Source organism: Lipophrys pholis (genome assembly GCF_963383615.2).
Source record: "Lipophrys pholis genome assembly, chromosome: 1".
NCBI lineage: Eukaryota > Metazoa > Chordata > Actinopteri > Blenniiformes > Blenniidae > Lipophrys > Lipophrys pholis.
The window spans coordinates 18,400,693-18,662,499 of record NC_137635.1 but is presented as its reverse complement, the minus strand read 5'-3'; the positions used below and the strand labels follow the sequence as shown (position 1 = coordinate 18,662,499).

At 42.0% G+C, this 261,807-nt stretch overlaps 20 protein-coding genes across 35 annotated transcripts; 8 read left to right on the top strand and 12 right to left on the bottom strand.

Moving 5' to 3' along the window:
• The first annotated feature begins 965 nt into the window (after window positions 1-965).
• On the top strand, window positions 966-8,005 carry plbd1b (phospholipase B domain containing 1b). The gene is made up of 10 exons (XM_080466119.1): window positions 966-1,180; window positions 1,520-1,603; window positions 2,074-2,215; window positions 2,428-2,574; window positions 3,424-3,568; window positions 4,758-4,958; window positions 6,247-6,387; window positions 6,790-6,975; window positions 7,078-7,184; window positions 7,342-8,005. The coding sequence occupies exons 1-10, from the start codon at window positions 1,023-1,025 to the stop codon at window positions 7,555-7,557; spliced, it is 1,527 nt and encodes a 508-aa protein (XP_080322245.1). The 5' UTR covers window positions 966-1,022; the 3' UTR covers window positions 7,558-8,005.
• Window positions 8,006-16,696: 8,691 nt separating this feature from the next.
• Window positions 16,697-34,456, top strand: kctd17 (potassium channel tetramerization domain containing 17). Of its 2 annotated transcripts, none has more exons than XM_080472403.1 (7): window positions 16,697-17,568; window positions 28,024-28,132; window positions 29,497-29,588; window positions 30,113-30,259; window positions 31,824-31,949; window positions 32,468-32,600; window positions 33,716-34,456. In XM_080472403.1, exons 1-6 carry the CDS (start codon window positions 17,215-17,217, stop codon window positions 32,558-32,560), a joined length of 921 nt encoding a protein of 306 aa, XP_080328529.1. In that variant the 5' UTR covers window positions 16,697-17,214; the 3' UTR covers window positions 32,561-32,600; window positions 33,716-34,456. The 2 variants fall into 2 exon arrangements, with proteins under 2 accessions (XP_080328529.1, XP_080328530.1); XM_080472404.1 differs by having other exon boundaries at window positions 30,113-30,211; window positions 33,716-33,887.
• A 2,641-nt stretch (window positions 34,457-37,097) lies between these two features.
• On the bottom strand, window positions 37,098-48,554 carry gucy2cb (guanylate cyclase 2Cb). The gene is made up of 27 exons (XM_080472393.1): window positions 48,139-48,554; window positions 47,431-47,537; window positions 46,946-47,013; window positions 46,635-46,850; window positions 46,392-46,504; window positions 45,517-45,619; window positions 45,176-45,278; window positions 44,909-45,050; window positions 43,978-44,060; window positions 43,771-43,879; window positions 43,437-43,518; window positions 42,200-42,302; window positions 42,051-42,110; window positions 41,889-41,960; window positions 41,692-41,796; window positions 41,290-41,376; window positions 40,817-40,949; window positions 40,587-40,724; window positions 40,395-40,471; window positions 40,228-40,319; window positions 39,978-40,136; window positions 39,396-39,588; window positions 39,143-39,317; window positions 38,927-39,025; window positions 38,636-38,730; window positions 38,291-38,367; window positions 37,098-37,825 (listed from the first exon to the last, which is right to left on the bottom strand). Exons 1-27 carry the CDS (start codon window positions 48,344-48,346, stop codon window positions 37,612-37,614), a joined length of 3,213 nt encoding a protein of 1,070 aa, XP_080328519.1. The 5' UTR covers window positions 48,347-48,554; the 3' UTR covers window positions 37,098-37,611.
• Window positions 48,555-51,676: 3,122 nt separating this feature from the next.
• Window positions 51,677-60,761, bottom strand: csdc2a (cold shock domain containing C2, RNA binding a). Its single transcript, XM_080477103.1, has 4 exons — window positions 60,620-60,761; window positions 55,552-55,924; window positions 55,323-55,445; window positions 51,677-53,923 (listed from the first exon to the last, which is right to left on the bottom strand). Exons 2-4 carry the CDS (start codon window positions 55,737-55,739, stop codon window positions 53,761-53,763), a joined length of 474 nt encoding a protein of 157 aa, XP_080333229.1. The 5' UTR covers window positions 55,740-55,924; window positions 60,620-60,761; the 3' UTR covers window positions 51,677-53,760.
• A 1,641-nt stretch (window positions 60,762-62,402) lies between these two features.
• Window positions 62,403-71,260, bottom strand: aco2 (aconitase 2, mitochondrial). 2 transcript variants are annotated; one of them, XM_080484507.1, is made up of 17 exons: window positions 71,193-71,260; window positions 68,945-69,087; window positions 68,464-68,722; window positions 68,286-68,378; window positions 68,029-68,187; window positions 67,786-67,936; window positions 67,579-67,683; window positions 67,244-67,335; window positions 66,551-66,656; window positions 66,272-66,429; window positions 66,102-66,175; window positions 65,900-66,011; window positions 65,541-65,819; window positions 65,255-65,446; window positions 65,035-65,167; window positions 64,140-64,261; window positions 62,403-64,035 (listed from the first exon to the last, which is right to left on the bottom strand). In XM_080484507.1, exons 1-17 carry the CDS (start codon window positions 71,226-71,228, stop codon window positions 63,901-63,903), a joined length of 2,349 nt encoding a protein of 782 aa, XP_080340633.1. In that variant the 5' UTR covers window positions 71,229-71,260; the 3' UTR covers window positions 62,403-63,900. The 2 variants fall into 2 exon arrangements, with proteins under 2 accessions (XP_080340633.1, XP_080340634.1); XM_080484508.1 differs by having other exon boundaries at window positions 70,509-71,247.
• Window positions 71,261-72,536: 1,276 nt separating this feature from the next.
• Window positions 72,537-74,284, top strand: phf5a (PHD finger protein 5A). Its single transcript, XM_080467333.1, has 4 exons — window positions 72,537-72,649; window positions 72,923-72,946; window positions 73,729-73,895; window positions 74,092-74,284. Exons 1-4 carry the CDS (start codon window positions 72,598-72,600, stop codon window positions 74,179-74,181), a joined length of 333 nt encoding a protein of 110 aa, XP_080323459.1. The 5' UTR covers window positions 72,537-72,597; the 3' UTR covers window positions 74,182-74,284.
• A 3,385-nt stretch (window positions 74,285-77,669) lies between these two features.
• tefa (TEF transcription factor, PAR bZIP family member a) lies at window positions 77,670-87,470 on the bottom strand. Of its 4 annotated transcripts, none has more exons than XM_080466553.1 (6): window positions 86,656-86,974; window positions 83,073-83,369; window positions 81,776-82,162; window positions 80,603-80,823; window positions 79,725-79,936; window positions 77,670-79,433 (listed from the first exon to the last, which is right to left on the bottom strand). In XM_080466553.1, the coding sequence occupies exons 2-6, from the start codon at window positions 83,191-83,193 to the stop codon at window positions 79,412-79,414; spliced, it is 963 nt and encodes a 320-aa protein (XP_080322679.1). In that variant the 5' UTR covers window positions 83,194-83,369; window positions 86,656-86,974; the 3' UTR covers window positions 77,670-79,411. The 4 variants fall into 4 exon arrangements, with proteins under 4 accessions (XP_080322679.1, XP_080322680.1, XP_080322681.1 ...); XM_080466554.1 differs by having other exon boundaries at window positions 83,073-83,294; window positions 86,656-86,940; XM_080466555.1 differs by lacking the exon at window positions 83,073-83,369 and having other exon boundaries at window positions 86,656-87,470.
• A 3,304-nt stretch (window positions 87,471-90,774) lies between these two features.
• Window positions 90,775-103,879, bottom strand: zc3h7bb (zinc finger CCCH-type containing 7Bb). Of its 2 annotated transcripts, none has more exons than XM_080488493.1 (21): window positions 103,656-103,879; window positions 102,825-102,886; window positions 102,691-102,727; window positions 102,403-102,600; window positions 101,444-101,602; window positions 101,044-101,184; window positions 100,922-100,964; window positions 100,582-100,823; window positions 99,563-99,842; window positions 98,190-98,248; window positions 97,938-98,037; window positions 96,630-96,791; window positions 96,349-96,554; window positions 95,696-95,796; window positions 95,429-95,610; window positions 94,694-94,773; window positions 93,513-93,760; window positions 93,334-93,439; window positions 92,930-93,038; window positions 92,407-92,540; window positions 90,775-91,773 (listed from the first exon to the last, which is right to left on the bottom strand). In XM_080488493.1, exons 2-21 carry the CDS (start codon window positions 102,881-102,883, stop codon window positions 91,738-91,740), a joined length of 2,682 nt encoding a protein of 893 aa, XP_080344619.1. In that variant the 5' UTR covers window positions 102,884-102,886; window positions 103,656-103,879; the 3' UTR covers window positions 90,775-91,737. The 2 variants fall into 2 exon arrangements, with proteins under 2 accessions (XP_080344619.1, XP_080344618.1); XM_080488492.1 differs by lacking the exon at window positions 103,656-103,879 and adding an exon at window positions 103,048-103,052.
• A 1,203-nt stretch (window positions 103,880-105,082) lies between these two features.
• On the top strand, window positions 105,083-111,723 carry rangap1b (Ran GTPase activating protein 1b). 2 transcript variants are annotated; one of them, XM_080474858.1, is made up of 16 exons: window positions 105,083-105,134; window positions 105,762-105,875; window positions 105,965-106,092; window positions 106,218-106,277; window positions 107,086-107,265; window positions 107,340-107,474; window positions 107,627-107,785; window positions 107,874-107,987; window positions 108,081-108,180; window positions 108,501-108,585; window positions 108,700-108,919; window positions 109,037-109,120; window positions 109,213-109,315; window positions 109,442-109,530; window positions 110,307-110,428; window positions 110,575-111,723. In XM_080474858.1, the coding sequence occupies exons 2-16, from the start codon at window positions 105,767-105,769 to the stop codon at window positions 110,657-110,659; spliced, it is 1,773 nt and encodes a 590-aa protein (XP_080330984.1). In that variant the 5' UTR covers window positions 105,083-105,134; window positions 105,762-105,766; the 3' UTR covers window positions 110,660-111,723. The 2 variants fall into 2 exon arrangements, with proteins under 2 accessions (XP_080330984.1, XP_080330985.1); XM_080474859.1 differs by lacking the exon at window positions 105,083-105,134 and adding an exon at window positions 105,371-105,418.
• Window positions 111,724-112,714: 991 nt separating this feature from the next.
• chadlb (chondroadherin-like b) lies at window positions 112,715-122,721 on the top strand. The gene is made up of 11 exons (XM_080470934.1): window positions 112,715-112,875; window positions 115,615-115,779; window positions 115,860-116,054; window positions 116,391-116,546; window positions 116,636-116,781; window positions 117,510-117,791; window positions 117,878-118,097; window positions 118,716-118,989; window positions 119,066-119,478; window positions 119,754-119,920; window positions 120,997-122,721. The coding sequence occupies exons 2-11, from the start codon at window positions 115,615-115,617 to the stop codon at window positions 121,304-121,306; spliced, it is 2,328 nt and encodes a 775-aa protein (XP_080327060.1). The 5' UTR covers window positions 112,715-112,875; the 3' UTR covers window positions 121,307-122,721.
• Window positions 121,665-124,717, bottom strand: LOC308114236 (uncharacterized protein). 2 transcript variants are annotated; one of them, XM_080470944.1, is made up of 5 exons: window positions 124,311-124,706; window positions 124,072-124,233; window positions 123,769-123,992; window positions 123,373-123,457; window positions 121,665-123,284 (listed from the first exon to the last, which is right to left on the bottom strand). In XM_080470944.1, exons 1-5 carry the CDS (start codon window positions 124,672-124,674, stop codon window positions 122,998-123,000), a joined length of 1,122 nt encoding a protein of 373 aa, XP_080327070.1. In that variant the 5' UTR covers window positions 124,675-124,706; the 3' UTR covers window positions 121,665-122,997. The 2 variants fall into 2 exon arrangements, with proteins under 2 accessions (XP_080327070.1, XP_080327071.1); XM_080470945.1 differs by having other exon boundaries at window positions 121,667-123,284; window positions 123,373-123,454; window positions 124,311-124,717.
• A 709-nt stretch (window positions 124,718-125,426) lies between these two features.
• On the bottom strand, window positions 125,427-139,963 carry l3mbtl2 (L3MBTL histone methyl-lysine binding protein 2). Of its 3 annotated transcripts, XM_080470905.1 has the most exons (19): window positions 135,255-135,535; window positions 134,509-134,609; window positions 134,356-134,408; window positions 134,180-134,251; window positions 133,622-133,686; window positions 132,399-132,471; window positions 131,535-131,611; window positions 131,296-131,413; window positions 131,037-131,171; window positions 130,545-130,633; window positions 130,189-130,435; window positions 129,449-129,516; window positions 128,416-128,520; window positions 128,121-128,265; window positions 127,916-127,998; window positions 127,596-127,830; window positions 126,402-126,464; window positions 126,154-126,303; window positions 125,427-126,058 (listed from the first exon to the last, which is right to left on the bottom strand). In XM_080470905.1, exons 1-19 carry the CDS (start codon window positions 135,453-135,455, stop codon window positions 125,757-125,759), a joined length of 2,382 nt encoding a protein of 793 aa, XP_080327031.1. In that variant the 5' UTR covers window positions 135,456-135,535; the 3' UTR covers window positions 125,427-125,756. The 3 variants fall into 3 exon arrangements, with proteins under 3 accessions (XP_080327031.1, XP_080327030.1, XP_080327032.1); XM_080470904.1 differs by lacking the exons at window positions 133,622-133,686; window positions 134,180-134,251; window positions 134,356-134,408; window positions 134,509-134,609; window positions 135,255-135,535 and adding exons at window positions 137,613-137,746; window positions 137,891-137,987; window positions 138,100-138,613; window positions 139,827-139,963; XM_080470906.1 differs by lacking the exon at window positions 133,622-133,686 and having other exon boundaries at window positions 135,255-135,529.
• Window positions 139,964-146,676: 6,713 nt separating this feature from the next.
• On the top strand, window positions 146,677-170,889 carry ep300a (EP300 lysine acetyltransferase a). 2 transcript variants are annotated; one of them, XM_080478228.1, is made up of 32 exons: window positions 146,677-146,986; window positions 148,938-149,638; window positions 150,720-150,899; window positions 151,402-151,732; window positions 152,134-152,253; window positions 153,508-153,747; window positions 153,958-154,063; window positions 154,222-154,347; window positions 154,498-154,615; window positions 154,825-154,966; window positions 155,303-155,377; window positions 155,524-155,609; window positions 155,710-155,862; window positions 156,358-156,849; window positions 159,429-159,837; window positions 159,930-160,048; window positions 160,217-160,280; window positions 160,519-160,694; window positions 161,898-161,986; window positions 162,950-163,030; window positions 163,992-164,057; window positions 164,403-164,459; window positions 164,560-164,637; window positions 164,721-164,788; window positions 164,926-165,076; window positions 165,282-165,428; window positions 165,556-165,669; window positions 165,993-166,158; window positions 166,467-166,634; window positions 166,796-166,957; window positions 167,135-167,416; window positions 167,525-170,889. In XM_080478228.1, the coding sequence occupies exons 1-32, from the start codon at window positions 146,893-146,895 to the stop codon at window positions 170,678-170,680; spliced, it is 8,517 nt and encodes a 2,838-aa protein (XP_080334354.1). In that variant the 5' UTR covers window positions 146,677-146,892; the 3' UTR covers window positions 170,681-170,889. The 2 variants fall into 2 exon arrangements, with proteins under 2 accessions (XP_080334354.1, XP_080334355.1); XM_080478229.1 differs by lacking the exon at window positions 163,992-164,057.
• Window positions 170,890-184,882: 13,993 nt separating this feature from the next.
• Window positions 184,883-186,774, top strand: LOC308108008 (histone acetyltransferase p300-like). 2 transcript variants are annotated; one of them, XR_013935259.1, is made up of 2 exons: window positions 184,883-184,937; window positions 185,521-186,774. XR_013935259.1 is itself a non-coding variant. In XM_080460654.1 (2 exons), the coding sequence occupies exons 1-2, from the start codon at window positions 184,902-184,904 to the stop codon at window positions 185,960-185,962; spliced, it is 483 nt and encodes a 160-aa protein (XP_080316780.1). In that variant the 5' UTR covers window positions 184,889-184,901; the 3' UTR covers window positions 185,963-186,774. The 2 variants fall into 2 exon arrangements, 1 of the variants encoding a protein (XP_080316780.1); XM_080460654.1 differs by having other exon boundaries at window positions 184,889-184,942.
• Window positions 186,775-188,354: 1,580 nt separating this feature from the next.
• On the bottom strand, window positions 188,355-193,047 carry cbx7b (chromobox homolog 7b; the record flags this gene model as incomplete). The annotated part of the gene is made up of 6 exons (XM_080460941.1): window positions 188,355-189,773; window positions 190,017-190,335; window positions 190,673-190,736; window positions 191,070-191,135; window positions 191,389-191,432; window positions 192,979-193,047. 6 exons carry the CDS (start codon window positions 193,045-193,047, stop codon window positions 189,580-189,582), a joined length of 756 nt encoding a protein of 251 aa, XP_080317067.1. The 3' UTR covers window positions 188,355-189,579.
• A 1,630-nt stretch (window positions 193,048-194,677) lies between these two features.
• josd1 (Josephin domain containing 1) lies at window positions 194,678-202,531 on the bottom strand. Its single transcript, XM_080485388.1, has 5 exons — window positions 202,395-202,531; window positions 200,944-201,784; window positions 199,702-199,830; window positions 198,466-198,660; window positions 194,678-197,203 (listed from the first exon to the last, which is right to left on the bottom strand). Exons 2-5 carry the CDS (start codon window positions 201,303-201,305, stop codon window positions 197,104-197,106), a joined length of 786 nt encoding a protein of 261 aa, XP_080341514.1. The 5' UTR covers window positions 201,306-201,784; window positions 202,395-202,531; the 3' UTR covers window positions 194,678-197,103.
• Window positions 202,532-203,926: 1,395 nt separating this feature from the next.
• LOC308114489 (uncharacterized protein) lies at window positions 203,927-209,000 on the bottom strand. 4 transcript variants are annotated; one of them, XM_080471400.1, is made up of 8 exons: window positions 208,772-209,000; window positions 208,535-208,637; window positions 207,452-207,529; window positions 206,882-206,932; window positions 206,714-206,764; window positions 206,569-206,619; window positions 206,414-206,464; window positions 203,927-205,902 (listed from the first exon to the last, which is right to left on the bottom strand). In XM_080471400.1, exons 2-8 carry the CDS (start codon window positions 208,578-208,580, stop codon window positions 205,190-205,192), a joined length of 1,041 nt encoding a protein of 346 aa, XP_080327526.1. In that variant the 5' UTR covers window positions 208,581-208,637; window positions 208,772-209,000; the 3' UTR covers window positions 203,927-205,189. The 4 variants fall into 4 exon arrangements, with proteins under 4 accessions (XP_080327526.1, XP_080327527.1, XP_080327528.1 ...); XM_080471401.1 differs by having other exon boundaries at window positions 204,366-205,902; window positions 208,846-209,000; XM_080471402.1 differs by having other exon boundaries at window positions 204,372-205,902; window positions 206,882-206,923; window positions 208,772-208,968.
• On the bottom strand, window positions 208,982-214,494 carry xrcc6 (X-ray repair complementing defective repair in Chinese hamster cells 6). Its single transcript, XM_080470157.1, has 13 exons — window positions 214,428-214,494; window positions 214,033-214,110; window positions 213,477-213,589; window positions 213,136-213,277; window positions 212,761-213,012; window positions 212,426-212,612; window positions 212,077-212,263; window positions 211,843-212,011; window positions 211,584-211,745; window positions 211,196-211,325; window positions 210,046-210,146; window positions 209,847-209,963; window positions 208,982-209,672 (listed from the first exon to the last, which is right to left on the bottom strand). The coding sequence occupies exons 2-13, from the start codon at window positions 214,103-214,105 to the stop codon at window positions 209,473-209,475; spliced, it is 1,833 nt and encodes a 610-aa protein (XP_080326283.1). The 5' UTR covers window positions 214,106-214,110; window positions 214,428-214,494; the 3' UTR covers window positions 208,982-209,472.
• A 146-nt stretch (window positions 214,495-214,640) lies between these two features.
• Window positions 214,641-217,219, top strand: LOC308124762 (desumoylating isopeptidase 1-like). The gene is made up of 6 exons (XM_080488022.1): window positions 214,641-214,750; window positions 214,844-214,865; window positions 215,004-215,073; window positions 215,190-215,299; window positions 215,646-215,768; window positions 216,451-217,219. Exons 1-6 carry the CDS (start codon window positions 214,663-214,665, stop codon window positions 216,530-216,532), a joined length of 495 nt encoding a protein of 164 aa, XP_080344148.1. The 5' UTR covers window positions 214,641-214,662; the 3' UTR covers window positions 216,533-217,219.
• Window positions 217,220-221,958: 4,739 nt separating this feature from the next.
• shisa8b (shisa family member 8b) lies at window positions 221,959-261,127 on the bottom strand. The gene is made up of 5 exons (XM_080460023.1): window positions 260,653-261,127; window positions 259,478-260,161; window positions 245,599-245,723; window positions 229,222-229,335; window positions 221,959-223,941 (listed from the first exon to the last, which is right to left on the bottom strand). Exons 2-5 carry the CDS (start codon window positions 260,116-260,118, stop codon window positions 223,403-223,405), a joined length of 1,419 nt encoding a protein of 472 aa, XP_080316149.1. The 5' UTR covers window positions 260,119-260,161; window positions 260,653-261,127; the 3' UTR covers window positions 221,959-223,402.
• Between the last annotated feature and the right edge of the window lie 680 nt (window positions 261,128-261,807).

Sequence of the window (261,807 nt, the reverse complement as noted above, 5' to 3'; positions counted from 1 at the left end):
GCAAATGAACAACTCAATATTTCGTTTTGGTGGCAGTCTGTTTTATTATATATAAAAAGCACGTGACCCCGCCCACCATGGCGTACAGCCCCAGTGGCCTAATGGATAAGGCACTGGCCTCCTAAGCCAGGGATTGTGGGTTCGAGTCCCATCTGGGGTGGCTACTTTTCTTTTTTTTATTCGTATGACAGAAGTTCACGCGAATTTATTTTGATTATGAGAAACGTCTGCAGAAAGGAGTTAGCTCACAATTAAATATAAACAAATGCACTTTTCCTTGTGTACATTGAAGGTAAATAACCATCGCGTAATGGAGAAACCGCGCTTCAGCCTGTACGAACTGCTGAGCATTTTGGCTGTATCAGTCCAATCTGTGGAGATACAAAGGAGGACGAGTGATAAAGCGCACACTTGCCGTGAGTAATGTCATATTACATAAGTTTTAACAAATTTTTGATTAGATTCTGCCGTGCTGGTTAAATCATTATCATCAAAATGATTGTATGACACACAACCATGAATGGACGATACACATGTATTCCTGCTAAAGTTGTAGTAAAATTGTCTCTATTTATTTTTGTCAAGCATGACATTCAATAATTACATGTTTCATTTTGAAGACTAGGTCACATTAAGCATTTCAAAAATATAATCTTAATTTTTATGTTAAACCTTCCTTGACAACCATTCAATCTTGTTTCTGCCTCTATATATTTCTGTATATAAGTAAAAGCAACACATTAGAAAACACACCTGTTCAAATCCAAGTAGCTATAACCAGAGTCCCCTTTGTTACTCTTTCCAACATAACGTTGCTTTGACTGAAACAAGTTGAGTTTGTAAAATGTGTAAAAATGCTGTGTTTTCTGTATCATTTATTCTGCTAGTGTCATGACATTATCTTATATAATGTGTGTTATCTAACCTCAACCCTGTAACCCGGTCCTGTCTCCTTAGAGCTCCGAGAGGCCACCGTGCACTGGGATGCTGCCCAGAAAAGTGTGATCCTGAAGGAGGGGGTGATGGAGAGAGATGGAGGAGCCTATGCATACTTCAATGACACTCTGCTCCTCTCTGGATGGGGTGTATTGGAGATCAGCGCAGGCTATGGAGGAATCACCCAGGAAGATGAGACCACCTTCTTCTTGGCTGGTTATCTGGAAGGTTACCTCACTGCAGGGTGAGTGTCGCTACATCTGATTTCATGTAGTACAAAATGCAAAAAAAAAAATTTTGTATGACATTTCTCAATGTTGAGAGACTCCACTTAACCTCACATGTTTTTGCACTGTGGGAGGAAACCCAAGCACACACAGGGAGAACATGCAAACTCCACACAGAAAGGCTGACTGATCAGATCTCATTGGAGCAATACAAGACAAATATGGAGAAACTGTTTGATATTCACTGGGCCATATCTGATTAAATGTGTTTTCTGGAATATGCAGGCCGTTTGTGTATGGCGAAAGAAAAACCTGAAGTCATGAAATCTTCTACTCTTCTCATTTTTCTAATGCAGACAGATGTTCAGTCATTACTCCAACATGTACCCTCAGCTGATCAAGGATGAGAAGGTTTTGAATCCATTGAAAGCATTTCTGAGGTACTATGTTAACTGTACAAGAGTACATTTGCATATGTTGGTAGAAATGGATGTGATGCTTATTTAGAATAGAATAGAATAGAATAGAATAGAATAGAATAGAATGTATTAATCCCTGGGGGAAATTCTTGCAACACAGCTCCATGCAAGAAAAATCACAGAATAAATGGCACCAAAGTTAAAATGTCAATATGACTGGATAAGCAGTGACTAGTATTAACATAAAAGAATGAAATTACCAGAAAAACACAATAAACACTATTTACAGAGAGAAATAGAGGCTATGAAGGATCTCCTGTGGGTGCTCTGTTGTGCACTCTATATATGTTTTTTGAAATTGTAGGTGTAATTTTCTTGATTTAGGACTCAGCATAGTCAATGGTACATAGTATAATCACACAGTACAATTTACATGCAAATGAACTACAACAGTCTGATGGTGTCCCCTCCGCCCTTTGAATGAACCACAGTAAACAAGACCAGTGGACCAGAGAGCAGGTGAAACTGCGGGACAACAGCGACCCCATGTGGAAGCATCTGGGACTGATCCTGGCCCAGCTGGATGGACTCCATGCTGGAGCAGCACAGTGGGCGAAAAGCAAACACATAGAGGTGTGTGTGTGTGTGTGTGTGTGTGTGTGTGTGTGTGTGTGTGTGTGTGTGTGTGTGTGTGTGTGTGTGTGTGTGTGTGTGTGTGTGTGTGTGTGTGTGTGTGTGTGTGTTCATGGTAAAAGGAAAGAGAATGCATCTTTGAACGGTGTTGAAGGAGCTGTCACAGTTTCATCTCTCCTATCTCCATGACTTGCTCTTTCCATCCTGTGCAGCCCTTATCAGCGTTTGCGGTGCAGTTCCTGAATGGCGTTGGTGACCTCCTGGACCTCGTCCCAACTCTGACACCTCGCTCCAACTCCTCTGTGAGGCCAGGCGGTCTCAGGATGCCAGGAATGGGTCACTGCACAGCTCTCATTAAGGTCAGGCCAAGTTCATTTGGCTCAATTTGTGAGGGAGCTGTTTGGAAACCTCAACATTGGTCGAATGGCTGCTATTGTTGGGTTGCTGTATGGGCTCTCTACTTTTAAATGAGTCAGCGAGTTTAAAGAGCTCTTAAGAAAGAGCTCCTCTACTTACAACCATTCAAAAACACAAAGATGAAGTGTAAATGGACACCGAGTGATGCAGTGGAAAGTAAACACAACATTTGATCAATGTTTCATTAGTTTCATTATATACTTTTTAATTTGAAAATTTGAAAATCAAAGAATTGTTTATATTTAAATAAGAAAACACTTTTTTTTTTTAAATGTTTGGCACTTAAACCATCCTTTTAATTTATCTTCTGTCTTAAACCAGCCATTTTACATTGAGCCTCTTTAAGGACACCCCACCTGAAAGGCAATTCCAGCAAAAAACTCTTCAAGCATCACTGAGCCTGCACAGTAATAAGACCTGGGCTGCATCAACTCAGATTGATTTCATTTGAAAAATGTATATTTATTTTGTGAAGGTGTTCTTCTTCTTTTTTTTTTTTTTTGCAATGACATGCAGCATCAAGTGTCTGTAATTTGACTCCGGTCTCATTGATGGCTGGAATGACAGGAAAATGATCACATTAAGATTTTCATGAGAAACTAACATCAGCTTGTGGTTTTTAAATGTGGCCTTTACCAATAATGAACAGGAGCCTGTACGTTCTCCTCCAAGTAGTTAAAACAACTTTCCAAACTGCCATCATTTGACTCCATTCCCTAAACGCCTAAATTTATCGATTTGATGAAGGATCACAGATGCATCATTTGTTCTATTTTCTCTGTGTCTCTCAGGTGCTGCCAGGCTTTGAGAACCTGCTCTTTGGCCACTCTAGCTGGTATACCTATGCAGCCACCATGCGGATCTATAAACATTTGGACTTCAGAGTGTCTGACACACGGGTCGCCACAGGAAAAATGTCATTCAGCAGCTACCCTGGTGAATAAACTCAAAATGTTCACAGTTCATACTTTCAAAGACGCGCACACAGGCTACATGACATCGATGAAGTTGGCAGTGAACATTATTTTTACATGTTTTTCTTATTCGGAGAGACAAAGTGTATTAACCCACAGCGCAACAACTCATTGCATTCTTGTGAGAACTCCTGAGCCGAGGTGAACTGGTTGTCCTCAATCCTCACGGTTTCATTTTCATCTGGGAAAAATATAAACTCTGAAATCCAGGACTTAACCCAAATCCTCAATGAACAGTCGCTGTGCACCGTAATTCTGCAGCTAAGCATGCAGCTTAGTCATTAATAAGAAAACGTTTGACTCAGTGTGTCTGCGCCCGAACGCAACAGCGATGAAATACATTCCCTCAATGTCAGAGCAGAGGAGGATGAGTAATTTTGTGGCCAAAGATTTGTCAAGTGGTGCGGGCCATAAAAATCCTCTTAAAGGCTCCATTGCTATCAGAACACAAGTGGTTTTAAGGCTCTATTTTTAGAGACCAGCGGGCCAGGAAAACCACTTGGCTTCATTAAAACTAAGAGATGATAGACGCTGGTGTCAGTAGAGGTGACGTGAAACTCCTGCGTTGTTGTTAAGCTGCTGCCTCGGTCGGCCACAACACAAGAAACGATGCACAATGTGCAAATACAAGTGGATGAAATATTAAAGGTTCCACTAAAATAGAGTGATATAGTAATTATTGCTGTGGCATTAATACTTTCACACCTACAGGCCTTAATTCAGCTTAAATCTGGTCTTGCGTTGCCAACTGATGCATACTCACATACCAAAAGGATCTTCCCTGAAGCACTGTGTAATCTTTGTGCAGTCTAATGTCGCTACTTTGCATCGTACCGAAATGCGAGGTTAATGTCTCCAGGAGAACCGAACAGGAAGGTGGAAAGTAGAGCTTTGTGTCATCTGCCTAGCAATAAAAAAGGAACATTGTGGTGCTGGATACACCGGGAGGTGTATGTAGATTAAAAATAAAACGGAACTAAAACTGAACCTTGTGGAACACCAAGGGAGGAGAACTTGCTGATGATGAGTGACAACCGATGGTGACCACAAACGTTCTTTGAAGGATGATATTAAAAAACCCAAAAAGTCCTCAATGCTCTTCCATAAAAGTAGACAATGAATTGAAATGTGGCCACCATGTCTTCCCCCAGGCTTCCTCATGTCACTTGATGACTTCTACCTGCTGGGGAGCGGCCTGCTGATGACTCAGACTTCTATCGGGGTCTTCAATGCCTCCCTGTTTTCTCAGCTCAGCCCTCACAGCCTGCTGGCCTGGCAAAGGGTCCGGCTCGCCAACAGTCTGGCACACAGCGGCGAGGAGTGGGCACAGGTATTCTCCAAACACAACTCAGGTGAGAACTCCATGATCGAAAGAGAGACTTTTCACTCACACGTTGTTATTGAGACGCTTCCTGCCTGATTAATCCAGCTGGCGCCGTAACAACTCACGGGCCATATTTCCATGGAGGTTTTTTTCAGATTCAAGTACAACGTGTGTGTGTGTGTGTGTGCGTGCGTGCGTGCGTGCGTGCGTGCGTGTCTGTGTGTTTAATTGGGAAACTGCTTTGACGGTTGGCATCATGTTGCTATGCGAGTGCAGAGGAGAACAGGACAGGGTGTTCCTGAGACTGACAGACCTCTCAGCAGACTCTCAGACTCACCGTCCTGCCAATTTGCTGTAGTTAACACCACAGCTTTCACCTTCACCTGATTTTGCATCTTGTTTAGATGGAGTTAACGCCACACAGTTATTGTTTGAACAAGTACAAGTCATTTTCAAGTGCCAGAAGTTTACTGTGTTCCTTCCACAAGATCCAAATCCCTCAGGCATGTGCAAGACTGTGCATGTTCTCTTTCCAGCTCAGATCATGTACTAGAGCCAATGAGAGTTATGCTAAACGACGGACTCCTGTTGTTAGTCTTCTTGGAGCTAAAGCTTCGTCTGCAATAGATCTACAAGGAGACATACACAAAGGATACCTGGCAACTGATGCTCTGGACTTCTATCATCACAATACCTGCAAACTTAAAAGAATGAGGTCATAATGCTATCAGCAGACATTTAGAGGCTGGCATTGTTGTCAGAGCATTTTATACTTTAGTTTGTTTATCTCACTCTAGATTTTTACTAACATCAGGCATTTTGCTTAAGATTTTGATAATGCACAGTTCAATAATTTTCCTTTATCGGTAAAGATCCTATGAGCCAATCATAATCGTAACTTCAATTTAACTGTGAATAGACTTTTGTATCTCCATATTGCCTCCATTGTAATTAGTTAGGCCACTATTTGAGGATATCAATAATTCTTGTTTTATTTCTCTAATTGGCCCAGTTAAGTTGTACTATGTAATCTCTATAGAACTGATTAAACATCATAGTTGTTCAATATGCAATATCTGAATCTGTGTTGTATCAGTGTCTTTCTAGAAATTCATTCATCAACAAAAATTAGGTCAACGATTACTGGTGAAGTATTTCAATGAATACTCGATAGGTTCATAACTTTTAGTTTGTTTTATGAGCAAACAATGATCACATGTCCAAATTCTCTTGAATTTGCAAACATTTGGCAATGATCCCTGCTGACAATGTAACCTATACAGAAAGCACAACGTATATCCTGCTTTGTCTTACAGGAACATATAACAGCCAGTACATGGTGGTGGACCTGAGCAGGATCACTCTGGGTCACAGCATCAGAAACGGAGCTCTGACAGTTGTAGAGCAGATTCCTGGAAAGGTTGTGCACTCCGATCAGACTCAAGCTTTACGCAGAGGTAAGAAACAATTGTGTCTGTGTCAGTGTTTCTGTACATGAAGACACTCATTGTTCGGGAGACCAAAAGCAATTTCAAAAGGATGTCATCAGTCGATTAATTTGATCAATGGCATGAGGTTTGGTCATCAATTAGAGCTTCTGTTTCGCTTTATCCTCCTTCTCATCCCAGCTGACTACACCCTTTATAGGTCATGAGTACAAAGAGCAAACAAAGAGACACAATTTACAATCTACATCACTATCATTATATAGTTTCTCCAAATGTCAACTTGGAGGGGGCAATTATTGGTTTTTCAGAGTAAAATAATGTTGTGTATTATGGAAAAACAATGATTACTATATTGTAGGATTTTCTCTACAATCCAGATACCCTCCATCTTTGTTGTGCTGCATTTGACAGGTTATTGGCCATCCTACAACATACCATTTCACGCTGAAATCTACAACCTGAGCGGGTACAGCGCGATGTGGAGGAGATATGGAGAAGATTTTTCCTATGACCTTTGTCCCAGGGCTAAAATCCTTCGCAGGGATCAGGCCAAGGTGTCCGACCTCAGCTCCCTCAAACACATGATGAGATACAACAGTAGGTTTAAAAAGTCAATCATTTCCTATGTTTTTCTGTCTTATGTGAAAGGACTTCAAAGATGTGAAAAAAAACCCCACAAACATACACATTATGTTTCAGACTATAGGAGGGATCCTTACTCGAAGGGTCATCCTTGTAAAACCATCTGTTGCCGTAATGACCTCAGACCAAGGAGACCACTCCCAGGGGGCTGCTATGACACTAAGGTCAGAGCATGTCAGCAGATTAGGGCCAAAATCCACCTTAAATTGCTAAGTGCATCACACCATGAGTGTCTTGATGAAGTTTCACTTGTGATTTGCCACTTTGTCAACGGTTGCACTTTATTCCATCGATGCTCACAATACTTGTTTTATTCTAAAGGTGACAGACTACCAGATGGCTCTCCAGCTGGTCGCTGAGGCAATAAATGGTCCCACAACCCAGGGGGGTCTACGTCCGTTCTCATGGCACTCTTTCAACCTCACAACTCATCATGGACTCCCACCCACCTACAGCTTTCCTTTTGTCATCATGAAGCCCACACTGTGTCAGCCATGTCGAGTGAAGAGAGATGAAAAAGCCACTCTATCTGTATGAAGCTGCCATCATTTCCTGTTTAGATCAATAGTTCTTAATGTTTTGTCACAACACTGAACATCCTGCTGGGACATTGGAAAACTAGGTGCAAATTTTCCATCAATTAGGTGCAATATATTATAAAGATATATGTTATAACCTGTTTTTCAAGTCATTTCCTATCACTGACCTTCATTATAAGGCCAATGTCAATAGAAAGATATCAGGTAGAATATTTGTCATTAAAGAATTTATCTATTGATTCGTGCATCATCTCAAATCAATTTTTCTCATTTGTATCAAACACAGGTCATTAGACATGACTGGGATATCAGTGTTGTTCATTACTATGACATTATATTGGTGTTGCCATGGCAATTAAGGGTTTGTTTTCAGCTTGTTTGAAATTTTCAAAGGTTTGTATTTTATCCCTCAGGGAATTACAATATTTTTGTCTTCATGTCCAACCAATGGCTTTGTTTGTTTGCTTGATTGTTTGTTCATTAGTTAGTATAACAACAAAGTTAAATAATATAGTGTATCATAACAAAAACATTTGATATCTTATTAAATGTGGCACATTTGTTGCACTTAAACTCCAGAATTTTTCTAACAAATACTACGAAGACACATGCGGCATGTATGTCATTTGAAAGTGCATCCACAAGAAATGGATACAACCATGAAATAAGACTGATTTCACAAAAAATTCCTAAAAAATTACGTTTTAGGGAAGATGTTGGGATGGCCAACCAGTTTCATGCAGAACAAATAAATGAGTCAATGAATGAAATGAAACAGAAAAAGCTTTCACTTTTTTTGTTTATGATTTGTACACTAATTAACCAGTTGGATGACTTACCGGCTTGCATTGTAGACAATAAAAAAAAAATTTAATCTCAGAAATATGAAAAAGAAGAAGCTTACAGAACTAATGAAAAACCTCTAGATGAACAACCATACAGAAAGGATATGTGCAAAGAATGTTGGACCTATGGATACTTTAAAACCCACAATCAATACTAACTAGAAGCATTTAGTAGCACAGTGATCTAACACTCAGAGCCTCCAACTGCTATCACAATTGAAGATCAATGAAATACAACAATGCCATGACAAAGGAGAGCAAGGATTCCAGGTCAGCGGTGGATGTCACCACCAAAATTCCAGATTGGTCACCAAACCCCAGTAGACGTGAACAGCCTGAGGAAACTACAAATGCGGAGCCTCAGATGAATACTGAAGATGTTGTCAAGTATCTTCATATGATCTTCTAGAAGATTTAATGCTGCCCTAAATGCGATACCTACGACAACCAACACTCAAACCAACAAGTTGATACTCAGTACTAAGTCAAAGTATTTCAAAGCTGATTGCCCAAGTTAATATCAAGTGTAGCTGTTCTGCATATACCCAAACCCTCTCAGTCAAAGCATCACAGAGACTAGCTATGGAAACCGATTCCGAAAGGGGACAACCTGCTCTACATTGATGACATCAAGCTGTAAACAAAGAATGAGTGAGAGATCGACTCATGGATCCACACCACCAGGATCTACTACCCTCCAATAGGGATGTCATTCAGGTTAATCGAGCGTTGTTGGATGGCATCAAAGAGAGGCAGGGTGAATAAAACAGAAGGGGCTGACTTAACTGAGGGTAACACAGGGAATATCCAGGATAGCTACAAGAACCTTGGGAAGTCAACCATAACTAAAACCTCCAGAGAGTGAGGCAAGTCCTGAGGTCAATCTTATGGTAAGAACAAGATCCAGGCCATCAACATGTAAGGACAGCCAGTCATCAGATAGAAAGGAGAGAGAAGTTACAGACATCAAAACAACAAAGCTCCTCAACATACATGGAGAGTTTCATCCCAGTCCCACATCCTGAGGCTATAAATATTAAACTAAAGCCGAGCACTGGTGAGCATCAAACCACTATCCAAGATGAAATATCCAAAATCTAAGGCTACATCAGGAAGCCAGCCCAAGGGATGAGCTACTGAGTGAATATTTCAGACAGCAGAAAACAGATGATGATGAGGATGAAAAGGCAACATGGGGAGACCAGCTTGTATATGTTATGTACCGCCACCAGACAGAGGAAGTGGTTGATATCAAGAAGATCAACCAAAAGCAGGAAAATTATGGACGGATTAGATGGAAGCACTAATCATATCATTGTTGTAATCAATAAATCACTGCAGGAAAGGAAGGAATATTATATTTATCACTCACTTTGGTTTGTTGCCAAGTTAATTGACATGGAAACTCATTTAAGTCAATGATGCCAACAGAGATTTAGATGAATTATGAACATTGCCACAGTTTGCCACAAAATCATTTGAGGTAAACAAAGCATCACTTAACTCATCCACTTTATTCATAGGTTTCAGTCATGTGACATTTTAGTTGCTGCTGTCATCTTCAGGACCCCAATGTCACAACAAAGTATTGAAAACTATCCGTTTACACAGAAAAGGCAGAAACACTAGTGGGTGCACATGCAGTGCAGACAACAATACGCTATAAACCTTAGCAATTGCAAGTATACCATGTGAAGGAGATCTGTGGTAACAATATGAGAGAAAAACTTGTTGTTTTTGGCCAATCATAGACAAGATGACCCTCTCCACAATGTCAATTAACAACTGCAAAAATGGTTCTTCCAACTGCAGAAGCTACTGATGCTATTTGGCTTATGTTGGATTTGTTGATTTCTCCATTTTTGCATGCTCCTTGTCTTCTTCTCCATTTTTGGTGTATCTCTGGGGCAGCGCCACCTATCGACACCTATCTTGTCATTTCTTTTTGTTTAATTTCTGCCCAGTGAATCCACAAACAACGACGGCGATGACGGCGCCAATGAGTCCTGCGTTTGTCGTCCCACAGGGTCCCGTGTTTTACGGCCCGCAGGGTCCCATGTACTACATCACACAGGGTCCCGTGTACTACATCCCACAGGGTCCCGTGTACTACATCACACAGGGTCCCGTGTTCTACATCCCACAGGGTCCCGTGTACTACATCCCACAGGGTCCCGTGTACTACATCCCACAGGGTCCCGTGTTCTACATCACACAGGGTCCCGTGTACTACATCACACAGGGTCCCATGTACTACATCCCACAGGGTCCCGTGTTCTACATCACACAGGGTCCCGTGTTCTACATCCAACAGGGTCCCGTGTTTCACGACCCACAGGGTCATGTGCTCCCCATGCACCAGGCTCCATTTTACGACATCCCAGAGGTCAGTGCCTTCAATTCTTTGAATTTGAACTATTAGATTTAATTAATTACCTGGAAATAACACTTTAAAACTGCTATATTAGGTCCGGTTCCGATCCAACCTGTCGATATTTCCCAATACATGAAGCCACGTCTGTGCTTTCCTGTTGCTGAAATGACTCTACAAGCGGTACTGTGGACTGGATTTCCCGAAGGGAGGCGGGTCTCAATGAGACGTGGAGTAATGAGTCAGGAAATCCGTTCCACAGTTTGCAGCCAGCTGGCGGGCTGTGTCCTACTCCAATCAAAACTCCCTGAAAATAGTCCCAATTGCTTGTGGCGCCTTGCTAAGCCGTTTCCCCTGGGATTAATTGAGTAATTGTGAGGTTTTAAAGATATAACAAGTTTATTATGAGATGATGACATCACGCAGACCCCCACATTGTCCAAATTGAACCAAAAAAGTTTGTAATGCTTCCTTTTCTGATCTTATACTAACCTCAAGTTGCCTTTTGGGAGAATACATGCATACATTCGTACATTTCATACTTGCCTGTAGAGAAGAGTTTATTAAAGCCTCATATAAAATCAACAGTAATGATAATAATATTATTAAAGCAGAGTATCAGTATCGGCAGATATCCAAATTCAGGTATTGGGATCAGATCGGAAGTGAAAAAATACGGATAGATGGATTCCTAGGTCTCAGCAGAATCTAGACCAGTACTATTATTGTTCTGATACTTCAAGCTTCAACATTTACAACATTTTCTCTGACCGTTCTTGGCATTGTCTTGAGCTTTTCTATTTCTTTTCTTTCATTTTCTTCCACATTGATCCTCCATCCTCTGTCTGTTTCCTCCTGTCTTCTCCTCCATTGCTGTTCTCTCTATCTGACCACACCTCTTTGGACTCCTTGTTTCTGCTTTATCCTGCATTTTGGACTTGTTTATTTGTTTGTGTGCTTGCTTGCTTACATCTCGGTGCCTCATTTTCAGTTGTTTCTGTGTTGCTTGTTTTAATGGCCGCATCCTCATTATCCTCACATTTTTTTTACCTCAAATGGCAGGAACAGCTGAGCATGGCCCCAGAGCTGCAGCTGCAGCCTCAGTATGAGGAATGTCAGGATCTGGAGTGGCCCCAGCGCTTGGAGGAGCTTCAGATGCCGGAGGAGATTCAGCTGGTGGAGGTGCTTCAGGAGATGGAGCAGCTCCAGCAGCTGGACGACCTTCAGGATCTGGAGTGGCCTCAGCGCTTGGAGGAGCTTCAGATGCCGGAGGAGATTCAGCTGCTGGACGACCTTCAGGATCTGGAGTGGCCTCAGCACTTGGAGGAGCTTCAGATGCCGGAGGAGATTCAGCTGCTGGACGACCTTCAGGATCTGGAGTGGCCTCAGCGCTTGGAGGAGCTTCAGATGCCGGAGGAGATTCAGCTGGTGGAGGTGCTTCAGGAGATGGAGCAGCTCCAGCAGCTGGACGACCTTCAGGATCTGAAGTGGCCTCAGCGCTTGGAGGAGCTTCAGGTGCCGGAGGAGATTCAGCAGCTGGACGGCCTTCAAGATCTGGAGGGGCTTGAGGAGCTGGAGGGGTTTCAGCAGCTAGAGGTGTTTCAGGTTCCTCAGGAGCCGGAGAGGCCCGAGGTTCCACAAGAACCAGAGAGGCCAGAGGTTCCACAAGAACCAGAGAGGCCAGAGGTTCCACAAGAACTGGAGAGGCCAGAGGTGACACAAGAACCAGAGGGGCCAGAGGTTCCACAAGAACTGGAGAGGCCAGAAGAGCCTCAGAGGCCAGAGGGGCCTCAGCATCTGGAGAGGACTCGGTGGCTGGAAGACCCTCAGGAGCTGGAGGAGCTGGTGGAGCCAAAGCTCAGCCGGGGGACCCGGAGGAGAAAGAACAATATGCTCAAGCTCTTCCAGTTGCTGCAGAAGCCAGAGGATTGCCAGAAACCGGAGGTCCTGGTACAGAGTCAGCAGCTGGAAGAGCCTAAGCCCAGCCGGAGGAGCAAGAGAAAACCGAAGAAGAGGAATCCCAGCACCCTGAGCAACTGGGACTGCTGGGAATGATCTCTCATGATATGAAGAGCAGACAGGTGAAGCCCACAGTCGAAATCTTCTTTAAGATTTATTATCCAGAATGACATCGGCACAACCAAAGTGTCTCAGGAAGCCTGCATACAGGCAGATTTCCTAGCGAGAAATACTTGGTAGTAACTGTAACATGGCATACGACCAAACAAACTAACATACCCAGACACACAATAGTTGAATCTAGAGAGACTTTTAGGCTCAAATTCAGGATCGAAGCTGGATTTGGGGAAACACACTTTGAATACCTGTAATGTTGTTGGACCTCTGTCACCCTGTGTGAAATTGTTGAGGAGCTGTTCAATATTTGGCCTTTAAAAAGTCAATTTCTCACCGTGTGTTTGTGTGTTCCAGGCCCCTTCTCAGACACCTTCTTGGAGAGGGAAAGAGCAGACTGCAGGGAGACTCTCACAAGAACAAGCTGCGCCCGCCATAACATGGCGCCACAGAACATGGACATCCTGCAGGGGATGGGTCAGAGCAGACCTCAAAGTCCAGAGAGGCCCCCCCCCCCCCCCCCCAAAAAAAAGAATAAAAAAACCCCAACATAAACAACAACAAAAAAGAGTTACATTACTACTTGTGGTCATTAAAAATGTCATCTGTGGCAACTGGACAAGTCGGGGCCTGAGCAATCATAATTAGGGACCGAGCACGAAAGGCCAGGACCAAAGGTCGGTAAGAATGTTGTAGGGAGCTCAAACCAAAACTCAATTGTTCATCTCATCAAGACCTACAAATCACGCACTGATACTCCGGACCTAAAACCAACAGGAAGTCCGCAATATATAAAGATAATAAAGAGGATGCAGCCATAACATTTGCAACACAGACAACCAGAAAGCGAGGCACAGAGATGTAAGCAAACATGCACACCAACAAATAAACAAACCCAACTATTTACAGATGATAATAATAATAATAATAATAATAATAATAATAATAATAATAATAATAATAATAATAATAATAATAATAATAATAATAATAGGTAGTAAATGCCTCACTTAGAATTTATTTTAGCTATGAAGAAAATGGGAAAAATAGTTAAATAAAGAGATGAAATAAAATATATTCTTCTCTCTGGTCCGCTCTTGAATGTTATTGACTGAAACAAGTTAAACATATTGATACATTACATTTAACATTACCAGCAGGTTGTAAAAAATAATAATCAGATTTTGTTATTTTACACAACAAATGTGATTTTTAAAATGAAAGCTTGCACAAGCAAACTGAATGAGGATGTGTCAAATTATAATGTTACAGTGCTTGAAAGTGATGTGCAGTATTTGTATATGTTCTGTGAAAAATCAAAAAAGATTGTCTTTTTAAATAATCTATTTTCTATACGTTATCTTGAATAAAAAGATGATTTAAAAAAAGAAAGAAGGAAAGAAAGAAAAGTGAAGCTCAGTGGACCAAGCACTGCTGCTTCAGCGGGCAGGAACATATCTTTGTCAATGTTTGTTTCACTCGGACAAAATAAATACGCTCACCATGGACTGTGTTGTGGATAGCAACGTGAAAGTCTCCAGAAAAAGTAAAGACGAGAAAAAAGTCCTGAAAAAACAAATTAAAGCCAGCCACACTTTGTTGAAGCATGAAGGAATCAGCACGACATCGCAGCCCACGAAGGTACGAGAAAAACTGCCTTTATCAGCCGGATATATCCGTCCGCTCGCTGTCGTTTATAGACACTGAGCGCAGGGAAGTCATCAATCTGAAGTTAAATCCCAATTTAGGAAAGACGACATTCGTATAACATCATTGTCGTTATATTGTCTGACGATAGGGAGTTAATTTTCCGCCCTGGAGTGACTGACAGGTTGTGTTTCCTAAAAACTGTACATGATGTTACACACTGAACACAGAAATCCAAACTTACTGTTTCAGTAAATGTACAGTTTCTGTACAATATTTAACAGAGATTCACACAAATCAAAAGTAAAGCAGTCAAAACGTAAAATATCACAGTAGTTCACATTGTTAAGTATCATTTCATATGATCGATGTAGAGAAATACCCCAGAAGCCTTGCAGCGAAAGGCTCTACAAAGCATTGACTCGGGAGTATTGCGTCTGTACTATTGCATTTGTGGTTGTAATGTGACTAAATGTGGAAACATTCAAGGAGTACGAATACATTTCCAAGCCACTGTGCCTTTCACATTGTGATGAAATGTACCAGTAGTGCTGGCAACATCCTCAAACCATATGAATTAAAAATCTGGAGCTCCGCCTCCATCTGTCTGAGCCCATGAGCCCCTGGGGGGGAATTGTTGTGTCACAGTAGCAGATTGTAATTAATTGATTTAATTATATTCTGATAAAACTTCTTTTTTTTAGGTTTGACTTACCAAAACTGTGTTACTGATCACACCATCCCCATCTCTTCTACTCTTGTGTTGCTTTTGCTCTCAAACTTTTACAATTTACAATGACTGCTACACAGCTGCGCCACAGAATTACACAACTCCTGATCACCACACACTCTATTAACGCAGTGTTTCAAGAAATCATCTGGAGGGGCGAGGTTCTCCTTCTCTATCGTCTAGGACAGTGGTTCTCAAACTTTTTACACCAAGTACCACCCAGAAAATACTTGGCTCTCCAAGTACCACCATAATGACCAAGACTATACAGTAGCCTAGTAAGCCTAAGCATTCATCAAAAACAAGGCAGAGGTTTTACTCCTAAATAAGTAAATTTAATATTGTCAGCCATTGTAACATTTTACACAGTTAGATTAGTAACACTACGCTTACATATAGGAAAATAAAAGACTGTACTTAAATAATGATTCAATTAAAATATATTGCACAGAAAAGTTAAATAAACATCGTACTTAAATAAAAGAAAAACAAACGAACAAAAAATAGTTCTTAAAGATTAAATAAAACTGTACTGTACTTAAACGGTAAGTAAAGAATGTACTGTACTTGATTAAAAACAAAATCAAAACAGGCTGCCTGAACTTCACACACTGCTGTATGGCTGCTTTCTGAAACAGAAACACACACACATACACAGGAATAACATTAAGATTAAGAATAAAACTATGATAAAAAAAAAGATGGTCAATGGATTCTAGTGAATGTCTCTCAATCATTCTACTATAGATCTGGGATCCCCCCCTCCCTTCTCGTGTCACATTGCCCCCGCTTGAGCCAATCGAAAATGAAACATGGCTGTCATTTCAGGAATTTATGTTTTATTCAGGAACTGAGTGTTTCAGACGATAAACATTATGAAGTAGATAACGGCTTTAGAAGCGATCGAAGCAACTCATCTTCAATCGTCCAATTCATCCATATATGTAATCAGCGGGCAGCGTTACGGCAGTTGCGGCACTTCGTGTCACGATCGCCCATAATGCTACGCTTAGCGACCCGCTAACCTCCGGGACTCGACGTGAAAAGTCATTTTACACACGAGAATCAGCTTAGATAGGCCTTTTCTCACAGAGCTGGCTAAATCCCGTGTTTTCAGGTGCAGTACGGACTAAGTTACGGGTATAAACGCTCCACCGTGGGTTGCCGTGATGCGAACCCAGAAATGAGGTCCCTTTGTCGGGGTCAGTCCACAGAAAGCACCGCTGAATAACCGTTTTCACATAAAAACATTTTTTTATAAGAACTCGATTGTATATGTCGTTATTCATGGCACAGTGGAGGAACTCTTTGAAATTCATGTTCAGAAACGTTGTCCGGTGTAGGTACCAGATCTGTCCGGGCTACCAGATCTGTCCGGGGGTGGGGGGCGGGGCTTGCGCATGCGCTCAGGCTACCAGATCGGTCCGGGGCGGAGTTCGTGCCTGCGCCTGTCAAAGACGTCACACACAATATTATCTACGGCAACGCCATATTAACAAACTACATTATGGGCTGGATCGATCGATAGATAGATAGATAGATAGATAGATAGATAGATAGATAGATAAATATTCTCCTAAGAATCCTACCTTTGTCGCTATGTCCAATATTATAATATTGTGTACGTATCTACAGATCTGGTAGCCCGGACAGATCTGGTACCTACACAGGTGTTTCCCATATGGACAGCAACCCTTTTAAGAACAACGTGGAGAAAAAAAGATCGTTTTGGCTGGTGTGGACATGGCCTAGGTTATGTAGTGAAGTTCCCGGTTTTACGTCGAAAGTGTTTCCGGATGCAGCGTTCTTGGTGACGTCAGAGCTCGCGGCGGCCCTAGGGTCGGGGCCTGTTCGGAGGGGGGGGGGGGGGGGGTTGGAGGAGAAGAAGCTGAGGCGGCAGCAGCAGCTGTAGGGACTCAGTGACGGACTGACGGACGCTCCTCTCCCGCCTTCGCCTCTTGCCTCGCCGGAACCTTCTTCCCTTCCCAGATGGCGACGACAGCAGAGGACCTGCGGGAACTGGAGGACGTCGCCACGCCGCCGGCGGCCCCGGGATGCCAGCGGCACAACAGCAACAACAATAACAACAACAATAACAACAAAGACAGCGAGGCGGGGGAGAGTGCGACCTCCGCCACCGCCAGCTCCACGGAGTCCGGCGGGACGGCGCCGCAGAGCGTCAGTAACGGCTCGGTCATCAATCCCAACGGCGGGAGCAACGGCAAGTGGGTCCGGCTGAACGTGGGGGGCACGGTGTTCCTCACGACGCGGCAGACTCTCCTCAAGGAGCAAACTTCGTTCCTGTATCGGCTGTGCCAGCAGCAGGACCTGCACTCCGACACGGTAAAAAAACAAAACACTATTACACTGTTATAACAGTCACTTTGTCTTGCATCAGTCACAATACAACATCACTGATTTTATTCTTTCAAAGTTCTGCATGCAATCAAAGTTCAAACACCTGACAGATGTTTACAGCTGGATTTGATGCACACGTGCATCATCCCTGTTCCACGTTCTAAAAGGCAATCTTTTCACATGAGCAAAGTTTTATTTCACCTGGCTGAAGTCATTAGTTTGTGTGTATGATCTTAATATGAACTAAAGCCCACTTTTGCTGTTGGTGGCAGAATCTTGGTACTGCATCTCTTCCTGCATCCCAGCTGCCTTAAAAGGAATTTGAACGTCCCAAAAATCTACACTTCTTTTTTTTTTTCTGCTGCTGCATGAAGTTGCCTAATAACCAGCCAGTATACAGTGTGTGCACTGTGAGGCTCCCACGCTGTATTCTTTTCTTCACTGTGTGTGTGTGTGTGTGTGTGTGTGTGTGTGTGTGTGTGTGTGTGTGTGTGTGTGTGTGTGTGTGTGTGTGTGTGTGTGTGTGTGTGTGTGTGTGTGTGTGTGTGTGTGTGTGTGTGTGTGTGTGTGTGTGTGTGTGTGTGTGTGTGTGTGCGTGCGCTTCATTTTGTGGAGCAAATGGAGACTGGGGTCAGATGGATGAACACGTGCTTCCCTTCTGCAGGGAGCTGCACAGTTGATAGCCCTACAGCTGGCATCTTATGGGAAGAGAGAGAAGGAGATGTATTATGCGTCTCCCAGTCACATGTAGACCGAACACAGTGCGAGCTGGCAACACGCATAAATGATGCAGATTGCTATTATACTGTGGTCTTTGATGTGCGTGTGCGTCTGTGAGGGGATAAGTCCTTCTCAGAGACTGTAGCCCACTCCAAGTTGACATGTCGCTTTCAACCAAAAACCTAATTTCTTGGGTAGAATTTCCAATGCGTATTATTTTAAATTACAGTGTCTGTGTATACTTATTCTTTTGATTATCAGATTAAGTTAAGAACATCAGAGAGCCGACAGGAAATGAGAAGGAACGGATGACATTTAAGTAAGGCTCCTTGCTGGGCACCACCGGTGATAATACAATTACACAGAAAGCAACTGACAAGGCACTCCAGAGATGTTACATATAGCTTTTTAAACTTAAAGCTGCACCTAATATTTGATTAATCCATTGATTGGGGAATTACAGAAGCCTGGTATTATGACATTATCCAGACACCCAAGCACGGATCTCACCATCTGTTTCATATTACAGCTACAGAACGTGGATATCACTTTAATGTCTCACTTGTTGATGATCAATAGATTTATGATTGTGTCCTTGTTCAGAATAAAATCTGGTATGCTAAATCATTTACTATCAACGTAAGCTCGGTTGTGAAACTCTTCCTTATATGTCACCTTCCATCCGTCTTCTTTCCAGCGTTTCCTGAGTGAAAGCTCCTCATGACATTTCACTAATAGCAGGTTTGTAACCTGTGACACGGTGCAATGTGGATTTCAGAAATGTGTGTTTGACAATAAGTTGAGCTTCACCTTCATGTAGATCAGATGTTGTCTAGTTTAGGATTTTCTCCAAACAAGAACCACGGTGTGAAGTTAGCCGATTAGTTTATTGGGTGTGCGGGAGCGATGACTGCTGCGCCGCTAGGCACTGTGGAAAACAGAATTCCCGCGTGACCTTCAGCGAGGACTTGACAGAAGCTCCCTCTGGGCTGCCTCAAGATGCACAGCCGCATCCCTTTATCTCCTTCCTTCTTTTTCTCTCCCTCGTCCTTGCTTTTATTCCCGTCCTCGCAAGCAGCAGCTGACTTACTCTGGATGTACGTCACATGTTTTGTTTTGTTTTGTTTTTTTTGCGTGTTTGATATCTGTTCTGTATCACAAACTCAAGTAGCAGGAGGCACAGGAAGAGACTTAATTGAACAAATTATGTTTGGCTTTGTCACGCTGCTGTAGATTGATCTATCAGATGCAGACATGTTTCAGGTTATTGTTTAGGCTTTGGTTATTGCTCAAAGAGATTTGTATCATCTGTAGGCAGCCCTATGTATTATGTGTACTTGTGCCAAGTGGTTAGTACTCCAAGGCCACTCACAGTGGAACAAATTCCTTGCTATTTTCTGTAGAGAATAGGAAAATTCACAGGATTTATTGCAGCTCCAGTTGGAACAGAAAGGAATAGTGTTGTTATGTTTGGTAGTCAGGATGCTTCTAGTTGACTCGGCTGTATGAATATTAGACGGTAGATATAAGTCTTTAACCCCAGAAGCCTCGTGACTATCCACGTTTCTTTGAATAGACGTTGACTAGTACATGCTGCTTTCTGAATGCAGGTTTTATTCTAACATTGGGAATCTGCAGACACATCCCCTCTGCAGAACGTAGCTCTACAGGATTATCCTGTGTTGGGTCCGCCTCAGTGCTAATTAAATGGATCACAAAACCACGCTTGTTGGGGATCTAAGGAACCCCTGTCATTGACTCCTTCCAGTGTTTGGACACACACAAACCCTGCCCCGTGTATAGGTCAGGAAAAGTTTAAAGCTCACATTGAAAAGACTTTGAAGGTGCTCATTGAATCAGCAAATTAGGGGACTGAGGCTGGGACCCGCCTCTGCTCCTGTTGTTTGGTACACACAGCAAGTGGAGGCTGAATCACTGCACGGTTCACCTACGTTCAACCATGTGTTTTCCTCTTTCAGGAGATGATTTTATCTGTGTGCCGCCGTTACTCCCCCCCCCCCCCCCCCCCCCCCCGCTTGGAGGCTTCTTGCCTGTTTTTAACCCCCCACATAGATGCAGACAGTCTGTCTGTATGCGACTGTCTTAATAAGATTACAGCCACTCCAACTGCCCCTGCACCCTCAGCGAACACGCAGTTCTTTTCAATTGACTAATGTGGATTGAAGATTCATCCCAAGCCAGTTACAACATGATACACCTTTACACATTATCTTGATCTTGATTTTTCTTTATTTTGCTTAACTTTTCCTCCCAATCCCACCAGTACTTGCCTCTTTTCACAGTACCAGCATGGATTCCATCACATGCCTGGACTCGCGTAATTACTCTTATCTTTCCTGTGAAATGTCTAATATGAAGACAGAGGACACTAATCTTGAACAAAGCTGCAAACCTGCAGTATTGTTATCAGCATGTTGGAAAGTTCTGAATTTGGCTGACGGAGCAAGAACCTGTCAGACCCGAGACTTTAAGGTGTCATCAGAATTGAAAATGTTATTTTCCTTTGTTTGTTTTTGTGTTTGTAGAAACAGGATTTTTGCCAAAATGACGCAACACATTAATTCACCAAATTGAGGTAAACAAGTGACTCTTATCTAAACAAAAAATTGTTTGGTTGAGCAGCTTATAAATGAAAAACGGTCAGAAATTAGTCCTAATTGTGGTTATTAAGAGCTCTTTGGAGCCTTTAAACCAGGAGTGTCTGACACATTTTAGTTCAGTGGCCACATATGAGCTAATCAGGCTTGAATGGGCTGTAAAGATCAAATAATGGTAAAATAACTTTTAAATTTAAACTTTAAAGTTAAAAAAAATTCTATACTTTCACAAAACTAAACAATTACAATGGAAAATTACTAAAATCTCAACATAAAGCCAATTTTAATGAAACCTGGTGCAAAATACAGTGAAATGTCCCCAAAAAACCTCTCCTATAGCTGTTGCATTATATTTATTTTTGTAAACTCTGACAGCATGGCTTCAAGGCTGGTTGCTTTCATGTCATCATCACAATATTCTCAGTTCGGGTCTCAGTGTTGTGTTGTTTTCGTTGCTCTTAACAAATGTGTCTAAAAAAAGTTATGTTTTCTTTGAAATTTTTACCTTTGAGCTGCATTGTCTTCTCAAATAGGGAGGGTTCACCGCAATCTAAAAGCGAACTGAATTTTGCTGGCAGTGCTAACACCAGCAGTCTTTGTTTTATTTTTTTCCCCAGAAATACATGCTCCCAAATGTAGCACCATTGATGCAGTGTTTTTCTGGCCACCCCGCTGAGTGAAAGCACATACATTTAGATTTTTCTAATCACGCGGGAGCTGCTTTGACGCCTCCTACATTAAAAATGTCACCATCACTAAGGAGTCACTGGTTCAGTCAGACCATCTGTGATCAGACCGCGGATAAATAAGGCCAAGCCCCAATTAAAAATCACACTCAGAAGTTCTCTCACACCTGGCCCAAACAATGTCGCCACAAAGCAACAACTGTAAAATATAAAAATCGAAATTGGGCTCAGACCAGTCCTGTAGGTCTGCTATGTAAGTTTATTGAATTTTAGGTTTGTGTTCTAAATAATACCACAAATGCTCCGAATAACATGTTAGTTCCCACTTTTTGGAAATGTCAAGATATTTTCTCAAATTCCTAAAGAAAAGATAGAAAAGGACAACACGTCACTCAGTTGTATGTGTTTTTGTGCCAGTACTTCACAAGCCTGGGACGACTGACTGTTGATTGATTGAGGCTGATGGTCGGCTGTCATGTTGAATTAGATAAAACATTAAACATATGCCCTAGTTCTCTTTAAATTGTGACGCGCCTGAGCACTAGATATTTTTCCTTCAAGCTACGGCAGCTGAAAATTGTAAATACAATAACGGGTGTATTTCAGTGCAGAAGCCTCCTACAGGTGTGTGTGTGTGTGTGTGTGTGTGTGTGCGCGTGCGTGCGTGCGTGCATTCTGAGAAGTGAACAAAGCTTTTGTTTGGCTATTGGTGATTACCCACGGGATTCATTTCCCTCCACAGGGAGATGTTGTGGATTCGCATCATATTTCCCGGAACAAATGTTCTGTAAACCATTAACTCATTCAACTAGTGTCGCTCTCCTCCTCACAGTGGCAAATAATGCCTCGTGGTGGCACTACAGCCTTTGGGGTCCAAACCAATGTTTAAATTAATGTAGGTGATTAATGTAATTATGCAACATTGGCTTCTTGGTGCTGAATATTGTGAGATTTGTGTTTTTTAGGGGAATCAAAACATCTTGAAGATGGAGACTGTTTGCACATTATAGGATTTGCTTCATTTCAGACAATGTTTGCGTTCATATGGCATCGTTTTGAAAACATTGTAGTTGGTTGTTTTTGTAATGAACCTACACACAGATACACGCAGAGAGTTGTGTTGTGTTTTCAGTGGCACCGAGCACTCGAGGCCATGTAAATGGACATCTAGAACGCAATGAAAGTTTTCAGTTTTTACTTGAAAACGTTGTGTAAACGGGGCTCAGTTGTATGAATATCTTTCCTGAGGGTACTCTTGGGAATTTTGAACAGTAACAAGTAAGACTGTGCTGTTATAAACGGGCTCAAAGGTTGTGGCAATATGGAAAACCGGGACCAAAATGCAAGCCGTAGAGTCGCAACTAAAAACAAAAAGGCATTCAAAAGTAAAGATAGTCACCAAAGCATTTGAATCAGTTTTCCTCCAAGCAGTGGTGTGCGTGCGTGTGTGTGTGCGTGCGTGCGTGCGTAGTTGTTGTTTTTTTCAGTTCAAAACCGAATGAGAAAATCCCACTTCCTTTTTGTCAAGGACACTGGAGTGATGCTAGCTCTCACACGCGTTTCCATAATGTCTGCAGCCGTGAAGATGAGAGACAAGGCGGGAGGAACTTTAAGGCTACATTTAACAGTGTGACAGGCAATTTGTTATCTACCACATTAATTAAAGGAAAGTCTAAGAAAGCGACTCTCGATTCTGCCAGGATAAATCCCCGTGCATTAGAGACACCGTGGCTCTGACACATTCACAAAGATTTTCCCCCAGTGCTGTCATGCCCACACTGTCAAGTCAAGTCACGTTGATGAGGCGTTGGTCCATCCTCCACTGCAGCGCCGCCTTTTTAAAATATGTTTGTGTGTGTGTGTGTGTGTGTGTGTGTGTGTGTGTGTGTGTGTGTGTGTGTGTGTGTGTGTGTGTGTGTGTGTGTGTGTGTGTGTGTGTGTGTGTGTGTGTGTGTGTGTGTGTGTGTGTGTGTGTGTGTGCTCTTTGCTGCAGTCCCAGCCCCATCATGCTTAAAAATCACAGATTTTTCAGTACAGACACACATAAACGCTGCGTTCATACCACTTAATGTTCACATCGCATCCCTCCATCCTTTCTCTATCTTGTCTTTGTGCCTCTGAGCTACAAACATGAGAACCACATGTGTCTTCATCTCCTGCATCCTTGACACCGTGGCTTTACTGCTTTGTGGCCTTACTTGGCATTTGCGTGTGTGTTTACCCTTCATTTCTTAACTGGAGGTTATTATTCGTGCAGAAATACTTTTGTCTTGTCCTCTGTTGATTGTCACGTCTCTCCCTCCGGCTGCCGTCCCCCCCCCCCCCCCTCATCCATCCCTCACTCCGCCACGTCGCCTTCCTGCTTCACACTCTGAATCCGTCCGTTCGGGTCCGTCACGGCCCTTGTTCGTTCTATTAATTTCATTTGTCAAATTGGGGATGGCTCATCAGAAAACTTGCTGGATTGGAGGGGGTGGGTGTTGGTGAGAAAGTAATTCTCTCTGAAAATTGGACGGCACCGCGTCTATCAGTCAAAAGTGTCTTCTTGCTTCCATCAGGATTTCTATTCTTGTGACCGCCGGGCAGTGTATTTATTTTCAGATTGCTTCTCTTAGTCTGCCTCTGGAGATGACGGGTTAATAGACAGGGATGAAAAACCTGCATTGCAGGGGCAGCAGGTAAACCTTCATTTAAGGGGGGACACATCCATTTCTGTGCTGTACACTCGCAAAATTTGGTTTCATTAATCCGTCGAACACGCTTAGAATTTTAAAATACACAGATGATGTTTGTCCCTGAGACCATATTGAGATCGAAACGTTTCTCTACCGGCCCGACAGAAATGAAGCTTGGGAATAATTCACACATTGCAGTCATAAGAATACTTGGCGCCGTCCTCAATGATCGTTCCATACGCAGCAGCTCCCTGTGAAAAACGGAGGCGGGTTTGATTATGACAGCACGTGAGACTGAAACATAGAATACAGTATTGAAGAGGAGTCATGTATCGATACATGGAAAAATCCCTGCAAATTAGTTATTGTATCTCTTTTTTCATTGTCTTTTTGTGTGGCAGTTCGCAGAGAATGTCAGAAAATAATAAAAATCACATTGTATTTTGTTCATTATATCTTTAGCTATATACCAGCATTTTTTAATGCCCGTATGTTGAAAAACAGTATCCCATATTACGTATTCTGGAAAGCAAACATGCTAAATGGATAGTGTATTTTATTTTTGTGCGCCTGCAGGCACAATCCTCAATGCATCAAGTAAGTAGATCAGCTTTCATGTGGTTGTAGTTTTAATATGAGCGAGCCTTTAGTATATCTGCTTGTGGAGTCTGGCCACATGCATGTATTTTTATGTATGTTTATGAACTGCAGGAGGACACCAGAATACCCCGACGAAACCCAGCAGTTATTCACATTTTATAGAAAATATCCTTATGGGAGCCTTGATGCCATTGCCAATGTTAGTGTGTGCAGGATGTGCAAGATGCTGCTGGAGGCCGTTGCTTGTATCCTGTCGCTTCAGTAAGCAGTCAAAAGAGTCCGTGGTGTGAATAGAGCGGGTCCGCTTTATCAAGCCGGACATCTTCTTTTCCCACATTGTTGTTTGGATTTCCAAAGGAGTGACGGTACACGCCACCAGCTAAATGCTGGTGTATGTTTTAGAGCCTTTTGATGCCTCTCATGTGATAGCACAAAGAGTTATGTCACTACTTTAGCACCTTCCAGCATCTCAATGCTGGTTTTCTTGTTGTAAAGGTGCCGTTAATGCCATCTCGGGGAGAACTTACATTTTAAAGTTCTGTGGTTTCTCCTTTTATAAAGCCACCACCACTTCCTCTGTACGCTCATGATTTTAGGAGGAATTTCCCTGGAAGTTCCTTTTTTTTTTTTCCCCCTTCTTCTCTTCATGTGAAATTCTCTCTAAAAGGAGACTGCACTCTCAGCAGTCATCACGAGGATGTGAGTATGTTGAGGAGGGGGAGGCTGTAGTAGTGACGTAACAGCCAGACGCGCGAAGCCTGAAGGCGGGAGAGAGGCCGGCTGCAGACGCACGTGTGAGCGCCGAAGTCACCGTCATCTCCTCCTTGCCTCTCTATTCAGGATCTCCTCCAGGCGCTGGCTTGTTGGGATGACTTTTATCCAGCAGTGGCTCTTTTGTTAAGCCGGCTCTATAACGAGACTGTGCTTCAAGCAGACGCCAGCGGGAAAAGCAGGGCGTGTGTGTGTTTCTTTTAAAGAGGCTGTTGTTGTGACCTAACAGACGGCTCTCGCACATGTGAGCATAAAAGTTCTTCTTTTTGGTCTCATTGCAAAAGGTTCATGGGTATTTTTTAGCAAAGATAGTCATGAATTTCTTTGCTTTGGTTATCCTACTAACTAGCTTTTTTTTTTTCCTTTTTTTTTTATTTGGAGAGCATGACTTTAATATGACTATAACTGATCTAATGGTGTAGAATGCAAGGTTCAATGATAACCAGGCAGCTCTTACTTTGACAAGAAAATCTTAAAAACTATTGTGGAAAACTCAGTTGGCAACATGAAAACCGTTATAGTTACTGTATATCAGAGGTGGCATTGTGTTTTTAATTCTGTAGAAATCTTCCAATTTAATGGGGTACATTTTTCAAGTATCCATACTGGACTTGAATATTAATTGGTCCAATTGATTTGGATTTTTACTCCTGTTTGAACTTAAGTCTCTGTACTTTTTCCTCCTCACATTCCAACTGGCTCGCGACTTGTTTTAACTTTTACGTCAAACCTTCATGTGGCCCTTTAGTTCTGCTTGAACAGCCCTCAGGGTGTTCATTTATTTATTCATTTGAAAAAGGCAATAACAATTTATGACAAACCACATATTTTGCATTTAGTCCTTTTCCATTTTTTTTTCATATGGCATCATGTGCATATCCATGTGGGCATATTGGCCGAAGTCTGTAGGTGACCCCATATGGCGTGGCTTGACCCTACAGAGAGTCTCAAACCGCCATCTGCACGCTCAAGGACTTAATATATATTCTTCCACAGAGTGTAATTTAGCATGTTTGCTTTTCAGCATGTCTATATGATCTCACTTACCCGCATCTATGCAGCTTGCACTTCTGTGCTGATTTCCACTTCCGCTACACACTCACATATTTTACGGCACATGAAAATATATACCACTAAACAATTTAACCAAGCGGGCTTCCACATTCAAATTTTCTTCAGAAGAAAAGGTCTTCAAAAGAAGAGCGAGAGAAAAATTAAAAAAAATAAATAAAAGGAGACAGAGAATGGTTTCATGAAACTTTGAAGTGGTCATACAATGTGGTTATATATATAATATATTAGGGATATATATTTAATCCATTTATTTCATTTATTCCATATTCGGTCAAATTTGTCTTTTTCAATTCTCATATAATAGGTCAAATCTTCCATTTTAAATATTTCCAGAATAATTCCATGCCAATCTTCCAGTGTAGGTGGATTCGGGTTAGTGTTTCTGGTAATAGCTTTTTTACGAGCCGCCAAAAGGGCCTGCGGCAGTTTTGTATCTCTCCTCTGCTTCAAACAAAGAATATGGCCCAAGTGTAGGTTTTCAAAGTTCAGAGGTATTTGAGTCTTGAATACTGTATTTATTCTTATCCTAATACCCCTCTCAGGGTGTTCTGAATCAAATCAAATTTTCTGTTACTGGCTTTACTACATATAAAATGGCTAATTCCTTCACGTTATTGTCCATTGTCACATTATTGATTGTTAAACAGTGTCTTGTACCATGGCTGGCAATTATTACCACACAAATATGGTCTTTCACAGTGGAAAAAAAAAGATGGTTAATTAAAAAGAATCTAGTTTTTTGTTACTGGACTCAACATTTTGAAAAGTATACCCATGATTTCCAGAAAGACTGGGGAAGATTCTGAGAAAAACTCACTCAGAGTAACAGTACCTCATCGAAATTATGTTTTGAAAAAAAGCTTCTTCTTTTTAATGAAGAGACTATTCTGTTATTGAATTTAAGTAATTCATCTCTCAGCCCTCAATAGTAGTACTCGATTTGCATGTGGCCTTTGGGAAAATCAGTTGCCCACCACTGTTCTAAGTAGACGATTTCACAATGAGATGATCAAACTAGCTGATCTGCAGACGATTGATAAAAAGCGATTGAGTTACATTAATCATGGTTTTATAGCAAAAATTCCTCTATCTGACTCAGTACTGTAAAATAAGTTGAATCAGGAGTATTACTTACGAACATAGTCTTTGAGTTAGTCAATTGCTGCTTATTTGTTTGGGAATAAAGACACTTCATACCCATAACATTTAACACATTTAGGTTGATTAAAAACTCTGAGCTGTGTATGACGTGATGTCGCTATAATGGACTGTTGTTTGTTTCCGTCCCTTGAACAGGACGAGACGGGGGCTTATGTGATTGACAGAGACCCCACCTACTTCGGACCCATCCTGAACTACTTGCGACACGGCAAGCTGGTGTACAACAAGGAGCTCGCTGAAGAAGGTCTCGTACGCTTTGACTCTGACCATGTGGCTTCTGCCTGCATTAGTTTGTCTTGGCAGAAATCCAAATATTTTTATATGTGTATATCTGGAACACTTTTAAATGCATCATATGAAATTGTTAGACCTCAAGGCTCTTGCAGTTTGTCGTTTAATGGGTTTTTTTTGTGCATAAACAACTCTAACATCGTTTATTATGACCACGATGTCCTGACAATTGGAGCCGACAAGCTAACAATTAGACATTGAAGTAGCATTACTTTAACAGTTGATACGTTCAAGATGGATATAAAATATATAACTTCAATCATTTATGCAGCACGTTTGCCAACTTTGAAGCTTACGCCTACAGCTTGCTGACTCAGCAGATTTCAATTGTTATTTGAGGTGCTGCAGCATTTATTTACGAAACTGTACACTTCTCACAGCAGTACACTTTAGTCTGATTTATATCGGCCTACTCTCCATGATAAGACGGCCAAAGGCTCGCGCTCTCTCAAACTGACGTATGATTAAATCCAGCACAGGAGCTGAGCTCGGTTATCTTGTTTCATTGTGACTGAAAGTCACATAAAGATCTGCTGAGTAGAATAAAATGGCACATGAACTTTAAATGTAGCAAACAAAAAAAGAATGGAAATATATCATGTGGTTGTAAAAGATTCCGAATATTGTATTTATGTTAAAGAAGCATTTACTTTTATTCCAAGGCAATGATATTATTAAAACTGAAGGAAAGAAAATTAGTACACTCAATGGAAAGAATATAAATTATAGACACATATATTAAAAAAACAAGATCTACAATATGTGTGTGTACTTTTGAGAAAAATTTTGATCAAATTTTTGACTGGGTGCTTTGTAATCAAATAATGACATTTATATTGCATCTCATTTGAGGCAAGAAGCAACTTTTTCAAATTTAAACCGAATGTGATGAATGAATGTATAAAAAGATTTACATCTGTCCATATGCCTCTTCTTTTTAAACGAATAATGCATACAGTTGAGTGTTGTTTAAGGTTTAAATAAAACACTTGGAGTAACTTCAGCGTACGTTTAGTTTTGAGGTGAGACTGAAGACTTGAATTGCTTCAATTATATTTAAACTCTTTGTTCATCCACCTTTGATGCTTGGTGCACTGAGGATTGAGAGTTAGAAATAAAGCAGGATTAAAGACAGTATTTTTATTTTAATACATTGGTTCTTCTATATTTAGCCATAAAACCATTAAAGTCCCAGCCCTAGTACAAATATACTAATGTACAATGTGTAAAAATATGTTATTATGAAACAATGGAAAACCTTTAATGCCAAAACAAGAAAACTGCACATCGGCTGAGTTGTGTGTCTTGTGTTGCAAGGTGTGCTGGAGGAGGCCGAGTTTTACAACATCACCCCGCTGATCAAACTGATCAAGGAGAGGATCATAGAGAGGGACTCCAAAGCCACGCAGGTAAACACAGAACCTGGTGAAAGTGATTTTATCGTGATAATAGAGTTTGTAATCCACCTTTTAATGTCTCTGCCGTCAGTCTCGTGCCGTGTCAATGATACAGAAATCCAGCACTTTGGTGTTTTGCTATTTGAACCCAAATCACACTGTACAGAGACACACTGCCATCAGGTGTAAGGGTGATGCTATTCTCTGAAGCAGAAACCCTCCTGCCGTGCACCAGGCTGCTCTCGTCGTGCTTTTCCTTTCTCCCTCGCTCTTACATAATCACTCAAACATACGCCCACCTCCCCTGCGCTCTACTGTTCTTCGTTGGACTCGCAGCTTGTGTTCGCCTGGACTCAAATATGCTGCAAAACTGTGAGAAAGTGTCAAATTTGTAGCCAGTCCACATTGTTGAATTCATCTCGAATCGCTTTAACAGATTCAGTCTCGCACCAGAAGGAATATTGAAGCTTTACTGTTGCTGCTGCAGACTTTGTCGTCTCTCTGGGTCCTCACTTCAGTCGTCTCTCCTCCCCCAGCAGGTGCCCCCAAAACACGTCTACCGGGTGCTGCAGTGTCAGGAGGAGGAGCTGACCCAGATGGTCTCCACAATGTCGGACGGCTGGAAGTTTGAGCAGGTCAGCGTGCGCACCTGCAGAAAGCCCCGCACCGGACTGCTCTGGACTGTGGGTTGGACTCACGCTGCTGCTGACCCTTCAATCTTGACCCCTGGTCGTGACCCCCTTGGCCCTGGCCAGAGTCCTTCTGTCTGCACCCCCACCCCCTCCAAAGAAATGAAAAGAATAGATGATATCTAAAGTCTGTCTTAATACAGAGAGTCACTGTGAGCTTTAATTGCAGGTAGTTCCAGCCTTTATTAGTTCACTCCATTAAAATGTGTAGAGTAGTTCGGTTTTATATTTGCACCGATTGTGCATTTTCTTTTCCTCCTTATGTCATTTTAATTACTATTTTGAAGCAATACTCATTCTAACGATACACATTCTGCATGCCAATTAATTCTACTGCTAACATGACTTCTGAAGCTTCAGCGATCACATTCACAGTCCGACAATTGAAATCAGTTTCACATTGGATTCAAATGTGACTGAATTTCATTGTGAATTCAGACTTTTTAAACTTCAGACTCGTTATATTTGCATTACATCTTCAAAACTTATGCCAAATAATTTCTCGTGTTTTAAAAGCATCTTTACAATCGTTTTGTATCGGCCCACACTGACGACGTCCCTGAACGCACCTTGCTCAGGCACATTCCGTAGAATATCTGCAGCTGCTCTGCTAAACATGGAGCTCGCCTCCTACTAAATGAACCCAGACTACTCAGCTTAGTCGCCTTCTCTTCGTTATTGTAATGGGTTGTCAAACTTCTGGCGCACATCATTGATTTTTAATTACAGAAGGCTGGTGCTTCGCTTTATAGTTGAAGTTTAGAAGATGCATATGTGTTTCAGTTGTGTTCAGTGTGGCCACAGGTTGTGTCCAGCCCTCACGGGGCTGGTTTGACCAACAGGATTATGATCTTCTCTCTGACCGGAGTCTGGGTTAGCAGTTAGTTTCAGTCTGAAAATGTGCATTTGATTCTTATCATGATTCTGAATATCTTGTAGATGTGTAGAGGATGGATGACGTTAGAGGACAAACACAGTCCAGTATATCCTGTCACCCTGTGAACAGCCTGCTGGGAATGAGTGACCTACTAACTGTGTGAACGCACAGGAAAACTCTATTGATGCTTCTGACCTCGTGGGTCATTGTGATGTCAGTTAGCGATCTCTCAGTGTGTTGATATGTTTTGAGAGGATGGAGTCAGTAATGCGTCTCCAGCTTGATGAGATTGTTGTGCGGGTTCAGAGTGTAGGTTTAGTGCCTTCCCTTCCTCCCCCACGCCTCTGCTCCATCGCATGCCACGTCACTTTGATTTGAAGCTGACCCGCAGTTGGTGGATTTTGTGGGGGGGGGGGATTGCTGTTCCAGCAAGTTCACAGCACTTCTCGTTGAGTCCACTGCTGCGCGTTTGTGTGTCGTAGAAAAGCTGTCCCCTCTTTGCTCCCCTCCCTACACTCGCCTGCATGAGCTCAAGTCTCCTTCCCTGCTTTCAGAATGAGCTCATCTCTTTTCAGCTGTTTTCTCTCCTGTGATGTCTGATTCCCCCTGACGCTCACCTTCTTCTCTCTGTCTGTATCCCTCTCTCTCTGGTTATGTCTCTGTGTCTCGCTCCTTTTCAAGATGGTGAACATCGGCTCATCGTACAGCTATGGAACAGAGGACCAGGCCGAATTTCTCTGTGTGGTGTCCAAGGAGTTGCACACGCCGGGATCTGGCCTGAGTCCAGAGCAGAGCCACAAAACCAAGGTGATCCTCACAAACATGCCTCACTATGAGAACCAAGCTGCAAGCCTGTGTGTGTGAGTGTGTGTGTGTGAGTGTGTGTGTGTGAGTGTGTGTGTGTGGGGTCCTTCTCCCCCGTTGTGTATGTGTGTATTTCTGTTTTGTTGTGGCGCATGTGAAGTGTCACCTCCTTTCATTGAAGTGTATGCGAGTCTGCTTTGATCCTGCACTCTCCACTGAATGCTGCAAATGTCACGCGCCTCGAAATGTCATTCACAAACACGCTCACTCCATCATTCACACAGCTCTGACTCTCTTTCCTGCTATCGATCCTCCTCTTCCTCCCTCTCGCTCTCTCTCTTTTTCTCTTTCTTCCCCTTTCACTTGGATATATTGATATATATCTGTTTTTACCTCTCGATTCCTCACTTCCCACCCACAGACACTCATCAACATGTTCATCTTTTTGTCGTTTTTGTCTTGTTTTTTTTTTTCCTTTTCTTTTACCCCCGCCCCACCTCCCTCCTTCATGCCGAATGAAGCCGGCAGAGATGCAAGAGGAGGAAGCAGCGAAGGATGAGGAGGAGGAGCAGGGGGGGAGAGATACCACACCAAATGAGTGGCTTAGAGAATGAGGGAGTCATGTTTCTTTGTTCCAAAGAGAGGCGAGAATGGGTGAGGAACTGCGCAAACAGACGTGTTAGTGGGTAGATCTAGTAGATTTTAGTGTGTGTGTGTGTGTGTGTGTGTGTGTGTGTGTGTGTGTGTGTGTGTGTGTGTGTGTGTGCGCGTGCGTGATTGCGTGATTGCGTGCAGAAAAAGGATATTTCATGACACAGCACTGAGTATGACCTCTTTGTTTCACTTCTTCCTGAAAACTTAAAAGAAGTTTTAAGATGAAGGACCTATGCAAACAGACACAACAGTGACATTAACAGACTGCGACTAGTTTTACTCAGATCTTGTAATACATAAAATCATTTTTTCTCTAATACAGCGTTAAAGGGGGGAAAACAATCATTATGTGTGTTTGGTTTCCTCAGAGTTGTACCTGAAAGCTTCTGGTAACATTAACTTTTTCAGTCATTCACACCTGCATAAAGGGGTTTCCCTGGAAGTGCATGGCAGGTCATCTTAAGGTATTACCATCTGCTCCAATCATGAGTGAGGAAATTATTAGGCCGTAAATCACAACATCTCATCGCATTTCACTGCTTCAAGAATCCAAAAATGATAGAAAAACAATCAGCATTACAAACGCAGCTTAAAAATGACCTAGATTTTCATCAAACACATGAATGAACTATGAAATCCTCAGTATGTGCTTTTATTTTGACTCGTTGACTATTTAACGCAGCGTGCCTGTGTATGGTGTCCTGTACACATACTCTGTGTGGCTGAGCAGTGACCCAGAGCAGCCTTACAGATATCGATCAATCGAGCGCTGCGTCTCTTCAGGTTCTCATTACCAATGCTGTGACATGGAATATCTCTGACCTTTCAGTGCAGCAATAGTGGTAGATGTCCTTGACAGTCTGTGTTCGTACGTGCAGTGTTGATGTCAAAATCACAGTGTTACACACACACACACACACAGACACACACAGACACACACACACACACACACGTGTCGTTATGCATGACAGTCTAGTCATTTCCTCTCACCATATTCATCATCACCACCATCAATCACAGCCAAACCACAGCTTAGATTGTACTGAATGACTGAAGTTGTTTTGCAACTGATAAACGATCCCTAATGTCTTTTATTTCTTTTCTTCGTTTTGCAGCTTTTCCAGCTCCACGGCTCCCGGATGTAGAAAGAGATTTCCTATTTTCTAACCTTGTGACTTTCTCTACATGGTGTATGTGTGTGTCGCATCAGTGGACCGTCGTAAAAATGTGTAGCACAATTATTGACTGAACGACAGTTAGCATTAGCAAATTAGCACCCCCCCCCCCAAAAAAAAGACAAGCCAGTTAAAACAATCCCTTCAAAAGTAGTTTTTTTTTTTTTTTTTGTAGCTCTTTAATAAGCTGAATTATTGGTGTGTGTAAATATTACATGGTCAAGGGCAGTAGTGGAGCTTAGTAAACCATTATCCAAAGATCTCTGTAAAGGTCAACTGAGCCACACCGTGGAAGAGAGTGTTGAATCTACATTAGGGAGGCTGGCTTTGTCTTGGTTACCCTGCAGAGCTGCTGCTAGGATCCGGTTGCACCCGAGCTGTGCGGCGTTTGGGTCATTTCATCTCCTAATGAGGCGTTTGTCGACTCTCTGCTGCCTTCTGTCGTCGTGGTGATGGATGCAACTTTTCATCATCCCCATAGTGTCACATTTATTTTTGCAGGTCTGGAGGGGGAAAACAAAGTCACTTAGATCCCAACAGACTCGACTTTAAATAATAGTGATACATTGAAAATGCACTGATGTTACATGTTGGAATGTGCGTGAGGACAGGTGCAGATTCGATAGAAAGGTGTGTTAACCCACCTTTCTGAGCCTTATTTAAGGAAGGCCTCACACACACGAGTGACAGCGTCTAAATTTCTCAGCTGTGCCGGATGCTTTCAGCTCCCGTGCAGCTCGATCTCCCTGTATTATCATTGTATTACGTTGTATAAGCTGTGGAACTGAGGAGTAACTGTAACTTAAGAAGGTCAACAGCAGGTGGGGGGGGCGGTAGCTTACTGGATCTCATATAGGTGACTGTGAAAGCAGAAAACACACTCTGCTCTGCACCCTGTGGTGCTCTGAGACACACCTGCAGCACCTTGCAGCAGCAGCGGTGTGTCGCCATGGCTGGGATCCAGAGCCTGCCTTGTCCTCAGCTGACAGCGAGAGGCTGGTGTGAGTCAGGAAAAGCTTAAAACCGGAGGAGGAGAAGAAGAAGGCGTATTTTGCTTTTCTGATATATATATATATCGGTCCACAGCGGAGAGATTTGCCGCAGTGCAGGTGTGTGCGTGTGTGTCTGATTGAAAAGGATTTACAGAAGCAGGGGAGTAACAACAATCGACTTTTATCAGCGTCTGTTGGTAACATGTGAGAAATGCACCACAGAACAAATTTTGAATCACGGCATGATTCTGATCCACATGAATGGTCGTGGCGATTCGGTTGATTTCACCCAGCCGACACGTCTCCTTTGCATTAGCTAGTGTACGTCAGGATATACTGCATGAATAGACATTTAGGGATTATTACATCCAAGATGATTTAATTTCATGTCGTAACGTAGCAGATAATGTCTGAAATAACCCATTTAATTTGGGTGAATTGCTTTAACTGGGGACTATTTGTAGCTGTGATGATTTGCAACAAATGCAAAGCATCACTTTTGTGCTCCTTTCAAGCAATACAAGTTGATCTCTTCAAGTCTTCTGGCTGAGGTTTACCACAGCAGAGAGCTTGTGCTTGCCTCTGAGACTCCTGCAGCCGTGTTAAGTGTTGACTGTCAGCAGCTTACGTCCCACCTCCTGCTGTTAAGCTCCTGTGTGACGCCAACTGACCAGAAACGCACAACGAGGATGCACACACACGCACACACACAGGCTGTTTCAAACAGGCAATAAGCAGATGGTGGTCACATATTGAGACAATCCAGATTTACAATCGCAGTTGGTGTCTTTTTCTTCTGCTTACATTTTGATGATTAAGTCTGAATAATAAGCCTGCAAATGTGATATATTTTGTGAGTGTGCGTTCGTGCCTAGAGTAAATCGTCTAGTTTGTTTTCAGTGTCAAGTAGAAAGATATGCTGGATCTTTGGGATCCTCACAGTCTCCTGACACAGTGCATGTTTGGAGCTGCAGTTACTCAACATGTTTCTGATAATCATGACAGTGTCGTTAGGGGAGCGCAGAAGACTTGAAGGTTTGTTTATGTGGCTCTTTTTTCTCGGATCATTCAGTGCCTTGAGTTCAAGCAGCAAAAATCCACATATCTGACGATCCACATGTCAAATTTATCATCTGCGTTGATGTCTTATGTGAATTTCTTTCACATGGTTGTTTTATTATTTGGGATAAAGACTGCGTAGTTTGGGATGTTTGTGTAAATTTCGTTTATTCACGGTCAAGTAAAGAATAAACAAGCAGCCGCGTGTATAAGGTGAAGCTGTTTCATGGTTGTTAAAGCTGTCTTGTATGAAATGCGGCACATTTTTGGGATCTTTTATATCTTTTATTTTTAATTTATTTTTGAGGTTTATTTTTAGATGTTGGGCTGTACAGGGGGAATTTGGGCTTCAACTTCAACTTTCAGTTTTTACTGGGGGGGGGGGGATTCCTTTTTTACTACTTGTAAGACTAGCCTTTATGTTTGGCTAGCTCGATGATATTCAACAGTATGTTCAAATATAATCACCAAGTTTGCTGAATATGCTAGTTGTTAGTCTTCGTTCACGGAAATGCTGTTAACACCCCAAGAATAACATTTTCCTCTCAAATGAAAATACCGGTTTTATAAATGTTTGTTTGCATGTCCCGATCACTTTGCTGGATCCACGTTGAGAGGAACAGTGTGTAAGATGTTTGAGCAAGGCATCGCAAAATGGATTATATAGTCTTAAATATTTCCAAGTCGAGGAGAGGCTACGGTGATTTTTCAAGTGTTGCGGCCACCGTAGGCTCTCCTGCATGCATTTGAAAGTTTACAGCTTGTTTCTTTCTTTAATCCTACACACTGCACCTTTAACTTTGAACTTGTTCATTCATTGTAGACACATCTCTGCTGTATCATAGTGTTATCTCATATTTGGTGTGTGAAAGTGGACATAGCAGTGCTCTTTCATCTTTCTGTGTGTAAAAAAACCCAACACTTGACAGGCGAATCAAATAGAAAACGTTTGTCTCTGATGATGGAGTTTCCTTCATCTGCTGTCCAAAAAGCCTCACTGGTCTCTTGACTGTAATGGCAACTATACAAAGTGACACATGAATTGTAAACTCCTCAGACGACCGTACATGAGCTTCATGGAGCACTGTGTGTGTGTGTGTGTGTGTGTGTGTGTGTGTGTGTGTGTGTGTGTGTGTGTGTGTGTGTGTGTGTGTGTGTGTGTGTGTGTGTGTGTGTGTGTGTGTGTGTGTGTGTGTGTGTGTGTGTTTTTATTTCATTGAATTTCAACATCGTGTAACATCTTCAACAAAGTGACAAAAAAATTTTTTTTTATATAATTTAATGTAAATGAATGTCACAATGTCAAAAGAAAATAAAGAAAAATGTTTTTTTGGTTTAAGATGTACATTGTCTTTTTTTTTTCTATTTTACTAGTAATATTCATTAATATACAGTCTCAAAACTAATATTATAACCAAGCAGTGGATATATATATGTATATCAATGGACCACTGTAAATGATACAGTATTAATATTTATCAGACTAAAAGCAATATTTGGGTTTATTCTGGAATATTTATGCCCCTAACTTTATAGCTAAAAGGATTTGTTCCAGTTTCTCAACTTTCCAAGCTACGCCTAAGTGCTTATTTTGAACCCCAGATTCAATAAGCGTCACCAGAAGCATCAGTATCCTGTCATTTCAGATCAATCTGATGGAAATTATATACATAGATTTTGGTGAATAGCAAATATTTCCTGTATAAAACTCTGAGGCAAAACTAAGTCTTGCCACCTTTGCTCCTGTTCTTATCTAATAGTGCAATAACCTATGGGCGACAGGGTTCACAGGAAGGTGCTGAGCGTGTTGTCCACAGTGGCCAGATGCAGATACTCAGGAGGGCTGTCTTCAGATTCCACCTCGGACTCCAGTTCCTTCTCGTCCTCCTCGCTCTGACTGGAGAGCGGTTTCTTCCTCCGTACAGAGCCTCGAGAGCGACGCTCCAGACACGACAGGATCATCTGGGCCAGGTCCTGCTGGAGCCGCTGGAAGTTCTCCCTGGAGAAGAAGACAACCAGGGTTTAAAATGAAGTCTAAATAGAATTATCAATGGACTTCTGGTCAAATTCATTATGTTGTAAAATGTTATTGTAAACAAAACCAAAATCACTCTCAAGTTAGATACCTTTTTTTTTCTATAAAGTCTGCTACTATCAGAGCTTATTTTATCATTCTAATTTGATGTAAAACATGTACATTTAAGTAAAATAATGACTCCTTTTAACATCCACTTATTTATGCAAAGAAAAAACTCAGGGGAAAAGCATCCTTTCCCCAGATTTACGCCCAGATTTTTCCTGCTGCAATCATTCTCGAGCTAAAGGCACCCCACAGAGGAGGCCCACCCCACGCTTTGAACGTCACTGAGGTGAGCAAAGCAGCTGGATGAGCTTCTGTGAATGTCAGTCAGGAACCGAGCCGTAAAGGAGGAGTCGGATGTTTGCAGTTCGATTGTTTGCTCACGTTGTGGGTGGAGTAGGAAGGTCGTAGTCTTCGCCGGTTTCACCTGTCAACCAGTATGTTGTCTCAGTGCCTTTCCCCTGGGAAAACATACATGTACCATCCGGGTCACTAAACACACATACCATACGATCATATAAGACACACCTTCAACAGCTTCAAATAGAATCTGTCCTCAATTAACATGAAAATATAAATTTTAGCAGATGTGAACGTAGAGATGGGGAAATGACTGCACCAGCTAAAAGGAAGACACAAAAAGCAGGGTAGTAGTTGAAGATCTCATATTTCCAAACAGTCACTCTGACGGAAATCTTTTGTAGATTGAAAGCAGCGGTCGATCTTCACCTTCAGGTATGTCTCTCCTCTCATCTCATACTCAAACTTGCAGTCCGTCCTCTGCAGGATCTCTATCGTAGGCTCGCTGACGTGGATCCGTAGAGCTGATGGACACAAGAAGACATTAAAGACAGAACCGTGGAGCTCATCTGGTGGTCGCTTTATTCGATCAGGGTGATTTGTAGCTCTAGAAATTGCACCGTAGGAGGACGCTAATGCAAAAGAAGCACAACAGAGGCGGCGGCAACAGGAAATGTCGGCGTAAATCGGTTTGCTTGTTGCGTGTGTTTGTGTGCTCACGGTGTCCCGTGGACTCCATACGAGACGCCGTGTTGACCGTGTCTCCAAACAAACAGTATCTGGGCATCTTCATCCCCACCACACCAGCTGCACAGGGACCTGCACGCACACACAATACGCACACATATTGAAAGATTTTCCCTAATGTGTCAGACAGACATTGGGTGTACAGCTCATCCGAGCACTCCATGACGAGGAGCACCCTGGCACCCTTACCTGAGTGTACACCAATGCGTATCCACACAGGGATACCAGGCAGGTGTCTGAGCTGAAAGGTTCCCATAAAGGCCAAGATGTCCAGCGCCATGCGGCAGATATCCACCGCATGCCTGTTGCCATTTCTCTTTGGTAGGCCAGAGGTTACCATGTAGGCGTCACCTATGGTCTCCACCTGAGGATGATATCAGCAGTCTGTGCAGCGTGTGTCACGTTTGTCTGATCAACCGCTGGGCTTATTCTAGATCGGTACCTTGTACACGTCGTGGTGGTCGACGATGGCGTCGAAGCCCTTGTAGATGTCGTTGAGCATGTCGACGACCTCCATCGGCGTGCTGTACTGGCACAGGGTGGTGAAGCCCACTATATCACTGAAATATATCGTCACTTCGTCGTACAGCTCGGGCTCCACCACGCCGGTCTCCTTGAGGCTTTTAACCACCGGACTTCACACAGAGGGACCAGACACAGATACAATGTGATAAGCTACTGAGACTTGGTTCTAGTATGAAACATATTAAATCCCTCTACTCTTTGGGCCAGACACGCAGAACAATGTTTTAAGCTTTAAGCTGCTTTCAGTCATGTTTGCTCAGACCTAAAAGTAGAACCTCGAAACATTTTCTATACCAGAAATATTTCTTGTTGCCTTCAGATTCCTCATTCCTATGCAGATATCTATTTATAGAGATTACAGCAGTCTGCTCTCTGGACTCTGGAATAGTACCAGCTCATGCTTTTGGATAATGCTCCTGTTTTACTGCTGAACACAAAACAACTCCTGACGAGAGTCTGGTTCTAAAACGGTTGATTCCTGCGTTAAGCATGAACAGACCCGGGCAGCAGCATGTAGTTGAGGTAGTCGGCTCGATCTCTCTCGGCTTTGTACAGGACTGTCCGCTCCTCCACCAGGTGCTCCAGGTTCTTGGAGTACATCTGTAGCCGTCTGATCATGTTGTCCAGATAGCTCTCATTGTCCTGGTTGTGGATTTTACTGAACGGTTTACAGAGAGGAAATTCCACAGTGCAAATGTTTAGTTCCATCTGTTGAAATAAGCAAAAACATCCCAGAAGTTCATGATTACCTGATGATTTTTCCAAGGAAGTTCTCCACCTTCTTAAAGTCAGGTCTTTTCTCCGGGTCCTCATCCCAGCAGCTCTTTATCAACATGTTCACCTAACACAGACCGCACAAGCTTCAAGGACATATCACCCACAAACTAAATCACTTAAAATCAGAACTGGCTCGAACCTCTAATTCGTTCTCTGAATCTGCGTCGAAGTTCAGATCAGGTCTGAAATAGAACGCAATGACCCTGGACAGCTTTTCTGTTTGGAAGCCCAAAGTAACACAGTGTGATTGTGAGAATCTTGAAGCAAAAACTGTTGCTCTGGAGATGACGGCTTATTTTTCTGGGATTGTGTTTGAGTGGGTGTTTGCCACCTGCTCGGTGGGAGCAGGCCTCGGTGTAGAAGGTACACTTCCTGAGGACAATCTCCTGGGCGATGATGGCAAAGCTGTACACGTCTCCTTTCTGGGAGGTGCCCATTTTTCTGAGATGCTCCGGAGCGGTCCACAAGTCTGAGAGGGGCGAAGCGCAGGGAAACGAGAACAATGACAATGGCATTCGTATGGAGGTCTGAGATGTAGAGACGCCGCGGCTGAGGTTTCACCTTGGCCGGGGCTGAGGAAGGCGTTGCAGCCAAAGTCGGTGATCTTCACCACCATGCGGTTGTCCACCACACAGTTGGTGGACTTGAGGCGACCGTGCACCTGAATGTCGCTGGCGTGGAGGTAAGACATGCCCTGTGCAGAGGACACACACATCAGAGAGGAGCAGACACACACTGTCACCAGTGGGAGTGAAGAGATTTACAGTCAGCCTGGAAGTACATCATCTATGATGTTTGATGACCTCTAGTGTCAAATACTGGCAGCTGCAACCGCCACAAATCCCCACTGATAGACCTCATATGGCTCCTTCCTGGCTCATACACAAGGCTGTACATCATTCCCAGAGCAGTGAGTCACAGGCTAAGCAGCTCATCCATGGCAGCACCTCATTATATCACACCCCACGTAAAATATAACGCCTGAGCTGCACAGTTATGTTTCCCAGCAGCCAGTCAGAGGCCATCCGTCTCACCTTGGCGATGTCGTACATAACAGAGATCTTGAACTCCCAGTCCATGAAGGTCTCCTCTGGGTATGACACCTTGTCATTCAGCACGTACTGAAAAAAACGGTAGAAAGATGCCACTTCTGTGGGTTTGCTCTGCATCACATTATGTCCTATTTTTAGTTTATTTTCCATCCACATATTAGAATAAGTTTCTACTCCTAGGTAGGCTTGTGTATATAATATGACATCTGTATGGATCTAATATACACATTATGTTTATATTCATACTACATTTTGTATGAAGTGTGAACAATTGAGCGTGTTATTGTGTTGTCTTATTTTCATGCTCAAATAAAATTCAGCTATATAAATAAAGACATTTCAAAAACATCCGGGGGGGGTGGAATGTGTGTGAGCCATACGTACCTTGAGGGAGCCCCGCTCTCCATACTCAAACACTCCAAAAACACCGTCATCAAACTTCACCGTGCCGTAGAACTTGGTGAGGTTGTAATAGTCGATTTGGAGGAGCTGCAGAGAAGCGACAGATATTGTTGCGTACTGGTTCTCTCAGCTGACAAAGTGTAAAGATCAGCTCTACGGGAGCACCCAACACATCTCACCGCATTGAGCTCGATCTTCTGGTCCTCATTGAAGTTCCCATCAGAGTTCTTCAGCTCCTTCAAAATGACAATCTGAACAAATTCCAGCAAAATATTAGATCAAATATTTCATGAAGGGGAAAATACTTATTCACTAGTTTTGATGACGTTTTATAAATTTACCTTCTTATCATAGTTTGCACGCCGGATCTTGAACTTTCCTTTTTTCTTCTCATCTTCAATCTGATTAAGTCCAGAAAAAATAGTTTTAGCTGTTTGGTCGAGAGTCGAGAGAATGAGAGGAATAGTGTGAGAAGTGAAGCGTCACTTACCTTGAGGGAGATGACATTGTGCTCGCTGTTCTCCACCAGCGTGATGAGATCTGAGTTTATGTGGGACCAGCGCTTCCTGAACCGTCTGTCTCTTTTGTTCTGTCTGCACAACAAAGCATTTTAATAGTGTCTTAATTCAAACATGGGAAAGATAATTAAAAAAAACAAACAAACTCACTTCCACAATAGTCATAAAGTAAAAGATACAATGGAACAAACAACAATATATCATATACTAATGACAGGTACAACTGATTGATCATCAATATCTTAGTTTCCACATTATTATGAACTTAAACATGTTTACGCTGTTATATTGATATCCAACATCCAATCATAATTTTTTCTTACAAAATATCCATGAATAACTACTATTTTGTCATAATATATGATATTATTATGATAAAGTATATTTTCTATAATGTACATGTTGTTCATAACATGAAATTATTGATAGTTATTATCTAAAAAAGAATCGATTTTTATCATTACCAATCAACTATGTTTAGCTATATCAAAATATATGGGTATATTTGCATACATACATTCAGCTTTACATACATATACACACATAACGTCTTTACATTTCTGCATAAACAGTGAATATATCGGGACTTGTTATTTTATTATATCCACTTGTTCAATAATTTGATCTAAAACCTGCACATGTAGGGTTGTTGACTTGGTCAAAGAAGCTTTATTGAGTCAATGTCATAAATAAAAGTTGTTTCAATCTATTGTCATCAAGTTCAACGATGGTCAAAAAAGTCTCTCAAAGCTGGATGATGATCCAGTCCAATGAATAATCACTGAATGATTCAAGCATAGCGAATTTTCTATTCTAACTAGGTTAATGTCGTTAGCTTGTGTTTGAACACTATATTTGTTTTGAAGCTGAAGCAAACATTTAGTAGTGATTCACAGTGACACTGCAGGTGAGAGCAAACATGAATTGACTTCTGTTGACTTTGTTTTGAGCTGAGCTCAGCCCTTCATTTAAAGGAACAGTGTGTGAGAATTATAGGAGCAATTTACAGATAAAAGCAACACATTAAATTACATATTCGTTTAGTCTGCATAAGTGTTTATTTGCTTCAGGAATGACTTTCATTTGAGCGTTTGTAGAGTGGCAATTTTAGAGAGAAACGTTGAGGTGTTTTTTGGCCTGTTTTGGTTCTCTTCCTTGTTTAAATAGACCTTCACCACCAATTCTTCTGTCACGTGTGATTTAACCTACCTATAAAAAATAAAGGCGATGGTGGCCACAACAACCACAGTGACAGCCAGCACGATGACGATAATGTTGTGGTCTTCAGTAACTTCCGGGGGAAAAAACAAAACGCTGCTTCACGTCAGTGTCAATGCATTCAACTGGATTAAAACACAACCTGAGCTTCCACATAGAAAATGATGTGAATCTGCCGAATCTGTGTGTGTGTGTGTGTGTGTGTGTGTGTGTGTGTGTGTGTGTGTGTGTGTGTGTGTGTGTGTGTGTGTGTGTGTGTGTGTGTGTGTGTGTGTGTGTGTGTGTGTGTGTGTGTGTGTGTGTGTGTGTGTGTCTTCACTCTCACTTTCGATTGGTTTGGATTCAGGAAGCCTGTTCCCCCAGACAAAGGAAGGATCCGTCTCCTCCAGTGTGGTTGAGTTGAACTCCGTGTCAAAACTGTATAACGTCTTGTACTAGTGACAAAATCACACATTTCAACAGGAAGTCATTGTTTTTTCACATTTCTCCTCTGCTCCTCCACATATTGAGAGAAGAAAGGTAAAACAAGCACCTTGTTGTCGATGGTGGTGTAGATTATGGAGAAGTTGACGTCCCTGTCGCCGTGCTGGTCCAGCTTATAGTACCCTGCAGTTCCTGAGCAGAATCACATGGATATCTTGCATTTTCACGTGACTGTTTATTCTTCTGCTCTACTCCTGACACTTTTCATTTCATTGGTTCACACATTGTTCATTACCCCTTCATGAGGGAAGTGGCAGCTTCCAAACATACATCCAAAGCATCTAGCGAGTCACGTTTAGCCTCTCTTTTTGCCATCATTTTGTCAGATTGGAGGACTTTGTAGTGTGTACTCAGTTTTTCCCAGAAATCCTTGTGAAATGTGAGTGATCTTTGTCATTTTCACACTTTCCGACAAATTTCAGTACATAAAAACGGCTTATAAAGATCTCATGAGTGATGCAAATCTTGAAAGATGCTTTAATAGCACTATAGGATTAAAACACTAATGGATGCACAATAAAAAGAAAATCAATAGCTCTGAATCTCGCTGTGATTCCAAAATAAAAGCCAGTCTCCAGGCTGTATCGCCTCCTCAGTTTATACTGTGAAACATGTCAGCAGCTGACAGCTTACATCTGCTCCTCCTCACACGGTCCATCATCAAAAAAGTCCCTGGTAGTGGAACTGTACTTTGGAAATGCAAAAAACTTTGGGGTTTGGGTTTAAAAATGCCAAACATGTCTGATTTAATGGATCCTTTTCTTGATTTATTACCATTGTGCTTTGATTAAATCAATGATATCTGGCCTGGCATGTTTGGACTCATTTTTCCGGTGTCAATGTGTTTGCCTTGTAATAAAGCCTACCAGTAATCTTAAACACGAACACCTGCCTGCATACCAGTTCGTATTAACAATGCACAAATGACCAATAATACCCTGTGCAGCGTTTCTGTTCACAACATCACTGTCATTTCTTACCAAGAAACGATCTGTTTCTGAAGTACTTCACATTCACAAACTCCATCTGTGACATCTCTGAGTGGTTTTTAGCAGCGATTTCCCTCATGACAATGCCAATCAGGAGCACTGAATCGTGGTACGCAGCTACGTAGTCGTTCATCTGCAGAACAAAAGGGACGAGACTGAGAATCACTTTATAGTCAGTGGACGGATGAAGTAGGTCCTTTAAAGTAAAGACAAATCAAGAGGGAATGTTTATTGTAATTGTCCTGTTTCCTTCGCCACCTTGTTGTCTTTTTTGATGGTGTAGTTTCTGGTGTTGGGCATCGTCAGCACCAATACGTTCTTCATCTCCGGCAGGGCCACTGAGCTGGTGTGGTATTCATCACTGTGAGGAAGAGGAGAAGGAGGAAAGGTGTTTTTACAGAGCTGTGGCTTCCCAGGTCAGGGAAGACTTCCCTTTTTTTTTTTTAGTTTTGGACATTTCCAAATCACATTTTTTAAAACTTCAAAGCATACAAAGTCTTTGCTTTCCTCCAATGAGTTCGTGTCGACAAACGTGAGAAATCTAAGAAAAATGCATTTCGTCGTATAAAAGTACATAAAACAAGATAGAAACCACTAACTTGTATAGGTCAATAAGGACAAAGATGATATCACTTCTGTCTGCCTCTCGGGAGCCATTTTTGGCCTCCAGCAGGTCGACTGGTGATCCACACATAATGAACACTGCAAACAAAGAAGCTGGATTTAACAAACACTGACAAACAAGGAAACGCATCTTTAACTAAGGTGACCTGGGAGTGCGTTCAATCTCAAGTCTGATTTCCATTTATAGTCCTCCCTTTGACCTTCAAAGTTAATGACAAAACTTAAATGTCCTTGTTTATGGGTACATTTCCACAGGACTGCATGCCCTCGTGGTCTGTATTACATGGTTGAGGTGTTTAGGATGCGATTTGTGGTGATCAACCTCTGAAGGTTAAACTAAAGCAGACAGTCATATCAAAGCATAGTGCTGCTTCATTTTGTTGTGAAACATTTGATTAGATATTCATTTATTTCTACAATTCATCCACAAGATAATAAATACAGAAAATATTGTGTGTTTGTCCGCATGTGATCAAAAGCGTTCAAAGGAAAGTTAAAAGCTAATGTGCAGAACATTTACATGTAAACAATTTCATTTTTAACCTTTTTAAAATTCAGAGTTGTTAATATTTGGCACGTGGCCCCCCAGCTGAGCCAGCTAACCTCTTCTTTAGCTCTCTTATAATTCAACTTGGGGTGAATTGATGTGAAGAGTGTATGCATTGACCGTTTATCTGTGTGTACCATTGCTGTAAAAAACACAGAAAACAAAAATCTTAAAATCTTGGTGAGCCAGCTGAGGAAGTGACCACAATACCAGCAGCATACTTGCAGAGGGCTGAGCCTGGTTGATTTATACGCAGTTAATGACAAACACGGTAATAAACAGAGCAAGCACAAACACACTCACGGTTGCTGGTCCTGTTGGGCGATGCGAGAGTGTCTCTCAGTTCGTGGGGTTTGTGAAGCAAAAGTACTTTGAAACGGTTTGAAAATTTGCCTCTATCAAGTCCATTCATGTACCTGGAGAAAGGAAATTACAAAATTAAAATAAAAAGGTCCAGATCAAGAGGTTTTACAGTACTTAAAACAAGCTATATGATGGTATGACGGTAATGATTGTCTGTATCATTTCTTGTTTGTCTGTTCTCACCAAAAGCAGTCCTCTGTGTTTTTGTCTTTTTTGTAAACATAGGCTGTCTCCCACGTGGGTTTGATCAGGTTCTCATACGTCCAGAAGTGCACGAAGAAGTCGATGATCTTGCGTGTGGGTGGCAGGAGGCGCTGCAGGTTGAGAGCGTAGTCGCAGGTGACCCCGAAGCTCCCTGCCGAGATGATGGGTGTGCTGAGCGCCATGCCTTTCTTCCCACTGACAGAACAGAATGAATGTGAACCGCTTTATCATATCTGACAATGTATATGCAGATATGACTTTTTTTTTTTTTTTAAAAAGCAAGCTCTCACTCAACGATGTCGTAAGTAGACTTGGTGCACGTGAGCCCAAGCACAGCACATCCCAGCTTTTGGTGGTCCTGCAGAGAAGTATGCAGTCAAATTGCAGAAATGCAGAAGATTCTACGCATCATAAAGTAATGTTTCTTGTGTTTGATTACTAAAGTGTGCGTGAATAATGACAAAGCATCATGAACTTCACAATTTACACCCAGTGCACAAAGTCCCTTGACTGAATAAATATGATAAAATACAGATGCCTGAGACACTTCGGGGCATATTAGGCAAGCTTTGTTGATAACGCATTACATTGTAAGAGAGTAGAAAATATACTAACACACAAACTATCATTAGCCTCAAAGCCATGCCGTTAGGCTGAGTTTGTAAATGCATGCATGATGCAACAGTAATGGGAGAAGTCTTTTGGACATTTCACAGTATTTTGCACCAGAAGGTTTCATAACAATTGGCTTTATGTTGACATTGTTGACACTTACGATCAACTTGTTGAGCATCTCCAATCCCTCACAGGACTGGCAGCCTCCACTGTGATAGTAGGACGTGTTGTAGCCATTGAAGTCGGCAGTGAGATTAAACTTCAGGTCTTTGTTGGAAAAATAAAAACAGGGGACACATTAGCCTTGCTTTTTGGCCACATGTTGAATCACCCTGGATACAAAGCCATATTTCACAGAGTAAGATGTTTGAGAGGAAGTCTAGTTCCTAGACTAGAATCTGTCTAGGAACAGTTATTACAGTCTCATCTCAGCTTGCGGTAATTTAACAAACCCTGTATTCAAAAAAACTTTAACGAGGTGTTAGCAATAACTTAGCGTTTGCTTTCCAATAGAATCAAACACAAGTGAACAGGGCAGCTCAACCTGTAAAGTTGGTGTTAACAACAACAACAACAAATCTACAGTTACTGACAAACTGAGAAAATTAGCACATTTTTGCACCACCAACGGTCTCAAAAACAATAGAGGCTTAAAAAATATCTTTATCATGCAGACTAAAGGTCAATCTGAGATTAAAATACACGGCGCTTCTCCTTTAGTTTCTATTATAATGCTCTATCCTTGATAACATTGCACTGGCCAAATAATATCTTATCTATTGTTAGTCGTTGCTTCACTTGTTAGACGCAATATCAGCAATGTTAATCTTATTTGTTTGACTTTATTAGTATTATTTTTATGTTTTACCTTGGTCTTCATTGATCGCTGCATCTTTCTCTATAGCGTTCAGTATTTCTCCTCGCACATACTTGAGGCTCCAGGGAGACTTGTCATCCTCCAGCAGAATCACATTGATCGTAGTCCCATCCAGACACTGTCTGCTGCCGCAGCACCGAGCAACAAGAATCCCCATTATGCACAGACACCAGCACCAGTCGCCTGGACCCCTTCCCATCTCTGAAGTGTGTATCTACCAGCTGTTAAAGAGAGTCCATGACAGGCAGAAACACTCTGAAATCTTCCTCATGAGCCTCCGGGCCCAGGAATGAAAGTGAACCTGACCCGGCAAAGCCTCTTCGAAAGGTAAACTTCTTCGTGCTCTGGTCTCTGGCTGCTTTCCAGACTCACACTTCCTCTCTGAGCAGCAGCTCACCTGTACTCTCCACACCAACATGTTAATATACAACCTCTAAAGACACAGAGGCGGGCCATATAACCTTCACAGGACTGTGGTACCAAGGTCAGCTCACTCACACAAACACACGGCTGCACGTTAGTCACACAACAAGACATTTTAAAAGAGTTCTGTCTGACATTATGGAAATAACTAAATAATGCATTCTTTGGTGAAACATAAAAACCGTTGAACTTAAGATGAACCCAAAAGAGCAGAAATTTCTGCATTAATGCATACTTGACTTCTTGAAGGTGTAATGTAAACGAGACGCTGCGACCTGAAGATAAGAGGCCATAAAGCTCCACACACTCCTATTATTAACTTCCTGCAGCCTCAAACTCACATTATCAGGCCTAATGTCTACAATGGTATGTGTACAGATAATCATTAAAACACTGATAATGAAAGTCCCTTTGTATCAGGCCTTTTATGTAAAGAAATGTTCTTTCTCTGTTCTTATCTTAAAGGTTTAATTCATCTACTTTCTTATCTTTATTGTTACATTCAGCTTGTCTGTTAGTGAGCAACTGTTTACACTTTAGAACAGTGGTATAAGGGGGGATTCCTATAAAATATAGGATTCAAATGTTATTTTTATAATTACATTCTGTTTAACCCCAATTTGGGGACAACCTGTCTTCGATTCATTGTTGATTAAAAGAAGTATCTTGTTTGATATGTTTTCATCATTCCTTTGAGTTAAAATCTCTCCGAAGCCTATTCTGTTTTTGTTAGCAAACAAACATTAACACACCAAGGCCCATAGCAGAAGCTGTGTAAGAGTGTGTGTTCTCTTGTAAACCTCAGTTAGACAATCAGGCGCATAATAGAAACACACCTTATAATTTTCCTCAGTCACAACGGCAACAGCACCAAAAAAAAAAAAGGAGCAAAGGTTGGTTGAGCCGTAAAATTCAGATAATATCTCAGTCCACTCAGTTGATTCAGTGCTTCTGGCTTTGCCTAGTTTATCACCTGATTCTGATTCATCTTAATTCATTTTCATTACACTTACAACAAATTCATTTCTACAAATGTGTGTTTCAGAGTCATAAAGTGTGTCAGAATTTTAGCATTTCTCCTCAGAAAATAAGGGAGGCAGTGGGGCACCTTGTGAAAACCCAATAAAAATGTGACTCTTCAGAAGCAAAAAGGGAAGAATATATATTTTCCATTGTACTTATGCTCCATTTATCTCTTTGCAGGACTGTATGAAATAAGTTTACAGAGACTGAAGAGGATCAACAGCCTAGACTCAGAAGACTTCTTGAATTCTTGAATTTCCATTCAAATTAAAAAATCTATATCTATCTATCTATCTATCTATCTATCTATCTATCTATCTATCTATCTATCTATTCATCTAACTCTATACTACAGGATGATGTATTGGCTCCGAGTTATCAAGTTTGACAGATATGGCTCAATATAAAACGTCATATGTGGAAAACTAAACAAATGGATGTGACCAAAGTCCACTAATTTCTCTTTGCTCTGTTTGCCCTCTTCATATTTTATTATATTGATTTCACTTTCTATGACATCTTCACTGTATTTGACATTTCTTCTTGATCTAGTTGTGAATTCCTCACACTTGCATGGGTCTCTGTGCCTGTAAGTCTTCAGCGTGTCCGTAAGAGTGAACATCATCAGCTCATTACTGACATCTAGTGGTCAGAACAAAACAAAGCCAGGCTTATATTACCTCATTGAATGACGCCTGCTGTATCTCGTCCTCTTCTCCAACGATTGGCGCCACTGGGGAGCACTCAGTCCTCAGAGGTTGTTAAGATCGAAGACATTTAGAAACCCCGGTGTTTCAGGCTCATATTGTCCTGTTCCTGGGGGACCATCTACTTCACTACCCCTCTACGCCAGGGGTCAATCTACTCCCACACACCCAGTGAATGAGACTAGAGTTTGAAGAAGGCCCATCTCATTACAACCAGGAGTGTTTGGGGAAGCACCTCTGAAGCAGGATGGGGAAACTTCAATCACAAAGAGTTTTTCCCCACGGAAAAGACAAAGCCAAGCTCGACTCATGTTTTTAGCCATTGTTCAGGAGCTTTGTGGCCTGACGGGGAAAGTTGTCTCTCATAAAGCAGGTCCAAACCTTGATGCATAAAAAGCTTTTCCATCTTCCAGAGAGGAAAACTAAGTGCCCTCTTCCTGCAGACAGTCCAACTCAGCAGTTTCATTGCACCTTGAGGGCCGAGGCTGGACTCTCATCTTCCGTGTTTCAAGCCGTGTTTGTGTCTGTAGAAGTCTGGAACATTTTCTCTGACGCCAAAATAGTCAGTCGAAGGTGGAGGTGAAGGACATCATTGCAAACTAATAAATAAAGCAAACTAAGTACTGTGTGTGAGGCTCGGGGCATGAGCTCACATCCACTCTGAAGCAGTGTTTCTCTACTGGTTGAGACTTTTAATGGCAAAATAAATCAAATACATTCTACTTTTTCTTTATGACTTATTCAGTTTGAATCAGGCGCAAACGATGGGTAAAGATGGATATTCCCTTTTATGATTAATTAACTGCCTTTTGATTAAAGCTTTTAACTTCATGCACAAATGTGGAATAAACTTGATCTCTATTCAAATGAGCTTCAAAATTGAAATACCACTTTAGTTTTTTATGGCTTCATCCTTTTACACGCCAACAGCTCACTGCACCAGACACCTTTTTGGGTGTTTTTGTCTTTCTTATGTCAGAGTGAGCATTAATGTCAATTCTGCTGTACATACAGTGGAATCGAAGTTTCATCTCATTTGCCCTCCTACAGTGTAGACGTAAATCCCTTCAAATTAAAAATATAGACAAAATACATCACCCAAAATAGAATAAAAATAAGAAAACAAAGACTATAGGCAAGAAAAATGGTGCAACAAGATTTTGAAATAGAAGGTAAATAGCTGCGTCCCACAAGTTAAGAAACAGTGATATCTTAAAACACATGAAAATTAAAAACCTTTCGAGAGCACACACGGCTGTAAGAGAAACCAGGGCAAAGCTCCAAGACAAAACTTTTTCAAAGTGACGACGGCTCTTAAAATAAACCGGCCTACTTTTTTGCCCCTATGAAAAAAAGAAGAATTAAATCATCGCTCTGTGAATGCAGTATTGAGTTTTATTAAACTTTTTATTACATGAAAGGACAAGTGTCACAGTGACTTAAGGAAAAAAAAAAAAAAAAAAGTATAAATAAAAGTGCTTGTGAACACACTCAGAATGGTTTCTCCCGCAGTAAAGAAGCCAATCCGGCGCCGTGTGCTCCCGTGATGTTGAGACACGCCCGTGGACGGAAATCAAAAGATGCATATTAGACCTGACGACGTCTCTCTGAAGGCTGCGGCTGCGTTACTGCATGACGAAAACACTTCCTACACAAAGTATTACCACAAACGCTACAGAACATTCCGATTCCCAAAACAACAACACAGCTTGTTATTTTGAACGTCACGCGCCGGTTTTTAAAAAAAATTAGACAAAGGATTATGTAGAAATTAGAAAGTTGTGTTTGGAAAGGGTTGTTTTTGTTTGTTTGTTTTGTCAGTAGCGAAGGGATTCTGACAGGGTAGTATCATTAGAGTGAGACTGTTGTTCTCAACAAGCTAGGATTTGCACAAATACTTAGAAACGCTGCTTTTTTTTTTTTTTTTTTCATTACCAAACACCTGATGTTGTCATAGTTACAAATGAAAATAAATAAGTCAATAAATAAATAGTTCCTTTGAAAACTTCAATCAGGAAGCTTTTGTTTATTTTTCTTTTATTTCACAGTCATTTGCCGTGATCTCTGAAACTTTCTATCTAAAAGTCAGCAGTTCATGTCTTCATTTCTTTTCAACCAAACCCTCCTCCTCCTCCTCAAATTGTGATATGGTGAGATTCTCATTTTCACTCATTTTCATCAATTTCTATTGAAGACGAGCAAGTCATTTATCAAGAGTGTAGAGAAAATTAACGGATCTTCTCTGATTCATTAATGATTTAAAGAAATAGTTAAGCATTTTTAGGAATACACTCGTGTTCTCACAGAGCAGTAAGGCTGTGTAATCTTCCCCGCACAGTCTAACTCCTAACAATAAGTCAAATCAGCGTATTTCCCAAAATGCAAAAGCATTCCTTTGAGCTTCACCTGCAGATTAAGATTTTGATCTTCACTCTGCTCCTTGCATGTCCTTCATATCGTTTCAAATCCAGCTGCATCTACAGAGTTTCACTCCATCCTCTGCCCCTCGCCCTCCAAACCCTCCGGCCTGGCTCTCACGCAAACATCCAATCTAACTGTCTCTACCACCAAAACGTAGGACCGTCATAGGACCTGGCTACAATAATACTGCTTTTCTACATAAAATACCGTAGTGCTACGAGATCAAGAAAGAAAATCGTTCCGAATATGAGAGGTTTTCGACATCCCGAGAGGCCGAAAGGCATTCAGAGCAAAGTGGATGCGCATTCCGTTAAAAAGCTACTGACAACTCCACTGGTTCGATAACATTTAGTGGCACATCGAACAACCTTGGTAAAGCTGCGACTTCATGAAGGCAGCTGTTCCTCTGACATTAGGCAGAGTCTGCCGGAAACAGCGATGTAAACGACACTCCTCGTTCTGCTTGTGAAAAGCCACCTCCACTTGTTGTAAACTCAGACACTGTAGAGCTAAGAATCATGGTTTTTAATCTTCTTCAGAAGATGATGAATTGTCTATTAATTTATAGAACGATGAAGAAAGTGGCAGTAAATATCCAGCCCTGATTCGATAAACCTCGAACTCTCCGGCACGGAGAGTCAATATGGCTAATTTGTTTGGAATTTGCTCAAAATGCATTTCCGCCTCTGATTCACCGACGTCGGCTCCACCCCGACGAGACTTTTCTGACAGCCACCTGACCAAAGTAAAAATGCTGAATCCCGACTTCCCAGACCAAACTTCTAACCCTTCAACCTAAAAAAAATAATAATCCTAATCCAACCATGAAACCATCCCCTCCAAGGGAAAACATTCAAAATTATACATTCAAAGCTTGATTCCCAACCCTAACCTTCAGACGTCCGACTCATTACAGCAACTTCAAGCCAAAAACTTTCACCAAGATCCGATCTCTCGACCTCACCCCTGATCCCGTCCGATGCACCCCGAAATCAAAAAACCTCAAATTAAATCCAGATCCTTGTCGGCCACCGCGGCTCTAGGAGCTGATGATCTGCCCCGACCAGGTCTCGTGCTTGGTGCCTGGATTGAGGTGGGTGATCACCACATCCACCGCCTGGATCTTCTGGTTCTTGGGGGGGATCGGACACACCTTGTACGTGACCTCGTCTCCTTCCATAGGCACGTATTCCCCCTCGATGCTGTCCAGGACAAACAAAGATGGAAAATACAAAAGGTAAAGAGAACTTTTCTATATTTTCACGTGATTTTGCAGGACCTTCTTTAACGCAGACATGCTTATTTCCGACCCAGGCCAAGATTTTAATTGTTTTAAAGAGCAGGTTCAGTGTATCTCCTTGGTTTTGTCACTTATTTTGTCCTCTTTGAAATATAGCATCAAACATGACACCCAATTGTCAGGTTTGAGCATCACACCCACCAATTTCCTTACTTTGACTTGCATCGATGGATCAATCCGTCTTAATCGAGTCACTTCATATTTGACATGAACAACTTGGATCAAAAGTATAACAACCTGTAAATAGTTATGTTGTTGTTTTTAATTCTGGGGAATTATTGTGGGTTTTGTTTATTTTTACTGTTGTCAATTTAAAAATGGGCTAGTTTTGATCCAAACAAAGTGTAAAAGTTAAATGGCAGATTATGATGGAGTCTATATATCAGCAACTATAAAGCGTCACTGACTTTTAGCCCAAGTAAAAGGAAAGAAAAAAAAGATTTATTTTGCTTTCTTTACTTCGTTTCTGACTGCTGCTCCCATGTAACCTGCAGACATCCTGCTGCCGTTTTAAAGTATCTGCATGAGCCATTATATTTCTGCCCATGTGCAACTATATAGTGAAACATTTGGAGATACATTTCTAATGTCACGTAAATCACCAAGATTCAAAGAACTCAAATTCAATATATTATAGCCTGAAAGCATCAGGGACCAAAAATCTACTAACAAACCAAAACAACATAGATTAAACATAGTCACATTTTTTGCACATTTATTGAACTGAATTATATTTCAAGTAAATTCTGAGGATCTGAGCCACAGTTTTCCTGCAGCAGATCTTCTGCATTAGTCTTTTCTGCTGCTGTTTTGATTCCTTTATGAATTTTTAATTAGTTTGTAAGCTCTCGGTTGTTAAAAAAAAAAAAAAAAAAAGCCCATCGTAAGTTTTAGTTTTACACAAATTGCACTGAACGTTGTGCAGATTTTGAGCAATGCAACAGGATCTACAGTACATCATGCTCATGTTAGCAAATACAATCCACACTCCAAAAGCGTTGGGACACTGTGTTAACTTTATATAAGGACAGAGAACAATCTTTTGGATTTCTCTTAAAACCAGAAAATAGTTTATCTTTTATAGTGGCCACTTAAAATTAACAATATCAATGATCTGAATCCAAATTCAAACTTTTGTGTGGTCAGGTGAATTAAAAAGTGAAATTCTTTGAAGCTACCTCAGGAGAGAAGCTTTCGATAAATCCCCTGAATGTTCCACTGTGATCCTTCATATTTGAATTCTAGCACATTCCAAAATCAAAAAAAAAAAAAAAAGTGATAAACTGGATAAATTCACTTACTCAGAGATGTGGACAAAGATGTCCTCTCCTCCATGAGAAGGACGTAGGAATCCATGACCCTGAGACCTGGAGAAGTTTTTACACACCCCTTTAAATACGGGACCCGATTTGGCTCGCACTGTCCTGCAGAGAAAGAGAAGGAGAGACGAGAACGGTGCGTGAGAAATACTCTGATTAACCTCAAAGAGGTGAAACATTTGGAGTAGAGAAGAAGACGAGTGGAGCTCACGCCGAGTATGTGCGGGTGCGTTTGGTAGGCAGAGGGCTGGGCAGCTCTCGAGGCTGCGGCGGCTTCCTCTCCCGCTCCCACACCCGACTGCCCTCCCTCAGGAAGGGGAAGGAGAGCTGCAGGGGGGTGCGTGGGGAGGCGAGGGGCAGCGGGGCGTCTGCTGGCGAGGAGGGGTCCGGGTCTGACATCTCAGCTCGTCACAGGTTGGAGTTTTTAATAGTTTTTTCTTCCTCTTTTTTCGGGGTGGATTCCTCCAGTAGTGCTCAAAGAAGAAGAGGGAGGAGGGCTACACCTCCTGCATGGCAGAAGGGTCGGTGAGGGGCGGAGGGGGGGGTTCAGACTGGAGCTCAGGCAGGAGAGAAGCAGCGATACTCTGCGGTGAAGGTGAAGAGAGAGAAGATATCAATTAACCTCAAACTACGGCTGCACATTATCTTTAACTTGTTAAACGTGCGATAAGTTTCTAGAGGATTTCAGGAGGACTTGCAATGAACAAAAGCTAAAGTATATCATGTGGAAGTCTTATGATTGGTGGATGATAACTCTCTCGTTCAAACCCAAACAACCGGTCTGCTGCCTTCAAAGATGAAATAATGGCAAAAAGAAAAAACAAATATCGTCTGTTGTCGGTACAATTTAAATCTGATTGGCCAAATATCTTGACATGAGGAACGATTTGGGGCATTTCAGTCAATCTTTTGCGATATGAAAATTCCTGAATGTCAATATTGTGGCGATATATTTTCAAGACACTCTCTCCCACCGAGTCTGGAAACCAAACCCACACGTGGACAGGGAGAGCATCCGAAACTCCTCATAGATACATAAAGTCCTAATATAGTACAGTTGCTTGTGGTGTTTCCAGCAGTAGATGCCTGTGCCTTCTTACATTCATGCCTTTTTGTTGGACGTCCACAAAGACATTTGTTTTTCCAAAATGGCAGCCATCACATCAAGAGCCATTAGCCCACTCAGTCTACAGTAGAAGTCTAAATATAATTGTGAGGATATCGAAGTCATTTCACAATATGCCTGAGTACTGGAGTAACATCTAAAGCCAGCAGTTACACGTGAAGGTGAACTATCGTAGAGAGAATATCATAATGACTGCTGGCACCGTGGTTCAGGACGTAGTTTAAAGACTGACATGTTTGTGGTCAGTTGTTTTAGAATTATCAGGAGAACATGTGGCGATTCCTTTCAAAGCAGATCTTTTAGGCATGCATGCACACAGTTATTGAATGTACTGAAACAAAGGTTGTTTTACAACATATGAGCGAACAAAGCGCAGATATTCTGTGGATGTGTCTTGGCTATTTCTTCAATAGCTTCACTTAAGCTTCCACAGGTAGGTAATTCTTAATATAAGCTGTTTGCTTGGGTTGTTTTCCTGCTTTTTGGATTGCATAATTATTGATAAATAGATATTACACCTCACCAAAATCTCCAGTCATATTATATTCTCATTTGCCAATAATTTTCAGAACAGAAAATGTATTCCTCCTGATAATAATCACAAAATTTCATCTAGAAATATACTGAAAGCATGAAATTAGAATAGCGCAAACACACATGCGCCAATAACTATTAAATGAGCTACAGACATAATCTAGTCGCGTGTGGAATAAAACAAGATAAAGCAATATTGACTGATAAGACAATAAATATAATGTCCATTCCTAATCAGGCCAAAGTCAAAGTTGGAACATTCTGGTGTTTGCCAGCTCTGTTGGTACTGCCCTGGCCCTGGAGTGCACCGCCCACCGTGTTTATACGTCTCCCTGCTCTAATAAACCTCATTCAGATGAAAAGCTTGTTATCAGGCTTCTGCAGAGCTTTACGACGGCCCGCTCTGGTGAATACGATATGTTAGAGCAGGGACACATAAAACATGCGGCGCGGCGGCTCATCAGGACATTGCATTGAAAACATGTCTTCTGTGGGTGCGAATGGGACGCTGCGCCTTTATTCTAAATATTTTTCATCATGAAAGCCGATTGTTGCTGCAGAGCCACGTGGTGGTGTAGTAGGTGGTGTAGTTTTGTTGCATCATAACTGGAAGGCGCTTGTTTATTATTTCAGGGTTTAATTGTGTGCAGAGTTTGCATGTTAGGCTTGTGCGTGTGTGGTTTTTTTCTCGTCCTCCACAGACCGTAAGCATAATCATTAGAGCGAGTTGATTGATTCAGAGGTGTGAATGTGTGGATTGTCAGCCTCTATCAGTTAACACTGTGATGGACCGGAGACGGCTCCAGGTTCTACTTTGTCAAGCTTTCCAGCCTCGAGCTGGATAAAAAGAAGAGCGAGAAAAAGGATTAATGAAACAGCTTTTGCATTTTGCAGTCTCCTATATCAAATCAAAAACCCATGTGGAAAAGAAAAACCCAGTTGAAACCTGTAAGAAATATATTAACTTCTCAGACCCAGACGGAGGTTGTTGCAATATGATGTCAATAATAATCCCCTCCCAGCGTGCATCGGCTCGGCTCATCCTGCATCATTATATCAGCGTTGCACTCGGTTGACATCCACCACAGGATCCCTCTGTACTGAGCGGCTTCGCGGAGTCGTTTCAGAGATCAACCGTCGCACCTCGACAGAAAGCCAATTATCATTTCCGAGCCGCACGATGAGATCCGTGTATCATTAGCAGGCTCCTGGTTGTGACACCCAGTGCAAACAAAAAGGACGACAAGGCAAGGTTCCTCAGCCGGCTGGACGCCCACACTAAACCCCCACTTATCACATTAACACAGACACGAGAGGCTGTGATGTCGGTGTCGTCAGCAGCCTCTCGGTGTTAATGCTCGTCGGGCCGATGTTTGACAAAGACTGATGAGATGAGGAGTGTGTGTCGGAGCAAATCCCACGGGCTCCATCCCACATTGCAGTCTGCGCCTCATGCTGTCGGTCTAAATATAGTGGCGCGAGGAGGGGATGGAGGGCATCTCAGGACCTGACCGCAGGGCTACAGGATGAGGCTTCACGAAGCACTGTACGATAACAACGGAATGAAGTTTCACTTCAGACAGAAGAACCAAGTGTGTGAGCTCACAGTGGGATGTTGTGTGGACAAGTCATCCAGTCCATCGCAGGCTGGGCTGAACAACATTGTTCACTAATCTTTCCTCCAATACATCCAAAGTCTTTATAGCACTCTTCGGCCATGTTCACTTGGGTTGTGATAAGCTGACTGTGAAGAGCACAACACTTGAGTTAAATCCTTTTGCTACTCATCCGATCCATTAAGATCCACTCACGAGCTTCAAATGGTTAGAAGATTACCAAAATTGATATCTCAAGCTTTCACATCAGTTGGATCATATGAAATCTCTGAAACAAGTTATGTGTTTGTAGATTTATGATCTTCATTACAACAAATAAGTGAAACAAACGCCTCAGGAGATCAATTTGGAGGGGGGGGGGGGGGGGGGGGGGTGTAGAGGGATGGATGGATCACTAGAGATGGAGTCTCCTCTGAGGGAAGAGTTGGGTACAGGAAGAACAGTTTGTCGGTCCAAAGGTCAGGAGACAAAAACAAACACAATCATAGGCAGAACATGCAACCTCGACGACGACGGGTCACTGCCCAGAATCAAGTCAGCCTTTTCTTGAGCCAATCGTGCAAAGCACTTCTCCATCGTGTTTTCCCTGATTTGACCAAGAACGTTTTCCATGCAAGTCCCAAATGGCCACCATGTCATTGGGGATTATTGAATCAGTCGTCACAGGGGAGAAGTTTCCAGTTCCCAAATCCTGCTGATTGCTAATCATCCAACTTTAAGCTGCAGCTGACTACGAGTGAAGGCAGGATGTACTGTCCCCCGGACAGGTGGCCAGTCAGTCATAAATGCAGTTTTTCTCTCAAGTGATTTTGGAGCGGTCCAGCGGGATGATAAATGGGTGGGTGTGGTTACAACTATCAGTTTCCCTGTGATTTATGCCTATGACCTGACCTCAAAAGCCAAACAAAACCTGTTTACTCTCTATTGAGCCATGATGATTTATGCTGCAGACCCCCATAGTGGTAAGCAGTATCGTATCATATCTAAAAGGAAAAGTGTTTTTGTGGTGGACCATGTCTTTTTATATGATTTATCCCAATGACTTGAGGGCAAAATCTACATTTTCACACACAAGGGGCAAGAAGTTAACAACATCGTCATCACAGGAGTGGCTGTAATTCATCTAGTTTCCAAAGCTTATTTGGGGGGGGAAGTAACATGCTTCAAGAAGTTGGCTGTCGAAGCTTTTCCTCCTTTCAGGTGTCATGTCAGCGGTGATGCAGCACACACATCTGTCATCCCGCTGGCACAGACGACAGCCGGCCTGAAAGCATGACTGGTGGATGACAAGACATAAATATGTAGCCTAAATAATTCAGCAGCTCAGGCTCCTCATTCATTAGCAGTGAGATGAGTGTGAGCAGACTTGTTGGGAGGTTTTAATCAGGAGGGTGTCAGCTCGGCTCCTGGACTCAGACGAAGGAAGGGGGAAGCTGTGAAAAGAGACAGACAAAAGGCCAAAAGCAGACTCCCTGTGAAACCAGAGCACTGTGACTGCGTGTGTGTGTGTGTGTGTGTGTGTGTGTGTGTGTGTGTGTGTGTGTGTGTGTGTGTGTGTGTGTGTGTGTGTGTTGATCCTCTGCATCAGCATGAGAGGCACGTCAACTCCAACACACACTTTAAACTTATAAAAAAACAAAAAAGTACAAAAAAAAAAAAAAAAGAGGAAAGCTGCCTGTTTAGTGGTACATTCTGTCCATGCCATGATGAAGCCTGAATAATTAACAGCCAATAAAAGCCCCTCAGGCAGGTTGTTTCCAGAACATTCTCACACAGGATCCAACAGGGAGGATAAATATGATATCAAGAGACTCCACATCGGAATAAAAACACGTTCTGGGTGTTCTGAGACGGGCTCAATCAACCTGCACGGCCACGCAGCGACGCCTGCTCGGAGAATAACAAAAAGCTGGAGATGCGTGAAGCCAAAAAAACAAAACAAAAAAACAAACAAAAAAAACCCCAACCTGCTCGTGCACCGGGTCGATCAGACCCTCACTCACCTGGGGGAAGTTGCGCGGCTCCGGCTCTTCTCCTTCTTCCTCCGATCCGAGGCAATTATGTGATTAAATCCGGCGACATGTGGCGAATGAGTGAGCTGATCTCTTGGTATGGAGGATGCGATGCACACACACACGCGCGCACGCACGCACACACACACACGGGCGCGCACTAACAGGGATGGGGCGGGGGGTATCTGGAGGGGTTGGGGGTTGTTACTGCTGAAAACAACAGCGGGCTTCACCCCACTACAGTCCGGTCTTTGTTCCCCAGCTCGGATCGGGGGACATTTCTCAGTGTTTATATCAGCCTGGAGAGCTTTGATTGGCGGATGAATGAGCGAGAATGTCTCTTCTGTGTGCATTGTGCCAGCAACACCTTCCTAAATCTACTGGATTTAAACTAAACACTTTTTATTCCTACAACTCAAGGAACATTTTGACAATGTTTGACTAAGAGTCACAGCTTGTTTTTCCTCTAATTACTAGTCTTTTATTCACTCTGAATGAACCGCATCCTGCTTATGACATCATCAGAATACGCCTTTACGCATTCCTCTCGTGAAACCGAATCGTGTAAAATAAACCAGAAAAACACATATGGTTTTATTATATATCAATTTATTGTAAAAATGTAATCACATGCTATTATTACAAAAATAAAGATATAGAAGCCATAGTTCATAGAACACATTAAAACAATAATACTATGAACAACAAAACAGCCTTAAAACTGTCATAACTCTTCCAAAATCAACACCGGAACCCTTTGCTCCCCATATCACTTTAGTATTTCTATTATACTGTTTATTCTCCAAATATTTGTCAGTCTCATTCGATTTTTTTTTATATTTAAAAACCATCATAGAGGTTTAAATTATTGTATTTTATTCATTATAGTGAGCACTTGTCTGCTAACATTTTTTATTATGTTTTGTTCGACTACACTGTTTGTTTCTCTCGTAAGGAGACATCCAGATATTGATTTTAGGGGGGCACAGAGGGGTCTTAGGTTGCTCTTTAGGTGTACCTGGATGAGTTGAGTGTGGTGCAGTGTGAAAGTAAAATTAAACTCTGGGCCACACTAAGCAGCCTGAGAAAACAATGGCACCAAGGGAGGGAAGGCTCTTGATGATTTTATAAGTGCAAAGCTATCCATAACACACTAAAGACTATAGAGTTTAATCACTTTGTATAACAATGGCACATTGGCTCCCCCTTGTTGACTTGGGCCACATGTGGCACTTTTGCTCTTACTGAAGGCCCCACGAAATGTCAATGAGAAATTATTTGGAAGGTTATATATAAAATGCCAATGACAAGTGTTTTAATTTTATTCCGAAAGTGGCAGCCCTGCCACTTCCTTTTTCCTTCTAGTTTATGATTGTTTGCCACATTGAAAAACCCATTTCAATCAACATTAGCATATCACAACAACATAATGCATTTCAATAAGATGCATATGCATCACAATTTAGTAGACCTCATGGTTCACCCCTTCACTGTAGCCCTCATGTTTCATGTGCAATATCACAACTATGTCAATACTTTGAGACATTACTTTGCTGCACAGCAGACATAAGATATAGTCCTATCATTTTTTTCTGAGTGTCCCATTTTCTGTATGAAGTGGCTTATCAGACGTGATTCTGAGCCATAATCCAAATGAATTAACATTTGGGATTTAAGACATTCAACAAAATGTTGACAAAAGGTACAGGATCCAAATAAAATCCAGATTTCTCCAATTGAAAGTCCCCATTAACCTTGTTTTTCTTCCTTTCTTGGGGCATCTGACCAGTCTCTCTATACTAAACTCAATAGATAAATGTTTGACATTCATTAAAAGTGATGGTTTAGTCTAAGCAGGTCAAAGAAACACTAACAGTTCAACCCAGGACAGACATTAATAACAGCACCGGAGCCGATGTAGATAAATGAGATCTGTGAATTTTTATTTTACAACCCATTGGTATTTCTGAATTACAGAAAAGATAATCTGGGAGAGAAGAAACACAAACACTCAAATGCACATGGAACCAGACACTTTACATACAGTGGTTTTGAAGGAGGGGAGCAGGGCGTGAAGCCTTCATCGGATGGTGCATTAAGTTCGCAAGGTCTAGGAAGTGATGTCTCGTTTCTCATCTGACTGATGTTTTTATGTGTGAATGTTCAAATTAACAAAATAATCTGGCACGATACCCTACAAAAAAGGGCACTGAAAATACAGGATGGAAAAAGACTTGAGTCCAAGTTTACCATGTATTTGAGAAAAAAAAAGTTTTTCATGGTAATGCATGAAGGATTGGGATCTTTTGCAGAGAAAAGAGTGTATATATAAATAAATTAGTGGGAGAAACCAGATGATGGGTTTCACCTTGTAGAGGCATGAGGAGTGATCGGGAGTGCGGTTTAAAGATGACGGCTGTCGGGAAGAAGAGAATGAGAAACTATTTTTGAATTAACACTTATGTGCTATGAATGCTGGGAGATTTTCACAACCATTTGTAACACTGACGATGCGTGATGTCATGAGTGCAAACACAGCGTATTATTAACACGAGCTGTAATGTTTTCACAATGTCAGCCTGCCATATTAACCCATACTGACCCTATGCAGGCCAGATATAACTCTTGAATCCACAGAAGTACACCTACCTGACCACCAGGGGGCAGCCACAACAACCATGGCTTAAAGTGACCTGATAACAGTATATTCTTTTGTACTTGTGTGATTATGGCAAATGCAGATCCATAACTTGATCAAAAAATGCAACAGATAGAAGCATTTAGCAGTTCAGGGAAGATTTAAAAAGAAAACACAATCTGAATGACTGTGGGTTATTAAAGCTGATCATTGCCATGCAGTGCTCGACACAATATAAAAGCAGCAACTTGTAGGGAACAGCTGCTGAAAAACCCTGGTAGCACATATAACACAGATGACACTATTAATCTGCCACCCTCTTTAGTTTAGAAGACAGACTCTTTGACCAGTAGTCTCTGCAACATCTGGAAGTGGCTGTAAGTTGCAATTTAAGAGCGATCTGACCTCTGATCAAACACCACTGCTCCAAAATCTACACAAGCTCTGCAATCAAGTTAGAAGTGAATCTACTTTGTACTATATTTATCTCTCAGGGATATACCGCAGTCTTGCTTCAGTCTGAACAGTGAGCTTTATGCAGATAAGGAAACAATTCATGGACATTCTTCATTCTCCTCCTCCCCACAATCTTCCCTTACAATCCCCCTCCTTCTTCCATATTTTCCCTGCACCCTCAGTGCTGCAGCTCCTTCATCCTGTTGAGGGCGGAGCCTGCCTTGAACCATTCGATCTGCGTCTCGTTGAAGGTGTGGTTCAGCTCAAAGGTTTCCTCGCTGCCGTCACTGTGCTTCACAACTGCGCTCAGGGACTGCAGGACACGGAGAGGAAGAAAACCTCACATTTATGACATCTTTAGTCAAATCAAACATGTAATACAGGCTGTCTTTTCCCAAAGCCGCTTTGTGCTCGTACCTTTCCTGGAGCAAAGCCTTTCAGTCCTTTGATGGAGATCTTGTCATCGGGGTGGATCTTGTCGTAGTCTGAAGGGTTGGCGAAGGTCAGGGGTAGCAGGCCCTGCTTCTTCAGGTTTGTTTCTGAGGACATCAAGGAGACATGTTAGTCAATGGTACAGCGTGCATATTAACCACTAAGGTTAAAGGGTACAGGTGACACTTCCTGACTGCACAATACTCTAAAAGCTAAATTAGCATTAACACTATTTACTCTCCAGTCTGGAAGAACGCAAGCGCCATCTCCAGCCTTCTAAAAGCAAAGGACAGATGTGGGCGTTACCATGAATCGGTCATTATGTGTGAGCATTAATCTTTGATCCGATTGGATTATTAACAGCAGCCAGGAGTCAGTAGTCACCTTCCAGGATATGAGAAAATTATACTCCACCATCTTGTGGTAAAAAGTGGTATTACAAGGCAGAGTGCCATCGAGGGAGAAGTTGTTTGCTTTACTGTAAGAAATTTCTCTGGAGCAAAATGTGTCTATATCTTCAAAACTGCATATTGATTGTAATGTGGATGTAATTGTGATCAATTTCATGCACATACCAAGATATGTTCAAGTAAAAATGAAATAAAATCAGCGCGTGTAATGGGGTGCAGCTCAAATACTTAGCTTATAGCTTATATGATTTACAAACATGCATAGGGAGAACATGTGAACGCCGCACAGGAAAAACCTCAAAAGTCAAACAAAGACTGAAATGCAGGAATTACTATTCTCGCGTTTCAAACACTTAACAAGCAAGATGAGACGTGTCGACTTTAGTGTTGTAGCAACCTTCACACAGACTTGTGAGCCACTGAAATATTTGATTTCTCCATCTTGTAAACTAAAGTTAAAAATGAAGTACCGTGAATTCTGGCGAAGCTCTTGACGATGATGGCTCTGCCTCCCAGATGCCTGGGCTCCAGCGCCGCATGCTCCCTGCTGGAGCCCTCGCCGTAGTTGTCGTCTCCAACAGCAACCCACGAAACACCGTTGGCCTACACATGGAACACAAAACATGAATGTAAACTGGATCTGTTTGTACATTGTTGCTCAACAAAATCGTTTTGTGAAGCTGTTGTCACCTTGTAGTGACGGGCCACGTCGGGAACGCCGCCGTAGTCTCCTGTCAGGTGGTTCTTGATCTTGTTGATGGCGTCGTTCTCGCTGTTCACCGCTCCGATCAGCATGTTGTTGGAGATGTTGTCGAGGTGACCGCGGAACTTCAGCCAGGGTCCTGCAGCACTGATGTGGTCTGTGGTGCATTTTCCCTTCACCTGCAGAGGGGAACGTTTCAATTAGAACAACCGTCTCTGCAGCAGGTGGAACGTTTGAAACCCCAACAGGCTGGTAAGGTGTCGATGACTCCACCTTGATGAGAACCCGCAGGTCCTCCAGATCATTGCCACTCCACTTGTCGAAGGGCTCCAGCAGCTGGAGCCGGTTGCTCTGAGGGCTGACGTCCACCTTCAGGCTGGTGCCGTCGGGCGGGGGGTGCTGGTACGTGTCCTGGCCCGGGTCAAAGTCCCTGGCGGGGAGCTCGTCTCCGCTGGGGGGCTGCAGCTTGAACTTCTCACCGTTGGGGGCTGTGAGGTAATCTGTTTCAGGGTTGAAGTTTAACGTGCCGGCGATGGCAAGGGCTGTGACAATCTGAGAGAGGAGAAGGGAGGCGGTCAGCCCTGATGGGTGTTTGACAAGAGTCCTGGTGAGGTGGTTTCCTGTGAGCTTACCTCTGGTGACGTAACGAAGGCATGTGTTGCAGGGTTAGCGTCATTCCTGGCAGTGAAGTTTCTGTTGAATGAGGTGACGATGGTGTTCTTATCCCCCTTCTTAATATCACGTCTGAAAACAAACGCAGACAGTATAATGACTCACTGCAGTCAGGTCAGATGCTTATGATTATGTGCTTCTTATAGTTAAATGCATTGCTACCTGTCCCACTGTCCAATGCAGGGTCCACATGCATTTGCCAGGACCACACCTCCCACGTCTCCCAGGATCTTTGACTACACAGGCAAACAAAAACACGTTCAAAGCTTCCATCTAATCACCGTGCACACAAAAGTCGTGACTGTAAAGGGAGCGCGACTCTCTGCACTCACATATCCGTCTCTTTCGATGGTGGCGCGGATCTGCTCTGAGCCGGGAGTGACGGTGAACTGAGCTTTACACTTCAGGCCTTTGTCCAAAGCCTGCTTGGCCACCGAGGCGGCGCGGCCCATGTCCTCGTAGCTGGAGTTAGTGCAGCTGCCAATCAGGCCTAACGGAGGAGAGGATTCCTTTAAATACATTTATGTATGGGTGTTCTCATGTTGTGATGTGGGCAGCATGAGTATGAATGAATTTAGCCAGATTTGGCTGGTTTTTTGTCTTGCGCTTACCAACTTTGACCTCCAGAGGCCAGCCGTTCTTTTCAGCCACGGCGCCAACTTCAGACACCGGGTGAGCCAGGTCAGGAGTGAATGGTCCATTAATGTGGGGCTTCAGCTACACAAAGAAACAACACAATGATGAGGCAGCGTCTTCACACCCCGATAACCTGTTAGGACTTTAATGTCAACTAAACCTCTCCAACATACATTCCAATATAATGTATTACATTCACATTCAATGGCTGTACAAACATTATTAGAAATCTCTCATTTCTGATGGATTGATAGTAACAACACAAGTTGTTTTTATTGTTTTCCACTATATCGACTCTGACATGGCAAGTTTGCAGACTTTACAGCAACAATCCAACATTAAAGTGTTAATATTTTTTGTAGGTTTCCTCCAACAATCCAAAAACGTGTGTTTTAAGCTAATCAGTGACTCTAAATTGCCCGGAGGTGTGACTGTCCGTCCCTCTGTGTTTACCCGGCGATAGGATCGGCTCTAAATTCACATGACCCCGATTTAGAGGAAAGGACTATGGAGCAAAGGTGAATCCACGTCATTACTGGAAAGAAATCCAATTCGCAAAATTAGTGATTTCTCAGTGTGACCTTCGGCGAGAGACCTCTGTTTTACGCCGTCTTAACAATAATCTAGTGGAAACACAAACATTGAGATGATTGAAGAAGAGTGAGTACCTCATCCAGATTGAGCTCTATAACCTGGTCGTACTCGCAGCCTTCATCTGGTACCAGCAGGTCTGAGTACTCATCAGACAGGGCAGAGATCTCTGAGAAAAACAAACATGGAAGATGTGGGTGCAGTGATCAGACACGTCTAACCTGTTTACATATTTACAGAGACAGTAAACAAACAGTTCAACTCTGTGCAGAAAGTTCAAAATGCCTGTTAACAAGCACATTATTTTCCTCTTCTTCTTTTGGTATGTTTCGAAGGGATACTCAATCGTATTCATAGCAATGACACTTCCACCAAGCTTCAAAAGTACATTTTATATCACACATGTCCATACCTCCACGGCCAGTCTTCTCCAGATAAGTTCTCATGCGGTGGTTGTAGGGGAAGACGGAGGTTGTGGCTCCAATCTCTGCTCCCATGTTGCAAATGGTGGCCATTCCTGCAAAGACACATTATACATGGAAACATTCAAACATGAGACACACTATCTTCACTGTTAGTTCATATTTGATATTTATGGTTGACTGATTGATTTACTAACCAGTGCAGGAGATGGAGTCGACCCCGGGTCCGTGGTACTCTACGATGGCTCCAGTGCCTCCCTTTACCGTCAGGATGCCAGCCACCTTCAGGATCACGTCCTTGGGAGACGTCCAGCCAGAGAGGCTGCCGGTCAGCTTCACACCAATTACCTTAAAGTGAAAGATCAGGTAACATAATCAGTTAAAATGCAGAAAGGAGAAACCAAGAGGCGACAGTACAGTGGGGGTCATTTCCTGCTAACATTGGGACACTTGAGCTCCCAGGGGATTCCTGCCATGACATCGACGGCATCAGCTCCACCGACTCCAATGCAGATGGAACCAAGTCCACCACCGTTTGGTGTGTGGGAATCTGTGCCGATGAGCATCACTCCAGGGTAGGCATAGTTCTCCAGGATGATCTGAAAAGACAGAAAACTTCAACTGTGAGCACAATTACAGCTTCATAAGTATTCCACTATTCTGCTCAAAACCCTGTTGAACTGAGTGATGATAATACCTGATGGATGATCCCAGAGCCGGGTTTCCAGAAGCCGACTCCATACTTTGCCCCAGCACTTGCCAGGAAGTTGTAGACCTCTTCGTTGACTTCCTATCAACAAATTAAAGGCCACAACTTAGTTTCACGTGCCATATTCAAAAAAGAACAACCATTATGCCTTCATATCTCAGTTCACCTTCGCTCTGGCCAAATCCTTTACGCCTCCTGTCTGGGCCTCAATCAAGTGATCGCAGTGGATCGTGGAGGGCACAGCCACCTTCGGCAGGCCGCTGCTGATGAACTGCAGCATGGCCATCTGAGCGGTGGCGTCCTGCATGGCCACGCGGTCAGGCCGCAGACGCAGGTAGGTGCGACCGCGGTCGATATCCTGGTTGTGGGGGTCATCAAGGTGGCCGTACACGATCTTCTCTGAGAGGGTGAGGGGCCGGTTGAGTCTGGAGGTGAAACATTAAAACATGTGCGATTGTGAGCAGGATGCTGCAGGAGAAGTAGCAAGGAAATAAACATAAACATGTGTGGAACCAGAACAACCAATGAAAAACAAGAGAGGACAAAGAAACATGGTTGAGTCTGACAGTCCTGGAATACTGTGGTGAAGCACTAACAGCCAAAATCAAATATTAGCACTGATAAAGGAGCAGAATTGGCAAACTGACCTTTTCCGAACAATGTCAACGTTGGACTGGAGCTTCTTATAGTTGACGAAAGAAGTGGGCTCAAAGCGGCTCATGGACACTTTAGCCTTGGCTCTGTAAGCCGCGGAAACATGCAGGCGCCGTGCACCATGGCCCAGAGCCAGCTGGAGACAGTAACAACATAAACACACATTTATGGGCACAATCAGATCAGAGTGTAACTATGCATCCTAAACCAAGATTAGTTCTCTCCCAAGAAAAAGTTCCATTATATTTATTTTATTTTCAGCAGTGTTTGGAGAGCAGAGGTCAAAGTGCACACAATGGGTAAAGATAGTGCTGATTAAACTATGCCAAAGTGGACACATAACTTCCAAAACGGACCGACAGCCGGTGGATGAAAAGCTGTTTTGCAATCAGCTCTGAAGTTTCAGATGTCAGGGTGTCTTTGGTGAACACAGCACCAACCCCCACATGAGGACAACCGCAAATACACAGCGTGAATACATTCTCAGGAGGGCTTCGAGGTCCTTTTAGTTAATTTGTAAACAGGGGGTAAGACGAAGCTATAAAGTAACGAAGAAAGGGTGGAAACTTGTGTTTGACTTCCTCGGAACAAGAGATGTTTGCGTGGCCTTGAGCAGGGCACTTAACCCACAAACTGAAGCGTGAGCCTCCACAGCTGTAGCTCTGTATATTTTCAAACGCAGCTGTTTCCCCTCTCTGCTCTAGTCTTTGCCCAGAGAGCTGTTGAACGTTTGAACCCCCCTACGGTTACACTAGAGAAAATGCGGTTTTCTAAGAAAAGCACTTCGAGATGAATTTGATCTTAGCAGCAACTCACTGAGAGAACAAATAGTTATAATCACAAAATAGATGACTTAAGTTGATTAAGAAGCAAATTCATGGATTCATACACTTCAAATCTGATCAGATAATCTTCCAAATGAATGTAAGGGGCAGATCGAGGCTGTTTTACACTCACAATCAATATAATAATAAATTTCAGAGCCATTTTTGTTAAGTTTCCTTTATTGATCTCTCTTGGGGAAATTACTTCCCTAGTAGTTTACTGAGTACACATAGTAGTACAGGGTTCAGCGTCCTGGCTTGTCTTTAGGCTTGAGGGGCCTTTTTATGTGGAGTTTTTTTCTTAACTTTAGTTGGTTTTCCCACATCTAGTTTTTTTCCAAAGAGGCAAAAAATGTATGTTAAAGGTTAAACGATGTCCCTCCATTTCACCAAGTGTGTGTGAATGTCTTTCTCTGATGGAGTCTGGGGCGTGACCTGTCGACACTCAGTCAGCTGCTTCCTTCTCCCACGCAATATAACGATAGAAAAAGATAAAGCAGCAGGAGAAGAAAGAGGAACGTGCCAAAGCCAGCAGCTTTACAGATAATGTAAACAAGGCATCGCTTGATATCATTTTCATATGTCCATCTCTCCTGTTTAGATATTTTATGTTTGGGACTTGCCACACATTAATCAGCAAAATAATACAACTTCTCAAACACTTAATACTCAGAACAAAGTTTTCTGTTTCTCAAACATGTATACATTCTGGAGATTGATTTTCATTGTTCACCTTCAGAGGAAAAAGCTTTGGTTTGCTTTGCTGTGTCGCCCCGCTCCATGGAGTGACCGTGACTTCCAACAGAGGTCAAACAAAGTTCACTCCAGGTCAAATACTTCAGTCTCGAGATTATAAACCTGCAGAATTAATCACAGCCTGCTGACACTGACATCACGTCAAACTGGAAGCAGTTCAGACTGACTGTTTAATCGTCTCTGGTTCAAATCCCATTAAAAACATCCAGTATTATGTCGATACATTATTTTATTTTAATGTAAACTATAAAATGACTTTGTGAGTGGTGAGCTGCTCCTCCTGGTAGCTCTAACCTTGTGTTTAACCTTGCTCTCAAACACTTAGCTCCACTTTTATATCCATCCTGGCTGTTCGGTTAAAAGCTGTAAATATGTATAAGACCGTGGTGGTAGTGGAGGTTAGTAGGGGGACCAGCTGTGGTTTATTAAGCCGCACAGAGAGCAACGATCTGCCGCTGGACGCCTTCAGTGCACGTCGGGACACGATGACCTAGCCGACTAGCCGAGGACCGCGTCACAGCTTAATTAAACCTTTATAAACACGCGCGGGGCTATTTCTCCACCACGACCGCATTGATTCAAATCTTTACGGTCTGGAGTCACGGGTGCCATCGGTCTATAATGGACAGCTGCAGTTCAAACAGAGGTTTCAGAGTCCTACCTGGAGCCGGGCTACAGTCAGACAGTAGGTTGCCATTTTGTTCACTGACAAAGATGTGAGGGTCGGCCGTGACGTCACACGATAATAGAGCCTTTTCTTCTTCGTGTATTCACGGCAGCGAGCACAAAGTGCATGTCACTGCCCCCTGCTGGAGGCAAATAGAACATATAGCCATACTTAATACATGGAGAAATCTGTTGGAGCCAAAATGAAGTTCAATTGAATCAACACAAACTTTATCAAAGTAATTAAATGAAAGACGATGAAGTGATAGGATATTGAAATAGGTTATATGTTTGTTTGCAGAAACTCTAGGAAAGGAATGATTTGATTTGTCAATGGTTAGAGAGTTGCAGTGGTTAGCGCCTCACAGTGAGAAGGTCTGGGTTCAAATACCCACTGGGCCTTTACACTTTGGGAGTTTGCATGTTCTCCCCATGTGTGTGTGTGTGTTTCCTTCGGGTACTCCAGTTTCCACACTCAATCCAGAAACATGCATGTGAAGTTATTTGGTGACCCTAAATTGCCCCTAGGTATGAATGTGTGTGTGCGGTTTTGTGTTTGCCCTGTGATGGTCTGATGACCTGTCCAGAGTATGTCCTGCCCTTGCTCATAGTTGGCTGGGATCAGCTCCAGCACCCTGTTATCCTGCACAATATAAAGTGTTGCAGAAGATAGATGGTTTACTTGTCGCTGCCCCTCTATCTGCCTGCATTCATTTAAGGTCTGATAGACACCTTGAGGGTAGCACTGGCCAGAGAAGGAAAACACAACAGTTTGACTGCAAAGGGCAGATTGTGAAATTAAAGTTTATGTATCTATTTATGATTGTAAATTTTGTTTTGTTGAGCTTCACATATTTAGTAAATACTTAAGTTGGAAATGACAATTGAGCTCTTCTGTGAACCTCACATGTATGTTTTTGGATTGTAGGAGGAAACCGTTGTACCAGGAGGAAACACACACACACACACACACACACACACACACACACACACACACACACACACACACACACACACACACACACACACACACACACACACACACACACACACACACACACACACACACACACACACACACACACACATACACACACACACACACACACACATAACTTGTGTCTGAATAGCGCTTTAGAAATACATTTGTCTTACAAATACTAACATGTAAAGTTGTCATATTTTCCAACATATTTTTTTCTCATTTCAAATCTGGCCTGAATTATACTGAATTTGACCCCAAAACCCTAAATGATCAAAAGAAATCTCACTTGGGCGGACTCTGGGGGTGTCATGCTGTCTGGAGCCTTTAGGGGGCGGTAATGCGTTTCCTCCGTTCCTCCGTTCACGGGTCAAAGGTCAGAGTTGAACCTGCAGCGCTCTTCTTGCGTTAGCCGACAATGGCTAAACATCATCCAGATCTGATCTTCTGTCGGAAACAAGCCGGTGTTGGTATGTTTGGTCAAGTTATCCCTTCACTAACGTATATGTTAATAGATGGTTTGTATTGTTTTTGTTGTTTTGTGTAGCTTTACCCGAGGTGCTAACGGCGACGGCATGGGCTTCATTCACTTATGTTAGCTGGAAAATGCTAATGCTATGCTAACGCTAAAATACTCTATAATTTATTCTTTAGTTGTCTTAAATGTATTTTCTCTCAGATTTCTTTTGTTTGACCTGACTGTATATATGAACTAAAGTCTATTTTGTCTTTGTACCCTGCAGCTATCGGACGACTGTGTGAGAAATGTAAGTTCTCCTTTAAAATCTAGTAAAAAAAAAATTTTATTTCTTTTTGGGATTCTAATAAGATGTATAAGCAAAGCGCGTATATAATTTACTTTCTTGTTTTTTAGTGTTGTTTTGTGAGATGTTTGCACTCTTACATTTACTTTGATTTCAAACTGTATTTCCTAGTATTATTGTATTATGATGTAACGTATGTTTTTTTTACTTTATATTTTGTTTATATTTCAACCTTATACATGAACATAGAACAAGTGATTCCAAGGTCAATTGCTATCATAACATAATATTGGTAACACCAAGCAGAGTAATGCAGGGATGACGGTGGAAGACTCAAAGTCTGTTAAACAATATTCTTGAGTCTTTGAATCCCATTTTTCCCAGTATTCTCTTTATTTGCACAAAATAAGTATATGATACAGAATTGCAAGAAATAAAACCTGACTGTGTTGGGAAGGAAAAAAACCAAAGGGGCTTATATTAAATCCTTCCTGTTAATAAACGGTATTGTAATGTAATTTCTGTAATGATTTTATATTCATAAACATCCTTAACTATTTGAATTATTTTTAAATTGTCATTAAATCCATGACTCCTAATTTCTTTCATCTATTGTTTTTACATTCTGATCAACGCTTCATGAAACAAACACATTTTATCATTAATAAACCTGAAATGTATTGCTCTCATTTGTTTAACATGAAAAAACAAGTGCATCACCACGGTAACGGGATGTGTTGCTTCTTCCTGACTTCTCCCCTCTTGCATCCTTTCGGTCCCCCCAGGCGATGGAAAGTGTGTCATCTGTGATTCCTACGTAAGACCATGCACATTGGTGCGAATTTGTGATGAGTGCAACTACGGATCTTATCAGGGACGCTGTGTGATCTGTGGAGGCCCCGGGGTGTCTGACGCCTACTACTGTAAAGAGTGTACCATCCAAGAGAAAGATGTGAGCGTTCTCCTCCTGCTCCTCTTCCTCCTCTTGTCACTTTGTCAGCATCCACCTAAAGCAGTCAAACTGAAACTGTCGAGCAATTAAACAAGCATTTCTTTGTGAAGTTTCCTGTAACCTCAGAAAAATCACAATATTTAACTCAAACTGAGTTGAAACACTTTGTTAAAGCTCTGCTCTTCCTCTGTTGCAGCGAGATGGATGTCCTAAGATTGTGAATCTGGGCAGCTCCAAAACGGATCTCTTCTATGAGAGGAAGAAGTACGGCTTCAAAAAGAGGTGAAGACGGGATGGGCCTGTTGTTTTAGTTTGTCCGTTTTTATTTTTTTCTTCAAGACTTTTGAGAAATTTTTTGGGTGGGATTTTGTCAATAAAGCTTGCTTTTATATCTGTTGTCTTCATTTCTCCTTGTCAGTTGGTTTTATTACTAGAACCTTTTAATGTGTCATGATGGGAAAATACACACAGACTGAGAGAGTGGTGACTCTGTAGTCACCACTCTCTCAGTCTGTGTGTATCCTAACCTGTGTTTGAGACTTGGGATCAAAAGTATGCAGGTTTGAAACCCACTGCTGACAGGTTAACACTGTTGCTCCCTAATAAAGACCCTTGACACCAACACACTCAGGCAGCCTGCTGCTCTTGAAATGGGTAATTAATGTTAACTATGTACAGTTGTCCTCATAAGTTTACATACCCTGGAAGAATTCATGATTTCTTGGCCATTCTTCAGAGAATATGAATGATGACACAAAAACCTTTCTTCCACTCATGGTTGATGGTTGGGTGAAGCTATTTATTGGTAAACAACTGTGTTTACTCTTGAAATTAAAAATAACAAAAGAAAGTACACAAATGACCCTGATCAAAAGTTTACATACCCCAGTTGTTAATACCGTGTATTGCCCCCTTTAACATCAATGACCGCGTCAAGTCTTTTGTGGTAGCTGTGGATGAGGTTCTTTATTCCTCAGATGGTGAAGCTGCCCATTCTTCTTGGTAAAAAGCCTCCAGTTCCTGTAAGTTCTTGGGCTGTCTTGCATGAACTGCATGTTTGAGATCTCCCCAGAGTGGCTCAATGATATTGAGGTCAGGAGACTGAGATGGCCACTCCAGAACCTTCACTTTGTTCTGCTGTAGCCAATGACAGGTGGATTTGCCCTCGTGTTTTGGATCATTGTCATGCTGGAATGTCCAAAAACGTCCCATGCGCTGCTTCCGGGCAGATGAGTGCAAATTTTCCTCCAGTATTGTCTGATAACATGCTGCATTCTTCTTGCCATTTATTTTGGCCAAGTTTCCTGTGCCTTTGTAGTTCACACATCCCCAAAACATGAGTGATCCACAGTAGGAATGGTGTTCCTTTCATCATAAGCCGTGTTGACTCCTCTCCAAATGTAATGTTTATGGTTGTTGACAAAAAGTTCAGTTTTGGTCTCATTACTCCAAATGACTTTGTTCCAGAAGTTTTGAGGCTTGTCTCAGTGTTGTTTGGCGTAATGGAAGCGGGATATTTTGTGACATTTGCGCAGAAATGGCTTTCTTGACCATGCAGCCCATTTTTCTTCAACCGCCTCCTTAATGTGCATCTTGAAACAGCCACACCACAATTTATCAGAGTCCTGTATTTCAGCTGAAGTTATTTGTGGATTTTTCTTTGCATCTCAAACAATTTTCCGGCAAGTTGGGGCTGAAATCTTTGCTGGTCTACCTGACCGTGGTTTGGTTTCTACAGAATCCCTCAGGTTCCACTTCTTAATCAGCGTTTGGACACTGCTGATTGGCATTCTCAATTCCTTGGATATCTTTTTATACCCCTTTCCTGTTTTATGCAGTTCAATTACCTTTTCTCGCAGATCCTTTGACAATTCTCTTGCTTTCCCCATGACTCAGAATCCAGAAACGTCTGTGCAGCACTGGATGAAAGATGCAATGGTCTGTCAGAAGCCCAGAAACTCACTGACCTTTTATACACACACGCTAATTACAAACAAACAGGTCACAGGTCAGGATGGGAACCTTGATTAGCCATTCAAACCTGTTTGTGTCAACTTTTGTGCATGTTATCAGGTCAAAGTCACTGGGGTATGTAAACTTTTGATCAGGGTCCTTTGGGTACTTTCTTTTGTCATTTTGATTTAAAAAGAGTAAACACAGTTGTTTGCCAATAAATAGCTTCACCCAACCATTAACCATGAATGGAAGAAAGGTTTTGGGGTTATCATTCATATTCTCTGAAGAATGACCAAGAAATCATAAATTCTCCCAGGGTATGTAAACTTATGAGCACAACTGTACATCCATCCATCCATCTTCTTCCGCTTATCTGTTTCCGGGTCGCGGGGGTGGCAGTCTGAGCACTGTCACCCAGATCACATTGCACCAATGAAGAACCTTTCCAGCAGGTGGTGAGCCCGTGGGAAGGTGGCACCCGGCGTGGGACACAAACCCACTACCTTGAAATTGTGAGTCTCATGCTCTACCAACTGAGCCAGCCGGGCGGCTCCTAACTATGAACAGGATGGGTTAAATACAGAGTTAAGTTTTCTCTTTTCATCAGTTATCACAACACTGTTAAATGTGTTAATAGTCCTTCACAGCAGATTCAAATGAACTTGTTGCTCCATCAAATGAAGGTGCAGGGAAACTATTAGAAATGGCAACAGGGCAAAGGGAGTGAGATCAAATATGTTGATGAGACTCAGGATGTGCAGCAGCAAACCAGAGTTGATGAACTCAAAACAATAGAAGGTCAAAGAAAACTATGAAGGCGGAGTCCTGAAGGTCACGAATACCAACCAACGTCTCCTAATGTAATCATTAATTGTCATGAGCCCTGAGCAGATTTAAATAAAGGTATGTCCTGATCCCATTGCGTTATATTCAGAGGAGACTCTGAGCTTTTTCTATCACCATAGCTGCTGTATTTAGTGTCGTGCCTTCTTTTCCCCGCTCCTCCTCTGTGCAATGCTCTCCTGCACTTCCTCACTCTACCGTTAGGTGTCCTTCCTTTATGAAGCATCAAACACTCTGAGGTGTTTCCCTCACAACCTTTGCAGTAGTTCTCCAGTGTTTGGTAGCCCCGCCTGATTCACGCCCTCATTCAACTCCGCACATCATTCTTCCTTTTGCAACATTCACCATTTGAGTTTTGCCTCTGTTTTAGCACATTTTGTGTTCTTGACCTCCAGTCATTCTGCAGATTACTATCCATAATTGCCTCGTCGTATTCTTTCCTTCCACCACTGTGTCGCTGATCTCTTTCAGATTGCACCTCCTGCACAAAATGTAGTCCGCCCTCCGTTACTCTGTTTCTCATGCTGAAGTATTGTTTGCATCAGCTCCTCCGTGTTTTGACCTTCAACAGGTCCATTGGAGTCTGATTCCGTCTAGGCTCTTCTCTATCTCACATTCAACCTAGTTTATCAATTTGACCTCATTCATTATACAACCATGTACCACTATCTTAATCTTTATCAAGTCATCTGAAACAACCCTGATCCAATTTATCCCTGTCTGTTTCATGGTTGAACATCTTGTATCCAGATCTAATTTATAAGCTTCTTTATCACCCAGCTCTTTCCGTTTAAAATTCAGTCAGTACTCACCCCAGCTATTCCCTTTTTTTTTTTATTATTAAAATTGACAGTTGTGTGCACCTCTCAATCTAAAAAAAAAACAAAAACCCCAATGTTAATATTTTTTAAATCTATAAAAACCACCTTATAGTGTTTTAACAGATCTGAGGAGGATTAAAAACATCTCGCAGGCTTCCATCAACAAGGATTTAATTGTACAGACCATATATACAAGACACAAGAAGTAGCCACACTCAAAATGCCAATATGTTTCTTGACCAAGAAATACAAAGACGTAACCTGGAAAGTTAAAAACAACCCAGCGTCGTTAACAAATTGACTTGTTGCAGAGAGAAGGCAAGTGCAGCCTTCCATCATAACATAGTAACATTAGAAAAAATAAATCATATCAAAATGAGCCAGAAAATGTATTTGTCAGAATTATTCCAAAAAATGTGACTCAAAAGTTGAGGCTTGGACTGAATGCTTGCTAGAGAAACCTGGAGTACCTCCACAACCCTGACTTGTGGTTACACGGAATATATGGAAAGCCTCTGCAAACAAGAAGTTTACTCGAGTGAAACGCCTGAACATGTTTTGAAGGAAGCACAAGAGGCAAGACCACATTTCCCCATTTGTCTCAGCTGGACAGTAGAATAAACCCCAAGAGGTACGATGTTGCCTCTCAACCCCAACCCCCCCTTGTAAACTGACAGACTCTGCATGTTGCATTGAAATGGCTTGAGACATAGAAGACACTTGTAAAGACACTTAACAGTTGGTTGTTGGTGACGCCCCGACATGGCCTGTATCGTGGAGGCGCCGGGATGGGGGGGGGGGGGGGGTTGCAGCAGACGAGATTACACCTCTCAGCGAGACTCCGACACAACTCCACAGATCAACACAATGAAGCCAAGATTATAAGCTCCTTACTGAGATGACCGGCTCGAACATTTATTTACTAAACCAAAGTAAATAGACTTCATAAATGCAAGCATTGCAGTTGAGTTTACACATTCTTGTGCATTTAACAAACCAGTAAATATGAGTTGTAGGCTACAGCTATTTACAGTACAGGCATCGGTGAACTTCACACACAGACACGTGTGAAGCGACATAAACGGACGAGTCTGACAGCCTGCGCGGAGCGAAGCAAGCCTCCCAGCGACATGGGAGTGACCAGAAAACACATAAAATGAAACGAGAGCAGAGCGCTGACAGGCAGCCGCTGGTAATGAATGCTTATATGTGAAGAGAAGTGAACGAGGCTGTGGGTTTATCCTTTTTTTTTTTTTTAACCTTTCGTCTTCTTTTTTTGTATCTTTATGGCCACGTCACCGTAATCCCCTGAAGAAGTTATTGGAAATGTCACAGTCTAAACTTTTCTGCGGGCGGATAAAAGCCCTGCTCTTTAAACAACTTATAATATAAATCTTTGAAAATAAAAACGCTGGAGAGGCTTTCAGATTTTTTACAAGCTCTGAAAACTGGAAGCGATCTCTACTGAAGACCCGTCTAAACCTATTGCATGTGCTACCTATAGATATCACTTAACTCATTTAAAAACCTACCAAACCCAAAGTTCCTCCGAAATAAAACATCACAAATGATCTCTTTCGACCACAGGCGTACTAAACATGGCGTGCGCCTTTCGGGAGAGGCACGCGGAAAGAAAATAAAAAATAAAAGCACTTGAATATCCTCTCGCACTTTTCTCTCAATGGTAAATACAATTCATTTTAGTAAAAAGAGAGAAAAAACACATATTGATATCTTAACATGCTATCACATCCCCACGGCACCGCCAGTCACTCGTGCGCTCTTCCTCTTTGTGGTTGTCTTCATCAGATTGACTGTGGCGTTCCCGTGGGCCGATCGCACTGGTTTGATTTATTTATTCATTGGAATTAAATAAATGAATAAATCAATTGCTGTCTATTCGTCATCGGGCACCGCACTTGAAAGAGAAGAGAACAAGGATGAATGATGGAAGGAGGAAGAATGGGCAGAGGCCAGTTTTAAGTCGCGGGAGACATTATTTTAAACACCAGGGACCGACTACCGGCTGTGCGATGAGCTCCGATCGCAGAAGATTCTTCATTAAGGCCCAAAGCTACAAATGACGTCCATACATCTCCCCACCCCGCCCCGTTTGTGATGCAGTTTATAGCTTTCTCATGAAGGAAGAGCAGGTTCAGCCCTCATATTACAGTGGCCTGGGTATTCCACAAACTTCCTGCTCCCTTACATTGGTCCATATTTGTCTTCGTAGCGGCTCGCGACGTTCTTGTAGCTGCTGCACTCCTTCCGCAGCTCGGCGACCTCTGACCGCAACGCGGCGTTCTCACGTTCCAGGAAGGCGGCTCGCACAGTGATCTGGTTCTCCTTTAACCTGCGGGCGTCGCGCGAGCGCTTGGCAGCCACGTTGTTCTTCTTCCTCCTCTGCCAGTACTTCTCATCCTGGAAGGGGAATCCCAAAAGGAAGGACAGAGTCAAGACAAATCGCAGCACCGCTGGTCTACTTTCTGTCTTATCTCAGAACACATCTGCCTGAAACGGAGCTCGGCTCAGTTTCTCTAATGGCCGGCAGCCAAGTGCCTTTGTGCCCGTGAACAAATGCAGTGTTCTCTGGTGGGCTGGAGGAAGGAAAGCATCGATTTCAAGATCATCAGACTGCTGAGTCACTGCGAGTCAGCACAAGCGTTTCACCGTCACACAGACCCTCAGTTTAGCCCTGCGAGCCAGATGCTGAAAGGCTTTCTGTTTTCTGCCCTCAGTGCACCAGCGCACAAAAGTTTTCCGTTTTCACTTGAAAATGCTGTAGAGTCCCACTGAGGGGAAATGTTAATTTAAAACGACAATGTTCAAGATGAATACTCAAAATGAATACAAAAGAGGAATTGTTTTGTGGCCAACACTCTGCATCTTGGATTTCTGTAAGTGGCTGTGAAGCTTTGCTGACCAGTTTCAGGTCTCAAACTAACATTAGTGCACATCTCTACACACTGAAATTGTTGCTCTAGTTTAAGGCAATTACAGAAAAAAAGATAACCCATAAACACTGTGGAACCCGCTGTCAGACTGTAAATAGTGTTTTTAGCTCTGCTCGGTCCCTTCCCTGCATACCTTCTGCTCTTCTGGCACAAACACCTTCTTCGCCTTTTTAATCATGGGCTGTGGCTTCAGCTCCTCCTCAGAAAACTTGTGCTTGCGCGGGTTGAACAGTTCTCCTCCGGGTACGCTTGATAGGACCAAGTCTGTTGGATCCGGCTCGTAGTTGATCTCGACCTCGATGTCTTCTGGGTCATCGGGTTCCGGAGTCTCGCTCTCCTTTTCAGTGGTCACCTCTGTGCAGACAGGAATACAGACTCTGGGATTACCGAGTATGAAACCAAGAGTCAGCAACACAACGTTAGCCAGCGACGGCATGTGCCCACACACCCACTATAATAGGAGGTTGGCTCTGGATCTCGGAGCTTACGAGGCAGTGAGCGATTAAACAGCTCCAGACAGGCGGGGGAAACTTTCCTTGATTACAAGGAGGACTGAGTCCTCTTCAATCTAATGCAATCTTTTTCTGAAAGGCCTAAAACTTCTCCTGAGTAAAGGACATAGTTGGTTCACAGGTGATCCGCAACAAAGCAGCTTCTACCATCACTTTCCTGGAATGTTGCTATGTTTAGAGGAGAGGTGAAGTAATTGAACCCAGATGGATGCACAGAGTGCTGATGGTCCTGCTGTAAACTGTAAACAACTATCATCAACACAAGGGCCACAAAAATGTTACGACCAGGCACTTCTGCCGTAAGAACTTTGGAGAATTAAGGCTAAGCTTCTTGGAAAGGAACTGTGTTTCTTAGTTAAGGTATTATAAGGCATTCCTCCATAAAATGTATTCACTAAAGCGGGAATCACAAACTTAACATGTGGTTCACCTGTGAAAAAAAAGTAATTTATTAATGTTTAGAAAGTGGTTTGCTGGCCCTTTAAGAGTGAGAATGATGTTTACCTTGTATAAATGGTCAACATGCCATCAATTGTCCATGTCTCATACGAGCTCATTATGCAGCAGCAGCCGCTTCTATTTCTGCCACCCCTAATAAACCACTGCCATGTTTAAAGCTTAAGTGACACTCTGACTCCACACTGGTGTCCCAGCATATCATGTTAGCCTGACACACATGACAGTGGCACTTTAATATCTAACACACATCATTAACTGAAATCCCACAATACAAATCAGTCGCTTTGGGAAATTAAGTATCGGGTGAATTGAACAACCTCTGGACATTGACTCACCTGCGACAACCTCACATGAGATATCAGAGTCACTCTTGGTGATGATCACCACCTCCTCCGCCTCACATTTATCCAACTCCTGGATGGGCAGCAGGGCCACTGGAGACACACTCGTTGCCTTGATAGCGATTCTCTGCACAGAGGGTCCGGCCTTCGGCTTGTCCCCGTCAGTGCTGCTCTTTGCAGAGTCTTCCCCTGGTGAGGTGGGGATGCCGTTCTCCATGAGAAACTCTTCCAGGTCCATGTACTCCAGGTGGAAGTTCTCGCCATCATAAGGGATGGTCTTATCCCAGATGGCCGGCGTCAGGGCGGCTGAAGGACCCATGTCGGCCCCCACTGCGGTGAGGTCAACATTGTCTCCCAGAAACAGCTTTTCCTTGTCCGTTTCTGAAACAGGACAATATCAAATCAGTCATGACACACAAGCACGAGGCGTCGGTGTGTCTCATTTTGTCACATGAACAGGCCAAACTGAAAAAAAGAGAAGATTTGATGGTGGTTATGACCCTCGCTTCAAAGTGAGAATGTGTCTTGTAAACAGTCCAGTTTATGCTTGGGGGCATTTCTATAGCCCTCCATATCAATGCATGGATTTAAAAAAATAATAATTTAAACTCCAATTTCATTACACCGTCCAAAAACATCCATTTGGCCAAACTGCTGATTCTAAGCTGACCGTATATGATGTGAATATGAGTGAATATCTACCTCTTGGTTTATATTTGTAACTCATAGTCAGCTGGGGTGGCCAAGTGGGAAGAAGTGATGATATACACACTGGATGACTGGATGGATAATTTCATTAAGTATATGAGGGTATATTGTTGAACCAATGCACTGATTGTTCCAACAGAGACCTCACCTGTTAACTTCCCTAGAGCACAAACAGTCTCTGCAGTCTGCAACAAAACTATCAGCGAATGATGTTTACGAGCACTTCAGGAGGGAGCCTGAGTTTTACTGAACCTGGGTAAAGAATTCCTTTCATTCAGATGTACTCCGATGCTGAATGATAAAACAAACAATGCACACTTTTAACGACAGCTATGAGCAATTTGATTTTTAATTTCAATTTAATTTTATAATTTTAATAAAGGGTGAAGATTGCACAGTTTGGGCCAAAGAAGACGTTTTTGCAGTATTTATACAAAGCATGTTAATAATAACTTTTTGTGTACAGTGTGTATTCATGAGGACCGTCGCACAGCTGTAACAGGATGTACTCTCGCGATATTTCCTCCCTTTTTTTTTTTTTCTAAACTCGTTTTAAGCCCCACTTCCTTCGTTAATTTCTTACCGTCATCCCCGTCCAGTATATTCGGCGGAGGCATTTCCATTATTTTCTTCAAGACCACCGGGAACGAAGCGGGGGCCCCGGCGGCCGTTTCCAGCGTGATGACAATCGGCTCGACCGACATGTTTCCCTCCTTGTCGCTGTTGATGCCAAAACCCGCTGTAACTACAGATAACGTCCCGTCGGCTCGGTGTTGGCTATTTGTTCACTCCCCGCCGTCACGGACTGGTTAAACACAAACGTTCCACGATGAAGATCAAACTTGGGACATCCGCTGGCTTCACCTGGCCCACTTCTCCGCTGTAAGTGCGACGATCGGGACGTTTCGGTGGGGAGAACAAACCACCCCTGCCCGGAAAACGCTGAGCGCTGATTGGCTGCTTGAAGTCCGGTTCATGGATATTAATGTTTGATGTACAGAAGGCGGGGTTTATCCGTGATTCCGCGCTCCCATTGGTTGAACGAGTTATATATGTTCGAGTGAAGACATTAAAAACAACGTGACACGTGCTGAAGATATTTACAGGATACATATTGTACATCATGTCAGCGTTCATTTCAGTCCCCTAAACTGTATTTAACAGCTTTTCTATGAATCCTGAAACTACTTCCAGACAATCACCGCCAGTAAAACTTTCAGTACCTGTTAAATTGAGTGCACATCAAACACAAACAATGTAAACACGTTGCCGTGACATAAACGCATCTACACTACTAGTTTCCCCTTTAACCTTCAATCTAAGGCTAAAACAATGACCGCAAACTCCGCTTGGAACACAGTGTACTCAAGTCGCTGTTTATTTATGCTGCAGCGCCGACGCGGCCACAATCACGTGAAAACACACGTGCGAGCGCCGCCCTTACATATCTGACGGCCGCGTCCAATGAAGCGGCGCTCAGTCTCTGTGGTCCGCGCACATATGTAGGATGTAGGGCGGGCAGGCAGGCCAGGGGGCGGCGCTACAGCGACTCTCCTAGGTGCATGGCTGCAGTCTGAGCAGCCGCCTCAAGGGCAAAATGTCCTCAAGTCCAGTTGCCACAACAATATAGGACATTCTGCACAGGATGAGGCACACAAGCCATGTGATGGCTGATATTTGCAGTCACCTTTAACCACTCGGGATTTCTTTTAACGCGTTGAATTTAGTTCCCAGGAATTGTGCTAAATTACAGGTACACTCATAAATACCAATCAAAATATCTGACCTGTTTCCGTTTAATGAATGCACAATGTAAAAATGTATTTGATGCTTCAGATCACTTGATTCCTTCACCAAAAGCAGTTGAAGCACGTAACCCGGATACTTAACTGCTCAAGTTCATGTAAATTATAATTTGTTGCAAGAAACAATTAAACACAAAAAGTTTACCAAAAAGTACAACATTAAGAGTTTATTCTATATGCTTCTTTTCTGTCATAGGAAACCTAAGTCCAAATAATTTTGTTTTGTACAGTTTTGTACAATGTCTAACTCAATATTTCAAGACAGCCTGCTAAGAAACCATTCTTCTAACATAAACAAAACAGGGTGAACATGCTTTTTATTCTCCGCAAAACATAAATACATAGGCCATTCCAAGTCTTCAAACACACTTTGTTCCTTCTCTCCTCTCAGGTTGCATGTCTGTGCCACTAACATATGTTACGCAGCACGCACAGTCATGCTAAAATCACAAAATTGTTGACAGAAGCAATGTCTCCAAACTTTTAAACTGGACATGAGGTGAGAAGTCCTGAAAGTCAGCTGCTGGAGAAAGTGCATCTAAGCTCAGTGACGGTTGCTCTATAGTCTGAACATGATCGTTCTTAACCAAAATGAAGTGAAAGCCTTTACAGCTCTTGAGAATATCCATTGTGTCCAAGACAGTTCACCAGGATCATAAATCTGCATGGATAGCACACAGAAACTAAAGAAAAAAAGCTCATGGAAACTAAAATAAACTTCACGTAATCTTATTTTACTGATTTAAGCATAAATAAACAAAGGCTCAGCTACGATGAGAAAGCAACTGGAAAACATAGAAGCTGTGGCTTTGAAATGCTGGTCTGAAGGTCTTAGAAAGGTACACATACCAAACGTAAGCGTGAAAGCTGCTCTATTGTTGTTACTTGTGGGTTGCTGGTATCCAATGTGGATTATGTTTATGATCAGTACTTTGACCTGGTTGGCATTCAGTCTTTGCAGTCCTCAAATGTGCCCTATTTGGTTATCTAAATCTTTCAATTATTTCTTTGTTTATTTGGTGGTGCCTGTGGCTGTGTCACACTGGGCTTAGTACTAGTCTGTATGTACTCTATGTGTTTATCCTGACATGTACTTCTATTCATTAAAAAGCTGCTTGTGCTAAACATATGAACGCTACAATACTGGGTAGTTTCAGTCAGTGTGCACTGTCATTGTGGAGCAAATTAAATGAAAAACGACAGACTGTGCATGGGAAGATATTCCTTCAGTTAAACAAGACTGCATGTTTGTAAATCTCACAAAAGCAATGTAAGTTATTATACCAAAGCTAAATCGCAGACTTTACCAAGACTCCCCAGTGATTTGTGCAGCAGTTAAAAATGTTGTGACCGTAAATGTCCAATCCAATTCACCTCAAAGTAAAAATCATTAGCATGTCCTAAACTTTAAACACTGCCATTTAAATACGGTATTTTTTATTCTTTTAAAAATTCTCCCTCTCGATGAAAGTCATAATGTGGAGTTCTATTAAAAGACACCAGCAGCGACAGCACAACTCTCACGATAATCATGTTACAGGCTGGGCGCCTGATTTATAATTTCATAATGACCGTTTAAAGCCTGAGACCAAACACACCCATGCGTGAACTCATCCATCTCACACACACCCGGAAATAAAAGCAAGGTGACGAACAGATTCCCACAGAAGACGCAACATCAGTCTAATACTGCGCAGCACAATATTTTGTTAATTGAAACAAACACACGTGTCTTTCAACCATCACAGATATAGAAGTCCCTGATAATGTTATGATGCTGTCACAGTCTGAGAAATAGTAACGCAACATTACAGAGGCTTGTCGGAGGAAAATAACTCGGTGTCTCAGCAGAAGAATCATCAGAATGCATGTTCCACCTACAAACTATTTCTTGCCCATTATGGATTTCTACTGTCAATGTTTTACTTTATAATTGGGCAGCCAGGGATTGCACCTTATTGCAAACAAACCTTTAACACATAGGATAATTGTTAAAAAAATAAAAAATAAAACTCACAAAAATATAGCAATATTCCTCAATGAATTGACTTTCTCCATGGTGATGTCCACCAATGGGGATCATTTAATTTGAGAAAGAAAACACAACATATTAAACCAGGGTTTATGTTATGTGCAGGACGGGTGATGTGACTTTGGTAGCAGACTTTTAAATATATTTGGGGAAAAGACAATAGATTCCCTGCAGTGCAGCAGTTTGCTCTCATTCCGCTGCTCAGCTGACTCGACTTATGCAACAAACACGCAGTGAAAATAACCATTTGACTTCCTTAATACACTTTGCAAAAAAAACTCAAACTGTCAGTGCTACATGCAGTAAACTTCAACACAATGTCCACTTACCACTGATATCGAAGTTGGAGAGCGTGAACGGCTGTTCAAGGAAAGCTTTGAAGATCTCCGGGATTTCTGTACTCATTTTGCCTTCAAGCTGTGCTCAGGTCAGTAGATCAAAACGGGGCTGAAGCTCGAAGTCAATAATTTTGAGGAAAAATAGAAAACTGATTTAAAGAAAACTAGAAGAAATGAAATAAACTGCACTGAAAGCCGGGGAGACTTCTCACATAATCCCGCAAAGTCCCATAACCCTAAACTTTGACAGGTCGCTCACCAAGAACTCCGCAAAACAAGTTACTTAACATGACCCTCCCCGCGCGCCTCCCCGCAGCCAATCAGGAGCGCGTTCCACGGCCGGAATAGACGGAGAGAACGCCGATTAGTTGAAACCCACGTCCATCACAGAGGCGCCAGCCAATCAGGAGCCGCGGCTGGGACGTCCTAAGAACCGGTCATGAAAAACCCTGAAGCTCAAAAGTAACGATGTACAAAGTAATCAAAAAAGGCTAAAAATACAAAGCGGACTGTGAAAACTGGAGCATCTTCCGGCTCTTTTGTGTTCCTTTAGTTAAAAATAGTTATATTAAAAAAGAAAAAAAAAAAGAATTTGTGCAGGATAAAGTTTATGGGTGAAGTAAATCTGCAGCCAACGAGGGTAGAGACCGGAAATATGTTTTTAAGCTGGTTCCTGCACATATAAAAAATCCCTATTACCATTAAATCCCAGAAGTTTCTTTGGCACTTTGGTTTTAAAATGTATTTATGATCCGAGATATGAGTGATTGGACCTCTGACTGAGTACAACGTCCCTCAGGCTGTGTGCAGGTCATGGGAAGACACGTGAATGTAACACGGTTTTATAAGATTACTGAAGACACGTGTGGAAAAGTTCAGTTTGACAGGTTTGTATCCGTCACAGGCTGACTTGACATGATAATGAAAAGTACAATTAAAAGCAGAGACTTCAGCCTTTCTTTTTCTAAAAGTTTATTAAACGCTTTCAAGAGATTTGGTCCACATGTGTGATCATGAACTTCCAACCAGGGAGAGAAGAGAAAAAGTCAAGAGAAGGGGAGGAAACAAAACACAAAAATGTAAAAATACAGTACAAAAAGAGGCCTTGGTTTTTTTTTTCCCCCACTTCTTACAACCCTGGTTTCTTCGTTCTACTGCTGAAAATAACATATACTTTTCTTTTTCTTGTTACTCACGGAAAATTGATTGGTTCTGATAAATCTTTTTTTGTAGCTGTGTAAGGTGTGTTTGTGCTGGCGATTCACTGACGCAAACCAAGGGAAGGGAGGGTACAATTATTGGACCAGGTGCTTTTCTGATTTGTAAAAAGGAGGGATCAACCATCTCAAACTCTTGGATCAAAAAATGAAAGAGGGGAAAAATCTTCAAACTCTTGTGCCTGAACAGGAAGGTCTTGTCACTTGAACTTATTGAACACCTTAATCAAATCGATGAACAAAAATTACACTTAAACTGTGGGATTTTTCCAGAACAGAAAGTCTATGCAATAAGCCTTTAAGGGAAGAATACAGAACACTCGAATCAGTTTTGTAACAACGACTTTTAGAGGATGTGGAAACGCTGGAGGGTTTTTGGTGTGACGTCCTCTGCCAAACAAACGTCCATTTTAAAAGTTTGCAAAGTGTTACATTCCAGCGTTAACACCAGTGTGAACAAATATTTACACCCCAGAGGTTTCAGATCTAATTATTCATGGCCGCCGCAGACCTTCCAAATAAGTTTGTGTCATGTTACCAACACACACACACGAACTGACAGAACATGCAGCACGGGGCATCCCCAGTTTGTTTTCGCTCCCGAGTGCATCAGTTACTGAAAAGAACAAGGTCCACACCTCAAATGTTCCACTTTGAATTCCGGAAATATGTTTCAACAAATTGCGATCAGTGGGAATTCAAACCGGCTAAATGTGAATGAAAAAAGATTGAAAATGCGAACAATGACGTTCATCATCTTTTATCCATCTTCTAGTTTTCTCTTTAAATCTATTGTTCCCACATCTGTGACATTCTTGCCGGATTCTGACGTTTTCATTTTCAAGGAGAATATTCTGAACCAGCAACTCCTGAGTGACGTGGAGCATTTGAGGCGGCGTCTCTCTCTCCTAACAACAAGTCTGATTTAACCCTCCATGAGACGAGATGAGAACACTTTCCCCACCAGAACGCACTTGTTCTACAACCACAGAAAAACAAAAAGACAGCCCACCATCTCTTATCTAAATTACCTTATAAGGATGTCTAAGTATTATAATAGGTATCAGGTATCATATACTGTATATAGTAAGCAGGATTATACAATAGGGGTATGTATCATCTTATAGGTGTAGTATATCGAATAAGGCGCTATACGGGAGTATATAGGCGTCTGTGTACACTCCTGTTTGCAGATCTGCCCTTGCCTGGTGCATGAATGAACACAAAGCACCGGCCGTGAGAATTAAACATGTTACAATATACTTCAATCATCAGTAGCCTTTTTGTTTTTTATCCTTTAACCTACAAACGGAGCTCAACAACAACCCACAGCTGCTGGTGGCCTATAACCACCTGACATCACCAGCTGTTGGACTTAAATCGGCCTATAGGGCGCTCCGCCGCCTCCCGGACAGAGCTGCACACCGCCGCACACGCAGACGCATATTTACTGTTAATTATTATATTCATACATGGATACATATATAAAGAGAGTTATACATTGCAATTAACATACATATATCGATAGCATATAGAGGAGAAATAGAAATAGTCAATAGATAGCAATCATTATAGTCATCATATTCATCATAATACTAGGAGTAGTAGTAATACGATCCCTCGAGGAAGCTAATACCGGGGCTGTTCCAGACGGGGGCCATTTAGTGGGTGACGGCTGAGGCTCCTGCTCGACTGGCCGAATGTCAAAATAAGAGCTGGACACTCGAGCGTCTACCGATACAAACATCGTTCTAAGATAAAATTAGGTTTGATGTTCTTTAATGAGTTTATAATACTTGTCCTTGTGTTTCTCTGTTCATTTATTGTCTGAAGTTTCTCTAAAGCGTCTCTAAAACCTGAAGGGGGGAAAAAGGTCACTTTCCACCTTTCTATACATCCAGTTCAGCTGGTGGATGAAAGAAAGAAAATAACTTCTAACTTGAGAGACTTGCTTATTTTCTCCTGAAACTAATTAATAAGTTGAAACCCGGCTGCAACAATCCCCGTCTGGAACAACCCACACAGAAGGAAAACTCTCAAATAAAAAAAGAATCAGAAAAAAAAAAAAAAAATTAAAAAAAAAAAATATCACTATCTACTTCAGCGATACATGTCATATAGCAATACCTCAATAACAAGAAGTTCTATGTAATCAATACAGGTTTCAGGTTATATATTTATTAAGCTTAACCGCTAAGTTATCAATTATTATTAGTAGTATACCATTATATGTATAATATGTGTGTATCTGAATATAGACATACCTTCGCCAAGTCTCTGTCCACATTAAAGGCTAGAATAAGATGGCATCAGTTATCCTGCCTGCCTCTGTGTGTGTGTGTGTGTGTGTGTGTGTGTGTATGTTGTTTATAGGCACATCATGTGGTGTGAATCATTTCCCCGCCTCCAACTAACAGCTTTTCGAGCAATGACAAGGTTTCTCTGACGTTAGCTGTGGGGAACTAAATATTTGGGTGCATATGAGGAACGCAGGTCTCCATCTTGAAGGCCGTCAGAACGTTAATGATTGTTTTGTTTTTTCTTTCTTTTGACCCCCACCAACTGAAGATGTGGCAACTTGTCCTCACATTCAATTTATAGTTTAAATATTCCAACAATCAACTAGAAAAAAAAATATATATTCTTCATCATCTTTGTCCATTTCTAAAGCTTTTTTTTAAAGCTTCTCTATCAATTTGGACGTTTTTTGTCTGAAATCATCATTCTTTGCCTTTTTCTCGCACAACTTAAGTATATCGCACCATGCTTCAGTCCAAAGGAGGTCATCTTTTTCAGATGGAGATCTGCAGTCTACACTCTGCGTGAGCTGCACACCAGCACGTTTTTAATCTATGAACGGGGAGGGGGAGGAGGGTCTCCGGGGCTTCGATGTCACACTAGTTTTTCAGGCATGCAAGAACACTTGCACACATTCCGCCACAGCAACGCTTTTTCGATCACCGATTTCCTCGTTTTGAAGGCCCATGCAGGCGTTACATTCATAGCATCCCACCAATATGGCAGACGATATAACAAGGAAGTTAACTCCCTATGAAAAGAAAAGAAAAATAAAAAATAAAAAAGATGCTTTAAATCAATCTCCATAAATTTATTCAGACCCTCTCTCGCTCCGGTCCTTTGAAGGAGGGAGGGGAGGATTTGGTTTTTGCCGAGCGTCTGGACGCGGGTCCACCAGGAAGCCGACGCTTTTATCGGTTTTCTTCCAGTTTGCAGCCACAAACGGCACTGGGAGGAGCTTGGCCTTTTTTCTTCTTCTTGGCACTCTAAAGTTAAAATCTTAACTTTCAGCGCGAGTACTCGGCTTAAGCTGCGTCTTGAAGGATTGCCAAGCTAAATCTGAGAGCAGCGACCCGCGCGCCCATGCAAGAGTCGTTTCAGTGCCATCAGGGTTGGAGAAGAAAAACGTTAAAAAAAAAAAATAATAAAAAAAATAAAGAAGGTGCCTGGTGGACGCAGACGTGCAGTCAGAACTTTAAGGAACACGAGTGGATTGTTTGAGTTGACTGTGGGATTGTTGAGGGGGAACCTAAAGGTGTGAACTGCAGCATGAAAGAAAACTAAAGCCAAAGTCCTGCATCTTATTTACAAAGCTTACTCTTTGAGTTAGTTGGTGCCTGTGATCTGTGTGTTGAGTGTATGCATATATCAAGAGTAGGATCGACCATTTTTTTGTTTTGTTTGGGGGGTGGGTCCAATTGCTTCATCACAGCTGGCCGGACGCTGGGGGAGGTCCGAGTGGTTCGATGGCGGTCTGTTGGGTTGTAGCTGGTGTGGCAGGCCTGTCTGTGTGTCCGTCTGCAGCCGAGCGGCCGTCAGCTGCCCCCCGGGGCAACACTCAGAGGTCGTCCCCGTCCGACAACCGCCGGCCTCCCTAGATTACACACACACACATCGACATAACAGCTCAAACTGCAGACAGAGAAAGTAACCTAGAAACGACTCTGGAAGATTCTCCAGATGTTTATTTTCAGGAATGGTGGGACAAGTCCTCTGGGAAATGCCCTAATTTTTTTATCTATTCCCAGCGGGGCTTGAAAACTGAGTTACATAAAATATTTTCTCTCTGTAACCAAAGATAGAAATTCAGATTCTCAGAAGTTACAAAACATGTTTTGTTATGTCTAAGTTAATCTCTTTTCCACAATCAACAGCACTTAAACAACCTAAAAACTCCTGGGAAGAAAAGATGTCTCTTCAAAACAGAAAATCAAAATACAACAATCACAGCGGTGTTTCCAAATCCTACTGGACAAATAAATATGAAATGATGTTCTGAAGAGCTTCAAACAATCCAGCTCTAACAAAACATTTGGTTATTATCTTGCAGGCTGCTGTTGTGCCTGAAATGTGTGTTGCAGAAAAACATGACGGGTCCAGTTTAACCAATAAAATAAGCTTCATGTGATTCCATCTATTTTGTTAGTGTAATAAATTGAAGAAAATAGATTAAAATACCGCCTCCATTAGTCCGACCTCTGGGACGCCGGTGTTATCATCCACTCACCATGCCTTCTGTGTAGTCCGCCGTTATCGTGACCTGCTTGTCCTCTGGAGGCGGGGTCACGGCTGAATTATCTGTGCGTCGACTCTGATTGGTGAGCTGCAGCCACAGCTCGTACATCTGCTGCATGTCTCTCACTACAGGGGACGACAGAAACACGAGAGCATGAATTTAAATTTTAATGACTTTCAGCTTTTATTTATTCTACTAAATGCAGATGATGGTTATGTTGCAGCAGCAAAACCAAGTAATCCCATCTCAGCATGCATCGTTATTCCCCTTCATTCATTCCTGGACTGATCAATATGTAGAATATACACAGACAATTTCTGCTGTGCTTATGTCAACAAATTATGACAGCAGGATTTATTTATTGGATTGCCATTAAAAGCCACAACTACAAGAGTAAAGAGTTAATCCAAACCTGAATATAAAAAGTGAAGTTACTGTCTATAAAATAAAGTTATCATAAAAAGAACCCGCTGATATGAGAATGTAGAGCTGCGTTTACGGGTCAGGCGCTTACAGCTGTTGTTCTTCATGTACGTCCAGACGTCTCTCTCCTCCAGACTGTGAGCGAAGGAGCAATTCCCGATATAGTGGCACTTTTTCTGTTTCATCACATGAACGCACATCTGGCAGAGAGAGAGAGGGGAATTTTTTTTTTAAAGGATAGTAAACCTTGCACATTTAAAGAGAATACCTGTTTGCAGTTGTTGTGAGACAACATACATGTTGGTTAAATTTGTTGAAATAGCATAAATATCTCAAGTCTTTTGCAATGAACAAGATTTGTCACAACAAAGGACGAACCTACCGAACGCAGATGTCTTCACTTTGGCCTATAGTGTGACTACAGTTAATTCTCACATCTGGAGCTGTTAAGGTTGCAGGAAAAACAGTGAGAAAGAGTAAAAAGGAGAGACTCACGTCATATTGCTGTGGATAGGTGCGGGAGAAAGGAAGTGGTCGAACAACTACCCACTTCTTCTTCTCAAAAGATTTGACCAGCAACACCCGGCGCTCCTTCGTCCAGCTGAACAAATTCAGAGAACGTTTAGTGTGTTCAAATGTTTGCAGCTCTGCCTCTGCGGCGCCGCGGACCTCACCTGTGCCGGGCCTTGGCCGTGCAGTACTTGAGGTTCTTGTCGGGCTCGTTGACCTGACCTTCTCTCCAGCACTGGCCACACACGAACTTCATCTTCAGATTGAGGGGCCGCCCCCTTCCCGCCCCGGCCCCCAACCCTCCGACCGGACCCACGCCGCCCCCGCCCATGCCATCTCCAACAACTCCGCTGCACATGCCCCCCATTCCCCCCGGAGGGATGCTGCTGCTCGGGTGGGGGATGTGGATCGGCTGAAAGAGACAGACGGAGATTAAACTGAAAGGGCTGGTCAAGAATAACAAAGATTCCCAAAGGATTCTCCTCAAATGATCGTCGACAAACCCGAAATAAGGAATAAATGTCGTTTCACTGAGACAACATTGACAGACTGAGGAAATAATCCTCTTTTACAGGAATAACGAGGTGAAGGGTGACAAATTATCACAAAGAAACCTAATTACTTGTTGTAATCACTGATCCCGATGTCAATACTAATAGTAACAATAATCATTTAAAATGTTTTTATTACCATCATTAAAGTATCTCTCACACCCAAATTGCAGCTTCAAGCAGTCTTCCATAAAACAAGCAAACACAATTTAAAGTATTGACTGCTGAAATTAATTTGAAAACTAAATTGATTAAAGGCCAACATTGAAGTATTGCCATTCTATTCTATTCTAAAATGCAAACAATAGAAATGAAAATTAATAGCAGAAGACCACATTAAACCAGCAAGCAGATTGCTAAAAGAAACAGCACAGTAGTTTCTGGATATTAACTGGCACTTTGTTCTAAACTACAGGACGAGAAAAACAAACCACATCCTCAAAGCTTTTCTGTTTACTGTTTGAAATAAACTCTTGTTTACCCCAGTACTTGAAAATGAAGGTCACATTTCTACTGTAGAGGATTTAGGAGACTGAAAAAAGTTTCCTTTTCTTGCTGGTTTATTTAGAAATTATGCACAAAATACAAGACTAAAGAGTCGTAGTTATTGGTGTCGTTTTTACTAAAGTCACTTATCAATAAAACAAGTTTTCGCAAAAAGGTGTTGAGTCAACCTTCTTACAAAGAATTTAAATTTTGCCTCAAGTAGTGATATTCTAACGACTATTATCTCATATGTATTTGTGGGATTTCACATCTTTCCAATTGCTCTTAAAACCTTACTTTGACCTCACCTTCTGCTGCTTCTGTGCGTTCTGCTCCAGCCTTTGCCAGTGTCTTTTAGACTCCTGCACCATCTCTTCATGGGTGATGCCTGCAGGAAATACCAAACAGATGCCAGTTCGTTACATAATTTGATTTTGCTCATAGCAGAAACATTCCCAAATTAAGTCTTGTATTACAGTCACTGGGAAAAGGCTACCACACAGCGAGCCCATTAGGCAAAGCACATGGAAAATAGTTATATACGAGAATAAAGCCTCGTCTGCAATGCCCTAAGATTTATTTCATCACAGTTGAATCTCTGGCTCTGTGACACTCCTGTATAGATGATCATCTTATCAAATAAGACATGTGGTGTAAATGATCTTCTGCAACTTGAACTAATGTGTGCAGAGCCCCTCGTAAGCTTGTATGTCTCCTTGTTTTTTCCACGTTGCTCTGTAGCTCCATAGCAGGATGCCCACATTATTATTGCCAACATGTCGGAGGTGGATCAAGACAGTGAGACACTTTTTTAAAAAAAAAAATTTTTTATAAATGGAACAGGTTTGAAAGACCTGCTCGTTTGAGTGAAAGTATCAGCCAGAGCGTGTTCACAGACCCTGAAGAAACCCCACTTATATTGACACCATGCTTTCATTATATAAATCCTACATGACAGCCCTGGTTTATCAGAGATGGACAGAGTGAGATGTTTCAATGTTGTGGAACGATTGCACTCGTATGCTCATATTCTTTCTACTCACCAGTGTCCTGTTGTAGAACCCAGCATTTGAGCTCTATGACGGAGTGAGCGAAGGAGCAGCTGTCCTCGCGCTGGCAGCCATATCGGACCTCGTGGCGACAGACGTCGAACTGACAGAGCGGGTGCAGCGGACGCACCTTACTGTAGCGCACATTGGCCGACCTCACCACGTGCACCAGGCACCTGCATGTCACAGAGGAGGCTCGTGAGGATCAACCTTTTCCCGGCTCTGTCCGATAGGACGCCGCTGTTTTGACGTTGGACTCACTTGTTGTCGTCAAACGGATGTCGAGCTGTGAGGTTCGAGCAGACCGCCAAGTTTTCTTTGCTGCGTTTGCTGATGATGCGAGGCTTACTGTCGAAACATTCCTGCGCACAAGCAGAGGGGATAACGTTGATTTGAATCTATTTGGATTTTCCACATGTACTTACAAAATAAAAATATACAAATATATATGAATCATTATGATGACATGTAAAAAAAACCAGAGGATGACACAAAAAGTCATAAAAGAGACTTCTTTCCATTGTGGTCCTCAAAAGAAAAAAATTAAAAAAAATAACTGAAAATGTGACGTTATTATGAAACAATTAAATACAAAATGTACAAAAAGGACGGTATACATTTAGAACAAACAGATATACAAGTTCTACCTATACAAATCTATTGCACACAATTATGGATCACAGATGTGTATATCAATCACAGAATAAGTTATCACAGACCGATTAATCATAGAAAAGGATAGAACAAAATAATTTCTGTAAATGAGAAATAAAAACTGCATCACAATTCGGAAAAAAAATAAATGGGAATAATTAAGTTGTGTGCATGGATTCCGTTAAAAACCTCAAATCATTAAAGTTAAATCTTTGACTCAGTGGTGAAGCAGAGTAATGTGAGGCAGACTGCGGTCTCACCTCACAGAGGAACATGAACATGCCCATGTGGAGCTGCAGCAGTCTGGTGACACTGAGCGCCCGTCGCTCTGTGCTGCCCAGAGGGTCAAAGAGCAGCTCCCGGCTCAGTGCGCCTTTTCTCTCCTGCGTCCACACGTCGATCTCCTCCTGGCAGTAAGCAAACGTACAGTTTTCCCCATACTGGCACTCCTGACGCTCCTGCACCTCTGTGAAACACAACATGTCATCTTAGCATCTGGTATAAACGTCCACGAAATGTTTCATTCAGACAGCAAACTTACCTTTACATAGTACAAATGCTCCAAGGAAGTTGTTCCGTGCAGGCCGGGGACGAATCCGCTTCCAGGTGGGGTCGTCTGTGTTTTTGAGGCGACACAGCAACACGTCTCTCTTGCAGCGATGTGCTGCCTCTGGCTGGTACTTGTAGTCCATCACTCGAGGACCTGGGAGCCAGGAGGCGAGAGAATTAACAGAGTATAGCACAGCAACCAATTTGTGAAAACAAAATACTGCCAGTAAACGTCTAGAAACCTTTTAACCAAATGTGAAATTGATGTACTAAGATTGGGCGTCGTGTGGAGGGCTTTCAATGTGGACATGACGCAACGCCCAAGAATTTAACTTAAATGACATGCAGGTTTATATCATCAGCTTCATAGCATGATTGCCGGAATTGTTTGTTAATTCCTCTCTTTCTGGTAAACCTTAAAATCTAACTGAGGCAACCAGAACATCGTACAAATACAATTTCTCTTGGTTGAATTTTTTGTAGCTTTTCTGTTAGATAAATATAAATAGCTATTTATTGATCAATTGCTGCAAAATCAGCAATAGCTTCAATTTTATGACCGTTACATCATCATGTGTCAAGGATCTTAGTCTCATGTTGTCTAAATGTGGACAGTTGTGCTGATTATAGTCCCTTTTACTGTACATGAAAATTTTACTGAAATCACTACTTTATAATGGAATTAATTTTTTTCTCCTAAAATTATAAAAAAATTAAATACTATGAATAATGGGAAGGCATCCATTAGTTATAGATGCAGTCTACTAAGACGTAGTCTAAACAAGTACGTTCTAAACAAGTGACTAAAAGTAGTTTTGGAATAGGATCCATGCTTAACTTTGAGATGCTCGGTTGTGGATAAAATACTTTTTTTTTTTTTTTAAATGCTTGGATTTTGTCTGGAATTCCAGGTGTGTTGCATTTTGTGTGATACGGCACAAAAGGGCCCTATCATTAGCAAGAAAGTTTGAAACTGTCACTCCACGATGAAGTTGCAGAACTCGCTGTAGATTTGCTTATAAATGCTCCTTAATGGCGGACTGAAGAAAAGTCACTGCATAAGAATTGTCAAACTATCAGTTCTGTTTGTGAGCTTCCTGCAGAGCTGAATGAAACCACAAGGTGGAGCCTTTTGCCTGTTGTAATGTCCTGTCAAGTTTTTTCTTTTTTTTTTTGTTTTAAATCAGAGGCAGCCCTACATTGTTCACATTTTTTGTAGGCTGAGGGAAGATAGCAACGCCAAAATTTTGACACAGTAGACGGCCAAAGATAAACAAAAGATAAAGTTCATCTCTCCCACCTATTCGGCTGTAACAGGCATGACACGCCTGCCGAAACTCGTGTGTGGCTGCCAAAGGATTCCTGGAGAGCAGTGACAGGTTGGTTCCTCCTGGACCGTTCTGCAGAGAGAGAGAGGGGAGGGGGCAGAGAGAGGTGTGGCTGTATAGATAAAGACCATGAATGAAATAGAGCTCAATTAAAAAAAAAAATAAAAACAACTTCCCTGCAACAGATAAAGTACAGAAATGCTCACTGTGTACGTTTTACTTACTGCGTGTGAAGCACTGTGGTTGCGCATCCCAGGGATGAAGCTGTGACACACTCGTCCCCCTGAAGACCACAGACACAAGGACACTGGTGTCAGACACCATATTGTGATACTGCTGACTCACACCGCCTGCCAATGACGCACGTCTCAGGTTAAAGTCGACACTCAGAACTGCGCTCCAGCAGCAAAGTCACTTCATGAGTGGAGATAAGATTGTTTGTACTATTGTTATCAATACTCAGTTACATGCAGGAGTCACACTATGATAGACATGTTTATTAAAACACAATATTAATGATTAAATCAGTAGTGTGCGCAATGATTGGTGATAGGAAAATCACGTCAGTTTTTCCAGTTTTGTTGACAGTAATAACGGTGATACAATATTTTAAAAATTCCTTGACGATTTGTTGTCAAATTAATTTACTGTCATATACGTCATAATATATCAGTTGGCCTTTGGTTAAAATAAATATCTGATTTTGTTAATCTAATATTCTGACATAATGGATTTATCATTTTCATGACTTATAAAAAGGCAAAAATTCTCCTAAATTAAAAACGTGAAATATTTCAATTTGCGTAAAAGAACTAAGGAAGTTTCACAATTTCAAATAGCTATTTGAAAAATACACTTTATTATTTATGCTGTATTTAAATTTTAAAGCTACAAAATTGGAGAATATGGATATTGAGAAGTGTCCAAGATGATTTTATTGTGGTTGAAATCAGTGTGAGTGTCAAACACAGAATGACGTTGCATCGCTAAACAAACATAAAAAGGAAAAGCTGTTTCTAAATTATAAACAGGTGTTCACACAGTTTAAGTAGCTGACATGACGATGAAACTTAGAGAAACAATGTGATAGATAAGATTTGCCAAATGAAGGTCAGTAGCTGTAATTTTAAATGCAACATAATTTACTGGAAAAAAATATATACTGGCTGCAAATTGAGAACTTAGTTTTGGAGCATTTCACTGTTTTTTTTGCACTGAGAAGCATCGTAACAATCAACATCATTTAGAAATTGCATTTAATCGTCTTTACAAATCTCAACTTGTTCAAGTTTTGTAAAAAGTTTTTAATCAAACGTGGATATTTTCTAATAAAATACTCTTACGTCCTTACAATCAAACAAAAGGAAACATTTAAAATAGTCGTGATGAATAGATTCTAATGATATATTACTAGTCTGGCTCCTCAACATGAGCTGTGTCTAGACAACCTTGGTTTAAATGAATGCCCCGTGTTAATGTTGAATTGTAAGTGATGGAACCAACACGATCTCTTCTTAGATCGGCCCGCAGCCAACGTGAGACAAAGACAGACTCTGTTCCTCGCACTCACACTGAAAGCCGTTCCTGCTTGACTCACCGGGGAGAGTGTACTCCGACAACGAGTCGAGCCCGCCAGCGCCGACTCCTGCTTTCCCTTCTCCGTCGGTGGAGAAGCCTCCCAGTGCGTCCTGCGCCTGGGTGGAGCCCTGGTCCCGCAGCGGTGGGTACGGCTCCAGGGAGGGCATGTCGCTGATGGAGGAGCTGAAGAAGGCGGGGGGCAGCTGAGGGGACGGGGCTGGAAGGCTCGGCGAGTACGGAGGCCGGAGACCCACCGCTGTGTTGGGGAGATTGGTTGGGATAGCACCCTGAACTGGATTCTGGAGGAGGAGACGGAAACTTTGTTCATCCTTTAACATGCAGGTGAACTACTTACTAGGCACAGCAACCCTAGTTTAGGAAATCCATTGTTCCTTTTAAAAGAGTCTGGTTCATTTAGCCTAGTTCGAAAAGGAAAAACTCAAGTTGGGTCTGAATTATAGAGTGCTTTTATAGTTTGAACATGACCCAAATCATTTAAAGTCTGGATAGTCTGGATAGATAGAAAAATCAATGTATTTTATGTTATATTCTGTTCTTTTGGTCGTGCTTTTGTTGATTTTGGTTTTTGTTTGTAACTTGCTCGTATTTGAGGTTAACATGAGTTTATTGGCATAAATGAGACACTGGCATCAGCCTTTTCCTTTCCTTGGATCATTTCAACTGATCCAAGGAATTTCCTATGTGTTGAACTTTGACCAGAGATAAACCAAACATTCATTCAAAAAGTCTACTTTAGAAAAAAAAAAAAAAAAAAAAGTCCTGATCACATTTAAGAAGGGATGCACAGATACCAGTGTACTGAAGTTGAAGCTTCTTTTCAAAAGTTCAGGTGTGGCTTGATAAGTCGAGGCTGGATGTTAAGTGATTTAAAGAATTGTCCCCCTAAATTGGATGAAGCACTGAGAAGATGGATGTTGAGTGATTACTTTTCAATAACTGAAATTAACAGATGGGTTACAGGAGAACCCAGTGGTGTTGCGGCTCGCTGGTTCTGTTTTGTCCACGTCCTTCACTCACCTCAAGGACATTCTTAGGAATGCATTGCAACAGGCTTTCCAGCTCGTCCTTGATGACGCTGCTGCTGCACTCGTCCATGTGCTCCGACACCGGCACCGAGTACGGCATGGGGGTCAGAGCCTGGCTGCTGGGGCTCTCCGACAGGTCGGTGCACGAGGTGACCACGGTGGTTGAAGGGTCGTCGCTGACCGGGATGGGCGTGGCCAGGGGAGCGGGGATGCACTGCGCGCTGGAAAGATCCGCTTGGGACGGAGGAGGAGGAGGAGGAAACGGCAGTGATGTGTTAGAATGGGAGTTTTGGTGAGAGTGGACATGTTCAGAGGCGGATACTTTACCATACCTGGTCCGATGTCACCTAGAGACTCCAGCCCATTAGAGGACATCTAAAGAAAGAGAAAGAAGTTGCTTTTAAACATGACATCCCACACGACACCCTAAAATTCCTGTGGCAGCACTGGCTACCTCTCCGGTGGGAGCAGAACTCTCCCCAAGGCTTTCCCCGTCTGTGGCGGTGGGCTCCGTCTGAAGGCTGACGTAGGCTTTACGACCCTTTAGGCCAAGTTTGTTGGCTAGATCCTGAGCCAGGTCACCCACCTGCCTGTCCTGGAGAGTGAATGATGAAAAAAAACTCAGGGTGAATTGGCTTTCTAAAGGTATGACACACCCAAATATAAAGTCGCACGAGTTATAACAAATACCTCAACATATTCTATGCATCAAACATGCAGTTATTTGAGTGATTTCCTACAGTTCAGCCTTCAGCAGTATTAAGTGTATCTCAACACTATAATGTAAACCTCATAAAATAAATGGCATTGATGGCTGGGATTGGCTCCAGTGAATGGATTGATGAATAACTCACATGCGGTGCAGTGAGAAGACATTTGGTTCCACATTCGTACGCCTCTCTGAGTCGACCCAGCTCCCTGAGACAGAGCGCTTTGCGGTACAAAGCTCTGCGACTGCCCTCCGACACGCAGAGCGCACTGTCGCAGTCCTGAATGCCGCGCTCATACTCCCTCTGAGGAGGAAGAGGAGACACAGAAACACAGCAGAGACACAGTAAGAAACTAACACTGAATACATGTTCCTTTAAATGCCGTCACATATTGTAGAGTTGCGATGAGTATTAACATGCACATCAAGAAAGACGATGAAAAGTCCTGAACACGTCAAATAATTGAATGATAACTGATTTCAATGGGCCACACAGCAGTTACAAGTCTGGAGTTTGTTTCTGAAAGTTCAAAAAATGTGTCTGACGTTAATTGGCAATTCTAAATTAGCCGAATGAGCGCGGCCGTCTCTGTTTGTAAAGTGATATACTGTTATAGTAAAGTATACCCTAAAATCAGCGGTGTAGTTTTCCCTGGAGAAGTGGTTATCAGCTAGATTGTTTTCCTTCTTTTAAAGCAGCCTAGAAATGTCTTTATATATTGGCAAGTAACACAACTATTGAACATCAATCCATAGAATTTGCTCATTGTTTCATAATTTCGGTACATTTTAGGGGGTAGCAATATGTGCCTCGTCATGACCATCATACTTTACCTCTGATTGGCTCATCGGCCCACATGTGGCACAGTAAACATAGACTTTAACCAATCAAATCAGTGAATGCAGCAAGTACTAGCCAATCAGAGGCAGAGTAGCGTGGGTCATGGCTTCATCATCCTTGGGAAAAAAGTAGACAATCTAAATGTTGGATACTGCTGAGATGTGCATCAGGGGGATTTGGAAGTGGATGTACACTGACTGAAAAATAAGTGGGTATACGCTGTATAGTACTGTACATAACCCCCAGCCTCGCCCTTCTCTCACAGTCTGATAGAAGCCAGCAGCTCGGTTAACATAGAGGCTTTCCAGTAGCTCATGGGGGATGACAAGTGCTTCCGCCTGGGCGTAGCGGGCGACGCTGATCCCCTCCCCATACTGTTGGGTCGCCTGACGCCAGTCCCCGTCTCGGAAGCAAGCGTTTCCCTCATCCAGCAAATTACACACCAACTGAGTCAGAAAGGCCTGAAAGTAAAACAGAGTTGGATATACAAAATGTTTTCTGATGAAAGGTGGACTGTTTGCTAAACAGTGAGTGAGTCGAGAAATGCAAACCTCATAACTCTCTGGCTCTGGAAAAGGCAATGATGACCTGTGAAGAGAAAATAAGAGGGGTGGTCAGTTCATCACCTGACATTGCAGCTTAGCTTTCCATGTGTGTGTGTGTGTGTGTGTGTGTGTGCTCTTACTGGATAAAGCTCATTGCCTTCTGGATCTCCTCTCTGCGTTTCAGTCGTTCAGGATCCATCGCCTGAGGACGAAGACAAGGATTGACTTGCAAACTGCTTAAATCTCCTGCATGCCAGCTCAGACTCCGGAAAGTCAAAGAAACACAAGTAGCATCGATGTTGTGGTGCACAATCATGTATCCCTGCAATGATTGACAACAACAAAACAACAAACGCTGCTCACCATTTTCCACCCTGGATGAACCAGGGCCTGCAAATAAACAGCGAGAACAACTTATAATGAAGACGGCCACACTGTTTTAATAGCTACGCTAACATTTGAGCTCTTTAAAAGATGATTTCTTACACAAATAAACGACATTATTTCACCTTCAAAGTCCAGAAACGTCCTGATTCAAAGACCCCATTTAAATCTTGACGATTAGCCTCAAACAAAGCTAAAGTCTATGGCGCGAATGGCAAACATTAGTGTGGGGTGTGCATATATTACTGAAGCATTAAAAACAAATATAAATATCTGAAACATGCAGATAATGGCGTTAATGTCTGACTCCACTTGCTGGCAGTTGGGATTAGCCCATTTAAGCTATATGCTAATTCGTGCTACATGCTAATCATTACAAGTCAAGTATACAACGGGAATTAAATCCAGCCGCTGCGAGATTATTCTGACTTCTTTCGATTTAAACTACATCGTACGACCTCGGCGGGTGAGATGAGTTGACATGTCGAGCCGCCGAGCACGCTGACCCACATTTGACGAGCTGCCAGGTAAGTTAGCGGCGGACTTCCATCCGAGAGCTAACCAGCCAGCCGAACACGACAACTCACCGAGCGGAGTCAGACCGCCGAGAGCTGCACGGAGCGGGCCGAGAACCGCGGGGAGAAACCAGCCAGCCGAGTCTCAGTCAGCATCCAAACGCATGTCCGTGAGAGGAGTGTCCCTGTCATTGGTGTGTGGACGGAGTTCGACTGCAGCTGCTGGACTCGCTGAGTGGCTAACGCTGCTACCTGCTAGCTGTTTTTACCAGTGCAGTACCGCAACAAGTTCCTAGGACTGGTCCGACCGCCAGGGGGCAGCAGAGACACTACTCTCGGTTCACCGCCAAGGGGCGGCAGAAACACCCCCGACGCGTCTCCAGGTGAGTCAGAGTGAAGTAGAAACATTGATTATAAAAAAAGAAAAATGTGCACGTTTGAATGTCCCTTTTTTTGTAAGACTGGCAATAGAATAGAAGGGAAATTATTATGAGAAATTAAACGTGTCTTGCAGCTCACATCAGACAGGAATCATACACAATCAAGACTGTCATATTGTGCAGAGGAAATAGGGACTGATTAGGTTAGACTAAATAAGACTTTATTCATCCCACATAGGGACATTTGTTCATCACAGCGGTAATTTCAAATTGCGCAAAATAGTTAAAGACAATAGAGTTTTACATAGTCTGTTTTTTCTATAAATAAATAATTAGATTGTATATATACACATAGAAATATAAGCAATCAAGATAGGAAAAAATACACTTAATAGCAGCATCAGTAATATAAGCAATGTTAATAGTGTTCAGTGTTCAACAGTGCCAGGGGTGTGAAACATGTTTTAGTTCAGGGGTTACAAACAGCCCAATTTCATCATGATTGTGGCGGGCCTGTAAAATAGTGCCATAATAAATGTAAATTTAAACTTTTAAATCTTTCTTTGTTGTGGTGCAGAATATAGATTAGATTAGTTTAGATGCGCTCAAGTTTGGCACTGGCTGTCCACCAGGCTCTATATACTAACAAAATACGCAAAAGATGTATAACAAAAAAAAACACAAACGAATGCACAGAGTGCAAAATACAGTGACAGGTGTCTGAAAGTGAGGATGTGCGGCCACACAGGGAATGTGATAGAAATGTCTATATTTCCACAAAATCAAAAATTACACATTTTACCATCATTCAAATATTCAGCTTTACTCTCATTGCATTCTGGACTTTTATTTTTGATCATTGTCACACAATTTACTTTTTTACCTCACAATAAAAAACAACAACTATATATTTATTCCATCATTGCAGCCCCAATGTGCCACCTTAATAATCTTCATGAGGATAGATATAAGAAGATTGATATGTCTGGACTGCCTCTTCTAGACACTTTGTCTTTTTTACTAAAAGTAGCTGTGCAGTGATGAGCATGTCGGAGGCTGCCAGCAGAGGACGGTAAATCGCGTGCACTGGACTTATTTCCCTCATTAAACGGAAAACACGACATCGCATGACGTCACACAATTTAGCAACCGGCGTGCCGCGCGGAAGAAGGTGCGTGTGTCTACTCTCACATTAAAGTTTCTCCTTTTGGTGATATCAGTGAATTTTTACTTGTTTTTTATACATTAATGAAAACTATATGACGGAAAGAGAGGTGGGTTGAACTGAGGAAGTCACATTAGCTTTCAATAGGATTTTATGATGCCCACGTTAAAGCCGCTAGTTAGCACCGGTGTTTGGGATTGATTGGGGTCCATGTTAACTGGTGACCGACTTCCTTTAAGCGTCCGACGTTAATGCCAGTAACTGGAGACTTTCAAGGGGACTCATTAAAGGTACGACACTTATAGGAACTTCATTGTAATGTGATTAAAGGGCGTTCGTCAGCACAGCTCTTTAACATTTTCTGTTACTAGTAACGGCAACGGGCGCTAAAGGAAGTCTGTCACCAGTTGATAGGGAAACTAAATAAACCTAAACACCGGTAATGCAAAAGCGCTAACTTTATAATTTATACTTGTTTTATTTTTATATTCGCTAAGTAAAACTAATTTGTTGGCTGTCATTAAGCGGTCAATTAATTTCAGAGGTATACACATCTGCTCATTTCCACACTGCTTAGAAGAACAATGAGTGATCTGTGGGTCTATTGTTTTTCTCATGGTTGTTACCTCACAGTCAACATGGCCTCAGATGATATTTCTCAGTTGGCTGATGCTCTGTCCAAGACCCACGTCGGGGATGAACTGAGCTATAAAGGCTTGGGACTGAAGCTTGACAACGCAGAGTCAGGTCAGACGACTTTGCTTGAAGTTGTTTCTTCTAAAAATTCACAAATATTTTTACCATCAGTGATGCTAACTTGCCCTTTCTGTTTTTAGTGAAGGAACTGGTGTGTGAAATCAAACAGTACCAAGGTTTGAGGGCTTTGCGTCTGGAAGGGAACACTGTGGGAGTTGAGGCAGCCCAAGCTATTGCCAAAGCTCTGGAGACCAAAGACCTGCTGCAGGTACTCATCTTCTCTTCTGACATTTAAATCATGTCAATAGGTGGTACTGTAGTAACATAAAGATGTAATAACATAAAACTTGTCATAACATAAAACAAAACATGTTCTCCCATTCTGTCCTTCAGAGATGCTATTGGAGTGACATGTTTACTGGAAGGTTGCGCTCCGAAATCCCAACAGCCCTGGTGAGCACTGCAGCCCCTCATCAGTACCTTTGCCAATGAAGGTTGGGTTACCACCAAAGTTGGCCGAGAACGCTATATTTTGTCTGCTTGTATTTATTTATTTATTTATTTATTGGTTTGCATGTATGTATTTGACCAATTCTTCACAAAAAACTACTCCCCAGAATTGCATGTAATTTTCAGAGATGATTTGTCATCATCCAAGGACCAGTCCATTAGATTTTGGGACATTAACAGTTTCCGAATAAATCCCCAAAAACTGCCAAAATGTTCCCATACAAAGCAGAAGGAAGAGGCACCTCATGGAAGAGCTCAAAGGGGATCAACATCTCTGACCTACCTAGTTAGGATCGATATGAGCTAATGGCAATCATGTTAGGGATGCTAACTCGGTTCCGCAAACAAATCTGGTGTTGGCGAAGATATGCGCTCTACTGAGGGCCTGTTCTTGTTCTTGAATTTGTCATCAGATTCAAAGTCATGCATAGTACACATCCGTGTCCACAGAAATGAGGTATTCTTGTATATAAAACACTTAGAAACAAAACATTGTATAGAAACAAAGCATAAAGCTCAGTGGACAGTAAACCCATCAGGGTTTTCTGCATAATAACTGCATTTATAAATACAATTGATAGATTGAACTCTGAAACGGAAATGATTTTTTTGCTCAACAAATCAGTTGATTGCAACTGCTGTGTTGTGGATATAGTCAGCAAGATCCAAATTAGTTCAGTAGAGTTTGTTGGGGGGGAAAAAATGTATTAGGTTGTATGTTCATCATTCCTCTTCTTACATTTTTCTCCAGAGGTTTTTGGGCAGTGCTTTAATGAGTGCCGGAACCCGGCTCACAGAGCTGGACTTGAGCGATAACGCCTTCGGCCCGGATGGCGTCAAGGGAATCGAGCAGCTGCTGAAGAGCCCCTCCTGCCACACTTTGAGGGAGCTCCGGCTCAACAACTGCGGCATGGGCATCGGGGGAGGCAAGGTGAGAGCTGCTAGAGAGGTGTTATTTCCAGCAATCAAATGAAAAGAACTTACGTACTTATCTGATCAACTTAGATCTTGGCTGAAGCTCTGATGGAGAGCCAACGACAGTCATCGGCCCTCGGGACTCCTCTCCGCCTGAGAATATTTGTAGCAGGGAGGAATCGCCTGGAAAATGAAGGAGCTAGCGCCCTGGCTAAGGCCTTTCAGGTAGAAAAACATTCACATGACAGGACTGATCTTTTGATATCTAGTTAACTTCTAGTAACTATAAGTTATTATTGGTTGACTTTTTGCTTGTGTCTTTGTTCGCAAGATGAAATATGTATCCTGAAGACTGTGTTTGTTCTTTTCTGGTGCAGCTGATGGGCAGCTTGGAAGAGGTCCACATGCCCCAGAATGGTATCAATTACCCCGGAGTGGTGGCGCTGGCTTCAGCAATGCGACATAACCCAGAGCTTCGAGTTCTCAACTTTAATGACAACACCTTCACCAAAAAGGGAACGCTGGCAATGGCACAGGTGGAGCCTGGTTCCAATCTGGAGTATTGTTAAACCACAAAAACACAATCCTGTGTTGAAGCAGTTTTCTTTGTTCTTCGTCGTGTAGGCCCTGAGACACCTCAGAAACGTTCAGGTGATCAACTTTGGCGACTGTCTGGTGCGTTCGGAGGGAGCCATCGCGCTCGCTGCTGTTCTGAGAGAAGGTCTGCCGATCCTCAAGGTCAGTCTACCGACAATTCTCGTCTGTTTGTGTGTGTGGATTCTGTTCACAGATCTTATTAGCAGTTTTTTGTTTTCTTTCTGTCTTTTCTAGGAACTCAATCTGTCGTTTGGTGAGATCACAGAGGCTGCGGCCCTTGTCGTGGCTCAAGCTGTAATGGACAAATCTCATATGGAGAAAGTGGATATGAACGGTACAATGCATGCTCATACTTGTGAATTGCAAAACATATTAAATATCTTAGGGGAAGGTTTTTAATTAACGAAAAGTAGTTTTTGTAATTTGAGTTGTTGATTAACTCAACAACTGTCTTTTAACCTGAGGACAGAATCAGTTGATTTCTTCGGGATCGATCTTTTTCCGACTTCAGGGAAAATGTCTTTTGTTCCATCCATACAATTTCAAAATACTCTACTTTTCTTTCTCAAGCTATATGGGATGTTTCAGTTGTCAAAAATGAAGATATATAAGGACTTCCAAGTGTTTTCATAACTGAATGTGTCACAATAACAGGTAATTGTCTGGGAGACGAAGGCTGTGAGGCTTTAAGAGAGGCCATGGAGAACAAGGACAAAGGAGACGTGCTGGCATCACTCAGGTAAAACACATGACGAAAGTAATCACAGAATCTGTCCTCAGGCTTTCATTACTGTGAAACTGCTCTAAAACATGAGAGCAGCTGTGAGAATACGTTCATTGGAATTGGTTACAGTGACGATGAGGGAGAACCTGATGACAAGGATGAGGAAGATGGCGATGATGATGATGATGATGATGATGATGATGATGATGATGATGATGAAAACCAGGAGGAGGAAGAGGATGATGATGCCACTGGAGGCTCTAATGACGAGAACGATGAGTACGGTGGAATGGTGAAGGAGAACGGAATGACGCGACAAGAAGACAGTCCTGTGAAAGCTCAAAGCCCTGTACGTTAACATATTAGTTTCTATAGAAAGTAAAACCGTTCCATCGCTTGATTTTCATACCTTGATAATCCACAAAGTGCAAACAACCGACTGTCTCGTGTCTTTGTCTCCTCTCAGGCAGAGGTTGTGTCCTTCCTCAGCTGCCCCTCTCCAGAAAAGCTCCTCCAGCTGGGAGACATGAGGGCAAACCTGCAGCAACATGTGAGATGCTTCGACACAATATCCTTTTCTGTCTTTGCAATTCTCAGCGTGACAACTTAACGATGGCTAACACTCTGACCTGCTCTCGCCAGGTCGATGCGTCCGAGCCACACGAAGCAGCTGATGTCTTTTTGAAAGTTGCGTCCTTGCACAGTGAGGATCCGGAGATCAAAACAGCCGTTCTAGGAACTACAGGTGAATTATGTCCATCTGACTACAAGGAGCTGTTTTGTTGTTTACTTGATTCCAGATTTCTTAAAGGTTTGTTGCTGAGCGTTGATACTCTTTGGTTTCACTGGTTTGTGTCACTGTGGGCCACAGATGCAGTGTTGAAGAAGCTCCTGTCTGGTTCTGCTCTCCATTCATACTCGTTCCTCTCAGTGCTGCTGGTCAGGATGGGACTCCTCAAGGTACACTAGTTTATAGAATATACAGTTCACGTGTAATAAAGTTGCTGATGCATATTTGATATATAGTGCATTTGTAAAGTATTCACAGTGCTTCACTTTTTCAACATTTTGCTGTTAAAGCCTTATTCCGAAATAAATTTATTTATATAACTAAATTCTACACACAATACCCTATCATGACAATGTGAAACTTCTTTTAAAAAACGACTATGAAATCCCTTGTACATAAGTATTCACAGACTTTGTCATGGAGCAAAAACTTGCGCTCAGTTGCTTCCTCTTTCCACTGATCATCCTTGAGATGCACCTAGAACTTCGTTGGAGTTCAAATGTGGTCAATTCAGATGATTGGACATGATTTGAAAAGGAACACGCCGTCTATATAAGGTCTCCCAGCTGACGGCACATGTCAGAGCACAAACCAAGCATGAAGTCAAAGGGATTGTCTGTAGACCTGCGAGACAGGATTGTCTCCAGGCACAAATCTGGAAAGATTTCTGCAGTTTTGAACGTCTCAATAAGCACAGTAACCTCCATCATCCTCCCAAAATCTTTATTTACATTGTCATTATGGAGTAATGTGTGTAGCATTTCGATGAAGAAAAAAAAAAAAAGTATTTCGTCTATTTTGGAAAACAGCTGTAACATCCCAGAAAGTGTAGGAAGTGATGTGAATACTTCCTGGATGCATTGGAAGTGTCCAGACAGGCATGACAGTGAAGTGCGGCAGTGGGACACAACCACAAGCCTGTGATTCTACTTGCCTGGTTTTTCAGGGAGAGGGAAAAGTGAAGAAGGCTCTGCTGGTCTCAGGTCATCTGTTGTGTTTGGAACATGCCGTCCAGCAGGATTACTTCCCTCAGCACCACGCCTCACTGCTCCACATCTTCCTGTCCAAGTACGACTATCCCTTATCCACACAACTCTCTGAGCCGCAGTCTCCTGTTTCTATCCTTGATAAAAAAAAAAAAGCGTCCGTCTGTGCTTTTTTTTTTTTTTTAACTAAACCAGCCTGTTATGTGGCATTGTTTGTGCCACTTTCAGGAACGACGAGGCTCTCAAGTCCTGCAGCGACGCCTCGGAGAGGCTGAGCGCCGCTCTGGAGAAGAGGAGCCTTGAGCATCACTGATCCCACCATTCAGCCGCAGCCAGGACCAACACAGGGACGCAGACACACACTGTACTCACTCTTTTTTTTTTTTTTCCAACATCAGAACAAACAGGGAAGCTTTACTCTTGAACAAAAGGACAAGCAGAACCACTGAATGTTGTATATTTTATGAAAGTGTAGCAAGAGGCTGTCCAGAATGTCTTAATGTTTATTTTTCTACTTTTGACTTATATTTTTATAGAAAATAGATACAAATAACAAAAAAAAATAAAAAATACAGAACTTCTCACGGGTAGCTGTGAACTTAATGGAGGAGAAAAAAAAGGAAATTTAGCAGAAAGTTTAACAGGCACCTTTCAAAACATTTACATCCTGTTTACAACAAATATGTCAATTCAACCTATCTAAACTCAAAAACAGATTTGGTTTTTTTGTGTCAAGAAATTTTAAATTGTTTTTTCAAATTTGGCAAATACTGAAGAGTTCTGATACACATATCTACAGATTTACTGCAGTTTTCTATCTGTTGCTTACACTGTGATACTTGCTTTGGAAGTTAATTTGCCACTTTAAATGACTAAGAAAGGAGGTCCTCTTATTGCTTGTTGCATTTATGACCACTTTTTTGGTAAAGAGGCAGGAAGGTCAAGTCCTGGGACAATCTGTCCAGTCACAATCATCCTGCTGCGGTTCATAAGATCCGCTTACATCAGACCACTGTGGACGAGCGGGCTGCATGCTGCTGCACCACACACACTCGCACCCATGAACCTGAATATTTAGTGTGTGTTTGTGTGCATGCTTGCATTGATCTGCGCAGACAGCAGCCGGCGCATTGCAAGGAAACGGAACAGAATCACTTTCATCAGATGCTGCTGCATGACATATCGCTCTTTGTATGATTGTGATGCCTTGGAGCTTTTAAGGGAAATGGGAGCCAAATGGAACATATACTATAAGCATTTAAATGCTAATCTGAATAACTTTACATAACTAAGTTTCTTTAACTAATGTCTGTTTACCTGATGTTAATTTGTAATGAATGCTCTGTCTTAAATATAACCAGTCTAACAAATTAGATCAACCCCGTGTGTTGTGTTTATTCCATAAAACTTTTAAGAGCTCGACTGATGTTTGATCTGCCACTGAACAAGATGCTGTCATTCTAACAGAGTTTTTGGTGGAGCATACCTTTTTATAAAAGTTAATACAAGTATGATGAAACACATTTTTTGAACCATGAATTGCAAACCCTTAAACATTTGCAAGATTCTTAAAAAGCCTCATTAAAATCATTCCATGGACAGTTGTCCAATGAAAGTCTGCAGATAACTGAAACATAGCTTTAAATTCACCCTCATACAAGTTGACTCATTCAATAAGTTGTGCTTGTAATATAAATATTCAAATGTATAATTCTCATATAGATGGACAAATATCACTATTGAGTGGAATCACAGGTCCTCCTGGGAAGAAACGTTTTAGGGCTGTGTACTGGTTCAGATTATTGCCCTAAAAAGTCCAGTTTGCATATGTTCTACCTGTTTGTGTATGTTTTGATTCAAGGCACTAATTTCTACAGTCCAAACATTGTTTGAGGCTATTTGTTGAAATATAATTACTTGTGAATGGGTTTGCCCCCTGATGGATTGGTGATCTGTTGAGGACTGGGATTGACTCCAGTGCCCTGCAATTCTGAATTGGTTTAAAGAGATGGCTTGATGAAGAAACTTTCCCCTTTTGCAGTGGGAAGTTCCTAATATTAGTGTTTTCCCCACGTTTATTTTGGAGACAGCATAAAATGTATTATGAAAACACAGTTTTCACTTATTCTTCTCAGATGGTCACCCAATAATGATCCAAGGTGACCAAACTAGGTCAGGATTGTATAAAATATAGTCTGTTGTGCTAAAAGCTTGCTTTTTTGTGTGAGAGTCGTGAATAAAAGAATAGCTTCCATCCTCGTGGCATGGCTGTGAGGTGAAAACAAGTTTGCACACTGGAGTGAACTATTTCTTTAACGAGCTCGGAGTCCGGAGGTGGGAGGTGGGAGGTGGAGGTGCGTGCGCGTCCACAGGGGAGAAGTTGTGGATGAAGGGGATAAACGGAGTTTGTTTTGGATTGGGGGACAACCGGGGGCAGAGCGTCAGAGTCCGTGAGAGAGACGCAGCGGCTAGTGGAGACGAGCATCTGGACGGAACAAGAACCAGAGCCAGAACCACGGCAATACCAAGGTGCGTTTGTGCGTAAAGCGGACTCGGCCAAGAAAAGGAATTATAAAGTACTTTTTCATTCTAATATATACAATCTAAAATTATTTATTTTATACATTTACTGTGTGTGTTGAGAAGAAAACATAAAGCTAAGTTTGTGATTGTGTAGCCTAATTGTCAACGCTTGGCAGCGTCAACTCCTCTTTACGCACTAGTTGGGGAGAATATTCATGATGATTTCTGCATTAACACTATATTCTTACCGCTTCGGGCGCTGAAGACACATTCCCTACGTAGTGAACGCACATTGGCACAACACCGACAGGGTAAGACAGTGTGCGTCTTTGTGCGCGGCAGCAGCGGAGGCTCCTCTGCGGTTTGGACTGTTGATCCCCAGAGGGACGCGGCCAAACAGTCCGGACGGAGGAAATTCCTCCGTCTCTAGTTTCTTGGCCCCTTTCTGTACAGGGGGTCGTTGGAACAAAACCCGGCTGAATATCTACGCTTTTCATACTGTATTCCACGTCAAGTTCATTCAAAGATTAATTGCAAAGTTTCTGAAATGAGAAAATCTCACCTTCAACACAGTCTGACTTATATAAGAAAACAATGTCAAATGCCCGTGACTTCAGATGAGTGTTGCACAAACGGGGGTCCCTAATATTGACATGATTCTTTTGGACTTATAATTGTGCATGTCTGACAATAATATAAATATAAACATTTAGTTTTCAGTAGAAATGTATGGATTGGAGCTGCTGATGCTTTGACTAGTGAAACATCATTCAAACACATGAGTGCATGAGCAAAGCATTGGCCACATAAAACTAGTACAAGTTTTCTCACACATACCCATTTCTTTTAGTTAAACATATTTAGGCAGAGCAAAGTTTATTTCTATGGCACCAATCAGACACAAGGCAGTTCACAATATCTTACAAGGACATTAAAGACATACATTCAAACAAAGCAATTAAGAAAGGCATACAAAATTAGGATGAATAATGCTTTATTAAGATAAAGATTATACATGAGTAAATGTTGTTGTTTATTTGAAAGCCTGAACAAATAACAGTGTTTTAAGGCCTGGTTGATGCACGTAGGAAATAAAATCTGATTCACCTTGTTTCTTCTAACTTTGGAAAGCGTAAAATGCTTCCTGGAGACCTCAGCCTTCTGGATGTTTCATATTGTACAAGTAAATCTGAGATGTAGTTAGACTTATGTCTTTTGTGTACATTTCCTCATATAATAGAACAGAGGCTAAAGTAGGACAGTGTTATGTCACCAATCATTTACAGGAAATCCAGTGAAAAAAAGTATCCCATCCAGAGACTTTATGTTGAAATGGTTATCTAATGTGAAATTTTTGGTCAATGTAATTTTTGTAACATATTTCATCATCTGTAAATGACAGAAAATGTAATTTTATACTGACTTTGAGGTATTGAAATATCCTAATGCAGTATAACATTTAGATTTAATGAATGCCTACCAAAGGGTCCAGTATAGTGATAGGATCTGATGAGGCAGTTTTGACAGAAAGGCTTAGGCACGGCACCACTGCACGTGTCAACATTTTGAGACTCCGAAATTCAGAGTGTGGAGCTGTGAAGCTTTTCATGTCCATTCCTGTGGATCAAGACTGCTGATCCAACATGGGAATGTGGTTTTAAGGCATTCCAGTGAAGACTAGGGCAGATCAATCTGACCAAATGGCACTAATCCCCCAAAAGTACAGGATGATGGAGGTTTTTTTTGTTTGTTTTTTCGTGTTAAGCTTGGGAATGGAAGAAAAATAGGATGAATCAAATAAACACAGCTTTTTAATAGAGTAAATGTGAGTTCAGGTCCACCAAATAACCTGTAGATGCATGCTTTTTGAAGCAGAAACTGTTGGGGCTGAAACATTTCATAAAGGCATGTTATTTCTCAACCTCCATATTAACATCCTGCAGTGGTGTCAAACTCTGATTCTTTATTGCTCAATGTCATGATCCAATATATAAAACCAGTTCTCAAAAATTGGGTTGATTATGTAAAATATAGCTGATAAAATAGGATATAATTACTTAGATATTTCTTTAACCTGTACTTTATTCATTATGTAAATGCAACATTTCAGACGATCAGACGTATTAAAATTTGGATTCAAGTACTTGAATTGTTCTGAGTTACATTTAAAAGCACTGATGTTTAAATGGCTCAAGTACTTTTTAACTACATTTAATCCTATTCCCTATTGCAGGCATTTGATCCAGTTCGATTATGTATGTACAGATATTTTTCAGACTGACAATCAAAAGATACAGAGATAACACTGTGCCGACTAAATGTAAGCATACACCAAGAATTTTTGAGTTAAATAAACAAATGTACTGGCTACAATGATGCAGATCAGATAATATTATCTCCAATTGTGGGGCGTATTTAATTTATTATTTTTAAAGTGAGTAGATTAGATTGTGTAAATTGTATTTAAATATGAGTGAAGGGGAGTAGCCAAAACAAAACTTACACAAAGTTTACTGAAACGCTAACAAACAACAATGACTACCTGTGAAAGGATTAGTCACAACAAGAGGATATTAAAACACATAGCAGCAGCAGCAGCAGCAGCAGCAGCAGCAGCAGCAGCAGCAGCAGCAGCAGCAGCAGCAGCAGCAGCAGCAGCAGCAGCAGCAGCAGCAGCAGCTGAGATGTTGGTGTTTGGCCCAAAAGCATATGTGAATGAAATAAATGCTCTTTTTCCCCTCTCAGATGTGCTCCCGGCTCAGTCCAGACACCCTCTGGCTCCTGGTGCTTCTCTGCATCCCAGCAGCGTTCACGGCAAAATGTCCGCAGCAGTGCGTCTGCGACCAGATCCAGCTCACGGTGACCTGTGTCAACAAGAACCTGACCCAAGTGCCTCCGACTCTGGACGAGGTGTCCCAGTCACATCCCAGCCTTCATTGAGTATCCTCAAGATGCACTCTCATGATGTGTGATCTTCTGTTTTTTTGTAGATCACAGTGAAGCTGGATCTTCGTGGTAACGATATCCAGGAGCTTCCCACGGGGGCCTTCAAACACACCCCCTACCTGACTCACTTGTCACTGCAGCGCTGTAATGTCCGCAGAGTGAAGGAGGGGGCTTTCCGTGGCCTAGGCCGCCTGGTCTTCCTCAACCTGGCCAACAACAATATCGACATCCTTTATCAGGTGATCAGGAACGACAAGTGACCAGTTACCTCTGCACACCTCTCATTTTATTATAGACCCTTTCGCTGGGGGCAACTGACAGCGGTTAGTTTGCTGATAACACAAGTTTATACACAACAGGCTCAGTAGTAGAAACATACTGTACGTCTTCACAGTGGCGTTTGAAACTGCTTTTTGTCACCAACAAAGCTTCACACTCGGAAAAAAAACATTGACCTCACTGTGGACACATCTTTTGGGCAATCCGATATCAACGAGTCTCAAATGACAATATAGAAGTCGCTCCAATTTAAAAGCACAGTCGAGTAAAACAGTTTGTTCTGCCTTCGTGTTCAGGAGTCATTCGACGGTCTGTCCTCGCTGAAGCAGCTCATGATTGACCGCAACCGCGTGGAAGAGATCCAGCCTGGTGCTTTCTCCCAGCTAGGCTTCCTCAACCTGCTCTCTCTCACACACAACCAGCTGGTCTACATCCCCAACCTGGCGTTCCAGGTACGCAAAACAGCCACAACAAGACAGTTAGAAGTGTCTCCTGCTTTGAAGCTTTTAAAAGATTCCAGGGAATCTGTGATTCCTTTCAGGGCCTACAAAATATCAAGTGGCTCCGTCTCAGTCACAACTCTCTCAACTACTTGGACATCGAAGCCTTCGCTGGTCTGTTCACGCTCACTCGGCTCAGTGTTGACCACAATGAGCTGCAGTTCTTCCCCACGGAGACGATGACGAGGTAATGGCTCTGGATGAGATGTGAGGACAATGGTCAGCAGCTGAGACACACAAATCTAACTCGATACCTCGGGAGGTTAAAGTGGGTGAGGAAATCACAAGATGAATAAATACTTGTTGTAATATTTCAAAGAATCAACTTAAATTTTCTGATCACAAAAATTATGGAATTGTACACAATTTAAACCACGTTATTATTATCATTTTTTTCTTTTTTAAGTTAGAAAGATTTCTTTGACGGTTTGACTTTAAACTTGACATTTTTACATAACTCTTGATTGTTCAATCTTTATATTTAAAAAAAAAAAAAAAATCTGTTGTGGACATTTGTATAATTGAACTTTCTTTTGATTTTTTGCCACTCATTCAATTTGAATCTTGACATCTTGACTTTTAAACATTTTCACAACTTTATTCTCAACATTTTGGCTTTTACTCAACAGTTTCTTTTTTATTACATTTCAAAGTAATACTCCAAATTTTGACCATTTTGGCACAATTACTCTTTTGTTTAAACTGTATTATTCTCAAAAATCAAAACAAATTAAGAAAAAATAATCTGCTGACAGTTTTACCTTAATGATAATATAGTGGGACAGAAAACGAGCATGTTGATGTCAGCAACATGAAAATCTGTCAATCTTTGTTTATTGTTTTCCTTATTACCTGTTTTATCAAACTTTGTGACATGAATTCTTTTCTTCCACACTTCTCCCTCTTTATATAAAGACTTCCAGAGGTGACACGTCTCGACATGGGCTACAACCCCATGACGTACTTGGGAGAGGAGGTGGTGTCTATGGCCAAGCTCACCCACCTCTTCCTGGACCACATGTCCCTGCAGGACCTGGCCAACACGGCCGTATCAAAATGCCCCAGCCTCCTCCATCTGGACATCAGCCACAACCAGCTGCGTGTCATCCAGCCTTTCTCTGAAGGCTCACCCAACCTGGCACGCCTCAACCTGGCAGGAAATCCCATTTACTGCAACTGTTACCTGCGTCCGCTCAGGTAATAAAGACTTTAGATTATTAGGTAATAACACAGTCAAGTAATCCTCACTCACTGTAATTTGGGGGGGGGGGGGGTTTCACCAGAGAGTGGGCTATCCGCAGAAAGGTGAAGCTGATGGGAACATGTGGAGGACCGGCCCATCTCTCAGGGGAGAACCTTGAAGCCGTCCACCCGCCGGAGCTGCGCTGCCAGAGCCAGGAGGCTATGCTGAAGGCTGAGTTTGAGGAGGCAACCAGGGTCACGCCACGGCCAACCATGGAGCCAGAGAACAAAATCAAGTGTCCGGCTAATTGTGTCTGTGAGGTGAGTGGGTTTAGTGGACTGGCAAGATGAGAGGTCTGCAACCTTTATGACCAAAAGCACAGTTCTTGTCACGTTCCACCACATAAAATATAATTGGAGCCACAAAACATGTTTAACTTCTAAAATCACTGTATCTTCTATTGCATTTATGAAGATTCAATGATGTTTTAGGATTTAATTAAATTCTCAGCTGTTTTAGCACCTGCTTCAGCAGTACCACCCTTCTTTTTCATCAGTTTTGACATTTTAGCAGTCTCAACTACTGTGACTCTTTTTGAAGCAATTTTGCATGTTCTTTGTTTTGTTGGTTATTTATGTCTATCAAAAACTGACAAAATATGCAGACAAATGTTAACAACTGGCGACCCTGGATAATATGTGCTTTTTATATGATTGAAGAACTGAAAAAAATTGATTATTAGACAGTTTTACCTTTTTTTTACAAAAAAACTATGCAACCCACAAACACACACAATGTGAATCATGTCAAGTCTGGAGCCATGTAATAAAGAAAATCATGACTAGACTTAATGCAATACTTCTCTCCGCTTTCTCATGTTTCGTCATAACAGGGCTTAGATGGCCTTTTTATGACTTCCATTCTTCCACTATCTGCAGGCAGAGACACACCATTCCTCATGTGAGAACCGTGGCCACACCAAGGTGCCGCGAGGTTTCTCCCCCAACACACGTCTGCTGGACCTGCGAGGAAACCACTTTCACTACATCCCCAGCAACAGCTTCCCTGGAGTCGCACAGGTGGTGTCCCTGCACCTCCAACGCTGCAAGATTGTGGAGGTGGAGGGAGGAGCTTTCAGTGGGATGAAGGGCCTCATCTATCTATACCTGTCAGAAAACGACCTCTCCTCCCTCAGTCCCGATGCTTTTAAAGGCGAGAGGATCTTTTAAGGGAAGGTAGTTTTTACCAACAACCAACTCTCTTTATAGCTTTTGATCTAAATCCACAGGTCTGCCTCAGTTAACTTACCTTCACCTGGAGAAGAATCGCTTTGCCAACTTCCCCAAAGGAGCCTTCAAGCTGGTGCCCAGTCTGCTGGCTCTCCACTTAGAGAACAATGCCCTCACCAAGCTGGAGCCAGGCATCATGACAGGGGCAGAGGGTGTCAGAGCACTCTACCTCACCGGGAACGCCATTGAACATGTGTCGCCCAGAGCTCTGGAGGAAGCCAACGACCTTGATACGCTCCACCTCGGTGGGAACAAGCTGAAGGACGTGCCCACGGAGGCGTTCGGCAAGACTGTGAATCTCAGAGACCTCAGGCTGTCTGGAAACACGATCCGCTGGGTGGGACCGAACGCCTTTAAACCTCTGGAGAGGACACTGAAAGAGTTGTATCTGGATAACATGGGTCTGGAGAAGGTCAGCATGCAATGTAAACCCAATGATGGTTCTACTTAGGGTTGGCACTTTCTCCTCTAAGCACAATATTATTCCTTTATAAGTGTGCATGTCCTCCCTCTGCATGTGTGGGTTTTTTTTCTCCATGATCTCTGATTTCCTCTCACAATACAGACCTTGAGTATAGACCATTTGATTCAGGTGTCTTTAAAAGAGATGGCAGTATCTTTAAACACTCTGCATCAATAACCTGGATATTTTTCTTAAAACAAAAACTGTATCCCTTCACCTTCTAGATGTCACAGAACTCCCTGACAGGCCTAGGTCCAGGTTTGAGGAGTCTTTTTCTGGAGGGCAACCAGCTGGAGGAGGTCCCTGACTTCCACCCCCTCACCTCTCTGGAAGTAATCAACCTGGCTGACAACCCCCTGATGTGTGACTGCCCTCTGCTGCCACTGCGCATGTAAGACTCCCACTGCACAATGGTTCTGAAACTAAGGCCTACTGGGAAGAATGTCTGATGTTATTTTTTCCAATATAGGGAGTGTGGGCCAAAACCGAGCTCTCTGTTTTGGTAAAAATCCTTCAATAAAAGCAACTTTTGTTTGTAATAATTCATGCGGGATCACACATAAAACCAATGAGACCAAAGCTAGGAGAACGGTTACACAGCAGCGAACTATAAGTAACATGCCAGCGTCAAAGTCATAACCTGAGGGTGAATTTATTCACAATGCTTGATGGAGGCTGCAGAAAGTTGTGTGCTCTCGCAAGCGAAACGTTTTTGCAAACAGTTTTGGAACATTTCAGGTCAATTTTGGATGCAACAGAGTTCAAAAGGTTGACATTGCACTCACTTGTAAATATATACATATACTTAAGTAGCATTTTTTCATAATGTACTTGCAGTTGTTTTTTTTCTCACTCAAACACTGTAAGTTGATTTTATATATGTTTTTATGCTATAATTTTACAAGCCTGGCCTAGAAAAGATCAATATGTTTGCTCCTGAACTAAAATTAGGACATCCTGGCCAAAGCCCAAATACCTCCGTAATATCAAGAGAAAATATTTGTATGTGTGAGTCCTTCTTCCCCATCTCAATTTTAATCACAACTGTTAAGCAGGCAGGCCATTACTGCCAGCGACTGCTGGTTTACCCCTTAATATCAAGCTAATACTCTTTAATAAAATAATTAAGGCTCCAACCTTTTGTTTTTCTTGTTGCCACGATGGCATCAAGTATATTTCATCCCATTCAGATGCAAGAACTTGATAAGGATTCAGTCTTTTGGGTGATTGAAAGTTGCCGAGAATCAGATGAATTAATGCATAAAATCCTTCATAGATTGAGAGCGAAATGTTCTTTCATCTAGTTTTGAAGACATTTCTTGAAATGCCAACTGCCACCAAGTTCTTTTTTTTTATTGTTTGAGGACTAGTTTTGTTATAACAGCTTTGCTAAACATGTGATTAAATCAAACCGTTCACTCACTATCTGGACATACTGAAGGAATCTTCCCTCTCCTCTTCATCTAGGTGGATCGAGAAAGTTAACCTGAAAGTACGAGCAACCTGTGCCAATCCCCCTGAACTGAGAGGTCGAAAGGTCAAAGACGTTCACATTTTCAAGGCCTGTCCGGGAGGAGAGAGTCTACCGGCCGCCCCTACCGCCACCCCAAAGCCCGCCAGACCACCCAAGGCGACCAAACCCAAACCGATGCACCTCAACGGCCTTCAGCACGTCAAAATGATGAAAGGCAAATCCAAAATGCGCAAGAGCCCAAGCACCAAACAGGGAGCAGTGAAGAAAACCAGCAAGGCCACAAAGAAACGCAGCATGGCCTGAACCTGCTGTCATTGAGTTCTGAGTCCGGAGCTTTTGGCAAAGTGACAACAGATAAAAGATTTTAAGGGTAAAAATCAGCTTGGACTGTAGTTGTGCTGTGTTTTACACCTAGTCAGTCTTCATTGACATGCACTTACGAGCTCTTTACTTCATCCTGCTGCTGAATCAATACTGTAGAAAACCGTTTCACACTCCCAGCATGAACAGCTCTTGTTGGAAGTTGTACTCTCTTAAGATGTAAATTAAGTAAATGTCATAAAGACAAATGCAGCACTGCTGTTATTGAATCAGAAATGATGAAACCACTACACCCTAATGTCATGACCTATTTGTACAGGAAACACCGACGTCGTTAATTCTGGGAAATGGCATTTTCATTTATTACACAATTGCAAAGGAGAAAAAAAAAATAAATCTGGAAATGACGCGAGGCGAAAAATAAAAAACATGACAACAAATATTTGGCTGATGTTTTCACAACTCAAACACACTTTCAAAATCACATGAACGGACGCGACAATGAGCACAATGAGTCCTGTTACACTCTAAATGACAAGGCAATCATTTTGAAACAATCTTAACAGGTCTTCACAAACATTATGCAAACACCATGTTAACGTGTAATAACATCTTTAAAGGGTGATTTAATACCGAGTTCATTGAAATTTAGGATCATCTCTATAAAAAAAAAAAAAGAGGCTTTACTTTTTGTGACAATCTGCTTTTTCCTCGTGAAATAGAACTTATGCATTAGTATCACACAGGAAGATGATCCTTCATCCCACTCAAGTCCCTCCCATTGGATTAAATGTCAGGGAACAGACTCTGAATCTAGTTGTTGGGAGGGTAAATGGTTTATATACTGGTCAAGTATATGGTACAAGTCGAAGCAGTCAATTACACTTGTTTCATTCCACCAACGCCGGCATTTCTTTGTGACAGTACAAACTCCGGTATAAGATTTGTCTCGTCGTTGATGCACAATGAAACTTCCCTGAATGTCAGGATGAACAGAACGGCTCCGTCTGCTTATTTCAAGTTCCTGATAATCACGTTAAATAAAACGGGACCAATTTTGTGAAGTCTTGACTTGAGGCGGGGAAAACTTGATCAGACGATCCTCTGTGGCGACTCCACAATGAACTCTCTCTCATGTCGATGGAGACCTGAGGATTCCCAGCTGCACTTGCCTCTGCAGTGGTTGCTTTATACCTGGTAGTCTCTTTACCTTGGACCAGAGAACAGAAACCTGCCGAGTAAGACTGAACTGACTAACACTACAGCAGACTTTGGCACCACTGTCAACAGTGTTACGTTCATATACTCTGTGCATTGAAACCTTTGAAACATTGCTGGGTGGCTCATCACATATTTTGAATGGTCTCTCACAACCTTTGAATAAATAAATTATGCTTTAAATGATCTGTTCAGAGAAAACTTGCTTCCCCAACAGGAGCCTGGGGAACGGCCAAAGTGTCAGAAGTCAAATTTGATATATTAAGATTCACAAGGGTAAACCATCAGTGCTTAACCATAACAGAGGTTCTATGAACCTAGGTGTATATATATATATATTCTTTTTAAAATAAAGATTCCAAATGAACCCAGCCAGTCAATACAGTCTTATCAAACAATTCCTTCAAATTCTTCTGTTCTGTACCTCACTCCATAGTTTCATTCATGCCACCGTTTCAGCAAGTCTCCTCTTTGTCTAGTTTGATTTTATTACTCGCTCTCTGCTGTGTGCTGATCCAACCGGTCACGTTATCGTCCAGCGATCTGCCGTCTTCTTCTTCCGCAGTCATACGTCGCGTCATCTGTTCGTACCCCCAGCTCCTCTCCTGATGCAGTCCTGACTTTAGTGACTGCCCTCCCTCTCCCCATTTGAGTCCAACCACGGAGACTTGCTGAAGGTTGCTCGGGGGCTCGGCGGGGGTCTCCATCTCCACCTCCTCTCCTTTCACCTGCACTAAAGAAACTATAAAAGACAAGTGCGTTAGCAAGTAACTATAACACACAACTCACATGCAATGAATGAGGGAAGTGTTGAGTCGGAGACCACGTACTGTCCTGCTCCTCGGGCTCAAGTTTGGGGTGAATGAGTGGCACGCTTGTTGGAACGTCTTGTGCACTTTCACTGGGCTCGGTCTGCTGGTCACAATAAAGCCATTTAGTTGATTTCAGTCCGTCTCATAATTATTGTTGTTGTGTTGCATAAAAACAAAAACACAATTCAGATAGCAAATGGCTCTATGACATAAAAACTTCCTCATACAAATGGTAAAACGATAGTCCATGCAGACACTACATATGTTGGTAAAAAGGATGTCCGATCCAGGTCCTGAAGGACCCCCTGGTGCATGTGTTGCAACTGGGAAAGACCTCAACCATGCAGGACGGCGGCCCAGCAGGACCTTGTTTGGACACCCCTGGTGTACCGGGTGATGATGGTCTGGTGCTACCTGCGACGATGAGGTCGGAGGCACAGAGTGCTGCAGGCTGCGGATGCCCTCCATCAGTGTGGACACCAAAGTTGCGTTGCTCTGCAGAATGCTGTGAACCAGCCGCTCCTCCCGCTCCTGGCTTTGCTGAAACTGCTCCATCCAGGCATTCTGCATCTGTCGCATCTGTTTCAGGAAGTGATCCATGTCTGACACCTGGCGTCTCCTCCTATCAGACGGTGGCCCTGGAATGATAAATGGGAACAGTTTGAAGTAAAACCCCTCAGCTTACACCAGATAAAGACAGAACGGCGGAGAACTCACGAGGCAGATCCAGGTTTGGTGAGCTGGTACCTGGCTGCTCGCTGCGAGGACAGCTTCCTCTCTGGATCAGAGAAGAGAGAGGGGAAGATCTCTCAGACAACTCCAACTCATCAAGCTCTTGTTCCGTCTCTTCATGGTTCACCTCTGCAGCCAGCACACTCCCTGAGGAGGACACACGAAAAAGACACTTGGTATCATTCAATAGTAGCTCCGTGGCTCGTGAGTAAACTTCAAGTCACCTGAGACAGGAGCGTTGAACCCAATGTCCACTCCAGGGTCCACTGAGTGGGACAGCTGTCTGCGTCCCAGCAGCTCCTCCAGGATGTCGTTGTGAGGACAAGGGACGGGGAAGCGTCCCGTGGTCGGGTTGTTCTTCTTGGCGTTGTAGTACACTTGTTTCATGTGCTTCCAGCGGACGCGGATCTGCTCGGGCGTCCTTTTAAAGCCCGCACCGTCCATCTCCTCCGCAACTTTTTTGAACAGGTCGCCATTTCTCGTCTTCCTCCCGTCCATGTACTTGGAGATGTTCAGCTCCTTCAGCTGGGACAGCATGAACCGCGTCTCCGAGTCCGTCCAGAAGCGGACGCCGTCCGTTTTCGCCATGTTTACAGTTGTTGGCCGCCAGCCAGCTTCATCTCTTTAATCCGCTGCTGACCTTTTTACAGGATGATTGACTTCCGGGGCAGGATTTGGCGCTGGGTTTGTGGCGCATGCGTAGGTCGCGTCGTCTGGTTCTACTCCGACTGTTCAGTATACATGTACCATTTTAGTCCGACTGCCCTGTATACATGCAGGATTAGTTCTCCTTCCAGTGGCATTATTAGTCTCTCTTGGTTTCTCTAGCAGCTGGATCACTACATCCCCAGTAACAGCTTTACTTGGCTCAGTGATTGTTTTCCTGCACAACCACCACTGTAACAAGTCTGCGTATACAACCTGTCTATAAACAACCTCTCCTCCCTCAGCCTTTAAGATTAGTTCACATTTTCTTTTTACAAAACATTGTTACACCACTTTGACAGTATTCATTTTTTGAAAGAGCTCCATATTCAGTTTCTGCCATTTAAATACTCAGGGTTGCCTTAGCTGACCCACCTCTATCTAGAAAGAAGAATCACTTGGCACAATTCCCCAAAAGTAGCCTTGAAGCGACTTGGAGAAGAATTCAATCACCAATCTCACACAGGGAATGTTATTGCACACGTGTTGCCTGGGGATCTGGAACTAGCTAGTGACCAATACATGTACCAACCTTGACCAAGATAAGGCCATAAAGAAGATGGATGGATGGAGAATTATCTGAAGATAGTTTCAGTCTTTTAAATTCCAATAAATCAAAGTTGAGCAACAAAACTGATTCGATTGCATTAGTATTTTTTATGTATTGCAAGACAACAGTCCTCATTACCATCAAGGACAAAATGCCCCTTTGGTTTCCATTAAAACCAAATTATTACATTTTAAGAACTAGTTCAACAGAAGCTGACGACTCAATGTCTGCCAATATAAAATACGTCTTGTGAGTGATAAATGCAAACAAACAATATTTACAGACCAAACTATTACTTTTTTAAAATCAGGATTCTGAATGAACCCTGCAAGCTTTCTTCACACATTACTTTGTTCTGGAGTAGCTCCAGTCCTTAACCTTGCTCAGTTTTCATCTTGAATCAGACAAACCCTTATCAACCCATTTCTTCAACTTCTCCTGTAGTGTCCAGCTTATTCCACTCCTCCTCTCTTCTGCTCCAACCGGTCACGTTATCTTCCAGAGATCTGCACTCTTTACTTTCACCTTCTGCAGTCTTTCTTTGCAACTTCTTCTCCTCTTTTGAGCTTTTCTCATTTGCAGTCAGATGCCATCCTGACTTTGAGGACTGCCCTTCTTCATGTTTGAGTCCACATCCAGACACTCTCTGAAGGTTACCCGGGGGCTCGATAGGGGTCTCCATCTCCACCTCTTCCACCTTCACTTTCACTACACAAACTACAAAGAGACAACTGAATGAGTAAGTCGCAATAACAAACATTGTGAATGCGATAATTGAAGTACATTGTGAAATTAAAGAAGGTTCCACATACTGTCATGCTCCTCAGGCTCAAGTTTGGGCTGGATGAGAGGAACTTTAGGTGGGGATTCTTGAAGAGTTTCACTGCTTTTGGGCTTTGTCTGCTGATCAGTGTCATCTGATGCTTGGTCCTGAGTCGACCTCTTTCTTGTGTATTTCTTTCCTGTAGAGGACCAAGAATCATCAATATAACTGTGGACATCAGACAAGCAAAACACTAATTTAATGAAAATCCATAAAGAGAATTGAAATAAAACATACTCTTTTTTCCAAACATGAAGGGCTTTGTTTTCTTGTTCTGCACCACTGGTTCAGATCTAACAACTGCGGAAAAAAAACAAAGCATTTGTGTGATTGTTGCAAGGTTGAGCTGCCTGTCCAGTCAATTTGAGGCATTTAATAAATAAAGGAGGAGGAAAAATTACAACGATACCGTAGAATTCATGAAATAGTTTATAGTATATAGTTTAAATATAAACTGTTTGTTAAAGTCTATAATAGAGGTCTTCCACTCCGGTCCTATAGATCTAGTCTCTGCATGTTTTAGATATTTCCCTGTTTCAACGCAACTGACTCCGATGAATATGTCTTCACCAAACCCGATAAGGAGTCCCTCGTTGCAATCAAACATGCGAAACGACAGATACAGTATACAGGAGACTGGGCCTCCAGGACCCGTGTTAAAACCATTGACCGGCATCAGTTGCTCCAACCTGTAGCTCGTGCTTGACGCGTATCAATTTGAATTCACTTCATCATAAAGTATTTACCACTTATTCTTTTTGAAATGGAAGGAAAAACTCCCACCAATCTATAAACAATGGATCACACACCCAATGTGTCATTTGCCATTGGCGAAAACTCGCTGTACTACAAAAGGGTGTGCTGAGAAATATAATGTGGCATGAAAACCTTTTTCTTTTTAAACTTACACACATATATATATAAAAAAAACTGATATTTTAGTTCTATAATGACTACATATTACTGTTTGTATGTTTAATAATTGCAACTCCATTGTGTTTTTTATCATTTGGGACTTTATTTCACATCCCTCTTTTAATCATCTTAAGATTTTTTTTGATTCCTAATGTTGTTCAAGTTATAAAATATTATTAGTTGAGTGAATCCAAGAGAAAGCACAACTCTTCTTATTCAATGCTTTTGTTATGAAAAATGTTAATATTTAACTACATCTGCAGCTGTTTTAATTGTGACACTAGTTTTTTTTTGTAATTCATTTTGTCTTCAGCACACTTACAATACAATCAGTAAGAAAAATGAGTGCTTGAAGAAAATAATTTCACCTTCCACTCCGCCCGCCCCCCCCCCCCCCCCCCCCCATGAGTCCTTCTCAAAACTAAACCCTGAAGCTTTGTTCCTCTCTCTAAAAGCTCTCTGGCGCCCCCCAGGGTAGGTCCACCCCTGATAACTGTCTCTGCTGCTACTGATTACCGAGTCCAGGAGGCGGCTGGAGCAGGTAGCCCGTGGCCTCGCACCAGCCCACAGGGTAGATGTCGGGAGACTGGTGCTCCACCCACTGGTCGTACTCGTCCTCCCAGCCGTCGAAGTGAATGAGCAGCAGACGGCCCACACAGCGCTTCACCGTGGCCACACACACCAGGCGCGGCTCCATCAGGTCCGCTGCCTCCAGCTTCATGTTGGGGTAGAAGCCATGACCGGGGTAGTCCTGGAAACAAGTAGCCCACTAAGAGTTGGTATCTATGTGTGTGGGTGTAGAAAAGTGTCATTTCACACTCGGCTCTCCGTCTTACAGTGTTCATTAGTCTTGGCGGTGCAGCTTTAGAGTTCGTCTCGCTCAAGTATTTGTCCCAGCTGAAGGTCTGAGGGTCGTAACCTGCCAGGAAGCATAAGTTTTATAAGAATTTTCCATATCTGAACCATTTTATTTCCACTTTGTGATTCCTACAGCCTTCAAAAGTAAATCAGCTCCATCAGAGGGAAGGATGCAAGTCTCACCAGGAGGTACTGTGAGAGGGATGTTGTTCTTTTTACAGAAGTTCACAGGAAGGATGGCATGAGAAGAGGCGTGGTAGCAAAACCAGTCTGAGCTGCTGTTTGCAGAGCCGTCGATCCCCACAAGCAGGTAACCATCCAAAAGCACCTGAGAGGAGGGAGAAAAAAGCGAAACAAAAAAACCACTAAAAAAAAACAATTACAATGGAGGAGTTACACTTTGCTTGAACTTACACAAAGTGGCTTATCACCACTGAAGAATGAAATGAGCCATAGATGAATAAACAGGAGCTCTTGCCTTGTGTACAGTGGCCACACAGATACTCCTCAGGTTGAGGGGGTCAATGGCCTCCAGCTTCATTCTCTCTTCAAAGAAACTCTTCTCCATGTAGACGATCCTTGGCTGTGGATCACGACAAATGAACAGTTGTGAGCAAACAACACTCAAATAACCTCACATTTTTATTAATCTACAGAGCAGACTCTTCTTTTAATGCCACAATGCAGATAATAATGTCTATTGTGTGGGAAGTAAAGTTACTATAGTTAAACAATATTTGGCAAACAACTAAGTGAGACAGTGTTGACTGTTTACAAAACTAGCTCAAAGCAACTAAAATTATATGGAAAATATCTGCCTTTGCAATCTTTGTCAGTTTACTGCAGTTTTACGTTGTATATCAGATGCATACATAATACGGCACCCAGAGTTTCTTTCAGCTTTAGTTATTTGAAAAATCAATCTCCCTTTTTAGGAATGAACATTGTGCCGATGTTTGTTTACATGTTTTAATGCTGTGTCAAAGTGTGAAATTCACTGAGTGTTTATTAAAATGCATTAAAAAGCATAAAAATGTCCATGGGTGGTTGCAGAACTAACAGCAGCCGTTTAATGGTTAAAATTAACCTGACATAAATGCATGCACCTTTGTCCAAGTACACATGCTCCCATTTTCTAGGTATGCAGGATATTAAAAAAAAGAAAATCTCGATTTGCTATTTTGGATAACAAACGTGTTCTTGTTATTGATGGGTGTTTGTTTTCGACAGGTGTAGCTTCCTCAAGTTCAGTCTAATCTCGTGTATAAAACTCAGCACAACCCCAGTGAACACGTTCAGTGATGAAAAAGAATACTGAAAGAAAGCATTTAAAGTAGAAAAGCAAAGCAGGTTAGAATCCAGCCGTTTTCTCTGGAGCTCTCTGGTGCCCCCTACAGGAGGCCTGCCCCCACACTTTCAGAACCACTGACTGGGTTGTTTTAGCAGGCTGACAATGGGAAGACAAAACAAAGCACATCGACACAGATTAAAGTGTTTAAATGATTCCTGACCTGTTTGAAGAGGGTTGACTCACAGTCCGAGTTATTCTTCAAGCTGCAGGAAGTTTCTGTGGGGCCTGCTGGAAAAGTAAAAGCACAGACATGTACAACCTTTATTCAAACACCAAATAAAGCAAGTTTAAAAGTAAAAAAAAAAAAAAAAAAAAAAAAAAGATGCACTAAAATACATTTTAACAGGAAATATTTGTTTGAAATCAACATTAAATATGTAGACTGGTTTCTTTCGAAGATACCGTTTTAACACCAGAATATAAGATGCACTGTTGCTGTTTAGCGGGATATAGGACTTATATTAAGAAGCAACTTACAGACCAAAATATAATGCTACATAGCATCTGGGATCACTGGATGTCACTGTATAACAACAGAATGTTGCTACAGTATCAGACAATCCAAGTGAAATCTTACCAAAAGAAACAGCTATACAGCAGAATGGGACAAAAACCTATCCGATACAGGCAATAATGGATTATTGATGGTCCAATTTCATTGTGCCCCCCGGTGCCACATCAGGTTAAGTCTTGAAGCGCATCAAAAATCAGGATAAAATTCGCCAAGTTTACAGAGCACATTGCAATGACTTTTTAAATCGTTTTCACGACTCGAAGGCGTAAAAGTTGAATGTTAACTTGGTAACTAACCAGATTGAAGTCATGAATGAGTTCCATTATAAATGTAGTTCTTTAAATGGCACAACTTCATAATTCTTCAGTTTTAACTATACAACCGACCTGATGTTATTATGTTGTGCCCCACTTTGCTGGACCAGCCCATTGGGTGCATAAGCGGGCTGCCAGCGTGGCACCAGAAATCGAAGGGTGCGTCCTCACTGGCGTCACTTTTGTCCGTGAACAACAGCCTCAGACGACCAGCAATAATAGACTCTATGATGGCCACGCGGGTGTGGCTGACGTGTTTGGGGTCAACCACCTCCACATGGATGCCTGCTTTGATTGGGCTCTTCAGGTCATTTGCAAACTGGGAACAGAGAGGATGGAGGGAGACACAGTACACAGTAATTCATTATTGCATAAAACAAAGGTATTTTATTCACCCAACTGCACAAGCAACTCATCAACAAATCTACCTTCATGTAGAAGTCGACAGGGAGCGTGGTGGCCCCCGTCAGCTTTTTCATTAGATATTCTTTCCAGTCGGAGATGTTCTGCGTCACACCTGAAATCACAATTTGAGTCGTATTACAAAACGTCCAGGCAATAAAAGTCAGTCGCAGATTATTGAAAGTTTGTGTGAAGCCAAGTCAGAGGTTTATAAAGAAATAAATCCTACAGTTTAGACCAGTTAGGGCGGGGGTGGGGGGTGTTAAGGTAAGCAACATTTTTTTCTACAACCTAAAAATTGGTGACTTTTGTTTTCATTTTTGTCATAAAACTACAAAGTTTAACCTATACCTGCCTCTGGATTTGCTAACTTTGATGATTGATTACAGGAATTTCTGTGTCATCTGCAGGTGCCGCTGAATGGGAAAGAGTGAACTATCAAACTCTTCGGCTTTACGTTACAGTGCGTTTAATAACTCATTTTTCTTGTAGAGGTTTACATTTGAGACGCTCCTCACCTTGTGGAGGCACCAAGAGTTTGCTCGTCATTGCACACCAGCCGATTGGCTTGAGCTCTCCTGAAACGATGCTGCACCAGAAGTCGTGGCTGCTGTCGTGCTCGAAGCCTTCATATCTCAACAGGGCTTTATAACCTGCAGTCGAGGCCGGGAAGTGGGGCAGAGTTACTCGATGGTACGTTTAGACAAGTCATCAGGAAAGTGCACAAGTTCCACAAAAGCCGACTTGTGGCACGATGAAGGACTAAAATAAACTCACCTGCGATCTGGATGACTGTAGCAATCCAATAGACTTTACTGGGAAGGACTGCATTGGTGTTCAGGACCTCCACTTTCATCCCCAAGGTAATGTCATCCCAGTGGAGACACAATGGAGCCTGCACAGGAGGGGTTTGATCTTCCGTCAGGGTTTGTTTCATATGAAGAGTCTGGGTTTGATCTTTAACGGTGAAGCGTGTCGTCTGTCTCGCACAGTTCGACGTCCCAAACGGTACTCACGTGTCTGAAGCAGGAAACAGACGCAGCGACAGAGGTTTCCCTCTCCAAGTACGGGCCCCAGTCAAAAACAGTCAATGCTATGGAGTGAAGACAACAGAGTCGCCATTCAAAAAGCAAGAATATCCCTATATGAAATGTATGTAAGCTTTTAAAACAGCCTTCTTCAAACTGTAAATGTCCTGTTTTCATGTTGTCCTGCTCAGATCTAAATAAACTAGCTGCTATCAGGCCAATACATCTGAACCAAATGTGCTGACTTGACACATTTTGGTGGCAAATTATGAACCAAACAAAGTTTAGTTTATGACTGTGGGCTTACCTTTTGCCATGTTGAAAGATTAATATTTGAATTGCCATTCTCATTTAAAACATGAAGAGAAATTCAAGCACTTTTACTTTTCTTAATCATTGAACACTACATATTTTTCAGAATGGAGTAGAACTTAAGTAAAACAGTAATGCTCGTTTCCACGTGAACTCTTTAGAGAATGAATTGCTCAATCCTGGTCTACAAAAGCAGATCAGACATGTTCTACTACATATAGGTGTTATCTGTGTATGTATGTCTAGACAGGTGTGTGCACATCGGGTATACTGTAGATTTATTCTGTGCATATTCAGAAAACATTATTCATTTATATAGATAAGGGGTTTCATATATGTATGCATGAACTGTATGTGTACATATATAGACAAACTGAAATGAGTGTAAATAGATTTTTTTTAAATTCTTTTTTGTACATCTTTTGTTTCAAACCACGGTTTTGACAAGTCCCGAACAAAATTTAAATTTTTTAGGGGCAAAAAAACCCCAAAGACAATTTATCAGTTAAAAGAAACCGTGTGTGTAAGACATTGACTTACCATCCACCCCTGCTGAGCTCGGACCATCTTTAACCCTTTTCTGCAAAATAGCATTTGTCGCAAGCGGCTTTGCCTGAAGTGACAAAAAACAAGAGATTGAAAGTTAAGTAGACGCATAAAAGCAGACATCCTGGGTGGTAGTGAATTATCATGAATGTGAAAAAAGGGACATGAAGCAGTTTCACTGTTAACAGACACAAAAACAACACCTTTTGGGTTAATTAACCCATCTTTATGTATGTATGTCAGTTTTATTGTTTTTCTGTTGTATACAAAAGGTGAAGTCACATGAAACCAACTGATTCGATCAAACTCTGCATCCCATCACAATACATCAGTGCTCTTCAAGCTGTCCAGGTAGCGGGATTAAGTACAGCGCAGTCTCCTTCTTTGCTTACTCCTCATGGATCTTTGGCTAAGCCCCACCCTCAAGGACAAACGATCCAATAGCATTCAACTATGATCTTCATGGAACTCTGACATTTTTAGTGTAAAACTCTAAAGAAGCATTAGAGCTGGCAACACTTTTATTGTTTTCTGGGCTCTTTAAGTCAACCTGACATTGGGAATTCGGCAATTTTGAATGTCTTTATTTTGGCGATGGCCCTCTCTACGTGAACTCGGTGAGCAGCTATCCTTTCAGTTGTGGTGACATCTGCGGCTGTCATCTGTCTGCTGGACCAAGCAACAGGAATATTTACTTTGAGGCAAATCTCCTCCACCTCCCTTTCATTAAGAAGCCCCTTGACAACCATCAGACAATCTCCCTTATGCAGGTAGTCATGTTCGAACAGCTTCTTCATCAACCCAAGGAAGTTACTTTTTCGCTGGATTTCTTTGTCAAACGGATCCAGTGAACAGAGTTGATGTAAACCGAAAAGCACCATGTCACATCACAGACTTGATGCAACTTCATTAGTGCCAGCAAAAGTTGGTGACGCAGTGGCATTTCACTGATATTTCTGTCCACCTGGTTATATATCACGGAGATGCTAGTTTGTGGCGATATTTCAGCCCTTGGCACTCCAAAAAAAGCGAATAGGTTGTTAAATTGGTCATAACTAAATCCAGTGCAGTAGTGGAAATAATTTTTGATTTCGCCGATCTTCATGATTTCTGGTGTTAAGTCTATTTTGGAATTATATTTTTTCCTCAATGCATCAATTTCTGCATCTCTGTGAGCCAGCATAGCCTTGCAGTCTCTCCAAAACCTCCAATGACACCTGTTGGTCCACTAGGTCTTCTGGTTGCCGGGTTTCCACTGACAGCTGCTCTTCTTCTGAACGTTCTGTAAATACAACTTTAGGGTTAACCATGTCGATCACAATTATGATTTCATTATGAAATGAAGGGACATTGTAGCTAGGCCAAAATTAAAATGCAGCACACCAGAGTAAAAAATAACAACAACAAAAAACACACGCACAATAGCACTCCCTCTCTTACATCATTGCTTACTAATTTTTTGTCATACTCGACATTATTCTCTCTTTCTATTTCTCTTGATTTTGGCCAGACAAAATCCATAGGCTCCTCTCTCCAGACACACACATAACACCAACACTACAAAACATGCTGACATGATGTTACCACCAGAGCTGGACTTTCTTGGTACAACCCTGGATGTCATAGTATGACACTGAGCGACTGGACTGCTTGAAATTAAGAGCCCTTTTGGAGCAAGGGAGTTGTCCATAACAGAGGCAGAAAATACCAATAAATGTTTCTATGTAGTCAAGAATGGACAAAACATCCACGTGTGAAAAACGCATGGCTTTTACCATCAAATCCAAGGACCGCTGCTGTCAAGTGGTCTCGATTTCTCAGATTTTGTACTTTCTGCCAAAAAAGATCTGTACACAGAGAGTTTATAGAGATGTCATGTTCATGAATGAAATGATTGCCAAGCTTCATAAATTTCATGCAAATATCTTCCGTGACAAGAGATGTATCCAACCTCTTTCTCCGAGTTCTTGGTGCCTTATTGTGATAATTGATTCACACCTCTTTCTGTAAACAAAGTAGTACAGATCAGCTGATAGCGCTCCAGTTACAGAAACAGTTCAACTCACCAATATAGGAAGCTATGCTAAGTTCAAGTTTACCTAACCTGTATAGAGATGGACGAAAGCGGTTTGACATGATAGATCTGGTTGTTACAGCTTGGTAAGGATGAGGGTGGTCATCGCTGGGGCCTCCATTGGGGAAATGCTTCAACAAAAATAGAAAAAAATCATTACTCTGCAGATCAGCAAAAGTTTATCAAACCGTCAATTTTGGCTTGATGTAAAAGAGAAACGTTTGCATTATGTACTGCTACTGACCATCTATTTTCTTTATTACAAATCAATTGTTTTGCAAGCTTTTGCTTTATTTGTGACAAACATAGCAGTGGACTCGATTTCAGCTAGTCTAACTACACTGTGCCAACACTAGTTGAAAATCGACGAACGAGTTTCTAAACAAACGAAAACACAACACGAAATAGATGAGAATAACTTGCTACCCTGAATTAAAATAAGAATTATGGCCAATTTCACATACGAGTGCGAAACTCCAATGTCCGACCGCGGTGAATGCACCACGTGATAAACACGAGAGCGGCACAAAATAGCAAAGAAGCCAGGTTGAGTCGCGAGGAAAAAACTGATTATCTGTTAAGAAAATAAAATATAACGATTGCCTGGTCACTTACTCCCAATATCAACTGTTTAACATGATACATCAATAGCAAGACAGCGACCTGTTGTAGTGTGTACAAACTATTTCTCATCAAACTGTAAACAGGTAAACAAGATTGCTGGTCATCTCGTTTACCTGCGACGATTGCTGAGATTATACAAGACAGTGACTTACCTTGGAACAAACGTAGACATCCTTGTTGATAGTTGTCTCGTTGAGTTGACCATGTGGTCTGCCGCACAGCTTAATCCATAGGCGACATTTGTTGATGTTTTGTCTGGGTTTTGGAAATGGGATAAAACAAACCCTCCCGCTTATCCTCTCGGGATACCGCGTATCGCTATTGCATGTGCCCCAGGCACATCGTTTGACCATGTTTTGTGTATTTAATTACTTAAACAGCCCAGAAAACAACAATGGTGTTGCCAGCTGTAACGCTTCTCTACAGTGAGAATGTCCGAGTTCCGGGAAGTTGGTTAGGTGAATGCTATTGGTTCGTTTGAGTTCAGGGGCGGGGCTTAGCCAAAGGTCCACTGTCTGCATAATAAATGTTTTTTTTAGTGAATACTGCCCTCTAGTGTTCGTTGTTAGCAACGGCAAATTAAAAAACTAGACCGGGGGTCTTAAACTCAAACAAATTAGTTATTGTCGTCTCATAGCCTGCTTTACATAATAACCATAGTCTAGAAAAATCGTTGAGTTGATTCAGAATAATTTTGAAAACGATCAAACGTACCAGAAAGACTGCAGTTTGCATGCAATACCACCAGTGGGCGCTTTATTCTCATATTACAACCACCATAGACCTTTGATGTCATGGCTATATGGTCAACATACCCATGCGTCAGTTATTTAAATATCACAAATGTATGTATTTATCTTTTCGTCTATGAATGGAGATAGAGAGAAACTGCAAATAATTCATCATACATCGATATTTTCTCTTTTTTTTTAAAGGGGGGGTGGAGATCACCTAAACAGCATCAAATGATCTGAAAACTACAAAAAATGATCTCAATGGCCAAATATCAGCTGGTCTTTTCTCTGTGAAGTTTTGCATGTTCTCCCCATGTGTTTGTGGGTTTCTTCCAGGTACTCTGCTTTTCTTCCACAGTCCAAAAGCATCCACGTGAGGTTAATTGGTGACCTTAAATTGTGCTCTAATAAGTTTGAATGTGAGTGCGTGTGGTTTTCTGTCCCTCCGTGTTTGCCCTGTGATGGACTGGTGACCTGTTCAGGGTGCATCCTGCCCTCGCCCATTGCTGGGATCGGCTCCAGCACCCCTGCACAGGATAAAGGGGTATAGAAGATGGAGGTTAAATGTGATGGGGGCTGCTGGATGGTGTAGTGGTTAGAGTTTTCATTGCGGTTTCTGTGATGGCTTGGGATCACCTCAAACAGCCCACAACCCTTAGTGTAGAAGATGGATAGAGCTGGATTTCACTGTTTGTTGACAGATTAAACAAATAAATGAACCTTTTGTCATGTAGTTGCAAGCGTTTGAATTCACCATAAAAGATTTTTTTATTTTGCCATATTGTCAAGAACTTTATTCTGGAAGCACCTTGAAATATAGAGACATTACTTCATTGCCTGCGCTAAATATCCAATTAATAGATTATTGTAACTGCCAGATTCTGTAAAGGTAAGTTCAGGATATAAAAAGCACTGTGACTTGTTGTTGCAAGAGTTCATTGATGTGTATACATACTATTCTGTGAATGTGACAAGTGTTTTATACGTAAGAATATACATAAAATATTTTGAGTAAAACCTCAAAGATTTGGACCAACAGAAATCTTCATTTAAGGAGTGTCAAACTGAACTTGATCTCACATGGGCTGGACATAACAACCCATTTTTTTATCCTCTGTCGGAATATTAGGCAATTTGAATTTTCTTTCTAAACAGTTCACTGCTGAAATCTGTGGCTTTTCCAGCCCAAAGCTTTGTTCAGCCTTCAGCATGCTCACAAACTCACTAACAGTATCAATTTGATGATAATGTTACACACAAAATGACTGTTTAGCTGTAGTTTTCAGTGTTATATTTACTAATCTTACTAAAACATGGTGAGCCACAGTGGACAAAAGAAACTTTATTGTCTTTTTGTAATGTTCCGACTCTGCAAAGTCATTAATAGGTCCCTGAATGGAGCCTTTGTCAGGCTGGTTTTAACCTGCAGGCCATATGTGAGACAACCATGTTCTAAGTTCAGGCTGACGACGGTCTGTAAGCGGCATTGAAGATGGTGCAGATACAAATATATATCTGAATGATTTAAAAAAATTTAATAAATGTATTACCTGATATGAATAGGATACTTTCACAATTACAAGTCTGAAAAAACCCTCACCGTCTCCCAAAACTAATCAGAAGTGAATAAACCATAAACATAATCTACAATTCAATTGAGAACTCGTCACAAAAGGAGTAAGTTAACCAATTGTTATTAATTCATCAGGCTGAACAACTTACATCTGGTTCAGTGGAGTCTGTTTACAAACGGAAGTAAAAGAGGCATTTTCTCACCTTTAAACGAGCCAGAATGTTGGACTTCTTGGAGTTTGAGGAATAGGAGCGAGCGCAAGATATATTGCAGAAACGTTTCGACTTCGAAAGGAAAGTGCCGACGGTGCCGGTTTTTCCACACCTCTCACACACCACTGTAGTTTTTGTTTAAACAGAAATCAGAGCAGAAGACAGACACATTAAAGTGTTATTTTTGATTCATTTTATGGTTAAAACACCGTCTAAATGTGCAAAAAGCCAAAAATTATTTTGTTCTATTCTGCAAATCAACTCCTTACGTGGTTGATCGCTTCGTTGTGGTTTGCCTCTTGTGAAATGTTTTTTATTGCCTTTGCTGACACTATCGGGAATTGGTATCTTTGCATTGTGGTCCTCCTAATAGAAACAGAAGGCATCAAAGGGAATGATTGAACATCATATCCATCTTTTAGAATTGTAATGACTTCAGAAGCAGAGCCCATCTTCAACCACAATACTAGGTACTCACGGGGGAGCTGCACTCTCTTGACACAGCTGCAATGCTCCGGTGTTGGATGGCAGGCAGGCAACTGCTGCAGCCCACCCCGTTACAGCTGGAGCAGTGTGGACGGACGAAGACTGTCGGAGCGGCTCCTGGCTTCAGCCTGAGGACTCCCGAGGGTGCTCTGGATTCAAAGTACTCCTTGCCAAAGTGCTCACTGCAAAGGTGAGAGTTCGGTGTGGCCACCCAGTGGACGCGAGTGCGCTGGACCTGTTTCTCCCATTTGCGGAACTCATCCGTGTCTTTTGGGAATTTGTACAGCGTCACACCATCTTCTGCCGTTTTACCGCATCCATAGGCCACACAGTGGTAGGGCATGCTGAGCCGTGCTCACGAGAGGACCATCAGATCCTCAGAGGTTGTTGTTGGTTGTGGTGGTGCCGCAGATAAGCCCAAGAGTACAAAGACAGACTGACTCCTTAATTTTACGAGTACAATGTGCTTTCAACACATTGCGAGGTGTGTCTTTAAGGGTTGAGCTCTGCAAAGGAAAGTTAAGTGTGTATAAAAAGCAGTTGAAACATTTCGACAAATCAATGAGTATACAGTATTTGAAATACTTGCGATAAGGCAAAAGTGGTGACAAACTGTGGTGATGAACTTTTTTTGATGCTGTGTTACTGTATTTCCATAACTCAATTCATAAGGTCCATTCATTGATAGTTTTTGTCATATTCAGAGTGAATGCAGGTTATACTCTGAAAAGACACCGGTCTACCACAGGGCACGGGCACGCACGAACGGACAGACTCATAATCGTACCTACAGGCCATTTAGGGGTCACCATTTAACCGTGAATGCTTGTTTTTATACTGTGAAAGGTGACCAGAGTATTTGGAGGAAATGCATAGATGTGCTGGGAGAACATGCAAACTTCACACAGAAAGAAAAAAAGAATCTTTCCACTTGCAGTGAGATAGTGGTTAGTACTCCCGCTTCAAAGCAAAAATATTTCCAGTTAGAGACCGTGATGGGATTTTCCTTCTGGATGGAGTTTGCATGTTCGACAAGTGCATGGGGTTTTCTCAGGAGCTCATGTTTTCTAACACAGTCCAAAAACCCTGAATTTCCGGTAAATGTGAGGTTGGGCAATGGGATCAGCTCTGGCACCCAGCTACCTGGGCAGGTATAAAGCTGGACAAAGCGGTACAGTATATGGATGGATGCTTCCACTACTCTGTCCCCTCTACTACATTTTCAAAAGAAATAAAACTTCCACTACATTTTTACAACAATAAGAAGTGCATTTAAACATCTTTACAGTATTTTAAGTGTTTGTCTGCAAGAGGTACATCCCCCCCCCACACACACACACACACACACACACACTGAACCGTTCTTTCTCTTCACCTCATCCTAACCTAGTCTGAACATACCTTCAAGATGTAATGCGTTTCTTTACAAGGACTTATATTCATTTGTTTACGTTACGCTCCATGTGAGAGCAATGAACAATGGAAGATAAGAATTCCGGACGAGAGAAATTAAAGATATGCAACCTAAATTTGCACATTGCAGCATGTCTAACACGAACATGCCAAGATTTAAATTGTTTAGTTTTTCTGTTTATAACTTAAAACATGTCAATGTGACTCGCTTTGAGGTAACTGCATGCATGCTAAAAGGTGTAACTCTTCGTTTGTCTCGTTATAAAGCATCAGATGGATGGTTATTAGCTTTAAATAGCTACTTACAGACGTAAATGATGATGAGCAGGCGCTCACTGGAGTGTTTTAGAAGTGAATTATGAGCTGTTAACCGTTAAACTTTTGTCTTCAAGCTCCCCGACTCCCACGAAGTGGTGGTCACTTTTCTTTGACGTCATTTTCCCACGCACACGCACTGCATGCTGGGATTTGTAGTTTTAGCTGAAATCAAAAGATTATGCCACAAATTCTCCAAATCACAGCCTAATAATGTTACAAAGTTAGAAATGTTTAAGTGCTAGATGAATTCGTCAGATTTATTGACTAAATGAAGTAGATTTGAACGATTGTTAGAATAGAATAGAATAGAATAGAATAGAATAGAATAGAATAGAATAGAAAAACTTTATTAATCCCTGAGGGAAAATCTTAGTAGTGTTGCTCTACACAGAATAGAACACACAGAATGAATAGAACAGAAAGCTACCTATCAAATGAGGACGGACCAAAATAAGATAAGTAATATTAAATATTAATATGTGCAGGCTTTACTGTGACTAATATAGGCACAAAAATGATTAAATTAACCAAAACACAGCAAACATTTACAGGGAGGCATTATAGAGTCTTATGGCCACTGTAGTTGTGGCGCTCTGTAGTGTACTTTGATAGTACAAGTCTGATGATGGAAGGTGCTCCTGCAGCTGACCGGGGCATCATGGAGGTTTGAGAGACATTGCTCAAGATGGACCTCAGTTTGGACCAGATCCCCCTTTCTGAGACCACCTGTAAGAGAGTTCATCTCCACCCTGGTCACATAATTGGACTTTCTGATGAGTTTGTTGAGCATTTTGGCATTGGCCACCCACAACCTGCTGCTCCAGCATGCAACAGCAAAGAGGAAAGATAAAACGTACAACAAAATTGGATAGTTTCTCTTCTCACTATGCAAATGAACAAAATGTAACAACAGAAATAGAGCAATATGACAAAAAAAAAAGCGCAATATGACAAAGAATTGTGCACTATGACAATAGGTTTATAGACGTTTCACTGTACATGTTTGAGTTGTTTTTATAGGCGATGTTCGTTATGTGCCGAATGCGTCTGAATTAATGATTGTGTGAATCTAGTGTGATAAAGCTCTGGCAAAGAAACTGTTTCTGAGTCTGTTTGTTTTTTCCTCTATACGTCTGCAGCACCTGCTGGATGACAACAGGTAAAACAGCTGGAAACCAGGGTGTGAGCTGTCCGCGATGATGTTTTGTGCCTTGCTGAGGCAACGGGAGGTGTAAATGTCCATCAGGGAGGAGAGGTCTGCCAAACACTTCTGTGCTCCTTCGATTACCCTTTGTAGCCTCCTCCTATCTGCCTCAGTGCTGCACCGGTACCATACTGTAAAGCACATCAGCAGGCTCTGGATGGACGTGCGGTAGAAGGTCAGCAGCAGTTCTGTGTCCAGGTTGTTCCCCTGGTAACAGCTGTGATGTTGTTTGTCCGGGAGAGATCAGCAGAAATGAGGACCTCTAGGAACCTGAAGGTCTAGACTCTCTGAGAGACTTAGAGAAGGACTGGGTCAGTTCTGTGCTTCCTGACGTCCAGTATAATCGCCTTGGTTTTTGTGGTGTTCATTATCAGATTGTTTATTCAACATCAGGCTGTTAACTTCAGGATCTCCTCTTGATAAACTACGGTAAACCCAGAAGGTTCAATGCAACAGCAAATGCCACAACACAACAGCAAACAGAAATTGGTTGGCTCTATCATGCAGTTTTCAGGGAGTTTGCTACAGATATTTGGTGTGTAAAAACGAAAAGCAACTTCCGATCATGTTTGTATCTGACAGCATTATAGTATATAAAATGACTGAAGACAAATGCATCAATTACCTTCTCAAAATCCTGCTGAGACAAAAGTCCTTTAAGCATTTCTATATTCTTCAGATGATAATGAGGTGTCTTTGTGATTGTTTCAATATTGCCGGCCTGAGTCCATGATCACACTAAGATGTCTGGCTTTGCCAGTCTTTTTGTATTTCCTATCACAAATAAGAACACTTTTCTATTTAATATAGCTTACAGTTAGAGCTGGTCCAGGCCCACCTGGACCATGTTCTAGTGAAGCTGCAATAGATTTAGACTGAAGACCTACACTGAGCGTCTTTATTTTCTTAATCTGCACACAGTGATGTTTCACCATTAAATGTCATCAACTTTCTAGTCTGTCTGTCTGTCTGTCTGTCTGTCTGTCTGTCTGTCTGTCTGTCTGTCTGTCTGTCTGTCTGTCTGTCTCTCTCTCTCTCTCTCTCTCTCTCTCTCTCTCTCTCTCTCTCTCTCTCTCTCTCTCTCTCTCTCTCTCTGTCTCTCTCTCTCTCTCTCTCACTCTCCCTTTCTCTCTCAGTACTTTCCTGTAGGATCTCTGACCTGGAAGATTGTGGTCTGAGCCTTGTGCCCCCATCACGTATGCGGTGAGTGGATCTATGTCTTTTTTTTCTCTCCTTCTATCCCCTAACTCTAACTGAAACAGCACAAAGCATCACCTCTGAGTCTGATTCTGCAGAAAGTCGCCACCTCTGAGCCTTGTTCTGCAGGGTTCATCCAGTTAAAACTGAGTTTTTCTTTTCCACCGTCCATTGCCTATGCATTGTTGAATTTTTCTCCAGAAAAGTGTTGTGAGGTGAGTGTGTGATATGTGCTGCTATAGAAATATAACTGAATTGAACTATGATGTAAGCGTAATACGGCCAAAATGTCAGTTTGAGTCCATCATAAAGTAACTCATTTAAGGAGGATTCTTGGGTGTCAGACAGGTGTGATCGCTCAGTTTGGAAAGTCAATATCAGCTTATCAAGAACCCATTCATATGAATAAACAAAGAAATTGGTGTCTAATGACATATACTTGATCCTTGATGTCTGGGAGTGAAGCACAGTTAAGAAATAGAGGCTTCTGGGAAAATGCCATGTAAGAAAGAAGGTTTCAGGGCAAGGGCACATAAAGAGACAGAAACTAAAGTGATTTGAAGATGACAGACAGAGATTTGGGATTGAGTGGCTGGGAAAATGACGTGTATCAGCACCATTCTGAAATGTATTATTACTGTGAATTATGACATGTTATTTTATTGTTTTTTCCAATAATGAATAATGGGTCATCTTTAAACATAGTATATGTTTCATAAGTAAACCTTTTCCAAATGCTTATTAGTCTTTTTTCTTTCAGTGATATTCTAACATCCCTTTCAGGTACCTCTTTTTGACTTTATAACATGATGACACAATGATCATGGGGGATTTAATGAGGACTATCTACATGCTCTAATAAAAAGAATAATGTATAAAGCTGGCAATAAACTGTAATTAATAACAGGTGAACTGCCACGGGTGGAACTACCATTTGCACAAGGTTCCCACAAATCCAGTCGGATGGATGGATGGATGGATGGATGGATGGATGGATGGATGGATATATTGATTGATGAAAGACAAGAGTAAATAGAAATCATGCAATCAGTGTGCAGAAAGTCTCCAGCAAAACAAAAATTAATATGGAATAGAGAATTTCTTTCTCAAAAAAGTAGGAACTGACTTTATGCAGAGGTAAGCATTTTTGCTTCACAGCAAAAAGGATTCAGTTCTGTGTGGCGTTTGCATATTCTCCAAGCTCCTGTATTGTTTTTCTCCTGGTACACCAGCATCCTCTTAGACATGCTTATTAGGTTGACAGGGGGCATTGATTTGGCTGTAGTTGGAAGAATATGGCTTAAAATCTTTCATGTTAACATTCAAATGACTGGCAACCTATCCAAGGTGTAGCGATTTGCCCAGTGTCAGTATAGGACAGAATACAGCAAAATGTTCTCAAATAATTTTTACAGATCTATTTGGATTTTTAGTCTTTTAGGCTTTGAGGAAACACACTGTCTACAATTCACAAATTTTGCATGAATTAATCTACAGAATGCTGTACAGAAAGAAATTTGCTGCACCCAGATTGCCATCATGGTTTTTAAGCACAGTGTGTAGACTGGCTGAATTGCATCATCTCTTTCGGACCACATGCTGCAAAGCCGAAAGCATTATGATTGTCATCAACCAAAACCAAGCTTTTTTGATGCCATGCCCTTTGAGCAGAGGTGTCAAAATGCCTGCAAAATGCTCCAATCTGGCCTGACAAACCACAAAGTATTCTGTAAAAAGTCAAAGAAAACACTGATATTTGAAGACATTTCTTAAGAGTAGTGAACACAACACAACACAGAGACCTGAGCTTAGATATCGGTGAGAAACAAGATCATGGCAGTGAAGAAATTTAACAGTTCATACCACAATGGATAATTGCTGAATTTGCGGCGACTGTTCCTCTTTCAGGGGGTCAGTGGTTAGTGTCCTTAGCTCACAGCAACAAAGTCACAAGTTCAAATACTGGTAGGGCCTTTCTGTGTTGAGTTTGCATGTTCTCCATGTGTATGCATGGGTTTCCTCCATGTATTCCGGTTTCTTCCCTCAGTCCAGAAATATGCATGCATGGTGATTTGGTGACCTTTAATTGCACCTAGGTGTGTATGAGAGTGTGTGTGGTTGTCTGTCTCTGTGTTTGCCCTGTGATGGACTGGCAACTTACCAGGTTGGACCCAGTTCTCGCCCATTGTTAGCTGGGATCGACTCCAGCTGAACACCATAAAAGTGGTATAGAATATGAATGGATGTTCCACAGTTGGTGGAGCAAGTAATCTTTCCATCTGCATGTTGGTGGTTCAATCCTCCATCTTGTCCTTTTCATATGTTGAACTGTCCTTAGAAGTGAATCCCAAAATGCTCCTAATGGAGGTCGAACACTTTGCATGACAGCTATCACTATTGAGAGTGTGTGCGTGCGTGTGTAGGGGGAGTGTAAAGTGCACTGAGACTGATGAATTGTACAAAATAAGTGAAGTCCATTTAACATTTGCCAATTGAAAGTGTATCATGAGGCTTTTGCTCTTAAATAAACATTTTCAGTATTTTCCCCGTGATTCTCATACTGTGCTGAAGTGAAATATTTCTGTTTGAGGGAAGCATGCAAGAAATCCTATTGAGAGTGTAAGTAGAACATATATCGATGACATATAACACTAACATTCTTTTAAAGAAGAATTAAACCTCTTTGAGAGCGTTTCAGGGCTGCAGGGTGAAATGGGTAGTGCTCCCATCCCTTTTCGTTGTGGAGTTTGCATGTTCTGCCCATGCGGTCCTAGATTTTCTCCTCCTACAGACCAAAACATGCAAAGTCACAACCTTCCCAAGAAGATTTCAATCTTTCACGCTGTTTTGATTGAAATTTTACAGATTTGAGCATGGCGCAGCGATGGCTCACTTGGTAGAGTGGTCGTCTCTCAATAGGAATGTTGCAAGTTTGATTCTCCCAACTCCCCCTGTCCACATATCAGTGTCCTTGAGCGAGACACTGAACCCCAAATTCCTCCCCATGGATGGATTGAGCTGTTTCGCATGGCAGCCTCCTCCATTAGTGTGTGTGAGAATGTGCGTGTGAATGTGACTAACAGTGTAACGTGTCCCTCAAACTTCAACTTTATTATTTGTCCCTTGAAGGGTGATTTGTTGTGGAAGAGTTATAGAATGTAAAAACAAAGCAAAATAGTAATATCACACAAATGTAAAATAGACATGGGCATAAGCAGCAATCTTGGTCTTTAGTCAGGTGGAGTTCAGTGCAACGGTCAGTCAGCAGCATCAAGACAGGGAAAGTAAAATATAATACAGTAGCAAACAGGATAAAGTGCAACACAGTGCATGATAAACAGGAGCAAAAACATTGCATTACTGCTCCACTTCTCAGCATTTATAACTCAGATGGAGCACAAAGGAGAACTTATATACCTGTTTTTCTCTGGCCTGGGGTACTGCCAGATGAAGGCCGGAGGGGAGCAACCTTATACTCCTGATTAAGAGGATGAGTAGAGTCTGTAAGGATAAACTGAGCTTTCCTTTTAAACTGTGTATTGAAAATGAAGAATGTTAAAACACACCCCAGCCTTGGAGGCAGCTCAAAGTGTGGAGGATTGCTATATAAGTGAAATCCATTTAACAGTAAGAGTTAGCTCAAGTGAAAAACTTTCCATCTAGGTTATCTGTGTCCCAGTAAGAAACATCCATGATATCTGCACACTGAGCTTGACCCAAGAAAAATGTTGAGAACTTTCAAACAACCTTCCAGAAATTGGTCATTTTTAATGTTGTGCAGTGAAGTGTTATAGATTTGTTCTTCGGGTTATCACAAGAAAGACCAAGAAGAATCAACTTCTACCAAAAGTTTGCCATACAGCTTTTCTGCAAAACATGCTGAAAAAAAATTGAGTGGTTCCATTAAAGCTAACACATTAACATTATCCAAATTGTAATTTTCATAAAATTTTATTTTAGCAAGTGAATCCCTCAAACTGAGGAGGATCAACTTTGGATTTCTGCTTGGAAGACTGACACTTTACTTTCATTTCTTTTAACACAGCCTGAGCAAAAAAAAGAAAAAAAAAAAAAAAAAAAAGCACTATTCTTCTTCAAGCAATGCAACTGCACTTTTTTTTTTTCAATTTCTCCAGTTTATTTGTGAATCTGTAATTTTTTGCATCCCTTCATCCTCGCCCGCTGCCACCAGCAGCACCGCCGTCACTTCACAGGCAAACGAGCCTTTTCTGCCCGACATTATCTTCCTCCAGACTCCGCTGGAAAGGAGGCTGAAATGACGGATGCAGCCATGGGAGAGGTAGCCGGAGACAGTTTATCTACATCCAAAGAGGCACTATAAGTTTAGAGGGGAAGCCGATGCGTGTGTCTCCCTCTTTTACTTTCGCCGACCCCCTCCTCCTCCGCTGGCAGAAATTTATAAAGAACAAAAAATCCGACGAGGGAGGGAGGGGGGTTGATATACGCCGAGGCTGAAATCGAGAGGCGAACCCAGGGAAAGAGGAGTAATTCGCACACGGGACTTTCCCCCTCTTAGTCCCCCAAAAGGAGGGGGAAAAGTCGCAATATTGGATACGAGACGGAATGAGCTTCTGAGGGCGTGAAAGCGTCAGCAATTGTGGATACTTTATATATTTTTATTTCGAAAAAAATATGGCCGAGAACGTTCTGGACTCTGGCCCGCCTTCAGCCAAGAGGCCTAAACTCTCCTCTCCGGCACTTTCCGCCTCCGCCAGCGATGGAAACGGTGAGTATTGCCCCTGGATGGCGTTGGTTACCGTGTTATTTGTTAATTTTGTCGTTTTTCCGCGGCTCGCGTTTACTTATAGGGGAGCGGAGACGGCGGGATTACTCCTTGTGTTTTTGTCGTAGCTTGCTAAGGCTAGCTCGCTCGCTCGCTCGGCGAATGTGTGTGTGTGTGTGTGTGTCGGACGTGCAGGAGCGCTCCGCAGCTAGCTCCCGATGCTAACAGCCATTTTAGCCGGAGGATAGCCGCGTTAGCTCGCTCTGCTAAAAGCTCGTCAAACCGACTGCGGCTCCACCGCTTGACGGTCCCGTGTCGAATGGCCACGGCCGTCATTATGTGTTAATTGTCGCGTCCAACTTGAGACAAAGTTTTTGGTTTCCCACACCCCTCTCAAGTTGCCATTCGGTTACAGACACCGTCATTCCGTGCTGGGGGTTTTAAAGGCTCCCAGTGTCTGAGGCGAGCTTGTTTTGCCCCATCATAACTCGGACCCTTTTCCTCACCAGCGTTATGGCGTTATTGACGTTAGCGATGCAGTTAGCATAAATTTAGGCCCTCTGCTTTGACTGATCGTTAAGCGCAAATTGCCATTGTTGGTATGTTGTGTGCGTGTGTGTGTGTTTTTTTTTTTTCTTTTCTCGTGGATGGCGTGTGGCAGCAGCTGGAGAAGCAAAGCTGTGGAGCATGGACAGCGCCATGCCCAGCCGCCGCGATACGAACCAGCCGGGGAAGGAGTTTATGCTAGCCACCAAACACGAAACACTCTCCCCGGTTTCATCACTTCATCATTCACTCACATCGTTTTCAACACTAACAGCTGCCTGCATCCCTATGCGGTCTGCTCACTGTCAGCTGCGGGAAGGGGACGTAGAAGTCCTCCAGACGATGCACACGTTTTCGTTACCTTGCGTGAAATATTTCACGGATCAGTGCAGTGCTGTCGTGAAAGCCATCGGCACACGAGGATGCCTTTAAATGCATCATCTCCAGACTGCTATTTATGCTTTTGCCGTGCAGCGTGTTTATTACATGACGTTTTTGAAAAACAAAGCATCAGATGAGTGAATTGCATGTGTTGTTTGATATATTTCTGCTGCCAGAAAGCAGATCTGGAAATGATTTTCTCTGCAAAAAGGTTTTCCCACATTAAAGGTGAAACAGCATGATTGTTTTTGTTACAGAAAATGATTTATCATTGTAATAGCAACAATAAGGCATCATGAACTATGTAAAGAATCAACAAGTAACAGTTAATCAGTAATTTTGGGCTATTTAAATGACCCAGCCTGAAACACTTGGTCGTGTAACCACAAATATTGTAAAAAATGTTACCACTTGAGAGCACTTAAGCAGTAGATATGTTGCACATAAACTTTAAAAGTTAGTTACATGCTGTACTTCCTTCCACTATTGCATGACAACCATTTATAACAGGACAAAAACTGACTTACCATTTCAGTAATACATGATGCCTTAAAGTTGACTGGGTTTGGTAGACACAATGTGGTTTCTTTCTGTGTTCAAAAACCTGATGAGTGGAGTATATTCAACCCTGATCTGAAGGAGTGAGTTAAATGGGTGTGCTTCATTGCTTTGACATCCACTGTGCCTCTTTTATTTGTTTGCTGTTGAACTGAGCAGAAACAAGCTGCCACAGAGAGAGTGCATCTATAGGGACTTAGCTCCATTTTGTGACACAACTGCCACAAAATGGTCCATTCGTCACCTTTTCTATGTGAACCTGTCTTTATGATCACCTCTGGTTTATTGCTCGGTTGTCTTGTACTTCATGACATGTTTATTCGTTTTCTGATGGTGGAAGATCGGCCATACTCCTCCAAAAAGCTTTTTATCAATTTTTGGCTCATAGCACGCAAAAAAGCTGGATTTTCAGTTTTGTCTCTCATCTGTCCGTTTGCTTCCCTCTAAACTTTGTACTTCTTCATTTCAGATTTCGGGTCGCTGTTTGACTTGGAGCATGACCTCCCAGACGAGCTCATCAACTCCAGTGAACCAGGTCTGGTCAATGGAGGGGACCTTAACCAGTTACACACAACTCTGGGTGGCGGACCTGCAGTGTTGGGTCCTGGAGGGGGCAATGGAGGGGCAGGAGGAATGGGTCTTGGGCTTGGCCCAGGCCCCGGTGGGGGTCCTGGAACTGTTGGTGGGGGCCAGGACGCAGTGGCCAAGCACAAGCAGTTGTCTGAGCTTTTGCGTTCAGGGGCAACCACCTCGACTCAACAAGGACACCAAGGAGCGATGGGCAGTCCGGGGGGCCCCACCGCTATGGGGCAACACTTGGCAAACATGAAGGCATCCCCTGGTCAGGGGCCTCAGCAGATGATGGGCCAGGGGCAGCAGCAGCACCTCTCCCCTCAGCAGCAGGCCAACATGATGCAGCAACAACAGAATGCTGCAGCCGGGATGATGGGGAATATGAATAGAGCCATGATAGGAGCACAGCAGAAAGGCAGTAATGGACAGCAGCAACCAGGCATGATTGGGAACCAGGTGATGAATGGCTCCCCCAGGATGGGCTTCGGAAATCAAGGGATGGCCGGCAGCGGCAACCTGTTGGCTGAGACCCTACAGCAGCAGGGGGCAGTGGGCCAGGCCGGGATGAGAGGCCAACAACCTGGAGCTATGAACAAGGTAGTAACTCTGCCTGCTATTAAAATATTGTAATTTTTACTGCTTAATATGAATTTTTTTTTTTAATTGTAAAGATGGAATTGGGAGAGGAAGAAGGTTGTGAAGGCAATATCTAATGAAAAAAACAATTCCGGTGCGAGCTCAGTGTGGTTTTATCTGTCAGTCAATTCTCAAAATGTACTTGAGTGCACAGAAATTTTAACCTAAAAAAAAATCTTTTTAAACCAATTTTGTCGATAGTAAATAATCCTTTGATTTTATAACAAAGTGTAGTTCATGACAACGTTTTTAGATGTGCTTTTAATAGTTTAATCCACAACACAATGTTGCTTTGGGTGCATGACTATACAGTATATCTGTATTGTTACAATCATGAGTAATGCTCTGAATGCTTAGTATTGGAGTTGGAGTGGCAGAAAAAGGCTCCGTTTGTGATTGACAGTCCCACGGGAGTGACAGTAAAATGTTGCAGTGGCAGGCTGCCGCTGACTGGATGCAGTAGAGACTGAGGTTTGATTTAATCTGAGATCCAACACAGTGGACCTTCAGGTCAGTTATAGGTGAAGAAAGTGAAACTAGGTGGGAAATTGTGAGAAAAGGACACATATGGGTACTGATCAGTAAATAAGAGTAATTAAAAAAGAAGAAGCTCTAATTGTTCCTTTATTGGATGATGAGATGTTTTAGACAATTTGTTAGCCAGTATGGGCTATGGTAATGCTTGTATAAATTATCTCATTAATTAATTATATGAAATTAGTTTTCAGTTGTTAGAAATATAATTGGGGTTGAGTAGCAGAAGGTCAAAATGGGATTGACATATCATTTGATGTTCTTTTAGAAGTAGAAGCATCTCTCTCTTGATCTGGTTTATGGTGTTTGGATGTATGTACAAACTGCTCATTTAACAGTGAATATTTAAAATGTTGGGGAATATTATGACGTAAACTATGTGATCGCAATGTGTGTTTACATCTTGGATACTGTCCCATCAGTGAAATGTTAATTAAAAAAGATGTTGTAAATCACATCGTTCATCATTCTCGCAAACATCTTAATAATTGTAATTTTCCTCCCTTAGATGGGGATGATGGCGAACCCCGGAGGCCCTTTCGGAGGTCCATATGGAGGTCAGGGGACTCAAAGTCTGGGAGGGGCAGGGCTGGGCCCTCAGCTCCAGAACAAAGGTCCCATGGCCAACAGCCTGGCTCAGTTCAGTGTGGACAAGAAGAATCCCCCCATGCCAGGAATGGGTGCTATGGTAAAGATTACGGACTCAGTGGAAATGTTAAACTCAAACATCTTTGCATGTTGCGTCAGGAAGAGCGAGTGTCGTAAAGCCTGAGCGAAATCAAACGTGCCGATCACAAGACCCACTATGGTGACCTCTGGGAGGGAGGAGCAGAAACACGCCAGTGTGGCAGAGAAGCAGCAGCATCTCAGTATAATGCAGTCCAGTTCACTTATCACTACACCTGAAGTAATGGTGAGGCTAACTCAACATAATTTTTTTGAAAGGGCTTAATTTATTGCGGAGCTGTTTCCTATTTCATATTGTTCTCGACAAGTTTAGGTGAGTGCATATTCCCGGGTTCCACCAAACCAGATGTTCACATTTCCTTGATTTAACAAGTGGGGAGAAACCACACTTCTTGTTTTGATTCAATATGACTGTCTGCAATCTCCTCGCTTGCCTCACTCCCATGTGTGGTCTCTTGTCTTCTCCATCCCACTCTCCTCACTCTCTTCCACTTTACTTGCAGGGCACCCAGCAGTCGCAGGCAGGTGTGGGTGGTCCCGCAGGTGCTCCTGTGGGTGGAGCTCCAGGGATGGTGTCTGGTGCTCAGGCAGGTCTGGTGGGGCCCGGTACCCAGGTCTCTGCTGCTTCTGCTGCAGCCGGAGCACCGCCCACAGCGGACCCCGAGAAGCGCAAACTGATCCAGCAGCAACTGGTGCTCCTGCTTCACGCACACAAGTGCCAGCGGCGGGAGCAGGCTAACGGTGAAGTGCGGCAGTGCAATCTTCCTCACTGCCGCACCATGAAGAATGTCCTCAACCACATGACTCATTGCCAGGCTGGCAAGTCCTGTCAGGGTGAGTAGAGCTGAGGCTTCACCTGGGCTCAAAAGATAGATTAACTTTATTGTCATGTCTATGGTACATAGAAGAAATGTTTTCATCACTTTAAAGTACAGCGTTAAATTGGATTCAAAATTTAAATGTTGATATTGAAAAGTGTGAATATGAGAAAGGTTGGACAGTCCTTGATGTGAAATGTCTCAAAAGAGTTAGAAAAAATTGCACGAGACAGTGATGGCTGGGCTCCTTTTCTTGACATAGTTTCACAGTGAATGTACACTAAGATACAAAGATTTACTTCCACATGTTCAGCAATCTCTAATTTCCATACTTTTTCCTCTCCTTAGATAACTTTCGTCACTGCTTTCTCCTTTTCCTCATACGTTTCCTCGTTTTCTACCCTCTTTCATCCTCAGTTGCGCACTGTGCATCATCAAGGCAGATCATCTCCCACTGGAAGAACTGCACTCGACACGACTGCCCTGTCTGCCTACCGCTGAAGAATGCTGGGGACAAGAGGAACCCGCAGTGTGAGTGTCTGTATCTGACCAAAAAACAATATACCTCTTCATTTCTCTTATTTACACTATGCTGTAAGTCAGGGGTGCCCAACCTGTTTTTAACCAAGGTGTATTTTTAAAGATAGTCGCTTCTTTCACAACTTGGCCAATTTTAAAATGTTATCAGCCATTCTGGGAAAACTGATAATACCGTGAGCTAAATGAATGAACGAATGACAGCGGCTGCTACTCCTCATACCCACACACTCACCTGTTGTGGCTATACTGCTCGGCTGCTGCCGCTTTTGGAAAAAACCCCAATGAAAACCCTTAATTTTCATTGTTTTTTGTTTTTTTTCAGTGTTCTGTTTAATGCATCTAACTGGGTAGGTTAAGAGAGGGCAGACATGGAAATAATATTCAACATTGATGGAAAGCGTCAAAAAACTGAGGTTGGGCACCACTGCTGTAGATCATAATGATTATAATATTAATGAGGTTTTCCCCAAATAGAATCGTTACGATGTTAATACTGTGACTCTCGTATTGTTTCCTGACTTTTGGATTCTAATCAAAAATTTTGAGTCTTTCTGTAAAATGTTGTCTTTGAGCTTTAGCTGAGCTTTGTGTTTGTGTTTAATTCAGAGGTCTGCAACTTTTCCCACAGCTCATAAAGTTATTCATGTTAAACTTGCATTCATTACATTTTATGACTACAATGTAGAATTAATGTAGCTATTTTAGCTTTAGTAGCAATTTTTTAGGAGTTTGAACCTTTTTAGCTATTTTTAACTTATTCCGTTGAGTTTTAGCCATTTTGACCATTTTAACTGTTGGACCTGTTTTTGCTCCATTCTTGACAGTTTCAAACATTTTGGCTACTTTAAAAAAAAAAAAAAAAAAAATTTCAGCCAATCCTACTAACATTTAAGCTTGTTTTGCAATTTTAGCAGTTTGTAAACTTTTTTATGATAAAACTTTTAGCTTTTTTTTTTTTTTTTTTTTTTTTTTTAAACCATTTCAGACTGGAAAGTCTATTTGAAAATACGAGAAGATATGCAATTAAAAAAAAAGAAGATAGGATGAAAATAGTTCTACATATAATTTTCAGAAAGCTTCAGAGAGCCAATGTAGAGGAACTAAAAAAAAAAAAAAAAAAAAAACATGTTGCTGTTGAGACGCTGGTTGCAGACCCTTGGTTTAATTAAACTACTTTCTATAGTTTTTAAGATTTCCCTATTGAAAGGACTAATTCAATTAATATTGTCATTTCATCTTTTATTCTCGTAGCTCTGCTTGGCGGGGCCGGAGCAGGACTGGGCAGCTCTCTCGGGGCAGTTCCTGGTGGCCAACAAAGTGCCCCCAACCTCAACCCGCCAAACCAGATCGACCCCAGCTCTATAGAGAGAGCATATGCTGCGCTAGGCCTCACCTACCAGGGCAACCAGATCCAGCCTCAGACCCCCCAGCCTAACATGCCTAACCAAGGTCTTTCAGGGCAGGCAGGCATGAGGCCTCTGAACCCAATGGGTAAGTTAACTTATGTGAATCCCTGTATTTCACAGAACTCAAAAACAGCTATTAAGAATAATTACACAATTTAAACATGTCATTTAAAAGCCTAATAGAGAGTCATTCTGATCAACATATCTATTGCCAGTTTTTTTATGTCATGTAGCCCTTTGAAAAGGTTCCTTTTTTTCCTCAAAGAGTCAGTTAGTCTGTAATGTCAATCTGTAGGTGTTAACGCTATCGGAGTCAATGGAGGCGTGGGCGCTCCCCCTCAAAGTCAACAATCCAGTCTGCTGCAGGATACAATGATGCATCTCAATGTGAACAGTCAAAGGTAAGAAAGAGTACAAACGCCTCGAGATGCTATTTGTCTATTTCCTTGATGGAAAACAATCAGTCATGGCTCACTCAGCTGGGTTTTACCAGATATATCATTTACACACGTTTATTTTTCAAAAGACATTAACATGATACCGTCCTTGTCTCTGACAGTCTGATGAATGATGCCAGTGGGGTTGGGTCTATGCCCACGGCAGCCCCTCCCTCTGCTACAAGCATGAGAAAAAGCTGGCATGAGGACATCACGCAGGACCTCCGAAATCACTTAGTCCACAAGCTGTAAGTAAAACATTGAGACTCACGACTGTTAAATTCTCATGTCTTAATTTTGTTAAGCTATTTTTCCAATATCAGTTTCTTGACTGAGACATGAGTTTCATATTTCCTTGCCTTCATCTTTTTGCTCTCCTTTTTTGTGTTCGTCTACAGAGTCCAGGCCATCTTTCCAACGCCTGACCCTGCTGCTCTCAAGGACCGGCGAATGGAAAACCTTGTTGCCTATGCTCGAAAAGTTGAGGGAGACATGTACGAGTCAGCCAACAGTAGAGTGAGTCGTTTCTCAAGTAGTTCATTGCATGAATCTAAACATTATCTCTATTTTCAGTTGTGAAAATGACAAAGATTACCGAGTTTATACAGGTTGTATTGACTGGGAAACAAACCATTTTTTTTCATCAGAACAATAATTTTAAAAAGTGTTTTTAAATGATTTTGTAGTTGTACTGCTTTCTTATTTCCCTACCTTCTTTTTGGCAGGCTGAGTACTATCACTTGCTAGCGGAAAAGATCTACAAGATCCAGAAAGAATTGGAGGAAAAGAGGAGGACCCGGCTTCAGAAGCAAGGCCTAGGTCTTGGGCCTACTGGCATCGGTCAGCCCCCCACTGGACTGCCTCCAAGTAAATACACATATAGCTCATGTAAACTTAAATAAGCTGACGTTTCAATCATGAACCCACAACTAATGAGCTTTAGGCTGCTGAGGGTCGAAAAAAATCACCTGATATAACACATGTAAACTTAAATGAGCTGATGTTTCAATGGGTTAACCTACAGTCATGGCATGAATAATTAAACCCTAAAGAAAAGTAGTAATTGTGTTTCATGTCGCCTGCCTAATTCAATTGATTTATTGTTAGCTTTAATACACGTGTCATTGTTGTAGTATTTGGAGCATATTGCGCAGTATAGAGTGAGATGACAGTTAAACTCATGTCTTCTCCTGTTTTTAACAGATGGTCCTCTCCCTGATCCATCAATGGTGCGACCGACGGGACCAAATCAGATCATCAATAGGATGCAGGGGCCAGGTGAGGAAACGTTGGGGGGGGGCAGGATGCGTTACATTAAATAATTAGCCTGCTACGTAACATTAGTGATAACTCTTTAACAGCAAAATCTGTCATGAAATCCACTCAAAATGTATCCTGTGCTCACTTGCTCTCTGTCCCCTCAGGTATGAATCAGTTCAATCAGATGGGGATGCAGTCTATGGGACAGAGGTCCACTCCTCCTCTTCCAATGGGGGCATCGGGCAATCAGGTCAGTCCTGCACACAACATGAATCATATAAGTTTAATGCAGCAAAATCATAAATACTTAAATGGAAATACCTGAAAATGCTCTTTATTCATACGTCTAGATGGGGATGGTTGGACCTCGAGTGGGGCAGCCCAGTGTTAACCAGCTGCAGAATCAGTATCTGTCCCAGGGACAGTTTCCTGGTTCAGGGTCAGCAGTTGGAGCAGCCCAGCCTGCATTGTCCCAGCCTGGACCACAGGGAGGAATGACACAGGTAAGATGCCCTGCATGTCTCGGTGGATACCTTTGTGCATTTGTAAAAAGTTGGGTGTTTGCTGGACCCGTCATATACTATATCAACTAAAAATACACTAAATGAGCACAATGACAGCAAGTGCTTCGTCCGGGTCTGCACAGGTGGTGTTCAGGTACAGTTTGCCTGGAAGTGATGAATACTTGGTGGTACTCAGAACCTCTACTAAGTGACGGTAAAAAGTATCCAAGTCATATCAGTCAGTACTACCAGAAACATACTCAAAATGGCCAAACGCCAGCAATAGATGATATTAATTACCAAGTTGAATGGCATCTTGAGAAAGGTTCTGAAGTACAAGTTATAAAATTTGGTTATTTGGAGGGAGAATAGAGAAACTAGACTGTGATCTCATTTAATACATTTACTGTTCACTGCAAGATTTTATTCACATTGTCCCTGAGCTCCCCTCCTGTCAACCTTCTTATTGTGCTCTTGATTCTTCTCTATTCTCAGACGCAGATGGGCACTCCTCCCTCTCTTTCAGTTGCTAGTCCTCTAACACAGCCAGGCTCAGCCGGTGGTCCCAGTGGGGTCACTGCAGTGGGGACGATGGGCCCGCAGAGTGTAGGTGGAGGAGGCCCTAATTCAGCTGTCGGAGCACCTGCTCCCCCTGTGACTCCATCTAACACAAACCAGCAGCCCAACTCCATTCCCCATTTGGGCGCCATGCGTGGCAGCTCGCCCTCCCCAGCCCATAGCAGATCTCCCACTCCTCATCAAACCCCCCCCAGACTAGCTGGGTCCCAAACGCCACAACCGCACACCCCTAACGCACCACAGCTGGCGCCACCTCCAGCCCCGCAGCAGAATCAGCTCGGCCAGGGCCCCGGATCTAACAAGCCTCTTCAGCCACAGTCCATGGGCCCATCCGGTTCAACGACTCCATCTCACCCGGGACTCTCTTCCAGCTCGACGCCGCATGGTGCTCAGCTGCCACGTACTCCGGTCAGTGTGATTTACTCTCACATTTTCTCTTGATTATGCTAATATTAAATAAAAAATGGACTCCATTGATCCAGTAGCAGTAAGTCATGCCTTTCACCCCCCCCCCCCCCCCCATAGAAAAGCACCACAAAGTGAGAATATGTCCATGAATATTTACGTCATGTTAATATTTGGTGACTGCTTTGCCGTTATGTCAGTACTAGTCCTTTGAGGCTTGTGACAGGTAGATTATTCCAAACATTAAGCAGAAGCTTCTTTACAGGGTTGTTACTGAGCCATCATGTTGAGATGAGTTCTCTGTTGGGGGGGCATGCCATCTGTTGCTGGACTCCTTGTCACTGTACTTCCTTATAGATTTAAATAATTTATTTTTGTCGATAATCCCCCTCATGAACTAGATAGTTTTTTTATTAGCATTTTATTAAAGAACATTAAACTATGCCTTCAAAACTGATTAAAAGACAGAAAAGTGTAGCTATCAGAAATATATGTGACACTATATTCACTCTGGTCAACAAATGGACAGTGTAAACAACAAACAGCATCTACCTATTGGGGAAAGATTCTAGAGAAATTCATTACCTCCACCAAAGAGGTTATAAAATCATCCACGTCTGTTTGTCTGTGAACAAGGTACCTGAAGTACTAATGAGCTCTTCATAAAAATTGTTACACAGGTGAATTTTGATCAAAGGAAGAACCCATTTATTTTGACGATGATCCAGATAAAAAATAATTGTTACAATAGAAAATTTTCATTCTGCAATATCTTATCTTGGCTTGTGTTGTTTCAAATTATGAAATAAAGTCATGTGATCACCAAACTAAATAAATGAATAAAGTCGGTTGATCTGGATATGGAATATTTGTCTTTTCCCTGTGTCCATGTCTCCCCTTCGCAGAGGTGAGAAATCTCTGATTACTCTTGTATTCTTAATAAATCTAGAGTAAAAAATAACTTAAAATGTATGATATTGCCAGGTTATGTGCTTGCTGCAGGATGAATGTAGAGCATATTTGTGCCTTTATGGTCATACTGCGATAGAGAAAGTCCTTGTTAGCCCCTCAGCGAGCTAACGTATTTCTGTTGATGCTGTAATGATGTACTTTTCACTCATCAGCCTAAATCTTCTGTTGCAAGTTTACAACACATCTCACGTGAGTGACCTCTCGTGCTCACTGCTTTTTTTATTGGAGGCACTCCCTCTCATTTATTTGTTTTTGCTTTACTTCAGTTGACTGTTTCACTCAAACTTATTTCAATTTTAGTCATCGGTTGAATCTTGACCCCTGAATGAACATTTCCATTTACTTTACTATTATCTAGGCTGCCAACAATTTAGTTAGTTTATGGTTTTACCAAGCTGTATATGGTGAGAAATCAGTGGAAATGTTTTTTATTAGTTGCGTGTTTTTTTTCCATAGTTGAAACCAGTTTGTTTCCAGGCTGTGAAACTGCACAAATGTCTCATTTTGAGAAGTGACCACTGATGAATTGTCTCCACGGTTTATTCATTTTTAATCAAGATCGTGATTTTCGCTGCCTCGAATAAATTGACTTGATTGTCAGTGATAATTTCTGTTTATAGTTTGAGCTTTGCAGCATATTAAATCAGACATATTCTCAACAGTCAACCGGCCATCAGAAGGCCAGCAAGGTGTTCGTGTTTTATTGAGCTCTTTGACTGAGATTATGTGGATTGTGCATGAGCAGCTTCAACTGAGTGCCCAGAGGAACAGAACTGAGCAATTCATGATGACAAAGAAATCACCTGTAAGGAGTAGACGGTTATAAAAGTGCTAAAGATTACTTTTTTAAATACTTGCCTAAAATAAAAACCATAAGCCACAGTGTGACAAGCCGTGTTTCGAATTTAGTGACGTTGTCACTATATTTACCGTTTTCAGACTTTCTCGCAAATGAAGCGACTGGCTAAACATCTAAATAGAGATTTTGTGGAGCCGTGCCCTGTCCCAAAGCACTTACTGACAGTCCGGTGCTCGTGCAGCAATCAGTCGGAGTCTCAGATGTCCAGACGGCAGATGTATTATGCAGAGAGCTCATTCATAGTTTTAAACACCTTTAGAGTGTGTTTACCCACAGACATAAATACACTGATGCTGCATTAGTTGTTGCAGAATCGTACTTGAATTTGTCTAGTTTGTAAAACAGTTGTTTTTATTCTATTGATTTGGAAATGTACTGCAATTTGCTTTTATCAACCTGCCTAATGCTTCGTTGTCTCCATCCTATCTAAAGGGAATCATAATTGCAATCTTTCACTGTTTGCCTGGATATTTTGCTTACAGCAAAACACCCAGACAAGCAATTTAAAACCTTATTTTTAAGTTTCATTTTAAAATTGAAATCCTTGTACTTAGCTAAGGTGTATCTGGAATGACTGCAGCCCATAAAAAGTGTTCAGATTAAAAGAAAATCTTTTATGATTGCACTTTACATTTTGTGATTGTTGAGGATCCCTTCAACATCTTTAATTCGTTTTTCTGTTTCATGGTTTACCCCCTGTGATATTTGAGATTTCTACACCACTGAGTTTGTATTTTTTTCTTTTCTGCAGTTATCGCAGAAGGGTTCATTCCCCGTAGAGAATCAGGCCCTGACACCGGCCTCTGTCAACAGTTTGGACACTTCTTCTCAGCAGCCACAGTCGGAAACCTCAGTCTCGAACCTTGACCCAAAGATGGAGGTCAAGCAGCAGGATGAGGAGGAGGAGAGCGACACTGGCAGCTGCTCCAAAGGAGGGAAGCTCAGCAACATCAAAATCGAGGAAAAGCCTATCAAATCTGAACTGAAAAAGGAAGAGTGTTCAGGAGAGGGAGGTAAAGGAGTTCCCATGGACACATCAACGATGACGCCAACATTGGGGGTGAAATCGGAAGATAGGAAACCAGAAGTGAAGAAGGAGGTGAAAGAGGAAGAGGAGAACTCGGAGGCTGCTGTACCACAGGCTCCAGTAAAGAAGAAGAGTAAGATGAGCTCATGTTTTCACATGCCGTTTATATGACTTCCGGTTAAGGACATTTATCGTTAACCTATTTTATTTCATTTAAATCTCTAGTTTTCAAGCCAGAGGAGCTTCGTCAAGCCCTGATGCCGACACTGGAGTCTCTCTACAGACAAGATCCCGAGTCGCTCCCCTTCAGGATGCCTGTTGACCCACAACTGCTCTGCATACCTGTATGTATCCACAATTAAGTGGGATTTACAATATTTTCTTCTATGTAAACAACATTCTCACAAATGAATAGTTTTCAGTGTCTGGTTTCTTTCCTGGAGTGGCTCGTCATGATTTACTTGTTGGCATGAACTCATGAAACTTAACACGTGCACTTTTTGATGTTCCAGGACTACTTTGACATCGTGAAGAATCCGATGGACTTGTCAACGATCAAACGAAAGCTCGACACAGGTTTGTAAAATTTTGTAATTTGACATATCACAAGCATGTTGAGTAAATGACATTGGGTTAAGATTTGAACTAGTTCGGGTTATATCTGTGTGCAATGAAGGACTCAAAGATAGAAAGTTTTTGACCTGAGGTGACTTTCAAAGGAATACCTCTTTCTTCAGGAAGAAAAAAACAATACTCAAGTCGTCTCCTGGTTGCAAAGTTATCGTTAACCCATCATCCTGTGTTTTAATTGTAGGTCAATACCAAGATCCATGGCAGTACGTGGATGACATCTGGCTGATGTTCAACAATGCATGGCTGTACAATCGGAAGACATCAAGAGTGTACAAGTACTGCTCCAAACTGGCTGAGGTTTTTGAGCAGGAGATTGACCCTGTGATGCAGAGCCTCGGCTACTGTTGTGGAAGGAAGGTGAGACAGAGTTGCTGAACTGTTTGAATGCATAGATAGAAATGGGAATCGAGCATTAATCACATATTTGTATCGATACTAGAATGGTCCTGCAGGGATGAGAAGCTCAGATTTGAATTTTTGGTTAAAAGCAGACTCTCTTTTGTGAATAGCCATTTATACAACAAGAGTTCAAGTGAAACGTATCGTGTTTGCTTTTTCGTTTCAGAAAGGTTTTGTATTTACATGGCAATGTTTTGAAAACAATATCCATTTACATGGAAATGGCAGAAACGCTGAAAATGATGTAGTTAGAATGCCAGGCCACGAGTTGATGCTGTTTTGTGTTTTGTAATGAACCCCCCCCCCCCCCCCCCACACACACACACACACGCACACACGAATTATTGATTTTTATTATTATTATTTATATATTTTTTAACATTTTCGGCTTTTAAATCTAAAAGTTTGAATCTAGCATAGCTCTTTTTTTGATGCTGCTACAATTGTGACGCCTATCATTGGGTAAACCAGTCTACTGTGTGAACCTATCCCCAGTTTTTGATGCGTCCATGAAAGACATGTCTATTCTACAAATTTGGTCTGAATGTTTTGAATAAGTTTCAGAGGCAGAAATTAACTCTGCTCATTCACATCTGAAAATGGAAGCAGTGAAGTGGGTTCATAGCTAAATTTGGCTTTGGGCATACCACCGTTGTATCACATTTCAGCTCTCATTAGACTCTGCTATTTTTGGTTTTGCAGGCAAATAACAAAACTGGTTGTGCCTTATAATGAAAAGCTGGCTGTCTAGTTGACTCTTGACAATGAGACAAAGCAAAGTGGCCCTGGAGATATGCATTAAGCTAAATTTCACTTTGCACTGGTCAGGTTCTTAGAAATGTGAATACTTTTTTATTTTTTTCTAATGGAAGTTGGTATCACTCAACTCAAAAGGTGAAGGTCACTGCCTTTATTGACTGTTATTTAGGGTGTTTATGTTTTTTTGCTGTTTTGGCTGTTGACACATTTGCATCTGTCAGTGTGGCGACAAGACATTTAAAGAACTTCCATTATTCTATGTGCAGTGTCCAAACATTTTTCCACACCTGGCTTTTATTTGAACTTTACAGTGTTTGCTAGCCAGCAGGTGGCAGTGGCACCAATATGCAATGCTCAATAAATCGATGTATTCAATTCCTTTTCTCTCCTTCTGCCCACCAGCTGGAGTTTTCTCCTCAGACACTGTGCTGCTACGGAAAGCAGCTGTGCACTATTCCTCGAGATGCTGCTTACTTCAGCTACCAGAACAGGTATGGAGGGAGTTAGTGTTGAGACAATCTAAGTAAACAGGCTCCCAGTATGTTGAATTACTTTTGTTTTTAAGAGATTATGAGGTAGACATTGATTGTTTCATAAATGTTGGAATAATATTGCTCTCCTAAACACGTCCCTTCACTTCATGTTCCCCCTTTTTTTTAATATACCTCCATGTGGTACTTAATACACTGGCATTTTAACAGTCAGTCCTCACATTCTTCCAAGTTTTTTCTTGAATCACATTTAAATTGTAGCTGATGCACAGATTGTTAGGAACAGTACACAAACGGGCAAACTCAAATGGGATTTTCAGTATTGTAGTCCAAATCTTCTACATGCCTTTGCTGCTTTTTAAACACTCATAAAAGCCTTGCAGGGATGTGAAAAGACGGACTTTAAAATGAACTGCTTGTATGAACAGCTGAGCAATCGAGTCTGCCTTCTTGGTCATATGTGTTCAGTGTTTGCATTAAATCCTGCGCTATGGCTTCCTGCTCCTGTTTAGCTCTCGTTGATTCTGCTCTTGCTCTGTTAGCTGTGACATTGGTGATTGTTGTTGTTGCTCATCCTCTCCTGTCCAAATTGCTAATCTGTGCTTTGTCTCAGCTCTCTGCTGTGTGTTGTTTCGTCTTTATTCCTGGTCTTCATGACTAGTCCCTTCCCTGTTGGCTGTGATATGAACATTGGCTTCTTCTTGCCTTGACCAATCATGCACCTCCAAACACACTCATTCCCCCACCTCCCCCTCACACTCCAAACCTCATGACTGGCTGTTGTGATGGCGACTTCCTGGTGTTCTGCGCTCCTCCTTCCTGGACGCACCACTTGCTCCGCTTGTGACACTCTGACTTGCCCATGTCCTGTACCATTTGGTGACTACCCTCCCGTGCGCTGTCTGTGATTGACTGCTGTGAGGAATGGTGTAGTTCACCAAAATGTGGGCTTCTTGCTGACAGGTACCACTTCTGCGAGAAGTGTTTCAACGAGATCCAGGGAGAGTCGGTTTCACTGGGCGACGATCCCACCCAACCACAGACGTGAGTATCCGCCCCCACTCACTCTAAAATGTTAACATGTTTTTTCTTTTTTTTCCTTTTTCATAAACATTCTTCATTTACAGTTTAGCATTAAATCACTAACTTGGACTGCATGCTGTTTGTTTATGTGGGTTTACATTAAAATCAGGGTTCCTTATACAACTTTCTTTCTGGTTATCTCAATAATGGATTCATTTGCTCATAGGCTCATTGTTTTAATTTATTTTGTCATACTTTAAAGTTGGGCTTCTTTTTTTTTAACTCCAAGCTTTGAACCACTGTACAATATTTCTTTATTCCATTCCAAATGAAAATTGTTATTGTCTAAATTCTCTTGTTTCTCTTGAGAAACCGATCCTGTGGATGATTGAATTTTCACCCTTTTTTCAAATCTTATGAATATCAATAAAAAACTATAGGGAGAGCTATTCTTCCTGGATTATTTGTTTACTGATGCCAGAATACCTTTTCTTGCAACATAGATGGCGAGTAGTGATTTAGATGTTGCTGTACTCTAAAATCAGCGGGTACTGTCAGATCCCTGCTTTTCAGAGACTGAAGCAACAATTCTTTGGTTTGAAATGTTTATTTCGAATATCAAGGTACGAAAACAAAAAATAAACAAAATAAATGTTTCTTAAGCAATAATTCTCAACAGGTCTTCAGGCATAAAGTCTATTTTATTTTAGGTACTATAGTGCAGCTAAGTCATACTTTGCACTCTACCCTTCCAAATCAGTGATGACCTCCACTCATTGCTGCGGCTTAAATTGTCCTTACGACACCAAAACACCACAGAGATTGAGCGTAGTGGGTTTTTGTTTTTGTTGTTGTTTTTTTTTTTTAGTGTATGGGGGAAAATGCTTGAGAAGCCATTGACAGCCCTGATGAGTGACGTATACACTGAGCTGTCAAGATATTCATAGTGTGATGTAGCTTGTATTCTGCCTTTCCTACACAGCCAAACCTGCACATTTGGCAGCACCTGGAGATCACTACAAGTTGATGCCATAAAACTCTTCTCAAGGTGTCAATGACTTACTACATTAAAATGAATAGCAGCAAGTGAACCCTATCATATGTCTGTGAAAATCTTGTCTTTAACAATTGAGGGGATTTCAGTCCGTTTACAGCTGAATTGATGCTCATGAGGTTCCCCCAAAGATAGTCTTATTATTGGAGCACACAATATAACCTGTTAGTACATAATACTGTATAATGAATTGATGGACAGAAGCAATACAAGTGTTTTTACTTTGACATTACTTATTTATACTATGTCAGGTTTCAAATAATAACGCTATTAGAATTGTTCTGTCTCCCAAGCATTGTTGTCTGAATATTGTCACACTCAATCTTTTTCACTTTTCAGATCGATTAACAAGGATCAGTTTGAGAAGAAGAAGAATGACACACTGGACCCTGAACTGTAAGTCAGCTGCTCCTAAAATGTCTGAACTTAAGTTACAATAAAGCGAAAACCAAGTTTGGTTCGTAATATGCGTTCTCTCTCCTCTCTTTGTTTTCAGGCTTGTTGAATGTTTGGACTGTGGACGCAGGATGCATCAGATTTGTGTCTTGCACAATGACACAATCTGGCCTTCAGGGTGAGTCCCTTGGTTCTTCTTTCCAATTGTTCTGAAGGTTTGAATTTATGTGACCTATTTCTAATAACTATTGGCTTTTTCAGTTTCGTATGTGATGGTTGCTTAAAGAAGACAAACAAGACAAGAAAAGAAAATAAGTATTCTGCCAAAAGTGAGTGTCCAAATTCAAAAAGTTACCGTTTAGAAATTAATTTATTTGTCATGTCAGCTTGATTTCCTGCTTTCTGCCACTATTATATTGGCCCCATATTAGTTTTCAGTGCTTTTTTTCCCTGCGTGTATTTACAGGGCTACCCCAGACAAAATTGGGTTGCTTTCTGGAGATGAGGGTTAACGACTTCTTGAAACGCCAAAGCAACCCGGAGGCTGGAGAAGTCTTCATTCGTGTGGTGCATGTTTCTGACAAAGTGGTGGAGGTCAAGCCAGGCATGAAGTCCAGGTACAAAAACAGGACATTTTAGGATTTGGATAGTCTTCGAGCTTTCTTCTTGTGTTTGTGTCTGGATGATTCAATGGCTCTCATTAGGAACTGTAAAAATATTCCCAGCTTGAGGATGACACAGACATTTTCTCTTTCACTTAAAAAAAAAACCTGTTGAAACTTTCAGCATTCTATTTGTGTGTTCCTATAATTTTATCTCTAGATTTGTGGACAGCGGAGAGATGTCTGAGTCTTTCCCGTACAGGACGAAAGCCCTTTTTGCTTTTGAGGACATTGATGGAGCAGATGTCTGTTTCTTCGGTATGCATGTTCAGGAGTACGGTTCCGACTGCCCCCAGCCCAATCAGAGGTAAGGTTGTCTCCATATTATAAATAATATTTTCAGCAAGTACTTTTTTTTTCTTTTTTTTTTAAGGCAAACTTTAAATACTTTTTCATTTGTTTAATTAAATTGATTTCATTTGACACTCACACAGGCGAGTATACATCTCCTACCTGGACAGTGTACACTTCTTTCGTCCTCGCTCTCTAAGAACTGCGGTCTACCATGAAATCCTCATTGGCTACTTGGAGTATGTCAAGAAGTTGGGGTGAGTCCTATTGCAAGATGAGTGTTTCACACTAGAGGTGCACCGATTCCGAGCACAGCATTCTCATAAAAGATACCTGATACAACCCGGCTAGTATTATGTGAAGTCAGTGGTTTGAAAATTCTTTAACATTAATCTTTATGGCATTTAATAAGTACTGGTAAAGGTACTCAGTATCGGCTAGTAGCTAAAGGTCAGTACTTGCATTCAGATTTGTCCTTAAAAACGTGGTATCAATGTGTAGTTTTTACTTGGAAAACATATAGCTTTTTTTGTTGATGCATTGTGGCCATTGTCATTGGTTTGTTGTTTATCTTTCTTAGGTACACCACTGGCCACATCTGGGCCTGCCCACCTAGTGAGGGGGACGACTACATCTTCCACTGTCACCCTGCAGATCAGAAGATCCCGAAGCCCAAACGCCTTCAGGAGTGGTACAAGAAGATGCTGGACAAAGCTGTGGCAGAGCGGATCGTCCATGACTATAAGGTAGAGAAGCAATACAGGACTTCACTTTTTTGTTCATGAATGTTGGTATTTTCAAGATCAATGAATGAATTCACCAGCTCTTGGATAAAAGCTAGTATTTATTCTGTTTGTTTTGATTGTCCTGAACTTTCTGCAAGAGGGTAACGTTATAAAAATCACGTGTGTGTTGTCCATGTATTTAGACTCATGTGACCTTTTACTGTTCAGGACAAAACTGAAAGTAAATACCAGTTTAGAGTATCGGCAAGGATTGACTCAGTCCATATCCCTGCAAAACAGTAACTTTGATTATCTGTTCATCCCTAAAGGACATCTTTAAGCAGGCCACAGAGGATCGTTTGACCAGTGCCAAGGAACTGCCTTACTTCGAGGGGGACTTTTGGCCCAATGTGCTGGAGGAGAGTATCAAAGAGCTGGAGCAAGAGGAGGAGGAGAGGAAACGGGAGGAGAACAGCACTTCCAATGAGAGCATTGATGTAAGAATAACTTTCTATTGTCCCTGAGTCTTTTTGTGTGACAGAAAGATGGGAGGAAAAAAGGTCAGCGCAGTGAAGGAAGCTTTTTACACTGGTGTGTTAATGCTTGAGCTTGTAGATTGCATGCTTAACTTCTTTTTCTTTTCTTTTCTTTTTTTTAGGATACAAAAGGTGACAGCAAAAATGCAAAAAAGAAGAACAACAAAAAGACAAGCAAGAACAAGAGCAGCCTCAGCCGAGCCAATAAGAAGAAGCCTGGGATGCCAAACGTCTCAAATGACCTTTCACAGAAACTCTACGCCACCATGGAAAAACATAAAGAGGTAAGACTTTCAGATGGTGGCAAGGTGTGCTTGTGCAATGGGATTTCTGTTTTCTCCCAAAGTAAAGTAGTCTACTTGAATCATTGATAAAGCTCCATCAACCACAAACACACGGCTTGTCTTATAGTTGCCTTTTTAGTATTGCTTATGGGTCCCTGTCTTCTTTGATTGCTCTAGGTTTTCTTTGTGATCCGGCTGATCGCGGGCCCCATGGCAAATGCCTTGCCCCCTATAGCAGACCCAGATCCTCTGATGGCATGTGATCTCATGGATGGCCGGGATGCTTTCCTGACTCTGGCCCGGGACAAGCACCTGGAGTTCAGCTCACTAAGGAGGTCCATGTGGAGTTCCATGTGCATGTTGGTGGAGTTACATAACCAGAGCCAGGACCGCTTTGTTTACACTTGCAATGAATGCAAGCATCACGTGGAGACTCGCTTCCATTGTACCGTGTGTGAGGTGAGCTGGGGAATGACATCCATTTTGATAATTCTGATTTTCTTTTAGTTAGATTTTTGTTATTAGTGAATATGACATTTCTAACCGTCATGCGTGAATGTTTTGCAGGATTACGACCTCTGCATCACGTGTTACAACACTAAGGGTCACGAGCACAAGATGGAGAAGTTGGGCCTGGGCTTGGACGACGAGAGCAGCAACCAGGCGGCCGCCACCACTCAGAGCCCTGGAGACTCTCGCCGTCTCAGCATCCAGCGTTGCATCCAGTCACTTGTCCATGCGTGCCAGTGCCGAAACGCCAATTGCTCTCTGCCGTCCTGTCAGAAGATGAAACGTGTCGTTCAGCACACAAAAGGGTGCAAGAGGAAAACAAACGGAGGCTGCCCCATCTGCAAGCAGCTCATTGCCCTGTGTTGCTACCATGCGAAACACTGTCAGGAGAACAAGTGTCCTGTCCCGTTCTGTCTAAACATCAAGCACAAGCTTCGCCAGCAGCAGCTGCAGCACAGGCTGCAGCAAGCTCAGATGCTGAGGAGGAGGATGGCCAGCATGCAGAGAGTGGGTCAGGCCACCGGAGGACCACCTGGGGGCAACGGTCTGCCTTCTCCCGGAGCCAACAACGGAGGTACTGGTCCCGGGACCCCCACATCTGCTGGCACCCAGCCTCCTACCCCACAGACGCCCACCCAGGGAAACATGGCAGCACTTCCTCAGCAGCAGGGAGTTGGAATGGGTGGGATGGGGGGAATCGGAACTCCAGGCCAACAGCAGCAGATCCAACAGCAAGGTGGTGCCATTCCCCCCCAACACCATCTCCATCAGTTTCCACCAGTGGGTGGAGGTGGAATGATGAACTCTTCTCAGCAGCAGATGGTGCCTCCGCTCCAGCAGCAACCTCCCAATGTCCAGCAGCAGCATCCTGGTGGGTTGCCTCCTTACAATCCCAGACCACCGGGGGCTTCTCCTCTCCACCAGTCCATGGGAAAACCTGGATTGGGTCCGGCCACCCCACCACAGCAGCAGTCGAATCCGGGCCAGGGGCCCATGCCTGTACAAGGCCAGCAGCAGGGGCCTCCTCTTGCTGCTGTAGAGACCGCCCTCAAAATCCAGCGATTAGCAGAGACCCAGAGACAGATGGCTCAAGCGCAGGCCCAGGCACAGATACGAGGTTTGGGGCAGGGAGGCATGATACCGCCACACCCGCACCACCAGAACAACCAGGCCCAGATGGGAATGCCCCACATGGGGCCCCAGGGCATGCCCCCGCAGGCTCAGGGAGTTGTTGGAAGGACTATGTTAGACCCACAGCAACAGGGGATGATTGCTGGCATGCAACAAGGTGGCCCTCAGTCACAGTTGCCACCTCAGCTTCAGCAGGTCCAGCAGGGAGGCGGTGGACAACTTCCACCTACAAACCAGCAGTGGGGTGCTGGAGGGCCGCCCATGAACCCACAACAAAGACCAGGTATGATGGGTCACATGGCAGCTCCTCAGCAACCAGCAGTGTCCCAACAGCAGCAACAAATGATAAATCAGCAACAGTCCCAGCCTGGAACCCGAGGGTTAATGCAGGTTACAGGTATATCCGGAGGGGCAGCTGGGGCAACCGCATCACTCGCCGCTGTAGCTGGAGCGGGAAACCTGCCTCAAGCAGCATTGCAAGAGCTCCTAAGAACTCTACGCTCCCCAAGCTCTCCTTTGCAGCAGCAGCAAGTGCTTAACATCCTCCGTTCCAACCCGCCCCTGATGGCCGCGTTTATTCGGCAAAGAGCAGCTCGGTATCAAGGTGGTCAGGGTGGTCCTGGAGGAGTCGGGGGGCCTCCGCAAGGCGCCCCTGCGGGTGTGAGGTTTCAAGGTGCAGCTGGAGGAGTGCCCGGTGTAGGCGGGCCCGGAGCCAACCAGCTTGCAAATATGGAAGGGCAGCAGCAGGTTGTAAACCAAACGGGTCAGCCAGGGATGAATATCACTCAAGGGGGGTCCGCTGGAGGAAATATTCCCACCATGGCTCAGCTTCAGCAGCAACAACAGCAGCAGCAGCGTCCAATGCTGCCCGGTAATCTACAGCAACAGCAAATGGCCGCATTGCAACAACAACAACAACAACAACAACAACAACAACAACAACAACAGGGGGCAATGCAACCAGTGCAACAAGGAAACATGGCCTTAATGAATCCACAATTCAGAGAGCTGTTAATGAGAAGGCATCTCCAACAACAACAGCAGCAACAACAACAACAGCAGCAGCAGCAACAAATGGGAAACCACGGGCAGTTCCAACAGCCTCAAGGTCTCCAGCAGCAGCAGCAGCAAGGCCAGCAGACCTTCATGCAGCCTGGCCAGGGACAGTCTGGAATGCCTCCCTCCTCCCAACCACAGCCTGGTGGCGGAGGTGTAGGGGTTCCCCAGCAGCAACCACAAGGAGGACCGCAGGGAGGGCCAGGACAACTAGGACAGCAGCAAGGATACCCCATGTCACAAGTCACTGCTGCGCTCCATCAGAGGATCCAGCATCAGATGCAGATGCAACAGCAGCAGCAGCACCAACAACAGCAGCAGCAAAATCCAATGGGAGGTCTTCAAGGTGGAGACATCGGGCCAGGTGGAGGCGCTGGCCAGCCCAGTCAGGGTGGAGCCGGGCCGGGTCAGCCACCTCAAGGTGGAGCAGGCAGTGGTCCTCCGTTGCCTCAAACTTCCCAAGGTTTGCTTCACCAGAACATCCACCAGAGGCTCCTACAGCAGCAGCATCTTGGAGGAGGCTCTCCAGCCCAGCATAGCAGTCCTATGAGTCCCCAGCAGCAGATGGCCCAGTCTCCACACCTCCAAGGACAAGGAAGTCTCGGTCCCACTGGGTCACTCAGCAGTCAGGTCAGGTCGCCACAGCCATCACCGAGGCCGCAGTCACAGCCGCCTCACTCCAGCCCGTCCCCCCGCATGCAGCCCTCCTCCCAACCCCAGCCGCAGCCCTCGCCTCATCGCATCTCTCCACAGACCCAGACGGGCTCGCCGCACCCGGGCCACCTGAGTCAGCACCACCCCAGTATGGCTCCACCGCAGCCTCCGCAACCCCAGCAGCCCCCCGGCAACCCTGTAGACCCCAGCCAGTTCAGCTCGGATCAGAACTCCATCATGTCCCAGCTGAGCGGGATGACGGGGATGCACAGCGGACAGGGGGCGCCGTCGGACTTACTGGGTGGGAACAATAACGGCAGCGGCAACAACAGCCAGGAGCTGGGAACGAACATTAACCACAACCTCATGTAGCCTTGACTCCACACAGTCCCCCTGTCTCGATGCGCTGAGCTGTCGCTGCAATTGACAAACTGCCATGGAAGGAGATCCAGACCAGACTGCGGCTTTGGGGTTTTAGAAGTTTTTATTTTCTATTTAAATATTTTTGTGATGTACAAATATGAACTGAAGCTTCCTTCCTATGGGAGATGCAACATCAATCTTAGAAGTCAATAAATGAATAAATTAAAACAATGGTAAGTTATTGCTGTTAATATATATCTATATATTTTTGCCAACTATGTACAAAAAAAGGTGAAAGGGCAGTGTTTCAGGTTGAAGATATTTCTTCCTTAAGTATATGACACAATATTTTTGGGGACTGAGAATTTTGCCTTTTTATGAATATTTTTAAGATTTCAACAGTGGCTAAAAATGAAAAGTAAGTTGACACGATGTACCTTTTTTTTTTTTATATATATATATATATATATAAATATATATATCGTTTTGGTTTCCTCTTTAAATACCCAGTCATGATTGTATCTATTATACAGAGAGTACGTTTATTTTATTTCTTTATTATTATTCTCCCTGTATGAATCGTAAAACAAGCATCATCAACATATCTTCCGTTACAGAAATGTAATTTTTTTACACTGACTGCAACAACCCAGCATACAAAGACGTTTTCATGCTGGTGGGAGAGTGTGTTAATGCAGTTTGATTTAGATTTTTTAAATTTTTCTTTGTTCCAGTCAGGGTTTATCGGTTTTTAGTGAAATCTCAACAGTGTTGACAAGAAACGGAGGGGCATCGCCCACTGTGGACTTGGGTCTGATTTCCCTACAAAACTTGGGCCACGTCTGCAGCCCCGTGGGGGCCGCCTCCCCTCCCTCTCGTCTCCAGGTTTTGTTTTTGTCTTCCCATGAATGTGCACACTTTCCTCCCCCCCCCCCGCACCACCTCCGTACACGCGGAGGGATGAACTGTTGTGGCCTCGCTGTGAGTGGGAGTTGCACTCGTTTAGAGCTGGCTGACATTTTTTGTTTTTTGTTTGTTTTTTTTATTTTAAAGCAAAAAGAAGAAAAAAGTTGTGCTTGTACATATATTGCAACAATTTTTCTGAACTGTGAGAAGTCTTGTATCACGGCTGGGGATTAAAAAACAATCCCGCCTGTATTCTCCACCCACGACGGTTCAACCTTTGTTCCTCATCCTCACGACTGCCTCTCAGCCACAAGGTTTAATTCAATGTTAGTACTGTACAAAGTAAGAAATAATGGACTTGGATACCGTTTTTTTTTCTTTTTTAAATGTGATGTATGTGAAAGATGTTTAAAAAAAAAAAAAAAAAAAACGAAAGAAAAAAGTGTACATACTTAAAAACCCTATGAGCAGAGACTATTTTCTGCTGCTTGTTTCCCCTCATTTGATTGGATATTTGCTGTATGTGTATAAAAAGAAAAAAACAAAACTACAAAAAAAAACTACAGAAGTGCTCCTGAGCTACTGTACAGTATTGAGATTTTTTTTTTATTATGTACAGTATGGGGTGTAGTAGGTCACAAGCACCAATGCGCCTTTTTTTCTGTGTATTTTTGGACAAGGTTTTAGGGAGTAACGGGGGCTCAATGCAACAAGTCACACACCTGAACAATCTTGGGACTTTTAGAAACCCGCAGGAAGACGGAGACGGACGTGTGATCTGAAAGACTTCAAATAATTTGGTCATTAAGCTTTTTACGGAGAGGAACAAAGACGCAGTATGATTCACATGCTCACTATTTTTCTCAAAAGGTCGGGCTCACTGGGTTTTTGGGGCGGGGTTTGGGGGGGGGGGGGTCGCATCAGAACCAGGTGGCAATATATCTTGAGACTTATTTTATAAGAAGAAAAACCACGAGGAAAAACTGTCTTTTATATATAGATATATTATTTAATTTTATTTTTTGGAAATAAAACTTGAAGCTACAGGAATTATTAGATAAAAACATGTTTTGTTTTGTATTAAAGATGTTATGGTGATGCAAAAAGACACTGCAGACAGTCATTCAGTTTGCCCCCGGGGAGGCTGTGGAGTATATCCTACCATGCTTTTTGAAGAAGTGTTTCATGTACATGAATATAGTTGTAAACATACTGAATCACTGTACAAACTGATGGCAACTGAACAAATAGTTTTGTTTTTATCATTTCTTTTCCTGAAAAGAGACTGGAAATAAGACTATTTAAATATTTGTTTAGTATTCAAATGGAATCTTTGACCACTTTTTCTTTTTTTTTTCTTTTTTTGTTCCTCTTGTTAACAATTTCGGTGCTTGCTGAGAGAAAGCAAAAATAATTGTTGCTCCATTTTCATTAGTTTCTTTGTTTTTTTAAGTTATTCTGGTGGTCTGATTGGTTTTTGCCAATAAATTAATTGTACAATAAAGTATGTTTGTACCATTGGAAAAAATACTCGAGCATTGTTTCTTAATTCACAAATTTAACAAAGGTTAAAAAAAAAAAAAAAAAACTAATTCATATTTGTCAAACCACATGTAAATCTTTTTTTTTTTTTAACAAATACCCTGATAAAGCATGCCAGTGTGTAACAATCTTTGACAGTGATAATCATCATTGCATGTTTATGAAATGTGTCGGCACATCACTACCAGTTTGTTGCCACATTTCGCTTCAGATCCACTGACCGCAATGAAGTCGGGTTGACTCATATTATTTGTTTTCAAGAGACCCGAGACTCGTGATTTCTGTATTGAGAACCGCAATTATCTAGAAGTAGCCAATGGTGGAGCGGCCTCCTGATGCCCCTGCAGAGGCTCACTGGGCTGTTCCACAATCTGAGGAATGAAATTGTGGGGGGTTTTGGCCCTCTCTGTTGGGTGTCAGCCCCCCCCCCATTGCCAGCAATCTTAATAAGTCTGCAGGGATTCACTGTTTTTGGCTGGTGGGCTCTGCGACCCTGGGGGTTCTGTCCTCAGGTGAGGGGGTTGGGTCCAGGTGGAGGGGGGTTACGTTGACACCTGCACCAGAGATAAAACCTCAAATTAGGAGGCAAGATGCTGGGCTGTCTTTTCATGGGCCTTGACAGTTCAATTCCATTTTATTCCTACAGCACCAAATACAGCACAGTCATTTCAAAGCAGTTTTACAGAGAAAAACCCAACAATTCCACACGAAGAAGCATAAACGCTGGTGAAAGGAAAAACGTACTGGCCTTTGCAGTTTTGGTGATATGTTTCCAATTAAATCTAACCCTGGTGCCAGTGGTGTGCACAGAGAGCAGGACTTCTTGTTGGACCGAGCAAGTCATTGGTCAACGTGAACGCACAGGGCACGCGGACACAAACGAAAGCTGGCGGCAGCAGTAGACTACTGCACGTGCACAAACATCTCATGCACCTGCCACCACCCAGGTAACAAGCACGTAAATCAACCGAGTGTATTGTTTGACCCCCAAGCCTCAGTTGCCAACTTGTCTGTTGTGAAGTTGCCTCTGTCGGTCTCATAAGGCACCGAAAGATCCCAATCAAATGACAGTGGTTGTTTTTGTGTTTTCTCTGTCCTTTCTCCGTAACATTGTAATAAACTATGTAAATAGGTCTGTGCCGTCCCGAAGCCCTGAATGGCTGAATCCACCAAGTACACCTAGTGGTTCAGATGGGCGTGGCCTGAAGCTAACGAGCTGCTAATCGATATAATTGATGTCTTGTGACGGCCACACAATCGGTAGAATTGGTCTTTTGGTTCAGCATGTGAGGCTATCATACTATGTTTTAGCTGGATATTTATTATTGTGTATGTAATGTTTAGACTACCTAATTAACATTTGCATTCATTTATTTCCTAAATGTCAAACAGAGAAAGTAGCCGTCTGCCTTGTTGTAATGTCACCCATTTGTATTTCTGGTCTCTTTTCAGTTACCTATTGCAGCATGCCTTGAAAAGAAAGCTGACACCCACCTTGAAACCTGTGTGGCACCAGGCTACACGTTATGACGGCAGCAATGACAGAGTTGACATCTCTGTGGACCACATCAACAGGCCATGTGTCGACCATGGTGTAGATCCCACTTCACCATCTGATCGGCTGGCTCGAAGCAAGCGTTGGTGATACCGGCTACAGAAAGCTGCTTCATTATCAGCACTGCTGTGAATGCCTACCATGCTTCATCCATGCTGAGTCAGCAGAGATGGCAGGGTTGGGCACCAAGTTGGTTTGAATCTCTTGTCAGGGTGTTGTTCAGAGCTCCATCAAAGCAGAAGGACGCTGTGATTGTGAACACAATCTGACCAATCGGCCTGTTGGAGTTGGTTCCTGCAGCCGATATCATACCATAACTTAATCTACCATAATCAAGAGTCTCTCCATCAGAACTAGAGCCAGTTTCTCCACCGCAGGACGGGAAGATCAGGAAACCCTGAAGGCATTGATCAGCCTGTAAATGCAACATCAGTTAATATTTATTAAAATCAAAGCAAGTTAAACGAGCAGATTTTGATTCATTATTCACCAAGACGGTCATGCACTCATGTGTTGCAGGATTCTGTGCGTCACATAATATTACACTGATGGTCACAAGATGGAGAATGAGCGCATGACATGACAAGAAGGCTGCCAACAAGTGGGTAACATCGTGGTCAAGTTTTAATTCAGTCCCGGTTTCATTCGCTCATATCCAAAATCTTTATGTTGAGTAAAGCGAATGATGTTTTCTATTTTTCATGTCTTTCTCCAACGCTGCTGTCTCTATTTCTAAACAGTAAAAATGTGTCGTTCAATAATGTGTTTGCCTCCCACTTATTTGTATTTCTGTCATTTCTGATTGATGAAAAGAACAAATCTGAGACTTCTTAACCTTCTGATGTGTGGTCTGTCATCTATAAAATCTGTTATTTAAGAGTGTCTGGATTATAGAGCATCTTTCTCGTACTGAGACCCCGACTACACGACAAGGAAAACGAGTGTAACTGGAAGACTCGTTGCATTAAGGGGCTCCGTTTATGCAGCAGTGCTGCTGGGATCCGCTGCAACCGTCCCTCTGTCATACTGTACACTCTTAACCCAAATTAGTTGACTTTACTCGCAAAATCCGGGGAAACCCGTTGCCATATACCTTTTTTTGTTTTACTCAAGCTAAAACTAAACATGTTGAGTTGTACTAACATCGAACCTTAAGTCTAGTACTTATATGTATTAGTAGTGTATACTCAAAATCATAATTCAACACTTTTAACATGATATACAATATTTCAATTGGATGGAAAAGAGACTCTAAATGCTCAAATGCATTATATTTATAGGAAACACAGCCAATCTTATGAATATATAAATCATCATCAAAACATGAACCCTAAAACATGTAAAATGTCATTTTCAGTCATTGGAACAATAATGTGTGCGGGTGTTGAACTGTCTGTGTTACGACCTGGCCGGCTCGGCATCTGGGTGTAACACAAGACAGAATTGTCTTTAAACAGGGTAAATTAAGATTTATTTTTGCAAGCCAATCCCAGGAAGGCACTCATGCATACTAATCTGCATACCAATGACATTGTGGGCGGGGTGTCGACATATCCAGCCAATCCGAGGACGGCACCTGCGCAGAGTAATTTGCATACCATAACAGGTACAGAACCGAGAAGGCGCAGGAGAGGAAGCGCTGGCTGGGCGCCGTAGCAGTCTGTCTTGTTTGTGTGGGTGCTGAATGTGTCACAAATTTACCAGAAAAAAAACATGGGTGTATTTCTGAGAATAACCTGGTGAATCCATAAACGAAACCAAAAATTACAAGAAGCCCCAACTTGAACGTAATACAAGAAATTGCAAACAAACAGGATGTGCTTCCTCTGCCTAAATGAAGAGTGGCCAGCTCATGAACTAACAGGTGTATCTCACAGGTCAGAAAATGTTTTGCTGCTGTGGCAAAAAAACTAATGTAGCTAATGGCTTCTTACAGTAGACTTGGCATCTCTTCCCATTGCGAGCTGACTGTTCAAAGTCTGTATCTTTGGCTTTCGATCAGTGTGACCTAACGGCAGCAGTACCTGTTGGATGAACTCAAATGTCAGCGTTCCCAGTCCTGGGGTAGTTGAGATGGAGTTCATACGCGAGTCCAAACAGAATGCACAAGATCTTGAACATTGTCCATCACAACTTTTCCCTCAATCGTGATTTTCAAGGAGGTTGGACTGAGATCCTGGACGATGTGAGCACAGCACCTTCAGCTCAATGGGAAGTATCCCAAAGTCAGGGCCACGAAAAGAGTCATCATTAGATTCCTTAATTAAGAATAACAGAAGAGAACAAATATCACATAGATTTCTCATTTGAAAAAACAACTTTAATCAATATAAGAGTGTCATGGTGAAAAATAAATGGTGAGCACAAGAGCTTACTTACAAAGCTGCTGTGAAAACGTTTGTGAGGTTGTCCCCAAGGAGGACGGTGCACAAGTTCAAACAGAAAAAGAAAAGCTGCATCAACAAATTATCAGCGAGTTTTTAGGTATTAAAAATTCCTACAAAGGTAAGTAGGCTCCAATAGTATTTACAAACAACTAATGTTGTTTCGTAATGATAGCAGGTTTTTGCAAAACGTAAAAGAATAAGTAATGATCACTCGGGGGGGCGTTTGTAGTTCTCGAGGAAGGAGGCCGGGAGGACAGTGGGAGTTGTGCTGCCATCTGGTCTGGGTACTGGTGTGAGGGCGAGGGACGGGGAGAAGAATCCATTTTATGGGCGCATTCACACCTGCCCTGTTTGATCCAGACCAGAGTTCATTTCAGGGACTTCCCGGGAATATTTTCATCGACTGCGCCTGTGTGGGTGCTCTCACACCCGGATAGGGACTCGGTTCGATTGGGGGAAGTCGCAGAGAATATCCACGCCGTCATTTGGTTGGGTTTGCTTTCAGGTGGTGGGAATCTCTTTTCATTTAAGTTATGAAATTAGTCATTGATCAAACACTTTTCCTGATCTTTTAAATTATTTTATTTTATACTGAAGCCTTAAATGACCGTCACAAATGAAGAATGCAGTTTAAGAAGCATTGGATAGCAATGTATCACAATTACATAAATTACATAAAACAAAAAATATTACTTTCAAAGTAAAAAATATTTTTTTTTAAAACGGCCTGAAGTTAAATACTTAAGTCAGGCATTCATCTATTAAGAAAAAATGATTTTTATTGTACCATTTGATAAAAGAATTTAATGTGTATAAATAGTGTACACCTTTCAGAGTGAAAGCTGTGTTTAAAGTGCACTACACGTTGAGTTCCAAAAATGAAAACCAAATTAAAGCAAATAGACAATACAATGGAAAAAAGGTTATTGAATAAATGTAAAATATACAACACAAAATAAAATAATAATAATAATGATATCTAATTTTCTCAACACTTAGAAAGGACATAACCTCACTAATCCACTGTGCGCTCACAAGAGCTGGTAAAAGCTATTACTTCCAATTATTTAGAAGTATATCAGCTATACTCTTCTGGAAGGGCAAAAAATAGCAATGTGTGGTGAATTCTGTAATTCTTCAAAAAGCTTTGGTCATTGTGTTAAACGTTTTTTGCCAAAACTTTCATGGTTGGTCATGAAAAAACCATGTGCGTGAGGTTGCAGGTTCAGTCTCCACATCTGTCCCAAAAATCTTTCATATTTGGGAAAATCTGTGCCAGCTTTGTCTTTGAATAATGACATCTAAATACAACTTTAAATTGTATCAAGGACAAACGGGCACAAATAAAGGTTTTGTGAATAACCTGCAAGAGCGCCTGTTATAAAACAGCAGAGGGGGAGAATCTTTTGATTTGGGTGATTTTACCTCCTTGTCTGAAGTGGATGTAATTTTCTCATTAGAAAGTGCGAGCTTTCCCACTTATTTATCAACTCACTATGTGTACATACATCTGTCTAAAATAAGCTCAGTAAAGTGACTCACAGGTTTTGAACGATTCGTTCATACTGGAACATCACGAGTGAACAGACTGGCTCCTCCCAGTCCTCTGGAACCTGACTCATTCTGCACTCACTAAGGTTGAGGAAGTGTTTTGTGAACTTTCGAGAGAGTCCTGTTCGTTAAAAGAGGAGGAAAGCTTTACACAGCCTTTGATTTTGGTCATTTTTTTCTTCTTGTCTGAAGTGGATCCATTGAATTGGACTAACAAGGATTTAAAGGAGTCACACTTCGAAGGTAAGTGAACAGAGAGTCTGAGTCGGAATGAACAACAGAAAAGACATGTTTCAACTTGTCTGGAAGAAAAACGACAGTGACTCATAATGAACTCCTGTCGCGACTGTGAAAGTATTTGTACTCGCAGAGCTGGACAATTTAATGTAAAATATACCTGGTTTATAAGATTGATCCTATTTGATGATTTGTATGCGCTGACTCACTTATGACTTTAGCTTTTTGTTCTATAAACCAAAACATAATTTTGCTGTATTTGGTTTGTAAAAGTGACTCTTTGTTGTCTAATGAACATTTTTCCAAATGTGCTCATATTGAATTTACAGTAAGTTTCTTCTCCGCTCTTCTTTCAGCCTTCATCAGTGTGAAGTCCACTGTTTGATTTCATGCTGCTGAAGTTTCTAATAAGTTGAAGCTCTTTCTCTTCACTGTCTCGGAGCTGTGTGTTGAAGGAAGGAGGTTCTGTGTCTGTCAGCTCTGAGTTATTGTCACAACAGAGGAGCAGGAGTAACAACCCTAAAACACTTTTTAGATTTTCGTTCTCATCGTGACACTGTAAACCTGCAGATTCTGATTCGTTATTCACCAAGACTGTCATGCACTCCTGTGTTGCAGGATTCCGTCCATCACAGATTATTACACTGAAGGCCACGAGGTCAAGATGGAGAAGTCAGGCCTCGGCTCGGGTAATGAGAACAGCAACCAGGCTGCCGCTCAGACATCTCGTGAGGATCGACGTCTCAGCATCCAGCGTTGCATCCAGTCACTTGTCCATGCGTGCCAGTGCAGAAACACCGACTGCTATCTGGCGTCCTGTCAGAAGATGAAACGTGTCGTTCAGCACACAAAAGGATGCAAGAGGAAAACAAACGGAGGCTGCCCCGTCTGCAAGCAGCTCATTGCCCTGTGTTGCTACCATGCGAAACACTGTCAGGAGAACATTTGCCCGGTACCATTTTGCCTAAACATCAAGCACAAGCTTCGCCAGCGGAGGCTGCAGCAAGCTCTAAGGCAAAGAGGGAAGAAGACTCTGAACAGAGGGTAACATGGCGGCCAAGTTTTGATTTTGTCCCATCACAGTTTTTTCCTTCATTCATGTTCTAAATCCTTATGTTGACCTACGTGGATGATGTGTTTGTCATTTGTGTTATTTTATGCCACACACACAACAGGTACAACTGAAGAAGCCTGAAAAATGGGCTTGGCTTGTAAGAGTTAATTTTAAGTACCTTATATTGGAAATGCATTTTAATATATTGTTGTGGCGTGTTGGTGTAGTTGTGGATGTGGGAATAAAAAAGGCAAATCATTGAGCCAATGTTGAATCCTTTTTTGAATCAATATAATCAGTATAGACGAAGCTTCTACACTCACATGCTGCTAAAAAAAAAATACTGCAGTTATTTATTTTTTTTGTTGGGGGGGGGTTATATAAAGGCTATGCAATGGAATGTATTTAGCATCCAGCAGGTGGCAGCAATACGATAGCGATGCGTAGAGTCTGCCTAATTCAGAGACGAAGAAGAACAATGCGGAAGTGTTTGTGAACGTGACGAAGTCCAGTCTGGAATAAGAGGAGAAACGTCTCAGATACAATCTTTGATTTTTGGTCATTTTTTCTTCTTGTCTGAAGTGGATCCAATGAAGTGAACTCACAAGGTTTTTAAGAAGTCAGACTTCGACGGTAAGTCAGCGAACAGTGTCGAGGACAGCGGGGTTAGATCTACATGTCCAACAGGAGCTCGTTCTGTGTGAATTGAGGAGGACGCTGGTCGTTTTAACCAAAGGCCATTGCAGAAATGAAACCGAGTTTGCAGCTTTCGCTTGAAAACGTTTTGCAAACACGAGAGTGTACAAATGATCCCACATCCAGCTTCACCAAGAAACACCGGATAGTCTTTCAAAATATGATTCAACTCGTCCGAAAGAAAAAAAATAAATAAAGTGACTCATAATGAACTCCTGTAACGACATTGAAAGTATTTGTACTCGCAGAGCTGGACAATTTAATGTAAAATATACCTGGTTTATAAGATTGATCCTATTTGATGATTTGTATGCGCTGACTCACTTATGACTTTAGCTTTTTGTTCTATAAACCAAAACATAATTTTGCTGTATTTGGTTTGTAAAAGTGACTCTTTGTTGTCTAATGAACATTTTTCCAAATGTGCTCATATTGAATTTACAGTAAGTTTCTTCTCCGCTCTTCTTTCAGCCTTCATCAGTGTGAAGTCCACTGTTTGATTTCATGCTGCTGAAGTTTCTAATAAGTTGAAGCTCTTTCTCTTCACTGTCTCGGAGCTGTGTGTTGAAGGAAGGAGGTTCTGTGTCTGTCAGCTCTGAGTTATTGTCACAACAGAGGAGCAGGAGTAACAACCCTAAAACACTTTTTAGATTTTCGTTCTCATCGTGACACTGTAAACCTGCAGATTCTGATTCGTTATTCACCAAGACTGTCATGCACTCCTGTGTTGCAGGATTCCGCCCATCACAGATTATTACACTGAAGGCCACGAGGTCAAGATGGAGAAGTCAGGCCTCGGCTCGGGTAATGAGAACAGCAACCAGGCTGCCGCTCAGACATCTCGTGAGGATCGACGTCTCAGCATCCAGCGTTGCATCCAGGACCTTGTCCATGCGTGCCAGTGCAGAAACACCGACTGCTATCTGGCGTCCTGTCAGAAGATGAAACGTGTCGTTCAGCACACAAAAGGATGCAAGAGGAAAACAAACGGAGGCTGCCCCGTCTGCAAGCAGCTCATTGCCCTGTGTTGCTACCATGGAAAACACTGTCAGGAGGACATTTTTCCGGTACCATTCTGTCCAAGCATCAAACAGAAGCTTGACCAGCAAAGGGTGCAGCACAGCCTGCAGCAAGCTCTAAGATAAAGAGGGAAGAAGAACACAGTGTAAAATGGCGGCCAAGTTTTGATTTTCTCCCTTTGTAGTTTTTTCGTCATGTATGAATAAAAAAAAAAACATTGCCTATAAATGAACCAATATTGAATCGTTTTTCAGTCAATGTAGTCGATGCTTCTACACTCACATACTGCTGCTTCTAAATTAGGAAATGTACTGATGTGTGGGCGCTCTTTGATAGCTCCCACTTGAAACTGCCTTGGAATGTAATTTTCTCACTAGAAAGTGTGATCTTTCCCAGATACCTATAAACACACTGTGTCTCTATTTTCTGAGGCAGCTGAGGTCCTTCAGTGTAGTGTAGTACAGAATGACAGGAAATCTTTCAATAGTGTTTGTGTAACATATTTTCTTCTGCACTACATTTACCTGTTGATGTTAAGCTCGTCACTTTTTGAACCTTTAGCAGCTTGTATGAGCTGAAAGCATTAATAAAACACCTATAAAGTTGTCAGAACTAAAGATGGTCAACAGTAAACAGTTTCTGAACAGTTCCAAGTTCACCAAAATGCCAAATAACCATCGGTCTGAGCCGCTCTTGAACGCACCATCTGCATAAAAAAAATGGTGGCGTTTTCTTTTTATACTGTCATTAAATCACTGTTAGAAAGGTAGGAAAACAACCATTTTAAAATCAGATGTTCAGGAGCAGTGAGCAACCTTATATAGTCAGAATTATAACTTTATATTTGTCTGTATAGAGGATTTAGTATTTTCTGCTTTTTTTTTAATCTCTTGGCTTTTCTGCTGTAACAAAGTTCATTTCCCCTGTAACTCACAGGTTTTCAGTGATTCGTTCCTACTGGAACAGCAGTAAACAGGCAGGCTCCTCCCAGTCCTAGGATTCATGACTCACAAAGGCAGTGGGCGTGTTTAGAGAATGTTAAAGCGAGAGCGCCTGTTATAAAACAGCAGAGGGGGAGAATCTCACACAGGTTTTGATTTGGGTGATTTTACCTCCTTGTCTGAAGTGGATCCACTGAAGAAAACTCACAAGGATTTGAAGAAGTCAGACTTTGAAGGTAGGAGAACCTGATAGTTCTTCAAAAAATGTTTCACTTTGACTTCTGCTTTTTCTTCTATGATCCAAATAAAATACTTTTTTTTTTATATACATTTATTTTTATTGGGGTAATTGTTTAACAGTAGATCATTTTTTAAATAAAAAGAAACAAGCAGAGCATCATAATCAGATGAGATTGCACTTTATTCATCCCACAATGGCTAAATGTACCTGTTTCATCAGCAGATAGGTAATAAAAAATAGTAAAATATACAATATACATACAATATATAGCTCAGAGGGGATAGGGATTTTTCTGTTGAAGCCCCTTTGCTGTGGAAGGGAGCTCCCGCTGCCCGTCAGACAATCACTTCACTGTCTACTTTTAAAACCAAGAAGACTCATTTTTATACTCTGGCTTTTAACCATGTTTGAAACTCTGCACCTGCTTTTTTTTGTTGTCAATTTTATTGTTTGTTTTACTATATCGTTCTGTTTTATTACCTACTCTTTCAATGTACTGTTATTAGTCTATCACGTGAAGCACTTTGGCTTCAGCCACAGCTGTGTGTAAAGTGCTATATAAATAAAGCTGACTTGACTTTATACAGTAAAAGATAAACACTCTACAATGAAAGATATTAACAATATACAATAAACTAATGACTGAGGAGGGCTGTAGAAGCTGTGTAAATTCATCCCATGGCTGCAGAAATCCTTTTTAAAATCAGATGTTCAGAAGCAGTGAGCAACCTTATATAGTCAGAATTATGACTTTACATTTTTCTGTATAGAGGATTTAGTATTTTCTGCTTTTTATCTCCTGGTTTTGCTTCTGTAATAAAGTTAATTTCCCCTGTAACTCACATTTGAATGATTCGTTCCTACTGGAACATCAGCAGTAAACAGGCAGGCTCCTCCCAGTCCTGGGATTCATGACTCACAAAGGCAGTGGGTGTGTTCAGAGAATGTTAAAGCGAGAGCGCCTGTTATAAAACAGCAGAGGGGGAGAATCTCACACGGCTTTTGATTTGGATGATTTTACCTCCTTGTCTGAAGTGGATCCACTGAAGAAAACTCACAAGGATTTGAAGAAGTCAGACTTTGAAGGTAGGAGAACCCGATAGTTCTTCAAAACACGTTTCACTTTGACTTCTGCTTTTTCTTCTATGATCCAATTAAAATACTTATTTTTTTTATACATTTAGTTTTCTTGGGTTAATTGTTTAACAGGAGATAAAGAAAACATAGCGTCTGAAGAAAAGAAACAAAGAGCAGCACAATTAGATGATATTGTACTTCATTCATCCAACAACGGTTAAATTTACAAGTTGTTACTGCAGCAGAAGTAAAAAGAAAAAGAAAAAAGAAGCAAACTATACAGAAAAACATTCTACGATGAAACATAGTATCAATATACAATAAACTAATGACTGAGGAGGGCTGTAGTAGTGTGCAAGAAAGTAAAAATGTGCAAAAATATTTTAAAACAGCAGATATGATAAGAAAATGTGTTTAAATGAATAAGAGAAGGATGTATGTGAGTAACATTTGTACATTTCGAGGAGATAAGAGAAACGGAATTTCTGTCCATGTTAATTCTTCACATCAATACAGCATTAAACCTTCAGCAAACAAGAAGTAAACATAATACAGCTATACATTAGGCATTAGTTACATATGTATTTTGAATTCTATCCTTTTACAGTGCAGGGTCACCTATTCAATCTCAACTGTCAATTTGCTCCAGCTTTTAGTGAATGGAAGCTTATCATTAATTAAATTTTGTCCACCACATTCGTCTAGGATGGTTGTATATTTGAGGAATCCCAAATGAGAGTGGTCTGCCTGGAAGTTTCCACACTCTCTCAAGGGTCGGCCATAGTGTAGCTGAGTAAAGATGTTATATCAAAATATTCTTTTATTTAATTTTGTGAACATTCTCAAAATTACTTTGTAATATTTTCTGCCTTGAGAGTTAATATAACGGACTGCCTCGGCGCTATTTTAGTTTATATTGTTTATGTACAAAGTTCCTCGAAATGGTTCCACATACCTGTTGTAGCAGGGGGGACATTAATTAGAGACGCACACCACACGCAGGCACATACGTTAAATCTGCTTATGCCTGCCCGGCAGAACCGGACAGCTTCTGAAGTGGTAAGGTGAGCCTAACCTCTGCATTGTTTCCAACGGGTCCATGTAAAGTTGCTAAATCCTCTTAAAACCTGCATGAAATAGTGGCAGCCGTGTTTTGTGACACGTATGAGAACCACATAAGTGATTTTGACGGTAAAAAAGGGTTTTTAATCAACGTTATTTTCGGCGGAGGTTCCCCCCTCCCTAAATTACATATTGTCCGCTGCAGGAAGAGAGACCTTTGCCGTGTGTGTGTGTGTGTGTGTGTGTGTGTGTGTGTGTGTGTGTGTGTGTGTGTGTGTGTGTGTGTGTGTGTGTGTGTGTGTGTGTGTGTGTGTGTGTGTGTGTGTGTGTGTGTGTGTACGCGCACGCGCGCGTAAGCTAACTGTACCGTCTTTGCTGACTGAAAGGAAAAATAAATGTGCAGATCCAGATTCCTGTGTTTCTTTGTTCCTGGGTGCTTCGACCAAACTTAACTCTGCTACAACAGCTTGGTTGACCTTTCTGAGATTATTTGATTTTAGGAGTGAGTAAAAAAAAAAAAAGGTGAATTCCCTCCAATAACCAGTTTTACATATCTTCTGGCATTTCTCTTGTGTTGCAGGATTCCGTCCATCACATATTATTATACTGAAGGCCACGAGGTCAAGATGGAGAAGTCAGGCCTCGGCTCGGGTAATGAGAACAGCAACCAGGCTGCCGCTCAGACATCCAGTGACGATCGACGTCTCAGCATCCAGCGTAGCATCCAGGACCTTGCCCACGCGTGCCAGTGCCGAAACACCGACTGCTCTCTGGCTTCCTGCCGGGGGATGAAACGTGTCGTTCTGCACACCAAAGGGTGCAAGAAGAAAGCAATCGGAGGCTGCCCCGTCTGCAAGCAGCTCCTTGCCCTGTGTTGCTACCATGGAAAACACTGTCAGGAGAACATTTGTCCGGTATCGTTCTGTCTACACATCAAGCAGAAGCTTCGCCAGCAGAGGCTGCAGCTCAGGCTGCAGCAAGCTCTAAGGCAAAGAGGGAAGAAGACTCTGAACAGAGGGTAACATGCTGGCCAAGTTTTGATTTCGTCCCATCACAGTTTTTTCATTCATTCATGTTCTAAATCCTTATGTTGACCTACGTGGATGATGTGTTTTTCGTTTGTGTTATTTTATGCCACACACACACAACAGGTACAACTGAAGAAGCCTGAAAATGGGCTTGGTTTGTAAGAGTTAATTTTAAGTACCTTATATTGGAAATGCATTTTGATATATTGCTGTGGCGTGTTGGTGTATTCATAGATGTAGGAATAAAAAAGATGCATATAAATGAGCCAATGTTGAATTTTTTGAGTCAAATAATCAATATAGAAGAGGCTTTGTATTGTGAATTTAAGTCAAAGTTATGAGTCAAAGAAATGACTTATGTCATGAAAGCAGAAACATTCCAAACAGCTCGTGTGTTTAGACACATGAGACAAATGTCATACGAGGCAGAATCACTACTTTTCATGGTTTATGAATGATATATTTCAGCTGCTCCCTTTTACCCTGTATGCTCCTTCTGACACCGCCCTCAATGGGATTCAAACTCTCATCACAAGCTCATTTCCATAACCCCAAGGCCAAGATCTGTGAATGTTAAAAAAAATACGTCAAAAAAGCTCCCCTTGACCCCTACATTATCTCTTCTAGAAAGTCAAAACTTTAAAAAAAACTACTGATATAGATGCTGGAATTTCATTGTCTGATCTCAGTTTTGTTTTAATCTCAAGTCCAGCAGATTTTCATAGTTTGAAGTTTAAAATGATTTGACACCCGAGTTTGCCAACATGCACAGAAGCCTGAAAATAAAGATAAGTGTTATAAAGGTTTACTGGCTATGAGGAGTGTTCTGATCTTACATTTTAATTTAAAGTCACACGGGTCAACAAAGAAAAAACATTCATGAAATGATATTAAACACAAGTAACATTTATTTGTGCGCTACCATAGAAAGAATTCTACACACACTCAAAGACCAGAGCAGGTAATGTGCAGGGTTACATTACAATAAAGTGCAAATCTGTTTCTTCAGTGGTGGACCAAAGCAACAAGCGACCACATCAGGTGATATATATATATATATATATCACCTGATATATATATATATATGGAGCAACAAGCATTAACAACTTAGTGGTTATCACAAACGGTATAAAAACTATCCTCTTCAATCATCAAATACACATATAGCTTCAAATAAGAATAAATATACATTCAAGTCAATGTAGAAAAATAACCACAAAAAATACATTTCTACCATTTGTCCTTTCAGGAGGAATTTGCATGACAACCCAGAAATATGCAAACATTAGAGTATTTTCTTCTGCACTACATTTACCTGTTGATGTTAAACAATAAACAATAAAGTTGTCGGAACTAAAGATGAGCGACACTGAACTGTTTCTGGACAGTTCCAAGTTCCAAGTTCACCAAAAAGCCAAATATCCATCAGCCTGGGCTGTCCTTGAACGCACCATCAGCAGAAAAACAACAATGGTGGCTTTCTCTGTTTATATTCTAGTAAATGGACAGAAAGCAGGAAGACACTCATTTCATTTACTGTTGTTTATCCATCTTTGATGCTAAAGATGCACGTAACATCCAAAAAAATCAAGTGGCATGTTTGTAAGACGTCAAACCTAACTTATCCAATTGTGTTTAATATTATTATTTGACGAATTAAATGTCTTTTTTGGGAAAACTGCTGTAATCATCGTTTTAAAGAAGGAACTAGGATAATGCTAAATTGTGTCATTCCTGCAGCACTTCAGGAACCACAGAGGGACATCATCCCCCCCCCCCAAAAACTGTCAAACCACACTTCACCAGGCACTTCCATTCCCTGCAGCTCCATCGCAACACTTCATTGCATTTCATGGGTCACCACCTTTCATCCTGGACATGGTTTAAATGATATGTAGACTGATGGGAGTCCCATCGCATTAACCACTGAGCCGGAGACAGGCATACACACCCTGGGAATAATCGGACTGAAAGCTACTTAATACTGGAGGTTTAGCAAAAAAAACAAAACAAAAAAAACAACAACAAACAGTGCAATTTCATGATACATTCCATTATCAAGTCTCCTCCAGTTTCTGAGTTTGGTACAAATTGTCACTTGAGTGGTGGGCTAAAGGGTTAGAGATGAAGTTAAGGTGGACCGAGCCACGTCTTGTACAGTAGTAACCGTCTATATGGCTACACATTACAGGGACAGCACTGCATGTTAGTATAGGACCAACGCCACACTGTAGTTTAGAGTACCGGTATGTACAATATGTACGTGACTGCGTTTACATGCACAGAGGACTCCTCTTGTTTGTTATCCCACCCGGAGAGTTTTACACAATCACAATAAGGTCTAGAGGAGCAAAAACTTGGTCTTTAACATGGATCCAATGCTTTTGAACATTTTAATTATATAATCAGTGCTACCTTAAGCTTTTAAATTGGCTTGTTTTTCTACTGCGTGTAGAAAATAAGGTTTTTCCTCTTGGAAATCTACAAAAAGAAGCACACATTATACATTGCTGCAGCTTGTTTCTCTTGTTTCTGTTGGTGGAACTGTGACTTGGAATAACTTTTTAAAAAGGCCACTGTCATATGCAAACATGAAAGTTACTGTTTTGTTTTTTTTGACTGCCTCTTTTAGACGATTAGAAAGAAGGAAATACACTATAAAAGATTTGCCAGCATCTGTTTATAAGTACAAAATCGCCTATAACTGAGAATTTTTGTTTGATTTCAGTAGTTCATATAGAATAAACTAAAGGTTTTAGAAGAGGTTTATTGGCATGAAGCTTCCATTTCTGAAGCCACTGAAAAGGACTGGATTGGAAGAGACTAATGTTGTTGCAGTACGAGGACTCACCACTAGAGGCTGCTAACTCCAACAAATTAAACCTGTAAGAGTTTCTTAAACACCAAAGTTGGTATAAACAAATGTTGTTTACAATGATCATGTTTGAGTTTGCTTTAAGGAAGACTTGTCTAACCATCACTTACATTTTAAATAATCTGCATTTCAGTGCTTTTTCAAGGGGTTTTAATCAGTCTCAAAAATAAATCGCTGTCTCACTTTGGCATACTGGTTGTGATGAACTCATCTGGTATCTGTCTCTTTAAACCCACCTGGGAGCAAACCATCTTCCGATTGGCCAGTTTTTCATGTTTTTAAACTGCTGACATGCTGCATTAAATGCTCTTCACGTGACACCGGTCTCACCCACTTGGAAGACACAGGAGCAGTTAGCAAAAAGGTGAGACTGGTGTCAAATTACAAGCCTGCTTCTCTTGCTGTCTGTTGAAAATACAAACGAGGGTAGTTTTGGTTGTAGTTGTAAAGGGTCGTAACGAATTCTCAGCACTTTCTTTCTGTTTCGTCACCTCTGTATCACCAAGTTCACGCGACTCTGTGCATGTAAACAAATGGCTCACGAGGCTGAACCAGCGAAGAGAGGAAGAGAGAGAGAGAGAGAGAGAGAGAGAGAGAGAGAGAGAGAGCGATGGTGCACGGAGGGGAATCTAAAGCCCTCCACCAGCATCCACCTAATGAGATCTGCTCAGTGCCTCCAGCTCCCGGCCGCCGAGCCTTCGCCGTCATTCTGCTGCCATCGTCCACCCGGCTGCACTCAGACCTCCAGCCTCCAGTCTCTGAAGAAGCCCTTGGCCACTTGTGATTCTCTGAAAGTCACAGTGAGACAGTTGAGGGTGACGTCCGTGACCGTCACCTGGCCCGGGCCGGCGGGGGGCCTCCAGGTGTCCTCTGATGCAGCCGGCTCCTCCGGTCCGGCAGCAGAGCTCCAGTCTTCGGTCGTCTGGTTACCTGATTGAGGACGCGGAGGGTGACAACAGGTACAAGAGATTTGCGGTGAATCGTAACAGAACAAGAGGATTCCTTAGAACATTTCTCCCCGGGCTCGGTTTACGCTCTAATCAGCTCAGTGGGAGGCGAGTTTAATGTCCTTCGGTTGTGAGACGGTGAAAAAGCTTGTGGAGAAAGTTCAGTAAGAGTGGAGTGAATCTGGGTCACGGTGGTGATTACAGTCGGACCGGCTGACACACATACCATTTAAAGTGCCTTCGATCGTCTTCGCCGTCTCCGTCTGAACCCCGTCTTCGTCCTCCTCATACTCCACCACGTCGTCCTCGTCCTCCTCCTCCTCCTCTCCCTGCCCTTCCCAATCGTCTGCGGTGGAACTTGGAGGACTCGAGCTCAGGCACCTGACCCTCGGTTTGCTCTCTCGATGCGGGCTCTGCTCGCAGGCGCCGAACGGCGGGTCCTCGTCCTCCGGCAGCAGAGAGCGTGTCAGAGAGAGACGCAGGCGCGGCGCAGGTTTCTCTGGAATCCTGTGAGCGCTGCGGAGGTCCATTGTGTAGACGGTGTTCTGATTCAAGAGTTTGAGAAATAGTTTTAACAAGGCTCATTCTCCACAGTGGGACTCAATGGAGTGACACCGTGTGGTTTGTTGGAATTAAATAGTTGAAGGTTTGGATGGAAGTGACTCCTCACGCCGTTGGCTCTACTGGACTTTCAAACTGAGTCTTGACGCTCAGTTTTGATCTAATTGAGACTTGTTTCCTGGCTATCTGTGAAGTTCACTAAGTCTGTTCAGTCGGTCTTTGTAATAACTTTTATTCAATTCATTTGTAGCAATGGAAATAAAATGGTTGCTTGTAAATAATAATAATAATAATAAAACATGTCACTTCAAGCTGTCTTACCTGCAGCAGTCGTTTGGCTTTGGAGCCTTTTCTCCTGTGACCCAGAGCTCGCTCTCGATCTTCTCTGGAACAGACCAGCAGACTTTTAACAATCTGAGAGCAGAAATGCCTCAAAAACTTGTAAAAGGATCCATTTGTAACTATCACTCCTCACACATGAGGTCAAAGTTAGATTTGCGTTGATGTGCTGCCTATAGAACATATTTTATTACAACAATGTGTTGATTTGAATAGAAAAACGTTTGGTCGGAGCGTCAAACACTTGTCAAACATGGCTGCCGTAAATCAGAATACGGGCATGTTCACACTGTACAGGAATGTGATAAAACATTTGACATACTAATGTAAATAATGATCAGATCTGTCGCCACACTTTATCAGGAAAAAGCAGACTTACTTTTCTTCATAGGTCTGAACCAAGCGCTTGTCCAGGATGTGTTCCTCCGGCTCCCAGGTGCTGTACCTGCCACAGACCAACACAAATATTCCAAGTCAAGGACTCCCCCCCCCCCCAATCTTCTTTTATTCAGAGCATAACCAATTCAGTTTTATTTGTATTTTACAACATTTCTATTTGATGACGTCTGCAGGTCCAATCCACTTTACAAACAGAGAAAGTAAGAGGTGGGTTTTTTCTTTTCAGATGACATGTATGTTTTAGTATACGTCAGGACAAACACGAGGCACACGAAATGCCAAAAGTCCGACATACTCACTTTGGAGGCCATCCTTTCCACTTCAGCAGATACTCCACATTCCCCTGTGGACACACACAGTCACCGGGTTCAAAATCTGGGCCCCCACCTTTCTGTGTGGCGCCATGAGTGTAGATATCTTTCTGTGTGTCGACCCTGTGGTCAACAGGTGGCCCGGCCATAGTGTGAAACTGCAGAAAAAGCAGTTGTGGAGGATGGAGCTGAAACTTGAAAAGACAAAACACCCCACAGGGTTCTCCTAAACGACACACAGAACGATAAAACCAGAGATTTGCAGGAATCTGCTCCGAGACTCATTTAAATATGATATTAGAGTAGTTCACATTTATATATATACACTGCACTGTTGCTGTCCAATAAATAGGGAGATGTTGCCATGGTGATGATACAGCGTTTATAAATAACATGTACACTGGTCAGCCATAACATTAAGACCGCCTGTGTAGGTCCACCTTATGACGTTAAAAAAGCTCCACCCATTGAGGCAGGGCCTCCATCAGACCTCTAAAGATGTAAAGGTTGTGATGTGGGACCTCCATGTGCATCAGTGACCATATGACCCTTCCTCCAACACTGGATAGAAACTAACTCTGACCCTCATGTCTTCTCGGGATCACAATTTGGTCTTCGTCAAATTCACTTCAATCCTACACTTTGTGTACAAAATCTTCATTTGTTGCCTAATAAATCCCACCCAGGATCGAGTAATTAAGTGTCTTGTCATGGCTGATCTGTGCAGTTTGAAAGTCCCTGTATGTTTTTTCACAGACCAGGCGAGCGACTCGGTGTTAGTCATCCTCGGTGACATCAGCCCATAATAACTTCCAAGCGCTTGAAGGTATTCTCAGTGAGTGAAGTCACCTCGCTTCCCGGCTTCGTCTTCCTCACCCGGTTCCCCACATATGAAGATGAATGCACCGAATAATTACCAGCACCCGGTGGTCTCCGTCCGCTGGGATACATAAATCCAAAAAGCCATCCTTTTCATAACTTGGAGCAGAGCTGCGACGTTCTCCACCTCCCCACGAGATAATGGATGGATGGATGGATGGATGGAAACAGTCAAATAGCCAAGGTATTTAGACAAAAACTCAAGGTAAACAGGTGAATACCAACGATAAGTGAATACCCAAGGAATTTGTTTAAATATCTTGGGTACTTTCCTGTTTCCATCCATCCAATGTATTTAGACAAATGTCATAAACCATGATTCAACAATGTTTTGACTTTTTAAAGCTCTTGAGAAAATGTTCTGCATCAAAATGTGAGGGGCGTGTTGGACAATAGTCCCCAGCACCTGCACATGGCGACACACATGAGGTAAGTTAGAACCAGAGACAATCAGCAATCAGACAGGCCCATGTGTGAATGAATGGATGAATAACGTGTCCATCCAAACACCTGACAGAGGGAAGCTGTGGAGGAGACCTCGGTCCTCGCGCCACGTTAAAGAGCCCCCCCCCCCCTTCCATTTTTTAAACCTACAATTAGATAACCAGATTAGACTTGTTAAGGTTCAATTAGCATACCAGCCCCCCCTGAACCCCTGGTCCTCTCAGCTCCAGATGCTGGCGCGTGTTTCTCGCTCACCTTTTTAACTCTTTTCTTGACGATCGACTCCACCGCGAACACTTGTTCTCCGATCGCTGACAGCTCCATCTCCGCCCGTCAAAAGTACCGTCTCCCTCTTTTATCCCGCCCCGAACCGAGTGAACGTGGCCCGCGCGGCCGGACCCCCTGACCCGTGCAGGTACTTTAAGGGCCCATTGAACCGGGGCCGCCTCCCGGTGCTGCGTGCTTCCGCGCGTCCGGTGACTTTACAAAATCTGCGCCACATCTGCACACCGCTCCGCGCGCGCGCCCGCTAACACCCGAGGCGCGCTCCCTTTACGATGCGCGCCGCCGCTGCCTGCCCGATCATCATCACCCTCCTCTTCATCCAGTGTATTGAAAAATAGACAAACAAAAAAGTGATAGTACTCACTTCCGTTACCTCACTTAAAGTAGCAGCGCCACCTCGTAACAATGCTCATCAATGGGAAGCAGTATTTACGTTTAGATAATTTACTGATTCCAGTAAATGTAACCGAAATTAATATGTGAAATCAAATGCAACAGTTCAGGTGAGTATCTTTACAAATATATCTAGTATTGAAATCGAAATATTCATTCAAAATACAAGGCACTGTGATTTCTTTTCCCTTCGGAACATGAATAATTTAAGTACCATGAGCCAATATTTTCAAATTCATCCACACAACAACATAAAAGCATATTTATTGTGTTTCCTTCGGTATTTCAACACTAACTCCAGTTTATAACCAGATTAGAGCTAGTGTGTGTATATATATATATATATATATATCAGTGCAGTAGATGGTTCTTTTTGTGTGTTATTTGCATATTACTACACGATTTTCACTTTTCATTCCCATTTATTTTCCTCAATGTATTTTCTACTTTGTGAAAACCCTTCTTGTTCATTAAAAATGAAAGAAATGTACATGTTTGGAGTTTTTTCTTTTTGTTCAAATTTGAGTGTGTAATTTTGATTTCCTCTTATTTTTCGAAGAAGCATTTTGCATGTTACTGCTGTGTTTTGTTTTTTCTTCACTTCATTTCATTTGCGTTATTCATGATGGGTCAGAATAACAATAAGCTTGTTATCCACTTTGGCTGGCTTACAAATTGCAATTCAGACACTAAAATATAAAATCCTAACGTAGGCTATCTTTAGATATTTCTCTTCTTCTGGAGGATATATATTTTTGTCCCTTGGATATTTTAGTAATTATTGTGCTCAAGCAAAGTTAATGGCATTTTTGAACATTTCAGCAGTAAACAGAATTCAGTCACAGCTTAAAGGTGAATGCAGCCAGAAAGCTTTTGGTGTGTGATTTATTGTACTCAGTTACAAATAAACTGTGGCCCATCGTGTCAATAGAAATAAAATATTTAGGTATAACATTTTAAATAGCCGTCTGGTTTAGTTTAAACTGATCCAACTCAAGGCCCTGAGCTCTCTGGTACACACAATTGATCCATATCAAGTGTAAACCGATTTATAATATGTTTTACTTGTCTGAACCCTCAGTCTAAAGATTAAGTTCATGGTGACTGCAATTTATAAAAGAAGGCTTTTTCTTAACTCAGCTGCAGAATCGTTTTGAGGAAGTTTTTATATTTGAGAATGTAAATAGTTCAAGATAGTTCAGTATTGCTTCTGCACATCATATTAGTGATGACAATAAAGGTGCATTTAATACAAACACACAAGCCAGATCATATGTAAAGTGCCGTCATACACATTTTATTTTTATGCAAAAAAACAAAAGAAAACAAAGTCAGGATTCCTCAGGTTGGAATGGCTGAATGGATTGTCCTGGCGAAAACAAAAAGTTTGTCTGATACATGGGTCAGAGTTGAAGATCCCCCCCCCAAAAAAGACACGCACCACTGGAAACGTGAATTTGCCCTTATCAAAGTTGAGACTTTATCAAATAAAGATGAAGTTCTTGGCGACAAAAGTGAACCCATACTTATAAATTACCTCTGAAATTAGTGACAAGTTGATGCTTTGGGATTCATCTTCTGCACACAGCCCCTCCAACTCAGTCAGAGCTATAATGCGCACACATACACACCATATATATATATATATACGTTTCATGTAAACAAGTTAAGGCCAATATTGTCGTCGTCAGACAACGCATGAAAGCTACAACAGTGGAATCTCTCGTAAGGCTCATTTCACAATGTTTTTTTACTTCCACTTTTCTTCGACTACATTCCTCTTCAGTAGAGTATTTTGCTCTCCGCCTCTCCTCCATCGTCTCGTTCTCTAACCAGCCACTTTCCTCCTCCCACACATCGGAGACCACTGCTGACTGCGACATGTTCTCAGAGCTGAGTTTGACCACAACAACAACAACAACAACAAAAAAAGATATTTTGGAGGAAGATGAGCTGCTGTGCTACGAAGAGGGCTGCCGCGCTGCTGAAAACCTTTGAACAGAAGCCTTCAGCAATATGTGTGATGGCTTGTTGGGGGCATCGTTTTCAAACGGATAGATGTCATCGTGAATTGAACAGAAGAGGAAATATTTCTTCATATTCCCGATGTAACAACGTCTTTCCTCGTTTGTTCTGGAGCTTTTCACCACATCACACAGTCACACTCGCATTCACTCCTACGGGCCATTTGGAGTTTGGCCCGTGGGAGGAAACCGGAAAACACAGATCTCCGCTCAGGGAGAACATGCAAACCCACTTATCAACTGCGTGGCTGAGAAAAAGGATTGAAAGTCTGCACTGAAAAGTGATTTTCTGTGTTTTCTTTCCTCATCATATAATAAATCTTCGCTCTATATACGGAAACATGATCGTAGCCTTTTACAAGTGCATCTAAAAAAAGGATTCGTTGGTTATTACTACAGTTGTAACATATGAACTAAAAGGTTTCTGGCCTCTGGGTAAAAAAAATAATAATCAGCCATGTGAACATTTTACTTAAAACTTTTTCAGATGCGCCTGTAATTCCGACGACAATCACAAAGTCAACAGAGCATCTATGAAAAGTAAACTTGAGGCTCTTTCTAAACACACTCCTGTTTAGTTTGATGGCGTTCAGAGCGGCGGCCAACTAAAACTTTAACCGTGAACCCTAACAGCAGAATCTACACAACGACCAGAGTGGATGAGAGCGACATGACTTGTTGAGCCCAACTTGAATCCAGACTGTCCACCTGCTCCATGATCGTGTCGTCAAAAGCTCCAGAGCAAAGTGAGAAAGAGGATAATTTTCATCTTAACCAGTCACATCCAAGCTAAACACCCAAATGTGACCGATGATATTGTGTAATCTATTTCTGGAGAAAAAAAAAAAAAAAAAAGCAGCTTTGACCTTTTTTCATGTAGATCGCAGGTTTCATTATCGCCTCAATTTCACTTGAGGACGACTTCCTCATTTCAGAATAACCGTTGCAGCAGGAATCACTAGAATGAATGGCATGAGAGACGGGAGACGAGTGGGCGCTCGGCCTGTGTGTTGCATTGCTGTGTTGCCATATAAAACTGTTCGGTCTGGCACAGACTCTCCCGAGTCTTTGCTGAACTGGTGCTGCGTGGAGCGGAAATACAAAGTTGGCAACTGTGACAAATCGCTGACCTGCGATATGAAAAGGGGGACGAGTGAGGCGGGAGTCACATCAAGGCAAAGGAAGGGCACGCTTTGGTGAAATCCAAGGACGGAAAATACGGACGGGGGGGACGTTTACAACATGAACATCACGACTGGAACCGGGCACGATCACCTTGGGGAAAGCAGGCACAGAAAACACATCGAGCCTGACCTCCCACGACTTTGGAAACTTGGAGGAAAAAAAAAAAAAAAAACGGAAAAATGTACACAGGAAAATATGTATCAATGTGTATAAAAACAAAGGAAAAGCAGAAGGAGGACCAGTTTTTCTTAACTGTGCTGTGAGAGAGCTCTGTGATTGTTTAATTCTCCCTGGAAAAAGTGTTTGCGTCCTTCATTGCATCCCATCAGATTGGTGTCCTGCAATGGCTGTGTAAACAAAACCCAAAAAACAAGAGGGGCTAAAAAATAAAAGAAAGAAAGATGGATATCTGCAGGTGTGCACCAACGCGATTAGCGGTGCACAGCTTCAGCTCATTCTGGTTTGGCCCCGGTTGTAGCTGCGATTGGCTGGTTCAGCCGTCAGACCTCCACGTCTGGTGGGCTTCCACCTCTTCTGAGACCACCAGCAGGAGTTCACAGTTCTTTCCTCGCAGCTGCTGGCGGAGAAACTTCCTGCAGATCAGAGGAAAACACGACCAGAGTTGTCCAGTTTTAAATGGAAGCACCAAATGTAAAAGAGTTCGACGACACAGAGCGTCATTTGGAAAAGTAAACATGTCGGTGAACAATAAAGCTTTTCGTTTTTTCAGCTGAACAGCGGATGCCTTTTCCTGGCAGGACTGTTTTTACCTTCTAATTTTGACAAGACAACACACACCTGAAAGAGTTCCATAAAAATAGATCGCCCTCTAGTGGCTGTTAGCTATACAGGTCCAAATTTCATATACCGGTACTGTAATAACAATTAGGAAAAACTAAAAAAACTAAAGTTATATCTGCAGCCTTAATGACTGAAAGAGACATTTTGGCCACAATCAACCATTAAAATGAGGCAACACACTGCCATAGAGTTTCATAACTACGGTTTGAAACATGATTTATTGTATTTTTTTTGTTAAGTTGTGAACATTTTGGCCATGTTTTAGTTAATTTAGTGGATTTAATTTTTAGGCTATTCATTACCATCTTATATGTGTTTGTCCGTTTTGGCCTTTGCTGTTTAAGCTCGTTCGGTTTGGCTATTTTGACAGTTTTGAGGAATTTCAGCTGTTTAAGCTATTTTGACTCTTAAACATTTTGGCCATTTTTCCTTTTCACATTTATTTAGGCTTTTTAGCCACTTTAGTGGGTTTCTTTTTTCCTTTTTTTTGTATTTCTGGCTGTAGCAAATCCTCTCTTGTTAGCTATTTGAAATGTTTGAATCTTTCCACTTTTTTTCCTTTAAGTTTCTAGCTACTTTAGCCATTGTAGTCATTTTACTTTCTTTCCCCGCTTATAACAGATAAGATTTCTTTTGATAAGTGCAAATACAGTCTGCAATATTTTGCTCAATTAATTTTGGGGGGATTCAGTAGTTTGCCTTTTCAAAAACAAAAGAATAAAGAAGCAAAATGTGTGTGTGTCTGAACATGTAAGGTAATTAAACCAAATTGAAGACATATTATACAGCTTGAAACTTCTCAGAGAGAAACGGCGATTATGTGATGCCAAATTTATCTTTCCTACCCAAATGAAACTTAACATCACTTAATCACCTGTGCGTCAGCTTTAGTATCAAGACTGAATGACTCAACATTTGAGTTTCTTAGACGGCGATGATGAGCCGCCAACCATAAAATCAAAAGTGTTGCATGTGAACAAACGTCCCTGCAAGATGTTTCCAAATGTGTGCACTCACTCAGACGTGTACAACGAGCGGCTGAATTTCACCTCACCTGAGCTCATCTGGGTGGCCAATGGGCTGAGGGTTCCGCAGCTTGGAGTCCAGGTTGTAGTAGACCCCGCTCACCTCTCTGACGCCGATCCAGTGCTGGCGTTTGAGCGGCAGGCGGAGGGGCCCCCAGCGCAGGTTGGACGGCACGTTCAGGATGAAGCCCTCCACGTTGGACAGCTGGATGCTGCCGACGTCCCTGCAGAAAGAGAGGCGGCGATGAAGTGTGAAGCCGTGTCGAGGAAAAATTGACAAAATACAAGGGGCAATTCATGTTTCTCCCTCAGTGCTGTGCTGAAGTCTGGACTCCCGAACAGTTCAGATTGAAGTCGCTGCAGATTGGGGAAGTGAGTACTTGTATCATCAGTGTTCTGGAAAACCCCAAACGACGACAATCGTCCCTCAAAACCCGACCCGATTATATCACAATGAGGAAGGCAAGCTGTGGTTTGCACAGTGGAGAAGTGGTTAACAAAAAAAAATAAAAGATCACCAGTTGAAGGGCCGTCTGGGTGGAGTCTGCATGTTCTTCCTTTGAAAAAGTGGACTTTTCTCTACGTCCAGTCCAAATAATCTTTAAAGTGACTGTCGGGGTGACGGTGAGTGACTGATTCTCTCGGTCGGGAGAACGTCCAGGTCATAAACAGCTGGATGTTTCTATTTGTGCTTACTGAAGTAAAAATCACCCACAGATACTTCATAACACAAAGTCAAAAAGACTTAATTCCCCTTTTTTTTTTGGCTGATTTTTATGTTGCAACGCTGGACGTTTTTCCGCTGAGAGGTCTGAGTGGTTTTAGATCAAGTGTATCTTCTGTGTCTGATCCCTTCAGTTGGACTCGAGAAACAAAACCATCCCTTCACACACTTTAATCTTTACTTTGTGGTATCTCTCAGCAGCAGAGATTTTGCGTGGCAGTGTGTGTCACGGGACTACGAGCAGCTATGCCTTTGTTCCTACGGTACTCAAAACAGAAAAACAGGAATCGGTTTTCACTGATAAAAGCGAGCCACTCGGCTGCTCCCGCTGTCAACACGGCCGTAAGGCTGATAATGAGGGAAGCAGGACTGCTGATAAAACGGCCTCGGAGACTTTGTCAACAGGTCGTGGAACTGCTGATGAATCAGAGATCAATAGAGACCCGGTCGAGGACGTGCATGAGGAGGACCGAGGATCCTAAGAGCCGTTTAACAGCGGCACAAAATTCTGTGAGAGCTGAAACCCGCTCGGTTTTCGCACCTTCTTTTATCCCACCAAACTGCCTCGAACCCTCGAGTCTGCAAGGCTGCCATGATGACGTTTACGTCGTAGTTCCCATTTCCCAGCATGCTCTTCTTGTGAGGGGTCACCATGGTGCTGGGAGAAAGCCTGCGACAAGTTAAGAAGAGAGACTGTCAACAGATCGCCTCCATTCCGTTAACATTTCTTGAAAAGCGTGTAAACGATGGCAGACATAACCACCCTCTTCTATAGACTCGATTAGTAATTGCTTCTGGACCTTTTTTGTCCTATAACGTATAGAGATGTCAGGAGCGAAAACCAAATCAATTAATAATCCTGACTCAGTGGATAAATCAAATCAAGCCAGATAGCTTCGCCTGGTGCATCTCAAAGATATTGGAAAAACACATTTTTACATATAATTTGACTCGAACTAATTCATCACACATAAATGGTAAGATATGAAGCATTTTTGGTATTTTTCTTAATTTTAGCTTATAAATAATGAAAATGAAAAAAAAATTAAGAATCTCAGAATATTGCAGTATTTTATCTGATCGGACAATTCTCTCTTTTTTTTTTTTAAGAAGCCACATTTACAATTATTGTACTCTTTAAAACTCTAAAGTTTATAAGTTATAACGTGTAGAAATGACCTTTTTATTATATTAAAACTGGGTGCAGGTGAATAATAATTTTAATGAAAAATTCTGCAACCAAACTAAATCAATAATTTAATAAAAAAATGAAAAAAAAAATATTGTTCAAGATTGAAGAGACAAGAGTCAATGAGTCCATCATTGCACACTGACGAACATATTCTTTAGTAAATCACAGTATTAGTAGCTGGCAGATAAATTAACTGAGCTTCATGCCTGCATCCAGTCTCTGTTTAATTAGCTTATTAAACTTGTTTACTACATGAAGTAGACGGACAATTAAAACAAATTTTAATCTATAAGACCAGATATTCAAACTTTGGCCTCGACAGTTTTAATATAGCAATTGTAGAATATTTATAATTAACATTTGGTTAAACTTTTTCATAACCAAAACCGATTACGTGTTAACTTTCACAGAAAGGCCACAGGGGAAAGGTACAAATGGCTGCATGCGGCCTGCAGACCGCCAGTTCTCCACGTGTGAGAGGATGTGCTGTAACTCTCTGAAATGAACTCTTGGGATATGTAATGTTTCCATGTTGATCCTCATTTGGAACGAACATGACATGCTGATCCCTTTTGATGATTGTCTTCTCACCTCTGGTATATCTCCTGCAGGGTGTCCCGGCTGAAGGCTGTCCCATCCTGGAAGACGTTATTGAGCGCGTGCAGAGCGCACAGCTCCCTCCGCTGCTTCTCGTGATAAATGGCTGGAAGTATCACAGAAGGTAGGGGAGGAGCTGGAGGGGTGAGGGAGGAGGAGGAGGAGGAGAGATCCTGCTGCTGCGGCGTGTCCCTGGGATCCCTGCACCTCCTCTCCTCTGCTCCCACCAGCACCTCCCCTCCTCCTCCTCCACCACCTTTCTGCTTGCTGACCTTCCAGGGCATGCAGCCCAGCTCTTGCAGGCCGCCTCGCCCCTTCCCCTTCCACTCCCCGGCTGGATACGGAGCGCTCCCCATCCCCGGATGCTCACCCCCACCAGCACCGTCACCACAGCCGCAGCCACGACCTCCTCCACTACCTCCACACCGACTACTCACAGGTCGCTACATCGGCATCATGACAACCGTTGCCATGGCAACCTCTCAGCCGCTTGGAAGAGAGGAGCTTGTGTGTGTGTGTATGTGTGTATGTGTGCGGTGGGGGATGCGAGCTAAACGAGACCTGTGGCTGTTCGGCACAGCAACACCCGCTCTCTCGCTCTCTCTGAAGGACGTCCCTGAAGAAAGGTCACCACGAGGGATGAACCCCCCCAAAAGAAAATCTTCAACAAGGACACTCCAATGGAAGATCCCTCCTCCGACGGTTGTCAGTCAAACTGCCATTACTCTCCTGTCTGTTTCCACTTCCTCCATGGCCTGCATGAGTTTCTTGACAGCTCATTAAAGCCGGTCACCGAGCCTCCAGCTTCTCCATCACCGGACTGCTGACCATGTAGCTTCACTTCCACAGGAGCCAAGAAACAAGAGGGGGGGGGGGGGGGGGGGGGGGGGGGGGGGAGAGATCAGCACCTGAAATCCAAACAGAAATCTGCATTCTCATGATCTGCTGTTGATATTCACTACCTAAAACTGAAGCCACTAAAACTGCCTGACACATGAACCAGCGCACCTGAGCTTGTTTTGATGTTGATGGTGACTGAAAGCTCAGCAAACCTCAAAACTCCAACCCGGGAGTTTTAGAGGAGCAGCCCTCCCCAGAAAAAATGTGAGGAAGGTAAACATCTCCAGCAGCTTGGTCTGGAGAGAGGAAGCAAGCTGTCCAAGCAAGCTAGCCCAAATATCACAACACACACACACAGTCTCTCTCTCTCTCTCTCTCTCTCTCTCTCTCTCACACACACACACACACACACAGTTTGGGCAGCTCACACACAGACAAACACACACACACACACACACACACACACAGAGAAAACACAATGTGTCCATGTTAGGAGCAGATATGTTTGTCCTGTGGCTCCTCTACGTGACTCCCGAGTCTCCAGCAAACACCCGCACAGCGCCTCCTCTGCGCCTCCACAACTTGTTTCCCCCCCCCCCACTCACCCGCTGGTTCCTCGCAGCCGGACCCCCGCAGTCTGCCCGGTCCCCCCGCCGCACACACACGCGCTGTCCAGTCCTTTGTCTTGGCCACTTTATTTTTTTTCCTGTTGTGACTCTCTCTCGTCTCTTTCTCCGTCCGTGCAGACGCGGACATGCGCAGTGGCGTCTCGCTGGCTACATATTGCTGTCATCGCCTGCGTCAGTGCACGGTGGCGCGCACGCTCCCACGAGACAGCGAAAACCACGCGTCTCCCCAGCACGCGCCTCTCCAATCCTTCTGAGCGTTCTCTAAACCCTAAATTTTTTCCCCATCATATTTCTAATGTCACTTTTATCTCTGACTTTGAAGTGACCCTAAATAATTTTCTTTTAAATAAAATAAAAAACACTCTTTTGTATCTAAAATAAATCAAAGCAACCTTCTATATGTTCTTATTGTCTTCAACATTTCTTTGGACAATTTCTCTCTCATTTTCCTGATATCTAACATTATAAAATGTAGGAAAATATAAATTATATATTCACTATGTAATGAATATATATTATTAACAATATAAACAACAACAACAACAACAATAATAATAATAATAATAATGATTATATTGATAATCATCATCATCATCATTATTATTATTAGTATTATTACTAGTGCTCTTTTTATTAAAAAGTGCTACAATCACATTTTATATATATATATATATTCTTCTATAATAAATTTGTGACAGACTGGAAATATTTAGCTTTCTTTTTTGAACATTACTTGTTAGAATTGTTTTAAATAGTGCAGGAGCTTTATCAACGTGCATTTCTAATCGCTAAAGGTGTATGTACTACAATGGATATGGAATTAAATAAGGTAACGCTGGAAAGGCACTTTGTAGTGATATTGACAAAAAAGTTGGAAAAGCATGAAACAGATATAATTGTTATAAGATATGTGCCTGTCATTCTTAGCCGTTAAATTTCATGAATGTACCATAACCAAAAATTTTGTTAAATATAGCTAAACCTAGAGTAGTAACTTTGTAAGCTGGTTATTTTTGATTTGAAAAATATACACGTTTTACTGCTCCAGATGAATTTCAATTGGTGGAAAGTTTTTAGAAATTAATCTTTAGATTTCAAGACTTTAAAGTCAGTACAAACAGATTTACCAAATTAAATTATTTTGATCGAAAACAATCATATTGGGTTTAAAAATTCTCTTAAGTTGACAAATATCTATTCATGAATTAGATTTTGTACATATTGTATGACTGACCAGCAGCATGGGCACACAATACACTCAAACAGAAGAAGATATTAAAATTGAAGATTCACACTCACAGCAGTATTGTCCAGTAAGATTTAAATAGTGAACTATAAATGTGTTGTTGTACTTCAATTTTCAATAGAGAAGAAACATTTTTCTACCATCATTTAGACGTTTTAAAGATATTTTTCAATGATTGTTTAGATATAATTAAGCTTGAAAATTTAGAGAGATATTGAGATAGTTTTTTGCCTGACTAAATAAATAAATAAAGGTATATTTTCAATTCAGTAACATTTAATGATGTATTTGTGTGAACTTTGGGTATCATGTATATCTTCTCTCACTGTTGAGAAGAAATATTTTGCCAAAGCAGTGTGGCAAAACATCACATTTAATCCTCAATCATATAAATCAATCTGTCCCCCGGCTAGCTCAGTTGGTAGAGCATGAGAGTCACAATCTCAGGGTAGTGGGTTCATGTCCCACGCCGGGTGCCACCTTCCCGTGGGCTCACCACCTGCAGGAAGGTTCTTAAATGGTGCATTGTGATCTGGGAGACAGTGCTCAGACTGTCACCCCCACGACCCGGAAACGGATAAGCGGAAGAAAATGAATGAATCATATAAATCATTCATTTTAGAGGAAATGAATGGAGAGGTCACTGAATATGGTCATTTCCCTCTGAATGGGTTAAACATGAAATGTCAGTCTTCGTATCAAACATGTGAAGAATGTGGTTTATATTGAGGAAACTTCTTTAAAGAGTAACAAAGAGAAAGTTTGGGCGTTATAAACAGTGGGTTTGAAGCAATCTTGCACATGGAGACATGTAATATAGGAATATTTCTATATATATGCAGCTTATATTTAAACTGATATGGAAGGGTCACAAGTTCTTCTAATAATCCAGATTATCCTCTGAGTATTCCTGAAAGCATATACATCATGTAAGCAAACTATTACGGCAATCTTTGGACTACATCTACATTAATACAGCATTAAACTAGCCACCAAATTATGGTAAGCAAATATTATTGTTAAACTCTTTGAAAGCAGTTTCATAGACTTTTAGAAAACACTAACATCCCACTGAACTGCAGAGCTGAGCTGCATTTTACTTGATCATCTTTAAAGTTTGATGCCTCTTATAAATTATGGAGGCTGCCAGAGCAAAGCACTGGAGCAAAGTATGAAAACACAAGCCACACAGAAGAAGGACAACTCATCATAAAGGGAGTGTTATGCACGTGCGACCATGATATTTAACCAAAAGCATCCGTGGCATGCTGAAAGCCAAGAGTGGTTGTAAATTCATGTGGACAGTGGTGAACCAGTGCAGTGACAGAAATACCCCAGGGAAAGAATCAGCCTTTTACTTAAAAGTCAAAATTGTGTGTGTAACATATCAATGAATGACTTCTCTTCCACGCACGCACGCACGCACGCACGCACGCACGCACGCACGCACGCACGCACGCACGCACGCACGCACGCACGCACGCACGAACATCACTGAGTTTACTTCTGTGTCACATATTCATGCCTATCGCAGTTTTTTTGCCAGTGCAGGGGCCATGTCAGCCAGCAGCTCCTTCCTGATGCGATCCTCCTTCCTCTGCAGCTCGTGGATGAAATGCCCCCTCTGGCCCCGGAGCTCCCTGACACGCCCCACCAGGTGCCTGCGAGTCACACTCTGAACCTCAGGGGGCCGGTTTGGCTCGTTGGCCACCAGCTCGGGTACCTGGCCGCACAGGGATGCTGCTTTTTTAAGACTCCATCCATCCGCATCCAGAAGCTCATCCACAGAGTACTTTTGACCCAGACAGTCTGCATGAGTGAGCACTGGGATGATGTACTCCACGACTTCCTCTCCATACAGCTGCAGGGCAGCTTGGATCAACTTGGCAGCATCCTGGTCTGCCGTCATGCTGGAGCCTGGAGCCTGCATCACCAGCAGAAGAGCATGTGGGCCTGGACTGGAGAGCTGGAGACTCCTCAGAGCTTCCCTGGCTCTCGTTTTCTTCCCCAGAGACATCCCCAAAAGATCTGGGGTATCAATCACTGTGAGATCTATACCATCCACCACTGTCCTGTGCATGGTGCTCTCTGTTTGACTTAGGCCTGCCCTTGTCTCAACGTTGCCCAACAGAGTATCTGCTAGAGAAGTCCGTCCTCCACCGGTGTGTCCCAGGAGAATCAGCCTGATGCTGCTGTTTGGATCTGTCTGCACGTTGGATGGATCATCTCCAGACGACCCTGTAGACACAATACATTGCTTTTCGAAGAACTGGGTGGGAATCACACAAATACTTCAGTTTCTTTGTTTTTCTCTCACAGACCAAAAACATGTATTTGAAGTTAACTGGTGATTTTGAATGGCATGAACGTGACTGTGTGCCCTTCTCTGATTGCTCTGTGTTCCTTGATAACTTTCCACTTTCTTGTCAACTACTACATGGGTCACTAAATTGCGAGCCTACGTATCCATTCCATTGTTTCCTAGATTTTCTGAACCACTTGTCCTTCTTTGCTACTGTCAGCTGTTTCACCAACAGGGTACAAAAATACAATAGTAAGAAATTAATAAAAAAAACAATAACGCTACTCAGATGTTTTTAATCCACAGTTTCCAGTTTAGGTCTCCAAGTACTTATCCAAAAGACCCTATATAGAATAATTTCTTATGACTGTGTCCTCTTCTTGGACTGGAGACTTACTACCAAACAGAAACAACTCCTGAAGAGTCAGAAAAAAAACCAACACTGACCAGTGACGGCTTTGATGGCAGCACTTAGCCACTTGAACCTGGAAGCAAATGCTGATCGAGAAACACAACGGTATTAGTACACTTTGAGTTTTTGACGAACTTGCCCACTTGAAATGTGAACGTCACACCGGACAGAGCGGCAGAGAAACACTCACCAACAAAAAATCTCCAGACTCGTGACAGCCAGTCCCAAATTTTCTGGATCCCTGAGACACAACACACAAGAGAAATCTGTCACTTTGTCTTCAAGAGTGATACTGGGAGGAAATTCTGTTCGAAAACAAAGTAAACATGTTGTACCACGGAGGGTTCCCACAACGCGGGACACCCAGCCCCAAAGAGCTGTCAGACCTGAAGAAAAATAACCCCAAACATTACACCTTTGATCAATGTCACAATCATTTAGAATCGAAGCTCGAAATAGCAGTAAAAAAGTTTCCCCTGATGAAACAATCTGAATGAACTCACCGGTTAAAGAGCAGAAGAGGCGAATCGGCCATCGGATCAAAGCTGGGAGCGCTGCGGGAAAACCACCCGCAAAACTCCAGTTTGTTTCTCTTTTTACAAATGGATGTCATTTTTATTTAAAAAGTTATTATTACAATTTCTGGATTTTATATGTAGCCAAGAAGACAAGCACACGTATCAATTCAGAACAATGCCTTAAATGTGCAAGCATTTAACAAACATTTAAATGTTGAAAAAGGAATTACTTAGAAGAATTTGGTTATTTTAAGAAATAAAGATTCATATTCAGTAGATTATCACCAAACATTCAAGACAGTAAGTCGTTTGAACACAATGACTTCAAATAATCATTTAGTTATCATGCATTAAGAAAACAGGGACGACAAAGACCTGAAACCACCTAACACAAATATTATAATGTATAAAATCAGAATATAATCTCTTAGTGTGTCTATGGATAATACACATGCCCTTTGTAGCATTCTCACACCTTTGATGTCCAATAAATATCAATGAATTAAACTAAAACATCAACAAACAGTGTGTTTTACATGATTGTGAGTGACTGACTCTGTGAGAAGGTGTAGAGGAAATAGGCCACCACAGCAAACGTTCCCGTCTGCATGCCGCTGCCGCTCATCCACCAGCCTAAACGTCACAGCACAGAGATGTGACATTAGTAACGCAGTGTTTGCAAGGTTATCAAGTCATGACTTTCCCTTTTCACCCACAGTTTAAATACTCAGATTGAATACTTGAAATAATCCAGAGAAAGCCCTGTCAACCCTTTAGGACAACTTGGATCTGATAGGCCAGCATCCAACCTTTTAACAGGGTTAACTGACAGCAGCAGACGCTTGTAATTGGATGCCAGCTTCAGGATCTTTTGATTTTCCTAAATCCATGCATCTATCCTTGTTACCACTAAACTAAATTTAGAGCAAATGACAAAATATGTTCATGTCATTTGCATGGATGACTGCTAAATTGGAATGTTTTCACTTCAAGTAGGGAAAAATTGCAGATAGCAGCATGTAAAGCAGAGTTACACATCACTTCCTGTTTCATGGCGAACCATAGGATATTCATTGGAGCGTCGTGGCCACGCCCTTTGAGATTATAGTTACAATTTGATACATTTTCATCAGAAAGGCCTGTTGTATGTTCTGACCCGATTTCAGGCCTCTCGGACTTACTCCCTAGGATTGTGTTTCACACAAAACGGCAGACTTCCTGTTGGGTTTAGAGTATGGCTGCCAGTGACATTTTTGTGCAGCCCGACGTGCTGCATAAGTCTACCAGATTTCTTGGACATAGGTTAAACGTGTTGCTTGTAGCAGATGTTACAAATGCGAAAAACAATGTAGGGGGCGCTATGGAGCCATTTTGCCAGACAATATGTGCAAATGACCGTAAAATTTAAAATTGTACGTCACTTCTGATATATGTACAAATTCTCACGGTTTTACCGCGTTTAGGCTGTCCAAAATTGATCATTTTGCGCAGTACCATCAGAAAGTAAAATAATGATAAATCCTTGCACTCTTAATAGGATCTCGTCCAGCTCTGCACGGACCCCAATTACAGTTACAGTCATGAGATACCAGTCATCGGCAGCATTTGTCTTTTAAAGATGTCCTTATTTTTCCTCACCTGCATCCTGAGAGCTGTTTTGGTCACACTGACACTCCATTTTCATGCAGTTTGCAGAGTCTCAGGTGAGGTAGTGAGAAGAGAAAACACCTCTGATGTTTTACTACAAAAGACCAAAAAAACAAACAAATGAAAAGTATTTTATTAAACTACAGCGGTAGTCTACAACCAATACTGTCCAATGAAATCCCACAATGATGACTGACGATAGTAAAGACGTTCCCACGGAGCTTGTACCTTATGTGTAGTCGAATAAATCTTCTCCCAGAATGCCATGTACCTCCACTCAGTTAAAACTCGACGTGACTCACATGTGCTCGGAGTTGGAGGCGATTCCTTCTTCCTGCTGCCGAGCAGCATTCACTTGTGCCGGCCTGCCCTCAGCCGAAACACTGCCTGTTTTATTACGCAGCGTGGAAAAACAATGAAGTGAGAAAGTCCAAGTATGCAGATAATGCTGAGCTCTGACTCTGGAAGGACACACCTTCTTTTTATTCTTTCGCTGCAACAAGAAAAACTAGAAATGCTGCTTCAGACATGTGAACTCGTGAAAACAGAAGACAGTAAGTGCAAAAAATGTTTTATTAATGAAAATATTCTCAACAAATGGTCCAGCGAGTTGAAAGAATTTTACAACAAAGTGATCATTATGTAATATGTAGCATCAAGGAGCAGGATATATCTCAAGCAGATTTTTTTTTTTTAAACAAACATGTGACCTGTGATCGACACACAATCTGATATCAGCATTGACTTAGAGTGAATCTTATCAGGTCAAGATGTTTGCAGTCTGACACAGTTTGATTCCAATCTACAAGTTCACAGGCCACAAAGTGAGTTGTAAACAAAGGAACGCTCCAATAATATCTCGTTACCTGAACCTCAAATCCAATAAAACAAGGTGAAGCGACCCAGCGGGACAGTTTGATCTGGATTTCTCATGAGCCCAGTTGAGCAATCAGAGCATCAATCAAGTCCTGCTTTTTGGTCCCAGTGGTTCGAATCCCAAACTGCTTGCAGGCCTCCTTCAGCACGGGGACGGTCAGCTTTCCCAGAGTGCCGTTCTTCACGTGGGCCTTCAGTTCGTCATCTGTGACCTCCACTTTGGGCTTCTTCTCTGCTCCACCTCCAGAGTCAGCTGCAAATTCAGTCACAAGGGTTAAAGGAATAATTAGGCGTTTTATGCACCAAGGAAAAAAACAAAAAAAACCCCAGTGACCTATTAACAATGTGATTAACATCAGGATTAAACAGGCACATTCCAAACTTACAGTACAACAAATAGAGGCTCACTGGGTGCTTGAACTCTGACCTGTTTTGCGTTTTGGAGCTGGCTTGCTCTCCGGGTTGTAGTTGGCAGGGTAGACGAGCTCCGTAAACTCGTCGGCCAAACAACCCAGCCGAGCATTCATCTGGTCCGCCTTTGGCACTGGGACAGAGACACAGAAGTAGAAAAATAAGTTTTGCCAGTTAAAGAAGGATCTAAGATCTTTATTTAGACTGCGTCTTACTGATGAGGTCTTCGATGTCTTCTGGATCCACCATATCCAGAGCCAGGGCCTCCAAGTTCCTGTAATGCTTCTGGATGACTGGGTTCTCAAAGGCCTCGCTCCTGGGTTTCAATACAGAGAGAAACAAACCAAATGTCTTTAGTGTAAACCAGGGGTGTCAAACATAAGGCCAGTGGGCTGAAACAGGCCTGCAAGTGGCAAACACAACACTGAGACCTGAGTGGAGATATCGGTGATGCTGACATGAACGCTAACATACTAGCAAAATGCTTCTGCCGTCCCTGCTGACCTGGACCGACGTTCGTTTGCTTATCGAGCAGATCAGTCAACAGAGGACGCTGTGAGCACAGCTCACCACACAGCCCTTACTCACCTGGAGCTAAAGAACACATCAGTAAGATGATGTGAGATGATCGCCTTCATCTTGTCCAACAGTGTTTGTGAACTTTAACTCGGCCTTTAACACAGTCATTCTACACAAACTGACAAAGAAACTAAGTGACCCGGGCCTGGGAGGATCACTGTGATTGGATAGTAGATTTCCTGAGCAACAGACCCTAGAAAGTCAGGATGGGAGGCCGCACATCCTCCTCTCATCCTAAACACAGGAACACCACAGAGATGTGTCCTCGGCCCACTCATCCACTCCTCCTTTAGCCACGATTCCACCACCATTCACACCATCGTATGGTATGCCGACGACACCACCACTGTGGGACCGATAAACAACGAGTCAGCCTACAGGGAGGAGGTCCAGGACTTGGCAAGTTGGTGTCTGAGCAACAACCCGGACCTGAACACCAGCAAGGCCAAGGAACAGGTTGTGGATTTCAGACAATCCACCTGCATGGAGCACTCTACCCTCCGCATCAACGGAGAAGAGGTAGAGAGGGTGGAATGCTTCAGGCTCCTTGGAGTGCACATCTCGGCTGACAACATCTACTACTAGTTGGAGGAACCTGCAGCTGGTGGTGAAGGCAGCTGAGAACATCATTGGGAGTTCGCTACCTTTCCTAAAAGACATTTAAAAACTGGAAATGCCAGAAAAAAGGCAAAATATCCACAACATGTGTACCACATGATAATCACGATAATTGAGTGAAATTGTGTGTGATATTGCAACATTTTCCAACAATGCCTCTAATCATACCTGTATTTGAAGCGTAGTTTGGAGACGATCTCCTTCATCTTGTCCACCTGTGTTTGTGAAGCTACTGGGCCACTAGGAGGATCCAAAGGCCGCAGATCGTCAGCAAACGGCAAGTAGATGCCGTTGAAACCTGATGGAATCAACGTAAGACACAATCACACAAAAAAACCTTCCAACTGATGCAATGGATCAAAAACCAGCTGGGATAAGACCACGGTTTTGAATAATGAATCAGTTCACAATCGACCATAATATACACAACGATTCTGATTTAATTCATAACTTTGAATATGAAGAAGTGCAACCTGATCACGACACAAATTTCATTACTTTAACTGTAAATTTTACAGCATCAGTGAAACTACCAGTGAGCCCAGTGCTTCCTTACCTGCTGGCCTTGTTTGCACATTCCCCTCGTCAAGTTTCTCACTCTGAGGCACCAAGGCAACAAATCGAGGCGGGTAGTTTCTGCGGGCGATGCAGCGGCACAGAGCAAACACGTTCTTCTCGCTACACTTCTTCAGCAAGGCAGAAAACAGACATGCGCTACCTGATGTGTGAAACAATAAGGGTGATTTACTCATCGGTTGGATTTCATTTTATTCCACTTGGTTCATAAGAAACATCAACCGGATTGACAGTCCTACCTTTCATCTCCCCCTCCTCAGGATAGAGGAAGACGGATGGTCGGATGTGATGGTGCAGCTTGAGCTTCTCCATCGGTTTGAATCCGATCAGGACCAGTCCAGGGTCATCGAACTTCTTGATGGAGTCAACTTCATCCCTCTCCATCACGATCTGTCTTTTACCGTACACCTACAACCCATCAAGTATTAGAAACAGCAAGAACAACAACAACTGCACATTGGGTCTGTGTATACCTGGGATTTCTTGATCTCGCTGGGCAGCAGCAGACTGCCGGTCTGAGTGTGGAACGTGCGGGTTTTGCTGCGGACCGGCTCGTTGGTTTCCCTGTAAAGTCTAATGGGACCTGGTTTCCGGGCTGTTACGGCTGTGGCATAAATTCCCACGGTTACATTTAAGCCCTCACCAAGGCACAGGTTCACCCTAAAGAGATGAAGAATATCAATTTGTATTTGGATAGCGGCTTTCAGACAGTAAAACGTAAACAAATACACTTCCAATTAGAGACTGCCAAAAAAAGAATAAGAACAAAATATGCAAGTAGAAGTCCTCTATAATGAAACAGCCTCCATCGTCACTCTCTACCTGGCCAAGGCTCTCTTTTTCTGTTCCTTGGCCATAACACGTTTCTGCAGGTCGTCCAGTTTGTTGCAAGGGTCCAGCTGCAGTCCCAACTCACTCTCATCCTCCAGCGGACTTACAATGTCACGATAAAAAAGCGACACGTCGAAGCCTCCCGGTTTCATCAGGTGCATCAAATCAATTACAACACCTAAGAAAATAGTTCAAATGAGTCCGCATGCAGGTATTTCTTTAAAGCAGTCATGAAATGTTAATGTCCTGCTGTTAATGTAACATATTTGCAAGCTAATGGTCAAAAAGTCTGAAAAAGGAGCTTTTCTTTCACCCCTCAGACACACCTGTCTCCTTGAGATCACTGGCTTTGGTGCGAGCCTGCCGGTCCTTTGCACTGTCGCCCCCATGTGGATCGTCCCTGCAGGTGAAAATCATGAGGCGCTTATGTGACAGGCGAAGCTTGATGTCACTGTAGAGGTTGGCGCAACACCACAGGGCGTCACCGAGAGACGTCTCCCCGCTGCCTATCTTCTCTACTGCCAACTTGTGACCTTTTCCCCCCCGCAGAGCGTCCGCGTCCTGCACTCGCTTTGCACCTGCGGAGGAAACAAAGTTCTGGTCAGATTATAAGTGTGATGTAAGCTTTGAAGTTCACAAGAAATCTTCATTGGTTTTTTGGGTGTTTTTTTTTAAGCGTGGCCTGTCATGCAGCATCTTACCAGGCTCATCAAGGTCGTGATACACATAGACGTGTTTGAAGGTGTTGTTTGGGTTTTTGCTCTGCTCCGTGCCGTAAAAAACCAGAGCCACCAGGTCCCTATGACTACTGATGATCTTACTGGTGTACACGCTGCGCACAACCTACAAGAACAGAACAATGATTTTTTAAGAGGTGTAAGTATCCGAGGACAAAAACAGAATTCAACTTTATCAGCAATGAATTACCCCCCCCCCCCCCACACACACACACACGTTTCCTGCTATTATTATTGTCAACAAAAAGACATTGCAAATAATTATGGCAAAAACAAACAGTGAGGGAAACAGATGTCTGACTTACCTGCATGGTCATGTCGAAGTTAGATGGAGCTCCGTCTTCACCTTTTATGAACATTTCTTTGGAGGCATCGACCAAGAACACCAGGCTGTCTCTACCTGTGATTTTGTAATCTCCTGCCGGAGAAAGAAACCGATGAAAGGTTTTATTTAACTTTGATAAACTGAGACATTAAACATTTGATGGTGTGGGCTTTTTTGCTCTGTCCTAATGAAATTGTGTTTATACTTAAATACAAATCCCATGTCTTGAGAGTTTGATTCAGTGTTTGAGAAAAGTGCAACCTTTAGTACACTTTTGTGATTGATAGCGATTCCATGTATGTGCCTGAAACAAAGCTCCTGTCTTCCTCAGTGTCTCTTCAGCCTGGATGAGCTGGTGAGTGCTTGTTTGACTGTCTGTGTTTGCTCTGTGATGGACTGGAGGCCTGTCCAGGGTGTACCCACAGTGAGCAGGGATCCAGAACAGGATAAAGCTCCATAGAAGATGGATGGATGCACAAATTAGGATTCATGCCCCTAAAGGACAAAGCAGGTATGAAAGGTGGATGATGTCTCACCTCCAGACTGCTCCCCTTCCTCTTGCTCTTCCTCCTCATCCTCGTTCCTGTAGTAGGCGTTCCAGTCTGCCATCTGACCTGCAGGTCGAAGAAACATTGAGCACTGAGCCACGTTCAAAACTTATACAAACTACGTTCAACTACATCTTTGGTTTAAATTCTGCGAAATGCCGAAGACATTGTAAATGCTGGTACTACGGATATTAATCATTAATTACATGTTTCAACTTTAGCCACACACCATTAGCTTAGCATGTAGCCTCAGATCGTTTCATCAGTAATCCCGGCGTTAATTAAAGTTATCTTCCTGATGGTGCGATACAAGCTGAGTTTTAAAGACCAAACTCAACAGATTTTGGTTAGTTGTTCAGTGAGGGTGCAGTCCAGGGTCTTACCGTGCTCTGAATCCTGCTGCTGCACAAGTACGGACTAGTTTCAATGAGCAGCGAGTCCTGGTACGTGAACGCGCACGTAAATTACGTCGGATCGTTCATTGGACGCCTGTCTGTCCGTCCAACATTCTGACCAATCAGGAAAGAGTGGGCGTGGTGATATTAATATTTGTATTGACAAGCAGCAGCACCCAGAAAGTTTGTTGTAGATTTACTTGGATCACTTCATTTCACCGCCATGGACCGAACCGGCTCCTTCCCGGTGGAATTGTACATTTACGACTTGTCCGAAGGCCATGCGAGCCAGTTGAGTCTTGCCATGCTCGGTGAGTTTGTTAACCCTAACCTGATGATGATTCTCCTCCCTGACCCTAGATCTGAAAAGCTCCTTCTAACTTATGTTCATGTTTTGTTTACAGGGAGACAGGTGGATGGGATATGGTGATCATGCATTTCATACATATTCTTCAACCCTAACCCTAACCCTACTGAATACAAATATCTCTTCTGCTCCTGTGGAAGGTCGTTTATTATTGTTATGACAGATATTGGTCATTTAGTTGTTTTTATGTCTCACAGGCACACTGCCATTGTGGTCCATGGAAAGGAGGTCTTCTTTAATGGAGAAGGCATCAACTCCTGCACACCTGTAAGCATCACCGCTGTTTAGTCATCTCAAACATACATGATCACTGTACTTCTGGAGCTGTACATTACAAACCAAACCGAAATGCTGTAGGGTTGAATATGCATTTTTGTTCACAGGGGGGCACATCATTAGGAGAGCCTCTTTCCGTAGTTGACATGGGCTTCACTGAGGTCAATGCAGAGACATTCATGGACTATCTAAAGTCACTGGCTGAGACCAGATTCAGGTAAAAGCTCAGGCTTGTCAGATATTTCGTCCCGATCGTGTATCGCCTGGCATTTATTGTGACCCACAATTAGTAATGAGCACATTAAAACTTAGATTTGGGATATTTTCTCAAGTTCTAAATTATATTCAGCTAACAGAGATGCAAGTGATGAAATGTAAAGTAATGTATCCCAGCACCTTCAGTCTGTCCTCCCCCCCACCCCTTTCTCCTGTTATCTCACAGTCCACATGTGTCCTATCTTGTCTTGTTGCTCACACAAGCCAGTCCAACCTTTGCTTTTTTTCCATCTCTTTTGAATAATTTTCTCCATATGTTCCCTCCTCTTCATTATTGTGGCACACAGAGGTGAAAATTACAGCCTGTTTGAGCACAACTGCAACACTTTCAGCAACGAGGTGGCTCAATACCTCCTGGGCAAAGAGATCCCGTCCTACATAACAGACCTCCCATCCGAAGTGTTGTCCACGTAAGTGAGCTCATAAATCGCCTCCTGCATCGGGACAGTCTTTGTTGTTTGTCCAACTGTATACATTTGTCAAATATTGAGTCTGTAATCATAACATTGTTTTCATTTACTGAAAGATTTATTTGATTTGGGATATCATTAAAAAAGTTTGCGGTATGTTTACATTTATAATGAAGCATGTACATTAACACATAGGAAATGGTTTTATTTGGGTTTTTTTGTGATACATGACAAAAAAAGCCAGAAACGATCTCACTGTGAGGCGACAGGGCTAACCACTATTTCACCATCTGGACTCTTTATTCACGATACAGAAACAAAAAAAAGTAAAAGTATTCAGCTCACTCTGTTTTTTTACTTTTTAAGACATAAAAAAACATTCAAAATCAAAAGAAAAGTTTGAATAATGTCATTTTTTTTGTAATAATGTTAAATAGAACCTTCCTGGAGAAACAACGACAATGGCCTTTTCTTCTAATATACAGGCTCCAAAAAGTCGTTTTCTCAAACTGTGCTTCTCTATCAATGAGAAGGTGGTTTGAGTAGGGGTCATACAAATGTACTCTGCAGGACTTCGTGTCTGTCCCTTCTTCTGTACTTAACAATCACATCCACTCTCATCCACCTGAATGAAAACTTTGGAACACAGTATATCGTCCTCTCCGCTTCGTTTCGCCCGCAGGCCGTTCGGCCAGATTCTCCGTCCCATTTTGGAAGCAGTTGTGGTGAATCCTGGAGCCAGCAACATCACCGAGGAGCAATAGGCTGAAATGGCAAAGAAAATCCTGTTTCTGCATTTGACGGTGACAATAATTATTGCTGCCAGACTATTGTTATAACCTCGCAATAATTGTGTGATAGAATGTTCAAACTCAAGATTTTTGACTCTATATTAGTAGTGGGTGAAACTTGAGAAGTTTTATATTGCTTTATTGTTTACATATCAATACCTCAGTGTGTGGTAGTTTAATGCCTCTGATTCTCTTCATCTCCTTTCGTATCATCACTCGTACAGCTTTTCTCTAAGTTACACCTCAGGGCTCGGGAATTCACTCACTCTATCTTTCACCTAAAAGATATTGGTTTGGAGGTGTGTCGACTACACAAAATATACTGATGTGAAGTCGGTAGGTTGTTCTTGTAAAAAAAATCTCAATAGGAGGTCTGTTTATTTATCTTTTAAATCATTCATTATCAAAAAGCACTTTTAGAACAGAAAGAAATATTCTACTAAACATACCTTTTCTTACTTTATGTGGACAAAGTTGTTGTTAGACACCGATCAGCTGGAACATTATGGCCATCAAATTTCCTTATATATAATTCTTTTATTATATTATATCCTATTATATATTAATTTGATTGGATGGGTCTTTTTGAGTCTATCTATCAAAAGTGTTCCAAGGAAGAAAATGAAGTGAACTGATGACGGGTTTATTGATGCAGGTATTACAATAGATACCCCCCCCCCCCCCCCCCCCCCCCCCCCCCCCCCCCCAGCTGAAGACAGCTTCAGCTGAAACGCCCTGCTATCTTGTCTTTATTCATCAAGTGAACCGCAGACCGCCTCACCCCCCACTTATCTATGCAATGCAACATTTTACTTCTATTTAAAGGGTTGAACATCGATAGCACACATTCCTACTAACTATGATAAAAGCTGGACTAGTATTTATTTTCAAATCACAAAATAAAGCACCTTGATATTTTTTGTCTTTTTTTTTTTGTTCTGCCATGGATGGCAGCCGCCTCCATTGGTGTGTGTCTCCATCCTGCGTTTTCGGTTTCATTGGCCATCATTGTTATTTTGATCATGCCGAATACTATTATTTCTGTTAAATACAGTTTATTAAAGTGTTTAAACCTCCATAAAGAAACAAAAACTAATTCTATGCAGACTAGCAATTGTTTTCATATTGTTTAACCAATTACAAATTGAAAATAGTCCTTAAAGTTTTAAAATGTACACCGTGCGCTTGATCAATAAACTGCTCCTGAATGAACTGTTGCCGTGACGACTGTTGTTTGCATAAGCAGAAGATGTATTTATGTGTCTAAATAAATTACAACCACAAAGAAACATAAGAAAATTTTATTGGATTTTGACAAATCAAGAGTAAATCTAACGTGTTCACGTAATCGCAATACAAATAATAACCAGAAGATGGCGCTGCATGATCATTAGTAGCAGTGTTCCTTTTTTTTCTCCTTTTCTCAAAGTGTGTAAATACCAGCAAAAACATATTTAACATCCACACAGTCCTCCTATTTAATTCCTCCTTATATTTTTTTATTTTCTTTTTTCCAAATTTTTTTTTTTTTTATTGTTTTCCAAATAGTCATGTTGGAATAGTGGGTCGTTGTAGAGGGTCAGCTGTGACTCAAACCTCCCAATGGGGAGGTTGCAGGACCTATATCCATATCTCAAAGTGTCCTTGAGCAAGGCCGAACCAATCCTGTCCTGACCTGTCCAGGTTGAATAAGACGGATGAATTTTATTTATTCTGCTGCAATGACAAGTATAATGTAAATAGGTCCTTAAGCCTTTTGTTACAAGTCACTGGCAGAAAGGCTGGGGGAAACCCACTAGGCAATTTAAAAATGTTAAATGCTTTTATAACATAAACAATGTGGCTGTATGTGCTCCAAATTGGGGCAGAAGTATCTATTCCCATTAATATCCACATTACTATCCACTAGTTTTAAAATCAAGAGTTCGTCTATGATATTCAAACTTTTTTAATCAGCATTTGTCAATAAGACATATTCTTTTAAGCGGGAAAATTCCAGTTTATATGCACTTTTTGACAAAGCTTACTTTACTTTAGAAATTGGCTTTGGATGTAGATGTGGATGAAATTAAAGGATGCTTTTGACAATGCATTTGATTGTATTTACCTAATACCTTGAGTAGTTTTTGAGAAGAGCTCTTTCACCTTTTTTCAAAAGAGTTTACGTTTACTTATATTTTAGTACTATTTAAACATCTTAGTAGTGGATGTAGCTACTTGAGTAAATATTTTCAGTACTCTTTCCTCTTTAATTACATTCCCATTCTTCCTGAGTGTAAACACGTTCTGCTGGCCTCTGAGAGAAACTGTGTTTGTGCCACATTGGGCCACAAATTCTTGTGTTACTGATATTTCTCCCAAACATATTAAAGCCTGATAACCCGCCAATTGTTAGACATGAGGTCATTTGACTGCTTCACCCAGTAAATATGTGCAACTTTGATATGAAAACAAGTCAAACCAAAGCCTCAAAATGTCTTTTTACAATCTTTAATATTTCATCTTCAAAAGTGTCTTCAGTTACTAAACAATATCTTGTAAATAATGTCTCTGGAGATTTTAGGGTATAAATCAGTTCTGCTGTAAGAAGTAGAGGTACATATACAATATATACACATGTTTCTGCTACATACTGTTGTTTCACATCACATACACTTGATATTTACTCTGCTATCATGTTTGTCTTTATACATTTATCATAGTTATGTTCTCTTTTATGTCACTCATCTGTACTGCCCTCCCCACAGCAGATTCTAAATATACTAGTTAGCATTGTGCAATCACACAACACACATTCCTCCTATGTCAAGGGGAAGTTGTGCCTTTATGTTTAATGTGAAAACCCACAGCAAAAAGATGAACAGACAGCACCTTACGCCAACCTGAACCTTTTCTATTGCACATCAGGAAACGGCAAAACTCCAGCTTTCATCACCATAAAATAATATATCTGAATAAAATCTGACAGAAAATTATAATAGGTACTCTTGTAATTAAATTTAGTTTGTTCATACAGCCCTTATTTAATCAAAAATATATAGAAAATTCCATTAAATAAACAGATATACACATCATTTATCTATTAAAACAGAACCACATGGAATAAAACGAATGTGCTCAAAAAGACTGCACAGTAATATACACAAAAAGTCAAACATTTGCCATAAATAGATGTTAAAAGTGGTTTGTTTCATGTACAAAGATCGGACGAACATACCAACTAAAACCCCTGGAAGCGCTAAACTGCTATTGCTTAAGATGAAAGGAAAAAAAACTAAAACTTTTGTGACCCTAAACCTGCAAAACTATGATGATTAGGAGGAAAATGTTGTGAATAAATGTCACTTTGAGGAGAGACGTGTGTGATGAAAGAGAGAAAGCTACAGACAGAGTTTAGTTCCTTAACAACAGTAATTGTAAGATCCAAGATCCAAGAAATTAAGTTTATGTTGAATTTAACCCTTTGTACCTGAAGTGAAGAAAGTGGTATAAAAGATGAACCATTTTCCCTGTATACTCAAACTTTCTCTGAAATTCAGCTGTCTCACTTGGACAAAGTGGATGTAGATGCAAAAAACTTGATGAAATACTGACATTCCAATTAAAACCTCTAACTCGCACACTATGACACATTCCATTAATTTCCATTGGATCGGCTGTATAAAACTAATTCTTTTATCGAGAGCCCAACCTACATTTACTGCTTGAGAACTGAGTTTACAGTTATTTCTGTAATTTTCACTTTCAATGAATGAGATGGGACAGCTTTTCTTTACTTGGATCTTAAATTGCATTAATTTAATGTTGTGTGTAAAAGGAGTTATATTTTAACCCTAACCCTATGGTAAAAAGAAAGGTATATCCTTAAACAATAAATTTACCTTTTAAGTTGTATCAGAGGCTCTTCCTCTTGCTATCAAATAAAAACAACCTACTTTCTGCTTTCTTATGAAAACTTATGTTATTGATCTGGAAAAATGGAGAAATTACATTTTCTTTCTTCAAATCATTACATATACTGAAATGAAGTTTATCATCCCTCATCTTGACCCCCCCCCTTTTTTTTTTTTTGCTTGAACCTCAGCCCAACTGCTATGAAATCATTTGAAACAAAAGTTTTGCCCTCAGATCTTTTAGCACAAATATAATTATACAGGACCTCATGGAAGCGTTTCTGGACACGTGTGCAGTCTCTGTTAAGAGTTCCCGTCTTCTTCACGTCGTGCGGTTCCTGAGTGAACCTGAGGGTTCCTGAGGGTGTCCTCCACCAAAAAGTTCAAGTGGAAGCATTAACTGTTGCTCGTGTGTACAAACAGGCCCAGCTCTGCGTGGTGTCCTCTGCTGCCCCCCCCCCCCCCACAGATGAAATGAGAAGTGTCTAAGGCTCCAGGCTTGGAAATGCCTCCGCTGATTCTCCTGCGATGGGGCCTTGGGTTAAAAATTACATCCAGGCATCCACACACTGAGTTATGACCCAGACAGTTCAATAGTGAGAAACTCAGATCCACACTGACTCCTTTCCTTTGCCCTGAGGAAAGAGAAAACACGGCCATGTGCGTTCGTTTTTTTTCTCTTCTGCTCTTCTGTTTCCACCCTTTCTCCGCTTTTCTAAAGACTCCCAGCCTCTGGCTCTTACGCTGCCCCCCTGCCCTCTCCTCCGCGCCCTCCCCCTGCTCGGGACAGAGGCTGATGGGAGCCGACATGATGGTGGCATTGTCCTCACCGACGAGTTAATGTGACCCGGGGGATGCTGTCCCTGCATGCTCGGCCTGATGGTAAAGAATGCAAAAGCGCTCCATTGTTGGAAATCGGTGGTGAGAGGCCAAAGAGGAGCGAGCAGAAAACCACTCTGCTTGTGGAGGTAGACTGAGGAGGTGTTTTAACAAGGAAAACCTAAGAGGGGAATTCACAAAGTAAGTTTTATACTATGACTGACAATCTTCACAAAAAACATCCACTGGAGTTGCAACGGACTCCAAAACTTCTCAACCTCCACCCGAAAGGCCTAAAAGGAAAACACTTGCCTTTGTGCATGGACCGCACGGTGACGTAGCGGTGAGCACGCTCTCCTCGCAGTGAGAAGGTCCTGGGTTCAAATACGGACCAGAACTTTCTGTGTGGACTTTGCATGTTCTCCCCGTGTGGGTTTCCTCCCTCAGTCCAAAAACATGCACGTGAGCTTAATTGGTGACACTAAATGTGAGTGTGCGTGGTTGTCTGTCTCTGTGTGTTTGCCCCATGATAGATGCACAAGATGAAGCGGTATAGAAGATGAAACCTCAAATTAATGAATAGTTCTGTTTGTGCCATTGCTGCTCGGTGGTGTCGTAGTTAGTATTCCTGTCTCACAGTGAGTTTAAGGAATGTGTGGAGTTTGGTACAGATTTTTAATTTTTTTTGCTGAATTCCTTCATTAATTAATTCTGACATGCAGATATCTCTAAAATAATAGCTACTTGAGACTGACTAAATCTACTATGTTCCCCTGTGCAAAAAGGGGGGACTCAGTAAGTGAGCGACTAAATCAAATATATAAGCTGTGACCAGGAAACTGCACATGAAGGTTTAAACCAGGGGTGTCAAACACCAGGCTCGTGGGTCAAAACCGGCCTTCAAGAGGCTCCAAACCGGCAACCCAATTGTAAAACTTTCAAAGAAAACAAAAGCTTTTTTTCATAAAAATAGAGCAGCAGACTGAAACACTGAGACCCGAACTGAGATATCAGTGACGCTGCCATGAAAGATAGCTAACTAGTATTAGTCTCAAAGCAATTCTGTCAGGATGTGTTTGTAAAAACATGCATCAAGCAACAACTATAGGACAAGTTGTTTTGGGATAACATCAGATAGTATCAATAAAATTGGCGTCATGTTGGGATTGTTGTAATTTTCGGTTGAAATCTTTTAGTTTTGTGAAAATATAGATATTTTCATCTATACTCTGCGCCACAACAAAGAATTTAAAAGTTATTATGGCATTATTTTACCGGTCCGGCCCACTCAAGATGAAATTGGGCTGTATGTGTCCCCTGAACTAAAATGTGTTTGACATCCCTGGTTTAAATAAATGTGATGCAAACAGGCCAAATGACAGCTCCGACTTTCATCAGGCACCCACATGGAATAAGCCTGTAAACCCCTTTATCCAAAACTTTTGCTCAGTAAAGATGGAAAATGTTTTTGAGATGTCACATGTATTCCAAGTTACTTGATCATTGAGTGATATAGTTTAAGCCTGCTCTATAGAGTTTATATGTGGCTGCACTTAAGCTAAATAAGATGACATTACATTTCTCATGAGTAATCCGTTGAGCCATATGTAGACGTAAAAAAAGGTTCCTGAGATCGAACTGCTGTAGGTGAACCAGAGGGGAGGTTATGTACTACATCGGCGACAAAAAACAGCCACATGCTTACACTGAGTGTACAACATGAGAGAAGCCCCATGAAACTGTCAATAAGACTAGATGTTATTCTGCAGTGACGTCCACTAATGACCTGCTCCATCTGCCCTTTTACCAGAATCCCTCGATGAACACAAACTCTTCGGTTAACGTTGAAAAATGATGCCGCAGATGAAGGTAAAATGTTGTTCTTGTTTCTACATTAATGGAGAACCAGTTGATACCATCTAATCAATTTGAGCCTGAGAGTTTTTTTTTTATTAATAGAGTCTCTACGTGTTACTTCTTCACTGTTTTCATCCTCAATCTTGCTTTTTCTACATATCAAACTCTCATTTTACTCTTTAATCTCCCCCGCTGCTGGGTCAACAGTCCATAAACGCTGGCGTTTAGGTAACAGGTCGTGCTTCACGCGGTGGGTGCTCTCAGGCGCGGCCGCTCAGACGGTCACCTCAGTCGTACTGTGGGTCGAGTAGCTCTTTTGCCTGTTGTGGTGGTAATAGGAGGGTTGAGATATATTTTGACCCTGGACGTGGTGCACTTGCGCCCCACCCCCTCCGGCTCCTCCGTACACGCCCACATAGGGCTGGTTAAACAGATCTGGCATGTTCTCGATGCTCCGCTGCCTCCGGGTGGAGTAGCCGTGTCTCCGGGTGGAGCTGTGAAAAGAGGAGGAGGCCTGGCCCGGCACCGAGATCTGCCGGTGGACGTGGCGGCTGGTCGGCTCCCAGGCTTTGAAGGCCGAGCTGGACAGGAACGGGTGCGTGGTGGTCTTGGGGAGGCGCGAGTGCTCCAGGTGGCTGGAGGGGATGGCGATGGAAAGGGGGGCATGGAGGTCGTGGTGTGCCGGTAGAGGCTGGTGGATGTATGACTTCTCTTTGGGCGGCACCGGCTGGAAACTCGGGGGCGCCACAGGCTGGTACTGGGAAAAGTCCATGAGTGGGAAGCTCTTGTAGTAGCTGCGAGAAGCGCTATCCGCTGCAACAAAGAATAAAAATAGATGAGTTTGAGATCACTTCAAAGTTTTTACTTTAAAGGGATCATATGATGCAAAATTTAATTTGTAATGGTTTTCCAACAGTAATATGCGTCGCCATACCTGGGAATGACGCCCCAGAAGTGAAGAAAATCTGTCCTCTCTCTCCCTGGCTTGTTTCAATATTTAAAAAGTGTCTCACGCCAACGAGCGAATCAGAAATACAACCGTATAGGGTCATCGGGGGTTCAGCCAATCCCAATCAAGGTAAGCCCACCCTTTGACTCCTCCCACAACTAGGCAGCTCTGCTCTGGCACATGGCATCACAAGAGGAAGTACTTCCTCTTCTTTCTAAGATGGGCATTTGTGGGCGGAGCCAGTCCAAGGCACACAGACACAGCAGATTCTGAATGCAGCTCCTATGATCCAATATTCAAATGGATGAAAACCAATGAAAAGCTGGATTTTGGGCAATAAAATTTGAATACGTTTTTGGACCAACGACACCAAAGCGAAAGTGTTGAAAAGCTGGATGATAAGACCCCATTTAAAGAGATGCTAAAGGAACTTTGTCAGACTTCAAGCAAGTCTATAAATGTAGAACAAATCGCAGGCCCTGTTTACACAACGTTTTAAGTAAAAATAGTTTTCATTTCAGAAAAGTTTCAACCTTACATGGGAATGTTCTGAAAACGATGTAGTTAGCATGCTGTGCCACTAGTAGGGGAATTTTTTTTTGTTGTAATGAAATCACACACAACTGAAATTGAACATTAACAATGGCCAGTACACGGACATTCGTATGGACAGACGACCAAGTTGGATTGATATTACAGGTGATTCTCAACTATAAAATTACCAAGTGCCGGAAGAATGTGGTCATGGAGCTCATGACACTCTGGAAGCCCCCATTGTTGTTTTCGACCATCTACTTGCACATGTGCAGAAGAACTATTTACTAAGGCCATGGTGCACATGCACAGTAGCAGTGACTGAATGGAAGCGTTTTCAGAATTTGCCATTTTGTATCCTCCAGTAATTTAATCTGCTGGTGATTATAACAAACTTATTCACACGGATGTGTGTGAGTTTAGAGTTAATCATGCGAGTTTCACTAAGTTTTGAGTTTTTTTTGTTGTGATCTCCAGGTGGAGGAACTTCTACTACATCAAGGGGACATGTAAAATACCAGAAGTGGGGATAAATAGACCACCCAGTCCTGCCCAACATTGCTAAATTTACTATTTGCCATTTTATTCAGTGATAGAAATAAAAGCTGCAACAACAATCTGAAATCAGATAGAATTCCCCCTTTATGACAAATAGGCCAGTAGAGCAAACACATGCTATATTTAGCCTCCTTTAACTTGTTTGTATTTCGGAGTCATTTTGGATTCGTCACAGTCTGATTCGGTGGCGGCCTAAAACGAACTGTCAATGTGCAAACAGAGTCTGTCATTTGCAAAAACGCTGATGACTGAATCACACTTAATCCATGACGAAGTCATGGTAGAAACCTCCTGGCTCCGATCCCCCGGCAATGTCAGCTTGTTTTGCTCCTCAAAGTATTCTGGTAAACTTTCAAGGGGGGGGCATTTGTAAGAAATATTGGAATTAGCATGAACTGCCCTCCTTTTCAGTGACACATAGAACTTGTACTAAAATGTCCTATTTTACTTTATGCATCAATATTTGAAGCAAGTATTTACTTTTCTGATGACTATTTGCTTTGGCTCCCTATCTGAACACAGGCGCCTTCACTTTAAACTAAACTAAAATAATCCTACTCAATTAATCCTATTAGGGAAATTCCTTTTTTCTGAATTTCTGTGTATGAGGACACACTTTTATTTGAAAAGGCACCATTTTTCACATACAGTATATAAACCCATTGTTATTTAAGGATTTAGAGAAGCACGAGTGTAACAAAAATCCAGCTAATTTAGTCTACTTTGCCTTTCCATGATTTTCTTTTGAGGGAATCTTATATTGGTTGTTAAAAAAAACAACAGGGGAGTGCAACTGCTTAGATCCTCAAAACATCTCATAGACTAGAAGGTCGATTCAGACAGCACAAGTACCGTCAAATTAAGTCAGATCTAATCGGTTTTACAGATTCAATCCATTTGGTGCAAAGCATATTTTTTCCATGACATAAATCTCATACACAATGTTAGTCCTTTCTGCCATAGTGTGTTGTCCTGTTTTAAACCAGTTCTTTCTAATGGACTTCTTACAGGCTGCTGGTAGTGTCGTTTGTTTGCTCATTCTAGTACTTTTGCCAACAGTTTTAAAATGTTCCTCTGTTGGATTTTGGAACAGCAATATGCAAGTGGAGCTTAAAAACAATATAAATTTGAGGATTAAAAAAGATTATGCAGACATGATTATGTCTAAAACTGCAATACTTCTCTAGATTAGCGGCACACCAGATTAAAAGGTACAGACTCTAAAATATCTTCACATTTATGTGCAAATCTTTTTAAACCGGATAAGACTTGAATAAAACGTTAAAGATCTCAGACTGCTGTCACCACTTATTTGAAGACTTTAGTTTGTTATGGTCTGAACAAACTCAATAATATATTTATACAACAAAGACCTCTGTGGAAAGAAAGATCCTGCGATAAGAGTTGGAAGAAGCACATAACGGTGTGTATATAAGAGCGAGGTTTGAAGAAGATCACAGGGGAAAGCTGGTGATTTAAGAATCTCCAAATGTTGTCCCTTGAGGCGAAAGGAGCAGAAAGTGAGGAGTGTAATCGAGATGGTGGAGGTGAACGCGCGCGCGTGTGTGTGTGTGTGTGTGTGTGTGCCAGTAGGAGGGGACGCAGCAGTGAAAGCCTTATAAATAAGCCCACCCTGAGTCCTGTGTGAGCTTTGCCTGTGCGTGTGTGTGTGTCACCAGGAATTATTTAAATAAACTGCACGCTCAGGTCACTGCCGCCAGCTTTCTACCTCCACCAACAGTAACCTTGCCAGAAAACACACCAGCAGCCCCTGCTCCATTTATACAATCATATACCTGTTGATTTAAACAAAATCTACAGAAATGGGTTCCATCTTGTTATAGTCCGAAGGCATTTTCGTGTCCCTTTTGTCACAAAGTAAATTAAAAGTATTGTTTGAATGAGTAAAGGCTCGGTAAAGTGGTTGCTGTTTCTTTGAATATTGAAGATTTCAATGAATACAAATGCTTTAGTCACTTAAAAAGAAGCATTCTGTAATTTTGTCATCGCATTAATTTCTGAGCCAATTTTAACAATATAAAGAAAATGAAATGTTTTTGTAAATTTGCCTCTTGAACTTGGAGCTAAATAGAAAAATATAACATCTAAATTTCTGCATCCCCAAATGTCACATCATGTTTTTACATATATAATTAAAAAAACCTTTCTACAAGGTCTTGAGCTAAAAGTTGCATGTTTGTGTCCTTCAAGAGCCGTTATTTTAAGGTCTACAGAGGGGAATCAATGTTCCTTTTTGGACAAATAAAATATCTTTAAGCATGTTTGTGGGGCATGTAAGAGTTAATAATATTATAAAAACAAACCCGATTAGGATCTTCTCTCATATTACAAGTACTAAATACTGCACAGGAACCTTTTTTTTAAAAAGGCAAATAGTTTTCATTTATTAATTTTTTTCCATTATTTAATTTTTTTGTTAGATCTGATGTATCTGTTACTAATGCATTAGTGTAAACAGGATATTGAACAGAATTGAATAGCAGTGGCCTAAAAATTAGTAACCTCAGTTTTGAGGAGTTAAGTCATATATCTGTCCTATAAGATAGTTTACACTGTTGTATAAATGTTGATTGTCCAACTCTAAGTGGTGAAGCACTCAAAAATTTTACTTTTAAGTGAAAATTCCAAATTGCTATTGTTCTAACTGCACCCACTAGTGGTCCAACAGTAAAACTACATCGTTTTTAGCGTTGCTGCCATTGCTGTGTAAACGGATCTCGTTTACAAAATGTTGCCGTGCAAACGGAAAATGTTTCTGGGACGAAAACTATCCATTTTCACTTGAAGCGTTGCCGTGTAATTGGGGCCAATATAATATTTATTCAACTTAATAATTGCTGACAGGACACGAGATCTACAGCAACAAGTGGTGGGGGAAAAAAGACCACAAGGATCCCAAACAAAGAGGAATAAAGCAGACAAACCACTGGGAAAGACTGAAAACTTAAATATGCACACTGAGAGGAAGGTGGAAACACTTGAGGGTTAATCAGAGAGCGAGAACAACACAAGAGATTAGGGAAGAGGTCGTGCACAAGTACAAACACACCAGATAAACGATTAACGGTAATAAAGAGAGGAGGAATTTTTTTTCTGAAACGAGGTAACTCATGTTACTACCGGTGAGAAAATGATCTGTACAGTGTGGAAAGACAGATGTTACAGGGACTGTGGCTCAGGCTTTGGCAACGTTCCTATGATAATAATGAAGATTTGAGGCATAAACTCCACTTTGATGAGCCAGCTTTGCCTTTTGGCAGACTGTGTTCTCATGGCGTCCCTGAGGTCTGATGCAGTCCTCCACACTACTCAAGGACAGTGTGTGTGTGTGTGTGTGTGTGTGTGTGTGTGTGTGTGTGTGTGTGTGTGTGTGTGTGTGTGTGTGTGTGTGTGTGTGCGTGTGTGTGAGAGAAGAGAGAGAGAGAGAGAGAGAGAGAGAGAGAGAGAGAGAGAGAGAGAGAGAGAGAGAGATACCCTTTGTCGACATAATACAACCTGTACAGTCACCTATTGAAACAAGAACAGCCCTGCAGTCTGTTTTATAGGCTGTAACACGACAAAAGAACGATATAACTCTTTACAAGAGCACATCTGAATAAAAGGTGAGCTGAATCCCTTTAACTTAACATTACAAAGATCTTTAAAAGGGTAAAGATGTTTACAAGGAGTTTGTCAATTCAAGAATAATGTGCATCAGGGAATAATCCTATGGGATAGGATTGTTTCTTGTACTTTTTGGGGTCTGTGAGCTTGGAGCAACCTAAAATCTAATAATGTAATGAATGAAGCCAATGCACCGTAAACTCAGTCACTCAGTAACGTTTAGATGACTAACATTTCCAAGGCAGTCACGCTGCAGTGTCGGACAGGAACAGTGTGGTGTCTCCACCTTAAGATCAACTCCCTCCTTTCGCCACGAGACAGAGACCCCCGTCAGTTAGCAGCTCCCACGCTGCCAGCTTACCCTCCCGTAAAGGTTACCGTGTCGGCTGCGGTGAGCGTCAAGTCCCGCGTGTCCATATCTGACTTACCCACAGCTTTGAGGGAGGTGTACTTGTTCAGTCCCACTGTGCTGTGGTTGCTGTGCGGGTGAGGAAGCCCTTGTCCGAACGGCCCGTAAGCTGAGTTATTCAGATGGTACTGTTCTGGTGAGAGACACAAAGAGGAAGAGTCAGCAGGGAATGTGGAAAAAAGTGAGAAACGACAAGGTCCACAACGTCAAATCATTGTGAATGAAAGTTAAAGTTACCGTAAAGAAATCACGCCATTTAGACTGATGAGTTAACCTCACATGTATGTTTTTAGACTGAGAGGGGAAACTGGAGTACCAAATGGAAACACACAAGGTTTGTTACAGGCTTTGGCGCTGTCACAGTTACATACGTACATATACAAACACATGAACCCAATAAAAGAGCTTAAATGGGTCAGAAAATTGCCAGGTTGCACTCTCATCGGGTTTCAGCTTCCACGCGTGCAAAATTCCTGTTTACACCTATCAAACTCAGAATACTCCAAAAGTATTCAAACACAGAATGGCTGTAAAAGTTTTGGTTCAAAGTAAGATTAGAATATTTGTGTTGCCTGAGGCCCTTTAGTATTTCAGTTTATATTGCATGCGATGAATCAACCCTGGGGGCCTCTGTGGCTGTTGCTGGCTTTTGTCTGACCATTAAGACTGAATCTCTTCTTCACCTGACAAATACTTCATGTGAACGGACCAAAAGTTATGCAATACTGCAAAACACGAATAACAATTCGGAAAGTTGAGTTTAGCAAGTCAGAAATCTTTATGCATCCCAGGACACTGAAGAGTATTTCACGGCTCTATGGTTGATGGTTGACAAGGTAGACAGCTGAAGTACTTCTGGTGTCAAAGTGAAACACTGAGAAGTTGTACTTGCATGAACTATTTGATGGGCCACTGGAGGCATGACGTTATATGTTCTGAGAAGAGTAGGAGGCACAAACCTGTCAAGAGAAGACAGAACCTTCAAAGTGCCATATACATTTTTAGGCTCATCTATTGGCTGGGTATCATTTAATCCCTTGTGTTTATTGGGTTGTACTGCTATGGCACAGAGTAACACTGGCTGATTGAATATGGATGATACACGAGGCGTCTCAACACTATCTGACATACACAGCATGTTCTTCCACTATGCTGATTTCACAGGGCGACATTTGAGCTCACTGGAGGCAAAAGCACACAATGATAGCATTACTCGACAAATGCTCACAGAGCATCAAGCCAGAGGGACGACAATTGTGCAGATGAGAATCAAGGCTTCAAGGATCTAAGGCCCTATTTACACGACAATGTCTTCAAGTGAAAACGCAAAAACAATGACGCTCTGAGTGACTGAAGTTACGAAGGTGCGTTTACTCGCCATTGTTTATGTTTATAGCGTATTGTTCTCTGCACGCATGTGTGTGTGTGTGGTTTCATTACAAAAACAAGCAACAGCACCAACTCATGTCCCGGCATGCTCACTACATCGTTTTCAGCATTTCGCCGTGGAAACGGACAACATTTTCAAAACATCGCTGTGTAAATGCCAAACTTTTCTAAAACAAAAATGCAAAAACGATCACAAGAAGCATTGTCGTGTAAACGAGGCCTTAGTGGTCCCAGATGGTATGTAGCTGTACATTTTGATATCTAATTAGTGTGGCTTATGCGCCGGAATATGTGCTATTTGAAGCAAAGTTCTTCAGACATTAGATTGATCCACACAACAGTATTGGAACTATTTGCAAGTTAAATTAGAAAAAATTAAGGGAGGAGTTACTGTCCCAAGTAATTAGTTATTAACGATTCTCATTTGGAGCAACTTGGAAAGTAAATGCACGACTCATTTTTGATTTTTAGTAACATGCTCCACTCATTCAAAGCTTAAATTCATTATGCCAATCACACCGGCGGAACTACTTGCTGTGGGAGTAAAAAAATCCAGTTGACAAGTTGTCCAATTCAGTTGTTTCTAAATCCAGAAGTAAATTCAATGAGAAGCTTTATGGTAGCACAAGGTGTGAAGGTTTATTCACTTTGCCAGCATGCATTGCCTGGCGCTTTGGGGAAAGGTCATCAGTGATGTACTGGAATCATATGGTGGATTGAAACGGAGTTAAAGTGCTTCTGCTTTATGCCAGATACTTTTGGTGGGACGGTGGTCTGATGAGCAGCCACTCCCGTGTTAGATGGACTGAGGTTAATGAGCAATGGAACAAACTGTGGGTAAGAGAGTGAAGCTCTGGCTATTAGCATTAATGAAGTTCATTGATGCATCCAGCGCACATGATGTGAGCCCCGGGGATGGATGGACTCACACACACACTGCACTCACAAATGTTCACACACACACACACACACACACACACACACACACACACACACACACACACACACACACACACACACACACACACACACACACTGCACTCACAAACGTTCACACACACACACACACACACACACACACACACACACACACACACACACACACACACACACACACACACACACACACACACACACACACACACGATTTCTAAAGTCTTTTGAAAATATTTTGGTTGCGATTTCACTGTATGTACATTTTTATTTTCTCTTCCTTCTGCCTGTTTGTGTGTTTAATTGACAGATATTCTGACTGAACAGAAAAGCGCATTTATACGCTCGCCAGTCTGATCTTTCATGCACAAATCAACTCTGTGAGTGTGTGTGCGTGCAATGCGAAGGCGACGTGACATTGATAGGAAGCGTGGCTTCAAAGACACAAGATTTCGACACATTCGCGACTGTCAACGATGCAAAGGAAAATGTAAATAAGTGTACGCAGTGCAACTTCTGAATACTAATCACGACACACATGTGGACATGAAAATCGCACACAGAATGAGAACCATGAACAGAGCAAAAGAGAGAGAGAGAGAGAAAGAGAGAGAGAGAGAGAGAGAGAGAGAGAGAGAGAGAGAGATAGAGAGAGAGAGAGAGAGATAGGGGAAGAGATTGAGGATGGCAGGATGTTCTGGTGGAATAAATTAGAAAATTATGGTGAAGCCAAGCGGTGGAGAAATGTCAGGAGTTACTTTTCACTGTAACATTACAACTCTCTACCTTAATCAGTGCGCCCACACACACACACACACACACACACACACACACACACACACACACACACACACACACTAATCAGTGTGCCGTTGTGTAAGCTGATTAAGCAGTAAGATGTTCCACGTTGTGTGTGTGAGAGCCCGTGTGTGCCCATATGTGTGGTGCTGACCTCTTAGCAAGCGTCAGATTAGTGGATTATGAGGAAAAAAGTCACTTTTTAATTCCATCATCATAATCATCATCACCATCTTCATCTGTTTTCTTCCGTCTTGGTGCTGTTTGAGTATAATATGATTCACAGATCATTCTGGATACTATATCTTTAAGTCTCTTTAAATTGACTGAAAGAATTGATCATAATGTATAATCTCTTAAGAAACTTAACATATTGTGTTGCCTTTCTTCTTCTATACCAGTGGGTTAATTCCTTTCATTCTAGTCTTCACTTCTCCTTCATTTTCCAGGACTTTTTTAGTACAGTATAAACAGTAGTGGTATAACACAACTTTCAAGGCAACTAACAGCACCATGATCCACTGTAATTTCTGCACATCGAGGCCGCCTGCTTTCTTTCATTGGTCAGCTTTGAAGCCACACTGAGCCTGTTGCAAATCCTCATAAATCACTGTCTCCTTTACTAACCAGAACTCAAAATATCCCACATCATCTAAAAAACCATCCCCGGACAATAGTAACCAACAGAGCCCATATAACATCATACATAAAATAATCAATAGATGTCCGGATAGATGTTGACTTTAACACCATTAACACAAGTGACAATGCTGATGTCTGGAAAGCGTTTTCTTTTTTTTCTCCTTTGAATCGCTTCGCCCATGAGCTCTTGTGCAGTGGATGTTGGACCAACAAAGAAGCCAAGGATGTACAAACCCAGCTTTCACAACCTGGGCTTCACTCTCAACGAAACATTCAACATTGTAAATTTACTTATTTCGGTAAAAATAAAAAAAGCCCCTAATATAAAGTCTTTTAACAGGATTTTCCTCCACGTCCAATTACTAAAATGAGAAAAATCCTACCGGAGTCCTCCAGGCTCATTTGGACATCCTGCACAAACGCCCCTGTTTAAAACGCAAATGAGACCTAATAATCAATCCGCTTGGTTAAATCCTCTGTTTGTTGCTTGCATAATGGAATAAATATGATGGTGTGTGTGGGCATTTACCTTAATGGGCATCTACCTTAAAGGGAAAACCTGGCATTTTGAGACACACACGTCCCTCTACTGGAGCCCATCAACCACCCCTCCATATAGTCAGCAAGTTGTCACAACTTCAATATCCATAATCAGTGTTTTTGGATTTGGTATTGCTATAAAATGAATGAATCAATCTCATAAATGTAACAATATGTCAATATATAAAGACAGACATGGCAAAGACTGTTAATATTTCACTATTATTGGCCTGTGTGGTGAAAAAGGAAAAATGCAAATGCCAAAATCCATATGATGCAGTTTGCAGATGGTTGCATAACGAAACCTTACTGACAACATTTCCACTTCCAAATATTAAATGAGAAAGCTCATACCGGGAACATCCATGCTCATTTGCTCGTCTTGTACAACCACTCATGTAGAAATACAAATGAGACTTATTAATCAGTCTGCTTGGATATAACCTCTCTTTGGACAAACGGAAGCAGTGAGCATGCAGAGATGGATTTATTTCTAATGTGGGGCTGAAAATCTGTTTAGTCACTAACTCACATGGGGACTTGTTGTCCTTATGGGGACAAAACAGATTTAAGTATAAGGTCAGGGTGAGTGTAAAGAAAGTTGCAGAGGATTTTAACGTCGGTACGATGAGCCATTTATTGAATTACTTGCTGTAAGGTTCCAACATATTTGATAACTTCCTTCATCAACACATCCAACTGGACTTTTCTATGCTGGAGAGGCGTTCATCGATCCAGTCATCAATATATTGTGATTGAATGAAGATCAAGGTTACTTTCCTCATTTATAAAGAAGGTTTAAAGCAAGTAAACCCTTCATTTAAAGGCCCCTGTTTGCACTTTATGTCACTTATGGGGTTATTTTAGGTAAAATGTCTGCAAAACACACACATAGTGAAAGTGAAATCCACCTTGTGAACGGGCAAATTTGCACATGGACATTTTATGAGGATCTTTGTAAATCAGGCCCAGTGTGTGTGTGTGTGTGTGTGTGTGTGTGTGTGTGTGTGTGTGTGTGGAGGCCTAAGGCCCAGTTTATACAATGTTTCAAGTGAAAATGCATACTTTTTGTGTTTCTAACCCTTTAGACGGGAACGTTTTGAAAATAATTGTCCTACACGGATTCCCGTGGGCTCACCACCCGCAGGAAGGTTCTTAATCTGTGCAATGTGATCTGGGTGACAGTGCTCAGACTGCCACCCCCGCAACCCGGAAACGGATAAGCAGGAGAAAATGAATGGATGGATGGATGGATGGATGTCTTACACGGAAATGGCAGACACGCTAAAAAGGCTAAAAAGGCATGCCAGGCCATGAGTTGGCGCTCTTTGTTTTTACACGTGCACAGAGGAAGAGAAGTTGCATTTTCAAACGTTCCCACAGAGACAGAGTCGGAGCGTTTTCAAAAAGTCCCACCTTGGGAGCACCGCTGTCGTGTAAATGGACGCCAGAAATGCAATGAAAGTTTTCCATTTTCACTTAAAAACATTGTCGTGTGAAATCTTGGGCTTGAATCTGTGAACACACTCACATAACAGGTACGTGTATGAAAGATTGATACAGAAATGAAGTCACTGAACATGCTTGAGTATTTGTCTTTGGTTGTGCTTAGGTGAAGGGTTAGGGTGAGGGTTAGGAATGTTGTGGTAAGAAAAAAAAAAAAGGAATGTTGTGGTAATGTTTACAGTAAGTCAGCAGGAAATGAATTAAGGTCAACTGTCCTGAATAAGTTTGTTGGGTGTTTATGCGTGCGTGTATACCAATATATATATTAGGGATGTCCTGATCACACTTTTTTGCCCCCGATACCGATCCGATTTTTCAGAATTGAGTATCGGCCGATACCGATACTTTCCCGATCCGATACTCACATTGCTATTGCAAATATATGTCTATTTTTGGAGCAACTAAGATGTCTGAAGCTAAAAGCACTCTTGGCAGATGCTTTGTTTTGGTAGAAATTATTGTAAAACTCATTTATTGAATCAAAATTCTTCTCAGAATGACTTAAGAACTTATTTAAACTTTATTCAGTCATAACAACAAAAACCCAATTACACTCTGCAGTCTTGTATCTCTTATTTATGTCAACCTAAACAGCTTCACCTGGATTTTGCGGCAAATAAAAATAAAATAAAAATGAAACCCAGTGAATCAGTTTGACTAACATATAAACTATAAAAAACTCCAACATAAACAGTATTCAGTAAAACCAATCAGAAGAACTCAATTCCCAGTTGCCTTTAGGGGCACTGTGACTCACCAAACACAACAAACAGAAGAAGACAGACCACATAGAAATTTAGAAGTAGACTTCTGCACATAAACCTCTATACATAACTCTAGTTTTATAGGTCTATGACCCCACTCCGCCTGCGTCTAGCTTCTGCAGCTCGACCGGAGCATGTAGTCCGTGATTGTTGTGGTTATTAGGTGACGTTGCGGAGAGGAGGAGGAGGGGGGCAATTCCGTAATTTCTTTTTCCACGGATGATCGTCTTTGCTGAGCGTACTCCGCCGAATGTTTACTTTTTAGATGTCTTATCAAATTAGTTGTGTTAAACGAAGCTCCGGTGCTCCACCTCTCGGGACTGTGGCAAAGAAAATAGTACAACTGGCCGCTGGACTAGTTTCGTTGTCAACATTAAAATACCTCCAGACTGCTGACATTTTATCCACTCAATGACTTTAGGCTGCTAACCTCAGTTTACGGCAGGTCGCAAACGGGGCTCGCTTTACGGCAGCTGACGTGAAAAAGTTGGGGTTTTTTTTAGATCGGCGGGGTGATCGGCGGGATTTGCCGATTCCCGATCACTCACAAATCACCGATCCGATATCTACCGATCTGATTGGGCCATCCCTAATATATATACAACCGAGGTAATTAGGGTCTAGTTTGTGGTTGGGGACATTAAAACTCCGGCAGAGCTTCACTATTAATTCCTCCATTAAGCACCACCGAGCAAATGTTTGGCATCGGGATCTTTTAATCATAGAACAAGAGTTCAGGGATGCTGCTTAGTGAGTGATTTACTGTCTTCTGTCCCAGTGGGGATTGCAGACCGAGAAGGATTACGGTGTACAGCAGCTGGGTTTTCTGCGTCTTTTGTTTGAATGAAACAGTGTTGAAATGAACGAGTAAGTGTAGAAGTCTGAGGAACAACACTGAACAAGTGGAAAGCACGAGGATGTTCAAAATCACGACTGTAGGACATGTAGATTAATTTAAAAAAAGAAGTGAATCCACCTCTTTCTTAGCCGATAGTTAGATGGGATGACCGATATAAACCTCATATCTGTGTGTTAAGCGTGGAGCAGGATCCAGGAGGTGATTAGCTCGGCTTAGCAGACACAGCATGACTGGTTTATCTCTGATTCCCGGGTTTGGTCTAATCTGTACACCACAACAGATGTAAAAGTGACATTTAGAGTTGTTATTCCCTGTCATTCATCTCATATCAGAGGACCAGGGCATTAATTATTTACTTCATCCTTTTTGAATATGAGAGGGAGTGCCGGTGTAGCTCTCCTCGACACAGCTGTTGATTTATACTCCTCAGAGGTATTCAGCTGTAAAAGTGTCTGTTTAGCCCAGTTAAACTTGGATAGAACTTGTCCTTCTTGTGTGTAGTAGTTGAAAACAAAGGCTCACGACGACAGAAAATCACATGGAATTTCTCACATATTTGCTCCAAATCTTTGACATGTCACTGAGTCAATTCAGTGTGTTCACCCTTCTACTTCAATCAACTAGATCCCACAGAGCAACACTCCAACAAACACAGACATACATAAATAGATATCATGTTAGCTGCCGAAGCTCGGTCATTGAGGCAGCCATATTGGATGAGGACCTGCTTCGCCTCCAGCGCATTAACTTCTATTGATGGAGGAGGTCTTCAACCTATTGAAATACTCATAACTTATTGAATTTTGAACTGATGATAACATTTTCAAAGGAAAACCGAAAACCTTTGTTGCAAACAAACTTTGATAAATGGAATAACTTCGACCGCAAGTAAACAATCACAGAAGTAATGTTATTTCCAGCAGATTGTTCTCAAGTAAATGGGGCTTAAAGCATTTTTATACAACTTTTCGTGTAAACATGAAATCTAACACACTTTATGAAGGATCTTCATAAATCAGAGCCAATGGGTCTAATTATAATAACAACCATACTCAATCAGACAAATGCCGACTTCATCAAACATTTGTCAATTTCTTCATTGTTCCCTTCATATGTTCCACTAGAGGCCTTTGGTAATTTTCTGAATTAAATTAGCAGCATTCAAAAATAAATGCCAATCAGAGAACACCAGTCTCAAAAGTTTTCCTTGTCACTCGAATCTTAGATTAGATCTTTTTTTTTTATTTAACTTTTTTCTTACATTTAGAGCTTTAACCTGTTGAATATTTTAGGCTCCATTTACACAACGCTTGTTTCGTGTTTCTACGGCAATGTTTTGAAAACGATGTCTGCTTCCATGGAAACAGCAAAAACGTTTTCCCCCAGTTTCCCAGAGGTGGAATCTGAACGTTTTCGAAAAACGTTGCATTTTCAGTGTCGCCGAATACTTTGAAATCATTGTTGTATAAATGGGGCCTTCGTCTGTTTGAAATATTCTAGTCTAGATTTAATCCATCTTAATCTGCTTCAAATTCAGCGCCACCTGGGATGATGAATAATTTAATTAACTGGTGGGGATAATTGCCCACAAGTTAAAACGCTACTTTAAATACACGGTCAGATGGTGTCTGGTACAATATGAATAATTAAGATGTTAATCATTATTAATAAAGACATCCTCTGTTTTTCAAATGACATAGAAGGTGATGCATGGCAAATTCTTTTCAGGTCGCAAACGTACGTGGAGTCAGATACATTTTTTTTTTCAAAAGGAGTCAAAGGAATTATTGATGTGATGGCTTTCATGTCTTGTTTCTTTCTCTCATTTGCACCAAGTCATGCCTGCATCATCCGCCCGATGTTTGCACAGGAACGCTATTGTGCGTGTTCAACACCATGAAATGTTGTTTTTGTATATGGTGTGCATTATTGTGCATCCCTCAGTGTATGTGTGTGTGTGTGTGCACGCGCGTGTTTGTGTGCCAAATGACACATGAAAGGGCCTTTAAATGCCGAGGGGAGAGTGACAAAGGAGTAAGTGCATTGCGTGGCGTCTGCGATCACCAAGATGAGGAATGAACAAAGCCAGAAAGCAGAGCGCGCACCGCATCTCTCAACAGTGCGATCGTTATGCGATCGTCTTTGTGCATCATCATTTAATGCGGCAGCGTAAACAAACCCCAACACCAACATCCCACATCCACGCACTTTATAATCTTCGCTCTGCGCGATTTGCTGAGTTGATGGTGCACATGCCTTTTGTCAGAATAATCAACGTGACACGAGGAGGCGAGCCCAGATTCTGAGATCATTAATTCACAGCGTAAGTAGTTTGCCTCTCATGACCCAGGGGGAAAGTTTAGAGAGCAGGGAAACATTTTAAGGAGGAGACAAGCACTCAAAGCAACTCCACTGACAGCCAGAGTGTGAGGCGAGAAGGGAAAAGGTGAAATTTCTGTTGTGGTGAGTGATCTGTTACTGGGTCACACTACTTCTGCAGTCGACTTTGATAAATAGGTCATCGCGTTTCGCTTCAAGCTTTCGCTCTGCAATGACTCATTTTTGTTTGAGACTTTAAGACTTTGCCTCATGTCCCCGGCTGACATGTGAAATCTTAAAGTCTTTGAATTTAAAGGCAGGTGATTTCTGTTGTTTGATATTTAAACCTGAAGAGTCGTATTCCTAACCTTTAAGGTGAATGATGTGATCTGTTTTGGGACAATATGTGGGACTAGCTTAGTTGACATAGTGAAAAGAACAAAAAATAATAATAGAATAAACTCTGTTGCAAGTGAAACATTAAGTTATTGATGTGGTTCTGTCATGCAGACAAAGTTAAATGCAAGAGAGGAAATATCACAAACGCATCAGTTGCAAAAGTTACAAAACTGTAAAAATCCTAATGAGTTTGCTTTTGGTAAGCCTTCGAAGAGGAGCAATTTAATGAGATTAATGAATTTGTTATTTTAGAACCTGCTTTAAATGATCATCAATCTTTATCTGTCATTATGGGAAACCCTTTCGTTTCACACAGGACTCAAACACTGGCCGTCTCACTGAAAGGTCTACATCTCATATTCTACCTCAAACTGTCCATCAATATAAACTCTCCCTCCTGCCTTCAGCTTGGTGTAGTTTTGTCCTATTAGCTCATAATCAACAGACCGAATGAACCTAATAACGACCAAATCAAGATGTCGGGCAACTAGTCAATGGACACTCGAGTCGAGAAGCGTCAACAAGTCTTAGTTAATGAAATGATATTACAGGAATAAAATTGGTAGTTTTGTCAGTGTTTTAAGATTTTAAGATGTTATAAAACATCAGATCCTATGAGATTGTCTACTATTTTTGAAATGCTGTATTTATTAATGAAAAAGAAAGGCTTAACATTTTTAAGTTAAACTGTATAAAGAAGAAAAAACTGGAAAAATACAAACATTTCACTGTTTATTTGAAATGAAGGGAAATTTAAACTTTCTTTTATTTTAAATCCTGTATTAGTTACACAGATATCCACGGATGGGCTTTTTTTTTTATCTTAACAGCTATAATTAAAAGTTGTTTTAACAAAATTGCTCGTATTATATTAAATGAATCTTAAAAATGAAATGTAACCTGAACTCATTAATATGTCACCTTGTCTCATTTTATCGTCAGCCACAGACACAATGACTGCATCCATTACAATGCTCCTCCAATCAGCTCCAATGTGTTCAATTACTGTGTGCGCAATGATGAGCAACACTTTTTTTTCTTTCTTTTTTTTCTTCTTTCCAAAGCGCTGTCCTGTCTGGCATCTTGTCTACAGCGGAAAAACCAATGGTGTCCATTGGTTTTCTCCCGAGGCAATCTATGCTGTGTTCCACTGTGTCACGTGGCTCAATTAGAGAGCAGTTTGCCTCACATTTGCATACAACAAACAGTGTGCGGCAGCTGAAATTCAGCCGGATAGTGGCCAACAACGGCAGCTACGAGCAGCCGGTGTGGAGAGAGGATTGAGATCTGGGACAGAAGGAGGTGATTCACAGTGAGACGTGTCGACCCTCAAATATCAGGCTGTGAGTCTGCTTCGATTCCACAAATGGTTTCAGCTGCCATGTCATCTGAACAGAAAGGTTGTGGCAACAAACTACTTAGCCCTTATGACTTGTTTGAAAAGGCAGATCTTTGACCGTATCCAGCTGCTGGCTGAGCTCAGCTGCAGCTGCTCTGCCTGAAAGAAGCGGGATGTAGTCATTGTACGGACATTTGCAACTGCTGTGGTTCAAACTCTGGTGTTGTGAATGTGTCTTCGACCCGGCAGTCGTTCTATGAGAGACGTGCTTTCAACACATTGAAGAGTTTAGGAAACCAGCGCATTCAATGCTACGCTTATCCGTCACTGCTACATGTTGTCAGTCTTTGCCCCGTCAAAAACAAATAAACCGTGGCTACAGTCAAAACAGCCAGATCTACAGTCACGGCTGCACAGTGACAGCTGTGTCATCCCATAAATGAAATCATAACCAGGGCTCAGCTTGTCTCCTTCTTAGACTGTCAAATGTGCTACTGTATCATAACCGGCTTTGTGCAAGTTCCTGAAAATTCTTTCATCATTATAGTTACCAGTTCCTTTCAAAGTGGACTTAGTTTACTGAGTGCTGCTGATATTACGTAATGAGTTACTATTGCATTGTTTTGAAATATCGCCTCCTGCATCAGTATGACAGCAATGTCGAGAACTTTTCTCACGTGCACAGAGAAAAGTATAATTTTTCCAGGAAATAATGAATTAAAGTCCAAATTTTGCATTCCATCTACAAGAAGGCACCACTTACTGGCCAAATTAAAAACAAAACAAAACACTAGAGTTCTTCTTCAGAGAGAAATAGAAGCGAGGGAATGATCACTACGATGGCGTCCTGGTTATTCAGAGGCAGCGTTGCAGGTGGTAGTTGCCTGCCATGATGTTAAACACCTTGAGATGTCGCACACTCTTTGAACACTTTCACTTTCTGTTATTCGCTTGTGATCTCAACACTGCCCCCGCAGTTACTGGTGGTACTGCACCGTTTAGTCCCAAACTTCTCGGAGACGGACGAAATGAATGCAGTGGATGAAAGGAAGCAAGACTTTGTACCTGTATCTAACGTGGGACATACATGAGTCTCTGGGGTTTCCCCTAACAGTCTTATTGTTTTGCTGGAATGGCACATTAGCCGTGACGTTAGCTTCAGACTGATCGCCATGTCACTCATTAGCACACAGTCACATCAGTTATTAGCTAATATTATGATAATTGGGCAACATTCATGTTGCTGTCGGAGTTGGTTAAGAATCATCAGCCATCTTTAATAAGAGGGAGTCATGACAACGCCTCTTTCTGCATTTTCATGTGCACTTTGACTTGCTCGTATTTGCTAATTCAGTCAAGTTCTGCCAAGCGCTGTCTCGTGCGAGAGAATCCAGCATGTGCGAAAGAAAATACTCAGTGGTTTGAGATCATCTGGCCCCATGCTGCCGGATTAATCCCTGAGCAGTCAGTGGCGCTCAGCAATGGGATATTAAAAACTCGTCAGCACTGACAACTCAACAATACATGGCCCCCTTTTGAGGACAGCAACAGGCTGCAATGGCAGGAGAAAGCTCCAGATACCATGATAGGTATAGGAATGAGGGAAAAGTCCACATTTGCTGTGGTTATTTTAGGAGAGAAAATTGGAAATCGGACAAGACAGATTGAAAAAATCAGCATTCACATTATAGCTGTATAAACTGTTATGTTAAGATCTAGGACAGGTTTGTCTAACATAAGGCATCTTGGGCCAAAACTGTACTGGAAGAGGCTCCAATCTGGCCCGCCAAATGTATTTATGCATTGTTTACTTTTGTTTATTTTCTGATCTTTTGGAATATGTTCAAAAAACTTTGGAACAACTACTTCTCCCTTTTTTGTTGTCACCTCTGTCTGATGGTTCCTGGGCTCTGAACCATCTTCTTCCTCCTCTTCCTTCATCATTTCTTGTTTAATCTTCAGTCGGTTGCATTTTCACTTTCATCAGTTTCGTCCCAGAGTTTCATTCCCTCTCACATCCTCCCTTTTATTCCAACTCTTGTAACAAAACTGTAAACTCCAATACGCATAACTTTTGTTGATTAGTCGCCTAAAATCCAATGTATAGACATTGCTTGTTCAAATACTGACATTACCTGCATAAACAGGCCTCATCCACATTGTTTTGAATGTGAATGGATGGACTGCAGTGAGACGGGGATGTTGCAGAGAGTTTTTTTCATGAGCAAGCATGTAAAGATGCTCATTTCAGCAGACTTAAAATCAGCCAGCAGAAACCCCATTAGCTGCTGAGATCAACTCATACATCTCTGTTAATATTTATGATGTGACTGCTGCCGGGACCACAAGTCCTGTCAGATGTTGGAAAAGCCATTTAGGTTACACAATCAGCTATATTGCTTTAACACTTTTTCTATTAGCTCCATCACAACTTCATTGATTTATTTATCTTTTGTTCTTCATTTCCTGCTTTGCTGCAGGCAGTCGGGCCATGAGCAACAGTTATCTTACAACTTTATAGGTGAGATAATAGGCTGGCCAGCAAGATTCTTTATGTTTAAGGTTATGGCTCCAGCAAGTGCCTTTGCTGCCCTTTTCAAGTGAGCTTGATCAATGGAATATACACCTACTGTATGTCACATCAAGTCATTAGCTGGGTGTGAAGTTCAACACAGAGAGATATGTGGGATAGCTGCAGCGGGGGCTCTCATATCAAACACTGTATCCCCTTCCCTCCCTCACATGCAGGCGAACACCAACGCATACTAATCCACGCAGAAATACACACACACACCTACACACACACGATCAACTACAAAAACCAAATCAGTCCAGGATTGAAATATACATATGAAAACATGGTAGTTTGCCATTGGACTCTCGGAGGTTCATACCTGGTGTAAAGCAGGGTCTGATGCAGGCAGACCACATATCTGGATAGAAAATGTGGGGATAAAGCACATGCTGCCTGCAAGGGCTTTATTCTGCTTACATTAACATACTAATTAAATCGTGTGTGTGTGTTTCTGTGTGCATCTCTTTTGCATGTATGCAAGTGTTGCGAGTATTGCACGTGCAACAAGCATGTGTTCTAATTCCAAAAGAAGAAGCTCCTTTGTGCCCCCCCCCCAAATAACACTCACCACTCGGAACTGATAAGGTTTATCGCATCTCAAAATTTTAAATTCTCTGTGATTGACGGAGGTCAAACTGGCCCTTAACATTTCAATCAGACCATAACATTTATTTGGTTCCTCATTGCTGCAAAAAGCTGCACAAAGTCTGCACAGCTGCCCTATTGTGAATATCTGCTGACTTGTAAAAATTCCCGTTGCCGCTGCTGTTTGATCTAAGAATAGTGTAGCACAAGAAGAAAAGAGCACATTTTAATCAAATGAGACCATCAATAATTGATTAAAGTACAAGTGAGCGTGCACATAGCAAATATTATGACGTTTTAATGAAGATATAGACAGCAGCACAATGACTTTTGCAGAACATGAACTGCAGATTAAATAAATAACTTTGCCTCTTTCACTTTATTCTCCTTCCTTAGAAAATGATCTTATTGGGATTGCAGGAACTCAAAAATGATCAAAAATGTTTATGCGTCACACAGTTTACTATGACTGCCTTTGTTGCATGGTTTATGTAACATGTAAAACGATAAGGAAACATTTACAATATAATTGCTCTGAAATGGTTGGAGCAAGCCTTTTATAGCATGTCTTCTTTCACGTGAACACAAATCGCAGGTAATAATGAAGATAAAATACAAACCTATTCTAATGAACCACACTTTCTAGAGCTTAATAAGTGCAATACTACGAGCAGTGGTGCAACTCTAAATTGGATGATTGGTTAGAAATCAGTTTATAAGATGGCTGAGTGGATGATACGCTACAATGAAAAGCCATAAGAATTAATTAAATGAATCACATTCGTGATGTGCGAGGGCAGGCAGCACTGCTTCACTGAGATTTAGTAATAAAAGAAAAAACTGCATTTTTTAAAAAAATGTATTTTTGTCTGATACGTTAAAGAAAGCTTCTATCAATACACTATAGAAATGGAAAAACACTGAGTAATGCATTTGGAACACTTCAGAAATGCGATAATTGGCCAGTAGTGATGTTAAACTTAAGCTATTTCTTTTTGTCACACGTGTACAAACATGACCAAAACAAACCCGTTATAAGGGTCATGAGGACAGTGGAGTATTGTGGGGAAATCCGTATAAGATTTAATAATCCAATTTCTAATTAACATATGCATGCTGGTATTTGATAAGGCCCCTCAGATTATGATATTCAAGCTTCAGAAAATGGATTAAGATCATGTAGAAGTGCAAACAGACTCACTGTGGAAGGAGACAGAACCATCACTGCAAGCTGCACCCTGATAAAAAGTGAAATCCCACCAAAGTGTCATTTTTAACCAGTCTTCCCATGTTAATTGCACAACTTGACAGAGTTCATCCTTATCCTGCACAGCCCTGAGTCTGATTCTCTTCATTATGCAAACAGAAACAAAAAGAAACTAATCTGCCGTGTGAAAGCTGCTGGTCGAGCTCCTCTACAGTTGTTTCCCTCATTTTTTAATACAAAAAGTAATTGGCTTGCCAATGTGATTTGTGAAGACTGATTGTAGCCTCTTACTCTGTATTGAGAGGAAAAACGTGAATCCCCATGATACATGTTAGAGGATCCTATCATCTTGAGTTATTAAAATAAGTAAGGTTCATTCTGCACACGCACACACACACACACACACACACACACACACACACACACACACACACACACACACACACACACACACACACACACACACACACACACACACACACACACACACACACACACACACTCTCTCTCTCTCTCTCTCTCTTCGTTTCTCTTCACTCACCACTCCTGCTGCGCAGCATCCTGGCTGAGACGCCGTTGGCTCTCCCTCCGCTGGGCGAACTGGCCGTGGCATTTTCCACTGAGCTCACCTCAGCTCCCTGCTGCTTCAGCAGGTCTGTCAGTGTCCTAGACACACACACACACACACACACACACACACACACACACACACACACACACACACACACACACACACACACACACACACACACACACACACGCACACACACACGCACACACACACGCACACACACACACACACACACACACACACACACACACACACACACACACACACACACAGGAGAGAGCAGTGCTTAGGGTTCAGGTGGTGACCTGTCAGATTGACCACGTTTACTCATACAAACATTAACCATAAAACAGAGAATCTCTATCAGTTTCCACATAGTAGGGCCCATCAGTGAGTCGACATTGCCCCGCCTATCATTTGATGTAATCTGTGTGATATTTGATGCATGAAGGAAAACCCAGAATGATGTCAGTAGTTAAATCTATCAGTTTTATGTGCTTAGTTTACACACTTAACATATGGATGATATGGGACTAATGTAGCTGGGGAGTGATTTGTGTGTATAGGGAGGATCTTTTTATTTGTGTGTATATTTAGATTTGTGCCAACACCATTTTAAGTGTGAGGATATTTCTGTGTTAAGATGTCAGTGGTTCTGTAATGTAATTTGTATGTGTGTCTACAAGTCTCTGCACATTTCACTCTCTCCACCTCCACCTCAGAAGGGCGTCTTCATCAGTTGTTTGCTACATTTGGATTATGGTAATCCAAGACAGATTCCATTGCCTTGACGCTTTAATCAAAAACATGACCATGTAGCCTACTTACTACAAGCAATCGATTCCATCAACCTCGCTTAAACATCTTTTGCTACTAGTAAATGATCACACAGTGCAGACCAAAGCATGACTTCAGTCTGCCTGCATGCAAATGTAAAAACATGCACACAAAATCCATATACAAATTTTTGTTGTGGCTGTAATGTTGCATATACCCGAAATTGATTATGCAGCCAAATATGAACGCATGCATCCACATCAAACTTGAAAAAGAAACTGTAATCACCACACTTCAGCTTGACCACAGTGACTGGTAGTTTAGATTCAGTCAAGCGACCCTTTGCATTGATTCGGCAGGTTGTCAGTGTGTTTATTTTAAATGTGTTGGTCACTCTTGCCGGGGTCGTGGCACAGCTCCACACTGAAGCTCACCATGAGGAAAAAAGTAACATCATCTGGAGTGTAATCAGTCTCCTGAGAGCGATTCCCCCTACAGCTGGCACCCCGGACACACACACACACACACACACACACACACACACACACACACACACACACACACACACACACACACACACACACACACACACACACACACACACACACACACACACACACACACACACACACACACGCAGGTGGTTCATTTACAGGACATTCCCTCATCCCAGGGGGCGCTGTGTTCATCGAGCGTGTGAAAATGGGTCAACATGAAAATGTTTTGCTTATGAATCAAATACACCCTCTCCATCAACTGGCCTGTGGATTAAGACAACGTGTCATGTTATTATGTTATACTTATATATAAGAATTCAAGTGTAAATGATTCATTGATTGTTAGACTGCATTGAGTCAAACAACTATGGCAACCATCATGGATCCTGTGCTGAATGACATACCGTTTGTAATCTTGTGATACTGGTGAAAAAAAGTAATGGATACTCTCCACAGATGCTCTTATTGAGTGTGCTCAATAATATAATGTATACCATTTTGTGTAATGATTGGAAATTGACATATTTTGATAGTTCAATATGAGGGTGTAACAGAGTCAGTGGACCATTTAACATCGCTCTGCCACACCTCAGTAATGGAAAAATCTTTCTTTGCGTTTTGGGCGTCCATTACCCGACAACGGTGATCAGAGCCACTGAAAACAAACTTTTTGAAAACAGCTCTCAAGGAGGAACTTTTCGAAAATACTCTGACTCCATCGCCGTGGAAATGGGGGAAAACTATTTTTTTTAAATGCTGCTGCTCTGCATGTGCACCACGACTACAAGTAAATAGTTCTTCTGCACATGCACAAGTCAATAGAAAATAACAACAATGTTGGCCTCCAGAGTGTCATGACTCCCACCCCATAGTCTCCTGGGACTTGATAGTTCTATAGTTGCGAGTCTCCGGAATAGTAATCCAACTTTGTCATCTGACCATACGAATGTCAGTTTACTTGCCATTGTTAATGTTCATAGCGTATTGTTCTCTGTACACGTGTGTGTGGTTTCATTACAATGACAACCAACTAGTGGCCCAACATGCCAACTACAACATTTTCAAAATAATGTAATGCTGAAAATAAAACTCATAAACGATGCGTTTTGACTTGAAATGTTGTTGTGTAAACAAGACCTGTCTGAAAACTGCCGAATCTCATTGATTAAGCGCTGTTGTTGATGAAAAGCGTGCATATATCGGTTCTAATCTGGTGGAAGACTGAAATAATCATTTGTATCATGTAACCTTGAATTCATGAGATTTTTGTGTCAGTATTCCAATAAAAACAACACATTTATCAGCCATTGTCCATTGATGGTATTGGCACACTGACACTTTCCTCTCTGAGTGCACAGTTGAATGAAAACTGGCTCATGTTGTGTGTTTTGTTCAGTGCAGCTTCTTGGATAACTTCCAGTTGGCTGTGTTTGACCCACGGCCATTTGTTCACTGAGTGACATATGTGCAATACGGGCACATCTGGACTCAGTATTTGATTTGTTTCAATCTGCTGACAGCATGCAAATACAACAAGTGAGAGAGTATGTTCAGGTTAACCCAGTGGCGGATTTCGCTGTGGGCGAAGTGGGCAGCTGCCCAGGGCGCTAACTCAACAGGGGTGCACCGTGCACCGGCTCAGATACGGTCTCGTGATGCCGCCCTGTATCTGCACAGGGGTGGCTGTTGTCCGTGGGCCCATCGCGAGTGGGGTGGGGGGGGGTGGGGGTGATTGGGGGTGGGGGGGCAGGTCCGTCACTGGTTTAACTCGAGTCACATGGATAAACAATAATAATTCAAACACCGGTGCCTCTGTTGTGTTCATGTTGTCTGTTACACCCTCAGCAGACTCACACATGCACAAGGACGCAAAATACACACACACACACACACACACACACACACACACACACACACACACACACACACACACACACACACACACACACACACACACACACACACACACACACACACACACACACACACACGGCATGAGTGCATGATGAGCCTGGCAAATGCAGCCAGAAGCAATATATTCACACACCACCTGCCAAAAAGTAAAAGTGAGTCCCTTTGGCCACTTCTCCACTCCGCTATCCGAAGCTGTGATGATGTGCGTGAGTAACAGTGTCACAGAGGCAGGACAGCAGCTCCTGCAGGGATTGTGTTATGGGCATGGAGCTGTTTTTATGTCCGATATAATCCCATTCGTCATCACGCACACGTAGATCCTGTGATGAAATGGGTGTAGTTTGTTTGCATTTGTGACCTTGTGTTTGACTCCTTAGACCTTATAGAGTGGAAAAAGAGTAACATAGTGCAAAAAAGCATTGTGATTTCTGTTACTGTAACCACAGATCGTGTCTGAGGATGAGTTCGAAATATATTGGTATCTTTTTAACAGTCTGAGTGGCACAGTCTATGTATATACTGTAGTTTATGGTCAACCCTGTGGATGCGCGCAAGATGGACCTTTAAATGCATCAGTGTTATCGCCCACTGCCTTTTATTTCAATAATTGAAAACAAAAGAAATACTACGAACAAATGAAACTTCATGACAATATCCTTGGAGACACTTGACCTTAAAAGCTGATTGGTGCAAAGCTATTCGAGCAGTGTGTGTTTTGACCCCAGAGTATTGGCATGATACAGGATAATGTTTTGCATTCTGAGCTGGGGAAGCCAATAAAAAAGGAAAAAGTATGTTTTGTGAAAATCGTTTTGGTGAAATCTATGATTCTATGATGATGTAATGGTGGGTGTTCATGCTAAAGGTTGTTAAAATAATGAGATCATTTTCACATGTTTAGATAACTTTCTAATGTCCGCTGTTGATGTTCAGCTACAGTCACATTCACCGGGTTCCATATGTGCTCATCTACTTCATCCGCACCGACAAATTGCACCAATATTAATTCTTTCTAATCAATTCAGATCTTGAGCCTATTATCAGTCCTCTCACTTCCACCCTGCCAGTGTGTGTTTCTTTGTCACTTTGTATTAGATTAAGATGGGAATTTCTCCCACTCCTAAACATTCAAATCGCTCAACAAAAAGATGAATAATTCCCAATTTCACTTTCTCTCCTCAAGATTTAATAGTTTTTTTTCCCACCTCTGTGCCCCCTCCTTACCTAAACCCAGTCCTAAATCTGTCTCTTTCTCCTCTCGCTCTTCCTCTCTCTGCTCCTCATCCCCTCTCTGACTCATTACCGTGTGGCGCCTCGAGCCTCCGCGCACTCTTCTCTTGGCTCGCCGCTCAGACAACTTGCTGATTTGGACTTCTAATCCGCAACCAGATAAAAAATAAACACCTGTCTGTAGGCTATGTAGTGTTGATGGAGCTCCAGAGGGATCAGAGATCCTGTGGAGGCTTTTAAAGAGAGTGAAGCTTTAAGATTCATGCTCATCGGCTGGGTTAGATCAACATAATTAGTCAATGACAATCAGTGATACCCCCATTTTGTCTTGTCTGTTCTTATTGTTTTGATCCTTTTTTAAACTACAGTTACTTCTCTGTAAGGGTGAATGAAAGGTCTTCTCTTAAATTCATGAAAATCTCCAGTGTTCATTGTTTTGTAAACTTTGTTATGTGTGATGAAATACCCTCCACAGTACCTTATGCTCGGCTTTACAACACTCACAAATGAGCAAGAATAATGTTAGAAATACATATAAGAGCTTAATATGAAAATAATGTAACGACAAATACACGTTGGAGCCGTTTTGGTCAGATGCTAAAGTGTGAATGCTGTCTTTTAGGCCCCATTTACACAACGTTTTAAAGTGAAAACTGAAAACTTTCATTGTGTTTTGGGTGGTAGTTTATCTGACAACGGTGCTCAGCCACTTTTTTTAAACGGCTCCCAAGGTAGAAGTTTTTTAGGATTATAGAATTAAAACACAGAAAATTTTGTCTACAAATGTCTAAAATAAACATATATTGGGTTTTCTCTTCCTCTCCAGTCATAATCATCCTTAGATTCACACTTAAAATAATCTCAAACTTGACTGGTACTGATGTTTCATAGGCTCAAGTTGTAAACCAGAAAAAAACTTTCACAAAAGAAAAATGTCTTCTCGTATTTGCATAAGATCATAAAATTCATGGTATGTAACCAGGTCAAGTCAGCACCCAGCAGACCATTGTCCACTTCCACGGGGCTCTTTTGCCCTGCATTAGGTTCCTCAGGCAGTGTTCACTCAGGGAGTTATTGAATATACATACAGACGCTCATATATTCCCTGAGTAACCTTCAGCTTACATCTCCCACGGCTCTTTGTTCCTCTATAGCGTAGAGGCATCGTGCCTGAGATCTGAGGGGTCGTGGGTTCCTCCGCACTCTCCCGTCACATTACAGCCACACTGAGATGAGACTTTACTAATGTCCTGTAACAATCAATTACTCCTCCCACATCACCTAGATTACAACACGCTGTCCGTCTGTGTGTCTGCAGCGTGACTCCACAGATCGCTCTAATGGGAAATGTTCTGGGAACTGGAATAGACTCAGGAAGTACAGTACAGTGTATGTTTCCTCTACATCCCCGGGCTTTATTTCTGTATTAATGCACATGGTATTGATCCTGTAACTGCATGTTGCTACACTTTGATAAATATGCCACAGTTTTATATCTGTGCTTTCAGTAAGTTAAAGTTGAAATCCTGTCTCCATTCAAGTGTTTGTTTCTTTGTGTGTTGAAATTCTCTTTTTTTCAATATTACTATGTGATTGGGCAGTCATACTTAGAAAGTCCTAGGAGTTCCGGTAGTTACTTGTATAAGGGTATGAAGGTGTGTTTCTTTACCGTCTGGAAGTTTTGTTTTCATTTCCTGAATGTGAGTTATGCTTAATAGAAATGTATATGCCATATCCTGTCAGCAGTGACTAAAAAGGGTTAATGAGCGACTCTATGATGGGGAATTGTGGATGATCGCCCTACAATGAAGCTTGGGAAATTTTGCGTATCAATTGAGAAATGGTAAAAAAACAACCTAGAGTATCTAACATATCAAACATCAGTTTCAAAGTACAGTATGTTTATTTATTTATTTTTAAAACAGTATTGAAGTGATCTTTAGTTATTTTTTTCTTTACTTCCATATGTAAATTTTATTTTCTCTAGTTTGCAGCACCATTTATACTTTGTTTACACATTGTTTACCTGTTGATTCCCTACACTTGCACTAACGAAACACACAGATAGTCACAGTCCGGTGTCATGATCCTATTGTGCACTTTCCAGCATTTCCCTGATGTGATTTAACAGAACAATTGAACTAAAGCGGCTGCTGCAGATTTCTCTGAGCCACGTCCTTCTTGGTTGCCCCTGCCCTCTTGTCACTCATCGCTCCCTCTCATTTTCTGAGGTACAGTGAAAATCAGCCTCAGTGTCAAAGACGATTACTGATTCAGAGTGACAAGATGACAAAGTATGCCCCAAACACACAAATACACAGAGAATATATTTTGGGGACAGTGGACTGGTACTTCGGTTTTTAAATATCTTTGTTCTGGAGGGTCTCCATATGCAGTTTTACATCTTATCTCGTCCACAGTATATTGACAACTACTAAAGCATATATCTCTAAATACTAATCAGTATCATTTTAGACAACACCTTGTATTTTCTCATGCTTTCTAGAAAACAAATGTTTATGCTCAAGACCGACGTGAATATTAAATGAAATTATATTAAATGAAAATTACATAATCAGAAACTTCCTCCTGTTATTTTTAGTGTATGTGAAAATGTGTACAGAATAGAAATTACTTCTTTTTATTTGTTTAATTCACTGTTGTTCTCATGTGCCACAGGAAGAAATACGTTTGAAAAATAATTTAGATTTAAATCTGACGCAGAGCGAAGTGGACGGAACAATTTCTACAACTGTGAGAAGCTAGGTGATTGAATTTACTGACATTTAACTGTTTGGGCAAATTAAAATGCCTACTGGCACAGAGGACACCATGTGGGCTTTTCGTCACGTCTCTTGCTTTGAAATAAAAGAGAAGTTTTGTGATTCTGATGTAGGGTTTAGTCCAGTTTTTCAGTAGTTCGTATTTAGGGTGGCTTCTTTTCATGCAGATAAGCTGACTTATTCCCATCATGAAGACGCCTTGAAATATAAGAAATGCTGAATGAAAAGTTGTGGAGCAGCGTACATAATGAGCGGGGCTGTTTTTAGCTGGTTTTCATGGCTGTTTGAAGCTGCAGACAGATGGCCCATTAGAAGTTTGGAAGACAGATGAAATGAAGCTACGGGGGCCAACTCACTGTTGGTCCTACAAACTTCACTTTTGACTGATACGAGTTAAACTGTGACTAACAAAATCTTTCTGCTCGGATGAACTATTTTAAACTAAATTCTCCTAATGCCACCTTCGAGATGTGACAGCTAAAAATGCTGCCAATCTTTTGGCTTTATACAAGAAAACAGCACACAGACCAAACTCTCCTGTCAGTGGGCGCTGACCCACATTTGAGTGTGTGTGTGGGCCCGGTAAAGCCTGGCAGGACTTAAGCAGGAGAGAGGAAGGTAAAGCAGCTGGAGGGTGGAAATTGTCACATCTGATACAGCCGGGAATCTGTCAGCTTACATGTCCTTTCACTCGGGGACGAGCGATGACGGAGGCGCACACATGTGTGTGCACCTCAATGCATTTGTATGCCGTTGTACATGCCTGCCGATATACTTGCGTACACACACACACTTTTGGTGGCAGGTGAGAGTTGATAGAGAGTGACAGCCTGATGCTGGAGGTGATCAGAAGACGGAGGGGAGCGGGTTGTTAAAGTGGAGCAGAGAAGGGGCTGGACTTTGATTTAAAACTTCAGTCTTCTTCCTCTGTGTTTTTGAAATCGCACTCTCTATAACACATATGATCTTGAAAAGCTGCAGAGGGTGTGATGAAAATCAATTCATTAGCAGTTCACTGAGTGAGACCTCTATTACTACGTTGCCCTCAGAGAACAATTCTATTCACATTACTGCTTTAGTTGTTGTTTATATTAGAAAACTGGACAATGTTGTAATGAGGGAACCCTCTGTTAATCGTGTGCTGAATTTTGTACCTGCCGGCTAAGACAGCTGATTAAAACCAGAGGAACTCATAACGCTCATCGCTTAATTGCTTTCTAACAAGTCAGTAGATTAAAAAAATCAAATATTCAACTTTCTTGTTAGCTAGAATATCAATTCAAATACATACATCATAATGGAACTGTTTGATAATACTGTGGTCGTCTTACTGGATGATGAGTCTAAAAATGGTAAATACGATCCAAAAGTATGATTTTGCACCTTCAAAGTGTTGACCACTTTGCTCAAAATGCTCCAGTGCATTACTATAAATCCAATTAAAGTGCTAGAAATGCAATGCACTTGAAATATTAAGCGTGACACTATATTAAGAGATGTTTTGATCTTGGAGTGTGTCGGAGGATAGGAGGTTGGGGTTTTCGGCGGGTGAAATGGAAAAGTGATCCCATCTGTTGCATGTGGGGGCAGCCCATGTGTACCCTCATGTCGTATTGAGTATTGCTTATCTGTCTGCCTCAAATCAGGCCGGTGCAGTAAAACCATTTAAGTGAAAGTGTCCTTAGTTACATAATGCACTCGCAGAAAAGGCTACTGCCATGCACACACATGCAGGACTCAGACGACATGCAAATTGAATCGAATGTATAAAAATGAATATAAATCTTGTATATCGGGAGTGTTTGGGAAGAAATGCCTTACACTGTTAATTGAAGATTTTTGACCAGATTTCATCTGATTTGCTAATTTGGGAATAATCAAATTTGATCAATACTCACACTCTTTCCTCATGAAAAAAAGCTAGTTAGATTTCTCAAATTTTACATACCTAAACTTTATTTCCAACTCAGTATAAGAAGCTTCTTAATTCCTGTTCCTATTATGGTTAGTCAGAGTTGTATTGCACTCTCACCTCATAAAGGGTTAAAAATCCATGCCAGGCCTTTTGGTGTGGTGTTTTAATCGTTTTATCTGAGTACTTCCGTTTCCACCCACAGTCCATAAACATGTGTTTGAGATCAATTGGGGCATTAAATAACCCATAGTGAATTGAACTACCTACAACTACAATGATGAGTCTCACAAAGAAAACCAGTCTGGGGCTGAAGAGCTCGATCATAATGATGGATCACCTAGGCTGTCATGTGAGGGACTTTTTCAACTGCTTTTCATTGGGAAGAATATAGGGAGAAATAGTCCCACACCTCAGATTCGTTTATAGAGCTTGTACCAAAAGACTTTAGGTGCCATTTCATAACACATCCACACATAAGCTCTGATTTTACTTGATATCACAGCTGAAGGGAAATCCTCTTTTGCTGTGGTTCGAAGAAGTGGCAACCAGTTTTAAAGCCACTCTCCATATGTGGAGCTCAGTCATGTCGAACGTCTTCTTTACAGACAACAGACACCCACACTGCATTTAAGTTTCAGTGGAATGCTCATCGACGGAGCCTCAATTTCCCCCACAGACTTGACTGAAATCATGACGGGCAAAGCAGTGAAAGACATTCATATACATCATCCATAAATAGTATCTTAAAATAAGCATTCCCCTAAAGGTCTAAACTATTTGGTTCTTATGCTATCAAATTATATTTGCTTTTGAAAATTAGTTTTGTAGGAATTCCCAAAGACAGGAAGATCCAGGGTCTTGCTTTGGACAACAGGTGGAGCATTGAGGTGGACAAATGGCCTAATACATACATACCGACACAAGCAAACTCACACATACACACATTGAACCACGTGATCTCTGCTCGGACCATAATGATCCTGGACCTCTCCCCCTCTGTGTCAGGTGGATGTTTTGTGTCAGTGCCCTCCTGGCTACCCTGTGACCTCTCAGGGTGCAGCACTGAACCATGTTAATGCAGCCTAAATGCCACCACTATCCCCCTTGTTGTTAATTGAACTAGAAATCACCCCGTATGTGTGTGAGTGTGTGGAAAATCATGAAGGTCATTGGTGTTTGTTTACTATCTCGGTGTAAAGCCAGCCCCTTTCTCTGGTAGAAAGCCTTTCATTAGACATGACACATGTGACCTCAGGCGGTGCTCTCCGTTGCCCATTGTTGGATAAGAATTAGTATAGCACACACACACACACACACACACACACACACACACACACACACACACACACACACACACACACACACACACACACACACACACACCACACACACACACACACACACACACACACACACAGAACCCGGTGTGGTTGCAACAAGCGGAGTCGTGTCGGTATTATAAGGTGTTTGTGTTTTTCTTCATGGCGATGTCTGATTGCAAATTGCCCCATGGGGACTGGTGCTACTGTGGGGGCAAAAGGTCCGCATGAAGAAAATTAATCCATTTGAGCTGAGGAAGGTAATAATAAGATTTGTGTTGGACATCGAGATATGAAAGAAATGTGTGTCGTTCTACAGGACATTAATATAAGCCATCACGGTGTCCCTGTAAGGTATCAAAGGACAGCGTAACGTGTGTGTGTGTGTGTGTGTGTGTGTGTGTGTGTGTGTGTGTGTGTGTGTGTGTGTGTGTGTGTGTGTGTGTGTGTGTATCTGAGTGGAAGATCACTTTTTGTTTCTAACTTTTAAAGCTGATTTGGGAAAACTGGTGTGATGTCAGTGTCAAACATACTCTGCATGCAGGATGCTAAGCAAGAGAAGAATCTGGTGCGACAGACAGAAGAAACACAGGTACACGGCAGAGTGCAAAAGCATGAGGGGAAAGTATGAAATAAAAGCTTTTGGTGGGTGTCTGTATGTATTTTCGCACTTCACTTCCTGAAGCACTTGCTGTACATGAGATCTTAGTTTGCACGTACAATTTTGGACCAGGGATTTATGTCAGCGGGCTAATAACTAAACAAGTGTGCAGGCAGAGCAGTCCAGAAAAGGCAAAGCCATAATCATCGGTGAAATTTGTTAAATCTCAAGGAGGAGCTGTAATCTGTGGAGATGAGCTCAGGGAGGGAGGATGTTTATGCAACTGGAGTGTTTCTATTTCAGTGAGGTGCTTCCCTGCAGGAAATATTAATCCTGGCTGTGTGTCATCCACCCAATGAGATTTGCAGTTCAGGTTAATGGGAGATACAGAAACACTGGTACTGGAAGATGCAGGAAAATTGACTCAGATGTAAAAGACACACAAAAATGAATGACATTTCAGTTGGTGGGATATTTCCTTGCTGTAACATTGCTTCTTGGCAATAAATCTTATAACAATTGAATATCTTGGAGGAGGGAAGATGCATTTGCCATTAGAAATTTGCTCAATCTTCTCTGTCAATGACAAAATGGTTATGTTTCTGAGCTTCGGCTTCCCCAAATAATGTTAGACTTCATTGATCCAATTCATTAAAGAAGAGTCATCATAAAAAGGCAGATTAACCCCGTTTGAGAAAACTACACATTTTTCATGGGTGCAATCCACAAATGCATGTTCCTCACAGATATTGCAACATTTAAAAGAAAACAACAGGCTCTCCAGTGGTATAAGATTTATTGCCGAAAAGCCTTATTACAATTTTAAAAAAAACAACCCACCAAACACAAAGGACAGACAGAAGGAAACAAGTTAGGAGTGTCCTGTACAAACATTACAGATGAGAGGAAATTTGAATAGTGAAGCTGAAGAAGATCACAGTGGTTGAATGTGTCAGTCTCCGTGAGCCCCGTGGGCGGGAAAGAGTGGGGATGAAAAGCAAATGAAAGTGAAAGAAAGGCTGACATGGAATACAAAGGACGTGGGGAAAAAAAACCTCAGGACAAGAGTAACAGACGTGATGAAGATAAAGAGGAGATCAGAAACTGCAGGATTCTGCAGGAGAATCGTCACATTATGAGGGTTCGATGGTTTGAGATGAAAGCTGCACCGTTGACTTGCCGTGATTTCTTGAGGTGAGCATTGTGAATCCTGGACCATATTTTTAAACCCAAGTGTGTTTTCACATGTGTGTATGCAGGCTTGCAAGTGTATTGGGACAAAAGGGAGATGTAAGCTTTTCTTCACCCATTAGTTTTTCTTTCTTTGGTTTTTCTTTACGTCATTGAATGTAAAAAATGGCTGCACTGTCTCGTTGTAAAACCCTGACAGATAAACTCTGAATAAGAAAATCTCACACACGAGCACAGCATCGCTCCTTTAAAAAGCGCTTTACTGCAGCAAAGACAGCACATTTTTTGTGGTTTATTTCATATATACGTCATGCTTACAAGCAAAGCAGGGTGTAAAATACAAAAAAAAGAAAAGAAAATAAATACAGAAAAGGAGAAACAAAGAAAAGGGTAGAAAGAAATAAAGAAAAATGTAAAATTAGAAACATAAAAATTTTGAGCAGATGCAAAAATAAATAAAAGCATAAATGGGGTCTGTAGAAAAATTAGCTTTACAAATATATTCACAACATGCAAAAACATGTGATCATGACTTCATCTCAATAAAGTGGAACGCTTGACACACTTCTAAAGTACTACATTACGATCAATATTCAGCATTTTGCCAGTTATTGATATTTTTCTCTCTCTTTCCCGTGACCTGAACTTTACACAATATCTATTTCCACAATCTGACATTAAATAAATAAAAATAATTAAAAATCCATCATCTCCAGCTCTAAACCAGTTTTGAGAGAGTTGTAATAGGCGGTCAAATTCATATCTATGTTTGTAGATTTGAGGTGAATTTAAACAAATGCAAGCAAACATACACACATGCACACATGTTAGTAGGTCTAGAGACACACATTCAATGTTGGAAGTTGTAAATTCCAAACTGATAGGTTGTGTGTTAACATGTCGATGAAAATGGGATGATTTGTAGGGACTTGTTAATTCCCTTTGTGTCTGACATGTTTTGGTATTTTTTGTTCTTTTCTGCGTGAGTGAAGTCAGAATTTCCAACTTTCCAACGTCCCTGTAATGTGACAGAAAACACATGCAATGATACACACATGTCCATGCATGAACGGATGTACACAGACCCAAAGATACACACACACACACGCACACACACACACACACACACACACACCCACCAAGTTCAGGGGATCTCTTTGCATGTGCGTTTTCTACACAGGGAAATAAGTCAATCAACATACTTCCATTCTCACATGCTTGCACACATATCTCAGTTTGTCTGGCTATCTTCATGAGGACATTCATTTCTTTGATTAATTTACCAAAATTTCAAGTCACAATTAACCCCAACTCTTGACAATAGTCAACCAGGGCACAACTAAATCTTAACTGTGACCATTAGCTGTAATATGAGAAGAACAAAATGAGGCAAAATGTCCTTGTTTTGTAAAATGTCTTCTGTGTGATGGTTTAAATCTCTATATTGGTCCTCAAAAAGGGAGTCAAACACACACACACACACACACACACACACACACACACACACACACACACACACACACACACACACACACACACACACACACACACAGAGTCTACATCCAGTCTCTAAAGGGGGCGTTGTTAATGAACTCTCACAGCAGACGAACAGCCGTCCTCACCTGGAGTTGATGTCAGCCTGAGCTGTCCCCGCCCCTCCTCCGCTGCCCCCTCGGCTCTTCTCTAAACCCAGTTTGGTGAAGATGCCCACCAGCACCATGATGGCCACCACTCCACAGATGATGTAGACAATGAGGTGCGTACGGTCCCGGTCCTGGTCCTCTTGGCCCTCGGTGAGGGTGGCCACCGGCTTGCCGGTGTTGGCCCAGATGGGCGTGTCGTAGTTGGAGCAGATTCTCTGGTCCAGCCGCTGCTGGCGGAACTGGCAACAGAAGCGGTAGAAGCAGGTACCACAGCAGTACAGAAACACACCGGCGTTGCAGTTGAATGGCGGATCCCATTGCCCCATTACGTCATAGTAACCCTGGCAGCGGGTTCCCCCTGCCGGAGGGACATCCTCATCGTCAGAGTCCCCACCGCTGCTGGGGGTGGAGAGCCCTGTCTCTGGAGGAGTGTTCTGGGTGGTCTCCACATAGCTGCTGGTTGTCTGGTTGGATATCGAGGTGGGGACACTGAAGGGGAGGCCCTCTGTAACTGTCACTGTGGTGACTGAGGGGTCCTGGGTGAGGGCTGGCTGAGTGGTCAGAAAAGAGAAGAGGAAGAAGAGAAAAAGGTTGCAGGAGGAAAAGCTGGTGGTCGCCATGCTTCTGGGAGAGCCCTTTTATGTTTGACGCTCCACCTGCAGGCTTCAAACAGAGAGAAGACAAGTTTATAGATAAATGAACACAATGTAAACACCTATTTCACAACGAATTTAAAAACCCAAACATATAAACATGTCATTTTTTTTTTTTTTTTTTTTTTTTTTTTAAAAAGGTGGACATAACATTGCAGAAACCAGGACACCAAAAGAAGCAGATTCACGACATGATGCAGCTATTGATCCTGCCAGCGTATTGAACCTGCATACCAATTGAACCAGTGATGAAAAGAGGGCAGAGGCCGTGCTAAATAGGTCAGCCAGAATTACTATTGAAGATGTTAATCAGACTGTGCGTCATGATAATCAGCTTCAAAGAGAAGTTAGGCGACAGGTATTAACCTTTCCGTCAGACCAGCAACGTCCGACTTTGGCTTTTCAGCAGAGCTCAGCATAAATTTAAAAAAGGAAAATAAAGCAAGGTAAATAAATCTACTTTCTAAACAATGGGAACTGTATTTTCTGAAGGACACTCACCTTTTCCTTCTTTGAAAGCCTCAGAGAGTCGTGCCTCAGCAATTCTTCCCCAAAGTTCAGGGGCACACAAAAAAAAAAGAAAAAAGAAAATCCTTTTTAGAAATATCCACAAACTTTACTCAGCCACATTTTTCCCTCCTGAGCATTCCCCTAGACTTCTCCCTGTCCTTCATGTGTTCTCCATCGTCAGCTGTGGGATGAGCGATGTTGGAAAAAACCCCTGATGCGACACACTCCTCTTATCGTCTTCGCGCTCGTTTACTATCGTCTCAGGTTCTTCTCTTCTTCTTTCTTTCAGTGCTGCTCAGTCAGAGCTGGCAGCTGTGAGTCCGGTCCAGGACTGTCAGGATCTTCTGCTGCTAAGTATGCCGCCGTGATGTGCATGTATGTGTTTATGTGTGTGTGTGAGTGTGTGTGCATGCAATATTATAAGTGTGTATATGAGGGAAATTAAAAGTGAGCACAGTGGCTGCACTGAGCACGGCAACAGTTCAGGAACCGAATGAGATCTCCTCCTGTTTACAGTCCTCGGTGCCAGATAGACAGCGAGAGGGGAGAGGGAGTGAGTGTGTGTGCATGTGAGTGTGTGTCGGGGGGTTATATCCAGCTGCATCTCCCATCATCCCCAGAGGAAAAAAGCCTGGAAGGAGGGAGGGAGAGAGGGAGCAGAGAGAGGAGGAGGAGAAAAATTTATTGTAACTGAGTAATTAGGCACTCTTTGTGTGTGTGTGTGTGTGTGTGTGTGTGTGTGTGTGTGTGTGTGTGTGTGTGTGTGTGTGTGCGTGTTGCTACCGTCCCGTTTAAACTTCACCGCTTCATTTTTGCGTTTTCACCTCAGAAAAGTTTCACACTGACACGGCAATGTTTTGAAAACGGTGTCTGTTTCCATGGAAATGACAGAAACGGCGAAAACGATGTAGCACAGTTGTCGTGTGGACGAACATCCTAAACTCAACAAAAAATACGCATTTGTCATTGGAAAATGTCATCGTCGAGGAAATAGGTACCTTTTTAAGTCAGCATTAAATAAATGTATACAATCCCCCCCAGAATGTATTAATAAAAATAAACACACCACTTGTGTATGTTTTCTATGATAAGTCCTTTCTAACATTAATGTTGTTTTTTTTTTCCCAAGGTGAAGAGATGCCTCAG

Excerpts from the sequence above, each read along its gene's own strand:
- csdc2a (XM_080477103.1), bottom strand. The coding sequence starts at position 55,739 with ATGTCAGACCCGGACCCCTCCTCGCCAGCAGACGCCCCGCTGCCCCTC. Across the intron at positions 55,446-55,551 it reads CGCACCCGCACATACTCGGC|GACAGTGCGAGCCAAATCGG; the intron begins GTGAGCTCCACT and ends CTTTCTCTGCAG. Across the intron at positions 53,924-55,322 it reads ATCTTTGTCCACATCTCTGA|CATCGAGGGGGAATACGTGC; the intron begins GTAAGTGAATTT and ends TGTCCTGGACAG.
- LOC308114236 (XM_080470944.1), bottom strand. The coding sequence starts at position 124,674 with ATGGCGAAAACGGACGGCGTCCGCTTCTGGACGGACTCGGAGACGCGG. Across the intron at positions 123,993-124,071 it reads ACCAAACCTGGATCTGCCTC|GGCCACCGTCTGATAGGAGG; the intron begins GTGAGTTCTCCG and ends TTATCATTCCAG. Across the intron at positions 123,285-123,372 it reads TGAGCCCGAGGAGCAGGACA|TTTCTTTAGTGCAGGTGAAA; the intron begins GTACGTGGTCTC and ends TGTCTTTTATAG.
- aco2 (XM_080484507.1), bottom strand. The coding sequence starts at position 71,228 with ATGGCAACCTACTGTCTGACTGTAGCCCGGCTCCAG. Across the intron at positions 66,657-67,243 it reads TAGAGCTCAATCTGGATGAG|CTGAAGCCCCACATTAATGG; the intron begins GTACTCACTCTT and ends TTCTTTGTGTAG. Across the intron at positions 66,430-66,550 it reads GCCTCTGGAGGTCAAAGTTG|GCCTGATTGGCAGCTGCACT; the intron begins GTAAGCGCAAGA and ends CTCCTCCGTTAG.
- ep300a (XM_080478228.1), top strand. The coding sequence starts at position 146,893 with ATGGCCGAGAACGTTCTGGACTCTGGCCCGCCTTCAGCCAAGAGGCCT. Across the intron at positions 154,967-155,302 it reads CCCCACTGGACTGCCTCCAA|ATGGTCCTCTCCCTGATCCA; the intron begins GTAAATACACAT and ends TGTTTTTAACAG. Across the intron at positions 156,850-159,428 it reads CTCAGCTGCCACGTACTCCG|TTATCGCAGAAGGGTTCATT; the intron begins GTCAGTGTGATT and ends TCTTTTCTGCAG.
- rangap1b (XM_080474858.1), top strand. The coding sequence starts at position 105,767 with ATGGCCTCAGATGATATTTCTCAGTTGGCTGATGCTCTGTCCAAGACC. Across the intron at positions 105,876-105,964 it reads GCTTGACAACGCAGAGTCAG|TGAAGGAACTGGTGTGTGAA; the intron begins GTCAGACGACTT and ends TTCTGTTTTTAG. Across the intron at positions 107,475-107,626 it reads CCCTGGCTAAGGCCTTTCAG|CTGATGGGCAGCTTGGAAGA; the intron begins GTAGAAAAACAT and ends TTTCTGGTGCAG.
- LOC308108008 (XM_080460654.1), top strand. The coding sequence starts at position 184,902 with ATGCCTGCCCGGCAGAACCGGACAGCTTCTGAAGTGGTAAG. Across the intron at positions 184,943-185,520 it reads ACAGCTTCTGAAGTGGTAAG|GATTCCGTCCATCACATATT; the intron begins GTGAGCCTAACC and ends CTTGTGTTGCAG.
- zc3h7bb (XM_080488492.1), bottom strand. Across the intron at positions 102,601-102,690 it reads CAGAGCCAGAGAGTTATGAG|GCCTTTCTGACTCAGTTGGT; the intron begins GTTTGCATTTCT and ends TTTTACTTTCAG. Across the intron at positions 92,541-92,929 it reads GTACATGAAGAACAACAGCT|TGAGAGACATGCAGCAGATG; the intron begins GTAAGCGCCTGA and ends CGTCCCCTGTAG.
- phf5a (XM_080467333.1), top strand. The coding sequence starts at position 72,598 with ATGGCTAAACATCATCCAGATCTGATCTTCTGTCGGAAACAAGCCGGT. Across the intron at positions 72,650-72,922 it reads TCGGAAACAAGCCGGTGTTG|CTATCGGACGACTGTGTGAG; the intron begins GTATGTTTGGTC and ends TGTACCCTGCAG. Across the intron at positions 72,947-73,728 it reads CGGACGACTGTGTGAGAAAT|GCGATGGAAAGTGTGTCATC; the intron begins GTAAGTTCTCCT and ends CGGTCCCCCCAG.
- chadlb (XM_080470934.1), top strand. The coding sequence starts at position 115,615 with ATGTGCTCCCGGCTCAGTCCAGACACCCTCTGGCTCCTGGTGCTTCTC. Across the intron at positions 115,780-115,859 it reads TGCCTCCGACTCTGGACGAG|ATCACAGTGAAGCTGGATCT; the intron begins GTGTCCCAGTCA and ends GTTTTTTTGTAG. Across the intron at positions 116,782-117,509 it reads CCCACGGAGACGATGACGAG|ACTTCCAGAGGTGACACGTC; the intron begins GTAATGGCTCTG and ends CTTTATATAAAG.
- gucy2cb (XM_080472393.1), bottom strand. The coding sequence starts at position 48,346 with ATGGGAAGGGGTCCAGGCGACTGGTGCTGGTGTCTGTGCATAATGGGG. Across the intron at positions 44,061-44,908 it reads CAGAAACAGATCGTTTCTTG|GAACTGCAGGGTACTATAAG; the intron begins GTAAGAAATGAC and ends GATTCTGCTCAG. Across the intron at positions 39,318-39,395 it reads ACCACCACGACGTGTACAAG|GTGGAGACCATAGGTGACGC; the intron begins GTACCGATCTAG and ends TATCATCCTCAG.
- josd1 (XM_080485388.1), bottom strand. The coding sequence starts at position 201,305 with ATGGGGAGCGCTCCGTATCCAGCCGGGGAGTGGAAGGGGAAGGGGCGA. Across the intron at positions 198,661-199,701 it reads GTTTGGTGGGATAAAAGAAG|GGACGTCGGCAGCATCCAGC; the intron begins GTGCGAAAACCG and ends CTCTTTCTGCAG. Across the intron at positions 197,204-198,465 it reads GGCCACCCAGATGAGCTCAG|GAAGTTTCTCCGCCAGCAGC; the intron begins GTGAGGTGAAAT and ends TCTGATCTGCAG.
- kctd17 (XM_080472403.1), top strand. The coding sequence starts at position 17,215 with ATGGCGACGACAGCAGAGGACCTGCGGGAACTGGAGGACGTCGCCACG. Across the intron at positions 30,260-31,823 it reads GCACCGGACTGCTCTGGACT|ATGGTGAACATCGGCTCATC; the intron begins GTGGGTTGGACT and ends CTCCTTTTCAAG. Across the intron at positions 31,950-32,467 it reads AGCAGAGCCACAAAACCAAG|CCGGCAGAGATGCAAGAGGA; the intron begins GTGATCCTCACA and ends TGCCGAATGAAG.
- plbd1b (XM_080466119.1), top strand. The coding sequence starts at position 1,023 with ATGGAGAGAGATGGAGGAGCCTATGCATACTTCAATGACACTCTGCTC. Across the intron at positions 2,575-3,423 it reads ACTGCACAGCTCTCATTAAG|GTGCTGCCAGGCTTTGAGAA; the intron begins GTCAGGCCAAGT and ends TGTGTCTCTCAG. Across the intron at positions 3,569-4,757 it reads GTCATTCAGCAGCTACCCTG|GCTTCCTCATGTCACTTGAT; the intron begins GTGAATAAACTC and ends GTCTTCCCCCAG.
- LOC308114489 (XM_080471400.1), bottom strand. The coding sequence starts at position 208,580 with ATGAAAATGGAGTGTCAGTGTGACCAAAACAGCTCTCAGGATGCAG. Across the intron at positions 206,765-206,881 it reads CCTCTTCTGCTCTTTAACCG|GTCTGACAGCTCTTTGGGGC; the intron begins GTGAGTTCATTC and ends ATTTTTCTTCAG. Across the intron at positions 205,903-206,413 it reads TGCCATCAAAGCCGTCACTG|GGTCGTCTGGAGATGATCCA; the intron begins GTCAGTGTTGGT and ends TTGTGTCTACAG.
- shisa8b (XM_080460023.1), bottom strand. The coding sequence starts at position 260,118 with ATGGCGACCACCAGCTTTTCCTCCTGCAACCTTTTTCTCTTCTTCCTC. Across the intron at positions 229,336-245,598 it reads GATGCTGCGCAGCAGGAGTG|AACAGTACCATCTGAATAAC; the intron begins GTGAGTGAAGAG and ends GTCTCTCACCAG. Across the intron at positions 223,942-229,221 it reads CACCTCCCTCAAAGCTGTGG|CGGATAGCGCTTCTCGCAGC; the intron begins GTAAGTCAGATA and ends TCTTTGTTGCAG.
- LOC308124762 (XM_080488022.1), top strand. The coding sequence starts at position 214,663 with ATGGACCGAACCGGCTCCTTCCCGGTGGAATTGTACATTTACGACTTG. Across the intron at positions 215,074-215,189 it reads GCATCAACTCCTGCACACCT|GGGGGCACATCATTAGGAGA; the intron begins GTAAGCATCACC and ends TTTTGTTCACAG. Across the intron at positions 215,300-215,645 it reads CTGGCTGAGACCAGATTCAG|AGGTGAAAATTACAGCCTGT; the intron begins GTAAAAGCTCAG and ends TGTGGCACACAG.
- l3mbtl2 (XM_080470904.1), bottom strand. The coding sequence starts at position 138,450 with ATGCCCTACCACTGTGTGGCCTATGGATGCGGTAAAACGGCAGAAGAT. Across the intron at positions 137,747-137,890 it reads ACAACGAAGCGATCAACCAC|TGGTGTGTGAGAGGTGTGGA; the intron begins GTAAGGAGTTGA and ends CAAAAACTACAG. Across the intron at positions 131,414-131,534 it reads CTGTTTCCTGCTTCAGACAC|GCTCCATTGTGTCTCCACTG; the intron begins GTGAGTACCGTT and ends CCTCCTGTGCAG.
- xrcc6 (XM_080470157.1), bottom strand. The coding sequence starts at position 214,105 with ATGGCAGACTGGAACGCCTACTACAGGAACGAGGATGAGGAGGAAGAG. Across the intron at positions 213,278-213,476 it reads ACTTCGACATGACCATGCAG|GTTGTGCGCAGCGTGTACAC; the intron begins GTAAGTCAGACA and ends CTGTTCTTGTAG. Across the intron at positions 212,613-212,760 it reads CAGTGATCTCAAGGAGACAG|GTGTTGTAATTGATTTGATG; the intron begins GTGTGTCTGAGG and ends CTATTTTCTTAG.
- tefa (XM_080466553.1), bottom strand. The coding sequence starts at position 83,193 with ATGTCGGTCGAGCCGATTGTCATCACGCTGGAAACGGCCGCCGGGGCC. Across the intron at positions 82,163-83,072 it reads TATACTGGACGGGGATGACG|AAACGGACAAGGAAAAGCTG; the intron begins GTAAGAAATTAA and ends GTCCTGTTTCAG. Across the intron at positions 80,824-81,775 it reads CTCATGTGAGGTTGTCGCAG|AGGTGACCACTGAAAAGGAG; the intron begins GTGAGTCAATGT and ends CTGTCTGCACAG.